This window comes from Cinclus cinclus, chromosome 3, assembly GCF_963662255.1.
Source record: "Cinclus cinclus chromosome 3, bCinCin1.1, whole genome shotgun sequence".
Classification (NCBI taxonomy): domain Eukaryota; kingdom Metazoa; phylum Chordata; class Aves; order Passeriformes; family Cinclidae; genus Cinclus; species Cinclus cinclus.
Window position 1 is genome coordinate 17,312,563 of NC_085048.1, and position 288,358 is coordinate 17,600,920.

Genomic DNA, 288,358 nt, shown 5'->3' on the forward strand with positions numbered 1-288,358 from the left:
GATCTCTGCATCCCTGTGGTTCTCCATGGGCTTCAGCACACAGCTGCCTCACCATGGGCTGCCAGGGAATCTGCTCCAGCACCTGGAGCACCTCCTCCCCCTCCTTCTCTACTGACTGGTGTCTGCAGGGCTGTTCCTTTTACATATTCTCACTCTTTTCCCAGTTGCTGCTGTGCAGTGGATTTTACCTTATCTTAAATCTATTATCCCAGAGGCACTCTCACTGTATCTGCCTGTCTCATCTTTGTCCTGATGTACCCAATAACAAGTCCCTCTTTAAGGCAGCTGGTGCTGACTCTGATGCCCATGGGGGCAGTTTCTGGTGTCATCTCACAGAGTCATCCCCGCAGATTACCCCCAAAAACCTTGCCACAACGCCAACACAAACACAAATGTATCATATTGCTGATGTAATCGTCAAGGTTTTCTGAAGAGTAATAACCGCATATCATCTCAATTATATTATATTGCAGTACCACACACATGAAGCATTAAAGATAATATAAAGTCAGCATTTTTTATCTCATGACTTCATTTGGCTTTCATATAAACCATTTGGCTGTATCACAGGGCTACAGAATAGCACTGAAACAACATGCATCTAAGTCAGTAGAAAGACATCTATTGATAGCAATGACCTTTGCACAAGAAACTGAGTGAACTCACCACTTGTAAGTTCACAAAGAGATTAGAATTAAAAAAAACCTCAAAAATCAAAGAGGTTAAAATTTCTTCCGTTTTTTTCTCTGACCTCATTCTCTTATTAGTAACACTGATTTAAATAATCTGTTGAATTTTAACATTCTCTAATCATTTGAAAAAACAGATGCGTCAAATAGATCACATGCCTGGGCATGGAGGCCAATGAAGAAAAACATTTTATTTTCATATGTATGCTATAAACTGTCATAATATTCATATAAAAAGAAAATGTTTTAATGATCTTTTAGTAATGGAAAAATTTTAAAAACAACAACAAATCTGGGGAAGTGAAGTTAAGAATGTGGCCTCTGGAAAAATTTTTAGACATATCATATATGTTGCTATTTTATATATGTTGCTCTGTTAATTAAATGGGAAGTAGTCTTGATGAGTCAGGCCTTTGGGGCCAATATGGTGACAATCAACTATCCCAAAATTGAAGATCTGTGGGCAGAGTTGTAGGCAGTGTTGTTCTTTTCTTTTTTCCTTCTTTTTTTTTTTAGATTTTATTTTATTTTTATTTTTTGTGTTCAAAAGATATGTTCTGCAATACCTCATGAGCGAATTACTAATGATCAGACAGTAATTATAGTTGAAGCATTAACCTCAAGGGTTTCCATAGTATCCATTTTTATTTATATAAGGTATTCCTCCACAGGAAAATGATAATGTGGCTGCCAGCGTAAAGGCATCATTAAAATGTCTTACATGCTCAAACAGATAGAGCCAGGAAAGCCATTCAAATATGTCACATGGTAAATGTTTGACCACATCTAGCCACATCTACTTCACATCTAACCACAACATACTATCAAGCAAAAGATATTTTTCTATTTTAAGATGTCCAGAGAGATGTTCATGCTTCTGAGAATGCTTCCTATCTTAGTGTTTGCTTGAAGATGAAGTTCTGACTTAGAAATTGATAGATTTAGACTGCAAGTAGAATTCCCTTTCATGGGAGACAGTTATTTCAAACTTTGCTTTCATTCTGATGCCATATGAATCATCAAGTATAGCTTTCTACACAGAAGATATGTCCAAAAGTGGATTTCAACACACATAGTATTCCATGTCTCACTTTTTTTCTGTTTCTTAAAAGAAAGTGTCACTGAAATATATATATGTCCACAAACAGTTTTATTTCAGTCTCATCATCCTTTCTAACTATCTCTGAAAATGACACTCTAGCTTTGAAGGGATATTGGATTTAATAGGCTGATGTTATTTTGTTAGGGTTTTCTTTGTTCTATTGTTACTCTGCAGCCCACTCATTTCTACAAAATTTAAGTATATGTTGATTAATTTGATTTTTTTTTTTTTTACTCAGTGCTATGCTCATGGCCCCCCAAATATGTGCATAGAATTCCCAAGCCAATCAGTGCCTTCCCTGAAAGCCAGATCAATTACAGACATTTTGGTAGAAGTGAAAATTTATAGATGGACTCAGCAGATGTTAATATATATGAATCTTACTTGAAAAACAAGAGTACACAGATCCGGTGTAAATTAGTGGTTTGATTAACAACTCAAAGTTAATTAAAAGATAACTGTCATTGTCTTCAATAAGCTTTAGATCAGTTGTTAGTCAACGTATTTGATACTTCTAAGGCAGATGGAATGTGTTCCTTTTTTATTTCTTTGAATTTGTACTTCAGTAGGTGCTGTATTTTCATTACAATTTTATCAGGTGTCAGGGTTCTAAAGGATCAAGGTCAAGATTACAGTCTCTTAGCAGTATCTATAATATATGTTGAATTGTGTACATTCTAGTAATTAATTTTCTACAAAACAGACTTTTTCATTTTAATAATGTTAGAAGTAGCACATTATTGTCAGAAGTTATTTCTTTTTCGTATATATGCACATATGATATATTTGTGTGCAATGTAAATCTTTCAAATGCACATAAGTAATGTATCTATTGAGTAATGTGAGAACTTCCCTATGGGAAATAAAAAAAAATATTTGTATTTAGACTCAAATCATACATAATTTTGCTTAATATATTTCATTGTTTTATAAAATACTTGAACAGTTTAAAATGCTTGGTATTTATTTTCTATTTATGGTTGATACAGTAATTTTATCTTGTGGAAATTTTTACTATATATTACTAAATACTGTTACATCTTTATACAGTCACAGATAAATCATCTACATGTCCCATGTTCCTTAAACTCAACTAAATCATAAGACTTTTTTTGACCTCTAGTATTTTACTATAAAATATTCCTTTAAAAAATAGCATTTGTTAAGCTAATGTACAGAAAACACAATTTTTACTTTTCCAGTTTTCAAAATTAAAGACTGCCTTTGTACAGATCAATCTCCATAGCCTAAAGATTTTAGGCATACTAATAAAATGTGATTATCAGTTTATCTTTAAAAAGCAATCTTTGTTTTGTCTAACTTGTGTTAACCCCCCCCCAATTATTGCATAACATCAATCAATCAAATCAATCTCTGTGCTAAGCATATGAAAACTCCAGATTTTAAAAAACATCAGGGCCTGCATAGTGGGACACTCTTGAGAAAGAACAAGCTTTTGTTGCGTCAAAGCTATTTCAGCGTAGCTGCTTCTCATGAAACAGAATTTGGGGGATGCTGGTTCAGAAAGCAGAGTTTCTTTAACTTTCCCTCTTGCAAAAACAAGTCAACTTTATCAATTCATGCAAACATTTTTGTCTTAAACTCCTTTTGTCTCCCCTTAGATTTTCCACCTGGGGTAATAAATAGCAGTGGGTGATAATCATCCCTGTTCCCACATCAGAACAGAACAGAAAGGCAGTTTAAGATGGTCAATTCCTCTTACTACTTGGAAGAAAACAACGTTACCTCAGCATCTCTCCCAGCTGAGTCTGGTTGATCACTGCTACCAATCTAGTAAAACCTACTGGTCAAGCTAAAAAAATAATCCATATTCATGAAAGAAATTGAGTCTGTGGTAACCAGAAAATTGGGACACTTGAGGCTCATTCATATACTAATCACATTAGTACAATACTTAGAAGAAATTATGTGTTACCTGCCATTTTGTTGTTGCTAGGTTGCTTGGGTTTTGTTTATTTTTTTTTTTTTTTTTTACACAACACTTGATTTCAGTCTTGATTTGTGTTTGACGCTTTGGTGAAAGGGATAAAGGGAGGGAATAGAGCATGTAATACCATTTGAAAAAAAAAGGCTCTGCATTTCTGCTTGGTGTTGCAGAGCCCAGTATAGACAGTGTTAGAGTGACAGCTGTAAGAAATGCATTATAAAACAGTACAGAGTTAAACAATGTAACATTGTCAAATACCAGGAATAAAAAGTCCCTCTTCCTTAAAATAGGAAGAATTCAAAAGGGAAAGAAACGCTCTCCTGATGGTTAGGCAAGTGTCTTAGGAAAGGACTAATATTTAGTCCTTTATATATTTAGTCCTTTAGCACTCTTATATAATTTGCTACTTGCACAATGTCCTCTGTCCTTGCAAAACTGTTAGTCTGCGGCCACGCAGTTAAAAGTCATTTCCATAGTGCATCCTCAAGCAGAAGAGAGCTGTCTGCACCAGTTTCAGAAAGCAGTCATGGGCACAACACACCCAGCGTGCCTGCGTATCGTATGGTTTCCCTCAGAGTCCCTGAAGTCTACTTGTGAAAACCTGATGCAAGCTGCTGTGGCTGCCTGTGCAGATACGGCACATACTCACATATAAGGAGTCTTTGTTTTCTAATGGGCCTTCTCCAGCTGCTTGTGGTTATACAAACCACAAACACAACTTGCTTCATCTTGAGTTCAGCCTGGGCATAAATCTCAAAATGAAAATTACAGTTAGAAAAACTTTAATCTGTACTATGGAGTAGTAGACTAAAGACAAAGAGTACAGTTCTCCCATTTTCAACAGCTCCCTTTGGCAATGGAGAAGCCTTAGAAGCAGTTTGACCTCAGAAGAGGAAATCAGGGAGAAGAGAATATCAGGAGATGAAGGAAACTGCTTTAATCAAAAGGAGAGGAAGTCATCAGTTAGAAAAGTCACAGTGACCTCTCTGGGGCTGTCCAAAAACTGAAAAATAGAAACGTATTTAGTCATATTCCTTTTCTGACCACACAAAGCGTTGAACAAGATTTGACCCTTGCTCTGTTGGAAATATTAACAGTCTATCTGCAATATAAGCAAAATAATGCTGTCTGGCTTTCTAAAACAGCAAGCTCTAGCTGTACTTTACAAGGCAGGAGAAATGCTTGCAGTCAAAGAATGGGGACTACTCAGATTCCTGCCAGTGACTCGAATCACATCATCTGTACAAGAACCCATGAGTTATGGCTCTGCAGTAGTTCTCAGTTTGTCACGAGAGAATTAATGGGGGAGTGAATTCACTACCCTGAACCTGGTTTTAGCAGCTTAAAGAGATACGGGTACTAAATATTCATCTGTGGAAATGATGAGTTTTTGCATCTCTGTGCAATGGTACTTTTAAGTCTTGGACCTCTGGCCTACACTCAGGCTCACATTCCCAATACTAAATGCAAGGATGAATTATAACAATTTTCCTTCCAAAATTTAATTTTCGGAAGCTGCTATATTACTGTTTTTCACACATATGGAGTTTCAGCCTGATGCACCAGAAATTATAAGCAATGTCATCTGCAAATGAGATTCTCATACACAGTAAGTTCCCTCTTCTATAAATGAAATTTCTAAGTTTCATTCCTGAAACTGATGTTTCTTTCCTCCCAAAATGACTTTCTAATATGCCTCAAGAGAAAATTAAATTTCTAAATCTTGAAAAAATTAAAACAACTTCTTTCCCTTGCCCTTACCACTCAAGTTTGGGCCAAAATAAATCAATCACAGGTGTGGAATGAAGGTAAAGAAGTGTCAGATTAAGAAACCTCACCTTTAACATAAATATTACACATTTAAAATTCAGAATGTGTCACAAACTGGCACTTAGGAGAAATAAACATTATTAAAATATAGTAATCAAATATTTCCTTTCTAGCAATATTTTTCTTCATCAGAATTTTATATTTCTCTGAAAAATGCTGGAAAACTTTTCCTTGTGTATATTATTCAAAAAAGTTACGCATATATCAGCATGCATGTTGCCAAACAGGAAGCTTTAAGATAACTTAATTTAAGAAAACTTAAGTAAACTAAGTTTCTCACTAAATATGCGCATACTAATATTCCTATGACTATGAAATTCTTCAAATTTCCTTTCCAGTTTCAAATAATTTTCTGTAGCATGCAGAAACCATGCTCAGTGATAATCACATATTGCCTATTCTTCACATAGGTTTATAAAATACAGGTTCTAGGGAACAGCAATTTTAAAGGAGTCACATCCTGTGGCATCTTACCAGTTACATCATTCACATGGAGTAGCGTGGTCTTACAACAGCAGGGGCACTGCATGACTACCTGGAATTCTGACGTGGTTTTAGATGTTTGAAGGGAACGTTCTCAAGGCACCAGAGATGTAAACAATAGTTTTTATTTATTTTAATATAATACTTTCTCAAACAGTAAGTTTTTTTAGCCACTGGCAGAAGCAGCGCAAAAAAGTGCGCGTGAGTATGCAGCACTGATAAATTCATCAGGATCTGCAGAGCATGCCTCAGTTAAAATGTCTCAGTAAATTACAGAAAAGTCATCATAATCCATTGCTCTCAGCCACTGGGAAAAAGATCCTGAAATTAAGGAAGATGCATTCTTTACAAAAGGCATTTACAATGCATTCACAAGAACAAGAATGATCTATATATGCCAAGGTTTACTAATGACTGTGGCTTTTATGGAGAGGTTGTTGGTATTAGCTAGATAAATCATCTGCATTCCATATTATCAGGCATTCAAATGCAATTGATATCATCCATCTAGACCACACAGGTCTATACTTCAGGTAAAAATCAAAACAAAGCTGTGTGGTCTAGTTTGTTAGCACTGTAAAACAACTTTTTGTTAAGCTCTAAGATAAGCCTCCGCATTTAAATCTATTTATAGCAGCCTTCAATAAGTATGCCTGAGTTCTTTTTTTACTTTCCAGGTCCAAGTCACAAAGGCTGTCACAGGAAAGTGTAAATTACACTCCTGCACTTTAGCAAATCCCTTTGCATAAGGAATGGAGTACATTTCAGCTCAAAACAGTGAGCTATTTCAATACTACCTTCTCTCAGGATTTCTACTACAGAAGAGTGGGCAATTTAATTTTGATAAAGCTGTCAGTGAAAGTCATTGAAGAATCACAGACCTTGACCACACCGCTTTTATGTCAGAATTGCCTACTTTTAAAAGCTTATACTAGGCCTTCATGCCAGGTAACAAAGAGAAGTATAAAAAGAGATTCCATCTTGTTTGTGACCCTATTCTCCTTAAGCAAGGCAATTAAAATAGCTTTCATTTGCTTTCCATGGAAGAGAATCACTAAAGTGAGGAGACAACTGTATGAATCCACCCATTTAACATCTCTCCAGGAACCAAATTACAAATATAGAAATAAAAAAACCCTAATAATTAAAACACCTGTGTCTGAGGGCCTATTGAGGTGTAATAGTCTTGGTAACCACAACAATGTAAATTTATTTTCTGCCCTGACACCTTAGCTTTTTGATATACTATTCCCTACCCATACACACTTGTTCTTTGTGGCACTCTGCCAGCATGGACAATGAACAACAGAGAGAATCAGACTTCACAAATGATTCAAAAGCTCAAAGTAACTCAATCTGTCTTGTTGCAACAGAAAAAGCTACCTCAAACAGAGAGATACTCAAGACTTCTAAAATGATTACTATGAAAAGGAAAAGAAGGCACTGAGTTCTAGTTCCATCCCTCAGAGTGTTCTAATGAAGCAGGACATTTCTGGCTGAGTTTCCACGTGCACGCTGGTGTGCTTTGGAAAGCCTGGGCAGATGACCAAACTCAGTTTGCAATCCTTCTTTAACAATCACAGCTGGTCAAGGGGGTTGACTTATGTCTGCTATTTATAACTGATGTCCCATGGCTTCTTGTTAGAGAGCAGGCAGTGCTGAGAGCCGTGTGATTGATAGTGAGTTAATGATTCCATTGTCTGCAGTAATGCAGAAAGGACAATTCTCATGCATCAAACTGAACAGGAGCTTTATCACCAAGGCTCTCTGCTTTAAAGTGGTGCTGTCACTAATGCTCCGCAAAGGAACAGCAGCCAGGACCAGAGGCACTAGAATGAGTCCTTGATATTCATGTTATTAATACTTCTGCTAACTCCTCAGGGTACAAAAGTCGTAGAAGAGGACTTGTCAGATTTATGTTGAGTGCAATTAAGATAAACAGAATAAGGGCAATTTTTCACCTTGCCTAAGGTAATGTCTTGTGGTTTTCTGTTCGGCATTGCACTTAGGTGCTTGCAATCAGTTACTCAAAACAATTGTTAACAACATTTTTAACTGCCTTTACTGAATGAATGCATTTTGTTTTGTCCTCCTACTTTACCATTCCTACAACACTATACTTCATGATACTCACCCTCAATAATGTGACTGGCAGTGCACACACTGCCAATTAAAGCCACTGAATGGCTTAAAATTAAGACATTTCTATGTAATACAGGGAGCACCCATCACTTTTCCTAGACAAATTTCGCTCCTGCCTTTAACAAGTGAAGAGCCTTAATTTCACTGTCACCATTCTGCATCCCCTTCAAAACGAACAACAAACCACAAATCTGGACTCTGCACTGTGTGTCAGCTACAAAGTTCTGTTGACTTTCACCAGTCTGCAGAGATTTCTTCACATGATATGGAGCAATATTACAGCCACTCACATTGGATCTGAAGTAATGCCTCCAAGCACCTGGAAGTGTCACTAGCTGTAACCTCAAGGGCTCAGAACTACACATCTGTCCTGCTGAGGCTATGATTTGATGAAAAGGGCAAAAAGCCTCAGCACCCTTCTGTTTTATTGCTCTGTGCTAAGACCTGGGATTCACAGAAATCCATAATCTTAGAAAATTCATAGGTTTGTGTAGATATACCTTCCATCATTGTGTTTTTTGATTATTTAACTCAGTGAACAAGATTAAAAACTTAGTAAATCCCTATATGTGAATAGGATTTAAGTTCCAATACTTATTTCATATTTTTGACCAAGTCAGTTACTTTTAGTGTTGAGTGTTGTTACCATCTAACTTAAAAAACCAACCAAGCCAAAAAAAAAACACACAAAAAACCCCACAAAACCTCACAACTAATAAAAATTTTGCCTAGCAGGTTTTTTCACAGAAATATACTGCCCAGTGCTGTGCAGAGTGTTGGATTTGCATGACAAATTCTCTGTGTGCACTAAACTCCTGTGAGCTCAGACACAGCAGATGTGTTAGATACAGCCTGCATCCCCCAAAGAAATATCTCTATGTTTCAATCTCTGCCCAGAAACAAGTTTCAGACAGGCAAACAAGGCACATTCAGGAAATTCTAAGCAGATAATGCTCCTAATAAATACTAGCATCAGAGTTTACATTTTGCTTTTATTTGCCTGTCATGGTTTTGCATACAATTTTATCTCCCACTGTGAAGAAAGGCAGTCCTGAAATGTTTCTACAGACAACAATGTGCAATTGTGTGGGACACAATAAAAGCTGATCCAAAGCCCCCAGTGTTGACATTACTGGCAGAACCACATAATGAAAAACAGATTTTTTCATGCTAAAATTAAAATTTTTATACAAAACTGTGTTGAAATTATGAATGACCAGAATGGGATCCTTCATACCTAGGTACTAGTGTGTTTATGGTGCTCATTATCTTAAAATCACATACATTCACAGAAGGAGACACAGAGTCCCACAGACTGGGCATTACACAGAACTGGCAACAGAGCAAATGGGGTAAATGGGAATTAAACAAAATAAGAGTGGTTGTGCTTTTCATAAAGGTGTAGATGACAACACATCACAGAGGAAGAAAAATAAACTGTCCCAGTTACAATTTTTTCAGTCAACACCAGTGGAAGAAAATCAAGTTCTTATTATATACTCCTTTCTAGCCCATTATTACCAAGGTTTGTGATGGCAAAGAACAAAACCTCAACTTCCTCCCAGAAAGGAAGTAATGGATATATCATTCAGAATAAGAACTTGCAAGGGACTAAAATAGATGACTAGAAGTAAAATAAACCCTGCTAATGTTTTGTTCTACAAAATTCCTAACTCCTTCCTAAGTATTATTCATCTTTATAATTCTACTTGTCATGTCTGAAATGTTGTCTAGGTTTTTCTAAAGATTTTCTAATATTATTTGCATAAATCTGTTGACTAAAGAAAAAGTATATCTGGAAGAAGTCACATTGATTTGAAGTATGCCTAATTTACAGGAATTCAAAATTTGGAATGCTTTCTTCAAATAAATACTGACTTTTTTTTTTTTTGGCTGAACTTCTCCAATTTATAAGGTTTGCATTGATAACTCATGGAGACAGAAGGCTGTATAAAAAATGTTACAAAAGGTCTCTTTTCAGAGCACTTTATCCTGATTAAAAAGTTTCTTTTACCATGCTGCACTCTTGCAATAAATTAGGAAAACAATTTTAGAGTGTGAAAGCTTTTACTACACATTCAGTGTTAACATTAAAACCATTACATTCCCAGAGCAACAGAATTTACTTTTGCAAATTTGATAATCTGCTGCTGCTTGTATGGTATGCAGATATGTACATTGACATCTCACTTTGTTCCATTATATGTTAACAAGAACAGAAGAAGGTGAGACACAGTTTTGGTCTAGCATTTTTGTAGCTCCCAAATAAAGAGTAAAATACTTTCTCCCCAGTCATATACACTTGTTTTCGAAAGCTGGATTTGCCTCTTGGCAGTGTTAGTAATGTTAGGACATCACCTTAGGATAACTACTTTAATTGTACTACCATAACCTTTCACCCCAATTATATTCGGTCTGTGCTTATTTATTACTGAAGCCTGATGCACTATTGGTATTATGCTTTTTGTTTTGCCTTGCCTTTTCCCCTTAGAAAATATGTAATGCCCCAAATAAAAAAAAAATCATTAAAAGTCCCTTGATTAAAGTTCTCTTTGACAAATCTGAATACAATTAAAGTGCAACAACGTCCTGGGAAAATGATTTCTTATTCCATTTTTATTTGTTCATCATGGTTTTTCTTCTCCTTTGGCTTTTTAATGTCACTTCCCACTTTCCCTCCCTTCTGTGAGAAAAAGCAGCTCTAAATTTTATGAAGACCTACAGCTTGCTGAGTAACAGTCATTTTATGTGGCAACAAGACAAAATAAGATGGATATCATGTACAACTTAAAGTCATGCACATTAATTACAGATTTAAACCAACAAAAAACCCCAAAACTTCTCAAAACACTTGGTATCTTCACCTATTCACTAAGCCTAAATGTCATTGCTTGTGTCCAGTATTACCCTGACTGACTGCACTGACTTTAATTATACTGACTTCAGTGTAATTGCTGACTGTTTATTATCTTGAGTTACGGGTAGGTAGCGCATGAACTTAGAATTACAGAGCACCTGTCACTTCTTACTCTTTTAAAAGATGTTTTTTTTAATAACATTTCTAATCTTTTTTGGAGACCCCATTCAATCTCAGAATACAAGGGGGAAAGAAAAGACCTGCTTTCTCAGACTTTAGGCACAAAACATAAGATTTAGATGAACAGAACAGAATCACTGCTCCTGTTCTACAATGTGCTGATATAAGTTCCACCCACATTAAGTTAGATTTACCTCAGAAGGCTTTTGCACAGGCACAGCAACTCACTGTTAAGCTGTAAGATATTTAGTCCGTAAATCCAAGTTTGTCTAATGTCTGTGTTTGTAGGTGTCACACCAAAGACTTGGGAAATCCAGCTTTAAAAAAAAAAAAAAAGGGTGGGGGACAGAGAGACCTTTTACTTGATTGTCTAAGATGACTATTTTGTGCAAACATCACTGATTTCAAAGGCAGAAAAAGAATACTGCCCTGAAGTTATGAAATTGCAGACGTAGTTAACATAATTTTTTTGGCACCACGTTTAATTCAAAAGGATTAAATAAGTATATTCATAGATTTTTAAACCAATCAAATCTAGAAACCATTTCCTGCATTAATTTCCCAGCTAGCTTAATTATACAGCCCCAGGTTCTGGCTCATGATCAATTAACAGAGCTGTAAAAATCTGGAACCCAAGACTACCACATATTAATCACCACATCTGATGTAAGAAAACAGCCTTTATTGTGGTTTCTGGATTTGCAATCAAACCAGAATCCACAGCTGATACAGCTGTGCTCTGCTTTAAAAAACAAAAAACAAAAAACCCAAAACCCAAATTAGTATTCCTTATGATTTAGAAAGATGTGGGAAAGATAGATTGTCACATGCAAAACAGGTCTGAAGAATATTTAAAGCACAGGAATATGCTCATTGTAAACTACTGAGAAAAATGATACATATCTGGAGGAAAAGAGCTCACTAGTGCAGCAGCCGCCTAGTCCAATACTGAAAATGCTTAATTATTTTCCTCTTCATGATGCAAAAACTGCTTCGTTCATGCCCTAAGAGAAAAGAAGTCTTAACAGCATTATGAGCAACTCTGCCATGGGCACTTTGAATACACATTCCCTTTCTGCCTCACATACACAAGTTCACAGTGCTTTGCTAGGACAGTGGGTACAATTCTCATTCTCATTCCATTTCTGCAGTAAGTCACACAACAGCTGAGGCAGTCCTGCAGGTTCCCAGTAAATCCAGGTGGATTAAGGTTTTGCAGAGGAAAGATGCTACCATTAAGCTACAAATGGACTCTCCTATAAATACACAAGAGTATAAATAGCTTCAACAACAATTAGGGAGAAGAACACATAACCTTTGTGGTGAAAGAACCTTTCTGTGTTCAGGCTGATGCATGCTGTGATTATGTAACAGCCTGACAACAAATAACCAATGAAAAAAATCACAGAAAGGAGGGGGGAATTAAATACATGCAAAGTTCTAATTATACTGAAGATTACTGAAATTTCAGGAAAGTAGTTTCAAAGCAGTATCTTCAAGGCTTGATTAGCAAAATAGCAGGGCCTTTTAGACTGCCCTGATCTAAAGGTCCACTGGAAAGGCTTCCAGGGATGCCTCCAAACAGTGACTCATGCTTGTCATTTGCATACATTTCAATGTTACCTTGAACTGGTGCCACAGACACCCTGTAGAGACCAAAGGTGAGCCATTGTATTAGAATACATTGTTACAGTCCAGCTTTTCCCAGTTTACTTTGTTATAGTACTTCAAAATATCTTGTGCCTTTCCAGAAGGTCTAGTAGTTACTCTCATGTCAGAGTCAGGAAGCAAATAATTAAGCTATATGTTCATGCAATTTTCCAGGGTGCACATATACCAAGAATGCCTCCTTAATACTTAGGTTCTAAAATAGGAGATACCAGATGATCTTAAGCTCCTCAGAGCTGGATGCCTTTATATTTAATTGTCTTTACGCCTCAACAGGGCTGAAAAAGGAAGGTAAATCTTCTGTTTTAAGCAACTCCAATATATTAGGGGGATAAGTGCAGCCACAACCTGATGAGATGACTGACTGATGTCATCTACCTAGACTTCTATGAAGCCTTCAACATGGTCCCTCGTGACATCCTTATCTCTATATCAAGGAGAAAAGTATTTGAAGGGCAGAGGTTTTGGTAGATAAGGAATTGGCTGGATGGACACAGCCAGAGAGTTGTGGTCAATGGTTCTGTATCCAGGTGGAGGCTGGTAAAAGTGGTGTCACTCAGGGCTCTGTCATGGGACCACTACTCTTCAACATCATCATCAATGACAGGCAGTGGCATCCAATACAGCAAGTTTGCAGATGACACCAAGCTGAGCAGGGCAAATCAAACACCTGAAGGATGAGATGCCATCCAGGAGAACCTGGATGAAACTTCAGGAGTGAGTTCAGAAGAACAGCACAAGGTTCAACAAGTGCGAGGGCAAGGTAATGCAGATAGGTCAGGGCAATCCCAGACATGAGTACAAACTGGGAGAAGCACATTGAGAGCCATCCTGCAGAGAAGGACTTGGAGATGCTGGTGGACAAAAAACTTGAGATGAACAGGCAATGTCTGCTCACAGCCCAGAAGCCCAACAGCATCCTGAGCTGCATCAAAGTAAGTGTGACCAGCAGATCAAGGGAGATGGCTCCCCTCCACTCTGCTCTCATGAGACACCACCTGGAGTGCTGTATTAGAGTCTAGAGTCCCCAGCACAGGAAAGACATGGACCTGCTGAAGCTGGTCCAGAGGAGGCCGCAATGATTGTCCGAGGGCTGCGACATCTTTCTTGTGATGGCTGTTGAGAGAGCTGGGACTGTTCAGCTTGGAGAAGAGAAGGTTCCAGGGAGACTTCATTGCATCCTTCAGTAATTAAATGAAGAAGTGACAAGTAACTGTTCACATGGGCAGAGAGTGATAGGACAAGAGGGGAATAGTTTTAAAGTCAAAGAGGAGAGATTTGGTTTAGAAAAAATTTGTAACTCAGAGGGTGTTGAGGTGCTACCCAGGGAAGCTGGGGATACCCCATCCCTGGAAGTGTTCAAGGACAGGTTGGATGGGAGCCCCGATTTCCCTGAACAGCCTGATTTAGTGGAAAGTGCTCACGATAATGGGGTTGGAACTAGATGATCTTTAAGATCTCTTCCAACACAAGCCATTGTATGATTCTATGATAAACTTTAAAAATTCCATGGTTTAGTTTTTTACTAAATGACCAATTGAGTTCACACAAGTTCCTGGGAAGTCTGGAGTTATATACGAGAGACCCATTGGTCATTTAATCCTGAAGTTGCATATTTAACATATCTTATGTTCCTGTAGGGAACAGAGGATTTTAAGAAAATCTCAGTGAACAAATATATTTTAGGGTACCCCTACTCTTAAATTTCTTAGTAATAACTGTGCCAAATTTCAGATGTTATAGGGCACTTGAAAGCAGTGCCTTCTTTGTAAGTAAATACCTCAAACTCATCTCCTCAGATGAGTTTATTTTTGCAGGGGGACAAAGTAATTACTCTGAATCTTTACATGGCCATTCACTCAAAATATATATTAATACAAGTCTAATGCAAAAGCAGTTTGACAAAAATACCTTCAAACTGTTTAGAAAATCTTAAAGGTACATAGACAATTGAAAGGATGAGGGTCAGATCAGGGAGTCCCAAACCAGTATTTTGAGTACACAGGAACATGGTCCAAACATCAAACTTGACATCATTATGAGATGTGAGGACAATGCTCCACCATTCCTACTCATACTAGACTCTGCACAAAAGTGACATGAGAATTTTAGGATTTTTTTTCCTAATCAATACTTGAAATGTTCTCTTTGAATCCCAGGGAAGAGACATTGGACATGGGAGCCGTAGATTCTGGGCTCAAGCCCAAGGACTGCTACAAGTCTTCTGTCAAATAACCAGAACATTTTTCTTGGAAGTGAGGGTTTGATATCCCTCTGCAAGATACATTTCACAGGTAAGTATTCAAACCAAAAGACTACTATGAATGGTTTACAACCTTTGGATACTACTACTACCACCACCATTATATTTTGAAATATATTGGTTACCCAGTAGGACAACTCAGCATCTTAAATTATGTGAAGATTTTAGGCTGCAAATTTCAGCCTCACAGGCACAATGAAGAGCAAAAAACTCAGGAGGAAAGTGGATTTCAGAAACACTTCAGTATTTGCCACTTGCACGTTTAGATGGCCAATCCCATTCAACGCTGACTGTTGTAAATTCAATTCCTTGGCATCTTACTATCTTATATATTGGTCAGGGACTGCAAACATCTAGCTGGGGTTATGAATTCAACTCCACAATGCCAGTATGACAAAATTCACCTGAATTCTGTTGGCAAGGATAGCTTTTGATGAATGTTCTCTTCATTTCTGTTTACAAACCTCACCAAGAAGGGTAAGTTTTTCTAGGTTAAAACTAAGAAGGAAATGTCAAGGTTGGTGTAAAATGGGGGATGTCTCTGGTGTTCCAGCTTCAGAGTTGTCTCTGCCATTTCAACTATAACATCTCACAAAGCAAGTAAAATAAGGAAACACCTTGTTCACTTGCATTTTGATAGATCTAAGTGGAAAAAAACTGATAAGGAGAGGCATCCTGACTGTTAAACCGCTCATCCAGATATTCAACCCATTCTTAAGCTTAACTTCTCTCTGTGACACTTTCTCCATGATTTTGTTCTGCCTGACCTTCACTATCAACTATCTTAACGTTCTTTTCTCCATAATATAGTTAAAAACAGACCTTATTTTCCTACTTTACATCTCCATTCCCATGCAACTAAACCCTCTCCATCGAAAACACAATTTCTTCTTTAAACAATCTGAGGAATTTCAGAACTATCGTCTTTAACCAAATTATAACCCCACCCCAGATTAATTCTGTTTGCCCTCCAGCAGAAGGAAATTTTCCCCCCAACAGACTCTGAGTGTCAAACCACAGCTAGTGGCTAGCTACCCCACTCTTTTATAGTGGGCAGGCAAGGTTGTTTCCACTCTTCGGTAATCAGTACAGCTGTAATTCATTGGGAAATATTGCCTCCTGCACTATGCTTACCACCTGTCCTCCCACAGCCTCCCACCCCCTCTGCTACCAAAACGTTCCAACAAAAACTCAATACAAGTCATTCAAGGGTAAGGATGTTGTCAAGATGTTGATACAGCAGCAGCAATATGACAAACATTTCTGTCTTTGTCCTGTGGACATCTCAGAGCTTCCAAATCTGTGAGATGAATAGCCATAATGCATAGAAATATTTCTTTATTCCCAGTGCACTGCAAAAGGTGTAGAAATTTGGACTGTTTGTGTGGCTATGATGAATCTGTCATCTGTCATAATTCAAACATCTGACTTACTGACCTCAGTAATATTTTTTAAATCTAGTTGATTTATAATGCATGTGATTTTCACATATCCTACACATACCGTAATGCCTTCTGTTATCTTTCTTACACTGCTTTTCATCTGAGATCAAATGTTGTGAGACCTTAGTAGATGCCACTTAAAGATATGGAGGAGAGGGGGCCAAAGAAATTTTGATTGTATAAAAACTGAATTAGAAGACATATTTAAAATATATAGAAAATCTTATGCGCTCTAGTTTTGATTTTTTTGGATGTTTGGTTTGGGTTTTTTAAAGAATATTCTCATGAGGTTTTTAGTACTCAGTTATCAGGTTTCAATTCCTTGCACTCAATTGGTAAAACAATATGCTCTCAGGTTTAAATGCTGCAGAATTAATTTTTCTGACTCAAATATATACCTTGAGATGGAACAGAATTAATATGAGTTGAGAGTTGCACATGTCTGCTTTCAAAATCTATTACTTCTTAATTTTTTAAAGAGAAAATTACCAAAGCCACAGGCCTTAAAAGACTAAGTAACCAAGTTTGCACATCTATTCAGTTTGCTAAGTTAGTTTACTTTGTTTTTAACAGGACCTATGCATGGTGCATTTGATTAGTTTAGAGCACAATGCTGCAAGTTGTACCAACTGCCCTGAACACTGAAATGTAAAAATTGTGATTATAGTATAGTATGACAGAATAGATTTTGTAGAAAGGTACAGTCTTTTTAAAATAGGTTAGAATTAGCATAATTCTACAAATATTTTGTTTTCACATTAATTATATTTCCTTCTACTTTTTCTGCCTCATGAAAACATACAGAAGGCATTATTTGATCATAAAGGAAAAGAACTTGAGCTCAGCAGAAATAATTTTCTGCAAAGGACCATTTGAATGGTTTTTAAAAAAGGTTATTTTTATTTTCTTCTTAAAATATTTTCTTTGTTTTTTTTTCCTATATTTATGTACATATTTACATGTAAATTTAAATTCTAAAGGTTTTCACTGCAGATTTCATCAAGTAACAACTTAATACAAACTGATTGTTGCATTTTTAACCATAGCTATGAATAAAAAAAACAAAAAAACCACAAACTCTTCACTGTGAAAGAAATAAGAGTCTTAACGAAAAAAAGGTCAAACTGTAATACATCACAAAGAAACCCAACTTAAGATTTGCACAGAATTATTTTTTTTTTCACTTTAAAAGCCATTAAAGACCTTTCAGGCTTAAGAGCATAATTCTCCAGACTTCTGTTTTTCCATTTCTGAGGAGTATTGTGGGGTTTTTTTATTTTTATTTATATTTACAGCTCTGCAAAACTGATAAAACATAGTTTCTGGTAAAAATGCTTTACATTCCTTTCAAGGGAATGAAAGACATCTTCAGGTGGTCTCCAAGATCCTAAAAATGGAACAAAAGAAATCCAAGCTATTGAAGCAGTCATTCTTGAGCACTCTCTTACTTGTTCCTAATAAAAAGTTCTATATTTCTTTTTCTACAGTAAACCTTTTACATTCTCCGTATCACTTCAGGTTATTGTGATAACAAATAATGTAGTGTGCTTTTGGGGTTGCTTTGACACTATCACACTAAGCCACATGAAAAGAGTTTTCTAGTACTGCACCTGTGCCATATTTGCCCCCAAATTCACCTTTACAAAGTGGTTTGGCTACAAAGAATTCAGCTGTTTAATATGGATCTCTAAGTGATCTCCCCAGACAGCAAGCCCACACATGTTGGTGCACCACAGTTACCAGGTTGCTGGGTGGTTCCTTACTCAGCTCTACAAATTAAGAAAGGCACTGTAGAATAGTGGTGGTGCCAAGAGAAGGCTGAAGGGTCATTAGAGCCGGAGGGAAGACAACAAAGTTGAGTAAGAGAACATCTGTGTCCATCAGAAGCAGAGGTTTTGTCAAATTCTGGTGGCTAGGAGGGAGACAAGGGGCTGCAAGATGCTGCAGGACGATAGAAATGAGATGGATAGTACAATAGTAAAAATTCCTATTCCAAGAGTGGAGAAAAAGACTCTGGTGAAAAACTGAACATCTAGTGAAGACTTCAGCACATACTCCAGAACACGTATCCTGGCTCCAATGACAGACACTTTGTTGTCAATATATTCCTCACATCAAGTTTACTAATTCAAGGATGAATTTGGGCCACTGGTTTTAAGATCAAAAAATTTTCCCGTGCCAAGATTTATGCATAGATATCAAATCCTCAACAAACTTTGTTGCAGAAATAATTCTTTTACTCTATGATGTAGTCTTTGCTATCCTTGCTAGCCCTTGTCCCTAGATCACAAACCAGCTCAGCTTTATATGTCCTCACTGGATTTGTTTCAAGTTGGAAAGAGTTTTCTACAGTCTATTCCAACTACCAAAAGCTCATAAAATGAAAGAGAAATTATCAATTTACTGAAAGCAATAGCCTTCCCTCTCTGTAGCTCCACTAAAAACCCTATTTAAAAACTAAGAGTTCTAAGATTATACTTGTATAAAAAAATTAACTTAAAATAAGTTTTTCTTATTATGCCTTGGGCAAAACAAAACCAAGCAAATATTAAAAATATATCTATACAAAGGTAATGTGATTAATATTTTAGTTCTGTCATTATTTTGAACAAATGTGTATTGATTTATAAATTAAGTAGATTTCTCAAGAACTCTGCATTTTCCAGAAAGAAAAAATACTCTTTTCTTACCACATATCTCTCTCTGAGGATTTAACATTGTTTATTAAGTCTTACTTTCTGTCTCAGCAAAAATAATATTAACCAGAGATTCTTAACTCTGAGGCAGAATCCCAGTAAGACTTTTACCACAAAGTTGACTTTTGCACTATTCATTCCATTTTATACACTTTATTCACTAAGAACTTCAGAAATGGCATAGATCAAAATCAAAGTTCTGTTTGGAAAACAACCTTCTTTTTAATTTTCTGGTGACATCATCAACATGATCCATGTATTTTAGAAAAATAGTATAAATGGACAGTAGTTTAATGGTTCTTGATTAAAGATTAAATTAAAGCTGAAGCTACAGTTTAATAATATCAAAATCTTACCACTTGCTCATGAGAGTTGACCAAATCCTATTTTAAATGCCATGGCATTTACTCCATTCGATTTCTATCATCCTGACATTTGAGGTAAGTTCCCCAGATGAACCTTTCACCAATGTGAGCTGCACCATTATTTAATTCAGAAAACACATTCCTCTGGTTTTATATCTGATCTGGAATAAATCCTCAAGGGACTAGCAGGAAGAAAAGGTGGAGATATGATTCACATACAAGTCTCTGAAAATTAAATGTGATGAAAGCCATGCAAAATATGAGGAAGGAAAGCAGCAATTACTGGTGTTTCATGTATATGTGTGATCAAAATCACACATTAAGAGTAGACTACCCATTCAAATGTACACATACCACAATTTCAAGGGAAGTCAAGGATGTATACCAGTATTTAAGACCTAAAATGACATATTCCCTCTTGCTCATTTTTTTTATTACCCCACCATTCTTGGGGTCATAATTGTTTCAAGGTGTGAAAATGTGTATAAATGAGTATTTTTCTAGAACAAATATAAAATAAATCATATTACACATAATCTGCCTTTAAACTTAGGCAGATCAAAACCCCAATTGAGTTTTCAAGGCCAATGGAGAATGAGAGAGCCATAAATCTGGATTTCAATTGAGACCAGAAATAATTTGCTTACAGAGCTAGCAGTTCATATACCTTCACGGAGCGTTGCCCATTCTAGGATTTTCACACTTCTCTGACCCCCACAGAGGATTAGCCAGATGTTCAACAGCACATGTGTAACACACCTGCTTCACACTGAAGCATTTGGCTTTAAGACCAAAGAATGGGAGGAGATGGGGAGGAACTGTGGGAAGGAAACTATGATTTTAAGCACCCTGCTGGGAAACCCAGATGCATGCAGAAGCTGGAGACCATGGTTACTGGATGGAAACCTGGCACAGTCAGCTCAGAGGAGCAGTAGCCTTCAGGCATGGCCTATGACTGGGTAACCCTTGCAAGGAGGAACTTGTCTAATTTGGGATGTATTTTTGTGCTTTAACAACAGATGAGTCAACAACTGAATGAGGGGGTGAAATACTACTGTCTGTGATGATCCCTGGACTCTTTCTTGAGTGGAAGAAAAAGTGCTGTTCTTTGTCAGTGACAGACAGTTGGGGTGGAGCATGCAATGTGCAATGGCCATGATACAGAAACTGGGAATCCAGCTTTAACAAAGACTGGAAAAATATATTTGTATTTATGTACTGAAGTTTGAAAGTATAAGTTTAATATTAGTATGTTTAATTAAGTATGCATGCTAGCAAAGGGAAAGTTTGAATATAAAACAGCAGTTAATCTGTTGCAACATTGTTTAGGAGAAAAAAGAACATTCTAATATTTAAAATGCTAAATATCTGCAGTATTTTCCACCCAAAATAAGCAATTACTTAACAAAAAGCTGAAAAACTGGATACCCATTACTGTGATCATGTCTAAGTATGTTCAATATTCCTGTGCAGAGCCTTCCTGCCCTCCAGCAGATTAACACTCTCACTCAAGTTGGTGTTGTCAGCAAACTGACTGAAGGTCCACTTGATCCTCTCATCCAGATCATTGATGGATATTAAACAGGACTGACCCAAATACTGAGCCTTGGGAACCCCTCTAGTGACCAGCCACCAACTGGATATGGCCCCATTCAGCAGCATTCTCTGGGTCTGGCCATCCAGCCAGTTTTATTCCAGCAAAGGGCTCACCTGTGGAAGCCATGGACTGCCAGCTTCTCCAGGAGAATGCTGTGAGACAGTAACAAAGGTTTTACTGATGTCCAGATAGACAAAATCCACAGCCTTTTCCTTGTCCACCAAGCAGGTCACCTGGTTCTGAATGGACATCATGCTGGTCAAGCAGGACCTGCCTTTCCTAAACCTGTCCTGGGTGAGCCTGATCCTCTGGTTTTCCTGTCCAGGTTGCATGATGGCTCTCAAGATGATCTGCTCCATGACCTTCCCCAGCATCAAGGTTAGCCTGAGAAGCTGATAGTTCCCTGAATTCTCCTTCTGACGCCTTCCTGCTGATGGGTGTCACATTGGCTTAGCTCCAGTCCTCTGGAACCTTCCTAATTAACCAGGACTGATGGTAAATGGTGGAAAGTGGCTTGGCAAGTGCTTATGCCAGCTCCCTCCTGGATGTAGCCCTGGATGAATCCCGTCTGGTCCAAGAGATGTGTGTGTCGCAGTGACTCAGCAGGTCACAAACTACTTCCTCCAAGATTGCAGGTGGTACATCTGCTCCCTATCCCAGTCTACCAATTCAGAGGGCTGGTTGCCCTGAGGATAATCAGACTTTCTGTTAAAAATGGAGGCAGAGATGTCCTTAAGTACCTCAGCTTTTTCTCATCCTTAGTTACAGTTTTCTCTCCCACATCCAAAAAAGGGTGATTTTCCTGGGCTATCCTTTTCTTGTTAATGTCTTCATAGAAATGCTTTTTATTGTTTTTCACAGCTGTGGCCAGGTTCAGTTGCAGCTGAGGTTTTGCTTTTCTAATTTTCTCTCTATATGGCCTAAAGACATCCTTATATTCTTGACTTCCCCTTCTTCCAGACATCCTAAGTTCTTTTTCACCTGTGTTCCAGCAAAAGCTCCCTGCTCAGCCAGGACGGTCCTTTTCCCCAGCAGCTCATCTTTAGGTACATAACGATGTCTTGCTCCTGTGCCCTTGGATTTCCTTCTTCAAATGTGTCCAGCCTTCCTGGACCATTCTGGTGGTGACTCTCTGAACTGATATCCTAAATAGGTAAAAGCCTGTCCTCCAGACAAAGAGGTTTTGTTGACCTTTTCTTTACTACAGGAAGAATTGAAAACTCTGTCATTTGTGGTAAATGTGCCCAAGACAGCCTCAGCCCACCACTGTTTCCACCAGCCATTCTCTGTTTCTAAAGAGTCAGACCAATCAGCTCCTACCTTCACAGGAAGAAAGCATCTCTTCAGTGGCACTTTGGGTGGTCTGTGATTCCCATTCCACTGCCTGCCAGGCACCCCTTACACTGCTACAACTCCTGAACCAAATATGCTATTCAGAAGTACATTTACATTTTCTATGCCTTTGCTGAGCAAGTACAGGGCATGACTTATAAACACAAGTTATTAAGACAAAATTACTTGTTACTAAGACAAAATTACTCTGATTAAAGAAAGATTATGTTATGGACACAGGAATCAGAGCAGGAATCACAAGGTTACCAGCCTGAGATATTAGCCAGGATATTGGTGCCAGATCCCTTTTCTAACAATGAATAACCAAGTGCCTCATCAGTGCCAGAAGTTAGTATTGCAGGATGCTCCATGTGAAAGGGACACTGAAACTTTTTGAACAAAATGAGAAAAAAAAAAATAAAGAAAAAATGCACACTATGAAACAGAGGCTCTATTTGGCTTTATATTGATGTACTTAGTCAAATACACACATACATGCATACACATATATATATATGAATGGATTGATTATATATTTTGCTCATAGTCTTTAAAAGTAATCTTGCAAGTGAGACAAGATGATTCGTGGAACTAATGTTACTCAAGGAGCAAAGAAAGTTTTGTTATGCCACTCCCTATTTTTCCTTTTATGTCTGCCTTATTGTAGTTGGGTTCTTTGAGTTAACCAAATACTTGTGGTTCTCCAGCAAAACAGCCAGGTGGGCAGTGCTGGGGAAAGGTGTACTAATTAATGGCCCAGTGAGCATTAGAATGGCAGCTGAGGAAAATTGGGACTTGCAGATATTTGTAAGGCAATGTGTAAAAGGTGTTTTTTTTCATATTTTAGCTGGGTGGTTTCATGTGAAAGGAAGCAAGGGGAAATGGATTTATACCTTCAGAGGCAAGTAAACTACTCATACTAGTCTTTTGAGTGTTTTGTGTTTCATTTTTCTTTTTTAACTGTTTAAAATTTTACTTTGAACAAAGACAAATGCTGCTCCTTTGTGGAAAAAAACAAAACATAATGTTTTAACTAAAATATTCCCACTGCTCGTGTCAGTCTGATGGCAGAAATGCAGATATTAAGTAACAAATTGAGGTAGTATTAATGTTTTTGCTAAAAGCAAACTGCAGGGTCTAGAGAAATGCTGGCATGTTAGTCTCCCCCAGGTAACATATAGACTTGACAATTTAATGCCCAAAAATGTTAGAGAAAGGTAGGAGAAAAGACTGAAACATTCTGATGGATCCAGAAATTTATATTGGCTGTACCTCCAACTTAACCAATGATCTTGTAAAGGACACAAGAATGAATAGAACATAATTTGCCTACTTCAAATAGAAGACCTTTACTGTTTGATCACCTAGGAAGGATAGTCCTTAGCCTTTGGGAAAGGTACTCATAGGTGCACATGGAGAGTTTCCTCATTTTTTAATACATATCTATAGTTTTTCCAGAATTTACATAGCCTCAGTAATACTTTCTCACTAGAAATGATTCGAATAGTGTGCAATCATTTAAACAATTTGTACACCAAATTCATCAGGATCAGGATAACCAAACATGCCTAAGCAATATAAGGAGAATGTTGAATGCAAGTGAAACATAGAACATGGAATTCTAAAGATTGCTAGTAGTAAATATTAAATCTGTATCTAATAACCAGCATAACTATTTCCAGACAGTACCACAAAGCTTGAGCCATATAAAGCAATTAAAAGTAATTGGTAGTTAAATATCTAATTCCAAAGTTGCTTTCTTTAACTTTTATTGTATGGGTGGTTCCAGAACTTCCTCACTGGAAATAAAACTACACTTTTAAATATTTTCTAAAAAGGTAAGGTTGATTTTAGGAACACTTATAGTTAGGAACTGAACAGTTAAGGAGTCAAATGAAAAGCATGTAAGAAAGACTTTGATGCTCAAGGCCATCAGCTGAAGTAGGAAAATCAGGATTTTAAAATAAAATTTAAATTATTTTTAATAAATAATTAGCAATATTTTCCTTTAGATAATTTTTATTTTATCCAGAAGCAGTTTACCATGAAACATACAGACCAATTCTTCTTTCCAAGTGCAAATAGATTTTTTTAAAATTTCTTCAAGACCAGGAAAAACTCCACATCTTCTACCACCATAATCCTTTAAGAGCTTTGGCCTCTTCCACAGGGTTGCTGTTCTCATCAGGAAGTCAGACAGGCTTGATCTGTAGCAAAGTAGCATCTTCTGTTTGTTCTTCAGGCAACAAAAAGGAGAGTTGGCTTTGCATCACTGCAGTAACAGCTTCCTGTATGAGTCTCTCAATACTGATTTTATAATGCATTTATATCTGCCAAAGAGATAATGTTAAAAGTGCAATGAAAAGCTTTTGTACTACATGAGAAAATATAAGGACTGTATTATATGCTTATATTAATAGTAGTTTTTAATTATGAAATAATTAAATATTAATCATCTATATCAAGAAAAATCTTACTAAAATAAATATAGTATGAAAAACTTCAGCAAAACTAAATACTAATGAATGAGAAGAAAGAAAAAATATAACAAGGAATATATATTACAATTATAAAATACATGGAAGAAGGTTCTATAAAACATTAAATAAAAGTGAAAAATAAAAACAAATATAATGAGAAAACTGAGCAACTAATGGAATTTTAAAGGAAGCATGAAATGTTTAGAAAATTCTCTGATTCAGTCTTCACAAAATAACTGTGTCCAGATGCTTAACTTAGTAATTTTTAATGAGGATATAGGAACACTAGCCTGAGAATGCAACAATCAATTAAGTAAGTCAAATATATTCAAATCATTATGACTTGACAAGCATCACCCCAAAGTACATATAGAGTTAATCAAAGTCTTTCTTAATGGGTGCAGGAGAAATGAGAGAGGTCTGTGGAAGGTGAGAAGGTTCTAGAAAGTCAGAGAGCAAGCATGAGAAGTTAAAAGGAACACAGGGAGCTGCAGAAGAGTCAGCTTTTCTTTGATAGAAAGATAACTGAAGCAAATTATTAAACAATCAATTTGTATTCACCTAAAGACAAAATGCACCAACATGAATAACTCATGTCAATGTAATTCAATTTCTTTGGCAGGATAACAAGATCTGAGAAAGTAATAGATGTCAGATTCACATGACACTCATAAACCAGCTGGGAAAATATGGTCTGAGTAAATCTGCTGTAAAATCTTGTCCAGAAAGCTTTATAATAGCTTGTTGGAGAATGGACAGAATATATTACATAATGCCCTTCACAGGACTTACCTGATATTATTCAATTTTTAATTAATAATGTAGGTGTATGTAAAAAGTTTATGAATGACAACAACTTGTGAAGGATTTCATGACAAAAGGAGGAACTGTAATTCAAGCTGATCTTGAAAAAAATGGAGATGCCACAAAGATCTGAATGTAGAAATACTCATAGTACTAAATATGGCAAGGAAAAATCAAATGCACAATGAAAGGATGAAAAATTTGTTGGGCAGAGAGATTTCAGAAATATGAGATGTTTATCAGAAAGGGATAAATCTTCTATGAGCATTAATGATGCATATGGCCACCTTTGAGGTCTGACTGTTAGTGTTAGGGCATATTGAAAGGGAATCCACATCTAGTGTTGGTGAATTCAGTATAAGATGGAGTCAACATGATGGGAGGCAGAAGAGACCTCCAGACAAAGACCACAAAAAAAAAAAGGACCAAAAATATTCCAAGATTTATGAATATTGATGGAAAAAAACCTTCATAAAAGAGAACTAAGGGCAGAATATAATACTAAAGTGGTAAATAATAAATCTTATTCACATATATTGAATCTGGGATAACAAATAATTACTTTCCTTGCAAGCAAGGAAAATTCAAAGTTCAAGTATAAAAAATTCTATTATAGCAGTTATGCAATGCATGTAATTACATTTGCAGGTGTTGAAACCAGTATTACAGGAGACATTTAAAAGATGTGCATATCAAAAAAAAATTAAAAAACTGTTGATTTCCTTTCTCTGAGACAGAACAACTGCTAGATGACACTTCACCTCCATATTCCTTGGATTTCTTTAACCATGCCTAGAGTCTAAGTTTCCCACCTTTTCAATACTTATTTGTGATTTTTTTCAGATAAATAATGTAGCTTATTGGTCAACTACTGACCTGTGCAACTGGAGGTTATTAATAACCATATAGAAAACCTTGTCTACTTTCCAGAGAATAGTCTGTTAATATATAAAGATAAAAATTGCTTACCCACACACTAGGGAATGCTCTGTTATACAATTCATGAAATGACATAAATGTAGAAGTGACATTGAATTCCTGACAAGACTGCAATTTAACCACTCCGTTGCACAGACAGTAAACAATTTCTGAGGCCTGATTAAAGTGTATCCTTTGTCTTGAGTTCATCAAGAATTTCCCATTATATGCATGGAACAGGCCTGTAGTTCACTTATAAATACACAAATTTTTAGGGAAAAGTTAAAAATTTAAATTTAGCAAAATAAAGCAAAAATCTTAATGAATGACAATAAAACAGGAAATTAAAATGTCAAAATCTATAAAAAAGCATAATCAAGATCAGCTAAAGCCAATATATATAAAGTTAATACTGAAACACCTTCCAATGAAGTAACACCTAATAATATTTTTAAAACATTTTTTTAAAATATTTATGTGAGGTTTATTATATTTCACATTTTTGCCAGATTTATGAGATCCAAAATGCTTCAGTTCAGGGTGGTCTATAGATTTCTGGAAAATCAGTGTAGAATTAAATGTTACTCTTATAATTTTTCAAGTATGGATTGAGCTGCTGCTGCCCCCATATGCTGATGGTCATTAATCAGCCAGAGGAAAACATCTTAAATAGATAAATGTAACCTTTCAGAAAGTTTTTGTCCTAGATCAATATCAACTGCATGAGTCACATCTATCATGTCTGTAATTCATCTTTACACTGAAGTCAATCACAACTTCAGTCAGACAGAAACCCTCCAATTTAGGATTTTGTGGACTTTGCTCTACAGTTCTTGGAACGCTCTTCCAAAAAAACCAGATTTATTTAGAACTGGATGAATTTTCAGTGAACAGATTAATTTCACCTGAAAGCCTATGAAATGCAAAACCCATCTAAAAATACTCCTTTCCCTCCTGTTTGTCAGGATACAGACTGTATCCTTACAGTGGTGTGCAGAGGTGCCATACAAAATGATGCTGATCCGATGCCATACACTGTACACACACAATCCTCCTGCAAAAAAACATGAGAACTTCTGACTGGTAAGGAACATTTAATGCAAGTGCATATGAGATTTGCATTTGCACCGTTTGTGTGAGATTACAAGGAATGCTGCAGGGAATAGTGAGTCAGATCCTACTTTTGTAACAGACAGAATCTATTTATTTTACCAGCCTTCACAAGCAAGACTGCACCCTACAAATTAGTGACTTCAGTGACCTGTGTAAATTTAAGAGTGCCTTCAGGTCAGTAACCCTGCATGTAGTAGACATATGTAAAGCACTGTTCATTCATGCCTAAAACTTGCAGTCTAAACCCAGATCCAATTAGTAATAGCTAAAAGGATTTACTTCTCCAGCTTTTAAAGAAAACGGAACTAAATTAAAAAAATTAGACTAACAGGAGTAGTAAAAACACAAAATAAAATCTTTGGTTAATACTGTTCTTCAGGGTGCAAATGAAATTGGAAAAAAAAAAAAAACAAACAGGAAATTAGAAACATTTGGTACAAATTCAGTTCAGTCCCCTTTTACACAAATCATGAATTATATACCAAGGGATTACCTTACCCAAAGGGTCATGGCCTCAAATAGCAGACTGGACTGGAGATTTTCACTTAACCAGCACACAAGTAATGTTTGGTTTTACTCCAAGTCTGACTCGTAGCCTGTTCTTCCTGTGTCCTTTACTAAATATAAAATTATTAAAGCAGTTGACTACATATTAGCAAGTAGCAATCTCTCAAAAAAAAAAAAATCAGGAATAGAATGGATTACCTTTTACAGCTATATATATAAAGCCCAAGAAGGTTACTATGTACTAGTAGTACTATGTACTGCTGATACTAGGGTATCAGTATAGTCACAAAATCTGACATGCAGCACCTTGTTGACATTTAGGTTGACCCCCAAGAAGCTGGAAAACTTGAAGTCTACAACAGCACATTTCTACATCTTAATTTAGCTCTTAACTTGAATGGGAATGCTGGGAAATTCACCATTAAATGTTCCTCATATTTTTCTGTTGGTATAATGTGCATTTAGTGGCCACAGAGAAGGGGACTTGGTAATTTTGTGTTCTTTTACAAATTTCTCAAGATCTTGACCTCCTGTTTTCTACAAAGGAGTACCAATGACCCAGTCCCTTTGCTCTTGGGAAATTTTTGTAATCAAAATGGGCCAGACTTCACTCCATAGGAATCTGCCCACCTCTTTCATCTGGGTTTGTTGCGAGTGCTGCAATAAAGAGGAAGATTAGCCTGAGGCAGACACCTGGTGTGGAGAATTCAAGTCCACATTCCAGTATGAACAAAAAAATTATAAGTTATGAAAACCAAAATTTTATTGTACGAAGCATCAGACTCTCTTAATAATTCTACCTTTTAAATATGACTAATGGAAAAGAAGGTATTCAGACTCCAGTTATTAACAGATAGGTCCAGTTAATAATCCTGCTGAGTTTTCATGTCTTTCTGCACCAAATGTTTTTCATGAGAGTGGATTCTATTTTAAATGAGAATGGGGAAAGTAATTAGGTAAATATCTTTAACCCTTGGAATCACGAACTGATTCTGTTTCAGATGAAGGATAAATACAAATAGTTCTACAAGAAGTTTCACAATGTGTGGGAGGAAACTTAATAGGTCATCATTAAGAAGGTAAGAACTTTGTTAGTAAAGTCAGCTAAGTATGTTGGAAGGAGACACTATTGTCTCTGTTAACCTAAGGCACAAATTATCTCAAAATCATGGTTTATGCAATGATTAAAGTTTAGCTGGAGCAATACAGGTGTGCATGGATTAATTTCTATTCCCGTTATATTTTTATATAGGGAGAAATTCTAGGAAAAATGGTAAAAAGGAGTTAACCAGCAAAAACGCTACATCTTGGGAGGCCAGAAAGTGTGGGGATAAAGTGGGGATTTCCACCAGCCAAACTGAGTTAGACCTTGCAGAGGAAATTAAAACATGCAGTAAAATGTTATTTAACTACTTAAATAAAACAAGAGAAGTTGAGCTAGTAAGCAGTGCCAGTGGACTTGAGATTAAGAGTTTATAGGTACAGACTTGAAGCTAACTGAATATTTGACTTCAGGATGGTAGCTATGACAAAATCAACATGGATAACAAGTATGAGAATTGGAACAAGAAATTAACACCACGAACTTGCAAATAAAATCATAACAATAGTAATATAATAATAATAACAAAAGATTATTTCGGTCACTGAATATGAATTACTGAAAACTTCAGATAAAAAATGCAAATATGATAACAAAACTATATCTTCAGATGGAGCAGAGATTTTTACTTTGCCCTGTAAGAACTGAATTTTGGCATCAATTTTGAATTTATTTTGTTCAGGTCTCTAGATAGATGTCAAATCATAAGACCTTTCCTTCTAAGAAAAGCCAAAAGAATTAGTACAATAGAATGATATATTACAAATGTAGATTATAAATTCTTTCCCTTTTTGTTCTTTACTGAATTATTCTTGAAATAAACTTTAATTGTGTTGAATTGAAATAAAATCAGAATTTTGTGCTGTTTCTTATTAATGGGAATTATGTTTCAATGCCTGTTTCACTATTAGCACAGGAAAATAATTATAATAAAGAATTGTACCTGTCTAGTATTAATGTGAAATGTTTTAATTTTTGAAACAAGTTGCATTTTCAAGGGATATGAATTTAACAGTCACTTGTTTTGGTTTTTTTTGTTTTTTTTTCTGGTGACCTTGGTACCATGGGAATATTAAATAATCTAAGAAATTTGAAAAAAATAAAAAATATAGGTAATTATCCATAATGGGTTTCTTATTTGGAAGTAAACAGAAGAATTTTCATATTTCACTTCCTGTTGGTGTTAACAATGAATTTTGGATGGTGGAAATTAAATGATATCAAAATTATTTCTCTACTAGAACCGAACAAAGGTGGGAGAGACTGATTTGTATGTCATGAAAAAGTAGTGAAACATCAATATTGCTGAGTATAAAAACTAAAACTAGAGCTTACTGCACAGGCATACAAACAAGCCAATATTAGCTGCTCTTACAAGAGTAATTTTTTCTGAAAATTTTCACAGTTTCCTTGTCCCAAATGTGTTTTCTGTAATCCCTTCTCTACAGAAAAAGATATTAAGCAAAGTTTATAGCAACAGAAAAAAGAATAAGGAATCAGAAACCACTATACTAATGTTTAAGTGTAAAAAATATAAAAGTTACCTGTAAAATTGCAGCTACAGGGAATTGTCTTGCTGTTCAAAGTGATGTATTTAATAGCAAGTGAAAGTCAAATTAAGCATATGTTGGACAGACTAGAAAAGTAAAACTGTTTCCTGATGGAGACTTAATCGCATGAAAGATATAATTAATTCACTGATTTACAACATCACAGAAGATAAATGTTCCTTGCTGTAAAATATAGTTACTTTCTGAGAAAAAAAAATACAGTAAATATCACCTGGGAAGAGGAAGGATTATTTACCATAGTCTTAATTTATTAAATATCTCAAGTCCTTACAATGAACCATAGGAAAGAGAACGAAACTCATTTCTGTTTATACTGCTATAAACAGAATAAAGTTACCTCTAGAGTTGGAATAAGATTAAATCTGTCCAGGAGTACATCTCAGCCTTACTCCAGCCATCCACTTTGCAAATTCAAAAACCGTATGTGTACAGCAATACACGCACATAATCAAAAGTGCTCAAATCATAAAACAGTCAAATAACAGTCAAAACCCAATGAAACAGTCAAAACCTCTGCATTGTTCTAGAGTCATTTCCAGTTTGGCATCTCCTAGATTCAATAAATATATTTTTTCTCAAACAAATCAGATACATCTATGCAAAACAGAGCGCTGAATTTACTGCTGCTTCAGAAAAGATGCAGATATAAATTATGCTGGATGGGAATTGTTGCTGATTTTAGGTTTCCATGGGTCTTAGCACTGAGGTGCATAGAGCTTCATAAGATCAGTGTCTGAGATGAAAGGTGAAAGATGTACAACCAAGTCATTTGCAAATGTTACAGCAACATGAAGCCACAGCTAAGCAAGCTGCTGTGCCCCTCATTCAAACAGCATACAAACTAGCTGTTGAGAAGACAGTTCTCTCAGAAATTAGGATCTAACCTCAGTAAAATTGGTTTATAGTTGCTAAATACAAATCTGTTGAACAGTGCATTCTGTGGAGAAGCAGTAACTCAGAAGTCAAGTATCTTACTTACCTAAGAAGGGTGAAACAGACCTAGATTGGAATAACTGTTGCAGTCAAGGCCATCTTTACTGCTGTGTCTAGGGTGAAAAGACTTGAACAGTCCCATATTTTGGCTATCTTAAAACTTATCAGTATGGTACGAATTCTAGAGAGAAACAAACAGGCAGTGCTGTGAAGACTCCCCTGAGAGGACAAGTTTTCAAAGTGAAATCCTAAGGCAAAACTTTTAGGGTAATATTATGTAAATAAGCAATAAGATTGAGGTTTCAGCAGTACTGCTCTATGATTTTGCTTGGAAAGTTTTTGCATTTTGGAATTCACTGTAGCCTCATTATCTTTTGCTGGCACTTTCTCCAGGAAAATCAACAGCTGCATAATACTGATAAACCTTAAGAAGTGTGACATGCATGATTGTGGTTTGTATTCCAGTCTAAGTCAACCATACGTAAAAGCTCTAACCTGGCACAATTTGCTGTCATTACATCTCAAATTCTATCTTGAAATGTAAACTGTAGATAAATAAGAATAATCATCCATAAGGACAAATCTCTAAAAAATATATATATTCTTTAATTAGTAATATCATTATTATTATAATATACTTCTGTCAATATTGACTGAATGTTAATTTCAAGGGAATTGACAATGAAGAAAAATCTTTATACGTTAATTTTTTGTTTTTTTAGTAGCCACAGAAATAAATAGATTGCACTTTTAAAACCCCTTTTAATATATACCAATATATAAAAACTATATTGGAATATGAAATGTCTAATCCTTCACAAAATAATTGATAATCCTGGTAATATTCAATATTGAAAAAAAATGCTTTTGTTGAATATGTATTTCCAGGGCACAACAGTCTTCTTTAACTTGAATGACTTAAACTAAAACACCAAGTAATTTTCTATTCCTTGCTGAATCTGTAGGTTATAAAATTAATATTCTCCAATTTTTATAACATCCTAAATTTTTATGGATAGAGAAGAAAGAAGTCAAAAAAGTCCAGTCATGTACTAGCATTGTCTTATTAAAAATGCTGGGGTAGGTCCAGAATTTCTCCCATTCTCAAGATAGAAGATAAATTAAGGATGTGATAAGAAATACAGAATGGAGAGACATAGATATAATACCAAGTTTTCTCCATATGTCATTGGCCTGTGGAATTATTACACTATGCAATTCATTGATTCTAAGAGTTCAACAAAAGTGAAAAGGGATTTTTCACATTTAATTATCATGGACAACAGTGACTAAAAAAATTAAAAATATAGGAAAGGACATGAAGTCTTTTGTCTCCTAATGTAAACTAATCTCTAATTGAAAAAGTCCTCTTGCCTGTAGTTACAGTACTGACTGTATTTGTGACCCACTGTGAAAAGTATCCTTGTGTACAATATCAATAGGATATCAATATTATTCCATACTGATTTAGAATAAAGTCCACAGCATTTGGGATCTTTGAAACTTTGCAAGTCAGATCCTAACTGTACAAAGTTTTGTGCAAAAAAGACTGGTGGTGTCTGTCTCCTTTTGAGTCAGCAGGAATGCCAGTTTTCTGACAGAACTGCTAAAGCTTTGTATTTGGATCATAAGAAGTAATCCATTAAGTCTTACATTTGATTTTAGAGATCTAGTTATAATGCTTAAAAAACCTTTGGGTAAAACCAGAAAAATCATAAAAATCTCAAGGGTAGCTTCAAATATACTGAAGGAAGAGAAAAGGTATTCAACTTATTCCAAACAATTTTTTAACTTTGAGTTGAACTCAATAGGTCTTTTCTACTAGGCAATTAATTTTTCAGGATTGTTGTCAAGTATTTCAGGTTTGTTGAATGTTTAAACCTAATCTCTGCACTAAAAGGGGAATTCCTATGTCTTCAAGGATTTGTTCTGTAGCAGACAAGTGTGATATATAATTCCTCCCATATTTTGATTTCTTTTCCTGTTGTGTGAATCTTTTTTATTCTGTATTTATAGACAGACCTGATGAAATGCAGTCCCATAATGCAGCATCCCAACTCCAGGATCAAGTACAAATGCTCCAGAGAAGTCTTACTTGGGAGAAGCAGAAAGGCTCCAAAACTGTATATTTCCAATTTCTCTTCAGCTTAGTCATCAATCTAGAGTCTGAAAAAAACCCCAAAATTTAATAAATCATGCAAAATGTTGATCAGACTCATAATCAGTTTGGATCTTTCTGAAATCCTTGCTAATAAACTTTCCATTGCAGCGAATTCACCAAAATTGCATGTTTATACCAAAAAGCAGATACCCCATCTATCAGCCTTAAATTTTGTACTCCTTTAGCTTTAGCAAATGTCCCATTGCTGTTAGTGTTCAGGAAAAAAAATGCTACATTTTGTTGTTATCCTACTAATTACTGAATTTCTTTCTAAAATGTATGATTACAACTGCTTTATTTTCTTCCTTCTTCTTTGAAACCTCTTCATACTGCATACACACTTTTTAGGAGAGCTGTATTTCCAGTCTTTCCTTCAGCCTTGGAGGTCTAATGCAGTGTTAAGTAACAGTAGCTCTATTTTTATAGAAAATATATATGTGCTCTAATTTTGATAGAAAATTAGAATTAAGATATGAACTATTGCCATCTATGGGATTAAAGTTTCTAAAGTTTCAAATAAGAGGTAGATGCTGGAAATTCTGAATCACATTTCCCTCTAAGAAAATGCCCAAGAGACTTACACCTTTCTGTCCATGTCCTTTGTTAGTCACAGATGTGGCCTCCTGCATATTTCTGCTTTTGGAGACACTGAGATCAGATATATTAAAGATACCTAATGGTGTTAAAGTATTCTTAAGACATAATTCTTTTACCAATTGCTAACTTTGAACATGAAAAAGACTTGTCCTAACCATTTCTAGACAATGCACAATGAGATATCTACATAGACAGTGATCTTCAAAGGATAAAAATCCCTCTCAAGATAAATGTGATGAAGGGGTTTTGGGGATAAAGTATATGAGGTTAATAAAGTATGCAGACTTTCAAGTGGATTTGATTCAACAAAAAACTTTTTCAGCATTAATAGCTTTCTTGGATGCAAATCTCCATAAAAAGAATGTAAATTGGGAAACAGACAAATCTCATATTTACCATATTTCTGATTTGTTGATGAGCTGATTTTGCTGGACAAGTGCACTCTTACAAAGTCTGAGGGAGGTTGTGTACTGAAGTTCATCACTGTGAGGTGTCAGTGCTGGATATAAGTCTGCTGCCGATCAAACTGGAAAGAGTCTCCTGCTAATTCCTGGCCAGCTCTTTGCTCTCTACGTGGCACTGCAGTGTGTCATAAAGACAGAGTTAATACAATTAATGTTCCTTTTTTTCCTATTTTTCTGAACCTTCCACTAGACCAGGTTGGTCAGGACCCAATTCAACCTGTCCTTGAATACTTAGAGGGATGGGGCATCCACAACTTCTCTGCACAGTCTTTTCCAGTGCCTCAGCAGCCTCTGAGTAAAATCTTAACCTGATGCAAATTTTCCCCCTTTAAGTTTAAAACTGTTCCCTCTTCTCCTATCACTAACTGCCCATGTAAGAAGTCACTCTCCATCTTTTTTATAGTCTCCCTTTAAGTACTGAAAGGCCACAACTAGGTTTCCCCAGAGCATTCTCTGGCTCTTCTCCAGATTTATTTGCTATGATCCTGTAGAAATCATAATTTGATTTGAATGGAATGACTCTCAGGAACAAGATTGAATTACAAGATCTCTTACAGTTCTTTAACAATGCTGCTATGATTGGAGGTGGTCTTAGGGGATTTTAAATGGAAGTGGCTGTAGCTACATGGAGCTTCAAGCTTGTCTCACTCAAGCCTTCTCTGTATCCAAGCTAATACCACATTAAGTAATTTTGAGGCCAGTTTATTTAAACCACAGCAGTCAAAACAGCCAAAGCTAAATCAACATACACCCCTTCTCCATCTGCTTTAAGAATGTCTACACAAAAGATTAGAATGTCTACACAAAAGATTACTTATGTGCCTGAGACATGTTCACTTTTTACAACTGTATTGGCTAGCCTTATAACAGATTTTATTTATCTCTAAAAACCTTGCAGGTTACTTAGCAGCAGCTTATACATAAGTTGTTCTGTGACCAATGTAATTACTGAGGTACATGTTCAGTACAGTTTGGATTTCAGAGTGATCTCAGATGTGGATTCTCTGATAACCAGTAAAGGATTAATTCAGGCCCTGTTTTTTTTTACACAGCAGCCCACCTTTCCCAACACTGCTGTAATTTACTGCGTTTAAGACCTCTACTTCCATCTCTAAGTTTACTTCAATCTACATCCAAGCACAAAAGATGATGACATAAAGACACAGGTAAGTGTGGAAAAAATTCTCCTGAAATTATGTCAGATCCTGGGTGCACTTTTTCACCTTTACAGAGAGGAAGCCAGTGGCTATTTCATATGTGAAGTGCTGCTGTTGATTTTAACTTCTGCTTTGGAATGACAAGAAACACTTGAGCAGATTTTAGGGGCACCTTCTAAGCATGTCCTTCTAGCTGTGACACACTGCATCCTGTGGAGAAGAATCCATAAACAGAGGTTGCCCACTGCACAGCCCAGGGTAAGAGATATTTCAGTGCAGCATGAGCATGTTGCCAATTTGAATCTCAGATGAGTAATGACATAATCCTGCCACTCACTACAGCATGACAACGGTAGATAGACTTAAATAGGCTGGCTATTTTTGTGCATCACCTTTCCCTCAACAGATGCAATAATTGGTGTAAATAGCCTTAGAAATCTTTTGAGGAATGTCTCAAAAAGCAGAATACCTACAATTACTTCTGATGTTATTCAGCAATTGTCTGATCAGAAAAAAAGAATAGAAACAAAGAGGTAGCCCTGGAACAGTAACTTAACTCTTAAACCTTACAAGTGAACTTATTAAACATTTTGAACCCATGTCTTCTACTTTTTATATTATCTTTCCACATCTAACTTCTTACTCTCTTTATAGAGGGGCTTTTTCCTCACACAGCTTTTCTTTTTAGGTTGCTTTGATTCCTTGTGGAAGTAGTTGTCCAGCAGGGAAGGTTTTGAGGTGGTTTTCTTATTATTTATTTTTACCCTATCAATTCTGTTAAAAACTTCACCAAAAAAAGTTTGTATATGTCTTTAAAAATATACTGAGTGAACAGAAGTTCTCCTGCAAGATACCTCTCAAAATAACATAAATCAAAACCACTTCTTTGTGTCTGTACCCTCTCATGAGAAAAAGATGCAAGAGAGATTTTCTATGGACCCGTGCCATCAGTGAACACACGAAAGCAAGTTATAGTGGCACTGATGAGTAATCTCTGCTCCTTCCTGTAGCAAAGTTGTGCCAAATTCATTAATAAAAGGTAATAATGGAGAGAGTGGGAGTAACGCTTTGAAACAGCGACTGACAGGTGACTTTTCTCCACTTTGAAACACTCACCAGCATATTTCCCCCAGTTACACTGATTTTGCAATGTTAAGTGCAATAGACTGATAAGGAAGCCTATTTATTTTAGAACTCTGAATTTCACTGTTTTGAGGCTGTTGAAATCTTCAAGGAAGTCTCTTATGTATTCCTAAAGGCAAGGACAATTCAACCTGAATGAACCAGACTTTATGTAATGGTTTTTGTTTTATTGGGTACTACTTTAGTACATCCATCCATCTACATATATATATATCTATATCTCTCTCTCTATATATATATATATATATTTCCATAAATAAATAAATATATCTATATGTAGACAATACACACATACAGAAAAGCATAAGTATGTTTTTGTGTGTGTATATACAAATACATTCCTTCATATGAAATGGAAATAACTTATGATTATAAAAAATTAGGAAAATAAATTTGGTAAAACAATAATTTCCTGTATTCTCAGAAACTGTTAAGTAGCTGACCACAACGCAGTAATTAAAATTAATACCCCCGATGGCCATTGAAAATGTTTCAGGATGAGTGAAAATTTTCAGGGATAATATCAGTGAAACATTTATCTAAGATCTTTGCAACTACAGGGAATTATGACTTCCACGCCGATGTAATATGGAGGGAAATGCTGATGTAAGAAAGGATCAAAGCTGACACCCCAATAACAATTTTAAAAATGAAGATGACTGTCCACTGTCCACTGTACATCACCTTCTGGAAAATCCTATTCTCTACAGTTTAAAAGTACCAATAAATTCTACTATAGTTAGGTAGTCACTTCAAATTCAGGAAAATTTGCTTTTCTCGGACTAAGGCTTATGTTGAAAAATCTTCTTCACAAATCACAATGAGAGCAGTGTCAGACACAGTGTATGTGATAGCCACATGACGAGCACTATGGGCAGAAATAGAATTCAGTACAGTGAATTTATCATTTCAGCTAAAACTTTCCTTGGAAACAGCTAGCAACTTTATTTTTTTTAACATAATACTAAAAAAAATTAATTTTGGTTGTGTCACTGGAAATGTAAACCATAATTACTCTAATAAAAAGAAACTTGCAATAATTAGAAATACTGTATCATTTATAACTCTGACACATTTCTTTAGAAACATAGTATTTCAAAGATCTAATTTAAGGAAAGACCAGAAAAATACAAGAGCCTTTGCTTTCAAATGTTGCTTTTCTGCAGTAATCTAGTAGTTGTGTTCTTCATCAAAATAGAACAGCTTCTGCGTTATTAACTAACCTGGACCTGGATAATTATTAGTGAGCTTTTATTATGTGTATTGTACTTCAGAGTGTACTGTCAGAGTGCCCCATTAAACAAATTGTTGCTTCTGATTCCAACAGCAAACTTAAATAGTGTCAAAAGTATTTGTATATAACACAATATTTAATAGAATTTTAGAATATATAATTTTATAGATTTGTATATAATATGTTTGTAATATTGCCAGTATTTATCTGTCACACGTGCTTCATAATTAGTTGTGCAGTGCTACAGCCATGAAGTTAAGGTTTCTTTTTAATATGGTATATACCCTGGGTGCTGGTGTAATTAGAGCATTGATTTTACATCACTGAGGAATGTACTAAGGTTCTTATAGATTTCAATGAGTAAATAAATAAGACATTTCTTGTTGTAGTAGGTCTCTGAAATGCCTAAAAATACGGACAATACTTGGTAAAGAAACTGCATGGTAGCTATAAACAGTTATAAAATCAGTCTAACGTACTAACTATTCATTTAAAGAGGTTGAAGAATTACCTAGTAGTACCAAATAATTATATTTTCTCCCTCCCTTTTCCTTTCTTTCTTTTAAATACAGATGAACACACATAGAAAAAGTGTAATCTCAAGGAAAATGAAAAAAGGTAAGACAAAAAATATCCCTTATTTTCTCTCTTTATAATTCACATTAAAAAAATGCAACACTTTGGTCGAGAAGCAAAGAGACAGCAACACTAAAAAGGGAGTGTACTTAAGGTTTGTGAAGACCCCTTATCCCCTAGTAAGCCCCACAATGCCCACAAAATACACACAGATCTTTAAATCAGTGCAGGTGCTCAGACTTTTTCCTCTGTAAGAAGTCACACTGGACAGTGATTAAAATTATAACTTACAGACCTCTGGGTCTAAACCAGACAAAAGGTATAATGAAACTAAATCAACACTAAACAGACTTCATGAAGACTCTCAGGTAGTCAAACCAGGTCTAAATTGATGTCTTACTACTAAGCATGAGGAAAAGGATTTTGTCTTACTGTAAGAGCCTTTTTCTAATATTTTTATACCAAAGGTTTTATATGGTATAAAAATGACTGCAATAATAATACAATGACATCTGATTTTTAAATATATTCAGCATGATTGAGTTGAAGAAGATATATTCAAGCTCAATTTGCTTATGTATAATAGTTGGCACTAGTATTCAGTACAAAAATTGTGTGCTTTGATGGTTGAACAGTGTACATTGAATGCTGGAGAGAAACCTTTTCACTTAAGAACCAAGCCTAAGACCAGACACTTCACAAACAGGAACTCTGTATTCAGGAATACTATTGAACTCAGGAGTCCTAATAAACTCAGGAGTCATTCTTTATTCAGGATTCCTGTTCAGGAGCCCTAATGAAATGAATGAAGCTCTGTGTGCCTGTGTGCAAGAGTCAAGGGAACTGCTTATGTGGACATCTTTCATTCTTCCATTCATGACATCTGTGTACACATCAAACGGTTCCAAAACAATTTATATTATTTCCTGTAATAGTCCTACGGTTATTCCAGGTAAAATTGATTTCACAGTCAGTTCCTCACTAAAGTGGTCTGTCTGCTCCTCATAAAGAAACCTCACAAGAATAAATTTATTCCAAATTTTAATTTATATGCTTCAAAAATGTTAGAATATTCTAGTTCTGAAAGCAAATATGATGTGGCCTCTTTAGGAAAAAACCTACTGCAAACCTTTTACCTCCTTAGGACAAATCACTCAAGAACAAGTATTGCTAGTGAAGCCTGTAACATGAGTTCTTATAGGAATAAGAAGTAATTTAGGCATGAAATTCACTAATGACACAGAAGTTACTCTCTGATAATGTGAAAAATTCAGTGTCAGAATGCCCTGATGGTACACTTGAGGGAAAAGCACACCACATAGACACATAAGGAGATATATATATGTGTGTGTGTGTGTGTGTGTGTGTGTGTGTGTGTGTGTGTGTGTGTGTGTGTGTGTCCATGATTGAGTTCTGACATCACAATTTGCCTTGGTTTTGAACAGCATTTAATTATTGAATGTGTCATGTGCTACTGGCAAAGGAAACATTTCAGAACTGTCTCATGCATCTTTTGCTAATACTTGTACATTCATAGAAATATTGGCCTTTTTCCCTTCTCCCTATATATCATCCAACTCTTTTCAATATTCCACCTTCTTGATATGTTAGGAATAAAACACCCCTTATTTATTTGTTGTGCATTCTGGTTGTGAGTATAATGACTGACAGATTGCCTTAGTAGACTGGAAGACTTTGCTGGGTTGCTGCCTCAAGGAATGGTGCTCAACCTCTTTTACTTTTTCTTTCTATTTTTATTTATACATTACTGGACACATTGCACTATTAAAAGGTTTGTATCTCATGTTAATGTGGTAGAAACAAAAAAGGTTGTGATTTCTTGCTTCCAGAACAAATTGATATAATTGTAGGCTTACAATTCATGGCTACTGATATAGTATCTTTGCATTTTCATGTTGTCTTCATACAGCAGATTTGCATTTGGGAAGCATATACTCACAGCTTTAACAGACAGGGTGGAAGGATTGAATATTCTTCAGACTATGTACTAAAAGAAATTTCCAGTTAGCATTATGTGAGTATTTGGGCTCTTTTATGTGATTGTATCATGCTGAATTTATTTTTGGAAGAATTTCTACTTTAGGGTCTTCTTGGTGAAAAAAAATATTTAAAAAAGAAAAAGGACTATGTGGTAATGCTAGCTGTAGTGAAATATTTCCCTAAGCTTCAGGTAAAGAGTAGCGTGTAATTTGTAATGATAACCACAGCAATGAGTGCAAACAGTAGTCAGCTATTAGCAGCCATAATTGGTGCACCTTTCATCTCCTGTCAAGCAGAGTGGTACCGATTAGGACCAAAAGACAGCTATCAGCTCTCTGATTTCCGGACTCAAACAAAAGGAAAAGGGGTGCCTGTCTGAGCTGATAGCTTTTGGCCCTTTGATCAGTTCCTAGCAGAAGTCACCCAGTCGCAGCACCCTGAGTTCTCATACCGTCTTTGATGTAGGTAAGGTCCTACTGCAAATTGCATTTATGAAGGGAAAACAGCAGGACGTAATCAAGGAGTATAGTTACTGATTCACATGGAAAGGTTACTTTGGCATCCTACTTTCTTTGAGGGAGGTAGTAAATAAGTTCTATTAATATTATTGAAAAGATATTCCCATAAACAACTAGCAACACGGCCCTTCAGAAGGTTGTGTTTGCTGTCCCCTGCGTAACAGGAACTTCGGCATGGTTTAGTGTTTATGAAAGGTCCAAGCAAAATAACAGAAAATCAAATTTGCTGTTGACGGATGGGGAAAACATTCTCTGCTTGGAAGGAAAACATATTTGGAAAATTCTAGTTCTAGTTAGGCAAAGTACATTTCAGAGAAGGACTTTTCAACTTTTACTTTCTTTCACCATAAATCTGCAATACCAAATACATATATGTAAAATGTAAAATATGTAAAAAAATGTAATATGTAAAATATGTAAAAAATATGTAGTACGGATATGTAAAATGTGACTCAACCCTTTTTTTTTTAAGAAGTTTGCCAGAAATTAATCTTTCATGTTATTATCTCTGTTACAGTGGGCTACAGAAAAAAATTCTTCACACATTCAGGAAGATGCTAAACAAGGTTTTAGATGTTATAACTAACAGTTGGATTAAGTACTATGAAATCACCCATATTCCATCATTATACGGAGAATTTTGGAATAAAAATTCAAAAATCTTCCTCTCAATTTCACATATAAATACTATCCATTTAATATAACAGCTGTTATTCTCCTCCTGACAAACCAATACTCTGTATTTTGTGGGGGGGAAAAACTCTGCTTCAGAGTGGAAGAGTACTGCACTGTATTCCACCAGTGCTTTTTTTCTTTTTAATCTGACCTCAAAAGACCTTGGTCTGTGACATCATGACATGACCAACTTTTTGAAGTCTCTGAGTAGTTAGGGAGGCAAATAATTTTCTTCTCAGTCTAAACTCTTGAATTAAATATCTATCATAGTTGAGGAAATGTGACAGAGGTACTTTTCCAGTCTAACATCCTAAATTTAATCTTTTTTTTTTTCTTCCAGTTAAATTAGAGTGTGGTGTGTGCCAAGCCGTATAGAGAATGCTTTTAATGCTTTTGTAGCATTAAGAAAATATTTATCTGCTAGGAAAAATCTTAGCCTGCACAAAATTCCTAAATCCTAAATAATATATAATCATCTAAACACAAACAAGCTAAAAAAAACAAAAAAGCAGAACTCCAACTCTATCAAAGGAGAATGAAATTTTGAAAAGGTTAAGATTTTGGCCATGTTTACAAAAATTAAATTTACTTTTATATTACTTTTTAAATGTATTAAAAATTAATCTCAATCCATTGACTTATTGTATGTACTAAAGCTTAGAAAGAGGATAGTTTACAGCTGAATACTGTCTTGAGTACTTTTCTCTAATTTGTTCTTACTAAAGGAAATTGAAAGGATGTGGATGTAAATAATGGATGCCAAGGATCCAACTAGCAGTGGGGAAAACCAATTTTATTGAAGGTAAAGTACAGGATAATTTTGAAAATATTTGAAAATTATTTTGAATTATTTTCACATATGTATTTGGGTATTTATAAAATATTTAAAGATATACAAGGCTATAAGACTAGCATCCTCTTCCAAAAACCTAGTCCTCTTCTCTGAATACAAGTCAAATATTTAAATTTCTATAAATAGTTACATTTCCTTCTATTAAGATAGGAGATATCTATTTTTTATAAAACAGTAAAACACAATTAAACTTATTTGTAATAAAGTGTATGGCAGACACTCAGGCAGGGCTGTCTCCCTCTGCCTGCAGCTCCCCAAGAGCGTGCCAGCAGGTTTTGCACCAATTCATATCCAGACATGTAATCCATACATTCAGCTTCATTCTATAGGGATATATGCTCTGCAACATCATTTTCATGTCATTTGAGATGGACTGAACTGAAAAATGCTGCAGAGTGTCACTATTTTGAGGGCCAAAATGCTGAAACATAGAGCTCAGAAGGAACTTACAGACAGGTGCTGTGTTATGTGGTGTCTGCTTTAGGATAGACTTTCCCTAAGCAATGTGGATGGGTGCCAGTGGATGAATGCTGACTGTGTTAGAAGTGGTATTCCTTCCATTTTGAGGAATTTTTGGACCACAGGATGATTGTGAGAAATACCCAAGACATTGAGCTGTTGAATTTTGAAAAGATGCAGTCCCATTCTTTTCCAGAAATGAGGAACTTCAGCTTGGTGACAGTTTTGAGTTTTGGTGAACCTGTGTCACAGCTCAGTAAATTGTGTGGAAACTGTGGAATGACAGGGACAATTTAGTTACAATTTTGGAAGATCCCAAACCATCTACATCCACATATAACAAGTGGCACATGGAATATTTTGTCATGCAGAGTATCAAGCCTGGTTTGTTGTTTTGGAGTGTTTAACATAATTATTTTTCACATGGAACAGAGACTGGAGATGCCCACAAGCTCTTATCTGACCTGCCCAGATCCCATTAGAAAACACAGGACTGAAGAATTAGAAGAGCACATTTGCTTACAGTCTTGCCTTTTGGCTCTTAAAAATTTGACTTACATACTTTAAATGGTGTTTTGAGGATGGCAGAAAACCATTGAAAACCTTCAATTTATTTCAATAGAGGTCTTAAAATGTTAGCAATTTGTTTAATTTCTAATTTTTAGAAGAATGCTCGTTCCTATCAACAGCCCGATTAAGGCATGAATTACACTGGGTAATGTCAATTGTCTTTTTGGATTAAATATGTATTAGATACACATTTAATTGAAAATTTCAGTCTATGCTAGAATATATTCAGAAGTTGCTGGGTGTTTTGTTGATCTAGGTTGCTTGGTGACTTTTCCTAAATAAAAAACTTCAGATGTAGTTCCAGCTTCTCATTTCTTTGGGTTTGATGCAATTTCATCTTCTCCAAAAGCTAACCAAGGACATTAAGAAAGATAGCAAAACAAGTGTAAGGATGGGATAAGATCTCACTTTCTGACTGGTTCTAGGCAGAGCTGGAAAGATGTGAATTCTTTTCATTTGCTTCCTGCTAACCAGTTGTTCTGGAAGAGAAGGGAATAGATGAAGAACCTGAAGTAATAATATGATTTCTGTATAGAGAGGCCAAGTAGCTAGAGATTTTTGTAAGCTTCCAGCTTGTAATTTCTATTTGAGATGTCAGCACTGCCGCTGTATCTTGTTCTCTTTCCAGCTAAGTAAGATGGCATTAAAATTCACTCCTGCAAAATCACAGGAGCAGTGTATGCACTTCACTGAGCAAGACTATGCTGTAAATGGCTATAACATAAATTCAGGACTTTAACAGAATAAGGGCTAACTAAAGAAAAAAATCCCTACAAGACACCAAAGAAATTTTATACCTACTGCCAGATACAGAAGAATGTTGAGTGAGGAAGGGTTGGCATACTGGAGAAATTCTAATGCAGTCTGATTTTTATAACATGAGCCGGCACACGAATTGCAAACAGACCATTGAAAGATGCCGGCACCAACAGAGGAGGGTACATACCTTACACATGGACTCTGGGCTGCTCATGTTGTGGTCCTCCTGTGAAACAGTGTTGACACTTTCAGGAATAGGAAATAGCTAGAGTGTAGTCTCCTTGGATTATAATTATCAGCTTCAGTGAACCAAGGGATTTCTCAGCATGTAGAGGAGAGATAATTCTATAGTAAAGCCCCATCTAAATTCTAGAGATTCAAGAAACCATTTACTGTGCAGATCTTATGAACTACCTTCAAAACTGCCACCAGTATTTTTATAGTTTTCTACTAGGGCTAGATGACTATGTCATCCCATCTTTCTGTTTTTCTCATCTAAACTCAGGCTGCCAGTAGAGAACAAACAATTTGAAGTCTCAGCTTTAAAACTAGAAAATCAACACAGTAAGGATACGACTAACACCCAAATGCCCGACCAACTTTCTGGGATTTATTGTTTCGGGCTTTTTCCTAGTAAGGTCTGTTTCAAAGATATTTATTTCTGCAGTTACCTGAAGATGTGCAGCTTAAAAGGAGGAGCAGTGGCTATCCTGTTAAATACTGATTCTATCTAGAGTATTCACAGACTTTCTAAGTGAGCAGACTTAGAGTTTGTTAGGTTTTTGTTTTGTTTTGTTTTTTTAAGTAATTAAAAATAGATTTCTCTAAATAATAGCCATCTTTGGTAGTGCTTGCAACCCCATTAGATTTCAAGAAAAACATTCTGCCACTTGTGATTTTGACAGGAAACATTTAGCTCTAGCAGAGCCCTTGTGACCCTAACCCCAAATCTGTATGCTAAAGCTATAATTGGACTATGAAAGGCCAGAGAAAGTAAAGGGCCTGTTTCTTTTCTCAATTAACACCACTTGTAGTCTATATAACTGTTAAATTTAGTGGAATTGTTCCCAGCTTGCAACTGTGCAAACAGAAGTACAATCAGACTCCTAATAGCTGGGCTTTGCAGAAGTATACTATGTATGTTTTATCTCTTGTATATTAACTCTCCTGTGTTAGTTAGGCAATATATTTCCAGGGCCAGGCCAGTCTCATTGATGATACTGGTGCATAAACAAAGTAGATGTTTGGGCAAAAAAACTTAAGAACTGGCAAAATAAAATTTTGGGTCCTATCCAGCTAAAAACATCCGTGGTTGTAGAGGTTATGCAAGGCCCTGGCTACAGATGCTGGCTGTTCAACAAGTCAAAATATTCAGACACAGGTTGGCCTCCACTGTAAGGTTAAATAAAAGTGTCTCTGTGTGTGGTGGAGAAAATTTAGCAAATGTGAAGGAAAGCAATATCAAACAACTTCTATTTGCCTCCTGGTGATCGAGATAAAATTAGAGACTCTTTGTACTGGTCCCTGTAAGGCAGAGTAACACCATGCAGATCACTTTGCAGTTAAGATATATAATGTCATAGCCAAAAACTTTTGGAAGTATTTATTCTCACAGCATTCTCATTAGGCATAGGAACCCAAAAGAATACATCAAAATACATCCCATCCACTAAATACATCACATATATCTTGAGGCATTTGTCTTAGTTGAAGAAGACGGGAATGTTTGCCCCCAATAAATGGTCACTGGTTCAGCCCATGTGAATATTCCTGACCCAGTGGAAGTGTTTGGGTTTTTTTCCATTGACAATCTAATCTTCCATTAGTGCCTAAATTTAATGTGAGGAATCCAGGCATTAGTGATTTTTCCATGACTTCACCAGCTATAGGAGAGACTACAGCTGAACAGGAGTGACAGTCAAATCTCCTAGGTCTCAGGCTGTAATTACTGAAATGCTCTGCTATTCATCTTCCCTCTAGACACATGGGTGGGGAAAATCAAGTAAGAATAGAATTGTTGTGACCATCCTAAGATGACCCACATCCTATCTATCACAAATATGTATTTTGCTGGTTTTCTTGTTTCCCAGAGTTCTTCCATGCATGAATTGGTATTTCTTACATTTTAGTTAATGTTGGAAGCTTATTTGTTCTTTTTATTTCTTACTGACCAATAGTCTTTTGGGGCCACAGGATCTCTGTGAGCAAATTTCTGGAATCTTCTTTCACATCCAATAATTTCTGTCCAGAGTTTTCTTCAGTTTCTGTCTGTTTTTTTGAAGCAGTAACACAAATGTGAAATATTCCCATGACTCTCTCTCTCCGCGATGAGTGTTCATTTTGATCTCTGTAATACAATAGCTGTTTTAAGGATTTATAGTGTAAGAGCACAAGTGCCATGTATAGCAAAGAAATGAATTTTAAGTGTGAAACACAGAAAGGAGTTTGATGTAAACATATATTCTCTATGGTCCAAGCTCCCACACTGGGAGCCACCTAGTCATAGCAGAATACAAATTGCAAAGACAGTATTTATTCTTTCCTTCCAAGCTGCTGTAATCTTGGTTGTAGATATAGCTTACATAATTTCCTTGCATTTTTCTAGATTAATAGTATTTATTACACTCTACCTTAGCTACTAAAATTAAACACTTTAAGTCTAAATAAGTCATTCTATGGTATGTACTCACTGGCCAGGAACAGGCATTTGTGGGTGGTGATGCAACGTTGCATTTCCTTTAAATTTATGTTGGCATATTGTCTGCAGATGTCTGCATCTTTTTAGGCCTGTATAGGGTCTATATAAATTTGCCACACAAGGCAGAGTGCAAATCCACCCCAGTACATAAACATCTGGACCCCTTATATCTGTGCAAGACGGAGGAGACATATGGAAATGTAAGCAGACACTACAGATCATTGTTATTTCTGTAATCAACTAAGTTGAACTGTCTTCTCAAGCTACACTGACAACTTAGAGGCTATCTCAAGTGTCTTGCTTAACAAAACTGGACAGGAACAATGGCAGCACAGGCCTTATCAGAGTATTCTGACAGATATATCTGGTATTTTGATATTTTAAATGTGCTGAGATGCTTTTCCTTGGAAAAATATAATTAAAGCATTGAATCTCACAATTCAAGATAGAGGAGCCAGAAAATAAAGGAAGTTTTCCAGTCCTTTGACCAGATTCTTGAATGCTGACTTGAACAAAATGAAGACCTCTGTTGACTCCTCATACATTTTTAATATGCATATTTCTTTGGAAAGACAACATTCTGGGCAACTGCTTGTTATGTAAGACACACACACATCACAACTGAAGATTTGTTTGTCCTAAAAGCTGGAATTTTGTCCTGGGTCAGTTGAGAACAGAAAGGTGTTAAAACAGTCAGTAGTTCTCTAATTAACATATTTATGGGAGCACAAAAAACCTTCAGGGAATTTGAAGAGTACAGATTTGACCAGATTCAAATACTAAAGATTTTTTACTTCTGAAATAAACTTTCCTTTTATGCATGACTGAAGTTAGTTACAAAACCTTTTACAAGCCATCTCTCTATTTCTTCTCAAGCTGCCCAACCTCATAATATTTATAACTAGTTTCACATTTAGCTGCTCATTTGATATTGTGCTTCTGATTAGACAGGACGGAATTCTTAACTATGCTATACTGCCACTGAGGGCTTAATAACTTCTTCTAGCAAAACTTTTTCTGAAACTGTATTTACCACAGATAGAAATGTTATAAATACAGCTATGCTTGATAGCAATTTATTTACTACTTTTTCATATTACTGTTATCAACCTCATACAAATTATCAGCATCACACAAATATCTTAAATCAGAAAACTTGTAACTGCTACTCTCAATTTATGACTGACTGTAAGCTTATATTTAGCCATACAGCCAAAACAATAGAGTTCTTATTTTATTATTCATCTGAAGAAATACGGAAATATAGACAGGTGAACAGTTGGGTCATAAGATGGGAACACACTTATCTAGAAACATTACCTGTGTAAAAATATTAGATACTTCACACAAAACTCAGGAAAAAAAATATTTTATGTCTACATGTGGATCTTTAAAGAGCCCACATTTTCTCCTGAACCAATCATAATGCAAACTGAGTTTCTGAAAAGGATTTGGATTTTGTATTTCAATTCTGATGCTACAAAGCACGACAAGCTTCTTTCACATCAACACAAATAGGAATGGAACATCAGATTTCTGAATTAACAGACGTTTTAACATCATAACTAACATCATGGTTGTTAATTTCAAAGTGAATAAAATATCATTCTTTTTAAAGTTAATACTTTCTGTAATGTTCTCATATAAATGATACAGCATCTGCACAACCCAGGTGCTACAAATCTACAGTGATATCTTCTGCTAGAATGCAACTTTGAAAGTCATTGAAGCAAATTGTTCTTTTTCCAAGATGGAGTTCAAGATGGACTGGATTGTCATCTCTTCTCTTGGAGACATCTTGCACATTTTCTGTTTAACAGTCTCCAGTAAGTCACATCAGCAGCTTTAAGAACTGGGATAGAGGCCAGACTTCTCCACCACTTCATTACAGAGAGAGCCATAAACACAGGTATGGGAGGAGTGTCACCTCAATTTTATAATCTTGTCTGCATAAGGGACAGATTTGGTAAGAATGATGGCAATATTCCAGAGTATGCTTTAATCTTTTGTTTAGAGAAGGCTTTGGAAGACTGGACATCATCATCATCATCATCATCATCATCATGTGGGAACTTGGGCATTGTTGGATTGTGTCCAGAGAAGGGCAATGAAGCTGATAGAGAGTCTAGAGAAGAAGCCATATGAGAAGCAGCTGAGGGGAGCTGGGATTGTTTATCCTGGAGAAAAGGAGGTTCAAAGGAGACATTAATGCTCTCTACAACAGCTTGAAATAGCCTGTAGCCAGGTGGGGCTGGGTCTCTTCTCCAGGTAAGCTGCAACAGGACAAGAGGAAACGGGCTCAAGCTTCACCAGGAAAAGTTCATGTTGGAGAGTTTCTTCACTGAAAGGGTGGTTAAGCATTTGAACTGGCTGCCCAGGGAAGTGGTGGAGTCACCGTCTCTGAAAGCATTCTAAAGGTGTGCAGATATGACACTTGAGGATATGGTTGAGGATATGGTTTAGTGGCAGACACAAAAGCACTAGGTTATTGTTTGTACTTGATGATCTTGGTGGTCTTTTCCAGCCTTAATGATTTTATGATTCCATGTTCAAACCACTTTGGGGAAAACAACAAGGAAAGATTTAAGCAATTATTTTTCTTTCTCAAGCATTTTTTTCTAACTTTTCACATTTTTACTACTGCTTTTGCTGCTTCTGGGAAAATGAATATGTATTCTGAAATCTAATAGAATAAATGTTTATTTATAAAGATGTTTATTACATCTTAGTTCTACATCTAAGTGTTCTCATTAGGTGCATGTTGGGTGTCTGCTCCCCCGGAGGTATGAAAGACACATTATATTAAGGAAGCCCTCATTTGATCTAGGTCCTCTAACTTCAGAGGTACCTGCCAGTGTCCATAGAGATTGATCACCTCAGTCTGAGCAGCCACGCCTGGTTGACTATTACTAAACAGAGAAAAACTCCCTTCTAAATACAAATTACCTGAATCAAGCCCAAAAACAAGTAGTGAAAAGATGGTTTAAAGTTTTTTCAGGTCAGAAAAGTATTTCTTATCCTAATATCTTTTGCATAGGTTACTTTGACCCCAAAAATTAAAAATTAAAAAAAATTTAAAATTAGAGTTAAAATTTCAGACTCTCATCCCTGCTACTTTTGCAATTCTGTCTAGAAAGCTAAACTGTCTCTCCCAGCATTTCTAAAAACATATTCAATTAAAACTCTTTCTTGCCTTTTTATTTCAGAATATTGTGAAATCAATATTTTTTTTAAGAAAGCCCTTTGTATTTTAAAATTGGGAAAAGTTTATTTTTAAAATACTATTTTAAACTTGTTTAGCATTTTTGTGATGGGTTAACTCTGTGTTGGACTATTCAATATCCAAAAAACTGAGTTATTCAATTAACAGCAAGCAATAGGAATGAAAACTGTCCCCTGAAATCATATTCATAGAGCACTGGTACCCAATATCTCAGCTTCCCTTTATTCCCATTAGTGATGGGATTTCACTTCTGGTTGTATAGAAAGCTCATTATTCCCAAAGCATCAAAAACCCCTTTAATGTAAACAGCATATGGCCTTTGACCTGTGTTGGTTTGAGAAGTAAGATGGATGAGCTGCCCTGTGAGACTGCATACCAATTCATATTCCACAGCAGAGCAAAGATGTTGCTTCTCACTCTATCTGAGAATTTAAAATTGTGAGAGTCCTCAGCCCCTTTTACCTTACTGCTAGGCAGGACTGTCCTGTCCCAATTTTCCAACACAATGTTAAATTCCCATGTGTGGGATTAAACGTGTGTCTTTATGTGATAAATGTGTATCTTAAACGAAAATGTTCATTTCTTCATTGTTCTAACCCCTAGAAGCTCTTTGTTCTCTTGTCTTATACAGTCTTCCTCCCTGATCTTCAGCCAAAATAGTTTATTTTAAATATTTGCTTTGCTCAACTTTTACCCCTTAGAAAAAGCCAACAACAACTGAGAATTTTTCTTGATTTTCTTCTTTCCTCTGGCACATTTTGTTGAAGTCCACTTTCCTGAATCTGTTTGGGAGCTACTGCTCCCCAAATCCCTTAATCTGAAGTGAAGGCAGGAAATACTCTGAGTTGGGGCATCTAAATAATTTACTGATGCAAGGAAACATATCACTGGTTTTAATAAACAGAAAATGGATAGAAAGTTGCTATCAAATAACATGCTATAGATTTTAATAATTAAATTTTCCTGAAACCTTATATAAATTTCCATGCAAAAAAAAAAATCAAAAAGCAATCCCACCACTAAATAAAATGCTCTGACACTGATCATGAAATCAATATTTATCAGAAATGTTGCAATTTATTTGATTAGCCTTTTAAATTATATGTGTCATTTATTTAATATAATATTGTATGTAAAATATTGTATGATAATGTATGTATTGTATATTGTATATTCAATGATTGTATATTCAACTAGTAATTAAACAATAGGCCTTAGCTTGGGGAAATCCCTAATAAAAATGTAATAATTACAATAAATGTTGCAATGACACAGTAAAACATACTTAAAGATTATAAAGATGAAGAATATTTGTTCTATTTTTGGATAGCCAGCATTCTGAAGAAGATATTAATTAGCAAAAATAATAATTTAAATTTCCTTCATTATGAATTTTCACATTGGGGCAACACTGCACAGAAATATTTCAGGCAGGAGAATGTTTTTATTTTTTTGTAAACAGACAAGGTTCTGTGTATTGCTATGTATGTTCATTATACAATAAATTTCAGCTCTACCTTTGCAAAACTACAGTTAACCTGAGATTTCTACATGGATTCTGTCTACCATAATATGAACTGTGCTCTTTTGCTCTGCTTCACATGGAAGCAGTTTTTAGGGCAGTCAGCTAGTGAGTTTCAGAAAAACAACACAACCTCTGAAGTGCTAAGAGGTGTTTGTGGTGAATATAAGACATATCCCCACCTTCACTTTTCCCAAAAGTAGTTTACCTGCTGTGCCTTTCTGCCACCATTCAATTTTCTCTTGATATCTGGATCCAGAAGAGTACAGACCCAGAACTGTACAGACCCTGTTAGGAGAGGAAAAAAAAATATCTTGAAAGGATACAAAATATGGCCTGTAGGAGAATGGGCAGTAAGTGTTCATTTGAATTAGAATTGAGATATACCTAAAAAAAATAATCAGTGAAAAATTACCAAGGATAAAATCCTCAAATAAAAAAGGAGATTTATTTACATTATTAATAGTCCAAATGCAATTCATTGTGGTCATTTGCATACACTTGCAGCATGATTAGCCAAATTCATGGATGGAGAGTCTATTATGGATACCACTGGTGGCCAGGAAATCCCAAAGACACAAATGATAAAGCCTGGGACAGTGCACCTGGGAAATAATGAGAAATTACTACTATATTTTTATATTTTTCCCTAAGGGTCTTCTTTCAGGCAGTGCTGGTGATATAATATGAGCTGGGTGGAGATTGCTCATGTCCTAGTATGCTTATTGAGACTCTGCTGTTTTAATCAGACTTTGCTAGAACATGCTTTAGGCCAAAAGAGCAAAGCCAGTCTCCCTCCACAACCCACCACAGTAGTATAAAATACAAGTACTTCTGCCTTTGCACCTTCTATGGCACATAGACATCATCGTCTTCATCTTAGCTACTGTAAACAAGTTCTACCCAAATGTTCTAGCCAAAGGGCATTCACAAGCTCTTTGTGAACATAAGTCCCAGCTGGCTCATGGAGTTGCTTTACGAAGAGCAGGCATTTTCCTACTTTTCTGGAGTATTAATTGTATGTTATTTCTTTCATCTTGATTTACTGTTGGTGGAGAAAAAGATATGATAGTTAGTATTCCAGATATAGCTTTAAAGTCAAGACCTTCATACCATGAACTTGTCCTTAATTTTCCTTTATTATCTAATAGTTCACCAAAAAAGTATAAATTTGCAAATGTATTGTGTTTGTGTAGCCAGGTTTCAGAAGCGGAGGGGCTACAGAGGTGACTTCTGTGAGAAGCTGCCAGAAGCTTCCTCCATGTCCAGTAGAACCAGTCCCTGGAAGCTCCAAGATGGATGTGATGCAGGCCAGGGCTGGGCCAACCAAAAATTATGGAAATGTTTCTGCAATAACACATTTAAGAAGAAAAAGAAGTGATTATGCAGTTGATTATGATGAAGTTGCAGCCAGAGCAGAGGAGGATGAGAACATGAGAGGAACAGCTCTGCAGACACCCAGGTCAGTGCAGAAGGAGGGGCAGGAGGTGCTCCAGGCACCAGAGCTGAGATTCCCCTGCAGCCTCTGGTGCAGCCCATGGTGGGGCAGCTGTGCCCTTGCAGCCCATGGAGAACCACAGGGATGCAGAGATCCACCTGCAGCCCATGGAGAACCACAGGGATGCAGAGATCCACCTGCAGCCCATGGAGAACCACAGGGATGCAGAGATCCACCTGCAGCCCATGGAGAACCACAGGGATGCAGAGATCCACCTGCAGCCCATGGAGAACCACAGGGATGCAAAGATCCACCTGCAGCCCATGGAGGAGACCCACACCAGAGCATGTGGATGCCTGAGAGGAGGCTGTGACCCTGTGGGAAACCCATGCTGCCTCAGGGTCCTGGCAGGGACCTGCAAACCTGTGGAGAGAGGAGCCCACACTGGAGCAGGTTTGCTGGTGGGACTTGTGTCCCCATGGGGGACTGGAACAACCCATCCTTGAGTGACTCACACTGCAGCAGTTTGTGGAGGACTGTTTCCTGTGGGATGGACTCACAATAGAGAATTTTAGAGAATTATATCCTGTGGGTGGGACCCAGTGCTGGATCAGGACCCCTCCCACCGAGCAGCAGAAGCAACCTATGATAAACTGACCATAACCCCCATTCCCCTTTGCCCTGCACTACTGGGGGGAAGGGGTGGGGAGAAAGTATTTTTTAGGGTCTTATTTTACTTTTTTTATCCTGCTCCGATTTTTTTTAGCAATAAATTCAATTAATATCTCTAATTTGTATCTGTTTTGCCCATGACAGTATTTAGTGAGTGATCTCTCCTGGTCCTTATCTCAACCCATGCAGCCTTTGTTTTATTTTCTCTCTCCTGTCCAGCTGCAGGAGGGAGTGATAGAGTGGCATTGGTGGGTGGCTGGCATCCAACCAGCACCAACTCATTAGAGGTCTACAACAGCTACATGTCCCATGAGATACTGTAAAAAGATGACATTATTTCAGAACCTATTATGCTGAAGTATCCCTCTATGTGTTTAATATTCCTAGCATATAAACGTTGTTATGATGTTATACTGGCAGTAAACTTGACCCAGCAGGTCCTAAGATGGCCAATAATTTTACATAACTCTCAGTGGTATTACCTATGCTGGAAATAAATTGCAAAACTGGGAAAATGATAAAGTTTGGAAAATAATGAGCGTGCTACAGAATGTATGAGGGAAGATTATGCTCTCCATGTTTCAGAATGCATGAAACACAATGCATTCAGGACAGATGGAAGAAGAAAAAATAATAACATAGATGAAAAAACATTTTCTCATTAGTAGCATCTAAGATGTGGATTTTTTTACCACAGAAAGACTTCAGGGAGTGGAATCTCACAATGTCCAGTACATAATAGGACACGTATAAAGATATCAGGAATCCATGGAATTATTCTTTTAATTGCAAGGAACATTTTAAAATGTTTACTGTCCTAGGTTACAATGTAAAAATGTGCCCCAAAATATGTATTTTATCACCAGCTGTTGAAACCTGGTGGGGCAGTGTTCTTTATCTTTTCCACAACCCATATTTCCTCCAGGAAGACATCGGCTGTTAATGGGCCATTAAGTGCTGCTGCATGACTGATTACATCATCCCATGGGGAGATGCTCCACCCAGGGGGAGGAGTCAAATATTTCCTACCTAGATAAAAACTGAGATTTGTACCACCAAAGCAGCCCTTAACCACTGGCTTCCAAAGAACTACTAGACCTCTCTATGGGATCACTACTTCAACAAGACTGCTTAATCTGGACTGCTACCACCACCCTAACTAGCAGGGTGTCAAGTTCTGACTCTGTCAGTGGTTTGTCTCTTGTACTATTGCATGCATTTTATTTTTTCCTATTACATTGTATTTCTGACTTGGAGTCTCTTACTGGTTTTGCTTTCAAACCAGTGCAACTACTAAAACATATGTTTCTGGGTTCCAGTCAACTTATAGTTCAGAATGTGTTTGTTAGAGCAGATAGTTATTCTGCTGTCTAATGAGGCATCCTTACATTATGTTATAACTCTGGTTCAAGATTTCCTGCTTGTTTCTCCAAGGCTTGAAAACTTGATCATTTTGGGACTGTTGTGCCGAAGGTGGCCTCTGACAATCACGTTGCCCACCAGTCCTTCTCTGTTTGTGAAAAACAGTTCCAGCAAGACACCTCCCCTGGTTGGCTCACTCACCAGGAGTGTTAGGACCTGGTCTTCCACACATGCCAGGAATTTCCTAGACTGTTTTCTCTTTGCTGTGCTGCAGCTCTAGCAGATAACTTGCAAGTTGAAGTATCCCAAAACAACAAGGGCCAAGAATCATCAGACTACCCTCAGGTGCTCATAATATATTTCATCTGCCTCTTCATCCCGCCTGGGTGGTCTATAGCAGACTCCCACTAGGATACCCACCTTATTGGCCTTTCCCCTGACTCTTACCCTAAATATGCAACTTTAACATCATTATCATCAAAACGCTGCCTTAACCTACAGTGCTAACCCACCATTTCTCCTGCCTTGTCTATTCCTTCTGAAGAATTTATAGCCATTTATTGCAGCACTCCAGTCACACAGGTCTTTCCATCATGTTTCTGTGATTGCAAATTTGTCTTAGTTTTCCAGTTGTACAATGGCATCCTCCAGTCTGCTGCCCATGCTGTGAGCGTTGGTGTAGATGCACTTCAATTAGGTGGTTGATCTCACCATCTTAAGAGGGGAAGAGGCCATGAGAATTCTCAAGCACTTCCATGATTTCTGTCTCATCAATAACCGTTGTGTCCTTGTTGACACATAAATCTCCATCCCTTACCTCTACTGAGATGGCAGATTGAAGAATCTTGCTAGTACTCCATCCCGTAAACATTCACCTGCTTACTCCAGGCTAATCTCTAGTGAGCTTGGGTTTTGTTTTTTTTTTCCTTTTCCCTCTCCCAATCCAGTTGAAAGCTCTTTCTATGAGACTTGTAAGTCCTATGCAAAGATTCTTTTGATTCTTTTTGAGACTGTTGTACCCTGTGTGTCATTCACAAGGTGATGTCTTTTAAACTCACCCATGATCAAAAAAACACCCATATGCTACTGATGACATCAGGCTCAGAGCCATGTATTGATCTCCTGTCTCTTCCTGGTTTTTCACTCATCACTCCCTGCAGCTGGAATATTAGAGAACACTTGTGCAGAGCTTAGAGAAGTCATGGCCTTCTGCCAGGCAGGTACTGCTGCTCTCTGGTCAAGCCAGCAGAGTCTTTTGGTTGCCTGCCCTGGTCATGGTGCTATCCAGCTTTACACATGCTGGGGACTTGGTCACCATTGCTCCTGATCCTGCTCATGCCCCATCAGCCTTTCTCACTCCAGCTATAGGGCCTTGGCTCTCCTTGAGGTTCCCCTGTCCAGGAAACCCATTTGGGCACCACAGTGGAGCTGGAGAGCTCTGCTGCTGATTGTGCCAGCACCAGAGCTGCTGACTCCAGAACATGAGTGACAGAGAAAAACTGTCAAACTTGTTCCAACATATTTAATACCTAATGATGTATCCTAGTACAGATCTGAGTAGTTTAGCTACTTCTAATTCTAGTCCCTGACTTCAAACCAACCTCTGCTTATATTTTTATACAAACTAGCCAGTATACTACTGGGGGAGGTTGAGTGAAATGGTTATATTCCCTGCTACCATCCTTCCCACAAAAGTATGGACAGGTGTTTGAGTGAAGAACATAATGAACAAGCAGAGAAGCAAATCTCCAGAGGATTTGTTGAGATAAAATGACCCTTTACACAACATTTTAGTTTTGACTTTGATTGTGAACCACAAGGCATCTCTACCTGTAAGAAGATGTTTTCCTGACCATGTGAGTAAAAAATAAGGAAATTATATTCAGATAACCTTCAAAATCATTGCCAGTGACAAAAGGCTTAAAATTAATCCGTGACCAGTCTTTCCATTAAAGACATCTTACTACTGGTGGATCAGTAGGGGAAGAATAATCAGAAGTTTGCAAATCTTATGTTCCTTTCCGGAAGGTACACCTATGGACCCATGTGTGAGAACAGAATTTTTGTTTCATCCCTAGTAGAGCATTCAGAACAACATGCGTCTTCTCCACACAAGTATTTATTAGGCAATCATGGTTAGAAAGTTTGTCCCTGTCATTTGCTGCAGCTATATTAGTATAATGCATGCAGAATTCAATATTATACATATACAAGCTCTTCCAGCTTACACAAGGTATTGCTAAGTACTTCCTGATGGGTAATAAAAACTGAAAAAATACATTGTTGACTGGATATTGATTAAGTTTTCAGAAAATATAAGAATTTTATTTCTGTGTGCACAGGTGTACTCAGATGTATGGGAAAACTGAAGTTTAAAGGCAATATTGGAAACTATTTGAGCAGGTTTAAGAGGCTGCTGAGGATAAAATAATTGACAAAATTATTTGGGAATGTGTTTTCCATTTTACAATCCAGTTTCCAGGACCAAAGTCCACCAGCACACGTTAAAGTGGAAAGCAGAATTTAAAGACAATGTTTGTTTCATTTTAAAAATAACACATGTAGAACTGCTTTTTTCTTTTCTTTTTTTTTTTTTTTTACACAAGGCCATTCAATCAAAGCACCATAGTGTTTTTAAAAAACAAGGAAAAAAATCTCCTTTTAAAATATAGCATTTAGAAAGCATAAGCTTGATCTTCATTGACTGTAACTACATCATCTTTAATGGAGTTACACAGCAACAGTGTATTTTTTCTGTTGTGTTCTAGTTCTTCAACTGCTAAATTTGTAGAGATCTAATTTTCAGTAAGAACAGAAGGGACGTATTATATAATTGTTATATATATATTTTTAGAAGTACATTTTTACCTTTGAATGTAAATTTTTCACTAGTTTGAGGAGAGTAATCTTGCATCATAAAATTAACAGAATACCTATAAATGCATGTAACCCTAGAGAATTATGTATTTAAGTGAAATCTACTAAATATATTTTGTGACAGATGAAGAAATATAATCCAAAACACATGATACTGTCTCATTAGTGTTAACTTTACACAAATTAAAACCATTTGTGATGGTTTTTAGGTATATTTTTATTTGGGCAGTATAGTATATGCATCATTAAACACTTGAAGATTTTCTGAATACAAGCATCATTCTAATTCTAACCGTATTTGTGCGCTGTAAAAAAAGACCCAAAAAAGCCCAAATCTAGTCAGATTAGAGCACTCAAAACAGCAAGGGCAGACCATTAACACATTAAAAGAATAGAAATAATTTATTTATATTTGTGTATCATTTTATTCAGAAGAATTCTTCATCTATCCCTGCTGTTAAGTATTACTAGAAGTCTTTTGGTGGTGATCATTTTGTGGAACTACTAAGAGCTTATTGGAAATAAGGAGTTAAAATTGTTTATAAAGCTACAAAAAGTTGCTCCCTTTTATGTCTACGTATCATTGAACTCTATAGGTGAGCTGCCTTAGCTAAACATGATTCTTTATGCATTAATTAAAAATAATTCATCTGAGTCTAGGCAGACCTTGTGTTTTTCTCCTCATTGGGATGTAAAAATTGAAATCTTTGGGGTTAGGATAAATTGAACCTTGAAGAGTCAGCTCCAAAGCTGAAACTTGTTGAGATAAAGCAGACTATGCCCCACTTCTACCATTGCAACTTTCATCATCTTTCATCATCGCCTTTCTTCTCAGAGTTCTGGAAAGCAGCTAAACTGCTTTCCAGCCAGGAAGGAGAGAGCCTTTGCAGGAAATCAGCACATACTCCAAAGCTAATCTCTTGGAGGAAAAGAATAGTGTTATTATTCGGGGACTATGTATTAGGTTATTCAGCAAGGTCTGTTTAATTTAACTGGTCTTTTATGTATTATTCATTCGAAAAAATTCCCACGACATAGCAATAAGAAGGTCAGTATGATAGCCTGGGCCAAAATAAAGGCATTTTTTTTGGTTTTTTTGCTGGGTTATATAGCAAAAAGATGAACAATCAGTGTGACACAAAAGAAATAGCTGTATAAAGATGAAGGACAGTGAACCAATTGTTAAGTAGTAGGGACAGAAGTTACAATCTTCACTTAAGGGAAGTTCTGGTATTCCAGTATACAGTCTTAAGATACAGTCTAATGAATTAATGGTCATTAAAAAGCAAAACATTTGCTGGACAATAGTACACATGCATCTTATTCCTTTTAAAATTGGTGTTTGCTCATGGGGCAAATGATTATGAAGATTTTTACAGAATCACAGAGTGGCTCAGGTTGGAAGGGACCACAGTGGGGCACCTGGTCCAACTTTCCTCTGCAAGGAGGATAATCCCAGAGCACATGGCTCAGGATAGTGTCCAGATGGTTCTTGAATAGCTCCAGTGAGGGAGAATCTGCAACCTTTCCAGGCAACCTGTTCCAGTGCTCAGTCACCTGCACAGTAAATAAGTTCTTCCTCATGTTCAGGAGGAACTTCCTGTGCATCAGTTTCTGCCCATTGCCTCTTGTCCTATTGCTTGGCACCACCAAGAAGAGCCTGGTCCATTCTCTGACACTCCAGTTTGGCATGTGCATTGTCCTTCTGTTGTCTCTCCTCAAGGCTGAACAGCCCCATCTCCCTCAGCCTTTCCTCATAAGAGCGATGCTCCAGTCCTTTAATCACTTTTGTAGCCCTCTGCTAGACCGACTCCAAGAGCTTCATTGTACTCCACATCTCTCTAGTCCTGAGGAGCCCAGAACTGGACACTGCATTCCAGATGTGGCCTCAATAGGGCTGAGTAGAATTGCAGCTTCTTTCAGAGACAGCTTCACTTGCCTAATATTCATGTATAGTTCAGTTTTATTATTAATAATTTGCAAGTTTTCTACTTAGCAAGTTTTGACATTTCAGAGGGAAAGAAGGGTGTTACTGATGTTTACAGTGTGGACATAGGGATTGATTTCTGGTTATATCAGTAAAATAGTAGGTCTCATCTTCAGTAGTAGGTAATCTCATCTTCAAAACATCACGCTGCCTTACAACTGCACATCATTTTTCTGTTTGTACTTGTATTGAGAGCGTAAAGAAATTCTTTCTGAATTTGCTTAAAAACTCTATGTTTAAATAAATCAGGAGTTGTATTTCTCAAAAAATGGAAACTCATCAAAGATTAAGAGATAAAGAAGTATTTTGATCAAGAGAACAGGATATGTTTATTGTGCTGAAAAGTATATTTGCCTTCCATTCCATTTCAAACATTTTGCCTACTTACTACATAAGAAATTATTAGACATTTACATTTTGCTCTTGTTCCTTTTAAAAAAGAGGAATACATTTCCATACATTATAAAAAGTTGTCTTAATTTGATTTCATTTCTTATCAAAATAAAACTTAGGTATTCCATAAGATTAATTTCCTATTAATAATATGACAATATTTCTTATCATTCATTATGATTCAGTTAAAGAACCTCTGATTATGTGCAATTCTTTTCTTGCCTCCAGTTAAACATAAATGCTTCCATAGTCTATGAAGTCTCTTTAGTAAAGTCTTAAGAGTAAATAAGGATTCTTTTTACACATTATTTATTGGCAGGGGGGATGAATTTTAACTGAACCCCAATGTGGCTCTTAACCTTCAAATAAAAACAATCTGTCTAAAGAATATATTTTTTTTAAATGACTGTTAAAATTCATATGTGTTTTCTTACACTTGCATCTTTACAAAATGTACGTAAGAAGAAATGTTGTGCTTTTTTTCTATGAGGACAATATTGTGGAAATTCAACAAAAGCAAACAGCAAAAAATTTAAACACATGCTTGGCCAACCTGTACAGGTTATTGAACAGGACCCAAAGAGTCTGTCCTTGAAACTGAAACAAATTAGAAATACTGCCTGATTAAGGACAGCAGCATCCAAATCCTTGTTTTCCTATTCAGCATCATTTTGTGTGGTACCTCAGTATTCAGAGAAAACAAACAAAATAAAACTTGCTAGTCTCAGGGTTCAAGAGGAATGCATGTAATTGGAAATGAAATCAAAGGTCTCTGATCTAAACAAAAATATAACCACCTTTCTCTTCAAAATAGTTTCTAAGGAAGTCTACATGCACTTGGAACAGGGGAGCAAGGAGACAGCAGAATCTCTGATTTGTATTTCTGCTCAATTTCCTTGAACAGGATCAAATGTACTACTGGCAGACCAAACTGTGAACACTTTTAGTGCCCACCTAAATCCTGTTTGCAAGACTGAAATGAGGCATAGGCCTTTACTGGCTGTCAAAACAAAGATGGATTTCATCGTTTATGAGTAAAGCAGGAAGAAATACAGTAGAAGACATAAAAAATTTTCTAAGGTCTAGTTTTAAATGCAGGATTGTTTGTACTGAGGCAGAGACTACTGAGGGATACAAGAAGTTCAACTGAGCAAACATTTCTTAAAAATTAAAACAGTTTTTTGCTTTCTGATTCTTCTGTTGTGAATATTGATTTCCTATTGTTTTGGCAGAATTTTGAAAATTGATTTCAGTGACTTACAAATACAAAATATCTGTAATTGGGAAATGAAAAATAGTGTTTTTTCTTGGGATTACCTTTTAGACTATCCAGAATAAGGCTGAATAGTAACATCAGTAACAATACTAATTATGTTAGCACAAGATTCCAGTTGTCTAACGTTTCATAGGCATCCACAGATCTGTTTGTTATTTCATAGAATCAAATGACAATGCATCTCTGCCCCAAGAAGTTATAAATTGGCACCCCAAGTTTTCAGAAATAAGTAATCTGAACAAACAGCACACATGTCTATTTTGCATCCAAATGCTTGCTTTAACATTCTGGCATTAACAGTCTTGTGCCTGGTGTGTAGCTTGGGAGCTTACAGTGCCACTTTTATTTTATTCTTATTTTGTAGTCCTTTGCATGAAAACAAAGGGCAAGTGTAAGTGAGGGTAAGATAGGAAATATAAATTTCTGTGTAATTTTCTGTGTTTATGCAAACACATAGAAAACAGGTAAGAGCATTTTTATAGAAGAGCCCCATAATCACTACATGTGTATTAAAAAAAAAAAAAAAAAGGGAAACAAAGAAACCAACAAAAGTCACAAAAAAATTGAACTAGACTGTAGTTTTCTTCTCTTACCTTGACAACTGAAGACAATTAAAGATGAGCACCTCCCATATCCATGCATCTTCCACAGATTAAAAAATGAGACTTGGTGACAATCCTGTAGATGATATCTAGTCATACAATAGAGGTTTAGGGTAAACCAAATCCCAGTACTTGTCATCTCTTTTAGTAAAGGCTACAATGTTCTACAATTTTATGGAAATTAAATCAGGATAGTTTTTAGGTCATAACTTCATGAAGCTATTAGCTCAGTGGACTATACCTGTCAAGGGCCACTAAAGAGGGAGCAGAGATCTAAGGACTTGTGTTTCTCCTCAGGGTCAAATGTACATACAGAAACTTTGAAGCTGTGTTTCCAAAGCTAAGCACACACCTTGGAGAAGACTGATCCAGGCCAACTTCCAAACACTGCCACAAACATTCACTCTTGCAGTTCTTACACTGGAAAGAGTAAAAGCAGGAGTAAGGTTGAAAGGCTTTTAGATCCAGATAATGACAATTTGATAAAGAAAGCAAAACTGTGCACACAAGCAAAGCATTAAGAAGAATTTGCTCCCTACTTCCTATTAACCCCTGTCTGGAAAGCCTGGCCTCAGTACACAATACTGATTGCTTCAGAACACAAATTGAAGGGCCATGGACTTTCCCCCTTTCTTCTCCTTTCCCCCAAAGTCTTATCATACAGAATATCCCTTTGGGTCAGTCCAGATCAGCTGCCCCCTCCCAACCTTTTGCCCACACCCTCACTAAGAGGAAAGAGGGAGGAGGTAGCAGTGAGGGAATGAGATAAACCCTTAACTGTGTTCAAGTTATATTTGGCAACAGCCAAAACATTGATGAGATAGCAGCACTGTTTTAGACACCAGTCCAAAGCAGAGCACCATATGGGCTGCTATGAAGAAAATTAACTCCATCCCAGCCAGACCTGGCACATATTCTCTGAAACCAGAGGATAGTAATTTCACCTCTGTGCCCTAAGATGGGAAAAAACCTGAGTGATCTTGTATGACTGTGTTGCCACACATAAAGGGAAAGCAGAAAGGGAAGAGGCAAGGCTAAAAAAGTCCCAGAGACCTCCTGCTTCACTGAATGGTTTGAAAAAGTTGTTTAAAATTGTGCCTGAAACTGTGTGCAAATGTTGTGCTAATGCTCAGTATCTGCTAATTTACAAAATTGTACATTCCTCTGTCCAAGAAACCTACTGCCAGCTGTTACTACTGCCCATATTTGGGATAGCTCATGAGGCTGTTAAACATAACACTGTAAGGCATTTTTCTTCTGAAAGTATGTCAGGTGTGAGATTCTGGTCTTCGATTAAAGTTGAGATGCAGGAAAAAATGTTTAGTTTTGTTTTTAAAATAAGTTCTCCTAACTTAGCAGGCAGTGGTGTGTGTATATATTCCTGAGCATTGCTGTTGCCTAGCTGGGTCCATACCACCACAAAAATCTGCTGCTCCTTTTCCCCACCTCAACTTCACAGTCATGAAAACAGTTCTTGTATGAACAGTTCTACTGCAAACTGTACAACAGCCTCAGTGAGTTTGGGAAGCTCAGAGTTATGCATATCAGGGCTCTAGTGCAATGTTAAGGAAAGCTAATACAGGAAAGAAAATACACAGGCAGAGAAGCAAGTAAAAAGTACTATTAGGAAAAAAATAAAAAGAAAGTATATAATTTTTTTTTACGTTGCTCAAAAACTATTCTAGGTAGCACTTAAAGCAGACAAGCCTCCTGAGACAAAGACAAAAATGCCTGAAATACCAAGCAGACATCCATGTGCAATAAATATTTCAGTAGTTTCACTTATAATTAGCTTTACAGTGGATGCCATATTTAAATTAAACCCTTTGTGTTTTATACTTGCAATTCTGTATATTTAAATCCTCATATTTAGATAGGAAAGTGCACTGATTTACTTCTGATCTTTCCTTCATCAAGGTGTCAGTGCTTTAGCATCAAGATTATCTGAAAATGTAGCAATTGCTGTGAATTGAAGTTCCCTCTGAAAGTTCTTAAAAGCAGAAACTACAAAGACTTGTTTAAACTAGATTCTCCTCCTCTTGCTCCATTTATTTTGATTACAAATGCAAGCTGTGTGCATCCTATTTTGAAATTCAAGCTTTTTATATTTTAACACTCACATCTATTGCTAATATCAATGCCAGGTGCCATTCTAAGACTTAGGAGTTATATATTTTTACAGCTAGAATGTGCACATACTACAGGCTTCTAAAAGTTATTTAGTTTAAATATAAATAATTGCTTAAGCTTTGCTCTGCTTATAGATCACCAGTCTTTTCTGTGGGATAGGAATTTTTACAAGAAGAAAGATTATGTCTTATTAATGTAAAGACAAGTACTTACGGGTGATTATTTAATCACATTAAGATCACAATTTTAATCATCACAAATTTTTCCTGTGTCATAAAGAATAGAAGATTACCCAGTGGAGATAGAATGATCTAGTATCTTCAGGATTTCCCAAAATTTAGTCCTGTTTGAACTAAGGCTTATCTTTTAAAAGAACACTTAATTATAGCATAAGAATTTCCTATAAATAAGATGAAGAATCCAAGTGCAGGAGCCCTGGTAGATTGTTCCAGAGGGAATTCTTCCCTGACTATCAGAAAGTCCCAACAATTCTTTTCTACTGTGAATTTATCTATTTTCCTCCAAGAGGTAGGTGTAAATATATATTTGCCTACTAAATTAAAAGAGGGCCTCTTAAAATAATTTCCTTTTACATTCTTTACTGGGTGTGACTAGGTCATACTTCAGACATAAATTTGTAGTGAAAACACTGAATTTTGAACTGTTTTTTAAAAACTACTCCTCCTGGGTAATATTTTCTGGCAAATAAGCACTTTTCAAGACCCAAGTGGATAAAGTCCTCATAAATCTGGTTTGATACCATAGCTTACTCTGACTTGAACAGAAGGCTAGAAACCTTCAATATTGAATTATCTCATTAATTTTTAACCTCATTACTTTTGCCACTTTCCACAGTGTTGACACCATACCTTCTCAGGTCGATCTTGGCAGTTAAATGAGAGAAAGAAAATAGTGATTTGGTGTGTGTGTGTATGTATATACATGTATATAATTGACAGCTATTAATTATCAGTATATATATTTGACAAATCATTTGAACTAATAAAGAAGAATGAAAAGCTTGAGTTCCCTGGAATTCGATTCGTTAATTAACACTGGTCTGCTTACTTCAGTGGTAATTTTTTAGATAACACACTTTTCCAAAATACATCCCTAAATCAATGAAGCTTATAACTCTTCCTTAATTGAAGGAAGGCTAAACATAAGCTATGCTACATCCCAATTACAATCTCCTGGGATATAATAAATGGGATTCAAATTGTAAACAGGGAACTATGAACCTCTTGTGCAGGAAAATTTTTATCCATACATGGTTTTTCATTGACATTGCTCATACAGAAAAGGTCTCTGGATTTAAAATTAATAATGAAAAAAGAGGGATTACTAGATAATTTAACCTCACAAATACACTGCAAAAGCATGTCCATATACATATTATACTTGTCATAAGAAAACTGTAATCTCTTGGTATTCTGTTAAACATTAAGAGTGCTAGTTGATTAAAAAAGAAAACAAAAAAAAAATACCCAAAAAAACCTTTGGAGCACAAAATCTGAAACCAGAAAGTTAGACATGATAATTATGGTACATGGTTATCTATTGTACTAAAAAAGGATTTAAATCAGAAACAAAACTGTAGTAGAATGATCTTCCTGGGTAAAACTATGTGACCTGCCTGGGCTTTTTAATGGACTACAACTCTCTATTCAAAAGAGAGAACAAAATTCAACTATCTTTACCTCTGTGCTCAAATGTTCCCTGTAAGGATTGTTAAGATGTAACAGATGATGAAAGTAAATTAACTGAATTTCTACGTATCAGTTGCTCCACCAGTAAGGAGGGAATCACAAACAATAGATTAGATGAGCAGTGTGATTAAAATGCTATCCAGGTGCTTGAAAAAATCCTGGCAAATATAGGAATGTTAGAAGTTTCAAGACTGTCTCTACCCTCAGAGTAAGGTGGTAAATCAGAATATCTGTAAAAGCCAACTGAGCATCCTCAGACTGCTCAGTGCACCGCCAGCAATTTTATAGCACTTTTCAGTGAGAGTGCTCCAAGCATTTTAAAAAGAATATCCTTTTTTCATTAGCCTTGTTTTACAGCTTGTGGAACAAACATGGTGCAAAAGTGGCAAAAAAATATGATGGGAACAAGATCACTACTGAGTTCTTGCAACTCCAAATTCAGCTGCTCTTTATTATACTGTTCTTAGGCTTTTAGCAGTCCTGAAGATGTAGACTGTCCAGAAAAGAGAAACATAAAAATTTATGTGCTTCTCTTATGGCTTTAGCAGGATATGTATGCAGTAGTTTCATTCCATATGTGTGCATGGATATGGGAATCCATATCGAAATTGCTGCAGTGATGAGAAGTGGATTCAGTATTAGTTGATCTTTGCTCCTATTTCCCATTCTGACCCAGTCCCACACTAAGTACAGTCAGCACTCTACAGACACATTCAGCATAGTGCATCTGGCTTTGGGACCCCAGGGTAAGAAGGAAATCAGTAAACAGCAGGGAGTTCAGTGGACTAACCAAGACAGTCAGGGATGAGAGCACATATCCTATGAGGAAAGACTGAGGTAGCTGTGCTTGTTCACCTGTCATATTGTAATGGGAAATATTCTGGTTTTAATCAGGAAAGTATTACCATATATGCAGGCTTTGTAGAATGTGAAGATCTTGTTAACATCATGATACCATTAATAAATAATCATTTGCATTCCTTTAACTACTCCGCTCATATTGTATAAATTGCTATGTCAGCAGTTTTAGCTACTAATGACTGGGGATACATAAAAAGGAATTTAATGGCACTTAGAAAATCAGAACCCAGAGCCTGGAATAAGTTTTCTGTTAGCCTGAGATTTTTATTGTAGTGAAAAAAACCCATGAGGTCTTTCTCATATAAGTGTATTGTTTATAGTCAAAATAATAAATGAACAATACTGTACAGGAATTAAAGTGCAGAGTTAATAAATTCGTGTTTGTTCCATGTTCAACACTGTAAATATTTCAGCGTTATTGAAACTACAAGTTCTAAAGCAAAACAAAAAAATCTGCTCCTAGACACCTGATTATTATGAAAGTATGCATGGTAAATATGCCACACAGTAAATAATTGACAGATTGTATTTAACATTACATGCTCTACAGCAAAGTGTTTAAAAAAACATCTATGCAAATCATGTCTAGACCTTAACCTTGAAAATACCTAAGCACATGTATACCTGTACCTGTGAAATATTGCTCAAATGAGTGAAGCTATTAAGCTTACAACAATGAACTAAAAAAATGTGAAGAGAAGCATTTATATATAACAGGAATCAGAAGACAAAGCAATAATGTTTTTAGACTAAACAGACTTAGACACATATTCCATTAATTTTCATTAAATTCTGCAGAAGTAGAATACCTGTGTGTGGCTTTAATGTCGTGTCTGAAGTCTACAAAATTAACAAGTAATAAAATCTTGATATATTACATACTTCTGGAGGAAAGTAGATTTTCTAAGAGAAAATGGTAACTTAAAATGGGCCTTCAGCCTGAAGGGGACTGTGAAAATCCAGTATCAGATATGTTGGATTAACTGTGCACAGTGCAACTGTTCTGAGTATATGTAGCATTGCTGAAGAATTGGACTTCTGTGCCTGTGTGCAGACACTCTGTATTGCACCTGTGCCATTTCATTGTTCTTTATCTACTCACATTTGCACCCCAGCCTGTGACTGACTCCGTCAAAGCAGATCTGCTTGTGAAACTGCCAGTCTTGACTCCTGAGTAACTTAGTGACTTCATTTCTGTACACACAATGGTGTCAGAGAAATAAATAACACTGCAGTTTAGGCCTTAACTATAACCCTATTGGCATAGAATGCTAATGTAAAGAAAAAAAAATTAAATATCTATATGCAGTTTTCTACAGTATAAAACAGGGTATTGAATGCAAATATTTCTTGGTATCGTTTGGATTATATAGGCTGTTAAAACTTATGATTTGTCATATACCTTAAAAATAGTAAACCATTAGGTAGTTAATGGAGACCAACACATACACCATATAATTATTGTTGCACAGAGCATGAAAGAACTACAATATCAGAAACTCTATTTGTATCAATTGCAAATGAAAAGATCCTTTAACCCAAGGCTGGATGAGGCATCTGCAGCAATCATTTGGGCCCTTGTGGTACTGGTTGCCTAGATTTTTTGTATGCTGTGTTAAAAAAATCTTCTTTTGGATGCTATATTCTTGTTTATCTAGAATCTAGGATCCTATTTGAACTCCTAATTGGACAGAATAATGGGAAACAACCTAACTTCAGTTCCTCCTAGAGAAACAGAGCAAGTAGTTGGAACAAAAACATAAAAATATAAAAGAATTTCTATTAAACAAGCAAGCAAAATTTATTAAGACCAAACCAAAAAAAAAATTACAATCTTTTGGGGTTTTTGTTTGTTTGTTTTTGGTTTTTTTTAAGTGCTAGAATGCTACTAGATGGAGAAAAATATTTTATAGGTGCAGTTGGACAACTTGCGTTGGAAAGGTCTTTAGCTAAACCGTCCAGTTTACCTAAGGAAAACTCCTTATATGATTCAAATTTAATTGTGCATACATTCAAATCAATGAACAAAAAACATCCAAAAAATTAGTAGCATTTCAGAAACACAGGAGTCCTTCTGAATATGGTGGTATCCTTGGCAAAATAAGAGTCTTATAAGAGTTCTGCTATTCAGCCTGACATGCATGCAGACATAAAGCATATTTACCCACAGGAACAAGGCTGTACTAGTTCTGTTGCCTTTATTGCTGTTTGTTGAGGGTTTTGAGACTTTTTGGAAGAATTGGGCCTACAGAGTCCATTAGTCAAAGTCTTCCCTGTTTTTCTGAATATCTATGCTCACCAAATTATCTTTTGAGGCATATGTGTGTGTATTCTATTGTGATAAACTAATAGGATCCTGCCCTCAAGTGACAAGTATTTCAGCATCATAAACAATGATAAAAAATATGATACACAAAGATAAATTTTCAAGATTTCACTTTGCCAGTTGAGAGTGTACTCCCTGATATTTTGTGTTAAAAGATAGCTTCAAGTCACCCACATACAGTACATTGTCAAAAATTTTGTTATAAAAATGTGATTTTCCAATGGTTTTGCATGTCATTCTTTGACATATGACACGATGAAGTGAATTTTTTGCAAAAAATACTTTGTAAAACACTCCTACTTGGAGTCAGTAGATTGCAGATTATCTGCAGTTATCTTATTACATGCCTGAAACCAACACATAACCAAAAGGATTTCAAACCCTGTCAGGCATTCAGAAATGTGTGACTGATTTTATTCCAAGTAAAAAACACAAATTAATTATAGCTTGAATATTGTGTTTAGTATGAAGAGAATCATGGAATCATTAAGTTGGAAAAGTCCTCCAAATCCGACATCTGACTGAACCACCATGCCAACTAAATCATAGCACTAAGTGCCATGTTCAGTTATTTCTTAAACACTTCCAGGGAGGGTGACTCCATCACCTCCCTGGGCAGCCTGTTACAATGGTTAACCACCCTTTCAGTGAAAAAATTCTTTCTGACATTCAACATGAACCTACCCTAGTGGAACTTGAGTCTGTTTTATCTTATCCTGTTGCAGGTTACCTGGGAGAAGAGACCTACCCCCACCTGGCTACAGTCTCTTGCAGGTAATTGTAGGGAATGTTAAAGTTTCCTCTGAGCCTCCTTTTCTGCAGGCTAAACAAGTCCAGCTGCCTCAGCTGCTCCTCATATGATTTAACTCTCCTGACCCTCCACCATCTTTCTTGCCCTTCTCTGAATTTGCTCCAGTTCCTCAATTTCTTTGTCATAGTGTGAGGCCAAAAAGCTGGACACAGGATTTGTGGTGTGGCCTCACCAGTGCTGAGTATAGGGGACAATCCCTGCCCTGCTCCTGCTGGCCACACCATTGCTGATACAGACCAAGATGCCACTGGTCTCCTTGGCCACCTGGGCACACACTGGCTCACGTTCAGCTGCTGTCCCTGGGGAACTTTCCAGCCACTCTTCCTCCAACCTGTGGCACTGCATGGGTTGTTGTTGTGACCTATAATTTTCTTTGTAGTACCTAGTATGGGGTTATGTGTTGGAAAAACACTGTTGATAATTCAGGAATGATTTTGTGTTTGCCGAGTAGTGTTCACTCAGAGCCAAGGCCTTTTCTGTTCTTCACCCCACTAGTGAGGGTGCACAAGATGCTGGGACAAGACACAGCCTGGACAGCTGCTCCCAAGTGACCCAAGAGATAACCCAGACCTCACAGTATCATACTCAGGATATTGAAGCTGGAGCAACAAGAAGGAAGGGGAACATTTGGAATGATGGTGTTTGTCTTCTCCAGTCACCATTTTATGTGATGGGGCTCTGCTTTCCTGGGGATGGCTGAAATCCTGCCTGACAACAGGAAGGGACGAATTAATTCCTCAATTGTTTTTTCTTGCCCACATGGCTTTGTTTTACCTATTAAACTGTCTTTGTTTCAACTTCTATTGTCTCCCCCATCCCACTTGGGAAAGTGAGTTAGAGGCTGTGTAGGGCTTAGTTGATGGCTGGGGTTAAATCACAACCTTGTCCCAAAAGTCTGTCAAACATAGTATGTCAGATTCAGCTTCCTTTCACAAATATATCACAGTCTGTTTTGATAAGAAAGGGATATAGTTTAATTATTTGTTTTTAATCTAACTCCAGACATGACATATGGCACCTCATTAAGTTCTTTTCACTTGTTCAGTTAAAAACAACCATCTACAAAGGAGGTATGCAATTTATGGGACAAAAAAACCTCAGAAAATTTCATGTCATTTTACAAGGTAAGTCAATCTGTGAAGAGCACCAGAATTTTGGTTTTGTAGGATAATTGCCACAGCAACTGTAACAACTGTTAAAAAATAAACTTCTCATTTATACCTCAGAATTTTTCCCTGCCACAGATTTCAATGATCTACCAAAATAAAATAATAAACCCACCCTCCATTACAAAAATGCAGGTAAATACTGAAAAAAATAGGAAATCAAATGAGAAAGGAAAGGACATGTAAGTTGTTTTCTTACTTAGAAAGTACCTTACTATCATTCAGCCAAACTTTTGAAAGCTAGAAATCCATTCTACAGCATGTAGAATTCAAGACACATACAGCAGCTGGGATTATTTGAAATGAAGACATATGACAGTTCTTTTTCAACCTCCCTGTAACACAGCTAATCATTCAGAATCTAGGGAAAGGTGTTCAGAGGGGATGAGTCGAAGAATCATAGAATGGTTTGGATTGGAAGGGACCTTAAAGACCATCCAATTCCACTAGACCAGCTTGTTCAGAGTTCCAACCTGGCATTCAACACCTCCAGGAATGGGACCTCCAAATTGCTCAGGGCAATGAAAGCCACCAAAAAAACCTCAACATCCTCTTCAACAACAATACATAAAGCACAGTTACCATCAGGTACATCATGAAGAGTTAGGGCAAAATAATGATATCTTGAACTTGCAAAGTCCATTTCATCTGGGCAACCAAAAGTACTTCACAGGCACATGCTTTAGGCCCTGCAAAGGTGTTCCACCTATGGGTTCTCTAAAAGGTGCATTTTTCTTTTGTTGAGTTTCCCTTTATATTACAATTTTTGGTCACCCTTTTTGACCATGGAAACAAGCAAGATTTTCATCCCTGAAGGACAAAACATCCCAGGGGAACAATATCTTCAGTCCAGAGAATATCTTATCCCTAAACTTCTCTGCATGATACAATATATCCCCAGCCTGAGAAAGAACTTGAGTTTTCCAGCAGTTGTTTTCCTCCGTTCTTCCATCTGCCTCCATTCTTACTACTTCAATGTGAATCACCAGTCTCCAGCTTTTTCTGGAATCTGTGCAACATCTGAACCATCTGATTCACATGTCAAGGAAGAGCTTGGTTTCTCTTCTGCAGTGGTCAGATACCATGTTTGGAGTGCTATCTAATCTCATATGTGTGTGTTGGTAAGCCAAATTACAGCAGCAGCAGAAAATCTTATTGTACAATAATTTTTCAATACTCTTTTGAAAAGCATATTTTAATTTAATTATTTTACTGTTACTTGAGAACAAAACATATCTAATTTTCCTTAGGAAGCATATTATCAAACAAAGGCTTCTTTATACTAAATGGAGTATGATAGCTAAAATTGTCAAGTCAAAAAAAAAAATTCAAAGGTCTTATGTAGTGCTTCAGACATCTAGAAATCTCTTTCTCGTGCCTTTAATATTACAAAGGCTCCAGGTCCTCTGTTGATAAGGTTAAAGCATTGAAAAGATCAACAAATCTGGGAGGAATGTGTTATAATTTGGCACAGAGAGAATTATATAACTTGGAGTCTTCAACCCAGAGAACTGGCAAGCTTTGCCATAGGGTGAATATCTTCCTTGCTTTTTCTGCAGTCCAACTACACAATTCCTTGTCTCAAAATTTAAAAAAAAAAAATAGTACCCAAGGCTATTTAGCTCCCATTTTTAAAATACCTTCCTTAGCATTGATAGATATTCAACATAACTTCTGCATGTGCTGAGAATGTTTTAAGTTCTTCCTAAAGCATGAGGATGCCTTTTAATAATAGTTGTGGCTCTCTGAAAATTTTCCACCACAATACAATATCCCATATGACAATATACTGTGGTGAAAAAATCCTACAGTCCTACTCCAAATGCAGTGGCTACTACACCCTTAGCTTGCTACAGTTTTAGCTTACTACAGTTTTTACATCATCTCACACCTGACAAACCTGCTATGCAGAAAGGGGATAAGAAATCTAGAAAACTGAGACATGGTACCTTTGAAACCTTCTCAGTGGCAGACAGCATGTCTCAGGAAACCAGAGGCAAAGGGAAAATGCATTCAGAAAACTTCAGTGATAATCCAGTGTTCTTTTAATTCAACAGTCTTAGTTGCATTTATATCTTAGAGAGTCAAACACAGAGTTTTCAATCTTGCCACTGATATCAGCTCAGTTGATTAGAACCTGGTGCTAATAACACCGAGCTTGTGGGTTCAACCCTCATATGGGCCATTTACTTAAGGGTCGGACTCAATGATCCTTTCCAACTCAGAATATTCTGTGATGCTGTGAGTAGCACTATCCTGTCAAGTTGCTATTCTATTCATTTGTGCATTTATACTACTGATAGTTGGCCAGACTTCATGTTCTTCTTGACCCTATCTATTTCTTGTGGTAATGGTCCCACTTTCTTCCAGGCTGAATGTGATATTACCTTATCTTCCATTACATTCCTTCTTCTAAAATTAAGGAGCACTCATTTTTTCCTTTTTTTTCATGAACATTTTTGAGTCAATATTCCTGCATTTCATAGAATTATAGAATGGTTTGGGTCAGAAGACATGTAGTCCAAACCTCCTGTCATGGGCAGAGACACCTTCTACTACATCATATTGTTCAAAGACCCATCCAATCTGATTTTGAACACTTGCAGTGATGAGGCATCCATAACTTGTACCAGTGTCTCACCACTCTCCCCATGAAAAATTTCATCCTTGCAGTGTAGTAAAAGGTATCTCTTCTTCTTAGAAGCCCCCTGTGTATATTGAAAGGACACAATGAGTCTTGTCTGCTCCAGGCTGAGCAAGCCCAACTCTCTCAGCCTGTATTCACAGGACTGGTGCTCCAGCCCTACGATCATCTTGGCCTCACTCAGAGAGGTCCATGCCCTTCTTGTGCTTGGGATCCCAGAGCTGGATGCAGGTCCCCAGGTGGAGTCTTATAAGGGATGATAAAGGGGGGAAATCCCCTCCCCCTCCCCCCACTTGCTGTCCACACTGCTGTGGATGCAGCCCAGAATACATTTGACTTGCTGAACTGCAAGCACACATTGCCAAGTCATGTCCATCTTTTAATCCACAAACACCCCAAAATTCTTCTCAGCAGGGCTGCTCTATGTCCATTCTTTGCCCAACTTGTGTTTGCAGTCTAGGTCACTTGAAATCCGTTGAGATTCCTGATGTGTGTGTGTGGGGAGGTGGTGGCTGCTGTTACCCCTGCCTGCCACACATGTGCCTCCTCATTTTGGGCCAGATGCTGACTCTGGACATGTCTTGGCACTCCCTTGGGATTTCCCCACCTCAGGAACCCCCTTCCCTGAACACCACGACCCCCCACTCCACTATGGGGACCCACCTTCTACAGAATCAAGAAACCTGGAAAAGAGTATTTTCCCTAATAAATAAGGTTTTTCCTCATGAAATTCCTATTTCAAATGACAGTTAACATTAGATATATTCTAAAAATATTCTTCCTATGTAACCTGCAATTTAATGTTTTTTGACCGATGATCAAAACTACCATGGCATTTATATTTTGCATTTTTGTTTTCAATAAATATGAGTCTCAGGAAAAGTAAAATCTTCTAGTTGTGACCTGAAAAATAATTTTAGCAAAGGAATAAGTACATACTGTAAAAGTTTCATGCTGCTTAAGAAATTTTCAAACCATCATGATTTTCCCATCTTCTTTAACATTTAACTCTATGAAAAGTAAAGCTAGCTGAAACACTGTTATATGAAAGAACAAAATTTTGATGACAACTGGAAAAAATAGAATCAGAATGGAAATTTATCAACTATGGTAAAAAGCATGACAAGTTTTGAAATCCTTTGGTAGCTCTCAGATAAACCATAGCAAGCCTAATTTCAGCTGAAAAAAATTTAATTCATGTACTACTGTAGGATGCTATATATGTAAGAAGGTGCAGGTTTGCAACTTCCTGTGTTTACAAAGATGCATCTCATTCAAAATTGAACAGCCAACACACAAGACTGAGTGATGTAAGAACAAAATAGAAACCAAAACTGTGTTTTGTCGTACCCTGTGTGCAGCTACAGTTTAGTTATTTAGCAATGGCAACACCTACAAAAAAGCCGAAGAATTTATTGCAAAGAGCAACAACCTGATTACTTTAAAATGAGACTGTTTTTTCACCTTATCTGGAATTAAAGTTTAGAGATAAGTAGTTATGGTATGGTCTTCCATGGTATTCAGCTGTGGAAGAAGAAAAATGACTCCTTATGTTGGCTTGTTGGCTTCTATATTAAATCAAGATTTTTTTGCACTTTTTCTGAGTATTATCACTCAGAAATAGTCCACAGATGTTTTTTCAAGGAGATGGAGAAGTAAAAATATTGGGTTTTATATGTGAATTTAAAGAGCACGATATTGTAATGAAAACCAGCAAGCTGGACAAAAGTTTTGTTCAATATTTCTGACTTTTTGTAAGCTTATATCTTTTGAAGGCCATAAATAATGAGTTTGATTTTATTTTACCACTTCTTCTTTCATTTTGCTTAATGTGTAGAATATCAGAAAGAGGATTATGCAGCAGTTCAAACATCCACAAGTAGAGTCTCTCCTGCTGCCATCACAAATCTGACTGGCATTACCTAAATTGACAAGTGTCAGTGAAGATGTTTCCACAGATTAGATGTTTCCACTATACAAAGTTCAGCATGGTGCAAAAATAAGTTTGCACGTGGGTGTCCGTGTGTGTGTGCCAAAGAGAAAAAAGCAAAGCATTGTGTAGCCTTTCCCTCATCTGGGCAAGCCCAGTGCAGGACGTTGATCTGCAGAACTGATTCTCACTCTCTTAAGCAATGATTAAAATAATGATTCTCATTCTTTTAAGCAGTGATCAGGGATCAGGACTCAAAATTTTACTTTTTTTTCTCCTCTCATTTTAATTTTCATTATAATATAAGGTTGCTGTGCAAAGGCAAATTGTTCTGTCCCCACGCTTACCAATGGGTAGAGAACTTTTCCTTGTAATGGGAATTTCTAATCCTTAATAAAGGAGGTAACTGGAGTAAGGTGCTTTATAACCATTGGACTGAGTAATAGTCAATCAGCACCAAATACCTCTACATGCTACCTGCAGAGGGGTGGCTTTTCAGGGGACTTGCAGGGTCATGAAATACTTAAAAGCAACAGTATAAAATCTGTGCGTGATGAGTTAGTGCCTGATGATCTTACCTGTGACTTTCCTTTTCCCTTGAAGTTCAGAAACCACTTCAGCCCTCAAAATCAACAGACTCAGCTGAAGTGAAAGCACATTAGATGGAGTTCAGTGTGATAAATAACCAAATAAGGAAGCTGGGATGATGGAATTTGCTGAAGTCCTAACTGTAACCAGTTGCATGATTTTGTGCTGGCATTTTGAAACAATACAGCGAATTGAAATCCTGACCTCATGCAAGAAGTAATTAAAAGAGTGGATGAAATGGTATTTCCACTGAAGTCAGCACATATAGTTTGATCCCAAATGTGCAGTCTTTTTTTTTTCTTTAAAAAAAAAAATCATGGAAATACTTATCCTTTGAAGTCTATATTCATTACAACTGTCTTAAGACATGAAAACAGCTATATATGGTACTAAAAATGCAGTGAAAAGCTACCTAGATTTGCTGACATTATATTTTGTTATGAGATTTCTATTTGAAGACTGAAATGCACTGAAGTATTTCAAGTGAAGCAGTAAGCAATATGAAGAACAAGGAAACTTTCACCAAAAGTCACAACAACAAGCCCACGTGACCAGCTTTATCTGATCCCACTAGACATTTCAAAGCCAAAGCATAGAAAGGTAAAAAAAAAAAAAACCACAAAAATTATTGCATATCTGTGGTATTTAATATTTGATAATGACACATTAATACAATGAATAGTACAATTTAGTATTACATTGTATTGCATCACTTGAGCACCATTGATACTGATACTTCTCCAGGTAGGTGATACTGCTGTTCTGAACAGCCTTACTACGGACAGGACATACATCACAGAATCACAGTAGGTTGGGTGGTATCTGTGGAGGAGGTCTAGGCCAAATAACCCTGATCAGGGCAGCATCCTTCACACATATAACTCAGGATCATGTCCAGTCAGATATACATCTCCAAGCATGGAGACTCCATGGCCCCTTTGGGCAGCCTGTGAGAGTGTTGGAACACCTTCTGGGTAAAAAAAAATATTTTCTTGTATTTAAATGGAATTTTCCATATTTTTTTTTTGCTCATTGCATCTAATCCTTTCACTGATCATCACTGAGATGAGCCTGGATCCTTGTGAATCTTTTATGTTTCATTAGATATATATATATATTCCCCATAGTAATCTTTTCTCCAGACTGAAGAGTTCAAGCTCCCTCAGCACCCCTTTGTTCCCCAGATGCTCAGCCCAGTAATCATCTTTGTGGTTATTTGTTGGACTCACTCCAGTATCTCCTTGTCTCTCTCTTGTACTAGGAAGCCCAGAACTGGATACAGGACTCCAGCTGTGTCTCAGCAGTGCTGAGTAGAGGGAAATGATCACCTCCCTCCCATGCTACTAGACTTCCTTGCTGTCAGCACACTTTGCTGGATTAGGGACTACTCAGTCCACCAAGTTACTCTCCATTATTTTTCCCCCCTGTTCTTATCAGTATATGGAGTTACTCCTACCCAGGTACATTTCTTTTTGTTCTACTTTATTTTTAGCCCATTTCTTCTGCCTGTTGAGGTCACTTTAAATGTCAGCAAAACAAATATATTATAGCCTATACTTGAATATAATTTTGTTAGGGTGTAAAAACCCCCAAACATATGCAACCTGATAGAATTGCTCTCACTGTTCCAAAAACTTGCAATCTGAGTGGAGAAAACCTACTGAAGGTAGGTAAAGAGGGCTGTCCTCAATTTGGAGAGAAGAGCAACTGAAACACAGTACTCTCAGTGAGCAATTACACAAATAGCTCTTAAGGGGCAAAAGAAAAAATATTATCAGAAAAACTTCGATTTCATCTCTCATGCGAAGTTAATACGTTAACTTATATCTCAGTTCATTATTGCTTAAAAAACAATCAGGGCAAAATTTTTTAGGTAATGTCAGACCTTTTCACTGCCCTTGGAAAAAATCTCTGTTTTATACTATATGTATCAAAATCATGAGATATATTACTCCTCACTCTGTTCTATAGCACTTCTATAACATGGGGAAACAATCTCATCTGCACTGTGTATACAAAACCTGTATATTATTATTATTTAAGTAATGGCACAAGTTTCTATACACTACTAATATGAATTTAAAGAAAAAAAAGATATTCCGAAAATAATATTTATTCCCTGTTTCTAGTCCTTCAGCTGTTACATGAGAATGAGGCTCTTTGGGTCTTAAAAGCTGAATCATGTATATCACAAACATTTTTTTTCATCTTGCATCTAAACTTCTCAGAAGCACATTTCTTTATCAGCTGAACACATGCACAAACAGCACAGGACTATATATTGTATTATGCATACACATACTTTATCAGTATGCTGAAATCAAATGACCAAGTATATATTTATAAAAATATACACTCACTAGGGAATTTCTTTTTTGGATGAGTGAAATAAAAATCCCTCTCATAGAAGAATGCAATATGGTGTTTAAATACATATTTGCAAATTGAAAGAAATTTTAGATTGTACTGGGCTGCACACAGGGTTTGTGAAAATGATAAGTTGCTTGTTTTCCATAAAATTTTACACCAAAATACTACAGCTGGCATTCTTATCAGAAAGAAGCTGTGTTCTGTTCTTGCCAATTAAAACCTAAAAATCACGTCGGTCCTCTTATGGGGACTCATTTTAGTTTAGCATTACCTGGTGGGATATTTCTATTCATTTTTACCAAAAAGCAACACAACACCTGACTGAAGTTTAAAAAACATAAACTTTGCAGCTGCAGGATTCCTGCTGGAAATCATTCCCTGCCCTTGGGCAAGGTCACGTTCTCCAGCCAGCAATCCCTGCAGGATCAGGGTAAGAGACCAATGCAGACACAGCAAACCAAAGGACTCTGGTTCACAGCTCAGTGTGACTCTATTGCGTTACACTTACAAGGTGAGGAGTCAGTCCAGTCACATCATACACTTGAAGATAGAAGACATGGCTGTATTTAAGTAACAAACTTGGAGACTAAAGAAAATAAGCCAAGCAAACACAGGATGAAATGAGGTGCATTTTTGCACATTCCCTCACCTGTAGACAAACTACTGTGCTGAGCCTTCTGCTGTTACAAAGGTACTCCCTGCTACCAGGAGAGAGATAGGATACAGTGGAGTCAAAGAGGCAGATAATTCACCTGACTGTCCTCTCATCAAATAGCATAATTAATCTACCTTAGCAACTGGCCCGAATGAAGATAAGGTATCTAAAATTATTCTTCTGAAGCAAACTGGGACACAGGAAATGAAACCAATTTTAATCTGAATCTGAGCCCGCTGCAGTAAAAACATATTTGATTATCTCTCAGCAGAACCCAGAACTTCTGGAATGTGTTGGTAACCAAAGGAAAAGCAGGATACCCAGAATCTTGTAGAGCCTGGATAAATATAAATGTTTTGCAGTAGATAGAGAAACTTATATTAAGCAGGAGGGAAAAAATAAATTATTCTGTGCTGAAATATGTCTCTGTCTTATTATAATCTTTGTCTCCCTGAATTAAGTTCTCCAGTAGGCAGAATCCTCAATTCTAATCTCATAGACTGAGTCAGTGACCTTGGGCTAATCAGTTGACCTTCATCTGAAGCAGTCAAGCCAGCTAGAAAATTGTGTGTAAATATCACATCACTGTAAACCAGATTCTGTACCTAAAATGAGGTGTTCTTTAAAAAAAAAAAATATATATACACTGCAGGGAAGAAAATAAATTATTTTTTTATACTGAACTCTGGGTTAGAAGGCTAAACCAATAATTTCCAGTGTTCACTCTATGTTGATATGATTCTTGCCTCATAAATACCATGACACTGTGTAAGATACATATAAATAAATTGTCTGCAGTTACTTTTGAAGCAAAATTTATTCACATGCATGAAGTTTTAAAGAATTCTGTCAGTTTGGCTTTTCAACATTTAAAAAATCAGTGTTCTCAATGTCTGCCTTGCAAAAGAAAGGAAAAAAGTTGAAGCTTATTAAAATTTATGTAATTCACAGCAAGATTCCAAACACTTTCCCATTTCAAAACAGTGAGGTTCAAATGAGAATACACAGTTCAAACAAAATATCACTGAAGCCAGAAAAAATGTAACTCAAAAAAAATCTTCTAATGTGTTCATTAAAGATCTGGAAATAACATGTAATGTATGAAAGATTATCTACCCTTCAGCTAGATTATTGAATTGACTAATTATTGAATTTTCTGGTTGAAAAAAACCCCAGGCTTTTAACCTATTTTGTTCCAATTATGCTCTGAAAATTTAATATTTCAATCTGTGAATGAAGAATCCAATGTAAACTGATTTTGTTGCAAATTGTCTGAGATTACAATAGTTAGTGGAAAAGTATAAATGTAATCATAGAAAGCAAATAATATTTCAAGTATGCATAGCAAATCAAAAAATGGCCAATAGTTCTTGATCTTTGCTTTATCTGCTATATTACTTCTTTCATTTTGCAGTTAAAAAAAAGTTGGAAAAGTTTTAAGTAAATAAACAAAAGAGTATTATTTTGAAAATTAAAACTGAAGTTTGTAATACCCTTGAAACAAGAAGACTCATTTTTATATTGTTGCTTTGAAATGAAACACTTCAATTTCTGACACTCATTTCTGAAAGTATGGTAGTTAAATGCATTTCCATTTTCTTGTGCTACTATGGGTGCAGACATGTGGCTAGATTATATTTCTTTCTAACAGTGGCAATTAAGCCACTAAGATCTATAATAAAAAATATGGAAGATTTGTCCTCATGGCAGGGGAATGTGGTGAGGTGGAGGGAGAACAAAAAAAAATTTGCTGCTGAAAAAGGGGAAAGTTTTCAATTTGCCTTGGGTATACAGAATAGTTGAAAATAAAACGTCAAAACTTTAATGTTTTAGAAGACAAGTCACTATGAACAATATCCCCAGGAGAAATAGTTGAGAATTCTACTTTTGCCACCAACAGAAATTGTGACTCAGAAGCTGTAGGTAAGTGTAGAAATTCTAAGGCAGTCTAAGGCAAATGCTAGAACAGCTCTGGTTAAAACATCTGGAAATTTGCATGGAATTGATAAAAAATGATAAAGAAAGTCAAATGTTATTTAAGGTGATCTTGGGTGGAATGTAAATATTGTCATTCACCCACTGCATTCATTCCAGTATAGGTGGAGAAGAGAAACGGTCTGGTGAAGCTTTTTAAGCAAACAGCCTCATTCTCCTGGCTAGTTGACACTGGAGTTGTTTACACTTCTTGTTCAAGTGCAAGGCTCTGCTTTCCTTGAAATTAATGTGAATGACTATGACATGAGAACCACCACATCCATGAGCATAAAAAGAATACGCTCAGATCTCTTCACTCAAGTTTTGTAGGACAGGTCTAGGAGTGTAAATAGATCTCTCAAATGGTTTGGTTTAATGTTTTAATGTTAATTTTATCTGAGAAGCAATTTGTTGAATTAATGTATAATATAAAGCATTAGCCAGTCTCACTGAGATTTATTTGCCATAGCAGTCTAACATGTACAAAGGCATTCCCTCCCTCAATAATAATCTCTTACTATCAGCAATAAATCTCTATGTTGACCTCTTAAGAAGTCAATATCTAGTTATTAATCACAGATAAAGTAGTTTGAATCATATGCATTTCTTCTACCTTCACTTGCCAGCTAAGCAGCTGATTCTGCCCTGATTATATAAAGTGGAAAAACTATGTTCCTTAAAACTTTTTTTAAAGAATAAGGAAAATTATTTCAACTAGTTTTATTTATCTTTTATTTAAAGAAGCATAATTCAAGTGCTACTTTATTTAAAAGAATATGCTTCATTAAATGGAAGAGGCTACTTTAACATTTCAAAAGATAACTTTCATTACATAGTTGAAGTTACTTGCAACTTGTCTTGCCCTCTATGTAATATGAGAAGGAGCTGTGTGAATACTAAGAAGCAAAAAAATTCTGCAATGTACTCTCAGTACTTTATCAACTAATTCTAATCAGAAAACTTAATTTTATACATATGAATCCACAGAATATTATTTTCTATTTTTCCTATACATTAAAAATGTCTGTTTACATATTGATTAATATTTCTATAATTTTATTCCATTTCTCAGATATACTCACAGGACACTATTAAATAGAAAATTGTAAGTTTGACCCCAAGACACCAATTTGAATTCCAATTGGATGTCCTGAGGTATTTAAAAGACATTATATGTGTGATCTTTAACACCTGAAATGCTCTGTAAGTTTTCATACCACTGGTGGCTCAACCAACATGCACAAACTTCTGTGTGTCCACATGTGCCCAGGAGCTAAACATCCACCTGGTCCATGCTTTCTGTTGTGAAGTTAGGAGAAAAATTTAGAAAGATTTGGGTTTATCTGAACAAAAGGGAAATCTAAGAAATGTCTGCTGCAAATTGAAGCTGTGAGGCTTGCTCAACAGGTATTTTTTTTGGTCTGCTCTCTAGTCACTGCAGCTCGGGATGTGCTCTCTTCTGGCCTTCATCTGACCTTACAAAGCACCGTGCTTTTTTCTTGTACTGCTGCACATCTGGAAGCCTGTCATTCATTGGCAAAGCTGCACCCAAAACACCAGTGTCCCCTAAAGACCATTTAATCTCATTCCTAACACTTTCTTCCAGGTGTTATTTGTAGAGCAAGAAGCACCCTTTAGTCCCTGTGCTATCTAGTTTACATGACTCTTGCGGCTTGGTGCTAGTACAAACTAAAAAGGCTTGATTTTCATGGAGGAAAAAAAGAGATTAATATATTCACAACCAATTATGAAAACTGATAGATTAAGGCTTTCATGCTCTGGGAAAAGGAAAACAATCATGACTACAGAAAATACATAATGTGCTATAATTGTTTTGGGGAATACCTTAATTTTGTAGAGCAGTCCCTATGTTGTCCACAAGTATTTGATATTCCATATCAAGAGTTGGTACTTGCAAGCCATGTGCTTCTGCAAGGTGTTTAAGCAGGCATAGACCTTCAAGTAGGTAAATTTAGATGGAAATTTCCATGTATTTAAATTTGTTTTACAGATTTAAATAACTCTTTACATATGACTCTTCAGATAGTCAAGTAGCTTGAGGAAATTTTGACAAAAATAAACTGAAATGAAAGAATGAAATCAATATAGCTAACCCAGTAGAAGACAGCAGAATGAATAGTTTATTCTCTAGGTAACAGAAGAACATCTCCACAGAGTCTTATTGTTGTCATATCTACTATTCTGCCATGAAACAGTGAATATCAGTTAATTTTTCACTGTTCAAAACTTGACTCATGTATCTGCTTTTATTTACATCTGTTTATTATCACCACTTATCTTTCATCACAGAAGATGCATGCTATCAGCAAATTACTTGGAAAGGATCATTTGACTAAGAAATTTTTTTTTAAAAAGGCTTGAAACACGTTGATGACAGAGAAAATAGTTTGAAAGTCAGAAGCCATGCTTGTCATTTGCAGAGGGAAGAATACATCTCCAAATTGTCGGGCTAGTCTAAAGTCCATGATTATTCCTCAATTTTAACTGATATTAAAGTCTGTGGGACAACCCCTGAGCAATTTTTCAACCCTCCCAGTTGCTGTTGTTTCCACCAGGAAGCAGTGATCTATTGTACATCACTCTCTTCTATCATTTTTCAGCTAGAGTAAAGCCTGTGGTCTTTGGCAGATAACAAACTCCAGCCTGTGCTGAACTGGCAACATGCCCATTGATCAACGTGCCCATTGATCATGAACAGATCTCAGTATTATCTGAGATCATCTATAACAGACTTGTAGAAAAAATTTCCATAAGTGGTAGAGCATTATTGCCAAGATCTCAGTTGATCCTCATATGTAGGGGACCAAAAAACTGATTTAAGAGCAGTAAAAAAAGACATTTGTTCATTTTTACATAAACATTTTTTCTTCATTTAAAAAGGTATTGGTGCACTTCTGTGACCTTGGTCTAACATTGCAGAATTTTCTCCAAGGGAAAGTAAGGATTGTCTTGTGACCTTCCCCTCTTGATGCACTCACTCTGTGCTCGGCTTTCTCTATTGTGCTGGCCAACCTATTGTTTCTTTGGATATCTTTCATACTCAAACACACCAGGCTGCTCATTTTCAAACAAGGAGAAGACAAAACAGCAAACATAAAACAGATGTTAGTCCTTTTGTTTAATTCAGTTCACAGATACACTGACTTTGGTATAAGAACCTTCAAAAGAGTTGCAGACTACACAGTAACTAATGAGTCTTATTTTAAGTTACCTTAAAAACTAACTGCTTTTAGAAGTGATCCACAGAACAATATCCACCTCTTATCCATGCCCTTCACTCAGGAACTCAAAAAGTCCAGGAAATAAAGTAAATGGAAGTGAGACATCAGAAGCTACATTCTCTCTGTATCAATTTAAAAGCTCTTGAGAAGTTCATGCATTTTCACATTATACCGTGGTGTCATTTGTCTTTCTTTGGCACCAATTCTCCAGTAAGCCTGCCTTTTCACCATATAAATGGCTCTGATGCTGTATTAGCACAGGGGACTAAACAGAAGCAGCTCTGTAGTACTGCCCATGCATTTAAAAGCACTACTTAGTTCAGTCCTTTCAGTCAAAGGAGCCTTTCCACTATCAAATCAAAACAGGATCTGACCATAATAGATAGCTATATTCCACTTGTATTGAGTAGAAATAAATCTACAACAATTCCATTACATTTTACTCTGTTGCCTCTCAAAAGAGAGGGTTTTTCTCTGCTTCTCCTATGTTTTTATTTATTTGCAGTAGTGAAAAACGTGGTTAAAAGGATTTTATATGTACAGGACCACTGAAAGGAAAGATACATTTGAAACTTTTAAATCCATTCATATACAGGATTTCCTTACCAATTTATTGTGATAGGATTGGTTTCCTGAGGTGGAGGATGTAATTTAAAATTAAACCACTGATAATTAAATCACCTACAGGTGATCCCATAGAGATGGAAGATTTTTCTCAGTATTTGTTCCTTTTCTCTGACCGGGTTTTTTGGGTTTTTTTGGTTTTTTGTTTTGTTTTGTTTTTTGTTGTTGTTTGTTTGTTAGTTTTTTTGTTGTTGTTGTTAATCATAGTGAAAGAAAGAGAAGGTACACATTACACCTTTCAAATAAGAATGATGAAATCAGCTTTTAATTTTGAAGTGTATTCTCATTTGGTGCAAATATGAAAATCCTACTAACACTCACCTGAGTGCTACACCCTTCTGGACAGCAGGGTAGATTTGCATGATTAAGTATATATAAGGTTAGGCTCAGCACAGTTTTAAAGATCTAGAAACTTCGTTAGAAGAAATCCACCATTAAAAGAACAAAATTATTATATTTGCACTGAAATTTTATTCAATAAATTTTATATTTAATTTCATTGAAAAGCTCATTCCGTTCAGCCAACCAATGTCAGTATTATTAACAACAGTGTTTATATGGGACAGACTTACTACAATGACAAATTATCTCATTTAGAGCAGTGTCCAGAAGTTCCCTTGCCATAGAAGATACAAATTATGCCAATTATTCATCACTTTATTATAATGCCTTCCTGACACACAATATAAATTTGCTCATAAAAAAATATGATCCCCTTTCCACTTCACCTCTCCACATTTCATTGAGAAGTTGACATGACTCTATGTCATGGCTATGGGTCCTAGATTTTGCAACTTCAGTGTTCATACTATAAGTAAAGAATGGAATTAGAGCTGTGTCTAAGCAAGCTATAAAATTTGAATATTAATATTTCAGCCCTGGTTAATGCCATTCTGAGAAATGCAAATTTTCCAGAAAGGACTGTATCCTGAAACTCCTGATGCCAACAGAATTTTGCACTTGTACTGAAAAGTGAATGCATGCAATTAAACATGGTTCTCATTCCCTGAAACAGTGCAATGGTCTACTTGAACCTCAAAATATCTACCCCAAACAAATTATATGACTTCAACAGTTGTTGTGGGTTGAGTGGAAATCAGGGAATTTCCCAGGAGGTTGAGTTTTTAAGCAGATGTTTCTGCATTTCTCTCTACCAGTGTCTTACACATAGATAGGAAGAAGGGGCAAGTACTTCTAGCTGTTCTAATCTGGAGGCATACATGTTGCAAATGAGTAAGACAGCACCAAAACACAAGGAACAACAATGATTCTGCTCTTTTGACAGCAGTGATATTTTCTCTGAACCAAAATACAAGAAAAATACAAGCTGTGGATTCTGCACCCTTGAAAATATTCAAGGACAGGATAAATGGGGCTCTGAGCAACCTGATCTGGCGGAAAGTGTCCCTGCCTATGTCAGAGGGGTTGGAATTTGATGATCTGTAAGGTCACTCTCAATCCAAACCATTCTATGACTCTGTGATGGAAAAGGGTCACCTGTCACAACAATGTACACAACCAGACTTTTGCCTTGGGCCATATCTCTTGTTACCTGACATAAGTAACACAACTGACTGCTGAGACAAACACATCATGCTCATGCACCATGCAAATCAATAGCAGGAGAAGTTATCCACTACTAAAATAGAATTATGGGACAGAACGTGGAAGAGTATTTTTAGTTATTTTACAAGTTTTATTCATTGATGGCTGTTTTTCATGGTGTACCCAGAGGTTTTGCTTCCAGTCCCCCCAAATTTTGCAGAATCATATTATAGGTGCTCTGCAGACAACTGTGTTTTACAGATTTTGAAGACTGACTGTGGATATATTCGTCAATATTTACTCAAGAAACTTTAATTTCAAAATTTAAGGGTACCGTGCTGTCTCTCAAGACAAAATCTTTGAGATTTTAGTGGTAATGAGGTGCACATATTCAATAGTCAAAATATAAAGAATGTAATATAAATATGAAAGCACAAAGCAGAATGCATTTATAAAATGGCACCAAAGGTGAAGAGGTAGGGCCACAAAAATAAGCTGTGGACTCTAGTAAGTGTCAGAATAATCCCATGGCATGATCACTTACTAAAAGGTCCCAAAAGAATATCACTTCATTGCAAATAAGACTCTGTGACTTCACAAAACCAGCTCTGCACATGGTTAAATGGAAAAATGAGAGGAATGACCTACTTATCTAGGATATCCAGTAGCAAAATAATAATTAAAAATGTTGTCCTGAGCCAGACTTAACTGATTTCAATAAATGACAATGTTCTCTTGTTTATTCTCCTGCACAGAAAAGATGAGTACTCTCTAAATAATGTAATGTATGCAAGAGTAATGACACCAGAAAAAAATTAAATTTGAACCTACCAAGGCAAAATTGGTAAGCTTGAAAGTTTTGCTGAACATCCAATTTTATTTTTATTTTTGATTTTACATTTACCTCTAAATTTAAATTATATTTTACGTCTATTTCTATCTGGTTACCATGATTTACTGAAATAAATTTAGCAGAAACAAACTTGTCTGAAAGACATTTTTAGAAAAAGAATTGGTGTATTATGTTCTGGTCCAATGACACTATGGACAGTGGTGAATCATTTCATTTCAGGGATACAGTCAGACCTCTGGCTAGTGAAAGACAGACACTACCTATTAAAAATGATGTACTGCAGAGTAATTACATGTTCTTGTAAATGATTCATTAATTACAGAAAATAACTCAAAAATAGGTTCACTTGCTGTTTCAGGTCCCACTATAAAACCCTTCTTCAAAAGTAAGAAGTAATCAAGAATATATCCAGTACTTTCATAATATTGATTGCATTGTGCTTAAACTTGCAACATATATTTATGTTGTCACCACAACTGAGCAGCTGTTGGAAGAAAATTCCCAGGAATATCACTTCAAAATTTATTAAAATGTGTTCTACCACATCTGTGTCCCTTTCTGTGTTGTACCTTACTATGTAAGAATCTTAATACAACTAGAACTTTAATTACTACCTGTTGTCATAGCTTCTTGTATTTTTAAATGAATATGCTGCATTGTAATAACAGGTACAGGTTCTAAATGTGGGTTTGATTGTCGAATTCTGAGAAAAATAATGAATACATATAAATATACTATTTCAAAATATTAAAAAAAAGAAAATGTAGAATTTACTTGCTACAGCAGATGAGATAAATTTGAAAATGAGGGATGTTCATGGATTTACAAGAGACACACAAACTTAACCTTTATCACTGAACTTTTTGTTAGCCTCCAACACAGAATGACCACGTGAACTACTTTTAAGAAGAGTCTCCTGACTGAATTAATTCCAAAACAGTATTTTTTATGTATTTGGAGAGCGCTAACTGACTCATGACAAAACCTTTTAAATAATTTAACCTTTTAATGGTTGAACCACTTGAATAATTTAACAATTTAAATGAGAAAGTTCCAGTAGCTGGAGGCATGCCTTGATGGTGTTTAATTTGACAGAACATACAGAGACCTAAAATTTACAAATCTGTTTTCACAGATGATGACCAAAGACCACTACTGTGAGTTACCATTACCTCCTTGGCAAGCATCAAATGCACTTTAAAGTAGCTAGAAGTGTAGAATTAATATGTTAGCACTTGAAAGCTAAAAAAGGAGAGGAAGACACAGAACTCCAATGAAATGTTCCCATACACAATCATACTGACCACTACACTTGGAAGAGAGGGTGACTGCCAAAGCATCTGATTATAGACAATCTGAACACTGCTTTCTTTTGGAGACCTAGAAGTTACCATGGCTTTAGAATCTGATATTAAACTGTGACTTCTCAAATTTTACTAGAAAACAAGGAAACCAGTGGAAAAAGGCTCTTGGCTTTGTCAAACATCAGTCTCTCCCATCCTCTGCTCTTGAATGGAAACAGATAGAGAGTAGATTGCTTTAATTTCCAGAACAGCAGTTACCACAGCTTAATTTCATTCTAGCATGAGAAAAGTATGGAAATGAAAGAGTAAGTTTTGGATCTATGTGGGTATCAAGAGCAATGACAGTGTCTGCAGCAAGTGAAATGGGCACCTGTATGCACTGAGGATTCCACTGAAGGGACTGCTGGTGTTGGAGGTTGGTCACCTCATCCTGGTACCTGGTACCCTGACCTACTTCTTTACATTCCTCTGAGCTGTACACCTGGTAAAGATAAAGCCTTGGCACCACCTGTGTTTCTGAACATTTCAGAGGGTGACTGCTCACAGGTCCAGCTCACATACACACCCCTTTATAATGACTAAAATCCATGTTTGAGGACTCCTGAGGAAAGGAAAACAAGCAGCCCATGGAATGTCATGAGTGATAACTAAAGGCTGTACAGACTCTCAGAAATCAAACTATATTAGTCTGTTTCTAGTGGCCTACAAGGAACTAAAGGTCTTGTGCACACATGCAGAATAAATTATTCACGGGAATGTCAATACATTACAGATTTCTTCTTACCAGACTTTTTTTTATCCTACAGAGGAAGAAATAGCAGGCAGGATGAATCTGAATGTTTTATTCCTTTTTGTTTTCTGAACCATATCTGGTTGCTACTCCTGATTCCTCAATGTAAAGCATCTGTTTGAAACTCAGAGCTGTAGATAGAATAAAGGCACTTCTAGTGTGGGATAGGAATAATAAATATTTGGGAAAAAATATATATTTTGTTCTGTAACCTTTAAAATGAAGGTCTAAAACTGCAGTTTGCTTGAATCATCTTCAGGCTTGTGAGGTTTTTTCTGAGCTAACAGTGAAGCATTATGTTCAGCAAAATTTACTTATCTCCTTAGATCCTTCTCTTACTCCTGTAGACCGTTTGAAAACACAAATAGCAAAATGTGTCCACCCAAAGGTTAAAGTATTAATGTGGAGCAGTTTGAGGCACATTACTAGCATCCTAATTTTTTTCCCAATTCCCTCATTTTGTGCTCCTGAACCTACTTCCAGGATAAAAAAGAGTCAATGAAAATTTTGTTAAAGGGAGGTTTCTTGATGTTTGCTGTGATAGGATTTTTAGAGTCTTATCTATAAGACTTGCCTGTATTGTATTTGTGTGACTCTGTTATTGAATGCTGTATGTAACATTTCATCTGAAACTTTTTAGTAAATCAAAAATTCACAAGTAAGAATTAGCATGGACTCACTACATAGACATCAAATTTGCCCTTGGTTAATTTTAATGGATTCATATCTTTTCAGATTTAGCAAATGGAGTAAATAAAAAAGATAGACATGGACTTTAGGAAAAGTGTTGATAGTCTATCAATAAAAAAACATATGAGATTAACTATGCAATAGTGATTTTAAAGCTTTGTTTGATCTAAGGCAAATTACAAAAAAGAGGCAGAATAGCATCCTCGTTATGAACAGACAGATTTTGTAGGAAGAATTAGTCTCCTTTTACTTCAGGATTTATGTCTTATTTTTGTATTTGATGGAGATAGATATTTCTGGCATGCAGTTAAGCTGTTAGTTTTCAAACATCTACTTTAGAACATACAAATACATATCCAAACATCATTCTTTTCCTCCACTGCCAATAAAGACAATCTAAGCTGTCTGGATATTTAACATTGACTTCAACTGACTAAATGTAGGTAGTTAAAATAAGGATGATCCAAACTTAGATATACATACAGTGGATAAAAGCTACTCAATGAGATTACAAATTATGCAACACTTGAAACATTTCTAGCAATTTCAGGTGTGATTTCAGCATCTTACTGCATTTTGCACTAGGATTTTTATTGTCTCAGCTCAGAAATCTGTATAATATGGTGAATCCTGACTTCCATTTTTTTTCCTGGAGGAAAAAAACCACTTTTTTAGTTGAGAAGATGTACATTCAATATCTGGTTTCTTTGTCTTCCAAATCACTGCAAAACCACTGAGTCCCTAGTTGTCATTGAAGAATAAGCTAATTTATGAACCTGTGAGAGGTCATTATACTCACAAACAATCAGAAAAAGAATAATAGGAAGTGAAACTAACTTAAAAGGCCCTCAATTTTAATTATAAACATTTTTTGTTTTGTTTTTTAACTCATTAATATTCTCTTGAGATACATTTATCCTAATACAGTTAGTTCTATTTATACCTCAAAACAATAATTTACATTAATGATAAGGTAGACCGCAAATATGGCAACACAAGAGTTGATATTTTTATGATGCCTTCATTAGTTGTCTTATGCAGTGACATCAGTATGGAAATCAAAAGCAGCCAAATAAGGTTGATCAGGTGCTTTATATGAGTATCATGCTGCCCTCACACAGAGGAACATTAATGTCAATGCCAAAGCCACACTGTATACAGTATCAATATTGATGTTCCTGTGAACCTTGTTTCTTATTCATGTTGCAAATGGCATGATCAGTAAAAAATAAAATATTATTTGTAGTGTAAGCACAATGACTACAATAATAATAATAATAATGATGTGAGTATAAGTAACACAGCTGTAACCATGGTAACATTGCAGAGTAAATAATTCACAGCAAGTAACATACTTGTTGTTAACCTACTTTTGCTGCAGTGGAATGACTGCTAGCAGATTACAATTCTCTTTTCAAATGTGCTTCAAAAGTGCCTGGAACATACAGGAATATTTTGTATGTGATCCTCCGTGACTTCAAATTAAGTTGCTTGGTATCTATGATGAGACCAGACTTTTTTAAATGCTGCCTGATCAGATGAGCATCTATTCCCAGTTTAATCCAAGTTCCATTAAATTCAGAAGAAAGAGATACCTATTACATTGAGTTTGAACTGGATCAATATGGAGTTTGAATTTATATGTTTATTATTAATGATTTTTGCTCACAGAATTGCAAAACTAGCCATAGAACTGTGGGCCCTCTATTCACGAAAGAATTTATTTCTTTTCTCCTGTATGTAGACAAGAAAGAATGTTCTGATTCTTTGGCATCATTAGGAAATGTCTTTTCAACACACCTCTCAATCCAAAACCTAAATCTGAAGGGGAGTGGAAATGGTGTGACCAAAATTCAACTGGCTGTTCCTGGTTAACATGCATGATTAAGACATATAAGATTCAGTAGTCAGCAGCACACTACGTCGGTAAAGAAGCAGTAAAGTTAGCATCACATCTTTAAGTCCTCAGTCCAGGCAGGTGTTCATTTAGAGATGGATCAGCTCAGGTAGGGAGCTGTAGATTTATAGCACTAGCTCACTGGAAAGTCCACATCCCAATCTGTGCATCTTAGCCAGAAGGGTCAAACATTCTGCTATCATGCTATCCCTTCCCTCTTTAATCTGTCATTTTGGCGCCCCTCAGAGCCTGCACACAACCACAAACTGAGTATTTCTATTTTATTTGCATTAGATTAATCCCTCAGAGCCAAGTCAGAGAGGAAAACTACTTCCCAAGAAAGATCAGATGCAGTTTTAGCCTGGTTTCTCTTTGTCTCTCTTTGCTCTTCTTTCCTTTATCCCTCCTCACTCTCCCAGACCTCCAATTTCTCTAACTCACATCCTCTGCTGGCAACTGGAGAAGAGATTGTACTTCACTGTGGCCAGTGGGAGAATCTCACTGAACATTTTGCTCTGATGCACACTTTAAATATACAGTCTGAGGTAAAGCAATTTTAAGTTTTCTTTGAAGGCCATTTTCATCTGGCCATTGAATAATCAGTCATTTAAATCCAAATTTAAATTTATATCTTATAACCTTATGAATAATTCTACCTACTTACTTTATCTTGGAACAAATTTTAATGAGTATTGTTCTGCCTTGAAGTAGGTTCTGAAAAGCAACTACAGATAAACAGACTTTTTCAGGGCAGAACAACTTTACCATTATTCTACATATAGCCCCAAAATATTCTGCAAGCACAAATTTAGTCCTGGTTGCTATCAAGATTTTATATTCCTTATGGAGATTTTTAAAAAATCATCCAACAAAAAAATAAAGTAAAATAAAATAAAATAAAATAATAAAATAAAAATAAATTATATTAAATTAAATTAAAATGGTGTTTTCTTTGCTCTGCATCAATAATATCATAACCCCTAAAATCTGCTGCTGAATTAGCCTGAATTTTGTTGGAGGTTTGGACCAGCTGTCAGATTGCTTTACATATGGCATGGAGAAGTCCAAGGATGTGATGCATCTTATCCATGGAAGCATATGACCTTGGGAAGGGGTTCCTGACAGCCTACACACTTTCAAGCTCCTTTGAGAGGACTGACTTTGTGAGGATTGTAAGAAAAGCAATATCTTCACCACTAAAACTAGACTGGACTGGCACAGAGTTTAAAGGACCTTTATTCCTATTCCTCCTTTTACAAGGATAATACATCTGAGCTGTCAAGTTTGTAACTGTTCTGATCATTGAACTCCTGCATCTACCAGGAGAAAGTTCTGGTAGATGGGTGACACCAGCTGGACTAAATAAATCACAGAATTTGAGCCTTGGGTGGAGACAGAAGCAATATTTCTAGCTATTTTTGGCTCTGCTTTTAATTAATCTACCATTTTACATCATACGACACTGTAAAATTTTGTACTGATCACTGAATATGAACAGATAGATTTAATTTAGCAAACATTTGAGATTTTCAATTTATTTTAGAAACATGATAGTCTGTTTACTAGTTTCATTAGTGTCTAAGCTCTTGGCTAGCTTAAGAAAAGTCTGTAAAAAATTGATTGACCTAAATTTCTTGCAAGAAACATTTTTCATTCTTTCCTATTTGTATGTGAAAAAGGCATTGGAGAATATTTCATTTGGCAGATTGGATAGTAGGTTATAATTAAATTAAATTTTCTGCAAATATATTCTGCTTTCTGTTGCTCTACCATGTGAAATGGCTGAATATTACCCACTGCAAGAGTTTTCTCAAGATACCCTGAATTTCTAGTAACCAGACAGATATTTCTTAAAGGTAGATAGGTTAAAGAAGCAGAGTATTCCTTTGTGGTTTTGAAATGCTATGAAAAAATTCGTTCATTTCTTTTGCACTTGGGAACTACACAAAGTAGCTTTCATAGTATGCAACACCAGTTCTCAGGTGTCATTAGTACCAGTGCTGCTGCCACTTCATTTTTGCCTTCTTTTACAATAATGATAATGATGCTGAAGCTTACAAACATGGATTTACATTAGACATCAAATGAAAACCTCCAGTGAGTGGATTAACATATCAGGACAGTTGGCTGATGCATTTGGAGAAGCCTCTGAATTATATATGGCCCCCAGTGCCCTTATCATTAGGCAAAGATGTACTTACAGTTCATTGAATGGGACAGGATAAGTGAAACAGGACAGCTTTGCTGGGTGATTGGTAGAAGGGTGTTATGCAGCCAGATGAAATGGATTGTTGATTACATTCTGTTTTAAAGTTCAATAAATTCATCCCCAGAGCCTATATTGGTGTTACAAAATAATGGATTACTCAGTTGGTGCACTGTCATGGCTGTATTTAATATGGTAGAAGCCTTTATGAGGTGGTCAATAGTCATAGATTTATACAGAAAGGGAAAAGAGCCTTTCACTTAACGGGAAATACTTAGTCTATGCAATATTTTAGAACAATCACAAACTTCTCTAGCCTGAATAGATTGCTGATTGCTGAAGGTGCAGTTTACTGGTCCTTTGACAAAAGCAATGGAAATGTAGATCAATTAAAGCAGAATGCTGAGCAGAGAGTTAAAGAGAATTGGCAAGAAATTTAGAACTGAATACATGGCTTTTGGTGTCTGTTCATGCTTCCACAGGTAAAAGGGAATTTCTTTTGCATTCAAATGGGAATTCAGTCTTTTTGTTTTTGTGAAAAATATGATCTTCCATTCTCAATACTAAACTTTTGCCATGGAATAAGTTTCCTGAGAACTAGGAATGAATTTAACTTTTCTAAAGTCATTACTTTAGGTTTATTAGAAATACTGCATGATGACTTTGTCTCTCAATGTCTTGTCCAGTTATTTTATGGTGTTTTTTATGCATATAAGGACATAATTAAACAATTGGAACTAAAATGATGATTCCATATTCTTAGCTGTAAAAACAAAATCCCAATAGTGTTGCAATAGCTTCAAACAGCTTTTTTAAACCAGGAAATTCTGCTTAACTGCACACAAAAGACATCCAAACATGTATCAGTAAGAAACACAGATTTAAAGTGTTCTCGTAGCCTTAACACCACCTTATAGGACAAGAAGTTCAACATAAAAGGGAAAAATAGAACGTAAAACCTAAAGAAGTATCTGAGAATCAGTGGGTTACATTACTTCCTCATGGTACACCTGCAGAGGAAAATTGCAGGTATAAATAGCTCTATATACAAATAGAGATAAATGTCTCTATATACAAATGCTTGTGGTTTTTATATGAACATGTTAATTTATCATGTTGATTTTTTGATAAATTCAATATCCTTTTCACATCTCTAGGCCAAGAATGCGACACACATTTAGGCAGTGGTATGGTCACTAAGGAGACATAATACATTTTGTCAAACAAACCAATATCCTTACAAAAATGAACAAGCATGTAGAAATTATACATAGGCTTTTGGTAACACCAGAGGTTCAGCAAGACTTCTGTGTCCAAAAACGAGTTTTCCCCAGTAAAATAGTCAGTCTATTAGAAAATGTTAATCATTAATAAGGCTTATCTTCCTATACTCTTGAAAAAAGTTACCTAATTATTATGTATTAGTTATTTCTGTCTTGAAAGAAAAGAATTGCCTTTATGAAAATCATTGAACTTCAAAGAGACTCAAATTCAGTGAACTTAAAGTTTTTCAAACATAAAATACTGAATGTTTTGTTAACATAGGCAAAATCTTGGCTTCTGTTGATGGAACTGGGGCAGCAAAAGATAGAGTAATTAGTGATGTCACTGCTGATAAGCAAATATCCTGACTTTTATGTCCTCACAGTAGATGTACAACACTTACTGGAAACAGGGGTTTTTTGTCCATGACTAGCAGCTAAATCCTGGCCTAACCCTCAGCCTCAGAATGAAAAAATTCATTTGTCTACACCTTTCTTTGCCAGATTTAGGTAGGCTGTACCACGGAGATAAGTGAAACACATTGTGCATCTGCTATTACACCTGTCAGATTAATACTCTGAGTCTCCCCTCCTTATCAAAACCTCTCTCTTAGACATTCCTAATAACCTGTGTTCATACACCCACGTTTCATACCTACGGTGTGGCTGTGAGTAATCACACAGCATGTTCAGAAAAAAATAGGATAACCTGAAAATTTTGGCTGCATTCTTTCAAAATTGGATGCATAATCCTCCCTGTCTGCATGCCTGGTGCTTTAAAGTTGGGCCTAATATGCACACAGCTTTTAGATTCCAACAAACCATAACCTGTATTCTTATATATTACATAACACATATGTAAATGCATAGGAAAAAAAAAGTTGGAAATATTTAATGCAACAGAAGTACCAAATTTCATTGCTCTTAACAAGAAAAATAATAAAAAACCCTGAAGCATCTTCAAAAGTTTTTGCATTAATATTTCAACATGTTTTTAGTATAAAGAAACTGACCATACAGTCACAACAGAACATAAACCAACATTTCAAGAAGTTACCAAACCAATCTGTATAAATACAGCTCACCCTACTAGAGACAAAAATGAGCAAACAAAAATATTTTTTACGGGTTTTACAGACAAATGAAAGCAAATTCCAGATAACTTCACTTAGTGAATATAAAAACTATTGCAGATTTTAAAACCCTTATCAAGTACATGACAGGGTAAACGAGCTTCTAACCACTGAGAGTTGAAATGAAGAGTGATGATATGACTGGTATGTGCTAATTTTCTTATGACACTCAATGCACTGTGATTACTTGGGTTGCACTTGCTGGGTAATGGTTTCAGGGCATAAAAAGCCTCTTAGCCACAAGCCATAGGGTGCTGAGCAGGCAGAATATCAGCCTGACATATTCATGGTCACTAAGAAAACAGCTGAGGGGATCATTAAAGTTTGGGTGAACTTAATGTTGGCTTAGTTTTGCCAGGTGGTTAATCTTGCCTCTAGTCTGTTTCAACTGGTCCATGTTCAATTTGCAATCCCATTTTCTTCCTTCTCAGTACTGCCTCGTAGAACAATGTCCTCCTATATATTCCCTCATTCTCAAAAAGCTGTGGATTTGTTCACATATTCACACTCCTCTACCTTCTGTAGTGCCATTTTGTTCCCTGAGAACAGCAAGCCAAAGCTAGATCCTGATCAAGTGACAGATCTCAGGAGCCACCCAGGCTGAAAGTCACATAAGTGTTCCTCATAGCCATGGTCTGCAGACTCCCTTCACTACAGACATGCCTGGACCAGTGTCTGACCTGGACACAGAAATACCTGTGCAAACTGTTGTTGGGAAGTCACGGAACAGTCACTGAAAGGCCATGCAGATGCCACAGACACATGTTTCCAGCACAGTCCATGAGAAGGCTGGGACCAGATCTCTACAGGCTCTTTCTGTGAGAGATAAAAACAGGACACAGCCTTTGTCAGTGTCACAGCCATCTATATTGTTTAATGCTAGCACACTGCCTGATTCCTCATCCTTTCTTCCTGGAAAGGGTCTGGCAAGAAAACACAACACAGTAACTGTTCCCAGCAATCAATATGACCTAAGATATCTATGGCTTTTTTCCTTTGAGCAAAAATAATTTAATGTTCTGGGTATAAGCCACACTGTGACACCTGTCCTGAGGATGACATAGCAAGCCTTGATTAATTTAGATCATGAAGAGGCCTTCTTGTATCTCACTTTCCTAGTGTGTGTGTCTAACACCAAAAAAGTTGGTCAGGGTTTTGGAGCAATTAGGAACCACTTCAGTGCAAAAGAAAATAGTCCTCAACACCTTAGTATGGAACTGCAGCTGCAACTCAGGTACCCACTAGAGTTCAGCTTTTTAACCACCACCGTCTACCATTTCATATCTCTGCATAATTGAATAAATTCTGCACAATTTTTCTTAAAAACCCAGTTTGGCTTTCCTATTCTGTTCTAAAACCAGATGCGGATGCTTAACTGAAAGAGCAAACAGATTTACCTGCTGGGATGAACCCAAGGCTATTTTTAGATTATTCCCTTCCTTAATTTACAATATAATTTAAAAAATGCATGCAATCTCAGACTGAGAATTTCCAAGTTAACTGTTTATTTATGAATGAAATTTCTACAAAATGAAAGGAAGCGTCCCAATTCTGTGCTGACCCTCAGTGGGCAAGAGTTACATGGTTTCTTCCAGTCACAGCTCTAACATCTTAACAACGCTTCCAAAATCCTTAGGGAGCAAGCCCCAAGTAGCTGGCTATGCCAGATGGAGATGCATTGTGTATTTGTTCTTTTTGACTTGGAAGCAAGAAATTACATATCCCTTAGAATAATTGTTAGCTACAATATTGTTCTAGGGATCACTTGCTGAAGTTAACTGGTATTTTTGACCCTTAAGCATCTTCTTTAAAATCCAAGGGATCCATATGATTGGCTGGCTTGACTTCCTGTACAAACAGGCCTATGAGGAACCTCTTAAAATCTCTGCATTAGACCTGTAATTTCTATTTGAACTATACTACATCTCCCATAGATATATTCAGTCATTATATTCAGTGATTAGTTTTTAAAGTTGTGAATTCAACCCATCTCTTGGGGTAATTATATTTCTACACAAAAGTCTGATGGGCTGTTCACATTTCATCTAAGGATTTGATATTAGCTTTAATGTTTGTTTTACCAAATAGGATGGCTATGACCTTAAGACCCAAGTTACTTTATTAGACTCTGAATTGTTCTTATGGCTCCTTTAGGACCCACCTCAATTTTTTCAACATTATGTAGGGTAAAGCAGTGATATTCTCTCTTAAATCCTACCTGATATACCTTTCAGTCTCCCAAGACATTCCAAAGAACTGATTTCAAGACAATCTTTTAGGCTGCATCACCCATCTTATGTGAGGCAACGTTAACACTATTCATACTTGGATATCCAGTACAATTACACATTAAATAACTTTTCCCAAACCCAGTCAAAGTTAAATTTAGCTTTGTGAGAAACATTGTATCAAGTATTTTTTTCTAAAAATACAAATGCTGATCTGATTTATTAATCTAAACTGTGTATTAATATTTATCATTAACCAGTGAATTTTTCAGCACCAAGAAAAAAAGTTCAGTAATATTTTTTTCTTCCAGATCATTCATACTGTTAAGAACTAAATACCCATTTAAGCCATGTTTCGTTTCAAGAAATTTGCTCTGAGGAATATTTTAGTTTAGTTCAGTTTTCTTTACAGAATTTCAACAACATGCTGAAAGATACCCGTTTTGTATTACAATTAGGCAATGATCACATTACATGAGAGATTATCCTTCCTTATTTACAGTAAATAGCTACAAGTTAAAAGAAAATAGAAGCTCTATTCATGAATGATTTACATGCTGTTTCTCAAGGTTTTGTTTTATTCAAGTAGAAACTTGTGCCCAGAATATTAAAGACATATTCTAACTTGGCATAAACAAAGCTGACTGCTTGCAGTAGTTCCTTTTGAATCAGTCTTACCATGGCTATAAATTTCCTCACCTCTCTTTGAGGATCAGACAGAGGACATGAATAGCACTCCAGAATGCATTGTATGCCAGGCATAATAATATTAACATTATTTTTGGTCGACATGAACATGCATGGATGTGTACGTTCCAAAGGGAGAAACAGATTCTTTAGTATCTAGATATTATTTAATTTCCCTACAGCTAAATGAGCAAGTAACTGTGATGGTTGTCTTATTACTTCTCTACTGAAGGAAAATTAACTTCTTGAATGTGCTGAATAAAAAATTTAAAATTTGCTTTCCTACATTTAAAACAGTCTGTTTTATTGAGAAGTTAACTCGAGGAATTAATTTAAGCTAAATTTCAAGCAAATGGAAAATATTTTAAAAGATACCTTACAAACTGACCATCTGTAAGAACAATGGATAAAACAGTATTTTTTCAAGGACTTGGAAACAGAATCAGCGTACTAATGTTTGATACCTTGTCTGTCCCAGTGACTTTGTAATCCATTTGTCTGTGCATAAATTACACAACTGCACAGCATTAGCAAATAGAATATGTGGGGTTTTTGCTCCACCTTCCCACCCCCATTCTGGGTGCAAAGGAAGGAATTACCCTCGCAGAAGAAGAGAGAGAACCGTGTGATAGTGACTCAGCAGTGACAGTGGTACTGTATTTGTTTCCTCAGGAACTTTTAGCCCTCACTGATATTTTGAGAGGAAAGCTTGAAGAAGACCTTAAAATCAAAGAGAATGAAATCTGAATTTCTATTCTAATGTTACTACATTAACCAGTCCTTCACATTTTTTTCACAGTCCAACTACATGTAGCAAGATCTCAAGGAATTTCAGTGCCTAATGTGTTCAACACCTTTTCCCCCAGTAAAGGTTTGAAAACTAAAGATGGAAAGGAATAACTAACTTGTTTATGAAACAAACTCAGTAAAATATTTAGGTTGCATTGATCTGATGTTCCACTATGATTTTGGAACTAAATATTTAAAAAGAAGGAACAACATCCTAAGTCATGGGATCTTTCTTCCCTTGCTTATGGAAATTTCTGAAATTTTAAATTTTTTTATACAAGATGAAGTAGCAAGATCACCTTATGTTAACTGATAAATACTGTTATTCTGAATGAGCTATTATGTGGTTACCTTTGCCTAGTTCCTATCTTTGCTTTAAAGATGTTTTCTAAGTCTCTAATATTTAACTGGTGATGAATAGGGAACATGAATGCGGAGTTAGCATTCAGTTAAGCTTTACTGTACAGTCAGAAATTTACTTAATCTTGAGCTCTCTAATCAGCAATGGGAAAGGTAAATAAACTTGGTTTTGAATAGTTTACAGATGTATGAAGCAATAATGTAGCAAAACAGCACAGAATGGTTTTTCACATGATTTTATTTTTTAACTTCTTAGCATCAGAGAAAGTGTACAAGTGAAAAAAAAAGTATAAAAAACTCGAACATATATAGCACAAGAAAATTGAGTTTTCTTCTTGCAACATCTGCCAATTAGTCTTTTTTTTAATATTCCAAACCAAAATAATAATTAAATTAATACATAAATAAATAAATAAATATGTGAAATACGTGGAGTAAGGCTGTTTTGTAAGCATACAGTCTCATAAATTTGACAATATTGATGGAAATATTTATGAACGTCTCAAAAATCCTTATGAGACTACTATCAAATTCAATAGTTCAGAATCAGTCTGTTGAGTTTTGACCATGCTTTTATTCCAGTACCAGATTAATAGGATTTAGTTAACATGATTTTCCACTAAAGGCACAGTGAGATACTGGAGATGGAGAGAGAAAAACAGGGTAAGCAAGGAAGGAATCAAGCTGCATTATATCAGCATAAAATAAGGAAGTAATACAGAGGAGTTACAAATGTATTTTGTTTCCCCACACAGCTCATATTTAGCTCCCTAAACAAATCTGCTAAAAAAAAATGAAGAAAATTTTTAATTAAACTGGATGAAAGTAATTCAAATCAATCTGTTTTATAGCTAAATCCTAATAAACAGAAGAGAATGCATATATTTCTTTAATTTTAAGTCTCCAGGGCAGATTTTTGACTACTTAGAGGTTGCTTTGCTCCATGCTGCTAAAATATTCTGGGCCCTGAATTGTATGACTGATCTTAAAAAGATACTGTTACATATCTTTGAACCTATTGACTAAAATCCAGATATTAATATTTTGCAGTTGCATAGGAATAAGGATTAATAATCCACAAAAGATAAAAAGAGAAAAAAAATGTTGTATTTTGCTGTGAGCCATGAAATATTTTGAAATTATCTTCTTTAAACCTTCCTATTTTTTTCAAGTATATAGTTTCTATGTCTTTTGAAAATATCTGACACTGTCTCCCATAATAATCTATTGTTTCAAGAATAAAAAATATTTTCATTATAATGGTTTTGTCTAAAATAGAAAAAAATTAATTATAGTTTCACCATAATGATCACTTTAACCAAAAGGAAGGATATAATTATGCAGAACATCACTGTTCACTGATGGATTCCATACAGAATGGAATGAGTTAGTGAAATATCAAGAGATTTTTGACATTTCCTCTTGAAAATAACCTTATTTAGTTTATTTTTTCCAGCTTCAAATGTTGTTAATAAAATGTTAAGAAAATGCATCACATTTAACTAATTGTATTGAATTTTCTGTGACCTGTATGTAATTTGGATGCAAGGCAATAACTGTATGTAATGTGGAAAACCTCCAACAAGGAAAAAGTTGAAGATAAATTTTTTGTCATAAGAAAATGTGACAATCTTCCTCCCAGAACTATACTTAAAATATCTTCATAAATTAACTAAAACATAGAAAAGCATGGAATAATGATAACCTCACTAAAACAATTGTATGCCTGGCTATGAAGACTGAGCAGGAGAATGAACACTTTTTCTGCTTGAAGAATCGTGCCTCTGTATGTCACAAAGGCAAGGAAGTGTCCAGCACAACTGTTTTGAATAGAAATAGCACTCACAGTGATGCTTCATATGATCAGAAACGCTGGCCTGCAGAACTCTCAAACTACAGTAACTGAAATTTATATTCCTGCCTTCCTTCGGAAGCAGTTGTGAAGTTTAAACTGGGGAAGAGCTGAGGACACTGAGATTTCCCTGCACTATTTTTTTTCCTAACGTTATCTCATGACCTATGACTCTCTAGAGTCACCACTGTTTGTATAAAATACCTTGGACTGCTCCGATCTGTTTGTTTGATAGAATTTCCCACAGTGAGATATTGTTTGATTTATTCCCAGTGTTTATACTACTGAGAAGTGACCTACACAGAACTGGAGGCCTGAGGTTGTGTCAAGGGAGGTTTAGTTGGATATCAGGAAAAGGTTCTTCACCCAGAGGGTGGCTGGGCACTGGAACAGGCTCCCCAGGGAAGTGGTCACAGCACCAAGCCTGACAGAGTGCAAGAAGTGCTTGGACATTGCTCTCAGGCACATGGTGTGATTTTGGGGCTGCCCTGTGCAGGGCAAGGAGTTGGACTTTGATGATTCTTGTGAGAGCCTTCTCAGTCAACATATTCTATCAGTCTTGTGTTTTATTTGGCAGTAAAAAAAAGCATAAAAATTCACAATTATTTACCTGCACATTACTACAGACCAAGATAAGGTTTGATAATCTAATCGCAGTAAATGACACGTCAGTGAACTTCTTTTTATCTTCACCAGTCATATCAGGCTTACATAAGCCTATTTTTATAATATGTTTCTTATTATCTTTTTTCCCCTCCTTATATTTCTATGAAATTATATTTCTATGAAAGCCTGTTGTTAGCTCCTGGGGTAAATCTGTTTCTTCAGTCAGAATTCTCCTGTCAGAGAAACACCTTCTAAGGGAACTAAGGGACTAAGTAACTGTCAGTAGATATTGGTATGTTACCATAAAATATTAGTCTCGGAGATTCAATTTACTAAAACCTTTTCAAGAGTTTTCTTTTATTACCTGCTTTTGAATTAATTGACTGTGGAAGGCACCTAGATTTAGCAAGACAAGTTACTCAAGATGAGCTACAGTGCAATGCAGCGCCAGAAAAATTAAACATCTTCTTTGATGGAAGATTAAAATCATAGCTTTGATGTTTGGAGGGTTTGGGTTTTTTTTTTTTTTTTTACTCTTACCTTCCTATTTAGTTTTTTACTCAATAATGTAATTAGATTTGGGTAACTACATGACACAGGAATAGTATAGGTGAATGAGAAGACACCCAATGTAACACAGCAGTTGTGCAAGCAGTTTGTGCACATCAAAATCAAGCACAATTGTTACATAAAAATACAAAATTAAAGATATGATCTGATTTTCATTTATAGATATGCATTGACAATACAGCCTGCAAAAGCTACCAACTCTATGGTATTTGTCTTGTTTTAATCAATATCTCCTTCATTTAAATTGCATCTAAAGTTTTAATGTAATGATATCTGTAACACATCAAAAACTAAAATTCTATGATTCATCTATTGAATTTTATGCAACCTGATAGCTTATGTTAGAATTTGAAAAGAGATATATAAAATGTAAAAATGGGGAGAAAGAGTAATATGTGGTTCAAAACAACTTGCTTTCAGCTTAACTCTGAAGGACAAAAGTTGACCTCGAATTGATCTTCTGCACATAAAATGAAAGGGGCCATTATGTGAAAGAACACAGCTCAAAAAAAAAAAAAAAAAAAAAAAAAAAAAAGATTAATCCAACCAACAGCCATGAATCTTAGCCAAATGAAAGAAAGATGCACTTATCATTCTATCAAAGATGAGTATCATGCTCAAAACACTGAAATGAAGTCTGAAGAATTTTGACCTCTTTAGAACACAGAAATATATATCCTCCCCAATGCCAGTGGTTGATAGAGAATCTTGCCACATTATGATTGAAGATGCCATTTTCCTAAACTGCTTTTCCAGATGTCCAGTTGTTCCAAAGTCCTTGGTAAATTGTCAGTGGGAAACTTCCCTAGGGTTTCTAATCTAAATGGAAAGAAAACACAGAGCATGTTCATTAGGCTTGGAGGACAAAGTTGGATCTTCCAAAAAGAGAGTTGAGGTGTGAATTTCCTATATGGTCCAAAATACCTGTCTGAAAATTTGCACCTTTTTTCTCCCATTCTCTCCCACATTTGTTTATTTAAAACTTATTTCCTTCAGAATTTATCTCTGAAATAGTGATTGAATGATAAGCTCTCCAGAAAGAGAAAAATAAATACATCTTCAGGGAGAACATGTGTTTGTATTTTGATTAATTTTCACTATGGTATTAAGTGTCTTGCAGCCAATGAGAGTGTTTTAGACTTCAATCACTTCCTTAATTAATTTTTATTCAAGTTTTATGAAAGACAAAACTGGGTAGATTTGTTGAGATCTGTTCTTTAGTGATCTTGTTCTCCTGAAATATGTTGAAGCATATGAATATTTAATATTTATTCCTCTTTAACCAGCATTCTAGCATGAGAAAAATGCAGTCAAGTTTTTCATGAAAAAAATAATGTATTTTGGGAGATGTAACATATACATATAAGAAAAACTTAGCACTTATCATCCCATACTCTTAAGAGAATTAGTAAAAATACATTTATTAAACTACAATAAATAATTTTGAAAAGGCAGTGGAGGGCTAAGGAGATCCTAGGGAAAAGTGCAGTAATTATGTTTGAGGAATGCAAACCAGTTACTGGCAATTACTATCTTAATGTTTCAACTGAAACTCCTAGTAAAATAAATCATCTGCTTTTAAGAGAGAAAAATGTACTGGCACCAAAAGCAGTAATGAAATTAACCACCAAACAAAAGACTAAATCTTGTCATTCAATAACTTCTTTGATCAAATTAAATAATCAATAAGTGAAGTGTAAATTAGTGACTGGACTAGAGGCTTGTACTCCAGATATATACTTTCAAATTACAGCTCATTTCTGTGTGACAGAAGTTATTTAGCTTTATAAGTCATGGTCCTCTCTATCTCCATTCTTATTGTTTTAGAGCCCATTATGTCCCTACCTTTCAGGTGCTTAGTAAAGAAAAAGCCCTTTAATGATTAAAAGATGCCCAGATAAAACTCTGACAAGGGTCATAAAAGTGAGCAGAAAGGTAATTAGCAGGGAATGCATTATCACACATTAAAGTTGAATGTAGTAACATATGAATAAATGTAAACATAATGCCTAATAATAGCCTAATGTTTAATTTTGTCTCTATCTAACCCTTTTGAAATCAGATTAAAATTGTCTTGTGCAGCAAATAAGAGTAAATATGCCTTTGGCCTCTAAAATTTCAAAGTGCTCCAGGGGAGAGAGTTTGGTAATACCCTTGTTTTACACGGAACAGGAAAGAGTAGAGAACTAAGGCTTCATTAATCTGGTCTCTAGCTCAGAACAAAACACAGTACATTGAAAAGTTCAGTTGTATTGAATAGACCCCTTGGTTCAGAAGGATCACTTGTGTAAAGGATAAAGCATTTGTTTCAGAGTGATGGAATCAGGGACATGATTATTAATGGCACTAGAAGAACTGAATATCGTATTTCCTGAACAGACATGTTTCATTCAAAGGTCTTCCATGTATCAAATGAGATCACACAAAGGAGAATGGAGCTGAAGAGTTTAAAATCAAGACCAAACATTAAAAATTCAACTAATTATGTAGGTAATTATAATGATATTTCTTTATCCTGCAAAAAAATCTGGGTATACTAGGCAGCTTAAGTGGCATATTTAATTTGATGGGTCACAGAACATGCATATCAAAAGCATGGCCTGTTTTGTAAAAGGCTACTAAATGAGTTTTGAAAATTATTATGAAATTAAGGTTGATTTTCAGTATCTTTAGGCAAGTCTGATGATATTCTAACATAACCAATTTTCTGTGTTGTTTTCCTTTACAACAGCATTAAGCCAGTAATCATGAAACAAAGACAGGGAAAGATGCAACATAAGAGATGGAGGTGAGGACTCACTGATATAATTTTACTTCTTTATACAGCCTTTTTTAGTGTATAGTGTATCTGTATAGTCTTTTGTCATGTGCGGTTTCCTGTCATGGATTTAAATTACAAGGGGAACCCTGTAATGACAAAGTAAGACACAAAAAATTCACAGTTACTGTGACTGTCTTACAAATGGCTGGGATGGCTGTCTTATAAATACACACACATTTCACTGTGTTTCTGATTTTCTTGGTAAGTTTTCATTTACTTTTTTATTTTTTTTTATGATCATCAAAACAATGTTTACCAACTTCATCTCTGATATGTTTGGTCTAATTCAGTCTACTTCTCTTGGTTAAACTAAAATCTTGTGTATGAGGAAGGAGTATATTGGGCTTCATTTAGAGGAAAATCATATGTTCTATAAATTTTTGACAGGTATGAGCCTAAATTGAAACATCCAATGTTTCCAGATACTAGAATGAGAAGTGTGAAGATGTACAGCTCCAAGTAAAGGAGATAACTGGGGTCTGTTTTAAGACATGCAATAGATTGGATCCACGAGAATACATAAAAGAGATCATAAGAAAAAGCAGATAAGCACAAAAAATTTGTGGTGCTTCACTAAAGCAGAAGACAAACAACCTGTTTCTTTCTTTCCTCACAGTTGGCTGCACACCTGAGGCGCAGCCATTCACCCCGACTCCAGCCACTGAACCTAAGTCACCATTCAATGTTCTTCCCTCACCCACAGGTGAACAACTGAGCCCCTTGTCTGGAGCTGGGTGCTGGTTTGCCAAGGAAATGTGGCACCAAATTGTTTCATACCTCTTACTCTTACAAGTAAGATATTTAAAATTCCTTTTTCCTCTCTAAGTTATGTCTGTAGGAAAGGACAGAGAGACATTGACAGCATTCTTGCATTCTTCTATACAGTGGATTTCTTTATACTCTAATCCTCCAATAGTCCATATTTACTGAAGTTAAGGGAAAAATTTTAATGTATATTTTTTGTTTCACTTGGTGTACATGTCTTAAGAAGAACTGCAACAAATGAAGGTCACTTTAAAAGAACAGGAGAATCTGAATTACATTATGGATTTCCAAGTGCTTAACTCTGTTTAATTCCATTACACAAACACTGAGCATTTTCTTGATCATTGCTAATTAGATCTCTAAATACTCTGCAAGGAAAAGCAGCCATGTGAATGCATGCAGAGAAAACACAAATGTTGCATATTGGTTTTATTTTCTCTTATTCTCAATCTAAAGCAATAGTCTGCTAAAATTAAAATGTTGATTCTTCTTTATACTTGAGGGGCAGAAGTTCAAATAACATCAACCTTTTAAAAAATAAATGTATGGTAAGTTTAAGTGCACCAGGGAAAGTTTCTGTGTGACAACTCATGAGCAACTTTTGGGAAAGCTCAACCTTTCCTAAACTACAATGGCATATACCTGGAAAGCGCTTTCAGCAGAGAGTTCAAGATCCAAAAAGCATTATAGTACAGGAAAAGAAAAACACTTCCAGTTTGAACTTATTCAGGTTGACAGGATACTATATTTATGTAAATAAACAAGATTTTGTTTGCTATACAATATAATTATAATCTCTTCTTAAAGGCAATCTACAGGAGATGAATTAGGCTTGCTTTTGTCTCCAGAAACAATTGCAGAGTGGCATAGGACTGCGAAGTGGATACACCTCCGTCATGATTCTATTTGTCCATATTTCTGAGCTGTTCCATAATTATAGGTAAAAAATTCTGTTTATTTAAATGTGAAACAGCAACAATTATGGTAATAAATTTGTGACAATTATGGCAATAAAACAGTGACATTTTACTAATAAAAGTGAGACAAGTCCATATTATCCATCAAATATTCACATTCAGTCTGGCAGGTAAAGTAATAGGATTTTTTTTTCTGAGACAAAGGTAAAATATTAGGACTTCTCAAACATGTCCTAACAAATACAAATAATATCTAGGAAAAATAGAGTTCCAATGGAATATTACTGTAATAACCAAAACCAAATGAAAACTAATATGAATTGATCACTCCTCCACTATAGTCTTCTTGGGAAACATAAAAAAAAAAAAAAGGAAATATTGACTAAAATATTTAACTCATGATGTTCCATAAGGTCACCTTGACATTTTTGACTCTGAAAGCTTTCATTAAGATAAAGATCCATTTTTAAGAAGAGACATTGTCTACCCTCAAACCATCTACAGAGAAAGTGTTTCTAGTCAGTACACTAATTAATTGCATTGAATTTAGTTATTATAACGCAAACCATAAAGACATAAAGACACTGACTGAGATAACTGCCTTATATAACACAAATTAAATCTCAGGATACAAATGGGATGAACACACTTGGATATACCTTTAATTTCCATTAAACAGAAAATAGCACCAGAAATACTGGGAAAAGCATGAGGATTTGTCAAAGGTCCTTGCTTCCAGCCTGGAGGCAAGAGTGACCCATGCTGCTGCAGTTTTGGGAGGACTGCATGCCCACGGAAGGGAGTTCATGTTGCAGCAGGTGCAGTAGAGCTGCTGCTCGTGACAGTGGGCCCATGTTGGAGAAATTCATGGGGAACTGTCTCCCATGGGAGGGACCCCAAAGTCTCACAGGGAAGGACTCCTTTCCCAGAGCAGCAAAAGAAAATCTCAGTGATGAACTGACCAAACCCCCACCCCTGTCTCCCTGTGCTGCCAGTGGGAAGGAGGGAGGGACCGGGGGAAGAAGAGGTGTTTTAAGGGCTTGTTTTACTTCTAGTTATCATCCTCTGATTTTGTTAGTAATAAACTCAGTTTGTATCTCTAAGTTGAACCTGTTTTGCCCTTGGAGTGTTTTCTCCTGGTCCTTTTCTCAACTCATGGACCCTTCATTTAATTTTTCTCTCCTCTGCCCAGCTTTGGAAGGGGACAGTGAGTGAGTCTGGCCTTTGGCCAGTGTCAAACCATGACACAGTGACATCAGGAAAAGTTAGATGGCTGCTGGCAGAGTGACCTGACACCTGCATTGCAAGCTCCAAGTGTGTGAAGTCCAGCAGAGGGAACTGAGTGAAGCAGGAACTCTGTTTTGTACCATGAACCCTGGCAGTCAAATCACAGGCAAATGGTAACAAAATCAGGGTCTCACAGGAACATCTGCAGATGATTTTTCAAACCTTTCTTTTCTTAATACCAGATAGGCTTTGATTAATGTCATATAAGATAAGCATCTTTGAGATGCTATTATAAAGTTTAGAGGCTAATTAATCTCCTGAAATGAATGTTTTCAGAAATGTTTTATTTCAAGCTTTTTTAAAAGTTTTCTTTTTATTTAAATTTCAGATGAAATCAGCAAGAAAACTGGTATTTCTTATTTATCCTTCTCATAATTTGCAACAGCCTTTTGAAATGTTATTTTGAAAACACCTTCTAGGTCTGAAAAAAGTGTACTCCTTAAACATTGTCTCAGAGAATGCAGACACAATAGTATTGAGCACTGAAATTACTGACTTCCAAATACCATGTTTTTTCTCCCCATTGGTCAGGTCAGTTGCAGAACTATTTTATTTCACCTACTCCTGACATTTCAGACTTTCTGTCTGTCTTAATTTGTAGCACCAGCTGTCCCCTCCTACAAAATAACTATCAGTCATATGTTTTTTTAAGGGACCACCTTGAAGTTCAATGCTGCAGAATGCCTAGAGCATTGAAATTTCTGTTTTCTTTAATGTATTCACATGTGTTAGATTAAACTTGCTTTAGAGCTTTGAAATTAAATGATCCTGTACCATGGAGGACTGAGTGTTAGTCTCTGTGCTGGAATAGGGAGAGGGATGGTACCAGCATCTTTTTGCTGTCCTTTCTTTTGTGCTAGAAGGACATATTGAATTTTAGGAAAATGGGAGTTTTTAATTAGATTGCTTAGTTTGTTCACGTTAACTGAAAGGAAAGAAAACAGAGAGCAACTGAGGGAGTACTTCTAGGATTATAGGTTGATGTGATATCAGCACTTTGCTCACAGTAATTAAAGTGCAGTGGGCAAACGGAATGAAGTCTGATGAGAGGATAGATGCCTGAAAGAGGAGGGGGACTAGGTGTTACAGAAACAGTCATAGAGTCCTCATCCCTGCCAAGGAACAACAAGAAGAGGTTTTTTAAGAATTTATATGTATTTTAATCATCAGTTTGAACACTTTAATTGAAACAGTCAGTTTGGTACAGACAATGGAAAGAAGGAATTTTATAATGTTATATGAGCACAGTTTCTCTTGCTTCCCACCTGGGAATAATTATATCAGTTTCTCTCTAATATATCAACAATCACATTGTTATACCTGCTTAACTAAAACAGGTTTAAGTCCTTGCATTTCAAAATGATTCAACTGTTAGAGCTGAATAAATTTAACATAACACTGCTCTGCAGCCATGTAGGACAAGAGGCACAGTAAATCATCCAATATATGGTAATTCATGAGGTGGCAGTAAATCTGACCAGCTTCACACACATCACTGGATCTTTAAAGTGACATAGCTGTATAATTAGATTGCTCACTTCTGATATATATGGGTACTTACAGCACTCTTTATAAATATCTTTCTTTATAAATATCTTTCTTTATAAATATCTAAGTAACACTGTGCAAGAAATCACAGATGAGAGCAAATAGTTGGCAGTTGTGTGAAAAAAGTTCTTACAGTTTTAGAATTATAAAAGAGGATCCAAAAAAGTCAAATAACTAGACACTGGTAGAGGACAAAACTCAATTACAAGCAGAGCAAATAGAAGCACATTTGAAACTGAAAAAAAGAAAGAGATGAGCAGAAATAGAAAAGGCTGCAGATTAAGATGTTAGGTCTCAATCTTCTCTGAGTCAAGATGAAGGCATAATCTCAGAGTACACCAACAAAATTAAATTCAAACCAAGGAAATGTATATTATACTTCCAGATTTCAAAGCCAAGACTCTAAAACAACATACTTAAGCAAAGCATATATATTTACTACAGCCAAGTCTAAGTATTTTCACCTACTTATAGAGAAAAATTGTATGCCTCTTCCAACATATGTGAAAAATCTGTATAAGTCTAAATCAATTTTCAGGACATCCCCAAAATCTGATTTTTCGGAGCTTTAGATAACATTCCATTTGCATGACAAGAAATCAATTGCTAGCAACCCAGCAACGGTGAGAGCTGCCTTATTCAAAGTGCTACCTTGTAAAAGTGCTCAAATGTCACCTGGTTCAAATATTTGGCTTATCAAACACCGAATACCAGGGTTATTTGCTAACACAATAGTGCCTGGTGTTAATGTGCAATGAGAAGCCTGCATGTGAAAACTGGGGTAAGTCATGGGCACTGAGCTGTCTGCCAGCCCCAGGGAGCAGGAAGGTGCCTGCCAGAGAGCAGTGTGCTGGCCCCCTCCAGTGTCACCGCGAACGGAGTGTACCAGCTGAGCGTGTCAAACCAGTGTGCCTGCCAGGGACTCACCACTCACACTGCCCTGATCTCACAGGGCCATTACAGCACATAAAAATACTAATCCACAGCAGCTACACTTGGAAAAACAAAAAATCCACATTAAAATAGTGGACAGTATTCGGTGGTCAATGTACTCTTAAGAAGGGAATATAACAAAGAGTATTCTTCAGAGAACAGATTTAAATGTGAAGCTGGCAAGTGACATGCAAGACATGGCCAGGATCTGAGTAAATCTTTCTGTGCTCTTGTCCTTCATTGTTTCTATTTTATAATGCAGCATTGTTTTCTACATTGGAAAGCATTTTTTAAAAAATTCTTTGTTAAACTTAGTAGGATTAATTTCAGCTTTCTACCTACATGAACATTTCTACATGTAATTCTACTGCCATTTCTCCCCTGTACAGTACACAAAATACTAAATTAGGAAGAAAGCAGTAAAAATCTTTGTGAAGATACAAAGAGTATACACATTATAAAAGTGCTTGCCTCTTAATCTCTGTCCCAGTAAACTAACTTCACATAGTGAAAAATTAGTGGTGCTTACATTAGAATATCACGCTACTTATTGGGCCTTACTGAGAAGGGCACCATTGTGAACTTCAGGCAGCTGAACCTTCCCCAGTAAGCTGAAATCACCTCCCTGAGTTTAGTGAACCAAGGCTTTGAGAAGAGCTCCTCATAAAAAGGTAAATATGGATCCTTTCCCACTCATTTTTTCTGCAATTCTTGCCACAACCTTAGAACCAATGCTTAAGGAAGACTGTGAATATTAAATAAAATATATGTCTCTTATGTGAGGTTGGGAAAAGCAGAGAGCTTTCCCACTGCTTGAAGAAGGGTTGGTGGATTGTGCTGAACTCCTTTATACAGTACCTTTCTCTACAGTTGTCATTGCTGCCTCTGCTACCACTAGATGGGGTTTGCATTTCTAGAAGACAAGAGTCACCCAAATTCAACTGGTTGCGCATCACAGTTTGACAAATGACCTAGGACCATCTCTATTTCTCTATACAACCTAAAACATTTCCCAGAGCTGGAAAATCCTGGCCAACATACACAAAATGGAAATTGCAGAAAACAAGGTATGGCTTCCCAAACTCAGCCTAGCATATCTACAGGCTGACAATAGATTTGAGCAGGAGCAATTTCTTTAAAAGGCACAAACTTGCAGTCAAAGATTGGAAAGGACGTTTTTCAAAATGTATCGCAATGGTACAGCTTCATGAATAATACATAAACACTTTTCCCAGAATTAAGTATAAGCAAATTTCAAGGATTTTCACTTAAGTTTGCACTATCCCTTGCCTCCCAATTGGCCATGAAGTCCAGTTGTCAGCCTCATTCCAGAGTGAGCAACAAGGTTGATAATTTCTCTTCAAAATACTTCCCACACTTACTGTAGTTACATTAATGCAGGGACCTAAACACCAGCAAGATCATTGATTTATGTTCACTTCTTCTGACAGGTTATAATTATGGCTTTTTGAGCTTTCAGTTGCTGATTCAATGAAGGTGTTGTGACTGCTACTGCACTGTAATGACACCTGAAATAGGGATGCTGTGGTTTTGTCTAAGCTAAACATCCCGCACAGGGCACCTGCAATTTCTTCCAGTGCTGGAGTCTTAAATTTGTCAGCCAGGGATGGGCATGGTCAGGGTATGGTCAGGGTATGGTCAGGGTGTTACAGCCTGGCTGTTTACAGCTGCAGCATCCTCTGGACCATTTGCAGCTCTTCAGGTGGCCTTGCCTCCAAAAAGAGCCCCCAAAGGAGGGGGTTTTACCAACTCCTCCCAAAGGAGCTGCTGCTAAACCTGGTGGTGGACAACAAATGAGGTTGCCCAAGGTACTACTGCTTAGTTGGATTGGTTGGTTGCTTTGCTGCAGGTGTTTTAACTCAATAGCAGCATGAGAGGAGAGGCTGGTCAGTAAAGCAGCAAAGCTGAAGTCAAGGCCAGACTCCAAAGGCATCAGGCAGATCTAGTTATTGACTTTAGCTAAGGCAGTGTTAGCCCAAAGTATTATGTTCAAGTGAAAAAAATTCCATCCCTCTTCCAATGTTTCCTTGTATTTTGGCAAAGGGCATCCCCCTTGGCTGATATTTCCTCTAAATCTGAATGGTTCTTTCTACAGAAAGAAGAAAGTCATGAAATGTAGACAACACACAACATTTGTCTGGTACAGAGCTTTCCCTTAAAGAATTTTGAACATGGAAGATGGTAAGAAATAAAACAATGATCATACTTTACTAAAATTTTGGCAGGTTTTCATTGACTGAATGATAGACTAGGGCTGCAGTGTCTTTTAGATGACTACTGCAGCCAGATGGATTCCAGCACTCAAGGCAAAAAAACCCACCAGTTTGGAGAAAGACATAATTGGCTGACATCTGCTGGCTGCAACTGTGCATCCTACCACTAATTCCATCATGTGACAGAGAATATACAGTAGGTTTTCATGGAATATTTGTATTTATGTTTAAGACAGTAATCTGAGGTACAGAGTGCTTCAGGGAAAGGCAAAATGTTATTACTTCTCTAAACAAGCGTTTTAAATTAATTGAAAATCCCTCCCAAACTAATTCTGTGTTAATCAAATAATATAATTGGCTTTATATTTTCTCATTATCCAGAAACTAGTGATTTTTTAAAAGATGCTAACAATTTAAGGGAACTATAAAGTACAGACTGAATATAGAAATAGGTATCTTGGCAGAAATATGCAACTTCTCTAGCACTTGAACTGATTAATTGGCAATAAACTATCTAATAAAACCATGTTATATCTAATAATAAAAAAAAGTGTTCTACACAGAAATGTAAAAAGTAGGGGGGAAAAATGAAAGAGTCATACCTGAAAGAAAGTAAATAAACGTTTTAAGAAAGAGATTTTTTCATAGTCTGCTTTCTTTGATTTATTATTATGCTCAAATAGTTCAACATTATCGAATGTCCTGTGGTAAATAAGAATCCACAGTACATTACATAACTGATTAAACACATCAAAACATTATGGAATAGCACTATTTTAGTATAATAATTTCAATAAGTTAGTTGGAGTGATAGTGCTTTGGCTTTGATTTTTTTGCCAGTGGGTCACTGACAATCCATTCACAAAATACACTGAGCCATCATCTAATGAAAAATCCTGCAAATAGTAGGAACACATATCTTAATTCATGAATATTGTGACTATGGCAAAAGATAAAATGAAGACCTTACCTTATGCCTTTAAAATAATTTTACTGTATTTATTGCTGCTATTACTCACTGATGGGTTACTATTATTCAGTGACAGTTAACATGATTTAAGATAGCTTCCATGCTTAATAGCATTTCCTAAAAGAACCATTATTACTATTAAAGTCTTAAATAATACTTAGCCAATGCAGTGTATTAAGTGGAGTGCTAAAGTGGGTTGGTAAAGGAGTGCTTTGATAGCTGCACCATTTAAGCCAGTCTGTAAGGTAGACATATTGATACCTGACATCAAAACACCTTTTAAGCAGTAGCAAAAAAGTATAAAATATTTTGTGATTATGTAAAGAAATCTTCTGAAATGCAGAATATTGTGGTGATTATGCAACTCTTATGTAATTAAGCATATAGTTAACCCTGGACCAGTGTAATATGAGTAATTTAATTTTATATGCATAAATTTTGCCTGTAATTTCCCAGCCTGTAGTAGGTTAATGACACTATACTTTAGGCTACTTTCCACCTGTGAGTGACTTCAAGGACAGAAGAGACATCTTCCACAGGGGTGAAGACAGCATCTGTCTCCAAAAAATAGGAATGCTTATTTGTAAATTTATTTGCCTTAATAAAATATACTTGGAATTTTTTAGCAGGAAATACGCAACTGTAAGTATAGAAATATATAGTGTGATTACAGGATTAAATTCTCCTTCTTAATGCCTTTATTAAATATCAATGGAGGAGAATTATAATAGCTATTCAGTGTGATCTGTTACGCTTTATAATTATGGACAGACATCCACCTCAGGCTTTGGCCTCTGCCTTTTTGCATTTATTCCCATATAAGATGCATTGAAACTACTACTTTTGCTCTCTTCAGAGATCTGCTAAGTGGCACATAAGCAGGAAGATCCTTTTACTGCCATCCCACTCTTTTCCCATCACAAATATATGCCTTCTGCCATGGTTGGATGGCACCATGCCTCCCTCCTGCCCCATTATCCCTTGTGACAGGGGCAATGGACTGCTAACTCCCCAGCTGGTGACATCCAGTACAGAAAGTCAAAGAGATGTGCAAAAGACAGAGAAGCAGTTCTGCATCCCAGGAACTTCACAGCAGAGCTAGACCACGGATCACCCAGGGTGGAAGTCCCTCCTGTCTCATGGCTGTGCTCTGTTGGGTCAGCCTCAGCCACTGAGAAGCTGCTAGATTAGCGTACAGCAAAAAAAACCACAGTGTTTTTGATGGGTTTGCAGATTTTATTACTCATCGTACATGCCACATCTGTATATTTTGATGACACACAGCAATCACAGAAGACAAGGCACAGAACTGCTATTTCCCTTAGACTGGTAGCCAGAGATACCTCTTGGCCTCAAAGAACTAAACCGCAGACTGAGACTTCACATGGTGTTTCAAGACACCACTATGCATCAGCTTTTAGAAACTAGCTTGTCAAATAGTGGTCTCCACAATTCATTTTGCTTTCTCTTTTCATTTGTTCTTTTCATGTCATGAAGTCAATATTCATTACCGATGCATTACAGGATTTAAGTGTTTCGCTGGTTTCTCTTTCCAGATATAACTTGCTTCAAACACAAATTAAGTATTTAAGCTAAGTTGTCCTTTCAAATTTGCTGCAAGGCAAATTAACACTCTCCCAAATCCAGAATAAAAATAGAACCAAGCTTTGTGTTTCTTGCAGAAATCTTTTAAAAGTCTATTCCAGGCTGAGAGGCATGTGCTGAGAATTCTTGAGTTTTACGGCAGCTTGTGCCAAATCACAGTAGCATCTCAGAAGCAATGTTCCTACTCTCCCTTAGCAGGATGAGTTTCACATTAATATAGAATAATCTGCAAGAGAGCTGCAACACTGTCAAGAGGAAACAGTGGAGATTGACAGAGTGGAGCAAATAAATTATATTTTCATACCAATGTATACTTGTTTGCTTTCTTAGCATGTGACCTCGCTGCATACAAGTGTATAAAGAACAGCTCACAATGAACTGATAGAGACCAGTCCTAATCATAAAAAAAAAAAAATTGAAACCATTGATCATTTTATTTTCATTGTGAGAATTAGATCTACCTTTTAAAGCCTGAACAAAGTTACATTCAAATAAACCGTGACACTGAGTGCACCAGAATTCCCTTCTATTTAAATTTGCTTTAAATTTTGACAGTTGTCAAACTAGGGGGGCGGGGGGGAAGTTTTAAGTAAGAAAGTGTTTACGGTTCTCTATTTAAGCTTAGTTTTCTGGTATATCTGAAGGTCAGAGGGGTTTTTTTCCTTGTGAAAAGAGATTTCTATTTGGTAGTTAAGATTCAGATAAATAAGTAATAGCTAGTTGTAATGTGCATATAAAGTTTAGTGAAAGAAATAAAACTGAGAGTCATTTGTCCAATCACATTAATTCATAAATTGTGAAAAATAAATCCTTCTATTTGTAATAACATTCCAAGTACTCTAAACACACTTCTGTATTGATTTATTAGAAGACCATTTATTATTATAAACAAGCAGTCCCAGTGTTTGGAAATCAAGGATTTAATTGCTTTCTTCCTAAATTCTTAGTGATTGACTTGGGAGTTGAGGTCACTATCCTGCCATCAACCCATGTTTTGTAGACAGATGGCAACTACAGATATTCTTGAGATAAAACAATGCACTGATGTAAGGTGTAATGAATATGTGACAGGAATAATACTGGGTGACAAGGAAATTCACAAGACAGTTCTAGAACTGTTTCTCTAGTGAAAAGAAATAGTCCAAGTAGTTTGAGGAGCATTTGCTTTAAATCTTGTCAAAACCACAGATGGGGTAGCCAAAATAGTGTGCACTTCATTTTATCTTGTGGGGGAGTTTTCTGCTCAGTCTGCTTCTGAAACCAGGACAAGCTGTGGATATCACAGATGAGATCACAGTACAATAACATATTTCTGTTTGAAGACAAAGGCCTGTCACCCTAAAACTCACTGTCTTTAGGGGTTGATTCACAGACAGTGAGCTGTCAGCCTGGGGCCAGGGACCTGGGTGAATTTGAGGGCTGCTATTCAACAGAATGGCTTTGCTTTACATAGCCATAAACATTTATTGGCTAGCTTTTCTTTGTGCCTCATTCTTTCTTATTCTATATGTGTACTGAGGAGTAGCTTCAGTGCTGTAAACACATTCTATTTTATTGCTGTAGCCCTCTGGTGTTTCCCTAAAAATCCTTATATGAGCTCACTATCATAGCTGTAAACCAGGCTGAAATCTAACATGGCCAAATTCAAAGCAACCAGGGAGATGAGCCTTAGGCCTAAAAACTTTAAGGTCTTAAAATAAAGGTTAATTTAGTGTCAGAAAATCTTAATTCTGACTAATTTGTTTTAGTTTAGTGCATGCCTGGCACAAAATCTGAGGCTCACTCCTTTCTTGCTTTTATTTCACTCCAGGGAGGCAACCAGTTACTATTTGCACTTCAATGACCAAAAGTCAACCTACTCTTTTGGCCAGGGAACAGGAGGGCTCTGGATAAAAACAAGGATTGTCCCATTTCACTCTTCCTCTTCCCATCCATCCTGACTGTAGTAAGAAATGCATTTGGATCATCAAGATACAAGAAAAGGTACTACCCAAACTGTAACCAGTGGAATGCAGAGGCAAAGGCATCCCGAGGCTATTTAATTTTTTCTGACTTTCCTCACTTCCAGCACAGCCATGGTATGCCAGCATATGATGGCATCTGATGGGTGGGCAGTGTACACTTAGTTGCAACAACCTGACACAAACATGACTGGAAAACAAAGGAATGTGAAGTTCAAAGTATTTGAAGACTTTTCTTTGTTGACCAGTGATAATAAGAAGAAAATTAAAAATAATTGCAAAAGCCCAGATGAGTTTGAACACTGATTTGAAATGCCAACCACAATATATTTAGATTTTCAATTATTTAACTTGAATTCAGAGCCCCTACAGACTTTTTAGGAAATGGAAAGGAAAGAGCATGGTGGTACTGAGACCTTAACTTCATCTAATGAATTTCTGTCCTTGCTTTGATTGCTGCTGTTGACCTTCAAACATCTTTTATCACATTATATACATAAGTTTGTTTTATTATCTTCACTTGGTCTAATTACCTGGATGATTCTATACTGCTCCCTACAGGGAAATACACTGCTGAAGTTTGGTTTTTTAAATACTAATTAAAAAATTCATTAGTGTGTGAATTAATTTCCACTCTTTGTATTTTCCTCTCTCTCTTGATAGCCATCAGAATCTGATAGCAACATAGTTGTTCCCATACTTTAATTATACTGTTAGAATTCCTTTATTCACCTGCAGTATGAGGAAATAAACTTTATTACACACAGTCTAAATGCAAAGCTGTCAAAAGTGTACATTTAAAAGGTTTAAATATAAATAAAATTATTTTGCCTTGTATAGCAATTCAAACTACGTTCTTTTTTATTCAACATTAATTTAAATGCATATTTAACATTTAAATATGTATTTAGTGTGTGGAACACTATTTTAAACTATCCTTCTCAAAAGTATTCTCAGGCACTATACTGAAGGCTGAGTTCATAAATGTTATTTGTTGAGATAAGTTGTATACAAATGCACTGCAAATGAATGTCAAACCACCCCCAGTTCCTTACTTGATTGAGGCTGATGTTCACTGAAGTCTTATATGTTTTTTTTACACACTTGGTTCCATGAAAGTGCCTTTACATTTGTGGGTACATTAGTTGTGGCTTTTTGTTCCTACAATTGATTTGTACAAGCTAGTGTTCACTGACTGTAGTAATTGGCCTGCTTTTAACAACATAGAATTCACATTTGTTATGGAAAAAATACAGGTATTGCATGACTGTTGTAAAAACAAGATCAAAACTTTTGCAAAATCTTAATAAAAATACTGTAATAGTAATATCTATGCCTACTGAGCCTCAGATACATCAGTATGTCCTAACTGGTTCATGAGGAGCACCTATTCATTGTTTTATATAAATGCTATTAACTACAAAACAAAGCATCTAATCAGTGTTCAATTTCCACTCTGCACAGCTCCATTAATTTTGCCTTTTGTTTTTACAGTTGTGGAGTTGAGTGATAAAAGAAACAGAAGAATTCCTTTGTGCTGTATTTCATTAAGATCTCCCCAAGCTGATGTCTACCAGTATGCATTTAACAGGAAAAAAAGTGTGTTTCTAGATTAGGTCATCGTTCATAGTCCTCATATGAAAAAGACAGAAGTGGCTGTCATCCCTCCTGTTCCACTAAGGCAAAAGCAATTTTAAATTGCAGCCTTATCCATTGCAGAACAGAAAAGTTGTTCAAAATTCACATAGGATGATGGGATCATATTGGTGCAATGGTGGAATCTAGCAGTAGTAACTCAGGTCCATAGTATGAGCACTGGGCTGATTGTTTCTGAGTTGGACAGTGGAAAATTCTAGGATTGTTGCTGATCTTGCTTTTTCCTACTCTGACTCCTGTTTCTTGAATTGTTTTCTGTTCATATACAGTGTCTTAGTTAAAGACTTCTGTTCATGTACAGGAGAAGTTAAAGCTGCAGATTCATTGCCCAAAAGTACAAACTAGAGATCTGGATCTCTGGCTGTGAAGGAGGACTAGAGCCTGGAGTTTTGCATTCAAGATGACTACTTCATTTGTCAGGATGTTATAGGCATGCAATTACAAGAGGGTTTTCCAGGGTGTAAATCCTAGTGCAAGTCTCAAAAGAGAAGGGTTCCAGTTTTCCACTGCCACCTTTTTCAAGTGCTGAATGAATAACCTTTGGACATTTATAGCTTGCTCTGTGCTCAAGATATGTAAAGAATTTAGAGAAATAATTTGCATTTTAGGCTCAAGACAACCTAGCTGATGAGCTATCTAAATATTTCACTGTTATGTGTGGTGATACTAAATGTCAACATTCCCAAGTTCCTTTATATAACTGACTGTATATCCTTTTATATCTGTGCTTCAACACCTCCCCCCCACAAACAAGCCACTTTTTGCAGAATTACGTAGCTCTGAAGTCTCTCTCTTTTTTTTTTCAGAATCTGTATAAACACTTTACAAAAACTGGCTTCAATAGGACAAATTCAGAAATAACAAAATCACTCTCGTTTCTGAAAATCCACAGATATATGTGCATCTTTATATACACACACACATATATAACTGTACAAACAAAACAAACAAATATAACTTCACACAAATCACTCTTCCTAGAAAATAAAACTTTCAATGGTTTTTAATGCTGATACAGATAATTCAGAAGCTTATGAGGAAACAAAGTGAAATAGCAACAGTTAGATCCTTCACACTTTTATTAACAAGTTACTATATTAACTTTTCAAAAGTCCAGACTGTAAATGATAGTCCTTCTGCTGTTGCTGAAGTAGAAAAAAAAATAACTGTAAGAGCATGTTTGCATTCCTGCATATCAAGCTGCATTCTCACTATCACATAGAAGATATACAATCTCCTCTTATACTGAACACAGACTGGTATGTTTCAGTGATGAATGTATGCAAGTCTAAAGAGAGGACGTCAGCTGGTTGTTATCTAGCTGGGTCAAGGTTTAGATAGAGAGGCACAAAAGTCAAAAAGAGACAAGCAGCATAGGTGGCCTGTGGATAAAGAGGTTCATTCTTCTGGACAATCAATCACATGAGCAGAGAAAACAAATACATATATGACTGAGAGGGTGAAACTAGCTTTGAAGAGAGATAATTATATTTGACTGAGTAGTGGCACACTGACTTCTTCAACATCCAGTTTAGTCTGAAGCACATAAATACATGCTCAAAGGACCATTTAGACTGGTGCTTTTCCAGATTCAGTGAAAAATTCTATTTATGAGTAATTATAATTCAGGAAAAAAACAATTGTATTCTCATAAGAGGTAATTAATGGATTTAAAGGCATTAAATGATTCAGAAAATTTGTTGTACCCCTTGCAAGGAATATTGGGTTGAGAGAAAAAAAAAAACAAACAAAAAAACAACAAATTAAATTCACTAACTAATAGCCAGATTTTTCCTGGGGCTTGTGCATTCTTCATAAGAATACAGCATTGAAACAGTTTTCAAGAAACTGGTCCTAATACTAACATTTTCAAATCTGATTATTTAAAAATAGATATTGTGCTGATATCCTAAGCTTGCACTGACCTATGTGTGAACAGCCAGGTCCCTTTATTTTCTGCACGATTGGAGTCAGAGCCATCTATTGCATGATCACAGCACAGATGAAGTTGGCAGGGATCTCTGGAGGTCATCTGGTCCAAGTCCCCCATACTAAGCAGGACCACACAGAACTGTTTGTCTGGGACCATGTCAAAACATGTTTTTATCTCCAAGGATGGAGACTCTACAACCTTCCTGGAAAACCTCTGCCAGTGCTGGGTCACCCTCACAGCAATGAAGTGTTTCCTGAAGTTCAGACAGCAGCTTCTGTGTTTAGGTCTGTGCCCACTGCCACTGGTCCTGTCACTGGGCTCCAATGGAAAGAGCCTGGCTCACCAGGTCATTGTTTTGCAAAGCTGCTTTCTGGCTTTGGGGCTCCCAGCATGTAACGGTGCTCTAGATTGTTTCACCCCAGTTACAGGATACTGCACTTCCCTTTGAAGGGCATGAGGTTTTTGTCAGTCATTTCTCAAAAAATACAGGTGAGTGTGAGAACTTATCCCTCCACAGAAATCTGGTATTAACTAACTCTTTGTGGTGGTTTTACCCTGGGGGGAGGGCACACTAGGAAGTTTTTTTCTCCATGAGAACTTCCTCTGTGAATTGATGGGACCAGTTGGAGGCTGGTTTAGCTGTTGACAGCCTGAGAAACCAATTGGAAAAGTCGGTTCTCTCCGTGAATCACATTTGAAGCAAGTAAACCCCGGGAAAGCTCTCTTGCATTTCCATCCTTTCACAAGGTAACGCTGACCTGGCCCGGGCCAGGCGGAGAGCCAAGCTCCAGGGGCTGCCGGGCCCCGTCTTTAACCAGGGGTCCCAGTGTCCAAGGGGAGCAGAGCCCATGGCTGAGATCCCGGCCCTTTTCCCGGTGTGGCCATAGCTCAGCAGGGCCCTGCCCTGCCCCGGCTCGGAGCAGCCCTGGGGTGGCCGAGCCCGCCCGGCCGCCCTCACGGGCTGGGGGGAGGCAGCCGGGCCCGGTTCGGGAGAGCCCCCAGGGCTTTGTGTGCTGGGCAGGGCAGAGGGAGAACCCCCGGGCTGCGGCTGGAGCTGGGGGCGGGCAGCGCCGGGGGAAAGCCATGGACACACGGCCTTGGCACCCATTTCTCCTCTGCCTGCACTTTGCAGTTCTCGTCCTGCCCCTCCAGCGTGGCCTGGGCACCCTGAGATCCTGACACAGCTCCGGCATGGCCTGGCACAGCCCCTGCAACTTCTGTGTGGGATTTTAACTTTTTTTTTTCCAATGTTCAGATAAGACTTACAGACCTTCCATCTTTCCTTGGGTGAGAGGGAGAAGAACAAAAAGGATCCACCAAAGTCAACGACGCAAAAGCTAAGTTTCTAAATGGAAGGAGAATGAGGAGACGCCATGAAAGTTGGCTGAAATATCTTTTTGTAAGTTATAGGGGTGGACTGTACTTCACGAAAAAATTCCTTTAAACCATGAAAAAGAGAGACATGGGGGGGTGGAGCAAGGTGTAAAGTGTTTGAAGAATCCTTTGTCCCGAGGAAAAGAGGGGGATCTCTGTTCCTGGGAATGAAGTATGAACAGAGAGAAGTGTGCTAAAGAGAAGTTTTGCCTTTGAGTAGCTCATCCTTAAAAGTAATACCCCATGACTTTTTAACATGGCCTGCAACTCAGTTCTGAAAAGACTGTGAAGTGGGAGGAAATTCATGATAGCAGATCCTGGGCAGCTGTTAATCATGAAAAAGTGGAGTCAAGAGAGAGCTGGTTATTTCCTCTCTTGGTAAAGATCCTTATAGCTAAACAAGAAGAAACTCCTCTCCCTAAAGTGAACTGAAAAAGATGATTTAAGTAAGGAATTGACTGAAGTGTCCCTGTATGTCTTTAAGCTGTAACAAAGGGGGAAATAAGAACTGGTCTGAAAATCTGAATTTGCTATTATTATTCTTTGTGTCATTAATAAAGTTTTTCTTTATTCCCTTTTAAGGTTTAGGCCTGCTTTACTTTTACTCCTAATTCTATTTCACAACAAAAGGTAAATATATTAGAATTGGCAAACCCAAACTATCACATTTTTGGTGCATTGGCTGGGAAATGAACAAACTAAACCATGACACTCTTCCACCTCACAGAAAGTGAGAAGATGACCCTCTAGTAAGGAAAGGATTTAGAAATAGTTGATCTGGGGAGAAGTTACAGAAGAAAGAATACAGATTTATATTTGAGTGAAAACCACAGTACCGGTTTTTAACCAGTAAAAATAAATATCCTTCCATCCTTCCAAAACCAGGACTCAATGCTGTGACCATAGAACTGAGATGAAAGAAAGAAAAATTATTCCAGGTGGTGTTTATGTATGATTTTCACTGTTTTAAACATCTGCAGCTCCGCCTAAAAATCCAGAGCATCCAGATACACACGCATTCTCTAAAGCTGTGCTTGTCACAATTTCATCTGGAACCCCTGTAAAAATAAAGAAATTAACCACAGAGAAGATTCTGCTTTAACTTCAGAAGTGATTACCAAGCTGTACCATTTGTCAGAAATCTTGTGATGATGGCTAAAATAGGGGGGAAAAAAATCAAAAAAGCAGAGCATGTGTTTTTATTCTTGTGTTCACTGTGTTCTTCCTGCAAAGATGCACAAAGGTCACAGATATCTTTGAACAGAAGATTATTGCTCTTGACATATAAGTCAATACAGCTTCTAAAGCATGAGGAGGTATAATGTGACACAAAGATCATCCTGCAAATTTTTCCCTCAGTTCCTCTCTAATAATGTGAGGCGAATAAAATTTAATTTTCTTACCTTACATCCTTTGTCTGTTACTTCATGTGCCTACCACAATGGAAGATGTCTTATTTGGTGTATCTAAAGTTAAAAAAAAAATAGTGAATGGTAGTTCTGAAATTATAGCCTCCAGCATAATTTTTCTTATCAAAATGCAAGTAGATGAATTTTGTATCCCATCCCAAATGTCATATATGGGATATTTTGACTACATTCAAAAATACATTTGTGGACTAAGGAGTAGTAATAGGAAAAATTTCTGCTGGAATTCCTCTCATATTTGTAACAGTAACAATATGCATCTTTCCCAGAGACAAGTGTTAAATGTATACTCTATCTCTTTTACCAAAACTACAAAGAATATGGGTATACTTAATCTGAAAGGGGAGTAACATAAATGTTTATGAAGGTTGTAAGGTGTAAAAGTTGCACAGAAAGAAAATTTAATCATACTAAGATTGTCCTCAGTTACTTATATGAAGACACTTGGAAATGGACTTTTATGTCAGTGTTAAAGAACCAAGACAAAAAATGCTCTCAAAACTAGAATACTGTGTTAAACCTAGAACAAAACTTACTGACAACAAGTACAGTTCAGGTAAAATCTTGACAGCATGAAGGAACAGTTATTTGACAAGGGAGCCACCTTTTCAAAACTATGATCGAATTTCAGAGTGCCCTGAAGTGCTGACAGTCTTGGACTGCATTGCACATAGTCTCCTGAATGCTGAAAGGATGGTTTTATGATTGGGAAGTTCCAAATAAACCACTGTTCTGTGCTGGCTTACTAAGGACAGCAAAACAGCTTTTTGATTACTATTTCAAGATGGAAATATAACATGTAACACTACCATATCAGCTAAAAATAATTCCCTGTGCTCATATATTGCATACAATAAATACACTAATAGAAGAAGGCCCAGACATGGTCCTTACCAGATTTTCAGTATTAATGTAATTCTATCTGTACTTGGCTCTCCTTTGTGTTCCCATCTAACCACACATCACTACACCATCTATAGCAGTGCCAGGACAGAAGCCTAAGTGCAGGTATTAGCAATACAACAAAACTAACACCATAATCAAGAAATAATTTTAAGAATAATGACAAACTCTGGACAGGGTACCTTTCAAACTGCAAGATGAGGAAGGTCGTTTGAGGTCAAATGAGGAAGAAAACACAATTGCAATACATGAAATGAAATTTCATTCTTAGAGTTAAGAGAGTCCAAAATACAGGTTTCTTCTAGATATTTGACTGGCAGTATAAACTGTCACATTATGATTTAAGCACCTGTTTCTACTTCAGTCACACAAAATCCTTTTTCATTTTCTAGGACATAAAGTATAAAATGATGTAATAAGGATATCTATTGCAGGTGGGTTCTATCAGCCAGTCATTAAAGCACAGAACATCTGAAGGGTAAACTAAGACCAGGGTTTTTTAGTAAAAATAAAAAGCACTGTGAAAAAGATGCATGCAGCTATAGAGGGAAACATTTAAATCTTTACAAAACTATTATAATTTGCTTGCACTGAATATAGTTAATATTTGATTAGGTAGGTGCTTGGAGTTAATGTCCTTCTTAATTAAATCAGACTCCTCCTTCTCCACCCCCAGAGAAGGAGAAGATTGATCATGCTTTTTTTCAAATGCTAATTAGTATAAGCAGAGAAAGTCTTAAATCAGAATGCTTTATTCAGTCCTGCTGCTTCATCCATTTGGATCCTGCTCACATTTCCTTGGGAGGCCTGCTCTTTTATATCTGTGAAAATAAGCACAGATGTTGGCTCCACCTCTCTTAAAGCAAGTTTTGCCTAATGACCATTTTGAATGTATCCCACTTGCACCTGTTCAGCATTTTAAAGTAAAATAAAGTACTTCATTGACTCTAAATATCTTGTCCAGATTTTCTTAACTTGATTATGTTGCCATAAAAGACAAGAGATTATTTGAGTAGCAGCCACAGTATCAGCTGGAGTAAAGCCAACCTCATCATTCCTGGAAGCATTTTTTTGTTGCTGTTGAAAGTCTGACTTGGGGAATATTGCAGATTAATTAGAACATTAGATGGCACTACTGAAGCACTGTGGTACACATAGAAGCGAAGATTACCATATGCAATTATTTAAAATGTGCCAAGTACACAAAAATGCTGATATTTAAATGGTCACATTGATCTCAATATGACATTTCTGCAGAATTGTTCTTTTTTTTTTTTTAAGCAACAGAATGCACTAGCTATCTTATTTGGTTCCTCCTCCTGCCACAGACACCATCAAATTTATTTTCATCTATTATACCTTCTTCCTCTTCCATTACAAGTGTCTGAATTGCAAAATATTTTTTTTCACAGAGTTCTCCAAATCCCACCATCATTAAGTTTCTAGTCAGTCTCCCAAGGCTTTCAGATGTCTCGAAAAAAGTATTTTCATTTATACTTTCGTAAATATGAATAAATTTTTCTGAAATCTATATGTCTATTCTGGTTTCACAATACACAAAATGAATTTCATAGAATCATAGTATGATTTAGGTTGGAAAGCACCTGAAAAATGATTGAGTTCTAAACCCCCTGTTTCACTAGACCAGGCTTCCCAAGGCACCATCCAACCTGGTCTCAAGCACCTCCAGGGATGGAGCATCCACAGCTTCTCTGGACAACCTGTCCCAGTGTCCAAACATCTCCATAGAGAGGAATTCATTCCTAACATCAAATTATGAGATTTAAGCCATTCTGCCTTGTCTTAACTCTACATGCCCCTGTAAATAATCCCTCCCAAACTCTCTTGTAGCCCCTTTAGGTACTTAAAGGTCTTGCTCAAGCTTTCTCTTCTCCAGGACGAACAATCCTAACTCTCTCAGCCTGTCTTCATAGGAGGAGATGTGCTTCTCTGAGAATCTTTGTGGCCATCTCTGGACTCACTCCAACAAATCCACATCATTCTTGGGTTGGGGATCTGGTATTTGGTCTTTAACACCTAGCAATGTATATTATCAAGACATTATTAATATTATTTAAATTTACAAAAAACATTGTTTCATAACAAATTAGACTTTTTTTTATTGATTCCACAGTTCCACAGTTCTGTTTGAAAATAAATTCATTTTATGAAGTGATGGCAAAAAAAAATAAAATAGACACATGATGAAATGGGAAAAAAACCCCAACAATTTGCTATTTTAAGCACATATGTTAGTATGTGACACAACACTTAGGACATAGAACCAGATAGCCATTCTGCAAAGTACTAGCATTTTGTTCAGAAAAAAAGTGAGACCAAGGTATCGTTATATTACCAGGAGGCACTTTGCTGAGTTTTCTTCTGTTATTGCAAAACAATTTTAGAGAAATGTTACAATTTTCTGTGTATTATTCTCAAACTACTGGAAGATGCTTTTGCAAATCACTGGTGAGATAACACAGAAGTTACTCAACTTCAGATTTTCCATCTAATTAAAAGACTGATTGCAGTTCCTTAACATTTATGATTTCTTTTTTCCTCCACAGCATATCAAATAAAGGGATCTCATACCTTTCTCTTAATTTTTTAATTCCACCCATTTTTTTTCTAACAGACTCTTGTCATGTGAATTTTATATTGCATAATTCTGTATGCATATACAAATTATATATTTTTTGTGTATGTGTGTGTATATACATGTATCTTTCTAGAAAAAAAAATTATATTGCATCAGGTAATAGGGTATAAACTGCTAACAGATTAATGACATTTTTTTTTCTCATGAGAATTGAGTATAATGCAGAATTCTTATGAATTCTTAACTATTGCATAATTTAAAATTATGTCTTATAGCAAGCATGCAGGAAGAAAAAATAACTCATTTCAGAAAACCTACATTAAGACCATTTCCTGAATTGATGCTTTCTTTTGTTTCTTTTATTATCTTCCCTAAAATAAAATAAATGCCTATAAGTACACATCAGTTTTGCATAAATTATCTAGGATTACATTAGCCACCATATATTCAAATTAACTGCTGGCATGTTAGCACTAAAAATAATAGAGAAAAACGGTGCTCTTAAGGTGATAAATGGATAAAGTGTGATATAGCACATTTCTGTATGTTTCTCTAAATCATCTCACATCTTAATTCAAGCAAAAATCAAATTATTTACATTTCAAAACAATATCATAATGCAAACTATAAGAATCAAAGAAAATTTTTTATTGATGTTGAGTTTCTTGTCATCAGTACTGTCATTTGTTATTATAAAATATCTGACCATCACAGTGAATATTTCTGCTGAAATTCTGACATAGAAAGAAAGAAAGGAAGAAAGGAAGGAAGAAAGAAAGGAAGGAAGAAAGAAAGAAAGGAAGAAAGGAAGAAAGAAAGAAAGAAAGAAAGAAAGAAAGAAAGAAAGATGTTTTGTGATTTGGTCCTCCTGTGCTGCTCATAATTTAAAATTATATCTGCTGAGAAATAGTAATGATCCTATTAAACACACAATAAATGCATTATACTGGCTAAAAATTATTCAAAAGTACACTGATGCAGAAATTAAAGTGTCACCGGCAAATTATCAAGTTGTACCTTAATAAGTCAGTTGAATATAATTTTCAGTAACACAGCATTGTATTTCATACCAGATATTTCTTTGAATTAAATACGTTGCATCTTCAGTCTTCTGAAGTTAGCTGAGCTGGCAGTAAATATGATGCATCACTAATAGTACATAAGCCCAAGATTATTATACAGAATTATTGTCCCTTTTTTGTCTTCATAGATGGTTGAGCTTATATGGACACAGACAACTATAATAAATATCAAGAACTTGAAATCAAGATTTTCAAATTATATTTCAAAAATATTTTTGAGTATAATTTTTTTATTCAAAACCAAACTTTTAAAGACCCCAAACAAGAGTTCAACACAATTCATTAGGAGAGAGAGTTTATTTTAAGGTACATGTATGTTACAAGAACCCAACAAAATGCAGCCAGACTTAATCCCTGTGGGTGAAGCCCATGTCACACCACCTTTCTTACAGAGATGAGCAAGGGCAACCAGATTATCAGATGGATTAATTTGACATAGCTCCACTTTATTCACTAGGAATAAATAGTTTCATATGCACTAACGATCAAATGAAGAAAACAGGGAATTTTTAAGCAAAAAAATTAATGTAATAGTTCCCTTTCTAAGCTGGGAGGAAGATCAGCTTCCAGAACTGATGCACCTTTTCTGTCCTTATGTCACCCCATCCCTCCTTTCAGTGCATACCCATTATCTTCTCTGAATACACTTTCCTCCACACAAATACAAGTTTTCACATTCATAAAAATGCTTGATAGGAAAGGTTACTCCAAAACCATATCAGGTTATGCTCCTAAACAATCTGTCAACTGCAAAATGGAAAACTTTAGCATCAGCCATTTGTGCTGCATGATGCTTTGTCAGCCATTGATCCCCTAGGACTAGCTAGTTGAACTCTACCTTGAGAAAAGTCCCCTTTGGTTAGCTTTTCACAAGATGATGTCTTAGGAAAAGTCTGAAGATGGTGAAGATATTCACACAAAGCAAGCAAAAATTGTACATACATAGTGGCAGTCAAACATGCAGCTGGCACAGTCCCTGGTTTTTGTTAGCTGCCCAGCATGTCGGATTGCTATCTCAAGGGTCTGATTTTAGAAACATTACTTCTTTTGTTTTTTTGATGTTGGACCTTTTCTGGAGATTGTATTCTGATTATTCATGGCCCCATATTTCATGCAAAACATGTTAAATTTTCCTAGAAAGGACCCTTGATGTTTACACGAAAATATCCATATACATGATGAGAGGAAATCACTACATATTTTTAGTGGTCATATGTACAGTTTGTTATTGATGTGTACAACTCCGTTGCTGCAATTATTTATTATGGATAAGTTTCATTACCAGAATTCTTTAAGAGAAAATTTCAGCTGTGATTTGGGAGCTGAAATGCCTTTGAAACAACATTAGCTGAGACCTTAGAAACAAATCAGAGTTTTCAACTACCTGAATGACATAAAGATAGCTGAAAATACACCATTCTGTTCACTCTATGGCACTCTTCACAAAAACAGTCAAAAATCTTCCTTTCAGGTTGTACTGAGATGCCTTATCAAGGTAGGAACACAAGTTGCTTATCAGCCTTGACTTACTAGAACAAAAACACAGAGATTCGTGAATTAAATAAGTAAGTAAATGTAAATTCTTAAACTTTAATGGACCATTCAGTTATGGTCTGATTTTTTTATATAGCATAAAGATTGAATTTTATCTGGCAATTCTTGCCTAATACTTTCTATTTGCAGAAGTGCATATTCCAAGTGAGTATTAGGGTTTACTTTGAATTAAGGATTATAAGACATAAATATGATCTTTGAACTGTAACACCATAATATCTAGTATGTTTTCCTCTGCAATACTTTAAATAAGAACACAACATTTGATTTTCTTGGACTTATCAAATGTAGTGAAAAATGAACATATAATTAAATTATGCAAGTGTTATGCACAGATCTTAAAATAAATGCTCTCTATGACAAAAAAGAAAACCAACTGAGATCTAAAAATGTAAATTTTAAGGAAGAAAGAAGTTGTATTATTGAGCCAAGACAATCTTCCAGCAGAGTTTTAAGCAAAAGATATTCTTCACTGTGTATCTGGTTAGGTGAATATAAGTATAAAGGAGACAAGGACTGTGATGTCCCAGAAAAAATTACTGTCATCTCTGTCTGCCTTGTCTCTTAAGAGTTCCTTCCCAGAGATTCCTGAATTTCAAATCCTAATTAGATATGTTATTAACCTTATTCACTTGAGAAAAGTCGGATATGTGCACAAATATTTGTTGGATTAGAGCCATAATATGCTTCTGGTGGGTTTTGGAGCATAAGATCCTTTTAATTTTCTAATTCACTGAATGCACTCCATTTCATTATTAGAAATCTTGGTTCCTGGTTGGTTTTATGATCTTTTTTTGAGCATATTTAGTTTCATTTTGCCCTCAATTCAATAAATATGCAAAATGTTTCCCAGTGATAGTGAAGAAAGTAAATTTATGCTGGAACTACAGTAATACTGATAAAACAGATGCTGCTTAATAACTAAAAATAGGTCTTCAGTCATAAGGGTTGAAAAACTTTTGCCTTGTGCAAATAATAAAACATCTTCAGGTAAGGGTGGGAGAGTTTAAAAATTAATCTAATATTGACGATAGTGGGTTTTAATCATAAAATAAAAAGAGACAAAATTACAGGACCTGCATATGTGGGAAGAGTTGTATTTAAACTACAGAAATGATGAGACTTTGCTTCTGAATCCCAGTGTGCAGATTGGCTTAATCCCAAATTGTAACAGGAAAAAATCTAAAATGCACAGTCCTAGTCACACACCCTTCATTGCTCTGTGCACTAATTTCCAGAGAAATTAAATACTGGAAGGAAACTGGTGAAGCTCAGTCTCACATCTGGAGAACCAGGAATCAGAATACAAGTGAGAACCTGATGTGCTGTGAAGTCTAGTTGTATCTAGAGATAGCTGCAAATAGAAAAAGTTGTCATTATAGAAGAAAATGTAAATTATGGAAGTGTGGTAGAGAAGCAGCTTTTTACTTTTTATAAACCCATGACAGTAAAGTGAGAGTTTTGTTACTGGTTCCTAGAATCAGGAAGGTCAGAAATAAATAATTTGTAAATTACCTGTCCTTATATGACAGTCTTGAGTCCTTTAGCATTCCGGTGTTTTCAGATACTTTCCCTTTCCTAGAAGTGACATATGATTATGTGAAGACAAAAATACCATCAACTAAGATCAACTGTCAACCTTTTTAATTAACAACCTTTATGCTGACTCATATCTGATTTATGAATTTCAGAAAAAATACTAAATTTAAATGCATTTCAAAGCAACCATTGATTTTTTTTCCCCCTTGAGAAACTTGAAATGAGCAAGCACAGCTTTTAATGGTTTCAAATAATTTAAACAGACCACAGGAAAGGACTATTTCACCAAAGTTCTTATACAATAAATATATCCTAAGAACAAGCTAATACTTCAATACCTATTGGAACAGAAGGGAATGTTTTCCATTTTCTCTTTAAGCAACTTTTAATGCTAATGTACATTCAGCAGAAATATTCTACAGGAATCTTGCTTTTACATTGACAAGCTGTTGCCAACACATGTTACTAATTTTTCTTACTATATTTTCCTCTGTGGGGAAGGTATCTAGGCATGGTGCTAAAACAGTGGAAACATAAAGTCATGGAATGGCCAGGGAACCTTCCACTAGACCAGGTTACTCTGAACCCTTAATGAAATGGAGAAAATAATAGCATGGTGGTTGTTCAGTAGCTTAAATATTGCAAATAATAGTACAGATGGACCATTAGAAATTCCACCCACATTCCTTATTTTCTTCCTTTTAGATGCAACTTCCTTTATTCCTTACAACTGCAATTCCCACAGAAACAACGTGGATGGAATTGTGTGCTCTCTTGACATTTGTACCATGGGATTGCACTATCCACTTTCATGATTCACCTCTTCTGCCATAATTTTCTGAAGAAGAATTCAGTAAAACCTCTTTAACATTTCTCCCCCCTCAGGAAAGTCTTGAGAAGAACAGTTTTGTACTGATTATTTGCATGCTGATTAATATAGTATTTAAACCACAAAAAGTGAAAACCCAAAACATAGAAATCAAATGCGTGTTGACCACAGTATTGAAAATGTGTGTAGATAACTTTCTTTATATCTGCTATGTATATATGGACAATTATAGGTATGCATTTATATATGCATATATATATATATATATATGTATGCATTCCAATAATGAATATGAAGAAAATTTCTTCATATTCAGGACCAAAGCAGGGGTTTTTTTTAACAGAAAGACTGTGGAGTCTGGGTTGTAAGAGATTAGATACATATTTGCAAATACACACCCATCATTCTTCATTTTTCTATAAATACAGCCTTCATGCATTTTGTAGATTAGAAATTATTTTTCACATGTTTCTGCATATGAAAAATGGCTCAGGCTTTTTAATCTTGTTAGCAATGTATCATTCCATTTGTTGAAGCTATATTTTAATTGCTAAATTGCTTGTCATTGGTTACACTAAATACATCCTCAATTCCATTATAACCATGAAAGAATTTCAAAGGTTTTATGGAACTTCCTCTATGATAAAGGTATTCACTTTTGAAAGTAAACCTTATGTCTGAATATTTCACAGGAGATACAATGTCATCCAAGAGAAATCCACTTACTGGATTTGACATAAGAAAGCTGATGCATGGACAGAGCAATGCATTCAGCCTGACGTTTGTTTACTGTGTATTTCTCATTGTAAATGTTAACTTTGCATATAGCTTCTGGTTTTACCTCTTTATTCCTTTCAAATTTATATATATATGCAAAGGCATCATGAGGCACCAAATAGAACCAAAACAGAATCCAAGTGGATATTTCTAGTTAGGTAGAAGTCAGTGCTACAGCCTGATGGATTTAATTTGAGATCTGAGAAGAGCGTGGTCTTTAGATCTAAGACATGCCACGTCAGCTGCTGAAAACAGATTTGGTAGCAGTCTTAATTATCAGACAGAAGACTGCCAGCATAACAGCAGGCCAACCTTTTCTTAATTGAATTTTCCCTTGACTACTAAAATACCTAAAAAGTGAATAATATTAAAGGCAAATATTTGATTCAGAAAGACACACAAGAACTAGACACATGATTTAGTTTCAGGTGTACTGATTTTTGTCATCTTAATCCTCTTTTTTTAAGTAACAGTGAAGTTCATATCACCCAGACTGTACAGGGAAGTGTCTATGATGATAGAAAATGTTAGGAATGATGTTAGGATAGATGACAGGATGTTTTGGGAGCATGTGCTCACTTCCACGTGTCTCTTCAGATTAGGTGTCTTTTTTAGCTGAATGGCAAATTTTTCTTCTGGTTAAGATATTCAGCTCAAATTGTAGCAGCAAGAGCCTACCCTTCCTATTTCAACATGACCAGAAAATAAGCTTGTTCTTCACCTGTCCAATTGTTCAACACCTTTGGAATCTAGCACAAATTTATTGCCACGCTTAAGGACTTACAACTTGAATCACCACTCTCAAAGGAATGTAATTAAATGAGACTATGCAATATATTGAAATGCATGTCAGCATACTTCAACTGAAGTAATTTTGCTTCACGAGGAAGAAAGTATTCATGGAACTAATTTCAAAGCATTTCATTTGTCATACTAGGTAGAATAAAGAGGACTGACATCCACTTAAAACTCTTTCCACAGTCAAACCTCAGATGAAGTAGTTTATCCGGTTTAGTTAATGCACTTCAAGAAAGGTGGAAAGATGTTGGATACACTCCAGAAGAGAGCAGTGGGAAGAATCAGAACTCTAGAAAATATGTGGAGATGCTAAGTGATATGAGGTTATTTAGGTTAGAAAAAACACCAAAAACACCAAAAACTAAAAATTGCAACTGTCTAAATATAATGTGAGAAATATTATAAAGAAATTATTCCCTGTGGTTACTTTAGATAGAACATGTGGTTCAGAGATTTTCAGAAATGTGGACTTAGGTAAGGTATGAAGGGGTGAGAATCAGCTTCTGCTTCACATACATTTCAGTGGGGAAAAACAGGCATCCACACCTCAGCTGGGTAGCTCTGCTACCATCACATTCGGTGGAACTTAGAGAGCTCTTCCTCTTAGCCAAAACTTGACACTTACACATGCTCAGCTGACTAAGTCCCTGTACTGCACTGACTCTATTGACTAGATTTTCACTGAGTATAACAGCTGCTCAAATGCAGATGTCTCCTTTGTGTATACTTTAATGAACATCTGAATTTCAAGATTAACCCTGGTGTAAGAAAAGTTCTGCAAGTGAGGATGGTGAAGCTCTGGAACAGATTGTCTGTGCATATTGTCTCAAGCACTATCAGCAGAGTGTGGTTTATACAGAGCTGACCTTTCCTTGGGGCAAAGGCAAAGCTTTTCTGTAAGCAGAATAGCCTAGCTCAATAAAACTTGATATTATAGCTTCTGTACTACTGTTAAACATTGCCTACAGCAAGCTCTGTTCACTGCTTCTTCTCTGGGGAGCCACAGAGCATGTGGCAGAAATCCGAATTTTCTCCCTGTGCATGTCCAAGCAGGGATAAAATGCAGATGGCATTACATCTCCTGTTACTGGGACTGATTGTATTAACTAGGCAGAAACTCTGTGGGCAAAAGAAACAATTAGATCAAGTTCCTTCCTACATTTGTCTCTGAAGGGCAGCAACAGCTTTATGTGCAATTTTGTTTGAGCAGAGTCCAGTTCCCAGCTCAGGTAATCCTTAAATTAACCTCTTATTTATATAGGTAGTAGAAAGACAAGGTTTTGGATCTTGGTAGGGTTTAGACACATGATTATTAAAAAACTACTCAACAGTGTTAGGTTTATTCTTTAATTGATTCATCCACTTTATGTAGCTTTTTCAATTTCACATATCTTCATATTATTAACTTTAAATTCTCCTTATGCAACCTGATGTCTATACTGTTACAGTATACTGTTACAGTTACACATCCACTTCCATGCTCAAACACAAACTGAAATCTCATTTTTATTTTGTTAAGTCTAAAATAATTTATGTCACCTTGGTGGACAGTAGTTCAGTTCCCAGAGAATAGTAAAATAGCAGATTCAGCCTTGAGATGTAAATTTCACCTCATCTAATTTGAGAATATTAGACTAAGAAATCCATTTGGCTTCATCTGTCCTCAGTGAAGAGAGACAGGTCCAGTATTGACAGGCATCCATACTGAATGTCTAAAATATTAGGATGGTTACTACCACTGCTTTCTGCCAATGGAGTAGGAAACTCAGTAGATTTTGGGAGATAATTTTTCACTGACATTGTTTAAGTGGATATATTAAATGTAGAATCACAAATTTAAAAATTGACAATGGGTTTGGTGAAAATTTCCACTTTGAATCATTATGGACTGCTAAACAGAAAACTTCAGGTGTTTTTTTGCTTTGAATGCCAAACTGGAGTGTAATAGTTGCTGACTGTGGATGAAATTATAGAGACACAGACCTGTGTTATCTCTTGTCTTGCTTTTGTATTTGTTAATTTAGTCTTTCATATAATTATAATTTTACAGACTGTAAGACAAATGCAGTTCCCAGTATGAAGAGGTGTTGATTCAGAAAAGTGCAATGTACAGACACTGACATCACTACTGTTATCTGTTCTGTAGTGTTATACAGCACCACACGACTTAACTCTACCAACACCCTTTTCCACTGACTGGGTTTTAATTAATATTTCTAAAAATACTTTAAGTAAAGAGAATATGACTCCCTTGGTAAACTGTCAAAATATACTATCAGTTACATGTGGAAACACACTTTCATTTCTTCAATTCATTAATTTATTCTGTGTAGAATATCTGCACTTCAGCAAAGTATATCCTGTTGTTTTTACTTATAAGTTACTTTTGAAAAAAAAAATGTAGATAAGTGGGTTAAAATAACATGTTAAATATTGTTAGGTTTCATAAATAATATTTTAAACGGTTGTCAAAACACATGCTTGAGACAAAATACTGAGTTTAAAATATTAAAGTTTATTTTGTTTATATACTCTTAATTTGAAGAGTCAGAATACCTGACTGTTTTTTCTTTTCTTTTTATTTGTTTTTTTTCCTTTCTGTTTATTTTGCAATAAAACATTCTGTTCATAATGTTGTTTGAAGCACTTTATTTTGATAGTATTAGAGAAAATTTGGGCTAAATTGCCCTTTGAGAAAAGAAGAAAAGGCTTCAACATGTAGCTTTCATTATTACTGGTCTAATGGGCTGAGTCACCAATTGGTACAGCCTTTTTTTTTTTTTTTTCTAATTATCATAGGCTTAGTCTATCATCTGGACAGTAAACAAGACTCTGCCATCTTAGTGTAGTGTCCAATCTGGTGAAATCATTTTCTAGAAATAACCTGGCCTGAAGGTCAGGCAGGACACTCATTCCAAGACTCTTAAGTGGGCCACTTGAGCTTAACTGGCAAGAAGAAAGATCCTCTGTTAATTTGGTATGTATGGGTGAGTGCAGTCAGTACCACAAAGGGCTCCATTATTGCCATATCGAAGTAAATAGCTGAAAAAAGTGAGTCAGGGAGATGAATGATGAGTTAAGTGTTAAGCAGACACTGAGTGCAAACAGTAAGTATTACACAATTGCTCTCAGAAGGAATCTGGCATCTCTTAACTCCTTAATTTCTGCTGTGATAGATCTGGTTTTCTGCAGATCTTTTTTATCCTGCAGGTCCTTTATTACCCATTTTGATGAGAATTTGCAAATGGTTTAATAAATTAATTCAGCCTGTGATGTCTGGGAAAAGCTTTTCCACATTAAAGTCCATTTTAAACAGGGTGTATTTTTTGCATGTGAGATTATATTCATTGCCAGAGGATAATGTTGAGCAGGTGTATATCTTTCTCTGAGAATATTACTGATCATTGTACAAATTTAGATTTCAAAAAGGTAGCTCTCACATATATTTATTTTCATAAAATGACACACGCATCCTGAAAAACATCAATTAAATATAAAAGTGCAAGAAACAGAAATTGAATGAAGAGGTTAAAGGAACTGCTGCAAAAGAAATGTGAAGTGAGTGAAGAGTAGGATACAGGAAAACTATTTATTACAACTGAAATGAAACCGTTGTCAGTTAAAATATTAAAGAACTATTTTAGGACCTAGCATACTTAATTTTATTGTTATTTGTCTTTGCAGAAAAAGGAAAATGTAGTTATTAAATGCATTGATAATCCACAATGTAATTAGAGAATGCAGTTAAATATCATCCAGAGATAAATCTGATGTTGAAAACTAATATAAAAAATGTGAGAAATGCACTGTTGTGCATTAGGGAACATAGATAACTTTTGTGTAAAGTATGGAATTCATTCAGGTGCAAAAGAAGAAGCAGTAGCTGACATGAATTCATTAATTAATCACTGAAAGCACCCATGAAAAAAGACACTTTTTACTATGTTGTATCAACTGATTTATTTCTTGTCATATCAAGGGAGTAATAGTGTTATTCTGCAATGAATGGATAAAAAGTAGTCTAGCAATTGTTGTTGTACACATTTGTTCACAAATATTGAAGAACCCTTTGTTCCAATAAAAGTAATAAAAAAACGCTGCTGAGAAAAGCACAGAATATAATGTCTGTCATAAAGGATGGAATAAAAGAGCTTGGCTTCTTGAGCCTAAGCAGATAAAGTGACTGTGAATATCTTCCTCAAACAGTCAGGATGTACAGTGCAAGCACAGGAAAAGAATGGAAGACAATACTGCATGAGACAGCAAGTTCAAATAATAAGGAATACAAGCTTATACATGTACTAGAAAAAATATTATATACTCATAGAGTATAGTTACATAATAATTAATAAATAAATTTGCACAATATTTAATAAAGATCTGCAAATGTACCTCAGAAAGCACAAAAACAGTCCTAAAAAACCTCCAAGCTTATTCTTTTTAAATAATTCAAAATTTCAGATAAAGAAAAGGGTTGTAAAAATGCCTGTTAATACAAAAAGCAGTCTCAAAGGAACAGTATCTCTTAGGGGACAGATGCAAAAATGAAGCAAACGAGAAAGATCACAACAAGCAATACTTTACATACCTTAAGAAGTGATCTACAGATTGCAGCTGGATGTGCTGATGCACAGTGTTAACATTGCTAGACAGCTCATGAGTGCATCAGAGCTCTGCTCACACAGGTTTTACTAAGTCTTTTCAATTGTTCCCTTTTCTTACTCTTCTGCAGTATTAGAAACTATGACAGTGCATTGAAATTATACACTGAATCACTGAATTGCAGAATAATTCTCTTTGGAAGGGATTTAAGAATGTCTCTTGGCCAGCCTCATGATGAAAGCAAAGTCAACTTTGCCATCAGACTTGGTTACTCATACTCCAAGTATGTCTTGGAAAATCTCCAAGGATGGAAACTACACAACCACTTCGGGCAACCTGCCCACTCTTTGGCTGTTCTCATAGTGAAAGAGTTTCTCCTTATCTACAGCCTGAACCTCTCTTGTTTCATCTTAGGCTTGATGCTCCTGCATCCTGCCACATACGGTGGTATGAGCATCCTCTGTCTGTTCAGTCCCAGCCGCAGGCACTGAGGCTGCTGCTGGGCTTCCCCAGAGCCCCCTCTGCTCACAGTGGCTTAAGCCCAGCTCCTTCAGTCTCTTCTCAGAGGGCAAGTGCTCCAGTCCCCTTTGAACATCTTGGTGGCCCTTCACTGAGCCCACTGCAGTTTCTCAAGGAGTTTATTAAGTGGGAGTCCAATATTGCATGCAGTTTTCCAGATGTGGTTTAACAAGTGCTGAGCAGAGGGAGTTAATCACTTGGTCCTGATGTCCTGGCTATGGTCCTGCTAACAGAATCCAGGAAAATGTTGGTTTGCCTGTTTCCTGGTATTATTGCTGTCTCAGACCCAGCTCACTGCCCACCAGACCCCACAGGGCTTCTTCAACACCCTGTACAGACAGGCTCCTACCTGTACCACTGTCAGGGGTCTTCCTTCCAACATGCACAGCTTGGCTTTTGTCCTTGTTGAACTATGTGAGGTTCCTGTCAGCCCATTCCTCCAGCCTCTCCACAACTCTCTGAAAGGTAGGCAGTACATCAGCTGTTCCTCTGCTATTTGATGCCATCTCCAAACTGGAGAAGCAAGCACTCCAGCAGCTCCTCCAACTTGTGGACAGACATATTACATAAAGAAAAATTCCTGCATCCGTCACTGTAGAGTCCACTTTCTTATCAGTCTCCTGAAAAAGTATGATCCATTAACCAATGGACTGTATTGAGATTTTTTTTTCATCATTTAATTAATTTTTATGGAAATAAAATCTGTTTCTGAAAGCAAATATAAGTAATTTACCAAAAACTCAGGAACTCTCAAATGAGAAAGAATCACAAGTTGAATTTTCTGATCTCTCAAACCAGACACTTTAGATGTATATAGGGGAACAAAATTCAGTGAAGAGTCTTCAATTTAGATTCAAAGTTTTCATCTATTTTAAATTAAATTTGAATTTGCAATAATTCTAGGATATAGCCTCAGAAATAAATGGATGAAAAATGTGGATGTGATTCTTACACTGAAGCACAGAGAAAGACATAGAGGATAAGAAAAAAAGACATTGGATGATTTAGATTGAAACAAGGTATGAGGGAAGGGGAAAAGTATAGGAACTACCTAGTCTTCATTATGCATAAATATAGCAACATCTGAACATGGTGTCATCAGGGTAAGATTTGGCTGTGCCACATTCAGCAGATGTTAAATTAAAAGGTATTCTGAGAGGAAAGAGCAGGTTGGAGACCTGTTCATAAAGGTCAAGCTTTGTGTAATCACTGACAATTTGATCTATTGCTAGGTAAAACTGTGAAAGCTGGATTCTCAAGGCAGCAAATGTGAAGTTATCAGAGTCCTATGAGATTCTGTGTGGCTAATATACATTGAAAACATCACAACAGCGGAGAAGACAAATGAGCATACATTGCAGTGCTGCAGAAAGAACCATTACTGCTCCCAGAACATCAAGGAGAGCAAGCTGAAATATTTCAGGGACATTCCAAGGAGAGATGGAGATCGATCAGTAAAAACAATAGTGTAAGGCAGAATTGCAAGCAGAACTGGAAGCACGGATTGGGTCAGCAACATAACAGAAGGGAAATTTCCACAAGCAATGAGGGGATGTCAGGTCTTGTGAGTCATGATGCAAAGGGCCACTGACCTCCAAATTTAAGGCAGAGCTTGATAATGATGGATATAGGTAATTTATCAAACAATAATGTCAGCTGGTAAGCAGCCTAGTTAAAAGACACAAGAAATGTAGCCTCATGTTTCTGACCCCTCAAGCACCATACAAATAAGATAATGCTTTCTTCTAACAGAAGTTGTAGATTTCATATATCAAAATTCTACTTCATCCGAATCCATAAAATTATTTATTTTAACTTCACTCTGACTATTACTACATTTTAAAACATATTTTCCCTAAAGGACCTATTTGGGTCTTTTCCAGCCTAACATTTCATTGTCTGTCTAGACCATGTTCATTTACTTTCTGTTTTTCCCATACCTCTGAACTCCATGTTTCCTTGCATGACCAAAAATGGGCTTCTTCACACCATCATATTCAGCCTAATAGCTTTAAATATTATGTAATCCACTGAAAAACCTGGTTATGTAAACCTTAGCCAACACCAAACTTCTTTCTACACCATGTTATATTTTCTTTCTTCACCACAGACAACCACCAGAGCATATTCTTATCTTAAATCTGTAGAATATCTCCATTGCCAGAAGAGTCATTGTCTACCAAATTTATACTTACTCTCCTCTGCAGATGTCTGAATTGTTATCACGCCCAGCATGAACAAAGATATAAAATAATAAATTGGGTTACATATGCGTAATTTTCACATTGAAATAATCTCCTACAATCAGGGGTTTATTTATACAAAGGTTATGCAGAACAAAACATAATGAATTGCATTTGGTTCAACTGATTCCTTAAAGAAAATAAAAATAATGCTTTATTATCAGGCTTAATAAACTGTAAAAAAGGCTTTTATATGTGGCTAGTATTTCTTCACCCATAACATGGAATTACAGCTCTGCAAAGTAGGATCAGGTTTATGAAGAAAATTAACTTCTTCCCTCTGCTGTGCCTACCGCAGTGTCTTAAATAGGAAAATACCTTGGGCATGTGCTAGTTTCTCTTTTCAACTAAAAGCAACAAATTACAGATTCAAAAATTGCTGATGTTCCCAAATATTGTAAATGTGCAGCTGTATATGCCCCTAGTTAAAAGGATCCTGAATAGGGGAGGATAACATTCAGTTCACTGCATTAGCTGCACCAAGCAAATTTCTCTATGTACATTGCACTTGATAAATTACAGCTTCTAAATCTGAATGAACTGCTTAAGCTACCTGTCTACATGTCATGACTCCTTGAAAAGCAAGATATATTGTTTCAAAGATTTTTGTGTGGTTATAGATCAAAAATAAATAACACTATCTCATTTAGTTAAATAAAGTGAGTAGTTATATAAATCAAGAGTGCTCTCATGCTTTCAGGAGACAAGCTGGCAAGGCATATACAGTCCTTTACAATCAGAGTTCGTAAGTTCATGGCACTTAAAACAGGCATGTCTTGGGAAATAGTCAAACTCGTATGTATTCTTCTTGGAAAATATTTGGGATCACAGAAATTTGTCAATAAGAAGCAAATCAACTTTGTGAACAGGTGAAAAAAATGTGCCTGATCCATGCTCAATGTTGTTGGCAATAAGGCAATCACTGTAATTTGCTATGCTCAGTTCTAGCCAGATCTGACTCACAACCCTCAGTAACTAAAGCAGCTTTGCCTTGAGAGCACTTCTAGCCTATTCATTACCAACACTGTATTTTTAAATCACATTGCAAAGCAAACCATGAGGGTTTGGTTTTCTTTAAGGAAGAAATTTTAACAGAATTCTTGGGAGACACATGGCTATATTGCCTCACCTTGCACCACTTCAATGTCAATATTTTTGAACAGGTAAAAAAAGATTACAACAGAAGTAGTCCTAGGTATGAGAATGGTTGGGAAACAGAAGGGAAAACGTGGGTAAGGTTAAGGTAGAGCAATATTCATTTATATGAGTGAATGTCTTGCGATAACCTTTGCAATGCATTTCCATATTTTACATTTCCACGCCTCTAATTTTATTTTGTTCTTTGTATTGAGTGACATTTGTTTTGAATTGGCAATTCATATACATAATTACTATTGGTCTAATCACATAATTAGAACACATATATTTACATAATTGCTATACTTCATTAGAAATTGTAGTTACAGTGTTAATGGAATTATGCTTAATGTCATCCTAAAAGTCCACACGACTCTATGGAAAAAGACATAAGAAAAAAACTATAAAAACAGTTTAAAATTTCTTACCTTAGCCCTCCCTCAGTGTTGTTTCAGCAAGTACACATTAATTTCATTATCATAAATAGAGATTGGCCATGACTAATAATAATTTTTAGAAGTCGAGAACTGAAATATGGAAGTCTGTTACCAAAAAAAACCTTAAAACCATCCATTTATTTAACCAGGGATTGCTATTTGAAGTGAAAAAATAGCAGGAATCAATTTTTAAATAATATACTTCTAGAAGATTCTGCCTTTAATATTGCAATAGAAACCAATAAGACAAATTAAACTCTGCAAAGACCTCCTAAGTAGAAGAATCTAATAAACTGAGGACTGCTCGGATGTGTTATATTGATCAAATTTTATTTGAAAGAGGAGCTTAAAGTCCTATTGCAAGTCCTGTAATCAGCTCAGTCTTTCTTTCAGTGTTAATAAATATTTGACTTCTCTACTCAAGATACTTTTATAGTAGTTTTGTTCCTCCACTAACTTTAAAGGGAAGTAAAACAACCTTTGAATTTTGCCATTGATTGTTGAAACAGTTCTTTGATGGAGTCACACTAAAGCTTTCTTTCTGTCCTATCCATTTATATTTTTCCTGGAAACACATTTGTATGAAATGTGTGCCTGTCCTGATTTTCTAATAATACACTTGGAAATAAGATGCCTTAAGACTACAAATAATGTGTGTTTGGGTGGATTTAGTTTTCTTTTGCGAGACTTGGTGCTACAGAGTTAAATTTAGGCATAGTAAAGCATATGACAAATATAATTTTTTCCTGTGCAACTATACATGTACAAATATGAATTATATTGAAGTGGGATTTCATGGTTTATCCCTACATTTAAAACATTAATTTAAAAGAGGTATTAATTTGGTAAGCATTTAGATGCTGCCTCAATGCTCTTGAACAGGCTGGGCAGAACCAAGCACAAAACATCATCCTATAGGATAGTACTTCCTATGCTTACATGCCTGTTACAAATATATTCAAAGTAACACTTCAGCGTGACTCCTGTGACCTGTTCACTGAAGTGACTGTACATATTCAAAAGAAATTTATAATAATGGACTTTGTATTCAAGATGCACTACAATTTGGCCACTCCTTATCTGAGATTCCCATCTTACCCAATAACGACAATGATCCATTGTTACTGTTTTACACAGATGATGGAAGTGCTTTCAGATATGGAGAAGATAAAAAAGGAATTACCTGAGAATATCACTCCAGTGGCAACATGGCCATTTCTTCATTCTGTGAGGACAGAGAACCAATATTCTCAGCTTGTAGGGATGGAGATCCACAGTCTTATTTTACCTGAAATACATAAAAAGGGGACAGAGTAAAGGTTAGAGGAGGTTATATTGCAGAGTATGTACATGCTCTAAATGGATGCTGAAATTGCAAGTGTGCAAGCAGGAGGAGGCAGGCAAATGGATATATATGAGATCAGTGTTTTAATTAATGATTTTATGTCATGTGGATCTAAGCACTACCTTGTAACAATACAAATATTTACTTAGCAGATGAAATTATAGGATCAAGGCTTTAGAAAATGTTCTTTTCTTTTTCTTTTGACTATTTCTGCACACTTGTATGCAAATCGCCCAAGCTGTGATTTGAAATGTATTTTTGGCACACTGCAGTATTACACCTGTAGCACAAAAATTGGGATGGCCTATGACTTTGCAAGTGCCGGTACCCCATGAGAACAAGACCATAGTTTTCCCTTTTCAGATATGGTATCTCACATTTGAAAGCTTGCAACACTCACAAGGCTCCAAATAAGGTGAGCAGAGCAGGTCAGCAATGGTCACCCCAGTCAATCAAGAGCCCAGTGATCTCCAGATAGGTTTATGGTGATGAGGGAAGTCCAAGTCCAGTCAAGCCTTGGTCAGGATCAGGGAGGTCCAAGTCCAGGCAGAGGCATCTTCCCCAACAAGGGCATGGTAGTGTAGGTGAGGACAAAGGGTGAGGACCTGAGCTGCTCACACAGCAGACCTGGAGACATAAGCTCCACACACAAGTCAAATTTGAAAGAGGAAACCCCAGGTGCTTCCAGGACAAGCTGCCCCTGCTCCAGTTGTCCTTAAAAGCAAAATAAACATAGTCGGGACTCAGGTGTGACCATGGCTCACAGCTGTCCCTGCTGCTAAATCACTGGAGCTGTATCCAGGACTGAATTTGGCTCGGGTCAAACAGCACTGTTGTGCCCCAGACAGTGGACACACACAGTTTAGGAGCAAGTTTAGGGCCACATAGGCTAGTGACCATTCCCACAGCTGCTGATTGAAGGGCTCTACTGGTTTGGGAAGGAAGAATGGAAGTAGTAGTCAGCTGTATAGAAACAAGCTAAGCTCTGTTCATCAGACTCGTGGCCAGAAAACAAGTCCTAGCCTTTTTTCCCTTCCAGCATAGATAAAAATTCCTTTATTACTTTTTTTTAGTTTTGTTAATGCTAAGAAGTGACATTTCAGACTACAACATGAGGACCACAGCCTTATGAGAAAGGTTTGGGTCTCTTGGGATTTCTTTGTTATATAAATGTGTTAGCAATGAAGGTATAAATCTTACAATTTCTTGTCTCGGTTGCTAAAGGGAGAGCTTACAATGGGACCTAATGGATGCAGTGCCAGGAATTTAGTCTGGAAGCAGTACATACCCAACCCAATTGCATACAGCAGCCCAACTTCTGCCTTGTTCTTCACCAGGAGTAAATCGATTTTGTGGGACTCAGACTCAATAACCTAGTGTAGTCATTAGGCTCTTATTCCATTATATGAGGACTTGAAGTTTCATCCTTTGAGCCTTACAGAGAGACACAGAGGCTGTCAATCAGAAATTTCACTGTAATTTAAGCATTAAAATATTGAATGGCAGCTTGGTTTTGTTGCAATATTTTTACCCAAAGCAAATTATTGACATTTATGTGACACATGGTATGTGCCCAAACAAGAAAATGGCAGCTATGAAAAATAATTTCTTTCACTGAGAAGCAGTCATTCAAAATTGTCTCAAAAAAAACCCCTAAAAAACTTTAATAGTATTTTATAATAGTTTAAAATTTCCAAATCAAGCTTGATATAAGAAGTAGACTTTTCATTTCATTCTAGATTCAAATCAAAAATATCTGGACTTTTTTTGCTTTCATCTTTTAAGCAAATTGGGTCTTAAATATTGTTGCCTTCCACCCTATAAGAAAAATAATTTAACTTTATAACAGTACTCTTTGAGAACCAGCCTCTTTCATCACTTGACTATGAAAATCCAATGTGCTTTTAGAACATCTCAGTTTATGGTAAGAACTTCTAAATTAATGAAAATTCTTTCAAGTTAATATTTTGGACTGCCTACATACACACAAAATTTGTAAAATATTTAAAAGGATAGAATTGCTGCTCCTAATGTTCTTTATGAGCACATTTATTTTGTCATCACTTATGACCTTATCTAAATTGTCATATATCCCTCTGCAAGCATACTAGGTACTGAGTACACTATTGTAAAATATTTTCAGAAATATCTTGAGTTTTCATTTCCCTGCTTTACACCAGAACAAATTTGCCCAGCACAAAATTGAAAAACATTTCTCCAGAAGAGATTTCCACATAAAAAAACAGTTTTCCCTCAAATCTGCAATTCCGCTCCTACTAGAAATATCTTCTACTTTTCAACCAAAGAAAAAGACAATTTGTGTATTTGTCAGAAATCCTGTTGAGTACTACTATTACTAGTACTACTACTACTACTTGTACTACTACTACTACTACTACTACTACTAATAATAATAATAATAATAATAATAATAATAATAATAATAAATATGCAAGGTATTTATCTGAATTTTCCAAGCCCCAGGGAGCTAAGGAGTTTGAAAGTAATGAACTCAGCCTTCTTAAAGGTATTTTGAAGCTAAAATATATCATATAATATTATACATATATATAAATATTATATATAATATATATTTAATAATTGATAAAATAATAGATAAAAGATAATACATAATAGATAACTCTTATAAAAGAGTTATAGATATTCACAAGCTGTGCTAGCCATTGTTTGGGTAGAGTTAATTTTCTTCACAGTGTCTGGTATGAGATTGTGTTTTGGATTAGTACTGACAAACAGTGTTGATAATTCAGAGATGATTTTGTTATTGCTATGCAGCACTAGCACAGCATCAAGGCCTTTTCTGATTCTCATACTGCCTGAACAGTGAGGAGACTGGGAATGCACAAGGTGTTGGGAGGGGACATAGCTGGGACAACTGACTCCAGCTGATCCAAGGGACATTCCATACCATATGACATCATGCTCAGTATATAAAACTGGAAAAAGAAGGAGGAAGACATTCAGAATGATGGTGTTTGTCTTCCCAAGTCACTGTTATGTGTGATGGAGCCCTGCTTTCCTCGAGATGGCTGAACCATGGCCTGCCCATGGTTAAATTGATTCCTTGTGGATTAATACCTAAAGTGGTAAATTAATTCCCTGTATGGGAATGGGTATATTCATAACTGGGTGTGAATTTTGTGTAGTATCTGTAGTATGTGTAGTATCTGTAGCATCTGTATGTATCTGTATGTATCTGTACCATGGATTTTATTATAGCTCAAGCACAAACAAAACACAAACTCTCTTGATCTTCCACTTAGCTTATTGCCAGAAAAGATCTATGACTGATAAATTAAAACTGAAACATAAGTGAAAAGATGTAAGCAAAAGAACATTTGTATGCTTAAGACATGCATCTAGGACTTTGAAAGTTTGCATTTAAAGCCAAGCTCTGCAGTATGCCTCCTGTGTGAGCCTGGGTTACCAGCTCTGGGCTCAATTTCATTAGTCATTATCATAGTTGCAATACTTCTCCAGAGAACAGGGTGTAAAGCCCGATGGATGTTGTGTTCTTCTGCAAATGAGGTCAGAAAATAAGCACCAAAATGAAAGCTGATGAGCATGACACCGTGCTCAAGATACCCCCTGGATCATCAACTCTAGTCATCTGTTAATGAAGACAACTTACAATAGAATATTTTTTATACATTGTTACAGATCCACAGAAACAAATCAAGGTTTTGCCTTCCTTCTTCTATAAGACTGTTCCAAATTTTCACATCATTCACAGTTCACAAAAACCCCAGGTTTCTCTTAATTTCACATTCAAATTAATTTATGTCCTTGTGCCAATACTAATTTGACTCAAATGCATCTTCTCTCTTCTGCCCACTGGTGATTAATCACACTTTTTCCCTCTCTATTTTGCAAGACTAAGCTAGCAAGCCTCCTTTCCAGTCTCTCCTCAAGGAAAAGCTTCCTGGCATTTGACAATCTTTCTTTCCACCTGTTCCTAATTTTGTAAATGTATCTTTCTCAGTCCTGAACACCAAGACTCAGGTCTTATGAGACACGTACCTCTCTACTACCACTAGAAACACTTTACTAAAAATCTGCTCAGGTAGCATTTGTTCTTTTCATGTCCACTTATGTCCATATTTTTTATTCTGTCTTGTATAGAAAAATTATCATTACCTTAACAACTTTCAATCCCTAAGTCAGAAATACATTCTCTGTCTATTAATATTCTTTACCAATAAAACTATTGCGCTCAGTTCTTGTGGTCATTCAGTTTTCCTACCAAATTATATTCTCTTCCTGCTTTTTTTTAAGGTTATTTTCTGACCTTAGTAATTTTTCTAACATGTGTCTACTTCTGTCCACTTTATTTATGACAATATTGAAGAAAATTGTCTGAAGATGGATCTTTGAGAAATGTCAATATAATGACTTCCTTCCATCCCAACAGTTTCCCTTTCAACTTCATCCAGCATAGTCTTTTTTTTTAACCCAGACATGTACACACATTAACTGCTGTTGAACTAATAACCTCTTATGAGGCCCTACACTCAAAGGCTGCATTGTATTCTAGATAGATGAGATCCGCTGCAGTTCACTTGTCTGGAAAATCAGTTATCTTCTCTTAGGAAAGTATCACATTAGCCTCACTCATTCTGTATTTGTTAAAACCGTGTTGTATCTTACCTCATTTTTTATTTACTTCCTCATTCCAAACTCTTCTTCACTTCTGTAACTATTCTAAAATGTTCTGTGTTATTAAGGCTACATTGCCAAGTCTGTAGCTAGGAAATCAGTATTCTTATTTTATTCTCTTAAATGTAAAAACTTATACATGCTATATTTTTTTCCACCCATACAGACCATTTCCAATTCTACAGATATTACAATAGACATTCTTGACAGCAAATTAGCAATTTTATGTGCAGACTTCTTTAATGCTCTAATCTAAAGGCCATCTAGTCCTAGACATAGTAATATGACTCGAAATCATGTATGTAAAATAGAAGGGATTTTTTTTCTGATAATCTGACTTTGACTATTGATAATGAGTACTGTACTCATCTCCAAAATAAGTGTTTCCTCTGAAACAGACACAATCTATCTGTAAAAAAGAAAATACATAAGTAATTTTTTTTCTGACTACATATCTAAATCTTTCCAGTTATCATGTATAAATGATTTTAGAAATGCTTCCCAAATGGATTCAAAATTATTTCAAGAATATGCCTTATAAAAATGGAATTATGAAATTAGTTCTTCTAATTGTGCATTGTTACCACTAATTGTTACTGTGCATAATTAGAAAAACAAAAAAAACACAGGAGGAAGATCTGATTATAGGATTGAACTACAGGAAGAATTTCAGACACTGAAATACTTGAGCAAAGTAATATACTTGGCTTTTCAGTGTAGGGACTGAAAGTCAAAGCAGATTAATTTAAATTAGAAACAAGATGCATCTTTTAACAATGAAGGAATGGAGGAAAACCTCAAGAGACACCATGAATTTTCTGTCTCCCAATGTCATTAATTTAGAATCCTCTTGCTATGGCAGAGCACAGCAGTCCAGGCTATAACACCATGCTAAAATTATATAGAGTTTCTAATCATGTTAGCATGCTCTTAGTGCTAGGGCTGGTGAGTTCTGTTACACTTTTGGAGGGCAAATAAGGAGAGCTACAGTGATCAGCTCTCTCTGAGAGATGCACCTACCTACAAATTTTGCAGTTTGTATTAAAGAACACTTCTCAAGAAAATCAAGATAGAAGGAATTTCAGTCTAGGTAACATAGTAGCATTTCTCCTTGAAACTTTTCTGAATATACTTATGCTGAAGTGGCACTTTAATTAAATATACAGTAACACACTTATTAAATCTACAAAAGGCTGAAAGATCAGAGATTGCCAGTATTGACTATTAAAATAAACAAATGCAATCTCAGCTGAGTCTTCAGAAACAAAATAATCCAGTAAAGTACAGGCATTTCAGAAAAAAAAATTATAAAAAATTAAATATCCTTGAAATAAACCATCAGAGAGAATGTAGGAAATGAGGAATCAGATCTTTATGAAACACAGGTTCTTCACATAACAGAATAAAGATACAGTTTTTAATGAGGCATAAAAAATTACAGTATATATTGGCAATGTCTATCAAGAAGAATGACAATAAGAGCATTGTGTTCTCCAGAGCACAGAAATGTGATGGAAAAAGAACCCCATTGATGGATTCATTTCATCCCATGTGACTACCTGTGTGCATGTGCAATGCCTCATCTTTTCTGTTGCATAAGGAGACAAAAGATTACCTGTCAGACTTTTTTGCCATGTTTTAACATGATAAAACTACTGACATTCTGTTTGCTGTCATTGCATGACCATGGGGAAGGGAATGGTAACTTCTGGTTGCATCTGTACCAAGAAATTAAACAGTATTGGAGAGCTATCCTCACCACTGACTTTCTTTGCTTTTAAACTGCTGCCACCAGAATTTTGGCCCATGCTGATATGTGCACACCCAAACAGTTCTTGGATACAGCTTGATAGTGAGGGTCAGGGATATCTCCTGCCAGGGACCTTTCTCAAAAGATAGTGGGGATGCAAGAAACCCGCTTTGGAACAACAGAGATTTTAACATTGTGGACACAGACTTCTTTGCATTTGTATTAGCATCTTTTCCTTAGTGGTAAAGGGACACTCATGCTAACATGATTAGAGACTCTAAATCATTTTAGCATGGTGCTACAGCCAGGACCGCTGTGCTCTGACAAACCAAGAGGGTGTTGACAATGAAAAACTTTGATTCATTGTTTCTAATTCATTTTTTGCTAAAAGATAATAAATGAGTGAGTGTCAGATATAATATCTTTGAAACACAGAGGGAAGTGTTCAGGGTAACTTCTGAACTGCACAGAAATGGCTATTCTCTAAAGTTAAAAGAAAAAAAAATATATATAGACACAAGTAATGGAGAAATCAGAAACAGACTCAATAAGAAATTGTTACATTTTAATATAAATTAACCAAAGTGATATATCTGCAAGAAATACTGAAGAGGATATAAGACCTGTGTGTATACATTTACATGAAATAACATAGAAATACACAGTTTTCAAACTATTAATTACACTTTAATTATGCTAAGGGGATGTTAAATACCCAATGTGTTTAATACCTGAATCAACATTATGAACACTCAAATGGATGTACTGAAATTAGCAACAGATTTAGTGATTCATTTTGATGTTATGGCTTGGGTTCCATCTGTCGATTTTCTTCCCTCTGTGATTGCTCTTTTAGTTATTTAAAAAATACACTGAAGTTCAAGTTTGATTCTTTTCAAATATATTCAGAGATTGTAGTTAGAAATTAATCTTTCCTCATTTACAAAAATATCCTCTCTGTTAAAATGAAACTGTATCAGTGGAAATCATTCTTTTCAATTGTTTATTATACTCATCACCACTGTTTTTATTCAATGTACAGAGACTTTCTCATTGTAGAGTTTAGTGTTCGGGCTGGAGAAAACACTACACTGCTAAGATTCTTCTTGGAAGTGAGATAACCCTGTTCAATTGCACAGTTAATTTGATTTTTTTGTCCCTGCAAAGTAGATCTCTGTGTTACCTGCTCAGCTCAGCTTCCTGAGCAGGGTGTTTGCACAATTCCCAGCACAGAGGTTAGCAAGTGTGAGGGCAGGGCCACTATCTGACAGCTCCACCTCTCTAATTCAAGGGGGTTTGATGTTGAAGATGTCTAGGACATCCATAGTACAGTGAACAGTGCATAGATTGGAGCTTTATTTTGCCATCATCCATACTGTTCAATTGCTAGCAGGGTTCCTCACATTGATGTGGCACATGACTTGCCAGGCACTTGTGAAAGAGCAGGAGCAAAGGGCTCATAAAGGAGACTATTCACAAGGGGAAGAATAGGTTAATTCATGATGTTCAGTGGGGGAAAGATTTTAACCACATAAGTGTAAGCCTGATCATAGTGCTTAATCTTAGGGCCAGAGAGCAACCTCTACCCCATAGCAACCACTAGCTGAGACACAGTCCTACTGCTTTTAGCAGTCCAGTGGGGGAACAAGTAGCCTCACTGCAAAAAAGAAAGGTTTACTGAATATTTTGGCTATGGCTGATAAAATACAACTTCATTCACCAGTTTGCTCCTGTTCTTCCTGGTGCCAAGGTCTACGGTTGCCAATCTAAGCATAACCACTGATCATAAGGACATGCTGGCAACTTACGAAAGGTGCAATATTATGAAAGAGAACAAGTGTTTCCATTGCTGCAGACCACAATTTTAGGACAGTGCTACTCTGCATAGTCCAGCTGGATGCAGCATTATGAAAATCACCATCTTGCTGTAAGTATATCCAAAAGAATTCCAATGCTGCTGGTATTCTTCTGTGTAAAAGCAGCTAATGGATGCACTTCTGTTGAGTTTTGGTTATGTCCAGCCTTGAACTAAGAGAGATGGTTTGTTCAAAAGACGAGGTCTTACCTGTGATTAAAGCTAGTTGTGAAGCAAGAAAAGCCTTTATGCATAAGACAGAGACTTTGACCAGAATTTCACAATCTTCTGGTGATGCTGCTGAGAAATACTGGATATATAAAACATTACTGCTCATATCTATGACAATCAGAAATATGACACAGATACTGAATAACCATTATAAGAATTCGCCACCAGTTCTGTATTTGAGTAAGGCAAGCAACAACTTCGATGAGACTTATGATGTAGAGTATGCATTATTATTTCATTAGCTGCTTAGTTCATTTCTTAGTCATAGACCACAAACAATTTATACTGGATGCTATGAAAATATAAACAAACTGCTGTTGCAAATTACTTGCAGTTTAAATAAAACAAAACATAGTAGACTAGTAGTTAAAGTGATTCAGAGGAAAAGTCAGAGATGGTATCTGGTCCCAATATAATCTCCATACAATCACTGTTCTCTTAAGTGCAGGAATTGAAACCTGATCTTTCTTTATCTGGGTGCTATTTTGAACATCACTTATAATGTTGGATATTTTACTCAATCTTTGTTTACCACATGTCATAGTCCATAGAGTGGCATGCTTCAAAATCAAGCTCTTCAAAAAAAAGAACCCATGTTTGAACTAAGAGTTTGTTCTGAAAGGGGTGGTGTAATGAAGAGGGCCTTAGCCTTATTCTCCTGGAACTCAAATATAGTGTAGCAGAGTTTCTATGCATCATGGTTTGACAGTGGCCCAACACCAGGAACCCACAAGAGTCACTTGCTGATCCTCCCCTGCCACAAGTGAGCAGCAGAAAGGAAAAACATATTAACAAAGAGCTCCTGAGTGAGCTAAGGACTGGGAGGAAATATTTCAAAGGCAAAACAGGTTCAACATAAGGTGACAAAGTGAATTTATTACCAACAGAATCAGAGCAGGATAATGAGATGTAAAATAAGCCCTTAAAATTATTTCCCCCTCCCCACCAGCTCCTCCCTCATTTCTACCAACAACACAGGGAGACAGGGGGTGTGTTTTTTGGTCACTTCATCACCCAAGGTTCTCTTCCACTGCTCTGGGAGAGGAGTCCTTCCCCTGTGAGACTCTGGGGTCCCTCCCACAGGAGACAGTTCTCCATTAATTTCTCCAGTGTGGGTTTCACAAGTGGCAGCCCTACTGTACCTGCTGCAACATGAACTCCCTCTCACGGGCACACAGTCCTCCCAAAACTGCTGCAGTGTGGGTCACTCTTTCACAAGGTGCAGTCCTCCAAGGACAGGCTGCTCCAGCCGGGAAGCAGGGACCCTGCTCCATGGGTCTCCCATGGGGTGACAGCCTCCTCCAGGCACCCATCCGCTCTGGCATGGGCTGTGGGTGGATCTCTGCATTCCCAATGGATCCCCAAGGGCTCTGGGTGGATCTCAGGATCCCCCATGGATCTCCATGGGCTGCAGGGGCACAGCTCTCTCACCATGGTCTCACCCCAGCCTGCAGAGGAATCTCAGCTCTGGTGCCTGGAGCACCTCCTGCCCCTCCTTCTGCACTGACCTTAGTGTCTCTGTGTTGTTTTCTCTCACATGTTCTCACCTCCTCCTATGACTAGGAGCAAAACTGTGTGATTTTGATTTGATTTTCTTCTTAAATATGACCTCAAAGAGGCATTCTCTCACATTGACACAGCTCTGGCCAGCAGCATGTCCATCTTCAGAGCCATCAAGTATTTGATATATGGTTTTGTTGGACATGGTGGAAGCTTCCAGCAGCTTCTCATGGGAGCCACAAAGGGGACCCCCCCTGCTACCAAAAACCAGGCCATGCTAAACCAAAGCAATATGCCATTATTTGCTGCCAGTGCTGCCCCAATTTAGGTATCAATTAAGGCTGGGAGAAAGAGAAGAGTTTAAAAATTAACTTGATTAGCCTTAAGCTCTGACCAGGGCTCATAACTGGGAGATAGCTGTCACTTTATGCCACATTATATGTATTTGTAACATCAAGAAAGCACTTTAATGCTCATTACAATATTGTTTTTAAAAATAATATTTTTATTGTATAAATATATCGACATGCTCTTTGAAGTGTTTCACTGCTCTGTTGTGAGATAAAAGATACTTCCAGGATCATCTTGATTTAGACTATCTTATAGCCATCTTTAATTTTCTTCAAGACTATGAGACAATAACCAGATGTCTTAGATATCTTTTACTTCTTTTTCAAGTGCAAGCCATTGAAAATATGTTGACAAAAACAGCTGATGCAAGTTAGAGTTTCTGAAATTGCCACATAAGAATTCATGCTAACTGTTAATTAAATGAGTGAGTGAATCTGGACCTTTTCTGAGCCCCTCATGCAGTTTGTTACTAAATAAAATTGTCTAGGACCCACTGTTTGGCCTGTAAGCAAAGACCACAGTGTGGCTTGAGCTCTGATGTTATTCTCTTTTCTCTCCTCAGCCACAGAGAGGGTGGTTCACCTGAGCCAAAACTACACACTAATAGATAAATCATAGGGTCAATCCTATGCTAATTATCAAATTCATGCCTGGTCTCATTTACTTTTCCAGTCCAGATGTTGCTCATATAAAAGTGTTACCTTTTTTGAGTGGAAAGAAAACCCAACAGAATACAAAAGATTTTGACTTCAAGGCACCTTTTCAGCTAAATGAGTATCTGATCTTCCTACAGCCTTATGCTTACCTCAACCAGTACAACCCAGTCTTCATCAAGCTATAGAGTAATGAATTGGTAATAAAACCAATACAGCTGGTTCCTTACACTACCATGTCTCTTCAGCATCACAGTAAATTGGAAATTCATCAGACCTCCACTTTGGATTAGGTAGCTGCCACTGGAAATTCCCAGGAGTCAGAAGGCTGACAAAATATTGCATCATCTTCATCTCCTATCAAAACACTATCTAAGATTGGATTTTAATCCACTATCACTTTATGTTCATAAATTTTATAAAAAGAAGGAAGAAAAATGAATAATGAACACATGAATAATTGTAATTGCCTCCCTGAGTAATTTTCTTGCTATTCTTGTACAACTTTAATGTTTAAACTCCTTATTTCAGATAGAACCCAGGCATGGTAGCCTGGCACAAATTGCTACCCATGAGGTCATCAGTCTTGTTAGTTCACATGGAAAGGAAAACATCATGGGGCCAAATTAAGTGTGGTGCTTCATACACTGACTGCACATGTCTGATGTCACCACTGATTTACTTTCATGTGCTGTTAATCTATACTGGCAATATATGAGAAGTAGGAAAAGTTTTAGGGGCAGCTTAATTTGCAAGTTTGGTGGTATTCTGTTTACTTAAATACAAATACACAGTAATGGGATAAGTATGTGCATATTTCCTGTGCTGATTAGCTTCCCATGGGCTTGATCCAATTTCAGCTCAAATCAGTGGGACTCTTTCCACTTTCTTCAGTGGGAGTTAGCCTACATCCTCAATAAGAAGTATACTGCACTGAGCAGAAGCTCTCCATAAGAAAAATTATTAAAGGATTAGAGTCTACAAGGGGAAAATGGGCATAAGGTGTCCTACAAGCATGCTGACAAGACAATCACAGTGAGAAACGAGTCTCAATAAACTGCAAGCCTCATTTGGTAAGCTGTACACATAGGGATTCAAATTTACAAAGTAAAACATGTTACTTCTTGCACTGAAAATTTGATACCGCTGTTGACAAATTCATTCCTTTAGGTCAGATGAACTTTACCAGTTCCAGTTTAAGAGTACTGTCACCTTATTGATCATGTAGTTTCAGTGTGAATTTTATTCACATACCAGTTTTAGTACTGAAATTGAGTTTGTCCAACTAGAAGGGAGAAGGGCTGTGCTTTGGATTGAGCAAAATTGGAACAATTGGGGTTTTTCATCACTGAAACAGAACAGTAACAACAACTGTGCCCGGAAGTGGAAGATTAATTTTCATGTGCCTTTAGTTCTCAAATGTTATTTTGGCAATAAATAAGTTATGCTCAGAAATATGTTGACAAAGCCTCATTTTATTTACTTTTTTTGTTAATATAATTCAAAAGATCATAATTATATAATTTTTAAAATATTAATTTTGTTAAAAATCTTCCCTCTCTAGCCACCACAGATAATCACAAATATTTGTTTACTTTCCCTATCTCAAAAGTGAAAGGAAGAAACTCTGCCATCAACACCAATAAACAGCTACTGCAGAAAACAACCAAAAGTGCTGTGTAGTTCTGTGGTATTCTGAAAACTAGCTTAGAAGAGTTATGTACCCAAGCACAATTAGCAAGAGCAAAATGCAGGTCAGCAGGTAATACTCTGGGTCTGAAGTTTATGTATGCCATACTACTCCATATATCGTGGTATAGATCAGCTGCCCAAAACAATATTTGGAAGGCCATCTAGTGTCATCCACGTGAAATGCAAGATGTTTAATTGCTTAAAATGCATGCACTTGTTCTATACTAGAACAACTAAAATCACAAGTATTCACTTTTGTTTTAAATTAAACTGATCATCACCATCTCTAGATCATCACTGGCATTTTGCAAGGAAAATGTATTCCACTTAAGTGTCACAAATATATGAGATTTTATATCATAAAATGACAGAAGAAAATACTGCTAAAAGGAAAATATACACAGGAAGTAAAACAAGAGAAATTTCTGTCACTGTAGGACTTTAACAACTAACATTAAAATGTCAAGATATAAAGAAATACAACTTTGTAAAATAAGTAATCAAGAAGATGGTTTGATACCAAATCTGTGTGAGGAAAGACAAATTCTTTCCAGTCACAGTGTAGCAACACAGCAATGGAAATGTGTTGGCTGCAAATGTGTTCCAAGCCTGGAAGAATTTTCATTTAATAGCTGTTCTAAACATGACTGCATAAAGAAGTAAGTAAATGCTATCTAGTCTATCTTAATTTCTATCTACTAAACACACATGCACAAATAGCCTTACTCATAAGGTCAGAAGGAACTATTCCAATTACCTGCTCCTACTTAAAAAAAAAAAAAAAAAACAGGCTGCAGAACCTCAGTGTACTCATCATACATACAGCATGTGTAAGAAAATAATGGTTTTCCTACATCTTTATCCTTGTTTTATCTGCATATAAAAAGACTTTCATACATATGGTAATTTAACTTTTTGGTTTTCAGATAAACCATTTAATCCTAGTAAGAAAATAAACTGAATAAATCATTGCAAAGCAGTAAAATCTGTTTATTTTGCAAGATACTGCTCACCTTTTCTATGATACTGTACACTCTTTACTTCAGAAATGCTGAGAGGCAAATAAATTCCCTTACTATTTATCTGAGATTATATGCCAGCCTAATGGCTACAGCAGCCATTAAGTTGCTTAAATTAAAGATTTTAAATTTACAGCTCCAGGCCTATGATGGTATATAAAAATTCATATTAAAAATTACAACTGCTTTCTCATTTGACTAATGAACTCACAATGGGATTTAAAGTGTTTGCAAAACTTCTTTTTTCTTACACATTTAATCATAAGTTATATAAAATAAAAATCAAATGCAGATTCACTAATCAGTGCAACAATTTACTATGGTGTCATTTACTTCATTTAATTTTTTCTGTTTAAAATTATCAAATTCGCACTGCTTTATCAGCGGCATTGTTCAAGTATGACAACATTTGAAGATGGGAAGAAGCATTCTGTGATGCTGGTGGCATTGTAAGGGCTTTTTCCATTAGTCTATATCTGTGGAGATCCTTTCCAGATGTACCTTTGTCACAGGACAGACACGGGTCACAATAACCTGGAACCATGCCATCTTCTTATCAGATCCAAAACTAGTTAAATCACTGCTTTTTGGCTCTAGTCTGACAAGTTGAAAATTATATCTAAAAAATTTTACCATTAAGATAGCAAAAAGAGTAGGTAGCAAGTTTTGTACCAAATTTCAATTTTAGGCTTGATTTCATCTCTAATTCAAACACCCATTTCCTATTTAGATCCACTGAACTCATAAACCACTTCATTGGGTTGTGGATGAAACTACTACCAAAGCAATAAAAAGTTCAGGGCTCTTCCTTCTGGAGCAGCCTTAGCAATGACTCAAGGCCTCACCCCCTGCACATTCACCTCAGACCACAGAGGAATCTCCAGTGTGACTCCTGCTTTGGAAGAGCCAGGCTTTCACTGACAGACGCAGTGATGAGCAGCCATGCTGGTGCAATAGTCACTCAGGCAAATGACCAGCATATACAGCATCTACCTGCCACCCACTCTTTGGCTGACAGGGACAGCTTGCACTCCCAGACAGGGTCTCCACTGCCATTGACAGACGTAACCCAAAAAATGGGACAAAACAATCAAGTCTACACATGGCATGTGAGTCCAGGGCAGCACCAACCGGTTGCACCAGGGACTCTGCCTGCTGCCACAAGCCTACTTTCCCATCCCCTTGAGTGCAGCCTGCTTCCATATCCCAGTGGATCCTCTGCCTGCCCAGTCCTTTGCTCTCTCCCATCAACTGTAAAGATCAGACCCGAAGATCACAGCCCTGCTCTCTGATATGTGCTAAAGCAGTCACCTACTTAGAGAGGCTGAAAAGCTACAGGAGTGGTTTTATCTAAGCAAAAAATGCTAGCTCCCCATCCATTTTGTCCACTGTATTTCTCCCCACTAATATCCTCACAATTCTCAGCACTATTCTTCATTCTTACCAAACCACCTTAGAGAGTTTTGGCTGTTTGCCACAAACAGTACAAAGTTCATTCCCGATAAAAATATTAGATAGGCATATCAAAACATTTTCTATGCAAAAGAGTGAACCTCAGGGTGTCAGGACAGAAGAGTCTTCTGGGTACATGGCCAAAGCAGTTTGGGAACAGACTTAGGACTGGTTTCACATGAAGAGGTCTGCTTCTGTGCTATATAATCTATGCTATATAATCCACGCTCTATGCCAAAGTACAGCTGTACACCCAGGTGCCATTTTCAGTAGCTTCCTCACTGCTTCTGAGCCCCAGGGTCCTTCTGGAAGAGTTGCAGCCCTCCTGGGATGCCAATTTAGCAACTGCAGCATTTTCCAACTACTCCAGGGAAGGGACACAGTACTGTGGCAACCACCACAACATAACAAACCCTGAGATTACTGGAATTGCCCAGAGGTACACAACTCTTCACAGGGTATGTCTAAGACTGCTCAGTTTATTGCTAGCTAGATTGAGGCTCAGATGAGGGAACGTGGGAATTACCAAGGTTTAGATTGACTGCCCAGAGGGCAAGGTCTATTTTCCCAGAAACAGGGGCTATGAAACAGTAGTTGCCTTCATATAAGGTTTCATAGTCCTGCCTTTTCTTCACCTGCATCTTGGAGAGTAGCTTTTCCCTCTTCCTCTGCTGACAGCAGGAGACACATCCTCTCTGGGACTGATATTCCCAATTTCAACTACATTATCCTTTATCCTGTGTCCCTGCAACACATCAATGTTCATCCCACCAAACTACAGAAATGTCTGCCATTCCAAGCTCATTCCAAGCCCCCAGAGAAAGAAGGATCCTTACATACAGTAGTGAATAAAGTCTTCGTCAGTCAGAAAAAAATGCCAAAGATATTGTCTTCTACACCTGAGACAGTGGAGCTTAGAAAACCTGACAGTGATCGACATCTTTGTCTTGTCTCAAGAGCAGCAAACTCCACATGGCCTGTTCTGAAATTCCATCTCCACAAAAGGGACACAGATATAATGTAAGAGGAAATACCTCCTGTAGAATGCAATTATCAGGGACACAAGGAGCTGCACAGTAATTCTGAGGTGATATTTTGGACATAAACTTTCTAGGCTGCTTTCTGCATAGCAAATTAAGGCGTTACAGTCAAATGAGTGCTGAGGAAAGGCATGCCTAAGCTACCTTGAAGGACGGAACAGGTAACCCCTTCTGTGGGACTCTTTCTTGTTTCAAGTCAAAATTACAACTTCAAAACTGCATTTAAAATCTGACCCTATATATAGTACATAAATATATAAATACATAAAATGCTTGGCTTTGAACTAGCCATACTAGGCCGTGTTCTACAATTATTATTTTTAAAATATTTTATGTTTGTATCACAAACAGAGGCCTCTTGAGGTTTTTACACATCACAATGAAAAAATTAAGTTGAGCAGTAATATCTTGCCTGACAGATTTGTTTGAGAAGAGCACATACAATAGATGTGCTCAGATATTTTAGTATACTTCCTGTGAATAATGATTCTTGCATCTGACATATGTTTTATAATTTCCTGTTGGAGATTGTCTCCAGAATTTCTGGTGTCCTCATGTCTGTGTTATGGGTTGAGCACAGAATTCTTCTTATAGGTTTTCATCCTTACAGGTAAACATACAATTGGACAAGGATGTATCATATCTAAATTTTGAAGACAAGTAAGATCTACAAAGGTAGATCTCCAAAGATCTTCTGGGAAAATCATGGATGTTCATGTCGTATCCTGTAGGCTCAAAAGTGTCTGTGCAGACAGGAACACCAAGATTGGGAGCCCTCCTACCATTGCCTTAGTGTTGCCCTGTTGCATAATTTCATTGCCAAGTAGGATTGTAAGACCAGGAACCAAACCACTCATGGTGTTCTAAGGAACACAGAGGGATCCAAGCTGTGTAGCTTTCTAAATCCATACTGCATAGTGTATCACTACATGCAATACAGTAAATGAATTAATTCAGCATTATATGTACTGTAAACATATGCTATAACTATTGCCTATACTTCTTTCAAAGTTGAGGCGGAATTTTATTTCTGCCAATAGGAAGAGGTTTGCAGGTGTGTACGTTGGTCTCTTCAAACAGCAAAAAAACATTGTTTAATTCAGGACAGAAGCCAATGCACCATTCAGGTGAAAATATGTTCCACAGCCATTTAAACATGATTCTGAACATTTGCTTAATCTTAGCAGTAACCCAGGCAGTAGCTGCCCATGCAGTCAAGGAGACATTTCCATTTTTCTGGTACCCACCTGTGCAAGACAGGCTTTTGGCAATACCAGTAAATATCTTAGCAGCCCTCCAAGTTTAAGTCCAGGGCTGCAGCATGGAGTCTCTCACTGCACAGGAGTCAGCAGGGATCACAGCTGATTCTTTCCCTGGCACCTGACTTCTTTGACAGAAGTGAATAACTGAATCCAATTGCTGGCACTGCTTCTGAAGTCATGCTACCACTTTCTCTGTGCTATTCATGTATCATGACATTTTTGAGTACTAATGCCTTAGTGTTCTGCACTTCCCTTTAATCATGTTAGAATGAAATAATTCCTATTTTGACATAACCACTTTATCATCACATTGCCAGAGTGAGGAAAAAGCAGAAGTTCCAAAGATTTGGCATATCTCAATGTTCATATACATACAAAAAGAGAGAGAGAAATCAAAAGTTATGTTTCTGTTATTTGAAAAACTGAGTTTTTGTCAGGAATTATCACACTGAAATCTATTTCGTTTCATCCTTCATTTTAATGGATGTCTTAGAAATAAACTTTCTTTTGAATACTGCCATAGTTTAGGAACTGTATTCCCCAATTTAGTGGTCCCACAGAAACACTCCAAACTGAGCAGTTCACTTGCTTCCTGATTTCAAACAACAGTGGCCCAGTACTAAAACCCTGGGCTCCACTTCTAGCGACCAGCATCCAGCTGGTCTTTTTATCACCACTCATAATTCTTTAAGCCAGCAGTTCAGTTTTCAGCCTCCCTTGCTCTCCTCTTACAGTCTATGCTTCATCAGATTGTCTCTGAAGATGTTATGGAGGACAGTGTGCAAAGTCTTGTTGAAGTTAAATGATACCCCGAGTTTCTCCCATTTCCAGTGAACGGGTGATTTTTTCCTGGAAGGTTATCAGGCCATCAGTCATGATTTCTTCCTAAACCCCTCCTGACTATTTCCAGCCATTATCTCATCCTTCACGGTTTGGAAACTCTTCAACGTTATTAGCTCCACCACCTTCAAGGTATGTCTAATAAGCCTAATGTTCACCAAATCCTTCTTCTTCAAGCCCAAATTAACACTCAGCTGTCTCAATCCCTAGGAACTTCCCCTGATTGCACTGAGCATTTGTATCAAACTCAACTGCTGCTGTGATTTCTAAGTAATTGAAATCCTTGACCTTAGGAATAGCTTGTATTTTAATGCTTCAGTTGAAACACCATGGAGGTTAAAAAAAAAAACACCCAAGAAGATGGTCGCAATTCCTTACTTAGCAAAATTAATTTTAAGAAACCAGTAGTGTAGAAACAAAAAAAACAAACAAAAAAAATAAAAAAAAAAAGGAAAGAACAAGTTTTATAAGTTAGGTTTGAATTCACAGGGTATGAGAAAATTCATCCTACAGTACTGTGGCTTAAAAGTTTCTGAATCAAACCAGCTTGTAAACATGTGGGAAATGAGATAAGGTATGGAAAAATTCAACTATTATGAACAGAGCACAGAGTTTTTTGATGGTGTAGCTTCGATAGAGAATGATGGGAAATGAGTGGTTGTGATACATCATTTGTAGAGTTTCTGACACCCCATCTTGTGACATTACCACAAGTGAGTTAAAGAGATAAGGTCTAGCTTTAATCACCCATGAAAACTGCAATGTTCTTGCAACAGCTCACAGTCTCACATGTAGCTGCTTCCAGTATGTTCCCAATGTCCTTTTTCTGTAAGGTGATGATGATAGAAGGAAGCATCTTATGAGTACCCTTATGAGAGTGACTTTGTGCAGAGATATGGGTGAAGGTTTCAAACAAACATACAGGGGCAATTTTACTCCTAGTCCTTTCAGCACAGCAATTCTTGCTTTGGCTGTTTCTGCAGTTCCCCCTGCTGGCTGAAATCTCTGGCTCATTCCATAATACAGCAGCAGAGATTTATGTTGTAATATTTCCAGAATAAGAGTTTTGTTCACTTCACCAATGCAGTGGGATTCTAAGGTGATTCATACAGATACAAAAAGTTTTGAAATAGGAAGCCAAATTATTTTGGCATTTAAAATTAATCACGCTTGCCTTTTAAATATTTTCATTACAACATACCACTGCATTACTCAAATTGCTCATCCCTGCTAAATATAATCTACATGCAGACTTTCAAAATACCAAAATCTTCCCCCACTCACCTTCCTCAAACTTTCTTCCATTCTCCAATCAGAGCATGGATCAGTGGTGAAAGGCAAGAATAGATCATGAGCCTTCTCTCAAACTCAGGTCAACAGAGGAGGACTGGTGAACTTGTCATTTGGAAGTATTTGTTCAAAGCAGTAGACAGTAAGTGCACAGTTTGCTGAAGCTCTAGGAATTATCTCCAGGACATCTGGCTTCATGCCCAACCTCTCCATGTGAACTTCCCTGAAAATAAAACACCAGAAAGCATAAAAATATATTGACTTGTCCGTAGAAAAGATTTGGAGACTGTTTGCTTTCTTGCAAAGTAAAAAATAACAAGGTTGATGTGAGCAAACAGAAAGACATAAAGAAGTTAAGACCTGTCAATAGAAAGACAAAACATTATTCAGCTGCAAGTCATTCCATTGGGGATTATCTCTAAAAGCAAGATTTGTTTTTGACATCAGGTTTTAAAAAGCTGATTGAACTTTTCTTAAAAAATATGTGATTATTTACAAGACTTTATGAAGGAAAGGATCAGAGAGCATCTCTTATCAGTTATTATTTCACTGTTTGAAAAAGCATCCTATATTTGCACATGAGGGAAGAACAAAACTTCAGACCCATGATCCTTACATCACTGGGGAGCTCAGACTTGAATTGCCCAAATAATACTAATTTATATTTTCTTGTCGTTCCTCTGTTGGGGAAACAAATTTTACTTTGCAAAGAGAGCCAAAGAGTGTTTCTGCTTCGGGATAATTGAGTTCTCCCTCTGCCAAAGATTTTAATAATAAACTATAATTGATATTTCTTAAAAGTAAACCAGTGAAGAAAGCCAGTGGAATTATTGCATTGCCTTTATAAAATTATATGGGGTTCCCCCAAGATAATAACTATCAACTTGAAATGGACAAAGCTATAGCTTTAATTATGTATATTACTAATTAATTGCAATTCATATTTCATATGATAGCCACCTTTCATTATCTTATGGAATTAGAAAAATCATGATTATTTAAGCATCAAAATTTTTAAAACTTAAAAGAAACCTGATATTTCCTGACACGGATTTTAGTATATGTATTATGAGTACATGCAAAAATGCTGCGGAATTTCAGTAGTTATCAGGATTATACAGACTTGATAAAATATCTAACCTACTCTGTACAAATCAGCAACAAAAGTCTATAAAACCCAAAATAAACATCTGAATGAGGGAGCTATAGTTCTCATTTAGAGAACTCACTTGTCTTTAGTTTTCAAACTCAGTTCCTAAGAAAAAAACATTATTTGCCTTAGGATCTCTAAACTACTGTATAGCAGCTGAGCTTACCATTAGGAAGTGGTACTTAGAAAACAGGGCAGGAAATATTTTCTTTCTATACAGAGTTCCAACTTGTTACCTTATTCATTTTCCCCCAAATTTGGCAAAAGACCATGAGGTGTGAAAGTTTCTGAGAGGTTCTCCTTGACCTCCATAGCTGCATCTGCCCCTTGACACATCTTATCTGCAACGTCCTGAATTGTACCTCTCCTGTGAAAAACTAGGATCAGCTGTAGAACTAACAGATGCCAAGGTATTAGTATTTTCATGATAAATATCCAAACGAACAAGAAACAAAATGGTCTGAATGACAAGAAAACTTGCATCTTTTTTTTCCATTTGCACTGAGTATTTTGTGTTTGAAGAGATGCCAGTTCTCTGTTGTGTTTGTCTTCAACTTTCAATAACTACCCTGTTTTCTGGTTTTGACTTTATTAAAAAAAAAAACAAACAAAAAACAAAACCACCAGAAAAACTGTAATTAGGGACTGCTTTTGCAATCTTTAAATAGATTATTGACCAGAAGGCAGAGATCTCATGAAGTAGCAATATCTGTTTAACTTCTTGTCTTACTGAAAATAAAGCGTGATGAGGTATAGCAAAAAAAAAAAAAAAAAAAAAACAAAAAAAAAAAAAAAAAAAAAAAAAACAGGAATAAGGAATGCACATTACCTTAATAATAAACCACTAGTAAAGAATAGATGCATCTTAAACACACTATAGCCCTTATCACGGAATTATGCAACAATAGAAAGTTTTGCTTGGAAGGGATCTAGATCCAACCCCATGCCATGGGTAGGGCTGCCATCCACTAGTAACTACTAGATCAGGTTGCTCAGGGCCGCATCCAGCTAAGCCTTGAACACTTCCAGGGATGGGATATCCACAACCTCTATGGGAAAATTAAAGGATAATAAATATTTTTTGTCTTCAAATATTATAAATAGAGTATCTGCTGTTATAATTAATGAATTCACTACATAATGATTCTTCAAAGAGTTCGGTCACTATAAAGAACTTGGTTATTCCATTAAGGTTGTCTGACTTAATTAAATGAAGCACACAGGTAATAGTATATTCAGTAACTGTATGTTATAGTTTGTTATCAGCACATTTATAAAATATATTAATAACCTGACTTTTAGAATAGCTTATTTTGTATGTTAATAAAAAAGTAATTGAGAGTTATCTGCAATTGAATGTAATTAGTATTATCAAGAAACTATTAACATTATTAAGAATGCTATTTTTCTACTATAAAGTCAAGATATATATTCTATTACAAGTAGAATACAAGTAGAATTATGAGCCTGGAAAATATTTTATTCAAAGTAATTACACATATATTAATGCATATTTTCTCCTTTTAGGGATAATTCAAGTCCAAGAGACACCAAATTCAAATTATGTGAAAAAAAAAATATTACTAATTTCATGCACTTTATAGGCATTCTGCACTGCCCAGAAAGTATTAACTGGATGAGATCTTACAATTATACAATTTCCAGGAAAGCCTTTTGCACTCTAGGATTCTCCACACTTGTTTCCTTAGTGATTAATTTAATGTCCAGAAGAACATGACTTATTTATGCCTTTACCTAGCCTGTAGCTGTTATTATAACCAAAATCAAAGTTTAATTTATGGTCTAATAATACATAAAGGTTAAAAACAAATGAGCACCCATTGTAATCTTTGATGTCACAGACAGTTCCTTCCCTTTAAGTCATGCAAAAATGAGCTCCTTTTTCTTAAGTGTGAGCAAGACTTTTCCTGAGTGGAAATAAGGAAAGGAACCAGTAAGCCATGAAGTTGCATGGAGAGAATTAGAAAAATAAAGCTGGCTAACAAAAAGAAGTCTGAAAAACAGGTAGGTAAAGGGGAAGCAACCATGTCAGTAAGCTTCTAAACAGGGCCAGGGTATGGGAGATATAACCACGATTTGCTGCAGTGAAAGAAAGCAAAGTCATAAAAAGTGAATGGGACTGTGGAGGGAGAAAAAAAGAAGAGTAACCATGATAGTGCAAACAAGATGAACACTGAGGAGGAAGAAAACTCATGGAAAGATATTCTCCTTCATGTTCTAAAAGAAATCAGCCTTTTTTAATGCACTTTTTGAAAACCTGTGGGTAGATACACACACACACATACATACATATATATATATATGTGTGTGTGTGTGTGGTGTGTATGTGTGAGAGATTTCAGGAAGGCTAAGATCTACTGTATGTTGAATTAGGCCTGAAAGTAAATTTTTTGTCAATCTCAACCTGAGCTTCTTATAAATAAATAACTTGCTGAAAAGTATTTTCCCAGATCTGCTGGGACTAGGAAAGCATAGGTTTAAAAATCTCTAGCAGTTAATCAATGGAATCAATCTCTGGTACTGTTGACAGCATATGGTAAAAACAAGCAGAACCTTTTTATGATTTGATCCTAATCTGGACACCTTGATCTGGATTTTATACAATAGTATACTCCAGATTTCATGCCATAATTTTAACTCAGTGTTCTAACAGGGAAAAAAATAAAAACCAGATTATTTTTACTTCTCTGAGAATGGCCAGTCCTACATGTAGCTTCTGACAATCTCTTTCATTACAAATCTGTCCTGCCTAATTGTAGGCCCTACTGGGCATTCTGTGCTGACACAAACTAATATACAAAGGTCTTATTCTCAGGAATTTTCAGTCATGACCTTTATTAATATAATTAACAATAATAATGCTGTGAAACCCAAAGGAACTGGTCTCTCTCTAAGAAATGGTACTTTGCTCTTCTAACTGTAATAGATGTATTTTACCTTCATTTTTAGACTCAAGATATGAAGTTTAATCCATTTAGATTTTAAAGCAGAAAAATATATTAGAATATGCAAAAAAAAAAAAAGGGAAACCCTGACCCCTGGTCCTTTAAGAACTGCCAGTCTTTGTAAAAGAATATTACCCAAAAGAGAAAAATCCCTTCACTATTCCTTGTATTTTCTTGAAATAAATAACTAGAAATTTTAATTGATTTGTGAGATATTAAAGTAAGTCAGGAGACTAAGTAGTTCAGATTGTAGCTGATTTAATTAAAGCTCACAAGTTACACAGTATAGCAATCAAAATAATATAAAGTATAAAATTTTTGATTTATGCATATGTCAGATCACAAAACCTCAGTGGTGGAAACACAAAAGCATATCACACAGTGGACTTTTTTCTAGTCCAATATTAGCTTACAGTGATAAGCAATTTTAGTATTACAGCTAAAATATAAAATCTGGGGGGGGGGGGGGGGGGGGGGAATTTCACTCATTAAGGATGATTTTTAATATTTCTTAAAGCCTGCAAAGGAATCAATTCTCTCCCTTCCCCTCCCTTTGGTTTCATACTTCTGGATTAGATGAAACAGCAAATCTAAACAGAAAGCTTCAAAACACAAAGATTTAAAATAAGGGGACCTTTGTGAAACCCAGTAATATAATCTTAAATACAAGAATCAGAATTACAAGGCAGAAAACAATCAATTAAATATTTAATAGCCATTCAATAAATGATGGTTATAATCAGAGTTTTGATCTGTTTTTTTTTTTTTTTCTTAATAATAGAAAAATAGCTCAAAGGTTGCCAGGAAGTCAGACACAAAAATCAGGCAGAGTAGTTTTGGGAGGTTTATCATGCTTTTTTCATTAAGTATGATTTCCCTTAATTTAATCAATGCATTCTGTATACTAAAGAAGTACCCAGAATACAGTATACTCAGGCCATTCTCAGTTCAGTTTTTGGTATGAAGTACATGAGAACTTGCTTCTTCCATCAGAATTATCCATCTAGATGAGAATGTGAGAATAAGGCAGCCTCTTTGGTGAGGTGTCTCACCAAAGCCCTTTTTTGGGAGACGGGTGTAAGTGAGCCTATGCAGCTGCTTCAAGCTTAAAACAGATCTCCTCATTCTGCATGGAATTTCCCAGCAGCTTCAACATCCTTATCAGCACTCACCATCAGACTCAAACCCTTCAGCCAGGGGATGACAGATTCTAAAAACACAGAGATTATATCTTGTCATACAAGTAATGACCCTGTGACAAACTATGGGATGCTCTGGGATGCAGTTTGGAGAGTAGATGGGAACTGATCAGTGAAATGCTGTTCTGATTTCTTGGAGGGGGAGGGGAGGGTTTGAGGGGGCTTTTGGCCTGTCTGTTCTCTAACTTAGCCTCACCATCATGTGGTTGGCAAAAGCACATGTTCTACACTTTAACTGCACAGAGTAGCCCTTACTGGTGCCTTACTGTGCTCTGAGCAGTTCATCTCTAACCATCCTGATAGCCAACAGCTGTTACTAAGGTGTTACTCCATTTGTGCTCTTGCGGGGAACTTTTACCATGCAGAGTGAGAATAAGATGAAAAAAAGAGGCAGATACGGAAGAAGAATTGCAATCATAAGATCACCCAAGCAGCAAGTCCTGTTTACAAAGTGAGAACCAATTTTTGACATATTGGTTTGAAGAAAGTCTCACTACACCATTTCTTTTTTAATTTAATGTTACAGCTAAATTGTCATCTCTCCTGAGTTTTTCAGAGCTTAGATTGAAACAGAATGCTACCACTGACTAGCTAGACCATGACTACATATTTTGCTCCAGTGTAATACGTATTTATCCTGTCAAATCTCCTAACCACACATAGAATTTTAAATTGGTTACAAGATAAGTTAAAATATTTTTTGCAAAATCATGTGTTATATAATTATACATTATATCATATTTTAGATAGATATTATATATATTTACATATTTTCTTTGTTTATAGTTTGGAATATTTATTTTCATTCAGAAAAGATATTATTCATTATAAATAGGACAAGAAAGTTTGAACTGCATCAAAACGGTCTGGACCCTTATTTAGTAGAGAATGAAAACTATTACGCAACAATAACAGGCTTTAGTGGTGCCTCTGGGGAGCTCTCAGGTTATTATATTTTTTTACTTGTTACCAAGAAAAATGACAGATCAGAAATTGCTAAGTACAGCTGTCAATACTAAAAGTGACTTCACAAATTACAAGGTAATAATAATTACTTTTCTTTTTTACAAAAAAATCCTAAAATCCACTGCAGATATTTAAATCTCTATACATTCTGCAGTGTCTTTTGAGGTTGTGTTTTTTTCTTTCCTCTGTGAAAAGACATTTGAGTGTTCTATATGATAAAAAAAATTTTAGAGTGAAAATGGTAACTGACATTACCATAAGACTAATCTCAAGGTTCTCTATTTTTAGTGGGTTTGGATTCAAACCAGTAGGAAAAATATTTCAAAAGTGATACTTATACAACATAAACAAGAGTTGCTACACTGATAATTTAAATGTTTCACAAATTTACAAACACGGATCTCTCTGCTATTTGCTAAGACAGCTATTAAAAATATCACTTCAATTACTTTCTTCCTTGTGAATGAATTTTGCTGCACTCATTTTACCATTTTGTAATTATACAAAGTACTTGTGTTTTTTTATAGATGCATACTTCATGAAACATCAAACTTTAATTTCAAGGGTGCACAGATGATCTTTTTTAGAGTAAGAAGCAAGCACTGAGATATGGACAGTGGCAGAAGAGATGACATCTCTGTACAGACTCTTCCCAGGAAATTTTATGTTTTCTGAGTCATATTACATAAATAATAACAAAGGTACATGCAAACCAGAAATTAAACATTTTTGTATCATTATTTGAAATTAATACAGTACAGATATTCAGAGAAACCTACTTAACTGCTGGTGAAGATGCAGGAGACATAACAAATCTACAGTTTCTTATACTCTGACTTCTGCGTGTTAAGAAAAGAAAAGAACAAATCAGAGCTCTGTGTTAAAAAGCCTCAATTTTCATCATCAAACTTCAATTGCACTCCTTTCCCTTATATATCAGAAGCAGCAGTCTTAAAACTGTATGAATTTCTTTCTGCATCTGGTCACTTCAAATGTGAAGAGCCCAGTTAGGAAAATTTAAAGGTATCCAGTGACAGTAGTTATTTCATTATATTGTAGATTAAAACTTCTGCATAAATATGTGCCAGTTGATAGTATGCAGAAAATGCATTACCTGTTTTCCACTCTAATATGGCAAACTCCTACTTGCAAGAGTTATTTCTCATAGGTAGTCATAGTTTGTACACTGGTGCTTTGATCAAGGGCAGAGATAGAGAATTACTGAGTCCACGCAGCAGCAGAGGGCAGACCCTGCCCTTCTTGCTGCCCATGTAGTACTTAGAGAATTGCTAAAAAGGCATCAAATATCACACTTCCTTGCGATATGCAGTATTATCTGCTTCCTAGTTTTATAGTGTGTCAAGGTCTGGTGAAGTGACTTCAATCTATTTCTACCATGAATTGAAGAAAAAAAGAACTGTGAGCAAAAGGACAAGAAGGCTGAGAATCTGGATATGTATGAATAAAGGATTGATGTCTAAAATGAAAGCTTCTCTATATTGATCATAAGCTTTTCTGTGACTGTAATAACTATGGCTGGAAAGTATTGGAATGAAACAATGAACTATTTGGACTAATGTTAATATTCAAGACTGTTAATGAGTGGACAGCTAACAAAAGATTATTTCCATTTTGAAACCAATTGGGGTTTTTGGTTCTTTTTTTGTTTGTTTGGGGTTTTTTTTGTTTTTTTAACAACACTGTTCAAATCCCACTAAATCATTTGGGAAAGCTGTCCCATTGACCTGACCAATACTCCTGATGAAACCTCTCATATCTGGAAATGTCCCATATAACTGAGATGGAACCCGAGATGACCTATTCATCCCCTAGAATTAGTATAATCTTAACAGCAAAGTCAAAGTGAAATGCAACAATCCCTCTAACTCTACTGAAACTCATTATCATGTTTTTCTCATCTGAAGAGACATCTAACCATGGCCTTCAAATTATGGGCTTCCAAAGAACATCTTCACAGAGTATAAAAATCTATAGAATTTCTACATAATCATGACATCTGCATTAATATACTGTTTTAATCTAAAACATGTCAGCTAAAACATTAAAGATAAAAGGCCATTGAAGAACCAAGAATGAGGAAGTACCTGACACAAGGGTGTCCTAGTGGTTAGTGCTAGGAGAAAAATACTGTGGGATGCATTACCACTAACTTAAACTAGTGTCTGTACAGATTATATTACTTAAAATTGAAGATTATTTTTAACATATTTTTCTAAAAGAATTAGTGATTCCATACATTGCGCATTACAGAAAGAATGCTAAGTTCACTTAAAATGGATTTGAAGCAGCAGCAAAATTGAAACAATCTTGGCATGATTCAACAGATAACTGGCTTATATTTTAATATTCCGGGAGAAGTAATCAGCAATTGTTTATTTGCAATATATTCTTCTCTCCTCAGAATCTCAGTATAGCATACATTTCGCTTAAAACTTCAGTGGAATCAGACTATGGTGAACTGATCAAGTAGAAACTCCATATGCTTTAATGATTCCAGGTGGGAACAGCTGCTTCTCTCAGACTGGATGCACACCACAGGGGCAACCTTTCAGTACAGAGAAAAAGAGGAGGGGAATTCAGCCAAAATGTCCTCTCCATTAGAATGCCCAAGGAAAGGATATTTTGTATTGGCTACAGAAGCAGTATAAGAACTGGAAGAGTAATAATTGCTTCTGTAAGCCAACAAGACTCCTCTGTGCTTGCAAGCCAGCCACCTATTCACCTTTAAAGACATTCAGTATGCATTTAATGCTTTATAAATAAGCAGAGTAATAATATTAATGTACAAGATAGAGGGTACTACAGATTGAACTGAATATCCTGGTTCTCACTACTTGACACATATCCCTGACTTTGTATCCTATTTAATGATACATAAAAGATAATTACTTCAGTCTGGAGCATTTGTAAGTGCTGATCATGCTCCCTATATACCACATTTAACCTCCTTCACTTCAAGCTAGGCACACTGATTCAGCTGTATTTACTGAATGCAGGGTGTTAATAGTGAAAAATGGTTTTAGCATGCATTAGAGGTACTAGTCCAACATAAACAAAAAATTTCAGGCTATATTCACAGAACTGTGGGTCTGATGCTTCAGTTATCAGTTGGTAGTAATGACTTGATCCAATCATCTCCTTTCATAAGCAAGGGTCTAGTTCAAGTCTCTTCTCCAGTGAGTGACTTGAACTTTAACATTTAACAAAAAATAAACTTCAGATTACTGCAGCTAACAAAAAAAATATAGCTACCATCAAAATCTATAAACATAGCAACAATGTAGTTCTGAGAAGTACAAATTTTTTGGACTTTAAAAACATTTTTTAAAATTTGCATTATATTAATTTGTTGCCTGTAAAATGAATTACTTGGTAGACATGAATTATTCACAAATTCATCCAAATTGAAACATGTTGGTTCAAGTTTTATCATTAATGCATATACAGAGACAACATGAAACATCATGACTTAAGCTGTTCTAATCCAGACATAAAATATATAAAATGGTGTCCACTGAATAGGCATCAATGTGTGTCATCTCTGATGGCAAAATAATTATTAAGCCACTTAACTCATCAATATGCCTTACAAGATATTACTATAGACAGGGTCACTATAGACATGTCATGACATTTTCTACAATTTTTCTGGTTTAGAAATTCACAGCTATTTTCTACAGAAGTGGTAAATTACTTGCAAAGCTTATTTAGAATCCTTCACCCTTCTAGTGTTTCCCATAAGCCTTCTCTGACATTTGACCTACCTCTCACAGGTCAGGACATTTTATCTGAGTCAGGAATAATTACAACTGACAGCAGCTCATAGCTTTCCCCCCCCCCCCCCCCCCCCCCCCCAGTCTTAGTTATAGAGAAAGAAGAACAGAGACAACAGATTAGAGGATTGTTCAGCAATCCAATTTGTGGCCTATTAGAGTCTTGAACAATCTTTTATTCTTGGTGGCTGGGCTCATTTATAAATTTATCTCATGGAAAGTTTGGTCACAAGGAAAAGCATGTGATGAGAAACTTGATAAACAATTCTTAAAGAATTGCATTCAGAAATCACTTCCATGGAATCTGATGCATCAGAGCACTCAGTATAAAGGAAGAATGCTAGTGGTTTTGCAAGTAGGTATTTTATAAAACACTACTAAAAAAAGATATTGAACTCTTTAGAAGTCTTTCATTATACCTGTTTTCTTTGCAAGGGGTTTGTCTCACCTTCAGATGGGTCCTGTCAGTGCTAATTTAAAAATTATAGTAGATACAAACTGATTCATTGTCCAATTAACTTTTATAGCCAGAGTTCAGCATCAGGATTAAGTACGGCCCACAGTAAAATAAATTCATAAGGCTTCGGCATTAAATTAGAAAAATTGTCTGTAACAAAGTTTCACGGTAGTTCTTTAATCCAGGATAAGTTTCCTCTTTCCTGGGAGAATTTTTAGTTATTTCTTACTTAGACAGCCATACTTGTCTTTAGAAATAGAAGTTAGCATTTTAGTAGCTCAGCATCTTCTAACCCTTGATGGTTTTCTTCTAATAGAATTCCTGCATCATTAGATTAAGACATTTAAAGAGCATCATCCACCTCTCAACAGCTATCCTGTACAATTCATAAATACTTCATTTTCTTGAAGAGGAGACTTTCTCCAGTCTATTTTAGAAGATTCTGGTTAAACTATACAAATGTGTAATTACATGAGGGTCTCTCCAGCACCATCCTGCAGTCCCTTCCAATACTGGTGCAGTAGCTGTGAGAGAGTCACCTCATTCTCTCTTCCAAACTCAGTTTTAGTAACACTTAGGTACCCCACTCAGCCCAGAGAGAAGGCAGGTTCCAGTCTTTCACAAACCCTGCAAACAGAAAAGCCCTGCTGTGTGGCGAAGCTGCCATTACTTCTGTCCTATGATTTAAAATTCATAAATAAAAAGTTACTTTCCTTAAGAAGGTCATACTTTAGGAAAAATCACCTGAAAGAGTGAACATTTATTATTACAGGTATTACCGTGCAAGAGTCCATGTCTCTGTTACTCAAATATAATAAGAAAAGCTGGGCTTTGTCCCATTAAAACCATTACCAGCCTCAGTCATCAGGGTACACTGGCAACAATAACTGTTGAGAAGAGCACAGAAAGTTACAACAAAATGAATTATGTGCCTGTCTTCAGCCCGAAGCCTGGATTTCCTCTGCTGTGAAAGTATTACATGGAAGTACTACACATGCACCTGTGTCTTCCATTTCCTTGCACCCGCTCCATGTATGTGGCAGGCTTTATGTTGCTTTTCCTGCTCTGGCATTCACTCACAGTCCAGGACAAAGTGGGTAAGAGTAGGACAGCATGAGTTGGGCTTTGTCAGCACAATCACTGATGACTGAAGAGTTTTGAGCTTGTGTGCAGAGTTAGCTGGTTTTGAATCCCATTGTCAAGCTAAAAAAGCAGATTACAGCCATAGTTGAGAAAGTGGCAGAGCTAAGTTTTGTTTTGGTTTTCAGTAACTACTCTTTTTGTCTCTAGGTAAAAACCAGATTAACTGTGTGGCTGTTCTAAAGGTCCCATTTAAGCATTAAAATTATTAATTCCAAGCACAAATATTGAATAAAATGACCCTATTTATTAGGAACAACAGGGATTTTAGCTGAACATCTCATTTCAGATAGCCACACAATTACTGACAAACGACATTGGGCAACTAGAAAAATAATATTTTGAAATGTTTTTCTTAGAAGGAGAAAATTATTTAGCTATGGTGTGAATTAAACAAAAGCAGATCAAATTTTATTATGCAGTAGAAATAATATTTTCAATTACTGTTCCACTATTATTCTGTAAAATCCCATCATTCATGGGAACAATTCTGTGTCAAAATTGTAGAGAATAAAATACATCATAGCATTGCAAGACAGGTCTAAATAGAAAAGAATTTCAGTTTGACATTAAGTTAGTTTCTTTTCATTAAAGCAATGATAAGAATAATAATGCTAGCATCATTTAAAATGTTCTCAATACTGATTACTGAGCCATTTTTAATATTTGAACCATATTTTAACTCTATGTGGAGTTTTATAATACTTAATACATTTACTATGTCATTTTACCATAGCCCTCACTGAATTTGATTAACAAGATATGTGAACAGTTATTAAAAGGGGAAATGTTCACTAAATGGCAGCAAAATAACTGATTGAAGCTCTGATGAAGGACCATAAGGAATGAAACACATCACAAAAACAGAACAATCCATAAGTCTCTATTGGACTTTATTTATTGAATTTTACTCTTCCATACTGTTAAGTGAATGTAAGGAACACTAATTTTCCATGTATTCTATCTGGGAGAAGGTTTACTATCACTGCTAGAATAGTAGGATATGAATACCTTAGCAATTTTAGAAGAAATTAATTTCTTTCTGCCCCTCACAAAGTGAGAAATTACTCCGGTTTTTTCATCTACTGTATGACTGGAGCAGGTTTTCTTCGCAGGATCAAAGTTTTTGCAGCTCTCACAAAGTACAGAAATTAATTCAGTGCTGGAATTCAGCACAGTCTACATATTCTGGGTAGCATCCACTGAGGATAGCAATTCCCTTCTGCAGGGAAAGACAGATGTTGATGATGATCACCCTCAAGACAGGTGTGCTAGCTTAAGAGTTGAAGTAGTTTCCATGGAGACCTTTAGAAAGCACAGTTAAAAGCTTTAAACGTGGGTATATTGCATGCAGAGTAAAACCAAGGGAGCCATCTACGCTGGGCAGTAGGCACAGCTAAGAACACTTGGGCAGGTTCTTAGACTGCTCTCTTAGCACACTTAGGTAGCAAACTGTGCCAGAAAGAAGCACCTAACTCCTCTTAGGATTCACAACTGTGCCTCCTCCTTTACAAGCTGATAAAAAAGGGTATTCCAGGCATTTTTGACAGCAACACGCTTCCCTTTTCAGAGGCCAGCATATAGAGCAATCATAGCACACGTGCAAGGCACAGGTCCTCACCTCCTTTGCCAGAACACAGATTTAAAGCAGGACTCACCCCTCCATAAGTACTGTGTTAATACCTTGGGGTGTTTTCAGGTTCTTCTTGTGAATGTGCGCTCTTATAGAAACTGAGGTCTCCTAGAAGACTGTTTACAACACCAAGCTAGATTTACTTTTCCTTTCTCAAACCCACAAAAGCCCAGGAGAATTTTGGGATACTGAATCTAATTCCCTGCTATTCAACCACCAAACTTTTCAGTAATTTATCCACTTCTATATTAAAAGTGCTTAAAATTTTACTTTCTCCTATTAGGAGGCAGAAATTGTTGCTCTTATGAACTCAGAAACCTTCAGATTTCCAGTCTGCATTTATGCCTGTCTGCTATTTGCACTCAGTTTTTCATGTGTCAATAGTGTCTCATTCACTGCCCAGCATATTTCTATTTGGACACCCTATCCCTTCTTAGTCCCTGTTCTGTTAGGTCAAACAATGTTGTCTTTCAGGTGAGCAGAAGTGGGGTTAAAACAAATGGAATTTTTTCCTCTTCCTCCTTAATTGAAAGCAGAGTAATAATTCCCTTTCTTTTTCGTGTTCCCACAGCTCCCCCTCCCGTTTCCATTTATTCAGGCCCTTGGGAAAAGGTAATAGCACCTGAAGCACTCCCTTTCCCTGCCACAGTATGGGAGGCAATGTGAAATGCAAACTGCCAGTACGTGGTGAGTTTAATTAAGCTAAAATTCAATTAGGCTCATAGGTAGTTGAGGAGCAAAGACACCAGGCCAAATCCATTCCTTTTGTACAACTGTGAAACCATCAGGTTAAATTGTTTTCCCATATATGCAAATATTACTCTGGGTGAGAGTTTGTGTTGGTAGGAGAGCAGATTCACCCTCTGACCCAGTTATGTAGGCTCTCACACCTCTTGCAATTATCTCATGTCTGTTCAAAAGAGAACTGACCTATATGTGGGTGAGGGTCTCCGCCAGCTGATGTATTCCCCCAGGATGAATGTCACATCATCTCATCCATCTCACATCACACTGGTGTGAGACACAGGCACACTTTTATTGTAAGAGCTGGTGAGCACTGTGTTCTTTCAATTTAGCCTTTACTGTAAAGCCTAAAAATTTGCTAAATGTGTTGATGGTTTCAATATTTAATGCCACAATTTTCAAAGCCGCGTATGTTTTCAAGTAAAAGTAGCAAGAAGTAGAAGGAAAAAACAAATTTTAAAAATCTAAAGCTAATGGTTATTTTAAATGTTGTTTTAAAATTATGCAAATACATAGTTTTTAAGTAATTTATGAAAAAATGCATTTATAATTCTTGCCTCATCCTTACAAGTAGTGTTTTGTACTCTAAGTAAATATGGAGTCATTTCATAACCTGGAAGTTAGTTCTTTTTACCTGCAGATCCTTATCACAGTTTCCCATCTCACAGGTGTTCTAAAAACAATTTATATTGCTACATATAAGGAGCTGTAAGGATGCAATTGCTTTGCCCATCTACAGGTCTTCTGTAAACCAGAATCTAATTATCTATCAACTTGAAAAATCAAACCTAATTTATTAAGAAGTAAATTTATTTTAGGATCCTGATGTGCTACAGACCAAGAAAATGGTGAGAGCAAGGAACTGAATACATAAAACAGTCTAACTCAGATGCAGACCTCCTCAGATTAACAAAACTCCATCAACCTCCATTTCTAAAATCAAGAGCACTTCCCTAATGCAATATGTCTGGAACCATACTTTGTTTATTTCTTACAAGCTGCAGAGGACACCAAGAGAACTGGCATCCAATTCAATAACAAACATACTAGAACATATATATCATTCTTCCTTTCGTAAATATCAGCAGTCCAGACTATCAAGCATCCCTAGCCACATTATTGTACCATTTTTCTGTTTTGGACCTATCTGCTTCTTAAAAATTGTAATTCTGATGAACAAAAATTGTCTATTCAAATCAATAGCACATGTATGACAATGAGCCAGTGATCAGGAATAAAATTTTCAATGTTTTTCCACTCTTCTAGTCTAACTCCCTCATCCCCATTCCACAGATGGCCAATATTGTCACATCATCAGACATTGAAGCATTTACACCCAACTACTCAGCACAACAGCTGGCTCATGTTTCTCTCTATTATTTGCTAGGTACTCACACATCTTATTAGGTTGCAACAATACATTTCCTCTAGCCTGTCCCACCTACCTTTTTCAGTATGCACTGTTGGGCAACACTGTGCATGATAAATATGATGGATCAGCTGTATCAGTGGACAAGGAAATGTGCTACAGATGTCAAACACCTGGACTTCTATAAGACCTTGGACAGGTCCCCACACTATCCTTCTCTCTCAACTGGAGAGAGCTGAATATGATGCATGGACTGTCTGTGGATGAGGAATTGATTGGACACCAAGAGGATAGTGGTCAATGTCCAGAGGGCCATCAGTGACAAGAGGTGTCCCTAAGGAATCTGTATTGGAACTGGTGTTAATATCCTCATTAATAACATTAACAAAGGGATCGAATGTGCCCTCAGCAACTTTGCATGACACCAAGCTGAGTGGTGTGATTGACACTCCTGAAGGATGCGATACCTTCCAGAGGGACCAGGACATGCTTGAAAAGTGGCCCATGGGAATTTCATGAGTCTTAAGACCAAGATGCTGCACCTGGGCTGGGGAAACCCCTAGAAGGCTGGGGGATGAGCACATTGTAAGCAGCCCTGCTGAGAAGGACTTGGGGGTGCTGGTGGGTGAGAGGCTGGACATGACCCAATCATGTGTCCTTGCAGCCCAGAAACCCAAACATGTCCTGGGCTGCATCAAAAGTAGCATGGGCCAGCAGGGTGAGGGAGGGAATTCTGTCACTTTGCTCTGCCCTGGTGAGACCCCATGCAGATACACCCGGGTTTGGGGTCCTCAGCAAAACCAGGGATTACACACCAGGAATGGGATTCATGTCATCTAGAAGCAGAGACCCTACTAAGAAATTATTCTGTTCAGGTTTCCATGGTCCTGTAGTCATTAAGTTGAGACAGACTGGACTGACACCATCAGCAGTCCTTTATTAAAAGCTTTTCATGCCTTATTTCAGGCAACTCTGACTCCTTCCCTCCTTAGCTGCTTCACATACTCTTTTTCTTACAGCAGCTCCACATAGCACTGACTCCTTCTCTCCATTCTGCAAGTTTCCTTCTTCAAGGCAGGCTAAACCCACCCTGTCCCTTACCTGGCAACCTAACCCTGTCTGTCCCTCACACAGCATCTTCTTACCTTGTCTGTCCCTTGCATGGCCACATGTCACTTCCTCCTCACAGCACAACCAGCAGCCTCCATCCCAAAACGCAGCAGGCTCTAAGTTTCAAGCTGCAACTGCAACTAAAACTTGTGCCCAGCTACCCCACTCTTTTATAACATCCATCCTCATTGGACAGGCAAGGCTGTCTCCACTTCTTGACAATCATTACAGCTGTAATTCATTGAGGAAAAATGCCTTCGGCACTGTCCTTACAACCTATCTTCCCACAAGGCTCTGTGTACAGTCAAGAGGGAGAGGTAAAACCATCCATCTAACCATTCAACCCAGATGTCTAATTGCTTTTGGTGGACAAGCTCTGTATCCAGTGCATATAACAGACAACTGCCCTAGGGAAAGTGCACATGGGATATCAGGATGTAAATTCTATGATATAGCAGTAGTTTCCTCAAGGCATTGTGAGTCCATTGTAACTAACTCCTATTGATATCAGTGGAGGACCAAGAGGACTACATGTGTATTTAGATAAAATAAAGCAGAAGTTATAAATTATAACAGCAGACATTGGTAAATATTGCTCCAGTACTTGCATGTTGTTTCAATGAAATCCTTGCTTCACTTGGAAATGTGTCTAATTCATTCTATTGTGGAATAATCAATCACAGAAATGTAAAAGGTCCTAGATGCATGGTGCAAAAATGTAGACTTCAGAATTCTTTCTTTTTCCATTTAAACCACTTAATACACATGTATCATAAATGAAGGACACACCTTACCAAACTTACCCAGATGTTCTTGGTTTCCTTTGTGAACTATACACTTTGCTAAAAAAGACTTCTTGTTCAAGAAAAGCCTTTCACAAATGTTCACTAGTTGAAGGATATCACCCCTGTCTAATGGATACTAAGCACAAATGAATAAATTAATCTCTTTCAAAAATAAATAGAGCTTGCAAGTAGCAATCATAGATCTAAATGTTAAAATATGGTAAGTTTTTAGTGGTCAAAGGGCAAGGCTTCTAGGTTAAGGTCTGACTAATTAAATCTCCATCAGAGTTTACTATTTCAGGTTTACCATCTGTCAATAAAGAGAAAATAATATTTTGCTTCTCAGGTTAAGTAGAATGAAGCTGAAGTAATACTAATTGCTTGTTCTGTCAAAAAGAAGTATTTGCAAAGAGAAAGAAAAGGAATGTAAAATGGATAGAAAAGACCTTATGATAATCATCTGTCACTAATTATATATCCAAGCTCTGAAAAATACTAGGTTAATGATGGTAACCTATATATTCCTCCTACACGTATGTACACTCTGAGAAACCTTCTAACTCCAGCTTCCACCTCAACATGGCAGAATATCATATTGCAAATGCCCAGGGAACAGTTGTGAGGCAGGGGAGGAAGCAGTTCTCAGCCTGGTTAAAGCTATTTAATGTGGTGCCATTTCACGCAAAATTTGGACAGCCAAAAGGAAAGGTTTGTTTCAAAGAGCCAAGAAAACTGACAGTCCCATCAGAGGAGCAGCATATAAATTCCAGCAGCGTTTCTATGATCTCAGATTATTTGCACTGCCAGACTAAGAAACTGCTAATTTAAAACAGTCTCTGTTGTCTCAATCCAACATAGGAAGGATTCATCTGTATCAAAGAGTTTGGTGGTTCCAAATGTACCACAAGCACACATGATGGCCACCAATCCAGCAGCCTGAAGGAGTGGGAAGTACTTGTTATATAATCAACAAGAAATAAATATAAATAGAGGAAAAGTGGGGAAATATTGAGAAGCATTTGTATTTTCTTCCTTATAGAGTGCCCAAGTGTGAACCAGCAAATAAAAAATCACAAGAGACAAATCACTGGCACCTTTTCTGACAGTGATATATGTACAGTTCAGCAACATCATACTCTCTGAGAAATGGACATAGGATTGACATGTTTCTGCCAGGATTATCTCTGAAATAATTGTGGAAAAGTAGAATAACAGGCATCAAGGAAAGATTTATTAGAGAGTGCCACTTTAAAAATAGGCAGGCTCCAGTACCAAAAAACTTCATCCCAGAATCTTCAGCAAGGTCAGTAATTTTAGAGCAGTTTCCAAAATGGGAAACACTTACAGATCCTCGAAAGATTTTAAGGCCTCTTAAAGTCAGTCTTAATGGACTGTTATCATCTTCTCTGCTTGCCTGCACAGCACAAGCTGTAGCATTCCACCTAATGACAACTTGTAGAATTAAAACATATGTAGTTATTATATCTTCTTTCACACTTGGCTTGATGTGCTGTAGGTGTTTGTAAAGCAACACGCAATTAAATGAACAGAAAGTGAAGACACAGGCACTAACAGAGCTTATAGTAGCCACAGTGCCAAGACTTCCACCAAACATGGGGAGTTAACTACAGAATTTTTATGTGTGACTTCGATGCATATTATAAAAACAATGAAAACAGGCACAGTGTTCGACTACTCACAATACATGTGACTGAGTCTTTATATAAGTACAGTGACTAATCTGAAACTCTCTAAAGGAAATAGGACAATCTTGAATTCCAGAGGGATGTTTATCTCCTACACGTATACAGTATTACATGTAGGTATGGATCTTCTATCTGTATTCTCTTACAGATGAACTATTTTCATAAAGAAATATAAGTACTATACTAGTAGTAGCAGTAGTACTCAGTACACAGATTTTACCTGTGGACACAAGAGAGACCTCAGAATATACCAAGTGAAGCATAAAAATTAGTTTTCCATGATGACAAGATAAAATGTATACACTTGGACTAAAATCAACTGCCTGCCTTTATGCCATGTAACTATTTTATTACTTCAGAATAACATTTTTTACATGCAAAACCCCCTTTTCAGTCACTATCTATCGCATAGTATCAGTCTCCACATCATTCTCCCAGGAAATACAACATGTACAGTCAACAGCAGAAGTGGTATTCTGTCCCCACATCCTCTTCAACAGAAAAAAAAATAGGGGTTTATGTGCTGCAGGTGGTTTTTCTCCCCTTTTATTTTTCATTGTCTTTAACTACTACAAAAAAAAAAAAAAAACAATGGATTTTCACACGATAATACATCTGAATAGATGTTTAAGATCTAAAAGCACAGATGGTATTGGAGGTGAGCCAACTTCAAGGCTTATTTTGTTGCTTGAAGCTTTTCTGCACAGCTGATCTGCATTCAGAAGGCACCATTGGGCCCAAGAAGCAAGAGACCCAGAGTATTCATGGGCATAGGCAGAGATTCTTGTCTCTGTGTAGGCTGAGTTAAGATCTATGCTGTAGCTTTGCCAGATTTCCAGCATGTGGTTGGTATACAATGACACATCTGCTCTGACTGAACAGGAGGGAAGGAGATACATGAAAATAGCTACTCTCAAAATCATGTTTTTCTGGGGTGGAATCAGAAACTGCCTGGAACAGGAGATACGAATTTTGGAGGAAGAATATTCAAGGTAGTGAAGGCAAAAATAAACATGGAAAATGGCTTTAATGTTTGACTTTTATTAAACTTGTATATGTCAAATGTGAAATATTTTATTAGAGGAAATTATTTTTCTTTCTGAAAGACTGTCCTTTTGTTCTATTTAATTTAATTTTCTGACACCTTCACACTGACAGTCCCTTAGCCACCCTCTTCAACATATAGCTGCTGTGAGTTCAGCTTTTCCTCAGAGGATGTGTAGCACAACCACTAAAAAGATGTGCAAAAGTACTAGAAAATCTCTGTTTATGCTCTGTTATTGCCATGAATTTTATGAAAAATTAAATATATATAAAATAGTCTTTCTGTTCTCCCCTTATTATTCTGTAAATTTTCTGCAATTTTCATTTCATTTTTAGTGCCTGGAGGGTCAAATAAGATTCTTCCTTGTAAAGGACAGATATTCAGAAATAGACAACCTCTGCTCTAAAACTATCATAACATTAATAGCTAGAATACTAAAAATTGTGGAGGGGAAATAAAAAAAATTCCCAGGGTGCAGGAACTTATGCAATTCATTCAAATTAACATTAAAACCTAGCTAATTAATGTAGATGGATCACTTGAAGACCAGCTAGGCAACTGTGTCTTATCCACTAATAAATTATATAACAGCATAATTCACTTATATTGTGACATTAAATGAATCTATCTTAAAAAAAAGTGACAAAAGGAGGCATAGAAATTTTGTAAAGTATGTTAAATTCAGCTTTAGTCAAAGACTTGGGATATAAATGCCTATCACACAATTCCCACATAAGGGACATTGAAGTTCCAATGACAGTGTCTATACAGGAGAAACATGATGGTCAAAATGTTTCCATAGGCAGAACAGCCCTGCTAGTGAAGAAAGGACTCCCAAAAAAGTGTGTCTGGGAGGCCAAGAAGGCCAATGGCATCCTGGCCTGGATCAGGAACGGTGTGGCCAGCAGGAGCAAGGAGGTCACTCTTCCCCTGGACTCAGCACTGGTGAGGTCACACCTTGAGTGCTGTGTCCAGTTCTGGGCATCTGAATCTAGCAAGGATGTTGAATTGCCAGACCAGATCCAGAAAAGGTAACAAGGCTGCTGAAGGGTCTGGAATCCAAGTGCTGTGAGGAGTGGCTAAGAGAGCTGGGGTAACAATATCATCATTTTAAGCACTAGTTTATGAGCAATACCTCTTTGCATAAAGAGAAATGAATTCCTTATTAGTGGGTTAGATACTGAAGAAATTAGAAGTTTATGTGGGCCTAGAAACCAAACTTCATCTCTGATTTTTTTCAAATTAATCTGGTTTGCACACCTAAATACACAGGATGTTTGTGAAAAAAAGAGCAAGGGGTGACAATTTTTGCTCACCATTCAGACATCTCCAATTTTATAAAGTATTATATAGCTATTTAAAAAGCCTCTGCTATAATTCATCTTATGGATCTAAGTGCTTGTTTCTTCACATTGAGTCAAAAAATTTCAGCCTTTCTCTGTCATCATATGTTATTGTTGCTTTGAGCTAAGAAATAGCTGACTAATATTTTTGCAATTCATCAACTCTCTACTGACTCTGAAATGTTAATTAAATGCATTTTTAGCCTCACCTAAATTTTTCAGCTTCCCTATCAATATCATTTTTTCCCCCTAGTCTATAGTAATTTAATTCTGGAAGAAATTTTCACATGTAATTCTTTCATACAAAAAGTAATTCATTGCATTTCAGTGATATTTAAGAAATGTGCTACAAATCGTCTGTAGGTAGCTTATATTTGCTTAAATAACCGTATGTCAAATCATTCATTTTTATCTTAACTTCATAAATTTGGAATAGTAAAGCAGTTGAAATATATGTTCTTGTATCAACTGCACACCAAATAACTTGTAGATCAAATGTATAAAGACAAGGGAATTCAAAGGATATATTTATTATGTCACTTCAGATCAGTTAATAATGCAGATGTCTAATTATGTAATTAGATTTAGCATTCAGATGCCACACACTATTAACTTAATTACAAAATGAATTTAAAAATCAATCCTGCACAAAGTAAACTTTTACTATGGAGCTGCTCAATAAATTTTTCAAATACTGCAGACAGAAATATGAAGTATTTAAGATACCAGTAACTGCAAATTAATGGTGAAATAACTTGTATACATGTTTCTTCTTAACAGAAGCATACTCATACATCAAATTTATAGTCCATTACTTTGTCTAACAGTAATAATGAAAAGAATACAGAATTCTAATTATATCTGGAATAAGATATAAAGAAAAGCAAACATTTTTTTACTAAATGTAGTCTTCTCTAAAGAAAAGCAAAAATCCCAATTGGTCAAGAAAATGCTCCATATTTTTGTGATAATGACCTTGAGACTATGCATGGTTATTCTGATTAAAACATGAAAGAGCTATTTCAAGTCATGTAATACAGTCATAAATTGAAATCATAATTTGTCTAAACTTCAATAATCACCAAGAAAGCCATAGGATAAGTTGACAGATTTCCCAACAGTATTTCAAAACAACCAGGGAAATCTTCAAACTCCGATTATAATTCAAATCCAACCCATTAAAAAAACAGATTGGCAAATTCAAGCATCCACATTTTATTAACAGATACTGAAAGAAAAAAAAAAAACTTCAAAACTCTTGAATAAAAATATGCTACACTGAGAGCAAAATCAAGTGACTCCCTACACATATGATGTACCAAATCCAAAACCTGTTAGGAGCTGGAGAGAAAATTCACACCAGTCTTAGTGTGCTTTGGATTATGTGCTATCAGGCACATGATAACAACAACAATTAGAAGACAGTTATTTAAGAATAGTTAGCTTAAAGTAAAAGCACTGCTGTGAATGGTGCATGGCTACTGCTCCAGTATAAGCTACTCAGGACCATGACCTTGGATGAAGCAGTCTGAACTGGCACCATAAACCTAGCTATTAACACCATAAATTATTCCTAGATGCATATTTGACTGGTCAGAGAAACCTACTTTCTTTCTGTCCTTGATCCCGGAAAGGGGAACCCAGCAAAATGTCACCAGCTTCAAGTGTCTCTTTTGTAAGACCTTTGTTCTTCTCTTTTCCTGTTTGCTTAAGCTAGGCCCCTAAGAAGTTGTCATCATTCATACGACCCATAGCTTAAGGCTCAAAGATGGATAAATGATTTTTTTAATTAATGAACAAAAATCACCAAAATTTTAAAGCCTGACCAAATGAAAATAATTTCATTATCATTTCGCTGATGTGAAAGGGAATACCTCAAGTGGAAGAAGGTCAAGGGAGATGGGTGGCATATTTATGTCTTTTCCCACATTAGTTATACAGTATCTACTCCAAGAAAATTTCACAATCACTGAAATTGTATTTTTGCTGGAAATGGGACTCATGCTAACACTAAATCAGGCCAACTACAGCCTTGTGTTTAGAGCTACATGCCCTAGAGTTTGGCAGAAAAGCTTAGCAGTGTGCACCTGGAAATCAGAAAGCCAACTTCGTTTTGGACTTCATAAAAGACATTGTAGTCAGTGGATCAAGGGAGATGATTTTCCTCTTCCACTCTGCCCTCATGAGATGCCACCTGCAGTACTACCTCCAGGTCCAGGGCCCCCAGCATAAGGACACAGACCTATCAGAGCAGGTCCAGAGGCCACAGGAGGAGCAGCCCTCCTGGGAAGAAACTCACTTTGCTGAACAGCACAGTGGGGAGAGGGTTCACATGCTTCCTCCCATCCCTTGTCCTTGCTGTTAACCTTTGCAGACTGGAGTGTGGGGGAAATAATAGTGCTGTTCAGTGCTGGTACACCCACTTCTGCGTGACCCCCAGAAAAGGGATTTTTTTTTTTCCCTTTAAGGGTGCAAATATCATATATTCTATGCAAATTTGCAGCAAATTTCAGTCCATTTCAGTCCCCTGGTACAAACAGCCTGTTTAATATTAATATGCTTGTGTTCCAGTTGCAGATGCTTCTTTATTAGATGCGATTGTGTTCATTCTTTATATAATTTACATACCTATTTAAAAATAATAAAAAAAAAATCTTGGTTTTTTTAATATTTAAAAAAAAAAGTAATCTAAATAAACAAAGGGTATCCAGACAGGTGCTTGCTGCTGACTGAAAATCCCTCAATAGCACAATTTCCTCCAAAAGCATCAGACCACGAAGCTCTAACTAAATCTTACTTTCTGGGAGAATCCCCTGACTAGACAAAATTTTCAAAGAAAAATTTTGAAATAAAATATTACTGTCATTCTTTTTTGAGGCTACATGGTTCTTTTCAGTCTTTATATTAACCTTAATGAATACTGTATAATCATTATTGTAGTGTCAATAGAATCAAAATAATATGTTTGAAATATCTTTTAACCAATTCAAGAAGTAACATTGTCAAACAAGATGCTGTAAGATCACCAAGCTGAGAAGTGAGTTGAGATTCCTGCTTCCCTTTGATACATAATGCAAATAATTTTTAGGATGTCAGAATTGCTTTCCAAACTGAAATGCCAGGTCCTGACCAGACAGGCTGATTAGGGAAACAATATTTATTCCTGTAGTTTGCTGTCTGATTTTGCTATCTTTTGAGTGTCAGAGCAAAACTTCCAGAATAAATGATGAGTAAAGGTCATTCAAAATGAGTTAATGTTTTTAAAAAAAATCCACAAAGTTATAACTGAGAATCCACTTCTGTAGTGACATCAGTTGAATGTTTACCTTGAATTCTGCTCATGCACACTCACACTCCCACCAATATTAAGTTAGACACCTGCCCACACAAGAAATAAATAAGAGCATAAATAGACCAGTAATCATTAGGTACACTGTAAGAAATCCTAGATGTACACACCCGTAAATTCATTTCAGCATGTAGCTTTTTGCCAAAATTGTGAAATAAAAAAAAATAAACAAAACAAAATTACCAAAACAAAACAAACAAAAAAACCCCAAAGTAAACAAAATAATAAATTGAGGGGGAAAAAAACAAAAAACAAACAAACAAAAAAAAAAAAAAACAAAACCAAAAAAAAAAAACAGAAAGCACAGAAAAACACCTGAAGAGAAAAAAAGCTTGTGCCCTCTGGTGTGTTAGATGATTTTCTTTTCCTGTGCAGATATATTCGTAATAGTAAGACATGCTGATACAGTTAAAATTAAAAAGGAAAACTTGTCCCAGTTGTCCCTGCAGCCATGTACCAACACTTTCTGTGTGGAGACACCAATGTCTTGCACCACTCTGCAGAGCTGACATGGAGCCTTAGACCTGCCCAGCTGCATCTACACAACCATTAAAGTGGTGAAATTAAAACCAGCTCTGAGTTGCTCACTGCTGTTCTCTTTGGAGCATTGACTAGGTAGAAACCTTGCTGCTACAGGGGGGTGCTTTCAGACAAAGAATTGTGAGGATACTAAGCCAACTAATTTAAGCCATTCCCCTTTCACCAAAAAATTAGATTAACATAGATAAGGGACAAATATTTTATAGACGGCTTTTATGTGCAGACCAGTCCCATCCTACTACTCCTCCCTTCCAACTACTAACAACAATCTTTTTATGACCAAAGTTTTTTTCTTGCTAGCACCAAACAGGATTTTTAAATTCCCCATATTGTAATCCTGCTTCAGGATTGCCATTGCCATGCTACCTAGCCCATCCTATCAGCATGTTGAGCACTAGCTTAAGCTAGTGTTTTGGGAAGCAAAAAAAAATTCCTTCTTCCTTTTCCTCTCCCACCATTCTGCTGCTCCTACTTGTTCTCTCACCAGGTACAAATTGTCCCAGTTCTCCAGCTCTGGCTCACTCACCAATGCAACCTAGTTCCTGCTTTACTGTGGTCGAAACTCAACTCCAGGCAGTCCCCGAGACAGTGGCTGGATGTTCAGATGACCCCATTGAATTAAGAACCCCTGGCGGAAGTCTGAAAAGTTCTCAGCAGCTGATACAAAACTGAATAGCTGTCAAAGCAATCCATGAACTTTTTATCAGAAATAATCCTAAGATCATGGCACAGGGATGACTGAACACTCTGGTTTTACAGACCTACTGGATATTTTCCAGATCTAAACCGGCACCCTTAGCCTCAGTGCCACAAAAACCAAAAAAAAACCCCTCATCTGTTTTGAGCGCTTCTAACCCAACTGTCCTGGAACCTGAAAACTGGAGATCAGTATTTCATTGTGCTATGGTCAAGTTTCATTATGGAGGTGAAAAATTACACCTTGTGTCAGCACTTAAAGGTAAATGTATTTCCCTAAGGTGACAAATAAAAGTCTTCGTCAGCTTCAGATTGTTTAGAGCTTATCCTTTCACTCCCATAAGCACACATTAAAGGAAAGTATCCTTGAACTTCAGGTTCTATCTTTGATAAGAATGTCCCTCATGTCTCATATTGAAATGATATCAGTTTGCAACCAGGAATAAAAGAGGACACGAGAGAACACAAGTAGGTGATGTCTGCATAGCATGAGGTAGAGAATACACGAGTTCTGGCTCCTAAAGTATTTCAGAAAATAATATTGGGCCAGACAGGAGCCAAGCCTAGCTTTTACCTGCTAGAAGAATTGGAGTACTCTTCCCAGAAGTAGTGATTAGCTTTCTAAATGGAAACAGGATTATAGGATTCAAATCTCTTCAGAGATAAGAGAGATAAGGTTTCCCTTTGCCAGCATGAGTGCTATGATTACTCGGCAATGATCACCACCACACATTCTGAATTGATTCAGGACAGTCAGCACTTGTTGGGCAGATAACACTGGCAGCTAAGTTCTGCTAACAGTTACTAGATCAAATTCCTGGGGATGCTTGGAAAAAGAGGTGCCTTGAACTACAGAGGGGTGCCACACTCACCAGCCCAGGATTCATCTGAATATGGATCTGGTAGCCAAATAAATGTGCTTAGGGAGATTTCAGGTTTGCTGGCAAAGCACCGCCTGTGTAATGAGAAGGCCAGAAAACTCCCATTAGCCCTGTCCTCTACAGGGACTAGGGAAGACTACATATGGCAGCTAAGTATTATCAGCTGACCAGCCCTCTGGCCTGAGGAAGATACAGGTGAGACACAAAGGCAGGACAGTCACTTTCCCATAGCACTGGGTGCTCTTCATCACATCCTACACTTCAGCAAAACTCAGCACTGCACTTCCCCAGTCATATCCCTTCCAGTTTAGTACTTCCTTGCCATCCTAACAACCTTAGTGTGCTCAGCAATCTGCAATGTAGCAATTCAAACTCTTATTTAACAGTGAATAATAATTTTCAACCAGAGATGGAAGAGAATGCATCCCATGGCACAAAGGGATTATTTTGCAGCCCTTTTCCTTACTTTATGTACAAATGACCTGGGTACAGACATAAAAGCATGCTCCATCTTTCCAAAAAGTCTGGTACTGATCTTAGATCTGTTCAAGGACAACATTAACCTTTACACTGTTATTTACATGAATTTGTCATCTTTTAATTACTGCTGGCTCACCCACAGAAAATGCTGCCCTCTTCAAATAATGGCGAGGTAGAAGAATTATTTGTGGGTTACTGAGCACATCTCTAGTCATTAGTCTGCCATTCATTTCTGAAGAAGTTGATTACATTAACAATCCAACCATCACAAGAGACTTAGGGATGTAGTAGGCTTTTTTTCCCCTTTTTTTCTTTTATTTCCTTTTTTTTTTTAAATAAAAACCCACACCACAAAATAAAGCAAATAAATACAAATAAAAACACGCATTCTGCTGATTTTGTACTGGAGTACTGTCTTGAAGGTCATCTGAAGATGAAAAATATTTTCCTTGTGCAAAGGAGAAACATCGAGCAATTGTATGTACATCTCTGTATGCAAAAAAAAAAAGGACAGGAAAGCCACATCACAGTGCAAAGGAACATACTGAGTGGAATTTGAGATAATTTTTTTGATTTGTTTCATACATTCCTGTGTTTTTCATTGCTTTTTAGCATCTTGTACCCCAAGATAGAAATGTACATGTCTGCAGCAAGTGTTAAGTTCCACTTTACTGTATGGTTTATTCACCAACCTATATCCACATAAAACACGCTTATTTATTTCTTATATTAAAGACATAGGTGATATCAACAATTCTGTACCACAAATCTTGGGATAATCTCGTTCACCTGTGCAGACATCTATTCAAGGGCTTCACCTCTATCACACTGAGGTTAACACAAGAGGTTGTTTCTAACCCTGAACATCGCTAACTCCATTCAGCTGTCTTCATGTTGACATAAATGAAAAACAGGTCCTGTGAAAGCATTAACAAACTGGTACAATAACTGATAAACTTCAGAAATCTGTTCTTACAAGTTTCTCCATTCCCCACAATTTCTTCTGAGATGGAATTAGGTCATTTGAAGCAGATTACATTACATACAGATTACATTTTCCCAGATGCTCCTGCTTAAGCACTACCTTTTCAATACATTATGTAAATTGTCATTAGAGTTAATTAACCTATTTGCTGCCAATAGCTTGCTGGTTGGATTTGGCACTTTCTCCATTAATGACTCATCTAGGAACCAAAAGTCATCTTTATGGATTTTTTATTACATCTGATTTTCATTCTAAATAGTATGATTTTCCAAATTTTGTTGTAGTGTTCTTCATTAGCTCATCAGGATTTTGTAGAAGTAGTAATCTTGTATAAGATAATATTCTTTTCTAAAGTCATGAGCAAGAGAATCTCTAATTTAAAATATTTCTTTAGGAAATATTTACTGTAAGTATTGTATATAAGCATATAAATTGTATATAAACACTGTATATAAAACATGAGTTTCCTGATGCTGAACTGTTTAGGTGTCTAAAATTTGAGAAAAATGTATAAGAAAATTAAATATTCTACATATTCTGCAGGAAGTTGTAAAAGCCATAATCTAAAATAAGCAATTTTTTAAAAAGCATACTTTTCTTAATATCCCTTTATAGTAATGGAAATATGTCTTAGAAGAAGAAGATTACTCAAGAGTTTTGAATATATTTGACCCTTTGACAAGGAAATCAAATGCTGAATGACACTACGAATGAAGAAGCTCTTGTATCTGTTTTTTGTTGTGCTGTGAATGGAAGCTGAGGCACAGCTGCTGTCTCAGAAGTTGTGCAATGGTAGGAAGAGGTTGTCCTCAGGCAAAGGGGCATAAGGCATGCAAAGGACCAGTCTTCTCCTCCAGTATACATGTGATACACCTCTAAAATACTGTCTTTTTAATTGAGTATGTTGTTAAAGTGACCATAAATTAAATATTTTAAAAGGTGATACATGTTGACTTACTATAATAGTAGTTAAATCTTTTTCTGATATTTAACCTGTAGCCTCCAAGGAGCAAGAATCTGACAATCCATTTTTCCCCAGAAGCACCTTAAAAGAGTCCACACTGACACAGCAATCAGCTGCACACTGAAGACTTTATTTTTGAAAGATCATGAGAATCACGAGAATATAACACTGAGTATTTAACACTAAAAATAAATTTTACCAAAGCATAATGGCCATTCAAACACTGAAATCTGTAATTAATCAGGAAATTTATAAATCAGTAAAACTTTCATGTTGACCAGGGGAACTTCAGTTTGCCTCTCTGTGGGCTCTCTCCCCAACTGGACAGCAAAAATATCCAGAGGTGTTAGTGCTGTGTGAGTTACAGCAGACACATTGCATATGCTTTTCACAATCACGCTTTGTTGTGAATGTGAAGAAAGAGAACAGCACTATGTCATGAATAAGAAATTGAATCTAAAATGCACAGATATTTCAATATAGCTTTTTCCTTGTGGCATGGTTTGAATTAAAACATACTATATCTTGAACATATCAAGGTGCAGTGCTTTCCCTATTTCTTTTTGCATTATGCAAGCTAGACTGATGTTTATGCAACTCTCAATAGTTATTTGCAGATTTGAAGAGAATATTTTAACAGATTTTACTCCTAAGTTGTTTTATTATTTGTCTTTTATAATTGCATCAGATGTTATTATTGTTGTTATTGTGGCCAAGATGAGTTACAGAATCAGAGAGCCCTGAACATGACTTTTTTTTAAAAAAAATGCACAAAGAATGGTCATTAGGAGGACCTTTGTCAATGGTTTCACTCTGCCCAAATCATCTTTGAGAAAATTGAGCTGTAGGTTTAAATTCTTGGTTCCTAGACAGCAGCAAGGTTGATCCTTGAGTGTTACATGAGAAACAAGAGGTCACTTACACAGTCTATAAATTAAAAGCTCCAGTTAAAACAAAACTTACAATGCATGAGATTCTTTAAAACAAAAGGAAATAAATACAATTTACAATCAAGACTACTATGAAACTTATCAGGGAAGATGATCAGGGAGACTTACTTATCAAAAACCCTAGTGTATAATGGAGAACACCTTAAGATACCAAAGTACAGAAACAACATACTGCAAATTAGGATCATATAACTGCATGGAACAAAAGGAAGAGTGGGACTATAAGGAGACGACAGAAGGCAATGCTCATCACATCTGTTAGCATAAGCTGAACTGGCTTAAGAAATAATTCACAGGCAATTCACAGGCATTTAGGCTAAATAGTTTAGTGTCTCTCTCCTGTGATATGATATTAATATACAGAACATAAAACAGTTTAAAAATTAAGATTACTAAGTTACAGTATACTTGATCGGCTAATTTATCATTTCTAAAGACTCATATTGAAGACAACAGGTAAGAGTGGTGCCCCTATCACTTTCTGAGCAGATAAAAATTATTCTTCTGTGGTGTGAACATTTTTTTTTTTAATAATGTGTGTGGTTTTTCTGGCAACCGAGGTGTAATTGCTCATTCCCATGCCTCAAGTTATATGAATTTAACAGTAAAATACATTGTTAGAAGAGTGTCTCAGTAATGAGTTTCGTTCTCTGAATTATTTAAAAAACACATTTACCCTTTTCCATTACTCTTGTTACTAGTGGAGCAACAGTATAAGCCACCATGCTCCTAAAATGCAGATACCTTTATAGATTTAAATATCTTTAGTTTAGCCTTGTTGGAAGATTTATAAGTTACAGCTTTTGGAAAGAACACACCTGCCTTAGGTCTGGTCAAGCCTTATAGTCACCAAAAGTCACCAGTAGTTCAAGAACGTTATTTCAGAATATATTGCACCCTGTACAAGAGATTTCAGTTCATGCTTCAACAAGGTGATATCTTCTTATATATTCCTAAACTCAAACCAAATTGCCTTGCTATGAAACTCAGTTGAGGAAAGATGGCTGGGGGTAAAATTAGAGAAAACATGTAAGTTACATTCACATCATAACAGATGCTATAACAGTATGGAAATTATAGGGTAAAATACAGTTTCTGCTCCCTAGATGAAATGTAGTTGGCATGCTTGAAGCTTGAAAAAGTAGTGTGAAAAGATTTCCCCAAGATGGAAGGAAATGTTAAAGAAAAGTGGCAGGCCAGACTAAGATAGATGCTCATGGTCTGTAGTTCAGACACAGTCAGCTCTCTTTGCAAATTTGCCTTGCTTTCCCTGCAACCTTCAGAACAGGACTGGCAACTTTCAGGATAACCAAATAGTGAAAGATAACAAAGATATAAAATTGGGGTTTGAGGGGCAGATGATTCCAGATTATGAGTCTTCATTTTAACTAATTTACAGGAACATCTATTCAAAGGACTAGCAACAAAAACACCACTAAGAAGTAGTGTAGAGTTTGTATAAATGCTGAGTTTCGCAGTATTTTTGGGCAACAGTTTTGTCCATGTCTTTACAGAAGAAGTTGCTCATGAACCAATCAAGCTGCAAGACCACATAGTACGCATCAATAAACACTATCAGATGTTTTCTGGGAAACTGGTGAACCTTTAAATTATAATTATAAAAGCTTCAAAGGAGATTAAAGAGGAGACCAATTCTCTTGATTTTTAAAGCAATGGAAACAACATAAGAAACTAAACAAGGTGTTTTAAAATAAGAACTGTTTTTGAGAGAAATAATCTTAAGAAATATTTTAGAAAATAAGAAGCCATATCAAAAGACATAAGAAACTGTGTTGAGGGATTTGAGAAATGGGTATTCATTATTAACTCATTAATTTGGAAGCTGCAGTTGTACTTGATTTTGTTTGGCTTTTTTCACAATTCATAGAGGGTTAGTAATCAAGGGTAGTGAGATGAGAGTTATGTGGTTTATATCACTCTGGGGCAACCTAATCTCAGCATGTTAAAGAGAAACTGCGGAAGTCTAGGACTTCAGCTGCCCATAATTGGAGGGTTCACTTCTGAGAAGGAAAAAAAAGCAAAACAGCAGGATAGTTCTAATTCTGGAGACAAATTATGTGGTTCAGAGGAAAAGATTGAGACTGCAGTTCCTTCTCTTGCTATCAAGCAAGAAGCTAAACAAGGATGCATGAAGAATATCTTGCTTCTTGATTCCTCTCAGGCTCAAGGAGGTGAGCCTCACAGTGCTCTGGGAAGGGCTCTGCTTCACCTACTAGAAAGCTATAGAGAAAAGACTTCTTTTTTCTTCCATTTTTATAGATGGTTTCAGAACTGACAGATTCTGGCAGACTGAATGTACTGCCAGCAATTGTCATATTTGCAGAAAGAAAGAAGCAATGACTTGAGCACTGGAGTATTATTTGGATAGTAGTGTACTTTTACTTCCATGTGCTTCATTTGGAGAGTAAAGTCATTACAGCTTGGCTTAGATGAGGAGAATCTTAACTAGGTGAAACGAGATTTATTTCTTTTAGAAGACGCCTGTAACCTTCCGTTTCAGGAAGACTGCACTGGGAGAAGCAGCAGAAGGAAGGAGCAAAAATCCTCTCCTCAAAACAAAAGGAGAGAACTACACCCTAAACATAGATTTTCACAAGTGATGTGACAAAGACTGATTTTTATGACTGATGTTTTAACAAATAGGACAAATAAGTAAAGTTCAAACTTTAAGATCTAATTTATTTCATATATTAATGCAAAGCACAGGATAAACCGGTAGTAGTAGAATGGCTGGTGACTGGGAGAAAAAGAAGTTTGAGATCAGAATCATTGCCCATAAGTTCAAAAGCACAGTGTTTATTAATAAGACCTGTATCTATCTTGACTTCAACATAATATTTGTGAAAAGATATTCAAGCAAAATGGAAAATATGAGTACCATAATTGAAACTCATTGCACTAAATTCAAATTTTTCTATATATACTTGTAAAATTCTATTCTACCCAATTAAAATGTGAAATATAAATAATAAACTAGGTTTTCACTTATAGTTTTATTGGAAATGAGTCTCAGTTCCAGATAATTTTTCTTTCAACATATTCTTTCCTGCATTATAAAATAGGAGATACTAAAACTTCCTCCGAATACAATTTCAAGCCTATAAATCACCAATTACTATATTTATACAGTGAGATAAAAATTTTAATATAATGAAGTGAAAATATATTTCTCGTTATTTCATGTTATTCTGAGCTCATTGTTTTCCATATATGGCTGAAATAAATAAATAATTAGCCTAAATACAAACTAAAGTAGTATCTTCTTTCTATACACAATATGGAAAAGTCATCACGTCTGAATGCATGCTGACCCACCTACTGCACAGTGAAATGGTAACTGAGGGTTTCTACATCATGGATCATTTAATTTATTAGCATGTCACCAGTAATATCAGGGGTCAAATATTAAATTTTTTCACATATTCAATGGTTACTTGGGCAAACATTAGTAACATCAAATCATGTCATACTGAAGTGAACTTTTAACAAAAATACCATTAATATATGGTTTTTTAACACTTAGGCATCTTCTGTTTATAAAATGTGGAGTGTGGTTACATTAGCAAGGTTATAAGAGCTATAGCTTCATTTAAAACTTCTTCCTGCTCTTTGATGTTGTACAGTCACCCACTGCTCCTTTGAAATGCAGCAGCAGCTGAACCAAATCACTCTCAATCGACGTTAGTGATAACCCATTCAATCTCCTGTCCCACAGCTGACCTCAGTCTGGTTTTGATCAGAACTAGTTTGGGTAAAAGAGCATTCACCTTCACAGTCTGACAAGGAGAGTCAGGTAAATTGAAAGCTATTTTTGTCAGTGTTTCAATATTTTAGCGCTATTACAAATATCTATATAATCAGTATTACATAAAGTTGATTGCATGTAATCTGAAATTTCAGTTGATAAGTAGTTGATCAGAGATTAATATTTTAATATATGGCTAAGCAAATTCATCAACATAAAGACTTTTTTTCATATCCTGGGTTATAAATTGACAGCAGCAGCAGCTTTCATGCCAATGATATCAAATATATGATCAATGCTTGTGAGAAATTCAAAGTAACTTTAGATAGCAATGTCCTAAGCTACTTTACTCTGCTGACTGTTACAGGTTTGTGGATTTCAATATGCATTTTAATTTGACCTTTTAGAGCCACATTATTCCTTTGCTAGTGGTTTTCATCTTCCCTCTGCCTGCTTTGGATTCTGAAGAAACCCTGCCCAAACTTAGGATTTGGTATTGTCCAAATTCACCACTATTTCCCTGGAACTAAATGTTTCTTTGATTCTTCCAGTCAAAATATGTGATTATATGACAAAAGAAACATTTCTGTTTCAAACAAATTTGACTTAGAAAGGTTTAGAAAAGTTCCAGTATACTGGTGTTGAAAACTGGTTTTGGTTTTTTTCTGTGCAAAGCTTAGGACATTCTAACCAGGCTGCAAATAAACAGAATTTTAGCAAATAGCTTTTAATTTACCTGGCTATTTAAAATAATATGTTCCAGTTTCGAAGGTCTAAAACTTAGGACAGGAAAACAATGTGTTTCCAGAAGCACTCCACATAGAGCATTTATTTTTCAATAAATTAACTTTTTCATATCAATATGGCATTGTATTTATACTGGATATTTTTGCCCCTGTGCCATCCACCAGCAGAAATTAGATTCTAAGGACACATAAGCAAATCTCAGCCATCATTTATGGCTATGCATCCCTACTGCCTTTGGATGGAATTGCACTTTTATGATTGGCAGAATTTTGCTAGTTTGTTGTAGCTGCAGACAGCTACATTGTCATCGTGATTACAGGAAGTTTTCCCTCAAATGTAGATTCCATTTTACATAATATTCTTAGAGGCTGTCACAGTCACCACTGACTGATGCATATAATATATGTTTGGCTGCATTCAAATACTGTAACCTGAAAAACCTGTCCAGAAAAATAAGAAAAACATTCAGAAATCAAAATACTTGAAATAATATCTAAAAAGACCTTAACAGATGTTTTAATAACCTGTTCCAAGGCCAAATCACCTATACCTGTCTCACATCTGGGAGACTTTTGTGTAGCCTTTTCTTAAAGAACTCCAAGCATGAAGAATTCATAGCTTCTTCCAGGCAATATTTTGCAACACTTACCTAATCCTGCTGTTAAAATGTTATTCCTGATTTCTGATTTAAATCTTTCTTGCTTCAGTTTAAGCCCTCTGCTCCTCACCTCTTTCACCTCCTGTTAACCAATGGGCAGCTCTTGACTGACAATACTGGTGACACAGTTCAGAGAGAACGGGGTTCAGGAGGAGATGCTGGTTTAGAACCAGACCAATTACAGGAGGTGGAGGCAGGAATGGTTTATCTCAGAGGCAGAAGATGACCTTTGTTCTGTCAATCCTGTTAAACATAAAAGAGTCTTGTATGTAAGTTTGTTGAATATGTTTAGAGGGTGAGTTGTCTTTCACAGTAGTACATTTGTAAATTTGTGCTCTTCTGCCATGAAGAATCTTGGTCAAATATGTACACATTCACATCTATTCCCAAACTAGGCATATATGTAAAAATATTTTAATTAGATTATTTGGTTTTTAAAGTTCATATAGCAGCTGTGTTGATTGGTATCAGAAGCCTTACAGATGTTGATTTATGAAATCTGCTCCCTGCCCTTTTAACAGAATGAGTGCTACTCTGATGTGAATGGAAAGGTTATTGTCTTAATACACAAATTAAGGATTAATTTGATTTACACAGTTTTTTTCTGCTCTTACTTCATTTCTTTCTGGGTGTTTACAGAAACTTTGATTGTGTATGACAGTTGAAGTATAGTATTAATCTTCCCACTCTTCCCTTCCTGTTTTCCTTTTGATAATACAGGACACATCTGCCATTTCTAGCTTTCTAGTACATTAGCTGTCTTATACAAATCCAGCACAACTTCTGATTTTTATGAAACTTTCTCAGTTAGTCTTGAATGCCCAAGGAAGAAGTCCTTAAGGTCCAGTGATTCAAAAGTATGCAACTTATTCAATCAAATTTTTAACTGTTCTGGAAGAGAAAAAAGCAAGCTGGGGTTTGGAGACTGCTAGACTAAAACTAAAACTACATAGAATAATCTTTCCTTTGATTACCAACCAAGAAGCAGTGAGCCACCAGGTACTTTGTGCTTCTGAAAATATTTTGTCAGTATTTTGCCACTGAAGTTTCTTTAGAAGCTTCTTAGAAGAATCTAAATTCCTTAGATTTGCAAGTATTTAAGCTTATAGAAATTCACATCTACCATTTATATTGTGATATTTCTTAAATGGGATAGCAGAGTACCCTGGCAAAGACATCTTAATTGTGGCTAGGAGGAAATAATTATTAGACAGGCTGGTAGGTCTTATGGGAAGGTGGAGAAGCTGAAATGCCTGCAAGGGAGCAGGTATTTCTGAAAGTTCTAACATGAAGAATAATTTATGATTTTTCTGCCTCAAACTATTCAAAGCAAAATTTACAGTGTTATGATGCTTGCAAGGAATAGGATGTGATTTTAAAGGTATGAGGTGCTTGTAATTTCTATTTCCTTAAATTTTTTAAACTATTATGCTTTATAAACTCTTATGATTGTTGATGTGTGCCAACAAAAGAGTTTTTAAAAGAAAGCATTAAGGCCACAGTGTATTGGCCGAAAAAGAGCAGATAGTCAAAGTTCCTTTACCATCCAAAATTATTGGAAATTTCACTTAGAAAAAAACCATAGTCTCTCCATTTTTCTTTTGAGTTCTAAGTTTAAGAGAAGCAACCTTGATAAATGCAATAAAATTCAAAGCCTTGGAAAGATGCCATTTCCCAGACATCACTGAGAAAAATAATCAGGAAATTGTTTAAAATTCCTTACTCCTCTACCAAACATCAATAACAAAATGAATACAGCATTTCATTTCTGCTTGGCTAGAAGTCTTGGATATTCTAAAAGGCTATTAAACAGATAGCTTTAGCACATGAAAAATGCATGCTAGTTGTTTTGTTCTTATGTCAGTTATTTAGCACACTGTGTATAAATCAGCTTGCAAGATATAGAGTTTAATCTTTTCTGGTTTTATCGCTTTACCGTTTCACTGTACTTATATTGCATTCTGTGAAGATGAAACTTTGATTTAAAATTTTTGCATTTGTAGGCCCGAGTGTCAATACTGCACACACAGCTCAGACAACCACTCTGATGGGAATCACACCATTAGACTTTTACAGTGAGCATCCCCTCTATGGATTAATGTAATCTGTAGTCCCAATTGAATTCACACTGAGTGTACATACATACAGGACAGTAATATCCTTTGGACAAGAGCTGCTTCTTGTCTGTGTAATAGCAAGTGCAATGTAGCCTTTCATGTTCACAGCCTCCAGGTGTTATTATATAATTTATGTTCTTCTGTTGTTTTTTTTTTCCTCCCTGCCAGTAAAAAAGAGTAATTTATTCATCCATTACATAGCTGTGTTCTAATTCCTTTATGTTCACTTATCTTTAAATACAACATAGGGACTTAAAATGGAATGGTTTTCTTCAGGCATGGAGGCCACTGTCCTCCCATTGTACCACTGGGCACTAGATAGCCTTCAGAAAAGAGAGCAAACAGGAAAACCCCTTAAGCTCCACCTTGCTGACAGGCAGTGACACTTATTCTCACTGTGTTACTCTCCCTTTCCTTTCATTACTACATACAGGTGCCCCTTTTCCAATTTCTTTTTCATTCTTTTTTCTTTCTTACTCTCAGCCTTCATCCTTGTTTCTCTCTCCTAAGTTTCCTAGAATTATCTTCTTGTTTATGACTGTCCAAACACCATCACTTCTCTAATACATAGTGTTTTGTGTTCATATGTTTTAGATTAGTGTTATCAGGGTTAAAAATATCATATCTCATAGAAAAATTTATAATCTTAATTTTAAAATTTCCTGCCATGAAGTATATCCGCCACTTTTAAAGCTTGCAGCCTTTATCTTTTATTTTAATAATTTTTTTATCACACTACATTTTTGTCATTCCCTGAAATCAATTTTCTCTTTTAACATGAACTTTGCATATTCTGGTTTTTGTAATGTATCCCTTCAAACATTTGGGTCTGTTGCATTATTCTCACATGTTATGAGTTGTTATGCATGAACATGCTATGTTATATTGCACAAAAGGTCCACAAACACCTTGGTCTGACTGACACCAGGAAAAAAAGATGGTTCCCATTTCAAGAATATCTAATTTCTACAACCTGTCCTTTTAAACAAAGGCTGCTCTATCTTTATACATCTAAACGCATTACTTCAGTGAGTAATTTACACATTCTGAATCCTATACTGAAGCCCAGCAGTCCTGAACTGTACCCTCAGGATCAGACTCTTCCTGAATTCTCTGCCAGCTGTCCAAAGCATTCTGCTCTTCCCCAAACAGAATACAAGGAATTTATATCCCTAACAGCACCATGAATTCTACCCAGCTCTCAGGCTGGCTCTCAGGCTATTAGATTGCTAAGAATTCTACCTCCCAAGCCTCCTTTACATTTAGCCTGAAGTATTTTTTCATAAACATATATTTGGTACAGATGGCAAGCCATAAACCTGTTAGAAAGATTATTTATTTAGGGACATTTCATCAGGAAAAGCTCACCAAGATTACTCAGTTCATTTCCAAGGCTATCCTAAGGCAAAATATGTAGAAAAGTCAAATAAATCACATATACAAAAAACAATTACAAACAATTGTGATTTTTTTGTGGAGAATAAATTTTAAAAGCTGTAAAATAGGAGCTAAAGTCTTCTAGTATTAAAGGTTGTTCATACATTCTAATCCAGGCCAGCTGTTTAACATGCAAAGCCTATTATCTTTCATAATCATTAGCCTGTGCATTGAAACATACTTTTTAATACTATGAATTACCAGATTACCCTTTATGATTACATATTAAAATATTAAAAGTACAGACCCAAATTCTGCTAAGACATGCATGTTTCTCAGAGCTCTATTCACCCACAGGAAGGCTGCAGTGGCTTCATATAGAACAGTTATGTCAAGTAGATGATGTGGGATCCTTGTGTAAATTATATTAGTCTGAACTATTTCAATAGTTATCAAATGTTCTTCCTCTGTGCCTGCACTTTAAATGCTTTGCCCTTTCCATGCCATGAGAACTGCTTCTTTGTGAAAGTCACCTTATGGGATGTATCTGAGAAGAAACAGGTGACTCACAGGAGATGGATGGGCTTAGTGTTGCCTGCCCAGTTATCAGATACCTCCTAGCTCCATCTTCAGTAGATTCTCCTCAGTTAAACACTCTGCTCTGTCCCCTGAAATTCCCTTTCAATTTTCTTGCCATATACATATATATATATATATATATATATAGTGAGCTTTCCTCACAGGGAGGCAACACTGCCTCCAGAGGTAAAAGTACAACTTCTAGATGGCTATCTGAACAGAGAGGTACAGGGAAAGCTTAGGACATCACAGCCTTACTTTTTAAACTGTTTTGTACTCTAAGTGAATTTGAATTTATCACTTCTCAATGTGCAGTTCAACACCACACAGCAAGACAGCAAGAGCATCAAGGCTGTAAGTCAAGACAAGTATTCAGAAAATCTGGAGCCAAATAGGGAAAGAAACTAATTTCAGAATAAAGATTGAGGCAACAATGGGATATTGGCAAACCTGGAAAGAGTGAGCAGTCTGCTCAAAGTAGCAGTGCTCCAAAGATGAGTAATGATGCACATAGAACTCACATTATTTTCACATAAACAAAAATACCTGGGCTGTTGTGGAAATCCTGATTCTTCCAGTCATATTGTTGTGAACCTGTAAGAGTGCCCAATAAAAGTAGGCTACTTATATCAAATTTCTGAGACTCATTTCAAGACAAGAGACAACCTTATCTCTCTTTATGGTCATTTGAAAATAACAGGATTATTTAAACTATGATTTCTAGTCTATTTTGGTCTCTGTGTAAGAATTATTTGAATCACGGTCTACAGTTGCCCGTTTCTGCATTCTCTCTAAATGAAAACTGTGATATCTAGCTCAGAGTTGAATATTTACACAACTTCATTTGGTGAGATGAATGTAAGCCTTACAGTTCAAATAGAGAAGACAAAGAATAGCATCTTAATAGCATGAACAAAACCATGGCTTGCATCATAATCTTGCAATAAAACCTGAGATTTTTATCTCTGTAGAAAAAGGGTTTACCAGAGGGACATGGCCTTTTAAAAACATTATTGAATGTTTGTTTGCTAAGTACAGGGATAGAAGGAAAGGAAAGGAAAGGAAAGGAAAGGAAAGGAAAGGAAAGGAAAGGAAAGGAAAGGAAAGGAAAGGAAAGGAAAGGAAAGGAAAGGAAAGGAAAGGAAAGGAAAGGAAAGGAAAGGAAAGGAAAGGAAAGGAAAGGAAAGGAGAAAGGAAAGGAGAAAGGAAAGGAGAAAGGAAAGGAGAAAGGAAAGGAGAAAGGAAAGGAGAAAGGAAAGGAGAAAGGAAAGGAGAAAGGAAAGGAGAAAGGAAAGGAGAAAGGAAAGGAGAAAGGAAAGGAGAAAGGAAAGGAGAAAGGAAAGGAGAAAGGAAAGGAGAAAGGAAAGGAAAAAGGAAAGGAAAAAGGAAAGGAAAAAGGAAAGGAAACACAGGTGAGGGACTAATGAATACAAGACAAGGAAAACAACAGGAGAGGGTTCATGATTAGCATGAGGTCAGCAGTGTGTGGGGCATGAAAAGGTAAAAAGAAGGACTTCTTAAAAAAAACTTTTTAAAAAGCCAGGACTTTTAAGATTGCCAGTATCCAGACAGAACTTCAGCATGGAGCCTGACAGCATAATCACCACCTGACGAACCCAGATTTGTTATCCTGAACTTTCACAGATCATAAATACAAGACAATGACATGGACTTGAAAGACAATATGTAAATTTTCTGACATTTAAAAGCAATAAAACCACTACATATCTATTTTTTTGTGAGTCTGACATAGTCCTCTTGACTTTTTGAGCTTTCCTCCAAAACTGAGAGAAAAAAGAAATTAAACTCACTTTTACAAAAACTAAAGATCTCTGGGGTGCTGTATTGAGCAACAACTGAGCTTCTAACAGAAACAATAAAAATTGCTGGATTTTTGTTAAAATTTCTAGGAATTAACAAAAGACATGTTCTTTCTGACCATATTGCATGCCTGTCCTTTATTTAAAATTGTAGGGCCTCAGGCTAAAACCTTTCTGCCACTCTTTATTGCATAAGCCTACATACATGAATTAAGTGATTCAAAGCTGTCATATGAACTCTTCTCCTATCACAGCCTTGACAGAAATATCTACCACTTACTTTTTATTGGGACTGCTCTGAACAGAAAGGACATTATGTTTCTGCTATTCTCTCTTAGTAGCAACAAAAGATCAGCATTACCTGACATAGACAAGAAAGAGACCAGTTACACAATTATTTCCTTTGCAAGGGTTACTACCTTTGAATTTTTCCCTTGCTTGAATTGAAGGCAACTTCTACTGTGCATCTGGGAATGAGATCTCATGAATACTGAAGTGCCTCATGACCATTGTTCCCTTGCAGGCAACTGATACCTGTCCTGAGTCCAGAATCACTACAAATCCTATCTTCTCCTGTGGTTACCAAAAACCACATCTAGATCTCTAACCATGCTCTGTGGTCATATTGTGGGGACAAAGTAAATAAACAGAGGTTACTGGGATTGCTTTAACATGCCTATAAGAGGATAAGATAAAAGGATACCCAAGAGCACGGGAAGTGTTTCAGTACCTGGGTACTTCATTCAGTCTGAGTAGCTGAGGTTCACACGATGAGTGCTAAAAAAGCCATCTGGGATGCTTCACAGGGAAGCAGCAGCACTGAATGAATCAGGCCTCCAGCCACATCTCCTTCCCAGAGTGCAGAATTCATGTGAAAGTTCACAGAATTGAACAAGACAAGGTAGAGCTACAGCTGCCAACACAGGTGCTTTGGACTATGTTAAAAGACAAAATGTGTCTTGTTCTGTCTGGTACTCAAACTGCAGAGCACATGTCTGCATGTCAATGTCTCTCCCACCTGAGTTAAATAATTCCTCAAACAGTGATAGCACTTAGCACAAGTAACTTAAGAACAGAAATACGCTTTAAACTTTCAGTGTTCAGGTACAGGTACCACAAATATTAAAAATTTTTCTTTGTGGCAGGCCATTTAAATGTTTTTCATTTCCACTGTACCAATATTTTCTTACATTAGTATATGCATTATAAATTATTTGCTTCATTTGGCATTAAAAATTGTTAGTTTCAAAAGGAATAAAATCCCTGAGAATGATTAATTCATTGTGATTTGGAAAATAATTCTTAGGAAACATTTAATTTGAATTTTAAAAATTTATGAAGGATTTTCTCAAATGCAATTTGCATCTCACAGTGGATTGGCTTGTATTCTTTGTTGTTTGTACAAAATACAGATCTTGGGTAACAACACAGCTTTCGTGTAAACATACCATTTTTTCATACATTCTGGGTTAAGTCCTGAAGGAAATAAATGCCACAAAGTTAAATTGATCTACATCAACTGATATGGCAACTTACACTATGTGATGATTTAGCTTGCCTTAATTATTTAGAATTGCTTCAATTTATCTTGCATGTCCATGGAAAATTAAAAATACAAGAAGTGGAACTTGCATTTACAGTCCCTTTTGACTCCTCTGTACTACCCTGATTTGCCTGTAATGAAGAAGATTTTATCAGACAGGCTAAGGATGGATCAATACAGGCAAAATGAAAAATACCTGAAAGTTTCAATCCCGTAATATCTGACAGTTCTGTGTTACATATTTTTTCCATAACTCTGTAAGGAAGCATGAGAGATAACACTGTGAACCACCAAAAGAATTGAACACAGGAGTGTGGGTTTTTTCCTCAAGATTTTCAGTATTAAAAAGTGGAAGGAAATAAGAATATATTGGCTAGTTACTTGTGTGGTGTAGATCAGTCTACCATCTTAAGTTTTAGTGCTGCCTTTTCAACTTACATCAGAAAATGATTTGGCATTAACGAGCCTGTAATTCTCTGAAGTCATTGCATCTCAATAGGAAAAGTTAAATCACTGTCAACTACATTATCAGACTTTCTGGAAAACAGCAAGAATAAGAAAGATATTCTTGCCAATTTGCTAAGAATCTTTATTTTTCCAGCCACAGTGATGCAACAATCTTTGAAAGATAGTTTTAAAAAGGAGTCAACATGTATTTTTAGGTATTTCATAGAATTTCACTTCTGTTTTATAAGCATCAGAACAATATCAAAAGCAAGCTCCCTTCTGAGACCAGAGGAAACTTTACTATAAAAGCTCTCCAGCTTGAAGTGCCTTGTGTATTACAGCATCATTTCGTAACCTCTCTTCTAATATCTCTCTGTCCCTAAGGTTTCAAATTCAAAGGCTGAAGGGGCCACTTAGTCTCCATTACCTTGAAGGATTTTTAAATAAACCTGAGATGTGAGTCTTTTCCAGTAGAAACCCTTCACACTGTAGCAAGAAATTCTCAGAGTCAACAGAATTTCAGAAGTGGAAATTTTGGTTTGCCTAGATTACCTATCTCTCTCAGAATGAACTTCACCAAGGATTTATATTAATATCCTGAACATTTGGGTACTGCCTTCCACTCTTCCAAATGTCACTGGGTTGATGGGATATGCATGGGTGTCTCTAGCACAAATATTTTCATGTGCTACCCCACTACCCACTTTTTAGAAGCTGAAAGATTTTGCACAATCAGGAGCCTAAACACAGCTGTTCCTTCCAGGTATATACATAGTTTATACAACTTGACTATCAAATGTATTTAATCCACTCTGCTCTGTTAGGAAATTGCAAACATGATCTCAAAGCCAATTCCCAAATAATGCTCTCAAAATTAGGACCCTTGTGATAAAAACCTCCCTTTTTTACAAATTGGAAGTAATATTCTCTCAAAAATTCCACCAAAAGTTTGTTGACAACTCAATCTTCCCTATGCCTTCATTCTTTGAAGGCAACAGGCCAATTCTGAGGTTTTAATGTAGGGTTTTATGCAAAGAACTGCACTGGGAACAATGGTCTTCATTAACAACACATCACCAGACTGACAGGCACTTCCCATTTACTAATTTTCCCATCATGCTTGCAAGAAAACTCTGTGAAAACACTGACTTATTTTCATTTCTCCAATTCTTCTTGTATTCTTGATGGACTCATTCAGGCAAAAATGAAGAAGACAGATGGAGGTGGATGTGTTCATTAGGAACAGAACGCAGGTGATCCATCCCTTACTCTCCAGGCACTCAGTGCAGTGTGCTGACTATCTAAGCATAGGCCCTTAAAAAGAAATGTGAGTTCAGCACAATAGCATGAGGTGTTTTTTCAGTGCCAATGATAAACTAGTTTAGATGATACAGTGCTCCTGTGAGAGAATAATTTTTAGGGTGGTGTTGGTGTCGTTTCTTTAGAGTTTTAAAAACAAATGGCTAATTATGTTCTACATATAAAATAATTAAACATTCAGAGCATGATATTTAGCAAGTACATATATTATATTAAATATGATATTCAATTTTTTCTAGAAGGACAGATTAGGCCCAATGAAAGAAAGCAAGAAAGCAAGAAAGAGAAAGGAGATAAAGAGCTGATACGGAAGAAATTTACTAACAAAAATATTATTCCTGGAATAACACCAGAAAATCATGGTACTCACAGTTATATTTCCCCATGTACACTACCAGTTAATTATCAAGAATGGATGGTAATGTAGCAGATGAATATTCATTCCATGTTCTGAATTCCTAATCTTCACAGTCATATTACACTGTTTCACCCTAGCCCACCTGTCCTGAAAGAAATCATGCTGGACCCAAAAGATCCTCCCTTACCTCCTTTAGGGCACACTGTCACTGCATAAAGCAGAGTAGCACAGGAATACGCCAGGCAGCTGCGGGGCAGCAGCATTGCTGCACCATGACATTGCTCCAGCTGAGCTGAGCATCTCTGTTAGTACAACAGTACTCTTCTGGGACTGGAACGTGCTCTTTCAGCCTACGCTCAAATTTCCCCAGAGAGTACAGCAGGCACAAACTCACAGCTGGTACAGCAACCAACGTTTATTATTAGGAGTGTCAGAAGCATTTCTGAATATAAGCTGAACAGTGGTTTTTTTGTACATTGTCCCTGCCTCCTATTTCCAACAATCTTGAAGTTATTCTTAGGTAACTCCTAAACCCTTTACAGGACTCTTAGATGTGCAAAATAACCTTGAGATCCACTGGTACTTCATGTATGTTTGAGCTATATAACTAAAAAAGCCAGTAGGCAATGCTGCTGGCAGATTATTGACTTTCTTGTGATGTGACCTAACCTTTACAGATGGAGAAAACATGCCACACTGAAAGGGCATAGTTTATGCTTAATTTAAAAGCTCTAAAAAATACCCTAAGTATTTTGTCCATATGTCTAATTTCCACGTGTTTAGAAGTAAATCTGTTTTTATATTGTGAGGAAGGAGGTTTGGGATTTTACCCACACATATACAAGAGACTAAGTTTTCCTGTGTATTTTGATTCTGCTTAGCTGTCACAGTGTGAATTACAAATATACAAGTATAAATACTCCTGAAGAAGGACAAGCAAAAGAAACAGTCTGTCCAACCTTCATAAGGAAACAATTGCTGGGCCACCAACACACTGAATCTGCTGCAACAGAAGGATGCTGTTAATCATCAACTGTTCTCCTCTGCCCCTTCTACCATTTCTTTATAGAATAAGCAGCAAAGGAGTTAAGATCAGATAGTAAATATTAATTTTATCATCAATAGTTGTTAAATTAATAGTTAGCTCTGTGATATGCAGTAATAATTATTTTCTCCTCCTGCCTTTTCTTAATTTATTTTCCAAATAGTTTTTATTAATTGTGGATTTTGCATGTGGATTCTTAAATATGTTTTCTGTTTACTTATGTAAACTTCTCAGAAAGACATTTTGTAACACTTTTACTTTCACAGCCTAGTTGAAGGAGATATTATGGAATAAGTTAAAAATGAAATAAAATAAAAGCACTTATAATTTGGAATCCTAAATGTTATTACTGTGGAAGGCCTTCATTATGTGATCTCTGTCAATGTGCTGCCACAGTAGAACCAAACACTAGGATGAAGATAGGGCATTTTAAAAAATATGATAGCAAGCCCAAAATGTGTCTGAATTAAGTATATCTGGGTTGTCTTCATTTGGAAAAAAAATAAAAAGTTGAAGGATTAAGTAAGAAGTCTCTTGAAGAGAGGGAAGCCTTACAGTGGTATCTGCTGTAAGGCAGCCAGGTCCAGCTGCAGCCTCCAACAGGCATCTCCTATTTGGTTTTACATCTTCATTAAAGGGGCAGCCACACTTTGGGCCAGGATTGTTCAGGACAAGGAGTCGGATCTAGTGGTATTGCACATGTAGTTAGGAAAGACAGATTAGTTTTGGACCTTTTCCCAGACAAACAGGTCCCAGCACAGAGTCAAGAACTGTCATTGAACTCCTAATCCAAATGCCCACCTCCAAAGTCTGCTCTGCCCTGTTGGAGGTGACTCTTTCTAATTGCAGTCTATTATACCACTCTGATCTTCATACACCTGCTTGAAAGCCACTGGGAGATTGATCTCAAAACCTGGTACTCAGTGGAAAACCTGAGATGTATTTTTGAATGGTTTCTCTGCTCCCAGTGTCACTTGTTTAAAATAAAAATTTGCATTTCTGTTACATACACTTGCTCTGCAACTCTGTGAAACTAATTATTAGCTACAAAATATGAGAGCTACTGGACAGTTCTACACTTTTGGTAGGCTACCAAAATAGACACTCCTGAAAAGGAGGGTACCACAATATTCTGGTTCCTAATTTCATAATTGTAACATATATATGTCCTTAACTGAAGGAATAATTTCAATCCCATAGAGCAATTTCAATTTATAACCTATTCTTTTTATAATAAGAATGGAGGAAACAAGGGAAAGATAATCCTGCCCCATAACCACAAATGAAACTTAGAAACTAGGAAAACAAACAGTTACTTTCATTTCTAGATTGAGGTGAAATGCACACAAACAACAAAAAATGGAAATTCTGGGCCTTCATCTGCTCTCTGGCCAAATATACTTTTTCCATCAGTGTACATAAAGGGTAGATATTAATAGAGGTAGCAAAGGTGAGGCCTGAACTAGTTATTTCAAATAATTCCGGTTTCCTTTATCAATCTGACTACTAGTAATCAGGGAATTTTTTTAAAAAACTCCAATGATTTTTATCTTGACAGTGCTTCTTTAATAACTAAATGGAATTCATATTAATTATTTATCTCCTTTAAAGTGCACTGAATAGCTTTGCTGAAAAATACCACGTTTATATTTATAGAACACTAGTACACATATGGATAGGTTCAAAATTCATTATTTATACAGTGATGGCTTTATTTATAGGAATCAAGTTCAATAATTAGCATCAAGTACAAAATCTCCCGTAGTGATGGTAATATTAAGAGAAAGAGTGCCGTTAGGTTTGCTTTGTCACTCTTCAATTTTCAGTGACTGTTTTAGTTCCTTACTCTTTAAGTCTCCTAATAATATTGTTACCTGAGCTTACCTTGTTCCTTTGAAAGATGTGGAGAAAAGCTCAAAATACAGTGACCCCAACCCCTGTTTTCAAAACTCCTTACTTGTAAAGGTGCATAAGGATAGTAGTATGGGGGGGAAAAAAAAAGAAATTTCTTCTAGCCTTAACAAAATTACAACCATTCTCCATGTCCATGGAATGAATGACCTCTCTGTTACATGGGATTTCAGATAATGTTAAGGTTTGAAAAAATCCAAACAACCTTGACCCTATATTTCCAGGCTATATTGAAATTGTCCTGATAAATACAAAACTTAAACATTCAGATGCTTACAGAGAAAAAGCTTAAGGCTGTAATCCTGTGCCCTTGTACCTAGCAAGACTGAATGCAGTCCACTTTTATTGCCATCATGTAACTAATGCACCATCAATATTTCATGCATGTAATTTCAAATGAGTAAATAGCTTTCTGCAAGTTGCATAATTTGCTCATAATCTCAGTGCATCTTATTCCATTTTAAGCTAAGCGCTACCATTTTTAAAGTGCCCCCGCAGGAATGATTCAGCCTCGCCAAGAATGATTGTATCTTACAATCACTTCTGCTCTTACCCATCCTTGCTGCCAGGGTGAACAATTTATCCTGATGTAAACACCAAAACAAAGTCATGCAACAGACCCTACCAAATCTTTAGTGTTGCCACTTTTTAGTCACTAAGGCGGAGAGAGGAAAGCAAACAAAAAGCTAAGCTGTGACATGTGAGGTGTGATACATTCAGCAAAGGTAATGAAACCAAGGGCTCAGCCATTAACCTTCAAGGAAGAAAACCCAGGCCCACTGCTTTAAAAATTGCTGGGACCAATTTTTCACCATGACAAGTATTACTAATGAATAATTAAGCATTTAATATAATGTTGCTTTGGTGAAAAATGATAATTTTACAATTGATGGCCCCAAACCTATTCAGTGTTATTATGGTGCAGTAAAAGCAGGAAGAGTGTTTTGATGAAATGCTTGTTTTCCAGTGGAGCAGGTTTTACCCCTTTGTTTTTTTTCCTGATGGCTGGACTGAAGCAGTTATGGTTATTAGGTTCAAAATTCTTTCAGAGCTGAACAGTGGCCTGCTGAGAGAATTTCATGAAAAATTTAAAAAGGAAAATTCAACCTGGAACAGTTTCACATCTCATGCCAGTATGCCAGAGGTTGAAATGTGTTTTCCCCCATAATATTAAGCTAATGTCAGGGGTATAAATCATTCAGCAGATGCAAATACTGAAATCTTCCTAAAGGAAACCTTAACAGCTCCAGAAGCTATTTTGATTAAGTGACATAGTTTTTTAAAACAATTTAACAAATGGTCTCTAACAGTTCCTCATAATCAAATGTTTATTGCAAAAGAACTATTTGAGTAGTAGATTATTTGAACTGTACTCTAATATCTCTCTTTGCTGTTAAGAAAACTGTAGAACTGAGCTGCAGCAGTTCTTCTCAGACATTTCTTTCGTCTTTAGCCCTTGCTGCTGTTAGCAAGAATTTTAAGTCTAGATTATCACAAAGAACAAGTTTTGGTGTGTTTGATGAGGCAACAGCATATTTTTGTCATCACATATCAGACTAAATTATATTGTTCTGCTTTAAATTTGTTGAAACACACCACCTTCATAATCCACTTTCTAATATAGCATGGAGGTATTAAATAAAAAATTATACTTTTTATCCCATAGGTAAGAGGCGATGGGAAGTCTTCACTCTTTACAGTCATACACTTAAGTGTGATGTTTACCAATGCACATTTGGTTGGACTTCCACTAAATAGGCTCAGGTACTGTGAGTTTTCAGTGTATAATGAATTATCCTTGAGAAGCAAAAGGCTAAAAAAGATGCACCTAGTCCTTCAATAACAAGATTTAGGCTATATTTTCCTCTCTGTGGAATAAACTATTCTCCTAACCTCACAAAAACTGAATAGCCTCACATCTGTGGTATATCTTTTCTGACTTCTAAAAACAGCATGGACTGTGGGGAGTGTATGTGTCCACACACATGTGCTTAGAGTTACTAATTCCTGTGAAGTAAGCATAAATCAAGAAAGAACATGCAGTTAAACTATTCTCCAGACACATTGCAGCCTCTAGCAGTTGTGTAGAAATGGCCACTAGCTGATTCTTTTCACAGGGTTTAAAAATGTATCAGCTGCAGGAAAATCTACTAAACAGGTTACTGCTGAAATTCAGACCCTAAACAGTCCATATATGAGTTCATGATCCCAGGCTCCTACAAAAAGAAGAACTACAGGTTCTTCTGAACATCAAGAAATATTTTTAGATTATCTGCAGTAACCAAAGATGGAGCATTACAAGACTCTGAAATAGTACGATGTTTGCTTTCCTTTGATAGTATATACTTCAAATTAAAAAAAAAAACAAAAAAAAAAAAAAACAAACAAAAAAAAAAAACACCAAAAACACCCAAGATGGAGTAGGATTTTCCTGTCCAAGTTTGTACTTGAAAACTAGACACAGTAACTCCACCATGATTTTAAGCAGATATTACCTATCACCATTCCATTTTGCAGTAGAGATATGGAGAGTCAGAGCTTGGAGTGAAGTTATGAGGCACAGAAATCAGTGCTACCTCCTTTCCCCTCAGTCCCAGGTTTTCTGCTTCTTTTGTTGTACAGCATCATCTGTGTCTTTTTCTCTAAGTTTATCACCATGGCACCCCTTTCCAACCTCACGCTTTGAAAAAAAATCATCTTAGGACTGGCTCTGAGTACATTAATACAAAGTGTAATTATTTGTGCTCTGGATTTAATGGAATTTATACAATAGTACAGCACAAGTCAGGATGAGATTAACTGCAGGAAGCTGTCTGTCTTCTTTCAGGACCACAGCTTTGGCAATAAAAATTATTGAGTTTTTGTCTTCTTACTGAAAATGTCTCATAGAAAATGGCTGAAAATTGAAAATCCCATATAAGAAGGGAGCTCAAAACTGAAGACATTAAATAGTATCCACCCTATTAGAAAATAATGCTAAGTACAGAAAACTCTAGGAAGGGAAGGAGAAAGTCAGTTGTGTATATAAAGAGAGGTTAAGTTGTTCTTGATTTCAGAAACAGAACAATTTTTTCTCCAGAAAAATCTTCTTAAGGTCTAACAAAGAAATTAAGTTCAGCAATCATTAATCAAACAGTTATATCCAAAGATAACCATAGAAAAGGAAATCTTTAGGAGTACTTCCTCCATGTACAGAACCAGCCCCAATATTTATGCACCATCAATGATTTCAAAGAATGTAAACACAGATGGAAAACTAACATATGTTATAGGGAACAGGAGGGAATATAGGCTCCTATAAATGCAACACTAAATTCTTTGGAACTGCTTAAAGTCTAGGAAACCTGGTGGGTTTCCTAAGAAGTAATTTTTCTTGTTTCTTAGCAGAGATGACACAAACTGGATAAGTTTACTGCTATTAACATCAGAAATAGAGACATAAGGGCCTTAGTACCTCACTGAAGAAAATATTCCATAAATTTCAGCATCACAAGGTTTAGTGAAGGGAAGACACACCTTGAAGAGGGAATCAGGTGGGCACCCGAGTTAAATAAAACAATAGTCCCTCAGAGAAGCTCAGGTGTGATCCCAGAGGAAGCAGAAGCCTGAGGCAGCCTTTTCCCCTCTTTATTCCGCAGAATTTTTCATTGACTTCTACCCAGTGGGTAGAATAAATAGACAAATTTTACTGAGAAAGCCGTTTCTGCACAAGACAGGGGTTCACATTTGATAAATTTTATTATGGTGTGAATAGAAACAATGTGTCACCCTTTACCAAGGCACCTTTTCACCCAAGCCAACGTTTTTAAAACATGTATCTGCATCCTTGTCAGAAGAGAGAATCCCAGTGTTGTCAATGCACAAGACACTAGGAGCACACCTCTTCTATTAATATGCTGACCAACACTGTTTTCCATTATTTATATGTTTTTATAGAAAGATCTACACTGTAATGTAAGGCAACACCATGTATTCATCAAATCTAATACTTGACTATAGATATAAGATACAACTTTACTATCTTCCTTCCACATTTTTTGATAATTTCAACTAGGTCCACCTTTTTATCCCGTAATAATTTGATTTCAGAAATGCTAATATATAAAATAGAATTTATCTAAAACTATGGGAGATTAAATTACTTGGTGGAGGTTTGGACCTGAAATACTTGTGTTTTGGTCTTAGACAAGACACAGTTTTGTTGTGTTACTTTACCAATTACTTTAATCAGTTCCCTGCCAGTAAAACTGGCTAAGACATGATTACCTAAATTGCTACACTTGTTCCAGGGAATCAAAGCCAATTGCAAGCACAGATGGATCAGTTACTTTGGTGAATACAAACAAAAAGGTACTTAAGAGTGCCAGGTTTACTGGATAAAATTAGGGCATATGTATCATATAAGAAAATTTAGACCTGTTGTTTATAAATACATATACACATATACATCTACAAAAAAAAAAAAACTGAATAAACAGTACGAAATACTGAATAAGTGGTATAAACTGTATGAAAAGCAGTTTCTAATACAGAGTTCTAATGCAAATTACAGTCCTTTCCAATCAGAATCTTTTCAATTGATTTACTTTAAGCTGACCAGAGAGTTAGATCCAATACAGGAACAAAATGATCCAAGGAAGAGCCACTGAGAATACGTCCAGTCTGCATGATTCACTGTGCTCAGTGAAGTAAAAACAGCAGTATTTTGAGTGTCTTTCATTTTATCATGTCTGCAACGTCACTGGTCATAGAATCTGCTGGAATTTGCAGGAAATATTTGAGAAATTGTTTCTTCCTCCAACACTCCTAGAAGAGAAAGAAGAAAAGAAAAAAAGCAAGCCAGTTTTGGTGGTCTAAGGATATGTGAAATAGGGTTCATTGTAGAATGTGCTTAGATTTCACAGGACAAAAGATTTCTGCCTCAATACAGGGACCATCCAACCCTGAGATCCCTGTGGATGAATCAATACCTTGAAGTGTAGCCATGACAACCATAGAGATCAAATAGGCTCAGCACACACAGTATTCACAGTATTGATTTTTCAGCACAGGACAATGGAGTGCTCTCAGTGCCTGAATATGGATGAGGAGTAGCTGACTGAGGCAGACTTCTGCAATATCTGAAGTGAGGCTGCTGAGGAGAGAGCAGCACGTCGAGGAATTTCACATCACAGTAGTGAGGGTGTCCATTCTACAGTCATTAAGACAGACTGCAGCCTTTGGGTCCACAGCTGAAAGCCCCAGGTTTCTGAATAACTGGTTAGACATGATTATGAAAAATAAATCTTTACTATTCCCTTTCTAGGAAATAAATAGCGCTGACATGCTGACATTTATAAGCAGGGCTTTAGATCTACAACTCCGAGCATTACAAGGATGAAGCTGCTGCAGTTTAAATAAATAAATGGTATATATATTAAAAAATAAAACACCAGCAGCAGTCCACAATAGCAGTCTCTCTTCGCAACAGAGGCAAGAGAATTACAGTTTTTGGGTTCTATTCTGTTCATGTTCTGTAGGGCCTAGATTAAGAGATTTAAAGTTTACAAACTCCTCTAAGACAATCAATATGACTAGGATTTTAAGTGGTCTGGAATGCTATGTTAATGCAATTAATGGGCACCACACTCAATGATCATGACTTTTAACATCAAAAATTAGTTGGAACAACAGAACAGCAAACTTAAGTGTCTGAGCATAAAAAGCTCTTAAGAATATGGAACATGTTTATGGAACCATAATCACTGTCAACATGAAAATTTCCTCAGAAAATGTCATTTTCTTGAATTAGCAATTAACCAGTTATAGCTGATAAACGCTTTTAAACAAGAGCAATTCCTTTAGCAGAAAACATAATGAAAATTATCTGCTTCCATTAAAAAAAATCTCTATATAATATAAAATGACATCCAAAAAATCAAATCCATTTCAACCAGGGTGCAAAAATTTCCAATTGTCTGACCGTGATATTTCATTAAATGTCCAGTTCCTCCACCTTCCTGGTGCTTATCGGTGGTCTTAAATGTCTACCTAATTCAATAGTTGTGCTGATAACTACAGAATAATTTTTTTGTAATGCCACACTGAAGGCACAATCTACCTAACCTCAGACTGTCAATGAATATGCTAGTGCATGTTTTAGAGCACAAAGCTCATGAAAATATGACCATGGGCGTGGGAAGTAACATTAGCCCAGCTCAGGCTTTTTCATGCTGCGTAGTGGGAGTGATCCTTGGAATGGACAGTCCCTAGAAGCACCCTACTTGGAGAAATATTGCTTAAGACCAAGATATCTAAAGAGTGAATCATCCCAGCCACAGTGTAGAGCATCCCATGGGAGAAACTATCATCAAGAACCAAGAAAGGGGCTAATATATTTGACAGGAAAAATACCTCTTGTTAAAGGTTTTCAGATGGACATTTCTGATTAAAAATGTTCTAGTTTTACTTTGTCATTAATTTGACATTTTCTGTCAGAATAAAAATATATTTTTCATTTGAGTGGAACAGAGTATATTTACATGCTCACTTTTCAACTTTAGAGTTCAACCATCTCTATGGCTAGACATTGTGGGGGAAAAAAAGCAAACCTAAAGTACTGTTAATTTCTTGTATCAACCAATAGATAAATAAATTGCACAAAATGTACTGTGTTACTCACAGAATCACAGAATGGGTGAGTTTAGAAGAGACCACAGTGGGTCATCTGGTCCAACCACCCTGCTCGAGCAGGGCCATCACAGAGCACACGGCACAGGATTGTGTCCAAATCCATCCCTGGCTCTTGAATATCCCCAGGGACAGAGACTCCACAGCCTCTCTGGGTAACCTGTTCCAGTGCTCAGTCACCTGCACAGTAAAGAAGTTCTTCCTCATGTTCAGGAGGAACTTCCTGTGCATCAGTTTCTGCCCATTGCCTCTTGTCCTATTGCTTGGCACCACCAAGAAGAGCCTGGTCCCTCCTCTTGACACCTTCCCTTTAGACAGTGACAGACATTGATCAGGTCCCCTCCCAGTCATCTCTTCTGGAGGCTCAGCTACAGGCCCAGCTCCCTCAGCTTTTCCTCATAAGAGAGACATTCCAGTTCCTTAATCATCTTTGTAGCCCTTCATTGGACCTGCTCCAGGAACTCCACATCTCTTTTATTGAGAAGGCCAGAACCGGACTCTCTCAGTCTGCTGGGAATGCTCTTCCTAATGCATTTTCAACATTCCCTTCTCCTGGTCTCCTGTATCAGAGAATCCTGAGACCTTGTCTTGTTAGTGAAGACCAGTGCAAAGTTCAGGAACCCTGCCTGCTCTGTGTCCTCTGTTACCAGGGTCCCCCCTCCTTCTAGGCTTTGTTTTTCAGTTAGTTTTTGATAAGAAATATTTTGTTTTCTTTTTGCATTTAATGTATTGCAAGAATAATTTCTTTTTTTGTCCTTGGCATCCTTGGCCAGGTTAGACCAAGACAGGAAAGTTAATGTCCCCCACAAGAACCAGGGCCTGTGCCTGTGAGGCTTCTCCAAGCTGCCTGCATCAGCCCTCTTCTGCTCCTTCCTCCTGATGAGACAGCCTGTAGCAAACACCCACAACAGCATCACCCTTACTAGTCTACCCTTTTGTCCTAAGCCACAAGCTCTCAACTTGTAGAGGAGATGAATCCCTCTGCAAACACCCCTGCGACAGCCCCCTGGAACCTCCTTTGAGATAAGAAAAACTTAGAATGACTCATGTTAAAAAAATGCAAGCTCTTCTTCTTATCTTTTTAGAATATTATTGGTTAGGGTTGATTCTTTATAATTGGTTGTCCCAAACAAAGAAAGATAATGTAGTTGGCCAAAACATGTTAACCTTGTTTTCTATTGGTTTACTTGTGATCCCCACAAACCCTATAAAAGTACATGTGTGATCCCCCATCTTTGCATTTGTATTATTGTCCCTTCACAGACAATAATAAAGCCTGTGGAAAAAGTCTGAGCTGCTCTCCTGGTCTTTTTATGCTGGCTGGAAACTACAGGTTTGTGTGAGAACCCATGAAACCAAGTGGCTGAAAGGCCAGCGCTCACAAAGCTTGGAACTTTCCCCTACCCAACAACAACTGGGTAGGGGACACAACAAAAGTTACATCAACTCACTCATCATCCACCCCAGGACAGAACTCAATATATTCCAGGTGTCAAATCACAAAGAGGGTAACTGTACTGGTTAGAAAAGCAAAACCAGTGAGATTTCAAGTCAATAATACAATTTTTAATAGGGAAGAGAAAAAGGAAAAACAAATACATGCAATAATAAAAATAAAACTACTGACAGAGTCAGAATACAACCTGATACCCTGTCAGTCAGGGTGCTGGTGCAGTTTGATCAAATGGTGGCTATAGTCCTCCTGGATTACAGATGTGGTTCAGTTGAAGCAGTGGTATTGTAGAAGGTGCAGTTTTTCTCCAAAAGGTCCACTGATGGTGTGGAAAAAAGCCTGGTTCTTTCTCTGGAATCCAGTGGAAAAAGGCTGCCTTTGGCGTTCTAAACCTCAGTTTTTATCTAGGTAGGAAAGGCTTGGCTCGTCCTCCTGGCTGGAGCATCTCCCAATGGGATGATGTAATCTTATCAGTTATACAGTAGGACTCAATGGCCCATTAACAGAAGACATTTCCCACAGAGCTAAGGATGATCACCCTTCTCAGATGGTAATAGAATATGTATCTTGTATTGTAAACCAGGACAGTAACCCTTACCACCATGCCTTCCTGCTCTTTCTCTCCTAAACATCATGTAGGCCTTCATGAGAACATTCCAGCAATGTGAGCTGTCCCACCACTTCTCTGTAACTGCAATGAGATCAAAGCCCTGTGACTTCACACGGATCTCTAGTTCTTCCTGTTTGTTCCCCATACTTTGTGCATTGGTAAACAGGGACCTTATAGCAGGATTTGAGTGTGTCAATATCCTAGTCAGGTCGCAAAGGGAGACCCCCAATACTCCTGTCTCAGGGTTACAACTTTGTGTACTTGTACTTGGAGTTATCCCCTCTTAAGTCTCATTTTACTGCTTGGGTGATACCTTCAGTTGTCCCCATTGCACAGCTTATATCTGTCGAGCCTGCTGTATTCCTGTACCACTTCAAATCTAGTTTAAAGCTCCTTAAGCAAGACTGCATTTCAAAATTGAGTCTTTAGAGATCCAAAAAACTTTCAATCTTTCAACTTGATTTTCCTCATCATTTGCTCTATTTATCTTGAAAGCAACTATTTCCTTTTTCTCCAAGTGTGTCTTTTAAAAATTAGCCTCTAGAGGAGATGTAGATATCCCAGAGCAGATTCCTACTCATTGGCTGCTTATATCAATCACCAGTATCTATCTCAGGGCAAAAAATACAATAATGATAGTTACTATGAAGTAATTGTTAATACACATATAAACTTTTAGTGAGCCAGCAACAGTTTAAAAAACATGTAGATGGTCTAATTATGTTAAGGATGTGTACATGGGGTATTTCCTCTCCAGAGTTACTATTCATTGTACTGCTGCAAATCTGCAACTGGTCTTCATTGCTGCCAATGTTAATCCAGCTCTTTGTTGCCTATGGAATTAAGCCAATTTGAAGCAAGAAGGAATCAGTCCAAGCTATTATTCAGAAGAAGCACTCAAAAGTGCTAATGGCTAGGACTCCTAGTTTCACATTTAAAAAAATATACTTTGAATTTGCACTTTACCAAGTGCTTCTACTGTAACATTTTATTTCTGTATGGAGACTCAAAGAGCAGCAAGAACACATTTGCCATTACAGCTGACAAAACTTCAGCTGTATTTATTTGTTTTTGGTTAGGGCATTCAGGACATGTGTCCTTTCCTCTATCTTCTCAGTCAGAGCCAAACAGGGGGCTGACATTTCCCATCCTACCCCATGAACCAAATAAGCTACTGAGGAACCATCCATAAACATCCAGAAGAGCTGGAAGAATTATGTCTGTGAGTTACTATATGGGATGGTAAGGCTAGGTTCAGAGACACATTTCTAAAGGTAAGTAAGGCTGCTGGTTAGGTATTAACTGATATCTCATATTCTCAAGATACATAGCACATGTTAATATAGAACACAGTCTGAGTAAAAAGTGTCTAGCAAACTGAAATATTAGTACCATTAAAGAGAAAAAATCACGCACATCCAGCAGCAAAGGTCTTACTTGGGGCAAAGCTATTTTCCAAAAATATTGCCATATTCCTTACTATAAAATAACAAACCTATAGAAGTCTTTGGGGAATAAACTGACTTGCTTTTCCACATGCTTCATAATGCACCTGTAATAAGTTTTAATGGTCCATGACACTAATGCACCTGTTCCCTTGCTGTTGATTTGCATTCCATTATTAAAAGTAATGTGATCTTGTTTCTAATTGCATGCATCTGTCCACAGTTCAAAGACCTTAATTCTTCCTTATTAACAGATAGCTGGTTATTTAGAGAACCTGTCTGTACAATTAATTAAATCTCTATAAGATTATGATCTCTGAATATGCCTATGCCATAATATAAACTGTTTTGTTCAGTGAGTTGCCTTTGCCTGCATATGTTTGCTTCCTGTGTTGCATACTATCCAAGAGTAGCAGATAAAAATTGACAGAAGAGGATTGTTTTCTGAAATATTCTAGCACTGAAATGTATTTAGCATAGACCACCAAAACTGGGTCTCTGAAATGTGGCCATGCACCCAATGTTACTTGCCTGTGTTTGTTGTGACCTTAGGGAATATGATCCAAACAATACCTGATTAAGGGTTTGGAGAGTAACACAAGGACAAAGTCAGCTATGTTCTTCATTTGGTTTTAGTCACTAAAACCATAGAAGAATGAGCTGTCTGAGAACCTAGTGAATTGAAGGAAACACTAATATTCTAACAGACAGACCTCCCACAATATCCAATGAAAGCATTAATTAGAACAAGGAAGGACATTGCTTTTTTTTTTTTTTTTTTTTTTTCATAAAACAGTATCAACCTCTGTAATCTTTCTTCAGGAAAGTAAAAATATAATAACTGCTGAACTCGCCATTCAGTTTTTCATGTGTTTTTCAAATCCTGTGCTCAAAAATGCATCAATAATACACCACAAAAGCATTCCAATACCTGTAGAGACTGTGAAAAATGGGTACTTAAGAAATCTTCTCTATTATAAGGTCAGACACAAGGAACATTACTAGCCCACTGAATTTTATTTGGAAGGAGTGTACACCTATGCCTCTCTTTATACCTAGCAGTATTGTGGGGACAATGTTTGCAAGAGCTATGAGTTTAGATTCAATCTTGTGAATCATTAACCTTCCCTAGAATCCTGTCCACCTTTCCTAGTCTGCATTTGTCTATTTGATAGACCTTTCCCATAAATAGTATTTGGCATTCATTCTGATTAAGCAGCAATTTTCCTTCAAATTCATATAGTTCAGCTGGGTCAAGGTAATTATGAATGTCAACTCTAGATTCTAAAATGCTGAAAAATGTTTTACTGAAAAGTTTCTAACAAATTCATAAGTAAATTCCTGCAGTTCATTTACTTTATAAATAGATGTTGTATAAAATATATATAGCTATAGAATAATAAAATTGCTTCGGTAGGGACCTTAACTTATTTCTAGTTTCAGATAAAATGTATGGTGCATAATGCAGCACAGTAAACTACAGCTCAAAGAAATAATTAAAAAGAATGCATTTTCCAATATATTGCGATAGCAGTAGAGCTCAATCTGCTTAATAGACTACACAGGCTGTGATGGTCAGTGACAGCTTTTACATCCTTTTAGCAGTGAAACTTCATAAATCTAATAGTTTAAATATTAAATTCTGATGCAAGACATAACTGGTGATCCAAGTGTGAAATATAGATGCCAGAACACTGACTTGTGACACATTTTTGCCAACTGAAAAAGAAAAAAATGAACAGCTACTTAAAATGTTTCCAAATCATATCTTTTCTCCTGGGAGATGACAAGCTTTGGTCTAAAAAATTAGTGACTTGCAGACTAACCTGTTTTTGCCTGCAGGAGGGCTACTACCAAGGGCTCAGTTTTATGTAGTGGTTATGGAAGAACTTCTGTGTGAAAGAAAAGCAATTAGTTGGCAACAACAAGGGAAATGTTTTAAAGGATTTATAGGCAAAACTCACAATTTATTTTGCTAACCAGGAAGATGCCTTGAAGGTACTTTTCTGACATCATCCAGCAATGGAAGTTCCCACAGGAATAAAAGCACCTGTTACAGATGATAAAACAAATACAGCTTACACTAAAAAATACTTCTTTAAGCAATTATTTTATTCCCTCCATTTTTAAGTTCTCTACTTCCTCACTAAAGAGGATTTTTTTACAAAAAAACTCATGTGTTCTAACATAAACTGAACCTTCTCATTTTACCAATATGCACCACAGTCCATTTGAAAACTTAGATCAGAAACTTTGATCTGGAACTTCAGTTTTAATCTAATAAGGCCTTATCGTGGTTTGTACTCTTTTGATACTTGGTGTACACAACTTCTGAGCCTTTGGTCAAAGAAATTTTGGGTGGAGAAAAACTGCAAATGGTAAAATAAACAAAGAATCTTAGTGCCTGGGAGCAGGTGTCCCAGATGTTTGATAAGATTTGCAGGCTTAAGAGATATTACTTGCTCTTATCCCAAATGTCAGATGCATGTTACAGTAGGCATATATTTAGTAGAAGAACTTAATCCTTCCTGCTCCATCAGGGCTGAAGCTGAAAACATTTCTGGTTTATGCGAGTGCAAAGTCAATTTAAAGGATACCAAATAATGATGAGCTAACTATAGTAGCTGGAGAGCAGTAGTAAACCATCTGTAACAGCTTCTGACCAGCTGCTGAGCCTTGGAAAATTACGAAAATTAATTCTCAATTCTTGAATCTTTTCAGGTTTCCCAGGCACTGTTGGCTTAACTCTAATCACAGCACAGAAAAGCTTTAATAATAGGACAGGTAAGGTGAGAAAGATAAAGAGATCTTGAAACTGTTAACAAAATGGCTAGACAACAGGCATTTCTGCCAGCAACCTTTGCACATCTTTGCTTTCATACATCAAGGTCTAGCTGAAGTGACTTGAGGGCACTAATAAGTCTTAACAGCCTCAGAGATGATGGGTCTGCGTCTGACCCTGTTTATCCTCACCAGGCTGATCCAGACCTGTGCTCTGATCTCAGCCTCATCACCGGGAACCTGCTGCTGCCCTGCCCTCTCCGTCCAGCATTTTGCCTGAGCTCTTTCAACAAATTGTGGCAATAATTGTGCTAAAGATCTTTTCGCCTCTTAACTTTAAATTTCTTGTTGTGAAAACCAGTAGAAAAAGCAACCATTAAACTGCTACATTTCAGCATCCTCAATCATCAGTGAAAAGGAACACATCATCCTCAAAATCTCTTTTCCTGACAATAGAGTTAAAAAACTATTTCCTTTACACTTAATTTCCTTTACACTGTTAGCTGTCCTACATATATTCTTTTATAATTTCATTATACACACTCTTAACAATTTGACTTGGTTTATACTTTTCACCTACTTTTTATTCTTTGATGTCAGTAATGAATTTGTGATTTTGCCAAGTCAGTCCCTATTTACTCTTCTTACTTCTTTTTTCTGTAACTAGTACTCTACTTCTGAAAATTAAAATCTTTTCCTTACCTTTTTAATGTAGCATTTAACTCTAGGATCTCACCTAATTTTCTCAATTTAATTACTTCAGACTGGTCTTAGTTTATTTATTTTTACCTTCATAAGGATTCCAAAATTAAGTGTGCCTTTCTTTAGCCACACTGCTTTCCTTCTTCAACCAATCACTTCGAGTAAAAACTGTAGATTTTTATTTTGGGCTAAGGAAAATTAAGGGAATGTTAACTCATTGTTTATCAGTTACTATGCCTCCACTGATACTCTCCTGTTTGAAATAATTCAAGAAAGGTTATACAATAAGGAGTCTGACATTAGCCTTTGGAATCAACAAAGAAGAGGCATACAGATCCACAATATACTTAATTTTAGAATATGCTGGGCAGTATACTGTATCATATTCAGAGATGCAGTTCTTTATTAGGAAACCAGTGAAACCATCTATTTATATATATATTTTCATTCATGTCTAGAGTACACTGCATATTACATAAATTTTAAATTTTCATTTACAGGAGTGAATAATGATGGTGTTGGATGTTAGCTCTGATTTGGGTCCAGGATCTGAGATTCAAATGTAGGCAGCAGATCCTACCACACAAACAGTAAGAACAAAGAGTCACCAGGCAAAGTGTGACAGATGGCAAAAGCAACGAATGGTCAAATACTTGAACAAGCAAAAAAGACTGACAAAATATCCCTAGGCCTGGCATCTGCCGTGACACCTTCTAAGTCTGTTGTACCTGGCCTTCAGTCAACTGAACAGCATTCCACTGATACAGGGAAAGGAAGGGACAGCAAATGAGGCCCTGAGGTCAGGCAGAGATGCTATTCTAGCAGGAGAATACCCAGGGCAAGTATTGGTCTGGTGAAGAAGTGCATATGGATTACAGAAGTGTTTCTGATTTTCAGAAGCATATTTTGAAAGAGATTTTGTCCTTTGACATAAGAAATAAAAAGCACAACATAAGGTAAAAAGCTGGTTTCCATCCAGACTTAAATGGTAAAAATATATAACAGCTTGGCTTTAAAAGGACGTCCATCTGTCAGTAAACTAGTGATCATACCATATCCACAATGGTCTAGCAAATTAAGAGCCAAAAAATTATTGTCCACACCCACAGCTCAATAAATAATATTTAGGACTGGTTTCAGGGTTTGTTTTGTTTTGTTTGTTTGGTTTTTGTCTACAGCAAGACCATTTTAAGTGATGAAGTGAAACTTTCCCCATTTAAAAATGCCTTTAAACTGTCTAAGTCTTACAAAAATACCTTACTGAAAAATATTCCCTGTCTTTACAGGTCCTGGTGGGCACACAGCAAACCAATTCTTTTGCCCTGGTAGGAGAATCTTGATCTGAATCCTGATCTCAGTATTCAACATTCAGTGCAAGAGTTTGTGGAGATAACAGTCTTCCACAAAAGTGTACTTGGCTAAAAATTGTGTTCTTGACTAATTTATTGGAACACAAGTAAAACATGCACTACCAATTTCAGCAGATTGAAAATTGCCTGATTAGCAAACACATGCCAAGGCCATTTCATTACTTGCTATATCTAAGCCAGCTAGACCTAAAGCTAACTTGGATATAGTACCCAAGCTGAAATCACATTCCTAATATATACAAGCCTTTCAAGGCTTTATCTTACGTCGCTTCAAAAAATTTTACACCATTAAAGAAATGGGACCAGAGACTGGTGGTACTTCAATTTTCTGAGGTTTCAGCATCTCTTGCTGGTTTGACCACAGCTCTGTTTGCAAATGAGCAAAGCTGAAGTCTCAGATGAAGGGGTGTTTACATTTGCTGTACCTCATACAGCACAGGCCCTGCGTTGATCCACTGTGCAAGGAGATGAACACAACACATGTCGAGCTGTTGAGCTGAACTGTCACCATGAAAATCTGTTCCTACTCCTTTGTATTATGAACCTGAATTTCACAAGGCTATGAAGCAGAAATGAAGCAACAAGTTTCAGTAGAGTGAAAACAGCAATATGTATTAAAATTATTTATTTGGTGTATTTTTGTTTGATTCTCCATTTATCAATGTTTTTTAAAATGAACATGAAACATATAGTAGTATAAGCCTTGCATTATAGTACACAGAGGCTTCCTCCTGGAATGATTATAATGATTTGCCAGTTTAAGTTCAGTACAGTAACAATTTTTTGGATCAGAAATATAATTTAACTGCCATTGGCTGGTTGGCAAACACAATCAGAGAAAAATTAAAATGTCTTTGTTGCCTGGCCTAAGAATGTGAACAACCATTCTGGAAAACAAAAAATTTACTCTACAATACCAATCCAGAATTAATTGGTAAAAACAAAACTTTTGCCTTTTGAAACAGTGCTGAAAAATGTAACAAATTCAGAAATATTAATTCATAGATATGTATAGCCTATCAACCTTCCTCTGTGAGAGTAATTTCAGAGGCCTTCAGCTAAGCCAGGTGTATACTGCAGTACATACTACAGATAAAGCTGGTCATACCAGCACAGTCTGTATCAGTAGAATTCATAGGGTTACTTGGGTTGGACCTCAAAGGTCATGGGCATAGACACCTTTCACAGGTTGCTCAAAGCCATATCCAACCTGGCCTTGAACACTTCCAGGGATGGGGCATCCACAACTTCTCTGGCCTGTTCCTGTCCCTCAGCATCCTCTAAATAAAAAATTCCTCTCTAATACATACTGTAAATTTCCCCCCTTGCTATTTAAACCCATTATACCTTGTCCTGCCACATTTTCCCCCACTCTGGAGCTACCTGAGCCAGGATAAAACATCTGGCATTCAAGTGTAACACAAGTCTGCAGAGTTTTCCTGCCTGCTGTTAACAACAGGCCACCTGGAAGAGGGAGGGCAGAGTCCTTGGACATCTCATGCTGTACCTTGCAACAAAACTGGTGCTGTTTTAAGTGTTATATTGTGACCTTCCAAATGGTACCTATTTTTAGGAAAATTCTTTATTGTATTAATTTATAGAAACAGGAGACTAGAAGGAACCTGCGTCATCCTGTCTAATCCCCTGCTATTACAAGCAGTCACACCTCATAATCCTTTTAATAAACTGAAGTCTACTTGGATACCATGGTGATGAGTACTTCATAAATACGGATATTTGTAGCTGAGCAGAAAATAAAATTATTAAAAAGTGCAGTGGAAGAACAGAAGAATTATGAATGACAAAGGTGAGTATAGCACAGTTCTAAGGATATTATGGTTTTGGTTTTTTCACAAGAGAATAATGAAAAACTTTACTGAAACCTTCACACTTCTGAAGTAAGAGTGATGCCAGCTGCGGAAGGGGTCAATTTCACACAGGACTTATGAGAAATACAGTAATGGAAGAAAGAAAATAAAGAAAGTAAAGAACAAAAGAAAAGGCCACTTCCAATATAGAAAACTTACTCCATTCTGCACAGTGCACAATGCAATGGTAATAGCTCAAAAGACCAAAACCACAGCCAGTTAAATATTTATCTTGGGGTATATTTAGTCAGACAAACTTATAGAATAAAAAATAATTTCCTTACTTTTGTACCTATGAGAAAACCAGGCACCCAAACCAGATGTAATTTAACATTCTTAATCACAATAATTACTTTTATGCATTGTGCACCTTTAGTTTATTTTTATATGCTTGGCTTTCCTGCATTTACAGACAAGTTCTAGGAGATAATTCCTTTTTTAATGAAGGAATTCCGGTGGAATATATAATCATTTTAATTTTTCTTTCAGTAGCATTGATCAGTTTCCATAAAACAGAAATCCTCCCCTATATATCCTTGTTATAATCTCCTTCCATGTAGGTTAAACCTTCATTTAGAAGCCACACCTTTATCACACAAGCTGACAGAAAAAGGAATTAAATTTCCTAAGGTACAGCTTCTATGTACAGCCACAGGGAGAAGTAATGAAATTTAATGAAAGCTGTAGCTCTAAATAAAAGCACAGGGAACCTCTACCCCTATCCTGCTGAAAATGAGGTTATAGGTTGCACACAGTGAGTAACATTCAAACCCTTTGCAACCCCTTTGTCTCCAAAGGTCTTACAACAGAGATATAGTTGGAATGCTTTTTATCCCAGACAGAGGAATGGGAGTAAAGAACTAATCATTTTCATTCTTGCAAGTGCACAAAAGGAAGAATTGGAACAAAAGTTGCAACAATAATGATTATAACAGAGTAAAAATAATACATTTCTTCTTCACTTTATTTTTAAAAAAATATTAAATACAGGTTTAAGTTAAAAAAAAAGCGAAACACAAGAAGGAAAAATTGAAGCATATATTATGGGGGAAAAAGTGATCTCTTAATTTCCTCTCCAGTGAAATTTTTCTGTTGAAAACCAAGAATGCAAAATAAAATTAAGCCCTATCAGATAGGAAAATTTCTTTGTTGTGCTACAAAGAACAGGTATACATTCCCTTGAAAAATTAAAGAGATCACTTTGGTGACTCTCCAATAGAGATTGAGGTTTTTTTAAAGCAAACAACTCCTTTACTTGGTCAGCTTATGAAAGGATGCTTTGAAGGTCAAGAAGGGAATATATTCCCTTTTTAAGGGAATTCTCAGTATGGTCACAATACATCAATTAACAGTTTTTAAACCTGTTTTTATGAAATAAAGTGATTTGAGTAGGAAATTACAAATATTTCAAATTCTAACTGGGGGAGGGGGGGTGGTTTCAACCTGATAATTTTTTGTTGCAAAAGTTGCTTCCTACTTTAGGAGAGAATCAGTTTAGTTCAGTTGAGTCTTCTGAAAATATGAAAATATTGGCAAAAAACTTGCAATGGCTTGGTGTTACTATGATATTTTCTTGTTTGCACACGGTGCTGCTTGCCCACATGCCCTTCCCTCTCTTGAGCAAGCCCACAGTCAGGGTACAGCCTCTGCTGCATGGGACAACCAGAGGCTTTTGTGAGGTGAGGCTTTCTCTGTCAGATCAGATGTAGATGTGGCAGATAAAACCTTTACTCTCTGCCAAGAAGGGTCAATAAAAGAAAGGAAAATGTCTGGCAGGTTCTAAATTTCAAAATGTTTGAATTTACCAGGCCCTGTGGGGCAAAAACAAACAGTCTGGACAGAATGTTGAGGTCTCACTTCCAGGCTGTAGTAACAGAAGCATGATGTGATGGCCATGAACACTCACATCACTAAACCTGACTCAGGAATACTGGATCTTAAAGCACGTTCTTAGCTAGAAGACTGGGAAAAGCTCATTGGACAGACCCCACAGCTACAACAATGCTAAAAAACCAAGGTGGTGTGTTGACCCTGGCTGGACAATGTGTGCCCAGCAATTCTGCTCCATCACTGCCCTCCTCATCTGGGCAGGGTAAAGCAAATGCAATGAAAAAAATTAGTCAGCATAAGGACAGGGAGAGATTGCTCAGCACTCACTGTCATGGGAAAAACAGACTCATCTTTGGTAAATTAAAGTTAAATAAATCCAAATCTTAAAAACACTTTCCCCCCAGCACTTCCTTCTTCCTGGGCTTAAATTTACCCATTATTTTCTCTATCTTCTCCTCCCCAGTGGAACAAGGGGATGGGGAATGGGAACAGTGGATTGTGGGAGTCCCCAGTAATCATTGCATAGAATTAATCCAGTGCTCCACATTCCTCCGATTGCACAAGAAAGGCATTCCTTGTGTTTTGATTAAAGTCTTCTCCATTCTTTAAGGCCATTTTTATGCCATTGTCATGTATTTATACAATTAGTTCTAATTTATACTATTAGACCTAATTACTTAATTGTTGTAGCATACATGATGAAATAATGAGAATGTGCAATTAAGATGTGCAATTATATAATTACAATGTGTAATGACATTAGGTATAAATATCTTAAAATGTTATGGGGAAAATACACTGTTGAAATAGAAGAATTTTTTAAGGTATTACAACAGTTTTAAAATAAGCAGACAAAACTATAAAATAATTTCTCAAAGCTTAGGAATTTTCTTCTTATTTTTAAGTCCCCACTTAAGACACTGCCCATTTTTAGCAGGAAAATTTATGTTTAATACAATCAAAAAGAGTAGGGAATTTTATGGGAAAAAATATATATATACTGGAATAACTGTAGTTTAGATTTTAGAATATCAGGCTCCAATTTCTGTGTATCTTTTTCTATAATCTGGAGCAAAACTGTAAATTTAACTCTTATATACAAACCACATATCAACTTTAGAATTTAGTGTGGCTGTACAACATGGAGCCAATGAACTAACACGGTAATAAATGAAATAACTAATTCCAGCCTTGCTGTGAAACCTGGTATCAGCTTCTCTCAAAAATACACAAACAGAAAAGTATTGTGCCCTCAATAACTTCCTAAAGTATCATTTTGATCTTCCCAAGGTTTGGGACCTCCCCACTGCCTCCTTCAACTTCTTCCCTGAGAAATCCCATAGCTGTCCCCCAAGACATCCTCTAGATCCCCAGGAACACCTTCTACTGCATTCTAAGTGGTGTATCACAAAAGGTGAGATTTCTCACTAGAAAGCTGTTAACTTGTTAAAAATTAGATTTAATTCCTGTAAGCCTTTTAAACCACCAGAGATGCAGAAGGGTGAGATGGATTCCACTGTAGCTGGGGCAACTTCATTGCTGTTGGTAACACGCAAGCCTCCCAGACTGACCCTGAGCCCCTAATGGAGCTGGCAAATAGAGCAGCAAGAATTTTACAAGTAAAATGAGCACTGAGGATTAGAATTTATCTTTTCTTCAGAAAAAAAAAAAATCTTGACAAAAGATTTTGACTAACTAAATTTGAACTTCCTAAACACTTTCTCTGGCAATATTCCCACACTGAAAATTCAAAACAAAAAAGTAATTTTCACCTGTCAGTTCAGAATGTTACTTCATGTTTATTTAAAAAACCTTTCATTATAATATATCAGTACTGAAGTCTTTTTACTTTCTTCTCTGGGAAGTTTTCTTTTCAGATATCTGTACATTACCCTTTAATTTCAGAAGGGAAGGGAAGGGAAGGGAAGGGAAGGGAAGGGAAGGGAAGGGAAGGGAAGGGAAGGGAAGGGAAGGGAAGGGAAGGGAAGGGAAGGGAAGGGAAGGGAAGGGAAGGGAAGGGAAGGGAAGGGAAGGGAAGGGAAGGGAAGGGAAGGGAAGGGAAGGGAAGGGAAGGGAAGGGAAGGGAAGGGAAGGGAAGGGAAGGGAAGGGAAGGGAAGGGAAGGGAAGGGAAGGGAAGGGAAGGGAAGGGAAGGGAAGGGACAGCATAAATATAAAAGTTTGGTAAAGTGTTTCATGGCCAAAATACTGATGTTACGATTGAATGAATGCTGTATGTAGATTTCTACCATGAGTATCTGAAATAGAGTATCAGAAGAGTATTTGAAGTGATAGGAAGGTAGACATTGTTTCTCCTTAAGGAATACAAAGAAGAATCCCAAACAGCTTAAAGTGGGTGGCCTGGAAGGGATAAAAGGATCAATGGAAGTAGGAGGCTGGGGGAAACCCAAACCTTACTGGGAGCTGAGCTGCCAGAGTTACAGAGGTGCACTTCACTCCCTCCCAGCTGGGTGGTCTCTGTGGAGGAGATGTTGCACAGCTAATTAGGTTGGTAATTTGGACTCAAAGAATTTGTCAGTTGCAGTTGTTTCTGAGGCAGTAAAGCTTGTGATGTACCAGCAAAAGCAACACCTACATGATAGTGAAATCCCAAATGGCCATATGCCTTGAAGCTTGAGATTGGTAGACTTTGAAATCTTGTTCTGAGCAAAGCAACTTCAGATGCAGCTTTTATAATTCTTCTACAATGTACTTTTCTTTTTTTAAAAAAGTAATTCTATTTCAAAACACATCATAAGGTAACATAATTTTCCCTTACTAAGGAGTTCTCAGGTAATAGCCCATTATACTTAGGCTTCCCAAAATGTTCTTCTTCCTTTCTGAATATTTCAATCTCAGCAACTCTCCAATGTCAGACCTGAAGGCCTGGCTAAAACCCAAAGATATTTCTGTAAAAAATGTGCATTTCAGGTTCAAAAGATGATCTGCCTTGTGCTAGTACAAACTTGGCTTGTCTGATCCTTCTTCATTCTTTGTGTGGCTGAACATCTTAATATCAGAAACATATAAATGTAATACACCCTCAACCCTTTAAATATAAATTTAAACACTTTTCATTATTGAGATTATGCCAGCAGAATAGCTATAAAAATGGGATCCAGACAGGAAATGTATGGCTGCCAAATTTTCCCTTCATTTTTTTCCATTTCCTGACAGACAAATTTGTATAAAAAAAAGGACATGAGGAAGAAATATTTGTGTTAATAGTTTCCTTGAGAATCCTAGAAACACTAACAATAGCAAAGACATTTTTGTTCCTTACATTTAAAGAAAGGCTAACTTTTTATTCTGTCAACGTTGTCAAATGATAAAGGGACTTTGCGTGTCAGATGATCAGAAATATTCTCGTCAGGTATGTTTGCATTTTATGTTAGATTAGATTATCCTGATAAGTCTTTCTCTTTTTTTTTTTTTTTTGCCATTTATGATAACACTTGTTGTAAAATTAAAATTAAAATAAAGAATAGTTTTAGCCTGAGAAATGTATTGGCAAACATAATTACTACAGCAAATGTGATAAAGCCATATAAATCACCTGCTCATAAATCCTGCTCATGAATCCTTATAGAGCATTGTAATGCTCTAAAATCTATCACTGATCTTTATTACAACTTTTCTATTGTAAAGTCTTTCACCTGATATGAGGCTCGAAGAATTACAAAAAATATATCAGCAGTAAAGCACTGTTCATGAAACCTGGCAGGGTATTTAAAAGTTAACTGCACTGTGTATTTTACCCTGTAGTTGGTTTACAACAAAGTCACTCATGTTCGGAATACTATGGTGGAAAAAATACATCTTTCATCCAATTAGCTATTATACAGATACTTGGGACCACATGGACTGAGCCCTGGAAAGCAATCACACTGCTCCCAAAGAGATAAGATAATGCTGGAGGATTTAACTACAGCTATTTTACTACTAAGGATTTAACTATATAATCCTATATTTATACAGAGAGTTCATATATCCTGAGTTCTTGGGGCTGCTCTGGCCTGGTTTTCACCCCATGAGCTGAGCCAACTGTCAAAACCAAGCAGGTCATTCTGTTCTACATGCCTCCTCTTGAGCATCTTTGAAAGAAAGCCTGAAAATGGAGTTAAAAATCTGTTCCTAGAGATGGTTCAATGAGCTAGAGTTACTATATAAGTATCCCACTTGAACATTTAAACAAGACCTAAAACACTCATAAGCAGAATTCACTGGTCACAAAACAAGGTGAAATATGAAAATTCATTTTCTTGCTTGTTTTAAAGAGACATAACAACATACAAACAAAACTTGCCTCTTGAATATCAGCCTCGTTTAGTGTGGACACAGCCAGGACAACTGATCCCAAGTGATCAAAGGGATATCCTGTTCTATATGTTGTCATGCTCAGGACCCAAAATCAGGGTGGAGAAGAAGGAAGGGTGAACACATTCCAAGTTGTGGTGTTCTTTCTTTCTGAGTCACCGACACACGTATTGGAACCCAGCTTTACAGGGAATGGCTGAACACTTGCCTGCCCATGGAAAGTGGTGAATTAACTCCTTGTTTTGCACTGCTTGTGTGAGCAGCTTTTGTTTTCCCTATTAATTTTTTTTATCTCAACTCAGAATTTTCTCCTTTGCCCTTCTGATTCTCTTCCCCATCCCACTGGGAGCAGACAAGAAGTGAGCAAGTGGCTGCACGGGGCTGAGTTGCCAGCTGGGATAAAACCTTCAGCTCTGGGGTTGTACATTCACATATGCAGGGCAGCTTAAATCCCCCTAGATCAAAAATGCTGCAGCACTGATCACAGGCACGTTTTATCAAACGCTTGCTCTTATTAAAATTAATCAAGTCAGCTGCTTGGAGGAGCAGATCCAGTCAAAATGAAACTCAGCAGAAGTTCTTTTCCATCCCCTTTAGTCGACAGTGGTAGAGCTAATTCAGCAAATCTGGGGATACAGGACCAACACATTTTAAGGCACTTGCAAGACAGAAGAGTAAGGTAAAGAGACTCTAAGGGCTTAAGAGACACGTGCAACATTTGGAGTCTCTGATGGCAGGGAGTTCTTTTAAATGCTGATCGGCATTTGACAATACCAGCGGGTCTGTGGAAATACTGCAGAATTGGGCTGTTATTTAACATTTACAAATAATTACTTCACTCAAGATATTGAATGGCTTGAGCACACATGCTTTCACACACCACCTGTCCATTCCTCTCTCAATTCTGTTGTTTCTTCCCACTCTGAAGATAGCTTGCTAATTGTTATTCTTGTATGTAATATGACATGGCCACAGGGAATGGAGAAACGGGAAGAGGAGGGCATGAGAGAGACAGAGAAAGAACTTGTGCTTTGAGTAACTACTTCATCTTGTCGCTGGTGGTAAGAGTTTATTGTTCTAACCCCTTGGTCACCTCTTTAAATATATGCAAGGGCAATGACAACAGTTCTTAGGCAGTGCTGTGGCAGACCTGTGATTTATAGCTACACACCACCCTCAGTTTCATCAGTCAACTGCTCCCTTCACTGGTATTCACAACTGAAACAACCAAATGTGTCTATTAGCACCCATCAGATGAGCAATTATCAGTAACCAGTGAGACCCACGTGTTGTAAAATGGGATGAGTGTTCTGATAACAACTTATTTCTTAAGTTGCTATCATCAGAAGGAAGAAAATATGTAAACTCAGGTTTTTGCAATAAGATGCAATAGCCGGATGGAAGATAATACAGTATCAATTGGGATTTTTTTTAAAAACCCAGAGTGCTTTTTCAAGAGCTGCAAAATTTCTAGGAAATTGATAAGTATGGGCTTTCAAAAAGTGTATATTCTAAAAAGTAATGCTATATGTGACATTTATTTCCAAAAGAAAGCACATGAATGTTTCTGCTTCATTGATAGTAATGATGACCAACTTTTATGCTACTTTCAGGCTAAAACGTTTTTCATTAAAATACTGTCATTTCCATGATCTGGTGCTTTTCTTTCAATATTAACCATGAAAAAGTATTAAACATTAAAAAAACATTTTTTTAATTAAAATTAAGTCATTTTTCAACTATTTGATAAGGAAATATCTCTAAGCAAGAGTATTTGTTTTGGAATAATGTTCTCTTAAGTGCACACTTCAAGCTCTGTCACAAGAAGATATTTCCATCTCAAAACATCTGCCTAGATCAAAATATCTAATTTACATCAGAGATAAGTTTACATTACTTTTCATTTTGTCAGTTGGGACCTAAGCATTTTTCTAGTTGCACAAAACAGAGCATAGGCAGTATCCAAATCAAAAGGTACCCTGAGCACACACTGTGAGTTAACCATGACATCCATTATATGACTACCATATTAATGGGTGGTACTTTTATTTACTGTCCCAAGTGTTCCCTGAACAGCCTTAATTTAACTCAGTACTTAGAGTACTCCCTGGTCCACACTGTCTGTAATAGGACAGGATACATTTTTAACACCTCTTAGGTACACTAAACATGAGTACTTAGTCCTTCCTTGAGCACTAAAACTCACACTTGCTGGCACTGAACCAAGCTAAAGCTGTTGTAATGTATATAGAAACCAAAATGTATATGACTTCTGTATATGCTGCACAGATATTACACACATAAGCTATAACTAGCAAAATAATATAAAAAATTAAGTGTTTCTGTGTGAACACTGTTTTTTCTTCCAAGCTGGATTTAATATGGGTACTGAATAGCAAATCCTGCTGAGGTTACTAAAATCAGGTAACCTCTCTGTTATACCTGTAACTTTAATTGCATCTTTGGATCCTGATTTTTTTCCTGTATGGAGATATTGTTTCCCCCTGCATTAAAAATGTCAGTTACTAGAGTTTTCCCTTTCAGTCTCCATGAGAATATCTGCTGACACTCCAAAACCATTAACACAGCAACATATTTCCTGTGCTTTTTTAGCAGGCTGGAGACTAGAAAGATTAGTATTACAATTTTATGCTGCTGTTTGCTTTATCACTTGTGTGCTAACCCGATTAAGAAGGTAAATGTCAATTTGTCCTTCAGACATAGTATACCCATGTTCTTTGGGAAATTTTTTCACAGAAATGTTGAATTTTTATGTTCAGAGTTCTTAAAGTTTTGAGATGTTACTTTTTACAAGATGTATAAGAAATGGTAACAAGCAGAAAACCTCATGTTTGTTGCATTTATTTGTGTTTTTCTGTGATACTTTCTCCCTCAAATAAATGAATGAATTTATGTCCATAATACCCTTGTGTGTTAAGCGTTTCCATTTCGTCTCTGTACCGATGTAGATGTTTGAAGCTTTTCTTCCTGGCTTGGGAGAATAGGGGAGGTATTCATTTGCCGAGTGGATTTCAATTTCTGTATAAAGCAGCTGGAGTCCAACCTATATTTTAAAGTAAAGGAAAGCCCAGGGAAATGTACTATACTTAAATTGCAATATATCAAAGCTGACAGTAAGCAGGCTCCCTCCATTCTCCACCATCTCCTTGTTCTATTCTATACCACTCTTATATATCCTTCAGTTTTAATTATTTTTATTATTTATTATCTATGCTGCTCAAAATATGCTAGGCATTTTTGGAGACAACCCTTGCCCTGAAAAGCATAATGAAATAATAAATGTGTAGTTCCAGAATGCCATTTCTCCCCTTGTTAATGTTCTCTGAGCAGCTCTGAATTTAATGTGTTTCTCCTCATCTCCCTGTGCCCCAGGGAAGGACCACAATCTCCACTGTACAGATGGGAAATCAAATAGACCTATAGTGCACACAGAGTAGAGCTCTCAAGCCAGTTTTTCTAGTCTTTGGTCTCGCTCTGATGTGATCCACTTGGAACTGGGCTGCGGGGCTCTGCCACTGACATCCATTCCCTCTGCCTTAGCAGCAATTCTGTGTCATCCTCACATAATTTTTATAGGGCTCCTGGTGCCACCTGTCTAAAGGGAATGAATGCTCACAGAAAAGTTGATTTGTGGTTGCCCTCTTATGTAATTGGATTAAGCCACAAGAATCCTGCATCTGCTTAGGCTCTTAGCAAGGTTAAAAAAGCAACTCAGATTCTAGTTCCCAGAGATAATGTGTCTATCCCCAGAGGTTAATGGACAGATTCAGATTCCTGGGGAATTCTGTATCTGTCTGTCTGTCTGTCTATCTATCTATCATCTATCTATCTAATCTACTACCTTTGAAGACTGAACATAAATTTCTTGGAAAGTCACTGGATGAAAAGTAGCAGGGTATTTCAAAGCCTGCCTTACAAGACCTAGGTAAACTAAGAAGTGAATGAACTATCCCCATCTCAGTTCTGTAGGACACCCAAACACAGGGATCATCAACCCTGCAGAGTTGTAATACTTAAAGCTATTTGCACAGGCCACCTCTCTCCCCCCATTCTCCCCTAGGCAGTAACACCTTTGGTTATGCGCTGCACAGACACAAAACTGAAGTATTCACAATCCATGGAACAGCTGCCTTTTGAATTTCCCTTCCCTAAATATGTTTCTCTGCCACTGGAGTCTGCAAGTGTTGCTTTTGATTATAAACACCTCCTACATCCCTGCTGAGGAGATTGCCATTCTCCCTCCTAGACTACCTCTGCTGATACACTGGGAAATCTGACAGCATACAGAATTCCCCTTCCTCCTTCGCTGAGAAAACTGTATCCTGAGAATATGGTACAGGTGCAACTTTCACAAGAAACAGCCCCCACAGTCAACTAAAATTGCTTTAGTCAGGATGGAGACTTCTTGGGGATTTTCCCTTATTTTTTAAATCTTAGTAACTGTACACAAATAAAGTTCCAGCCATTCTGTCTGTGATAAATGAACATATAATAACTCTGAGTATAAATGGTTCTATAAAATATTTTTATTAATAACATCTTACGTAACAGTATTTACCCTCTTTTACATACCATTTCCCTTAAAATTAGTGGGAAAAGGAAGAAGAGAAGGATGGAGGAAATAAAGTACAGAAAAAGATTATTTGCAGTTTACTGGGATTTGTTTTTCCAAATAACATCACATTCATCATTAAAAATGCTAAGAAGACAATACTGTGTGGTCACATTCCTGTAAACTCACTAGTTCTCACACACTTTATTCTCTCATTTTTCTCACAGTCATTTGGATTCACACTGCCAAGTCTCATGCAGTGAACATGATAATAAAACCAATAATGTCTCCTACACTCCAGCTTTGCTGGAAGTGGCTTCCATATGCATGTGATTCCAGTGCCTCTTTCCCATACAAATGTGAAAACAATATTTTTTCTGCTCCACAGCCATCTCTCCCAGGCAGTGGATTTAGCAGGGCAATGGGACCCACTGTCCAGACGAATCCAGGGAAGGTGAGGTTGCAGAATAAGGACAGGACTCTGACTGTGACTGCTCTACAGACAAGAACATTTTCTTGAGCAATAAATCAAGCACAAGGAAGTCAGCTGGACAATAGAATGTCCAGAAGGGATTCAAACCTCCTGCAACAGCCTTACTACAACAGCTGTACCTGTAGCTAATACTCCACCTGGAACAATAGTCCATGCAGCAGCCCAACAATACAATTAGTTATTCCACAGGATGGTGATCTAATGTTCAAGAGAGACCTAGAATAAAATACAACAGCAGATGACGTAAAAGAAGTGTTTATATTGGCTAGAAGTTGAACATAATACAAGCAGAAACACAATTAGGCAATTGGCACCACTCCTCTGGACTTAAAAAATTGTTATGAGCTCTTGGAGCCACTACTTCCAGATATTTTTCCCACCATTTCTAGCAGAGTACATTCACTTATAGTATGGCATTATCTCTCATAGACTAAAACTGCCCCAGTTTACTCTGCTTCCTCTATATAAGTAAATGCACATTTCCCATTAGAAAGTGCGATGCATAGCATGACAGAGCACATGTAACTGTGTTGCAGACTGAAAACTCCCGATTCAGAGAATTTCACTTAAGTAACTGATAATTTTTAACATTAAGTTCTAATTACTGATGCTGGTATTGAAAAAAAATAGAAAGCAAACAATTAAGTCAACCCTCTGCCTCCCCTTTCTTCAAACTCAAGTCAAATATCTCTTGTACCACCTTCCCAGACTCACCTTCCTGTTTTGACAAACCCTCCAGAGAGGTGTTGGGTGACACAGGAGTTCCAGGTCAGTGCCAGTTTCTTCTGCTCTTTGCTTCTTGCTGTTTTTCTTCCACTGCTCCTTGGCTCTTCCTGCTTGCTTCTTTGCCCTGGTGCAGGACTCTCCATCCCTTCAGGGGGATTCTTGCCCCAGTGTGAGGCTCTCCAGCTGTAATCCCAGCACTGTTCCCTTCCACAACGCTCTCCCACTTTGCCTTCCTTTTCTCCTGGTGGGTCTATTTGCTTTTTTATTCCTGAGTCTCCTCCAAACAAGTCACTATTCTACCAAATCCTGCTTCTGCTGTTCCATGAACAGTGCTGTGAGATTAAAGCCCCATTAACAGTTCCACTTGTTGTATGTTCTAAATATTTCACATTCCAAGAATATTCAGTAGCATTGGAAGTCCCATGGAAGTCAACAAGGGATTAAGTGGTCTGCTCTGTGTACCCAAATACTGGTTGGTTATTTCCACCCTTTGAAGAAAAAAAGAAAAAAGCACTTTTTTTTTCCAGGAATTTTGTGGCTGCTAACCACAAAAAAAACAAATGAAGAGTCAGAATCATGGGAGACTGAAGTTGCACAACAAAGTTTTGGGATTTGCTGGTAGAGTTTGAAATTAAATTCTGACCTGCTAGTGATGGTGAACAAGATCTGCTGCAACAGGATCTAAATTCCTTTTATCATTGATGTAGATGTGGCGCTTAGGCTTAATGTTGGACCAGGCAGTGTTACATTAATGATTGACCAGACACCTTAATGTTACTATGATTCTATGAAACAATTCAATGCCTTAATCTGTTCTGAATTTATGTGTTGCATACAAAGGATTTATTACATCAAAAAGATGTGAGAAATGACAACTAGGCAGCTTATCCTACTAAAGTATCTGCTGAAATCACATTAGTGCTTTGGTTATTAAGCCCAAATAAATATACTGCTTGGCTTTGTCTGAGGAATTTTTAAGGCTGACACTGCAGGACCAGTGACAATTTCTATCTCTCAGTTACCGTGGTTACAGAAAAAAAAGACTGTGAACTCCTGAAAACATAGATCTCAAACACTGACTGTCCCAGTTACAGCCTATGCCTATTCTACCTCTTCATTAGTTTAGATATATGTAATATTTTTCTTTAATCCTGGATTGTAAACCTACTGCAAAATGAAAGAGTCTTTTTTCTCTGTGAAAAAGGGGGTTGTCTTTTTCATCACTGTAAAAAAGTATTTTCCTCCATTGGAAAGGCATTTTTTCATTTCTCTGCAATAATTATATGACTAGCACAAAAATATGGCAAAATTCTGAAACATATATTTGTTTATTTTAAATCTCAAAAATTACTTTGGACAAAGTCAAATTACATACTGTGAGGAAAAATTTCAGTATTCTTTCTGAAATAAATATGCTTGAATGGTGTTCTGCACCTGAGCTACTTTTAAGAGTAATTTACAAATAATATGTGTGTTTAAATTAACAAAGATATGTTTGTATATAGCATGCATATAGCATGAACATTATCTAAGTTAACTTAGATAATGTTTTAAGTGTGTTAATTTTACATTTATGATACTAATAATGAATGGAAATTATATGGTCAGGCAAAAGAACAAAAAAATATAAGATACTATCCCTTAGGCTATGGTTTCTAGACGCTAAGACCTCTGATAAAGGCTTCATGAAAAATAATTATTTTAACAGGTAATACCACAGTGAAAGATTAATTTCTATATGAAAGTCAATTGCATTCAAGCATTTGTAGGATAAAAAGTAGAAATTTGTCAAATTTAAGACAGGTGTATTGGTGTCCAGGCTTTGGTAGCAGGATGGCTACAGGGGTGGCTTCTGTGAGAAGCTCCCAGAAACTTCGCCCATGTCCAACAGAGCCAATGCCAGCCAGCTCCAAGGTGGACCCACCACTGGACAAAGCTGAGCCCATCAGCAGTGGGTTGCACCTCTGGGGTATTACAGTTAAGAAGAAGGAAAAGAAAAATGTGCAGCAGCATCCGGAGAGAAAAGTGACAATGTGTGAGGGAATCATCTCTGCAGAAACCAAGGTCAGAGAAGAAGCAGGAGGTTCTCCAGGCACCAGAGCAGAGATTCCCCTGCAGTCTGCAGTGCAGCCCATGCTGAGGCAGCTGTGCTCCTGCAGCCCATGGATGTCCACATGGTGCAGCATGTGGCCCCTGCAGCCCAAGAAGGACCCCATGTCAAAGCAGGTAGATACCCAAAGGAGGCTACAACCCCATGGGATGCTCATTCCTGGCAGGACCTGTGTCCCTGTGGAGAGAGAAGCCCATGCTGGAGCAGTTTGCCGGCAGAACTTGCGACCCCAGGGGGTGCAGACAACATGTGATGAACTTAGAGCAGCTTGCATTCCTCTGCAGTGCTGAGGGGGAAGAGGTAGGGAAAAGGAGGAATAAAGTTGAGATGGAGAAGTTAAGGATGAGGGGAAGGCGTTTTTAAGATTATTTCTCATTATCCTACTCTGATTTGATTGGCAATAAATTAATTTCTCCAAGTGGAGACTGTTTTGTCCATGATAGTAATTCTCTCCCTGCTCCTATTTCAAGCCTTTCATTACATTTTCTCTCCCTTGCTCAGCTGAGGAAGAGAGTTACAGGGTGGCTTTGGTGAGCACCTGGAATCCATCCAGGGTCAATCCATCACAATAGGACAAAGAAATAAGACAAGGACTAAAGGAATGCAGCTAGAGAAAAGAAAATAATGGATCTGGAAATCAAATCAAATATAAAATATTGAGTCAAATCAGACGACAAAAGGGATTAGAAAAATTCTGTCCAAGATCCCAAGACTCAGCTGAAACAGGAATAATCAAAATATTTGATACTTCACTTTGTACAATAGTTCTGAGCTAATAACAGAAGGATCAACATTCTGAAAAGTCTTAGCATCTGCTAAGAGATAATAACTCTCTTCAAGTGAAAGTGCAGTATGATATTCCCAACTCCTCCAACTGAACATGGGTCAACAAATCTTCTGACAGGCTGAAAAAGTGTGAACCTGATACCTGCTGTGTGTAAGTACACATACAGCAGAGCTGTAACAGCCCACTAAATAGGGCCAGAGCACAAGCTCAGCTGCAGCTGGTTCCCACTTACAAGAGCACTTTATCAGCTTTCATGTTCCCAGACAAAACCTAGGCATAGATTTGACCACAGAATAGGCTAAAGAGAGCTTCAAACAGATGTCCCGCTTTGCGTGGGAAGAAAGTTTAGGTATCAGGATACAAGTCATGCCAGCTACATGTTGTAGGTATCAGGATACAGTTGTGCCAGACAAAATGTTGTTCATTTTATCTACCAGTATGTATTTAGTCATGGAGTTTCAGAGGAGTAAGACGTAGAAGTACATCCATGTCCTTCTGTTGAAATCCATTGCAAATGTTTTGAAATACGTGAGACTTTTCTGTTTTGCTAAGGACTAAAGCAAAGAAAAAAGAGCACTGCCTTTTTGGGTGTTTTTGTTTGTTTGATTGTTTTACATTTTTGGGGGGTTTTTTTTGGTTTTCTTGTTTGTTTTTTTTTTTTTTTTTTTTTTGTAGAAAGCTTAAAATTTGCTAAGAATATGTGGCGCATCCCTCAGGAATCACTTAGTTGATTTTTTATTCACTTATGCTGGTGTTTAATTCTGTGTAATGTTTTCTGAGAAGACAGAATTTTACTTAGCCTGTGCTTTAGTGAGGAAGTTAATTTAGTGGAAGAAGGGGATTTTAACCACTATATTCAGTTAACTTTGTATAGGAAATACTGTCATAATACCAGGAGCTTCAGGAGAAATGCAGGCAAGAAGACTAGCTGATTTAAATGTACTGTAGAAACTAATTCTAATGAGTCATTTTAAGACTATCTGGACACAAAATTCTCCTCTGAATTTACACATAAGACTACCCAAGTAACCCCACTGACAAAACAGCACTTGGAGCCAGTCATATTAACAAAGCTCACAAAGTGTTCCACAGGACCCTCTGGATATCCCATCGTAACTGTAGGAATGGCAGTTTTCTCTAGTTCTGCCACTGACTGACTAACTAACCTTAGACAAAATATTTAATCTTGCTTCACTGATCCTTTGCTGAAAGAGGATTTCAGTCCTTAACTGCTTGGAAACTATGTATGAAAATATGTGCAATTACATAGCAAATATGTGTTATTATATAGTAAATATTACTATAACAAAACATGCAAAGGAAAACCCCTTTTGCATGTTAATTTAAGACTAGGTCAGAATACCCATGCAATGAGTTTTTGTTACTATGCTTACTTTACAATAAATCAACACCAAAGCTCTCAATATTCCAAAACCTTGAGGAAAACTGTGGACCAATTTAACCAGATCTGAGATTTCTGGTCTGTATTTACATTTGAAAAAGGACTCAGCTGACCTATTTCAGCCCCTTCTCTAATATGCATTAACTTAAAGCTGAACAGCTGCCGCCATGAGCTCTGTAAAGCTTCATTGCATTCCCTGATACGTCTTCATTTTATCACTTTACAGTATTTGTAGATCAAAAACAGCTCTCCAGCCCTGCCTTAAGCACTGGGATAAAGCAATTTCCTTTAAGAGTTTTAGGGTATTACACCCAAGTGCATTTCTGAAAAGTCTCAAATGGAGCAGATAAAAGGGCAAGCAATGGATATAAAAAGAAATAATTTCAACTTGATACCTGGCAAAAGGGGGTGCTTTTTGTGTCTGTTGATTTCACAAATCATTAAACTTAACAGCAAACATAAAATGAATGTTTTCTGCTCATTTTTTAAATGTGGAGACGTTCAGGCACTTGTAATGCTCCTCTATGTGAGTGGCCATTAGATTGAGCATTGCATGGAGGGCAAGAGCGTAAGCACTCTCACAGTGTCATCCTCAGACACCAGATGTAGTTGTTGTAGCCCCAGGGGCAGAAACCACAAGTACTTACTGTGATTGCAATCTGTGTCCAGGTTATTCTTTTCTTCTCCAGAGAAAACATCAGTGATTCAGCTTCACTTAAACTATACAGTGCCTATATGGAAGATGACATCATTCACTTTCTCCACGTTTATTTCAGGAAATCTCTCCTTAATGCACTCCTCTGCTTTGCTGTGCCACTCCTCAGCTGATACAAGGAGCTGCAGCATAGGTGCCTTTTTCAGCTGACTCCAGCTAGCCTGTTACACTACCTGACAGGGAGTTCTTTTCCCAGATGTTTCTCCAACAACTTCCTTTTCTCTCAGAGTAGCCTTCACCAGCAGTGTAGTACAGCCATTGCAGTAAAGACCTTCCTCAGGCTGTGCTTCAACAAGGCAGACAAAGTAGTGAAGAACAGGTCCTGGATTCAACAGCCCACATTTAAGAATACCCAGGCACATCAGTACACCATTGCAGTGAGGGTTAAGCCTTATGCCCAAAACTGGCTTGAGCACCTTGCCCTCTAGGCATCTGCTACATAAACACTGGGTTTCTCTTATTTGTAGCTTCAGTTGTTTGTCATAGTGATTCAGTCCAAGGAGGAACACCATTGTTTCTTAGAGTATCAGCTCCAATGCTTAAAAAAAAGGTGCAACTGAAACAGAAACTAAAATTAAAATAAAATAGAAAAGCCAGGATACAAGAGTTTAGACTCCTCTATAGAATCACATTTTGATGAATTTAAAGTTGATCCCTGCCTTTGATGCTTTTGATTAGTACATAATAATTCTCTCATGTGCTTGAGTAAACACAGGTCAGACAAGTCAGGAAGACCTTGTTGGTTCTAAGACAGAAGTATCCTTTCTCCTGAGGACCAAAAATTGATTTTTTCAACATCTTGCACTTATACCAAATCAATCAGTAATAAAAATTAATACTAAAGAAACTAAAATTCAAAGCAATTTTTAAAAGGCAAAATCTTTTTATTCTCTTTATCCTTGACAGTTTTGCTTTTCTTGGCAGTCTTCCAGATTTATATTTCCTGCTCTTCTGTCAGTGATATTCTAAAAAGAATAGTTTTGACAGACTGAATAATAGAAGACAGTGTATGCTGACAAGCAGACTTGAATTAATGGACAAGTATTGGTACTTAAAACTTACCTTTAATCCTAGCTCAGACTTGTGTTACAGCAGTGGAATACTAAATCACAGTGGACAGGAACAGAATGTGTGCACACTGGTATCATATCATTGCACTAGCTCTAACACTTCTGTTACTTTGCTCTTTTATGCACTATCAAGATCTTGTATGTGGTATTTCAGTAATTAAGACAATTTTTCATGCAAAAATTCCTTCCAGTTTTGGTGATGATACCACTAGGTACTTTTGAGTGTCGTTTCTTAAAAAAAAAAAAAATTAAAAATAAAACCACAAGAAAACAACAAAGGGACAAGTGGTAGAAAGTGCTGACTGCCCTGAGTTTGACTTTGTAAGACCATACTCTGAAACCACCTGCAGTGAAGAGAAGCAGATATATGTTTTTAATTCAGAATTTGTAATTCAGCTTTTGCTCAAGACTTGATTGCTAAAAACTGTTCCTGGGACTAATCCAGAGAAAGGCTAAGTTTTACAGAGAACCCCATAATTCACTATGTCATTTGTACTAATGTGACAGTTTGTGGTGTAAATTCCACTTAATATCACTTTTAATATGATGCAGCAATTTTCATTGGGAGCACCAAACGCCAGTGTCCTTCCACAACACAATCCACTAATTTTCCTGGATCTGACCTATTAAAAAATGGACTAAGAAATTAATAAACTCTATCTCAAAGTTCACGTTTTCATTTTTTATTTCCAGTCAGATGATATGAGAGATAGACCTTACGATCCACCCAGGCTCAGGCAGCAGTACTGCAAACAATGGCTGCAGGTACTGCGGCTGTTACGTGTCAGAACTGGGCAGCAGCAGTAAGGAATAAGCAGTCCCTTGCATCTAACAAGTTAAAGAGCACTTGAAAGGTATCACAGGCTTTTCTCTTCCTTCAGCAGCAGTCAGACCAGTGCCCCTAACCCCAGGAAGGTCACAAACTGATAAGTTACAAACTACTGATCAGCTTCCATCACTAATTCTACTGGCGACAAGTTTGGTTGATTTGCACTCATAATCATGCAGGCTGCTACATGGCACTAGTAATATGAGAACTAATGAAGCAGCAATTGCTTCGCTAAATTACTCCCCATCCTTCCCTTCCAGTGGTAGCCTGACTTAAAAAGAGAGGCCCTGAAGGCATGGAACATGCTGGATTCCCAAGGCCCACATATCAGGGCATCCCTTATGCAGCCATCATCCTTCTCTAAATCTTGCTGCAACATCCAGCAAAATGCACAGCTACTTCTGAAATATTTTGACATATACAATGACCTTTACAATACAGCTCAGATTTCAAGCACCGCTTTTAAGCACAGGTTGATTTATAGGCATACAGGTATATGTTTTTCCCAGCAAAAAGGAAACAACTTGATTTCTTTATTAATCAGTCTTTTCAAAGATGTTGTTGAGATGTAACTAAATAGTACAATGCAGTATCAGGAAGTAAGAGAGCACTGAAGGACTGGAGGCCTCTTTTCTAAAAGAAAACCACAGCTAGGACCTGAGGCATGGGATATAAATTTAATATTTATTTTGATAACTTGAAGGCAAATAAGGTTTCCTTTGCAAATGCTGGCTTACCAAATAGGCATGCAAATACTCTAGGGTAAACACTCAGTACAGCACCTGGAAAGTATGAGTTATGAATATACTACAAAATAAAAAGAGTACAAGTTTATCTCTGGTGTTCATTGCAACAGTGAGCCTTCTGACTGCAGACACACAGCCACTTGGACGTTTTTGGTTTGTGTCTTCCAGTGTGTCTGCTTTTCCAGACCACTGGAAAGGCACAGAGGTAATGAAAGGATGGCATACCAGTGCACAAGGATGAGACAAATGATGTTATGAGCAAAACCTACATACACCAGGAAAAAATGCTTGCAGCCTGCAGGGGAGGTACAAGATGGCATAGTTTCCAGACTAAAGCAGAGGCTATACCACACAGATCAATGAGTGAAAAGCAGAGTAGCAAAGCATGACATCAAACTTTCCTATGCTGTCTCACAAAGCATCACAGAATCATTAAGGTTGGATGCTGGATTTCCCCTGGTCTCTCTGACCTGCCTCGGCTAGCTCGGGGTCAGAGAGATAGGGGATTTTATCCAGCAAGGACAAAGATAGAAGACTAGAGGAGGCTCTCCTTCCCGGGATAATCCAAGTTTATTATCCTGAGGGACTCCAGGGAGACAGAGAGAGAGAGAGAGAGCATTGGAAACGCAGGACATTTTCAACCTCAACTCAGGGGCAGAGGAACCCCGGGTCACAGCCACTCAGGGCTGGCCAGGGGGAAAAGGGAGGGGTTAAGGGAAGGGGAGAACCACGTCACAAACCGAGAGGGGAAACAGAACAAACCATCCTCAGTGCAATATAAAACCATAAACGTGCATTACAACAGTTGGAAAAGACATGTAATATCATTGAGTCCAACCATTAGCCCAGCAGCACTGTGTGCACCACTAAACTGCATTTCCAAGTGCCGCATTCACGCGCCCTTTGAATCATCTGTATATCTCCTACACCATCATCTGTTTCACTTCTGAATTTGATACTATGTGTCTGAGACCTTGGAGCGGAAAAGAACTCTTAGACTAAAAGACCAGGAGATGCATTTCTTCTTGTAAACCACACAATAACCCCAGATTTAGCAATTTCCTTCTCTGCCCAAGTAACTTGAGAATAAATTTGATTCACAGTTTTGTTTTTTTTTCATAACACAAAACATGCCAACAAAAATCTCATGCAAGTCTTTTAAAAAGACAGTTATCCTAGAAGTAGTAATCTTATAAATCCTCTAATCACCTACATAGCAAAGACATCCCACACCCAGACACATCAACACCTTTCAACAAGTTTATGATTGCATGCAGAACCCTCATATATCTATATATGCAGTATATTATATAGACTACACATATATATATAACCTGCGTGTGTGTGTGTGTGTGTGTGTGTGTACATACACACACACCTAAAGAGAAGGTGCAAAGAGCCAGGCTCTTTCCAGTGGTGCCCAGTGCCAGGATCAGAAGCAATGAGCACAAACTGTAATGCAGAAGCCTCACTCTGAAGAACAGGGAGCACCTTGTCACAGTGAGGGTGGCCTAGCACTGGCACAGGCTGACCAGAGAAGCTGTGAAGTCTCCATCATTGGGGATCCTTGGTGCTGATTGAGCTGGGGCTGTATAAAGTGCCCCAGTTAAAACCAGAGTTTTGTTTCCATCTCAGCCATTCTATGACTCTGCAACTCTGTGATTGCTTTGTACACTAAGTAGTGATAAAATGAAAGACTGGGTCTTGCAAGTATAACAGAGGAAGTATTTGGAGAGAAAACAGTTTGCTAGAAAAATCCAGAGCTAAATGAGTTTAAAAATTCTGGGTATGAAATTCCTTAACACCTGTTAGTTTAAAAATATATAATTTGGTTTATGCAATATGTAGTCTGATATTGAACAGAGAACTAACACATATATGCACTTGCCTTTATGAAATTTAAAGTAATGTATTCATGATAAAAGATCAGTTATTACAGAAGAAAACTAAGAAAAAACAGTACAATATCAATTTTCAAATTTATAAAACTGATTGAAAAAAATACATACAGCTATTGTTCCTTAAATGTAAAATAGCAGGAAAACTAACAAAAGTAAAATAATATTTCTAAAATGCATGGGAGAGAAATGTCCCACATGAAAATAAGGATGGAGTAAAGGGCAGTAAGACTTATTCCTTCCACAGCCATATATGGAAAAAACATAAATGCTTTTGTTATATTTTAATAGTTTCTCAGGAGATTTAGAATAATTTATTTTGAAGCATTTTCCTCTTCCTGAGATTAATGTTGATTGCAATACTTCTGTGAGGTTCTGACACTTGTTTGTAACTTAATGTCAGATTTTAAATTTTTGGGGCTTTCACCTCCAAATATTTATTTTAAAACATTTATATACTTATCAGTAATGCACTCTGCTGAACATTCTGGGAATATGCAATTAATACAAAACCTTGACTCTAAAATAAAAGCTTGATACTTCAGAGATCCACTTCCAACTGCCTTTTATTATACTGTTAGCTGTTACCTGTACTCTGTCCACCTCCACATTGGTATTCTTAGATTTGCTCATCTTGTCCATGTTTCCTTAGGCTGTTCCTGATGACTTATTGGTATTTCTAGGCCCCATTATGGTGATTTGTGAAGAGTGTTTTCCAGTGTTCATTTGTTGGACTGGGCCAAAGGATGTAATTGTTATTGACGGGGCACCTACTGTACATGGTGGCTGCTGACACCCTGATAGGAACCCACACAAATCATGTGCAAAATAGTTTAACCTTGGCTCCCCTAGTCCTTACATTTCTACAGTCCCTGCCTGGAACCCAAACCCTGCTGTCTCCTCAGCTCAGAAGACACAGATTGTGGGGTTGATGGAGATGGACTCTGCTCTCTTCTGGTGAAGCTCCCCTGCCTTTGCCTTCTGCCCTCACTCTCCTGTTCTGCAGCACAGTGACCAGTGTGACTTTGCAGGCAGCTGCACAATCCTATGGTGCCAACATAAAATACATACTGAGAACTGGAGTGACTCTGTTAGGGTTGATGTGCTTGTTTTGCCAGGTGATGCACTTTTGTGGCATTAACTGAACATTGGGAAGAAGGAAACTTAACCTTCTGGGAAATCCGGCATGGAGGAGTGCTTTTTCTCACCTTGAACTTTCCATGGTAATAATGTTTTTTTTTTTTTCATTTACCACAGAACATTCAGAACCAACTGGGAGAAAGTTTTCAAGATGTTTGTCTTGTCAGAATAAATTTCTTCAGTGAGTTTATAGCTAGTTCTGCACTGGACTATTATAAGCAATATAAGTTTACCATTGACTGGCACCTCAAATTTGATAGAATTTTTAAAAGTCAAGATCATTTACATTTTACCATAAAGAGAATTTTGTTTTCCTTTTCAGATTAAAATGTTTAAAGTAAATGAACAGTTTTTAAAAAGGATATCAAATTTGATATTGCATTATAACAAGCAAAACAGCAGCAATGTCCGTTCGTTCTGAGATGCTTTACAGTTCATGGAAATAAAGTATTCCTGTTTCAGACTTAAATTGCCAGAAACCAAGACCTAGCTTTAAATAAATTTTAAAAAGAAGGGGCAAAAAATAAAGAAAAAAAAAAAGCGAAATAAACAGAGTTGCTGTTTCTGAAGGGGATAAGTGAGCATGTTCAGTCTTTTTGCCAGGAGGTGGAAGCCCTTTGCTGACGGAGCCGGGCACTCCGCCCATCTGCCGGAGCATCTCTGCGGAGGCACAGCAGCCCCAAGCGGCCACGCAGGACAGCCGTGTCCTGCGGGGGTCCCCAAAACCACCTGCTGACATCACTTAACAGTTCCCACTAGGTCGCCAAAAACAAAACAAAACAAAACAAAACAAAACAAAACAAAACAAAACATTTACGTTTAAACCATCACTTTGTAGAAACATCTCGTTTTAGTTCTCCATTCAGACCTCTGAGAAAGTTGCATATTAAGATCAAAAGCGTGGATGGTAATTTGGTATCTGTTTTGGGTAAACACGTGGAAGCCTGGAAGTTAAAACCTGGATCCAACAGAAGAAGGCAAAGGAAATTAATTATGCGTGGACATCCAAAAAGCCTGGAAATTGCACTGTTTTCCCAGTTGTTTTAATATCTTTATTTTCATAGGGCTTGGTTACACAGCTCACTACCAGAGCACCACTCCTAGGGCTAAAGGTGAATATTATTCATCTCTTGCTGTTTTTTCTTAGAAAAAAATACTGCTTTATCCCTGCTCAGTTTTTCTGCTACCCAGCTGCTCTGTTCAGTGAGGTCTCAGAACTTGCCCATGGAAGCTGAACTCCTCTTTGATGAACTGCATTTTTTGACAGAGCCAAGCCTGCCAGGTTGTCAGACTGAGACAGCTGGAATGAGAGATTTTTCAAAACATTCAGGAATGATAGACAAATTATGTCATGAAATAACATCATATTGAGGCATAGCATTTATATGATATATAAATTGTCATGAAATTACAACAGTGCTAGCATTCTTGCCTGAGAACAGTGTTCACAATTTTAAGTCTACTCAGACTGGAAACTACATAGATTTGATTGCAATCCAGTTTTATCTTCTGATGGATTCTGCATCACAATATGGAAAGTCATACAGAAAATGCCTGAATTCCTATAAAACAATGCTTTATATAACATAGGTAAAGTCCTTTACAATGTTTCACATGCTTAGCAACCACACTAACACAAAGCAGAATTCACTGAAGGAGCTTTTTACAATCCCTCATAAACAGAGAAGGAAATTAAATATTTTAATGCTGTTCTATGAAGTGATTATCCTTCATCATCTGGGAAAATGCTCTCAGTTCTGGTCAACTAATTCCATTGGATACAGCAGAATTTAAAACAGAAGTCTTTGTAGAAGTTGGGATATTCCAAGAAATCAGTCTTGTAAAATAGTAAATTATTTCACAGATCCACACTGAAGCTAAAGGTTAAATTCCATCACAACAGGTAAGAATATTCTAAAACCTGCTTGGTACAGTTGAAACTCGTACAACACAGACTACAAACATAAATTTTTAGAGAGGCTCTGATAATGGTTAAAGGAATGTAGAGGAACAGTCAACAATCATCACTTCTCTGGGGCTCTTCTCTCATCACACAACATTGAAGGGAAATTGGTGACATCAAAATGCAAAGGGATTGTTTCAGCTGAAATAATATTACTCTGAGGGCTACAACCTCAAACAGTGCATATGCACCTTACTCAGACTGGGGGAAAACATTTCCCCATGAGCCACTCTTTAGAGAATCTGGTACTTTGAGCTGAACTCTGGCACCAGACACTGCTGAAACAGGACACCAAATCTCAAGTTTGGCACAGTATAGCAGTTCCTACATTCCTAAAATTCCTGTTTAGTCTGTGTGAATTGGATCTAACCAGACACTCCTGTGGGTTTAAAAAAAAAAAAATGTCTAAATTAGGCAATACAGTTTGGTAGCTGTATTTAAAGCTGAGCTATGTGTAAGCTCAAAGTAAAATTCTGTAGGACAGTGGCACTTCTATTGTCTTGGAAGAACACATGCAGCTCCATGGTCAGTGTAGGCACAACTACAGAATTCTGTGAAATTGTTTATCAATGCAGCCCCAAATTAAAACCTCATACATTTACTCTATAAAATTCCATGTAGGGTTTGAAATGAAATTCAGGAAATATTTGTACTATCTATTTATTTCATGATGCAGTCAGAATTTAAAAGTTTCCTTTACAATCTAGCCCATCACTTCAAGACACTAAAAATTAAAACCATGAATAAATAGATGATAATGGATTATACAAAGAAGATTGAGACTAGTCATATCAATACCTGTATCTATTACCTGTGTCCTCAGAGAGGGAATGTTTGAAAGACAAACCCCAAAAACTTATATGGAGCACAAAACTCTTTCCATTTTTTTGTCAAGCTTAAATAATTTCAAATGTGAATGAAATCTTAGAGTCTACAGACTGTATCTGAACTAGATAGAATGAGACTGGCTGTGTAACAATCCCCACCATGATTCAGGGAAAGAGTCATCCAGGCTAATACTACATCCATACACTTTTTTGGAGGTTGTTAAGTTATTCAGTTGGCAAAGTAATGCAATGGATCTATTCTGCATTCCCTCTTTGTAGAAAGGCTGGCACGCATAATAGCACTTATCAGTATGAGTATAAACACAGTGTGGGCAGGAAATTCTCCCTGTGTTAACAGTTATTTCAATATTGAGTTCAGACAGTCTTCCTTTTTTTTGTACTGTGATGTAACTACAAATCTTATTATTGGTCATTATACCAGGTACTGTGCAATTGAAGAATTGCAAGGCAAGTTCTGACCCAAAGTGTTTACTGCTGAAGACTGAAATGAAAAATAAATATATCATTCAGGATAAATTCATTATGTACCATCAAAGCATCTTCAGGTTATATATAAAAAAGAAGAAATAGAAAACAAAAGAATTTGTTTTGTACTTATCAAACAATAAACATTTTTATATGTTTAATAAATGTAAAAGAGAAGTCTGCAATACAGTTTTGAACTGCCTGAACACTTCTCTTTCTTTTCCATTTTTATCCGTTCAGTTTCTTTACCTCTTAAGTGGGAAAACATTTTCAAAACTGGTAAACTCATATTTGACTCGTTATTCTTTCTGAAGCACTTTTATAAGATTAAGCAAACATTAGTGTGGGGTAAAATTAAGCATTCATTGTTTTCTTCATTTTTTTAAATGCAGATTTTATGTGAAGGTGTGAGATTTTCAACTTAAAAAAAACAGATGGCAAACACAGAGAGAGACAGAAATAACATAGAGATGGATAGATATGTGATTCTCATGTATCTTGAAATTTACTTATAGAAATTTAATCCTGGAAGTTAAAGCTAAACATAAATACTCTACCTAAATTCTGAAAAAAAAATCTCCAATCAATCTACAAATATGTCCAAAGGTTTGTTATAACTATGTATGCCTAACAGCTTCATTACAGGTACCATGTGATTTCCAAAACAGATTATTTTGCATGTTCTCATCAGCAGGAGAACAGACTGATGCCTTGTTTCCATTTTTCTAGTGTTCTTTTATCAACTTTTGCAGGTAATTTTTTCCATGTTCCCTGGACAACAGTCTTTTTTTTCCTAGTTAAAAGACCAATTTTAAACCCCAAGACATTAAAGCACTGGAAGGAAAAGAAAATGGTATTCAAATGTCTTCTAAAATCCTTTTAAATTTCAATCCCAAGCTTAGATGTAACTTTTCCATATTTCATCGAAGGCATTCAGGTGTCTGCTCTCAGAGAATTTAGCAGAGAATCGCATTCTTACTATCAGCAAGTTGCAGTCCTTCTAAGTGCTTTGTGCAGTGACCTTAACAACCCAGAGTGCTGAGGAACTGAGGATTCTGATTGAAGCAAGCTCTGACTTCATGAAGCATGGTCTGAATTCTCAAAGTATTTATAAGCAGCACTTCCTAACTGCAATGTAGTGAGCACCATTACACTCCACTATTTCTGAATTTAATTTTTTCTTTCCTCTTTTCAAATAGAATTGAATATAATCAGTTGCAAGGATACTATCAAAGGAAGCATCACAGAAAAACATTTTTAAAACAAACAGTATTAACTTGTCATAACTTGGTGTTAATAAAAAATTCAGACTATTATGGTATAGGAAATACAGAGTAAATATGAAGTAGATATGGAGAGGAAAGGTGTTGGAAGTTTACTTTGAATATAAAAGGAAATAGTATTAAGAAGATCATGTTCAGGAAAGAATGTCTATTACAACATCACATAGCTTTTTATTTTGTATGACTTTTATTACAAAGTACAATATGCCAGCCTCGGCAGATAAATAACCCCTAATTAAAATATTTGTAGTTGTAATTGCATTTATCTCAAAGTATCCCTGTATATTGTAAGGACCAATTTGGGTGCCAAAAATAGGCATCTAGTGCCATTTGAAGCAGCTTATTATTTTTAACATATCCACATGGATCTAGCAGATATGACACGTCTTCCCAGGACAACAGTTGGAGGCCCGACAGGATAGCATTTTGGAAGCTGGAGACCATCCATATTAACTGTCACTATTTATCTATATTTGATCAATTGATTCAAATCTGAGTCACGCATCAAATAAGTGAGAATAATTACCAACTGAAGTTTCTCAATCAGGCAGTAAGGAAGCAATTCTATGTACATAAATGAATAACAAGCCATTATAAAGAGGGTTATAATTAAAGATGATACTGCATCAAGTTTGAAAGTCTAATTAGGAGTCTAAAATTGTTTCCTGAAAAATGTGTGAGTTCCATTCCGTCCCCAGTTACTCAAAATTTTTCAGTTTAACCACGTCTGTTGATTTTTAAACGTGTAATTGAAGACTCTCATCAGCAAATTTCCAGCTTTAAGCAGTAAGCAACAACACCTCTTCACTCTTGTGTTCAAGATAATCCTCCCTAAGAATGAAGATGATTGGATATTGGAAAAAGGTTTTTCACCTAGAGGGTGGTTGGACACTGGAACAGGCTCCTCAGGGAAGTGGTCACAGCACCAACCTGACAGCTCAAGAAGTGTTTCAATGCTTTTGGGCCCACAATGTGACTCTTGGGGATGGTGCTGTGGAGGGCCATGATTTGGACATCGATGATCCTTGTGGGTCCCTTACAACTCAGCACATCCTGTGAAAGTAAAAATCCAATTCAAATTAAAGCATAATTTAACAAGAACTAATGTTACACCAATTCTTTCAAGGCAAGATTTTGTCTCCAGGCAATTAGCCATTCTGCCATTCATTCATGTGGTTTTACACATGAATTTACTATTCTGGTTACATTCTGCAGGCACTGGAAAGGATGCATAAGACATGAGATTACCTGGTGTGCACTTTACCATAACTCAATATTTATGTATAGTTTTGGAGCCATTTTTAATAATAATCCTGGTTACCATCAGCAGAAAGACATTCTAGGATGTGACACATCTTAATCTATCACAGACATAAGACTAGAAGAACCACATCTTTTCTTCAGAAGACTATAAGGGGAATGTAGATAACTAGCTCTAATGAAGATAACTGAGTTACAAATTATAGAGTCATAGAATGATTTGTGTTGGAAGGGGGCTTAAAAATCATCTAGTACCAACACACCTGCCATGGGTAGGGACACCTTCCACTAGACCAGATTGCCCAGGACCCCATTCCACCTGGCCTTGAACACATCCAGGAATGAGGCATCCACTTCTTCAGGAAACCTGTTCCAGAGCCTCACCACCCTCACAGGGAAGAATACCATTACACCATTTACTCAAATAAATCCTACCTCTGCTACCAAAGAGATGTTTTAAACTGTTACAGTGAAAATTTTGCTGCTGACACATTCCTGGTTGCAGCTCTAAAGAAGACAAATATTGATTTATAAAGATGAATAAAACAAACTGCAACACCTCTGAGGCAACTGCTGCTTTCCCTTTGGCTAAAGGATATATTATTTTCTGTTTTATTTTAAGGACCCTAGCTGTATATATACGGCATATTGAAGTAACACCCTTTGGAGATACTACATTCTATCCAGTAGCTAATATGTCTTTAAAAAATACTCTAAATGTGTTTACAGGCTAGAGACTAACAATCTGTCAAGGAATTCATGTTTCTGAAGTCTCTAATATGGTACATACATTTGGCAGGATTTCTTTTTCCCCAAGGAATAAAACAGTGGCAGTCCTGATTACATCACACTAGAAATATTGCTTCTACAGCTTCTTGGCTGCATTAAACAAATCAAACTACTGTACATTATGTAAACACTTGTAAAAATGTCAGTGGAAATTAAACAAGTTTTTTCAACCTCTTGAGGAAGATTTCTGCAGGTATTTCTCAATATAAAGTATTAGGGCTGCCTAGAGAACCACCACTCTCACAACTTGCAAAGTCTGATTTCTTTCTGCACTGAAATGAGCTGAATAAAATTAAATGGTGTAGGAAAAAAAAATCACTTAGAAGGCAGGTATCTGCTCAGCTCTCTCCCTACAACATTATTATGCTCCCAACCAGAGCCAAACAGTCCAAAAATCCTCCTTTGTCAGAATGTGACACAAAATTAAAGGCTGTGACATGTATCAGAACATGATTGGGAGCAAAAAGATAATGGTACAGAACTTAGAGGGAAAAATACAGTTGCTACTCTGTGGATGGAACACTGTCAGTATATCGAACCTCTCCCACACAACACTACCTAAAGTGCTAAATAAATGGAGGGTGGAGCAGAGTGGAGATGTCCCAGCCAGGCCCTGTCAAAACCCTTCAGAAGAGGGAACTCGGTGGTACTTTCCAGCTGATAAGCCACACAGCAGCTGAAATCCATGAGAGATAAAGGAAGATGTCCTGCTGTTGAACCAGCAACCATGACAAAATCACTCTTGGACTGACACGCGTCCCCATCCCAAGGTTATCTCAGGTACTATATTGACATATCAGCCCCCAGGGTACAAGGAACTAGATGCAGGAGTAAAGCTACTCAAGCTCCACCTAAAACATAAAGAAATTGTAACAAAAGTTAGTTAAGAATGGGGAGAAGTTGGCAGAGGACTCCATCAAAACTTCGGGGAACATCTGAACCTTTCTCCATAATAGGAATATAATTTGGTAGGAGCTGTGTTCTCTGCATGCTGGATGATTGTCCCAAGCTAGTTTTCATTGGGGAATAGAGCTTGTCTGTATAGTGCTTTGAATTAGTATACTGATTTGAATACAATTTTGCAGTCAGAAACTATCACTGGTAAACCAAACCTTAATCTGTCACAATTTTATTAATGAAGAGTGTTACTCTGTAAGCTGTTAATGTGAGTCCTTCAAAGAAGTTATCATTCCCTGAAAGGGGTTAAAAATAGTGAGACCCAGGAGGGGGTTCCTCTTTTTTGTCATGTGCACCAACAAAGAATATCTCAGCAAGCCAAATTATATCTTGAAAATAACAGAGCATTCAACACAGGCCCAGAAAGTCAGAAATTCTCATATCTTCAGTCTATAAACTTTTATTTAGGATATGCATCCATGCTCATTTCTCAAGCAGGAAAGTTATTCACAACATCCTCACCATCCTCATTATTCACTCTCAGCTGCTATTAGTTTAGTAGGACAGCAGACAGAACTTTAAGTTTTTAATTTCTTTCACCATTTTAAATATTGTGGAGGGGAAGGAAAGATAATGTGTGGTGGTGTTTTTAAAGACCCAGGTTATTATAATGAACCAGTCTGCTATGCAGGCACTAGCAGAGGGTAGAAAATATTTTTTTGCCAGAAAAATTTTGTCAGAAAAGAAAATATGTGGAACAAATTGCCCTACTACAACAGTGGTTTGGACCATATAAATTAAGTCCTTGTACTTATGTACTTATGTTCTTCTACAAGTGACATATAGTGAATAATCCAGTATTAAAATAGTAGCTACAAAGAAGTCAGAGACCTCCTTTTTCACAAAGGATCACATGTTAAAGATAAGGGGTAATGGGTACAATCCTGGGCAAATTTCATTTGAACACAAAAAGAAAATTTCTAATAATGAGAAAAATCATCCACTGAAATATTCTTCCCAGGAAAATGGTGGAACCCCCAACACAAGGCACTCTCAAGATTCACCAGGACAGGGCCCTGGGCCATCTTGTCTAGACTGCATTTTTACAAGGAAAGGCTGGACCAGAAGATCCTTGAGGTCAATCCCCACCTAGTATTCTATAATTGTATGATTTTCAGATAATGATGGATCTGGGTTTTAATGATCCCTAAATAATCAAGAAACCTTTCAAAACACATATTTTAAAAATATTTTTTAAAGTAGCTTTAGCTGTTCTTGTATAATTGTTTTTAAAATTGAAGTTGTTATCTCTTTGGAATTTTGTAATTTCACCCTCAAACCAAGCATCTCAACATTCACAACACTCTGAAGGCCTATGAATTCTCTCCATAAAAACTGCCACTGATGTCCAGGCTAATTTAAATTATGCCGTTTTCCTCTTAGGAAATCTTCTGAAATTAGAATCTTGTCAGTTGATTGGCAATTGGCATTAAGCCAGGATATAATTCTCTGGTATGCACCATTAAACCTCACAGTGAGGATTAATTAGTACTGCAAAAGGACTTTGGAAATGAAATGTGCTGTGTACTAAATAATTATTATTTTTATTATTATAACATTGTAAGAAAATTAGCAAGTGACAAAGAGACAGTTAACAAGACCTCCCACTGAAAAATACATTAGGTGGCCTATTTCTGAGAGATCATCCAAATAAAATTATCCACTTCTATATATATCTGAATCTGTTTCTGTTAGGTGCCATAATGAATCAGCACTGGTAATATAGTTGCGTTGGGATATGGGATCAGTGAAGAAAAAGAAATTTGTCAAGCAATTCACAAGACATTGTTATGATAGGGCTTTTTGCCTATTATCTGCTGTAGTCATATATATGCATATGTGGGCAAGCATAATTCGTGGATATCCATGGAAAATAAGCTGCAGAACTCACTTTGATTAGTCAAGTGTCTTTAATAACTGTATCAGGAGCTTATTCCCAAAATATTCCTTGCAACATCAAGCACAGTATGCATTCAGATCTCACAGGTTTCATACAAAATCCATATTTTTTCTTCCTACTGACAAAAAACATTTCCCATGCTTCAGACAATATCTCTCTTCTCAGAGGCTAAATGACTCACCTTAGGTTTTTGTGAGCAATATGGACTGATTTAGAGCCATCTTCATCATCCAAAATAGTACTTGGAGGAATACACAAAACTGAATGTGTAATTTCATAATCATGTTCAGCTATCACTTTGAAGGCTTGCTTCATAATTATAGAAGTTAGGAATCAACTTTGCCAAGGCTGAAAACTGAGGCTTTGGATAGGAATCACTGGAATACTTTTGCTGACATTCCTTCAGCTAATCCTTTCCTTGTTTCCTTGCTCAGCAAAAGGAAAGGTAGCAGATTATGCATTTGCAAACTCTAGTGAAATGAATGGCAGTGAGATATGAATAAATTCACACAGTGAGACACAGTAGAATATTGAATATAATCTGCATGAAAAATGCAGTTTTGAGGCTCTGATTCAGACAGATGTTGTCCCATATATTTTTCTTCATATTCTTCAAACTGTGCAGCTACGAAAAAAAAAAAAAAAAAAAAAAAAAAAGCAGAATGGGCCAATCTGTCTTTCCATTGCATAATCTAAGATTGTGCTCCAGCAAGGACTGGTATTTTCTCATTAAACAAGTCTGCATAAAAATAAGTTCTCCTTAGACTTCTCGTTGGTCTTCTGCTTTCTAACAGACAGGATACTTTCTGAGGTATGTATTGTTAATTAATGGAAGTAGTAATCCAGTTATTTTTAGACACCATTAGTCTGTTCCGTGGTTACAAAGAAGCAGTTGCATGTGCAACAAACTCTCTGATGGAAGTTAGGCAGGAAGCACATTCAGCACACTGTGGAAGAAAATAGGAGTGGCTATCTATCAAAAGCCACACAAAACTCAGGTCTGGATCTATGACAGTATATGAAATTTTAAGGGTAATGTGTAGTCATAGAGCATGGAAAAGATCAAATGGAATGCCATTCACACATTATTTATAATTGTTTTGAGGACTAACAGGCAGACTGCTGCTCTTCGGAGTCTCATGCCATTCATCCAGGTTAAGTCTTGGTGACAAAACACACACAACCTCTGGCTCATAACTTTCCTGCCCCTAAAAGCTTCTTGAGAAGTAAAAAGAAGACTCATCACTGACTTTGCTTTGATCTCAAGAGAGAGATGTTTATATACACTTGTATAACCCCAAGAAAATTTTTAGAATAATTTGGAATACAATAAACATTTGGTTCATCATTACTGTGTTCATTTCCTCCATACTGTCTATGATAATTAAACTAACCATTCCAAAAAGAAGATTCCTAACCTTGCCCATTTCCTCCATCCTCATTAAATTGTTTGTTAGATTTAATTTCTATCAATGTGTGACATAATATTTATCCTACATATTTCCTCTGTAGTTTTGAAATAATTCTTCAACTTTCATTTGCTAATGGGAATAATTGATCCTTATCCTCTTCTGAGAATTTCTTCATGGATTTGTTCTTCCCTGGTTAAGTATTTATTTAATTTGAGGTTCAAGGTCATAAGTAGTAGAATATCCTGGCATGGAATATTATGGCAAACACTGTGGAAATCCTGACTAAAATCTCAGTATTGCAAGGTGCTAAATGACTTCCACAATGGGAAAAGGGCTCTCAGGTCTTTTTCCAGAGTCTAAAAGGATTTCAAAATGTTCCACATCAAAGATATTTTTGTTGTATTTGGTGTTTTTCATATATTAATCCTGTGTCAGGGATATTTTTCTCAGGTTAGGCTCAGATACATGTCTAGAACATTTGGGAGCATTTTACCAAATTGGAGTAATGGATTCAGATAGATGAAAGACATTTGGAACAACTGATAACAGTAATAATAAAATAAGAATTAAACTCCCTTAACCTTCATCCTTCATTAAGCTACATAAGTCTTTTGTTTATGAAGTTTTTAAAGCAAAATATTTTCACAGAAAAAAGCTGGAACAATATCAATCCTTGAAAAATAACTGTCATTGCAAATTCTGTAACAATCATTTTCATTCTTAAACAGAGTATTAAGAAATCAAAGAATATAATTTTAAAAGAAAAATTCTATTTGTTGATTCCAAAAGACGAATTCAAAATTAATACTGTGTTCAATTTTTAAGAACAGTTTTGAAGAAGTTTGATCATTTAATGTAAAATCTCGTAGAATGTACCAAAAAACAAACCCATTTTTCTCTGTGGCACTCTTTTTAAAAACAAAGGATGTCAGCTAGGCACAGTTCCTATTGCTATGTTCAGATCAAGATATTATCTCTGAGATAAGGTGCTCCAAAAGAGTGTGGTAAGTTTTTAAAAACTGCATAAAGGCCCTAATATATATTATCCATATGTCATATAAACAACTTCACAAATCAGTTTCCAAGCCATTTTAAAAGTCTATCTTGTGAGATTATTTGTATTTTGGTTCATTTTCTAGACCACTGAATTATTCTATATTGAAATTTCAAATGGGTGCTGAACATCTGGAGTACAGTAATGACTTGGTCATGTCTTCTTGTGCATATGCTCTGACTCTGGCAATTCATAGCTACTTGCTAACATTAGCAATTCCATCTTCCAGTACTGGCATAAATGATTCCAGCCTACAATGTTGCACAGTCTATGAGGGGACTGTATCAGCCATGAGCATTGATAACAGCAGAGATGAAGTTAGCATGCTCACATGACCATGAGAGCTGACCATACTCACAGGTTCAAAACACACTATTTCTTGAAATCCATTTCACAAAGAAGCAAGTTATGCAATTATTTGGGTTATAAGGTGTAATAGTTTGGGTTTGCCAATTGTAATATATTTACCTTTTGTTGTGAAATAGAATTAGGAGTAAAAGTAAAGCAGGCCTAAAAACTTAAAAGGGAATAAAGAAAAACTTTATTAACAACATGTCGGGGGTTGGTTCTTTCCCTTTTCCCTCTGTGGAATTTTCCCCAATGTCATGCTAAGATACCTGTTGACTGGGCCCTGGTGGCAAGGGGGAGGGGAGAGAAGAGGGAAACCCCTCAACATCCAAACATCCAGAAGAGCAGACAGAAGGCTCTGGCTCTCCCCATTTCCCTGTGGAGTTTGGACGAGAAGGACGATCACTGCCTCTGATCCATCCCTGCCATCCCAGCACCAGGAGCCATCCTCACTGCTGTCAGACCCTGCCCTGCTCCCTTCTCACTGTAACCTGCCACCATCCAGCACTCTGCTGAGCACCAGGACCCACACCGTGAGCGGAGAGCTCTCTCTCCATCTCTCTCTCCCCCTGGGACAGCTCTGCCATCACCCCCAGCCCTCCTGCGGCTCTGCGGGACCTGCCCACCCCCAGCACCGGGAACTGCAGCTCAGGGAAAAGGTGCCTGCAGCCAAAAAACACTGGGACTGAGTTACTGTTCTGTTTGTGGCTAATTTCATAGCTGTTGGTGTTTTTGTTTGTGTTTTTAGATGTATTAGTAAAGAACTGTTATTCCTATCCCCATATCTTTGCCTGAGAGCTCCCTTAATTTCAAAATTATAATAATTTGTAGGGAGGAGGGATCACATTTTTCAGTTCAAAGGGAGGCTTCTGCTTTTCTTAGCAAATACCTGTCTTTCAAACTAGGACACAACACAAAGAATAATAATAATAAATTCAGAACAGATTTTCAGACCAGATCCTCTTTCCCCCTTTGTTACAGCTTAAAGACATCCAGGGACACTTCAGTCAATTCCTTACTTAAATCATCTTTTTCCGTTCACTTTAGGGAGAGGAGTTTCTTCTTGTTTAGCTATAAGGATCTTTACCAAGAGAGGAAATAACCAGCTCTCTCTTGACTCCACTTTTTCATGATTAACAGCTGCCCAGGATCTGCTATCATGAATTTCCTCCCACTTTACAGTCTTTTCAGAACTGAGTTGCAGGCCATGTTAAAAAGTCATGGGGTATTACTTTTAAGGATGAGCTACTCAAAGGCAAAAGTTCTCTTTAATGCACTTCTCTCCCTGTTCATACATTATTCCCAGGAACAGAGATCCCCCTTTTTTCCTCGGGGCAAAGGATTCTTCAAAGACTTTACACCTTGCTCCACCCCTCCGTGTCTCTCCTTTTTTTCATGGTTTAAAGAAATTTTTCGTGTAGTACAGTACACTCCTATAACTTACAAAAAGATATTTCATCCAACCTTCATGGCGTCTCCTCATTCTCCTTCCATTTAGAAACTTAGCTTTTGCGTCGTTAACTTTGGTGGATCCTTTCTGTTCTTCTTCCTCTCACCCAAGGAAAGATGAAAGTCTGTAAGTCTTATCTGTGCATTGGTAAAAAAGTTAAAATCTCCCACAGAAGTTGCAGGGGCTGTGCCAGGCCATGCCGGAGCTGTGTCAGGATCTCAGGGTGCCCAGGCCACGCTGGAGGGGCAGGACGAGAACTGCAAAGTGCAGGCAGAGGAGAAATGGGTGCCAAGGCCGTGTGTCCATGGCTTTCCCCCGGCGCTGCCCGCCCCCAGCTCCAGCCGCAGCCCGGGGGTTCTCCCTCTGCCCTGCCCAGCACACAAAGCCCTGGGGGCTCTCCCGAACCGGGCCCGGCTGCCTCCCCCCAGCCCGTGAGGGCGGCCGGGCGGGCTCGGCCACCCCAGGGCTGCTCCGAGCCGGGGCAGGGCAGGGCAGGGCCCTGCTGAGCTATGGCCACACCGGGAAAAGGGCCGGGATCTCAGCCATGGGCTCTGCTCCCCTTGGACACTGGGACCCCTGGTTAAAGACGGGGCCCGGCAGCCCCTGGAGCTTGGCTCTCCGCCTGGCCCGGGCCAGGTCAGCGTTACCTTGTGAAAGGATGGAAATGCAAGAGAGCTTTCCCGGGGTTTATTTGCTTCAAATGTGATTCACGGAGAGAACCGACTTTTCCAATTGGTTTCTCAGGCTGTCAACAACTAAACCAGCCTCCAACTGGTCCCATCAATTCGCAGAGGAAGTTCTCATGGAGAAAAAATTCCTAGTTTGACCTCCCCAAGGGTAAAACCAGCACAAGGTGAAAAAAAGGTTTTCCTTTTTAGGTAAGCTGGGATGTATCACAACGGTACAGTGGTATTTATGCTTTACTCTTGAGTTACTTCCATGAATAACTACCGAAGTAATTTTGTAAGATATAAATTATTACTAACCCCTGGCTACGGTAATTCATGAATTCCAAAGCTTTTTAATTTAATATGCATATTTTATGCATCTGAGGATGAAAAGCACACTTTTTAACTGACTCTGTTTTGATTTACACCCTGAGCACCATGCCTGAGAAATGTTATTTCACACACAGAGGGAGGGAGAGTATCACTGTATAACATAAATATTGTATATATTGATGTGCAAAAAATAGATTGTTTCTTTTCACATATTAATGCATCTCAGTGAGCAGCTTTGGAGATCTGAGATAAAAAAGGAGAACTAATTGAAAGAAAAAGTATGAAGCCATGATTATGGGAGTTTGAGGTTTGATGTTTATACAAAATGACTGTGACTAAGCACAAGGGGTATCTAATTACCTTCATCATTTTACTGTGTGCTACTGCTAAAAATGCCTAAAGATAATGCCTTCAAATCAGACCGTGACTGCATATGATACTGATGTTGTGAAAAATGCTCCATTTACACCAGATGAATTAATCAGTGGTCATTCAGATCACCAGAAAATTATTTGGGTATAACTACTGTGTGTGAAGAAATAGAGTTTTCTGCCATGAGAAAAATTGTACACCATGCCTGAATTTAAGAAGTATTCTTTAAATTATTTAGAAGCAATTTTTAAAATCTAAAGAATTTGTAGAGGGTTTCTTTAAATTAACACAAAAATCAACAGTTTTGCAGTTACTATCACCCAAGTTCTTTCAATGAAAGATCTGAAAAAGATTGTTTTATCAAGACAGGATGCAAATTGACTGTTCATTTTTGTCAGTTTAAAGTAAAAACTTTTAAAGTTTTTTTACTTTGATTAACTCTATAGAATTAAGGTTTGCTTAAGGAAAATATACCAGCCTTGAAAATATTTGCATGTGAATACCAGAGATAAAACATAGAAAACTAAGTCTTATTATGCATTTGTATTTGCAGAGAGACACTGTGGCCACTCTGGTCAGTGAGGAAGAGAAAAAGAGAGACATGATCTTTGTTCATTAGCATGATGACAGCCACAGGATGCCTTGGGAATTTCGAGTAGAGGCATGAACAGAAACACTTTCCTGGTTAAAAGTTCAGTAGAAGAAATGTGAGCTTATGGGGCTTTGCCAGCCCACAAGTCTGAATCACAGGTATCACAATCTCTTGCTTGATATTTACAGACTTTTAGTTTGATTAATACTTCAGACCACACCTAGAGGTCTCTGGAAGTCATGAGCCTCCAGAGCTGTAAGTATAAAACTACTCCTTTTTGAGGTTAAGAGATAAGAACTAGAGTTACAAAGCTGGACACACAAATTATATTTACACTTGAAAATTAAGCACATCTGGGATCATGCTTTGGTCTGGGGCAATCATGCACTGACCCAGTTATCATCACTGAATTTGCAACTTCTAAAGCCAGATAATCCCTTGATCACAAATAGCCATTGCTGAGCAGTTACAATTTGAATTTCTCCATCAGGTCAAACTGCCAAATGGGAAGAGTTCTGCATCTGTGCCAATTCCCACACTACATGCAGGAACAGGTCCTGGTTGACATCATCTGAAGCCATGGTCAGTGACTCCTTGCCAGCTGATCAAACTCAACTCCTCAAGTACATTCCCTTACAATGTTGAAGCTACTGGTACTGATATGGCCAGGGGGGGTCACAGATATCACTTGATCAGTGGTTCCAGTGATTCAATTTTCCACTGGGCCTAGCGGAAATATTTCTGGTTCTCAGCTTTCTTTCAGCTTTCACTGTTAGTATTGACTTATTCCCTGCCCACTTCTGGAATGTGCAAGGCAGATCACTGAGACACCACAGATTTAATGTACAAGAAATTGCCCTGCAGTATTTTCAGCGTTCTCTGGTTTATGCTGCCCTTCTACATCCCTTCACCTCCTGTCAATAGACAATGAATTGACAAGAGGCAGAAGCTGAGACACTCTGCCAGAACAACAACAGCTTCAACAGGAGCTGCTCAAGTGTGAACTGCTGGCTGAGCCAGAGATGAGAAAAGAGTACAGGCTGAGCAAGGTAAACCAGGAACCCCAGGGACATATCTTACAAGTGGGCTGAGCTCCCACTTCTTCAAGTTCTTCCTCAGCACCCAAGAAGAATTCTGGATGATGCCAACATATTTTTCTCTCTTTAGTCATCAGACATTGCAATGACTTTCTTTTTCTGCTGTGCAGGGCTGTATTTTCATAGCAGATTTTTGCCATGATTTATTACTTCAGTGAGAGCAATAAAAGTATCTTTCCTGATAGAATGACATATGCATGAATTTCTTGTAAAGTGAAATAATGACTTTGTTTATGGTTACTCTTTTTAAGTTCTCCAGTCACAAATACACTATTTTTATAATTTCCCCCCTTGTGTTTACCTATGGAATATAACAGCTTTAGTCATCACATCCAGTCATCAGAGAGAAAAAGAGGAGAAGGAGCATTGCCTGTCAAGTTTTGACAAAATAAAAGTATTGATTGCAATGGTGTTTACAATAATTCCATTCTTTATCACAATAATGGCAAATGTATCATGCCAATGTTCTACACCCAGCTAAAATAGCAATGGATAATTCAACCTGTAAAGTGGAAAAGAAACATTAGGGGTTAGGTAATATTAATTCAGACACAAGCACACATAAGAATAGTCCTGGTATTCTGCAGTTTCACAAATCATTAACTCTCTGGAATAAGAACTTTGCTTTGTTTTTCACGCAGCATAATGGCACACTGACACTGATGGAAGCTTCCAGGCAGTCCCAAAATTTAAATAAAATCACAATTAAAATGATGATGGCAATGTCTTTTGTTTACAGCTGAAATGAGTTCTATTCTTTACCTAACAAAGGATAACAACAGTTTGTTTCATGTAACATTTTGTATGATCAGTGCCCAGGATCCTGGTGTTTCTCCTGGTAGAAATAAAGTCTTTACTCTTTAAACAATATCAAATACATAAATGCAGCATAAGCATATATCACAAGAGGAAGGAGGTTAGGATGGCCCCTTGAATTAGTAAACAAATTAGGGCATATAGAAGGTAGTTAATGCCCAAGTATTCTTCAGATACCTAGGCTTCAGCTCAAAGACTCTTGACTCTGCTGGTGGCTGTGGTGACTACTTTTACTGAAACCACCAAGGCTTGTTCAAAACTCTGGTTCAATTAATGCTCCTAGCAGACTACTGCAGTGCATAGCAAGCCCAGGATTAGAGCCAGAAGCCCCTATATCTTGGCACAAAATACCCTAATGAGGAGAAAAGCACAAACTATAGAATCCTAGAATAACTTGGGTTGGAAAGAGCCTTTAAAGGCCACCTAGTCCAAGGTGCCTGTAATTGGCAGGGACATCTTCAACCAAACGTGTTGGCTTAGAGCCCTGTCCAGCCTCCTCTGGAATCTTTCCAGGGATTGGGTATATACCACCTCCGTGTGCCAGTGTCTCATCACCCTCAGGTAAAAAACCTCTTCCTAACATCTAGTCTAAACAGAACATCCTTCAATTTAAACTGTTACCCCTTGTCCTGTCACAATAGATCCTGCATAAAACTCTGTCCCCTTTTTTTTCTTATAGGTCTCCTTTAGGTACTGGAAGAGTGCAGTAACATCTCCTCAGCCTCCTCTTGTCCAGGCTGAACAACCCCTACTCTCAACTTTTCCACGTGCAAGGAGTCTTCCAGCTCTGTGATCACCTTCATGGGAGTACTAAGAGGACAATTACTATGAGCATTAACAAAAACCTACAAAGGTTGGACCTTCACTGCAGGTTGAAGGTCTACCCACAAAGTAACTACTACAGTAGGGCTGTACTGTTTTATACCATAGTATTGCATGAGAAAAAAACATTTCCTGCAAGCACTAAACTTCCCAAGGCCTGGTCTGCAATGAGCTCTGCCTTATAATCAACTGGCTTTTCAGTGGAAGTACACAAAATCCAAGGCATGAACTTATTATATAACAAAGAATCTATGTCAAAGACAAAATTTAATGGGGGCATTAATGTGTCCACACATAATGAAAGAATAAAGTCCAGCTGAAGCCTTTCTAGTATGGGTTTTGCAATATTTCTCTAAGATGTCAAATAAATCCAAGGTCCCACTGCATACTTTCAGTCAGTATTAGAGTCTCACAGAGAGCTTTTCTCTCTGACTACCAAAGTTTGTAGGAATTTATTGTCTCTGAACCATACATCCCATTTGCTTGAAACTAGCCATTGCGCAAGGAAGCAGAGGACAGGTATGGAGACGGTACCATCCCATGCTCTTTGTTTCCATAGAAAATAAGGCAAACAATCATAATCATTATGAAATTGGTTTGGGGTTTTTTATGTAGATAATTGCATTTTCCTGGTGTATATATTTCCATCATTATTGTTGAATGTAAATCACTCTCTAACTGCCCAGCATGATTTACTGACAGAATGTTTAAAAGGGAAGAGTAAAAGTCTGAGCCACTATGCAAGGGATAAAATATATTGCATATAATTTTAAGTATATTGATTTTGTTTTTGAAATTGAAAAACATAATTTAGGAAGGCATGTCTATTAATTTGAATTTAGAAATAAGAAATATGCCTCATGATTCCCTGCCCCTACAAACTAAATTATAACCATGAATTTCTGAGTTGCATTGTTTTATATGATGAATTTTTCCACCAGCCATCTATTTAGGAAATATTACTAAAGCCTCCTAACAAAGACTAACCTACAGATGTAATAGGATAGTAAAGTTTACAAGGCAAGAACATAAAAATATTACAAGACAAGTATAATCTGACACTACTTTTCTGTAACTCAGTTCACCACACAGTATCTGTCTTGGCAACTTGGTTAGCAATCTCCATTCATTTCACTACACAGAATAAAATTAAACATGTGAAGAGTTGTCTAATAAAAAGCTTATGTTTCAAGCTGGAGGAGCTCTTAGTTTTCAGAACTCACTGATTTCTAAGAGTTCCTGTAATTAAAGGGAAAGCAAACCATCATGTAGATTACCTAAAAGGTCATTACTTTTGAGGACAGATTAATATAAATTATAAATATCAACACTATTAATAAAAAAGATAAAGAGTTCTCTTTTCCTGAAATCATACACATCTTTCAAAAGCAAATGGGATGAAACCTAAACATATAACTACTCATAGTAAAGATGGTGCCCAAAAACTTCAGTGAAGATGTATTTACATCTAGCCAAAGTATCAAGCAGCAGAACCAAACACAAAAATTTCTCTTCTGCATTATTGCTAGGAGAATGATCTAAAAGAACTCTAAGCAAAGGGGGTTTTTGTTTGTGCAAAGTAGTGAGGAATGGCAGAGCAGGTGTTAAAGTAATTTAGCTATCCTTATAATCAGGATTGCTTTCTTATTACTGCCTTTTCCATGACCAAAAGCTGTGTAATTGTGATATTTCAGCACTGATCTTCTCTATCAAATTTCACTGCTAATACCTCATGTTCTTTGAAAGATACTTGGGATTGATGACCCAGAAGTCTGAATTTACCTTTTTAGATATGAGTGAGGCAGAAGGATTGATACTACTGTATACATTCAGTGGATGGCAGGTCAGTAAAAAAGTCTTTTCTTAGAGGTTTGACTAAAAATTGGCAGTAAATCCGATAGTCTCACACTTTATGATTTTCTGGAATAAAAAAAAATTGTTCAAGACTCTGATAGGTCTGGCAGTTGTTGCGGCTTTGTCTTTTTTTTTTTCAGCAGTATTTTGGTCAGCCCTAATCTATACTGCTTGTCTGAGCAAGACATCTTGTTATAACTGTGCACTGATATATCTGTCCCTAATCTCAAACTGACAGAGTTATCAGTCACAAAGTAGGCCATATTTGAATTGAGTTAAAACAAAATACACATCACTGAGCAAGACCTCTTTTATGCTACACTTTACTGATTTTACCATTCTTGAGGTTATTTGACCATTTATTGAATTCAGTAATAAAAGAAAACATCTCTAGTTTCCCTATTTTTTTCTGTGTAGCAATAGCTTCCCTTTAACTAGGCAATTGGTGGCTTATATGCTTATTGCCTACCTTCACTAATTTAATCTTATTAAAATGTGACCTTCTTGAGGCTCTGAGGAATACACTCATTTATCACTTGTAATGTGAATAATGTTCCAGCTTTCTAGCCCCACCTTTTGTTAATAGGTCTCCAAGTTCATATGAAATTGCTGTCCAATATGTTTTGTGTCACTGGCAAGCTGTTAAATGAGAAACTTTCTCACTGAATTTTGTGAGAAAAAGGAAGACAATTACCTCTAATCTTTTCTGTCAAGTTTCTATTTTAAAACATCTCCAGCCCCTGAGGACTGATAGCTTCCAATTAATGCTTTCAATCAACTGGACATATCTCTTTCATTCCTAGTCTCTACAACGCACTGGACTTCCAAAGGGAAACTTCTGGTTTAGTACTAACCCATTCTTAACTTCAATAATAACCATGTGTCAGCATTTCAAATGCAATTAATATAATGGGGAAAGAGGAGACTACATTAAAAACCATTTCCTGAAATACGGTCCAAAGATTAATATTTAAAACTGTAAACATTAAGAAAGCATAGCGAGAAGGACCCTCAAAAGCACTCATATACCTGAAATACAAAACCAGGATTTTTGCTAATATCTACCTCTAAAGAAAGACCTCGTAGTTGCAACAGTGAAATACAGAAAACTGGTAGTTCTGGGAATGAAGAATGCACATTACAGTCAAGGTCACTATCTTTCTCTACCTGAATACATGTTCAAGGAATAATTTAATCTGATACTGAATACAAGATGCAAAGTAATTACCTATTGATTTGATTTTTGAATTAAGTTGTGATGATAGGGCTGAGATTTCTGGTCTTAAACAAAACTTATCTTACAAGAAGAATCCAGGGAAAGTAATGAGTTTGGCAGCTATTCACTTCAAAGTTAATGCTAAAGTTAGACTTCGACACACTGTGGATAAAAATACAAATTTGTGAAGTCTAATGAGATAAAATCCAAAATGCCCTATAATTAACAAGATTAACAAGATTCAGGACATCACACAGACAAGTCAGTCTAATTCTATTCTTAGAAATACTCCTCTTTCATCTTCCTGCTGGCTGATCAATCATAGCAACAAGGGCCAGACCAGAGCCATTCTTAATTAGAAATCCACAGAAAAAATCAGCAAACTTTAAAAACTGAGGAAAATAAATGCCATTTCCAAGATGATGAATAATCCTGTCTGTCAAAACTACTAGAATTCATGAAAATAAGAATTTTAGTTGTTAAAAGAGCAATATGTAATTTTTAAATCATGAAAGTATATGTGTCAAAAAAAAAACTTAATACCTTGCCTTACAATATCTTTAGCAGTTGTCACTCTTACTGGCACGAGTCTATTTTACTGTCTTCCCAAGCAACATCTTAATTGTATCTTAATTGCAATACCTTGCTAGATGGTTTAATCAACTACCAATAAGATGGTAAATCTTATATGTATTAAATAATATTATCACTCTTTGCTGTTCTGGCTCCATGCAGTCTTCATGCTTAGTTACAGGAAGAACTAGGTGTTCACAGACCAGGTGGTTTAGCTTTATGGACCATTACTTTATTTCTACTGCTTTAGACGGAGACATTTAGTACTAGATCAGAGTAATTCCAACCCAACTGTCACCAGAGTGCTCACTCTCCCGGAGCCTACCAAAATCAGAACCCCTGTTGCAAATATTTCTGCCTCCTCACTAACAAAACAAGTCCATTTACCACTAGAACTTCTGTGTGAGGGAGATTCCATTTAATTCCCATGAACACCAAAAGAGAGTTTTCAAATACTGATAACCCCAAGCACACACTAGATTTTGATTTCATTTATCTGTATATTTGTAGGTATAAATAGAAACAGATGGAATTCCTGAAAAATTATGGCTCTTCTATTAAGTTCTTTGAAGAGATATGACTTGAGCTGTATTCACGTTCTGCACACACACAGAAAGCTCCTTATGCCTTTCTGCTGCCTTTTCTTTTAAGACTTATAGTGCTTTCAACAGTTCATGTTTTTCACTATGGTCAAGGTTCTTTCAAAGGTTTTTTTTTGCGCATTCATTGTAGTATTAAGTATACTTTTCTAACCCTACATTCCATTTCCCTCAGCAACACTGTCCAGCTGTGTTTTTTTCCCAGAATCTTCTTTGATTCAATAAACATGATATAGCAGGTCAATCCTTGTTACCAGCATTAGAAAGAGAAGGCCCAGGGACTTAAAAAAGAAAAACAAACATAAATCAATGCAAAAGAGAAACACCAGAGTAAAGTTTTTTGAATTAAATAATTTCTGAAACATTCAAATCTTTTAGATAAATCAATTTACAGTTCTGTGGCACTTTGTGTCAGGAGTTCTAATTATTTCATTCTGGAGCAGTAACTCAAGCAGTCTATGTATTCCCAACAAGTCATCTGTATTCCATGTACCGTGGACAGTATCTTACTGCCTTCGGTGACTTACATGGGCTAAACCTCTGGGTATCCACATTTGATTCAGTATTAAAATATGACTACTCAATCATTCTTTTAAGCAAAGCTGCACTGCACTCAGCATATTAATTCTGTCCATTTATTGAAGGCTTTTTTCACTTCACATCCCCCAGCATTCCTCAGAAATATTATACAAAACCTCTTCTGAGACTCAGCATCAAAGATCACCAGTCATATAAAGTCCCAACCTCAAATTCCGTTCTGAAAATTACAGGGAGTTGTTCTAATAGATTATTTATTTTAGAAAGACAAGTTTTTCTCTGAAATTCTTCTACCAAGATTCTAGCAATCACTGCACTGAGGTAAAAATGACTACTTGGACCAGAAGTATTTGCTACCACGCTCATCAATCTTTGTGACAATCTATACTATAAGCACTTTTTGAGAAATTTCTCATGAAATGTCAGGCATGCATGCCAAAGGCTAATTTTCTTTTTTTTTTTTTTTTTTTTTTTGTAATTTGTGGCTCAATTTGCATGATTTTTCACTCAATCTATACTGCAAGTTGTCAAATAGAAGCTGTAACTCAGAATTAGATCAGTTTCATTGGAAAACCCGCAAAGTCAATTTAAGGTGTTATTCTCATGTAAGCTGAAGTTTACCTTTCAAAATGAATCCAGCAAAACTTAATTTTACATCTTTTAATAATGGTATTTCATAATATATGCCCAGACAGCTGTTTGCTCTACTTATATTCAAAAATCTATTACTTTTAAAGCAGAGTCTTACTTGTCTTAAAATCGTGGGGAATTTGTAAATATTACAGCATCCCTGCCTGTGGTGAGGGGGCAGTTGGAACTCTATTTAAGGTTCCTTCCAACCAAGTCTGCCTCCTGCTGATATGAACACCAGCCTGCAAACCTGTTTGTGATCAAGTCCAGTAATTAACTTCAGTAGTAAACATGGAGTTTGATCAAATTTAAGAGCTATTTCCAACGTCAAATAATTTCCATTATGTTGAACCTAGACCAGGACCGATATTTTTTAATTTTAAAAGGGGAAATCTTTGTATTTACTGTAAGACTACATCTTATTTAGGATTTTCCAAATTTCATTTTATATAGTCTGACTTGAAACACATTGAATTTTTTTCTAAAAATACTCTCTGTTTTTATGAAGGCCATCAAAGCACAACAAAGGGTGAGTATGTCATCTTGGTTGTGTATGTGAATGTTACTGCTTAATTCTACATAATTTAATCATCAAACTTATTCATCTCATGAGACTGTAATTTTCCTTCAAGTGCAATTATATTTCACAGTATGCCTGCTGATTAGGCAGAAACAGAAATAATTCATCAGAAAATTACAAAAAGAATTAATCATCACCAACATGTAAAGTAAAAATACGATATTCAGCAGCCAATAAATAATTAAATTCCTTCTTTCCAAATCCACCAAAGCTTAAATGGAGGCATGTATACATGTGCCAATAAAAAATAAAGATCATATAACCACTCATTAGGGGTTTCCATTTTGAATTGTACAAGACAGATGGATAATTTATTGCTTGTTTCTTTACAAAGCACTATTTTATTAGATTATGTAGAAGACAGCCCCTTGTAGTATAAATATGTATTCTATTGCAAATTGTGCCTCAATCTGCAACACTAAAATCCTAAAATGGAAAAATTAAAAGACAGTACTAAAATATGAATTACTATTCTTTCATCCCATGTGAGAGTCTCACAGAAAAAGGGTCCCAAAAAATTCTTTAGAAAAATGTAGCCTGATCCTGTAAATACATGCACATATGTAGACATCTACCAGTTTCTGTAAGACTACTCAAAACCAGACTACATTGGAAATACAATATTGGAAAAAAAACACACAACAAATTAGCCAAATTTTAAAAAAAATCAGCAAGTTATCTCTCAAAATAAAAAAAAAAATAGTATTTTTACTTATGAAGGAAATTTTAAGCTTTTGACTTTATAACTAAATGTGTAAATGTTATAAGTCATGAAATGTTGCAAATTATAGCTTCCAGTGTAAAAATATATTACATAAAATCACTCTAGACTTTCTATCATTAAAAGTTACAGAACAGTTTTAAAACAAAAAAAAAATTTATTTTTACAGGTCCACCTGAACAAAACACCTGTGTACCGAATCTGTGTATTTATACATTTTGCAAATAAATTTGGGATTGAATTAAACATTTCAAATAACAAGAAATATTATCAAGAAAAATTACCAGAAATTTGCATTATGTTTAGAGAAATACAGTATAAATAGTCACATTTTTCATATCAATCATTATTTTCCTACTTAATTTCACTGCTTGCTTCATTAGCATTTTTACCAATGAAAGATCAAAATTTATTATAAATTTGCACATATAAGAAAAAATAGTGGCATCCACTGCTGCAGTATTAATTGCAAAGTATATATGCAAAATATTAAAAGACTGATATAAATGTGATTTGGTATGGCTGTAGGTACTTGGAAACCTATATAAATCGGGCTATGATTCAGAAATTTGTTTCAAATATATTTATTTCAAATTTAGCACCACAGAGTCAAGCACAAGTTTTGCACTGAGTCTTAAATATCACTAGTACTGGTTAGAGTGATAGAACTGGATCACACGCAATGGAAATGTCAAGACTAAGACAAATCCTGCAGATAAAAACACAACAGCTTCAGAGTCTATAGATTCAAAATGGATTTTAAGCACTGCAAAAAAGTCATCCAAAATCTTTCAACAAGTAAAGGTCATGCAGATCTCACAAATTATTAAATAAAAAGCGTGAAGTTCTGCCACATTTAGTACTACGAAAGATAATTCATATCATCTGCTGCAGCTACCCAAAATAAAAAGTGATTCTGTACGTAGTTATCACAACCCATGTCTTAAAATGGAAACATGGAGCTGTTCTACATTATACAACAAATGTGTGTAAGACACAATCATGAAAGAACTAATGCTCCATGCTCAAATTCTTTCCTCATTCCACCCTTTAGAAGTGAAGAAGTAGTAACACTGCTGCCTAAAGTGGGACTTAGGAAAGTCAGACTAAGCTACTTGGCCCAGGTCTTTCTATACACAAAGGAGACACATGGAAGTTTGCCAGATTTAATCAATCCCGTAGGAGATTTATCTCTTTATGTCTTTTACTAAGGTGTTCACAACATAAATAAGGTTTCTGCTAAGAAAATAATAGATACATCATGTAAATACTAAATTTTGTGGACAACATTAAACCTTTCACTAGTGATTTTTGTGTTTGGAAAATAAAATAAACTGCATATAAAGGACTTTGACCTTGGGAAAAGCAACACTGTGTCTGATTCTGATCTCATTAACAACTCCTGTAGATAAAGTCTGTATTCTGAGTAAGATTAATACTTCATTAATTTTGTCTTATAAAAAAGTTGCCCAATTCCTTAATATAAGTTTGGAATTATTAATTAGTCGTGGTATCCTAGGCTTCTGTTGATTTCTCTACGCAACAAAACTTCTCAGAAAAGACTAAAACAATTTCTTTTGCACCCAGCACAATTCATAGCTACATTGCACCATAGCAAATGTACATTCCCATTATTAAGCTGACTTACACTATCCTGAAAGAAGTGGCAACGAAAGTAAAAGTGCAGTACATTTCAGCCACATAGCAAGAAGAAAGAAGAAAAAAGGAATAATACCATGTATTTTACTTCAGTAGGTTTTTTTTCTGCACCACCAAAGTGGCTGTAAAATTAGACAGCGTTTAAATAACATCAGAGATACTCAAACAGTCAAAATACAAAAAAAGTCAACGGAAATGTCAGTGTAATCAGACCTTTCATGAGGCTCACTGATCACTTAGCTATATTTTCAATATCTGTTGCATCCAAATACCTGTCTGACTTACTTAAATAATTATCAACAATTAGGAAAATAACCTATATTAAATCTGAAAGGGCATTCAAAACAAATCACATTTTTTGCTGGAGTCTAAATGAGATATTTTTGGCAGTCTGAAAAATCATATGAAAGTGTGACTTTTAGTTATTTCTTAATACTGAAAAGAGTTTTAGTGCAACTAATTTAAATCAGCAAGATACCCTATATTGCTATTAACTTACTCAATTTATGAAATCAGTATGAACTGCATCTGAAAAAAAAAAATTGCCATAGACTTCTGTTTGTATAAGCCTTGCTACAGTTAGGAGTGTGTCTAATACAAATACTGTGACCAAGAAATATGGTATCCAGCCCTTCCTAGAACAGACAATACAAAGTTGTTTCATGCTGGTAATTTTAAAACCCTTAATGCTTTGAATTATCAACCTGCACCTGTTATCTTAGAAGTGAATAATGGATACATTTTCAAAAATACTCATCTTCAAACGAAAGAGGAATAAAGGGCTCTGTTGACCTGTCTGCAGTTGCTATTATTGTGCCAAAAAAAAAACCTGGTAGGAGCACTCATGTACAAAATTCCTAATGTATTCCTTGTTTTATGTTTTGAATGGATTTGAATAAAATCTACTACTTCTATACCAGAACTTAAATTGAACATATGTTGCTACACATTTCTATATGAAAGGAGCTATAAACTGAAGAAGTAGAATGTAAAACACTTCTTTCTCTCTATCATTTAATCAGTCTGCAAGTTATACCACCCATTGTGTCACTTCCTTACATGAAAATAATTAAAATTACAGTTCTACAACTTTGACTAATTGCATTAATATGTAACAGCCTGAACCACAGTCTTCAGCTACATCTATACTTCAAAAGGGCATCGAGGAGGACTCAAGGAACTACAGGCTGTTCATCCTAACCCTGTAGGACAGTTAAGCAGCAAACCTCCAAGAAAGTATTCCAAGAGATGTGAAAGACATGTACTGTTTATGTTAAAATGATTTTTGACCTCTTTTCAAAGAGTCCCATAACCCATAATATTAATAGAAATTAAATAATAATTTATTCAAGGTTTTACAGAACTTTTAGCTTTGTATTTGAGTTAACAAAAAATACATTTATATATATAAAGATACACTTTGACATTTTTATTATAGTTATTAACATATTTTATTTTAAAAATATGTGGCTCAAGAAGTATACATAAAATATGTTTCTCAGTGGTTCAGCTCACATGAAGTTGACCAAACTTAGATGCCATACCAGAAAGTAGAACAATTTAGTTATAGAAAGGGCCAGTGTTCACCAAAGTGTAAACTGTGTTCTTTGTGTACTGATTTAGACTGAGTGCACCTGTGTGGATGAAATTAATCAGATTTATAATTGAACTGAATTATCCAAGGTAGTTTATCTTACAGTGATGTTTCAGCAGGTGGTGGTTTGTTAACACAGCTCTCTCAGATACAGTTTACAATCTGTTCATTAGAGTCAGAACATCAAGCAGGTGCACTTCATTTGCTTGGTTTGTCTGAAAATGTAATCTGATAGTTGAGCAACATGGTCATGAGACAAGTTCTACCCAAGTGATATTGTACATGCAATGAATGAAGATGAAAATCTGTTTGCAGGGGCACACATTATTAACAGGAAGCACATTACCTCACTGGAGATAAGAGAAAAACATAGTCCAACTTCTTGACAGTACATGTCTGCAGTGTTTTATCCAAAAAAAAAAAAAATTTTTCACATGATAGAGCTTAAAGTGTTTCTTCGGAATATTTATGTGGCTTTTCTTACTAACCATAGTGTTTTATTTTGTACAGCCTTCCACAGGTTCATTCTATACTAAACTGTATCTTTCACTATTCTTGTAATGGGAAGAAAAGGTAGAAAGGACCCTTAAGAGAGCTATCAATTCACAAAGCATTGTACAGATTAGGAAACTAATTATGTTCCTTGAAGAATAGGATAGAAATACAGGAGGAGACCCCTGTGATAATGAACTAGGGGAAAACTATTATTTCTTTCAAATTTCCTGGCACATGATACCAGATCCACTACAAAATCTTGATGTGGAGCAGGGAATCACAAACAAAAAAAATCACCAGATTTGATCTGATTCGTGTGGCTGATGTGCAAGAGCATTATGGCCACAAGCCAGGCAAGACTGAAGTCCAGCAAGTGGAGTCCTATCAATGCATACATAATAATGGCCCACATATTCAGATCTCAGTTGGTTCTCATTAACAATTAATAACATTTTAATAGATAAGGGAGGACAATGTCCAATATTAATGCAGCAGAATGGTGAGAACCTGAGTGTATGACCTGGATGACAAAGAGTTAAAGCCACATGGGCAAATGGAGCAAGCTTTACATGCCAAACTGCTAAGGTTAACTCTTGGCCCCTGGATGATAAGCAGATGACAACCATTCATTTTGCAGCTAAAGATCACAATAAAAACAACTTGGGTTTCCATGTTCTGAAAAATCAAACCTGGCATCTGGTCGCAGTGTGTGGTCCTTTGCTAACATTTATGCTGTTCCTAAAAGATCGCAGACTGCAGTGAGCTTCCTTCATGTGGCACCTGCATGCCTGAATATAGAAGAAATGTCCCAGCCTGGTACGGTCCAGTCCAGTACTGGTTTTCTCACTGGGTACTGATGAAGTCCTAAGGAGGCTGCAGTTGATCAAGAGGGATCTCAGGACCTTAGGATCTGGAGTACAAACTGTGTTCTCTTCTGTCCCACCAGCTGCAGGGAGTGATGGGGCAAGAAATAGGAAAATCGTGCAGAATAATACCTGGCTTTGAGACTGGTGTTATTAGCAGAACTTGGGGGGGTTGATTATGGGTCAGTGTATATGACCCTGAGCCTAATGGCAACATACAGGATACATGTGTCCCAAAGGGAAAAAAGATCTTGGCTCTGGACTTAGCAGGGCTCATCAAGAGAGTTTGCACTAGATTTGAAGGGGGAGAGGGACACAGCCAGGCCTGACAGACGTGAGGTATGGGTAGGGGAGAACTATTGCAATCACCCAAGCAGCAAAATGAGGCTTAAAGAAGGGACATGTCCAGCGAGAACAAGTACCCAGAGGCATAAAAACAAGAATGGGCTGTGGGGCACCCCTTTGTAGACTCACTGGGATACTGACACAATCAAATACCTCTGTACAGTCCATGTACACCAATGCACACAGTATAGGCAAGAAACAGGAGGAACTAGAGATCTGTGTGCAGTCACAGGGCTTTGATCTCATTGCAGTTACAGAGACATTGTGGGACAGCTCGCCTGACTGGGATGTCATGAACAGCTGCAAGCTGTTTGAGAAAGACAGAATGGGAAAGCACAGTGATGGGGTTGCCCTCTATGTGTGGCAACATTTGGGATGTATCAGGCTCAGTCTTGGGGTGGATGATGAGCAAATTGAGAGCTTATGAGTTAGAATAAAAGGGCAGAGCAGTAAGGGTGACACTGTTGTGGCTGTTTGCTACAGGCTCCTGGTCAGAGGAGGGAGTGGACGAGACCTTGTACAGGCAGCTCAGAGCAGCCTCACAGTCACAGGCTCTGGTTCTTGTGGGGGACTTCAACCACCCTGACACTGCTGGAGAAGCAGCACAGTGAAGCACAATCAGCCCAGGAGGATCCTGGAAAGCATTGGTGGCAAACACGGGTAGTGGAGGCTCCCACGAGGAATGGTGTGCTCCTCAACCTTTCACTAAAAAACAGGGAGGGCCTTGTTGGAGATGGCCCAGACACATACTAGCAAAGATGACCTACCATAGTCTTGATCAGTAGAATTCCCTATTTTACCAGGTAAATTTGCTTATTACCCGCTAAGTGAGAATAATAATATATTATCTTCATGTTAATTGGTAATGTAAAGGTAGTACAACTATAAAAATGGTCCACATTTGATTATTGCTCATAAATCAATAAAAGCTCTCACTAAGGGCTTCTTCCCACCAACATTATCTACCTCATAAAAGGTAAAATGAGAAAATCCATCCCTGAGTTCAAATAAGGATGGCAAAAACACAATTAAAGGATACCATATTTTCAAAGTCATTCTAAAAATACAACATATCATTATTTTAGCTTCTGATTTCTGGATATAACTGTGAAAAGAATTTTTGTCTCAATAATAATTACAGTATTTTTAATCCAATTTATGTTCTAACTGAAAAAGGAAAATCAAACTACTGGAAAAATTCATAAGGTTTTAAAAAGGTTTGAATCCAAAATAACCCAATTCCTGATTGAAAAAGAAAAATGGTCAGTTGAAACTCACTCTTTCTACTAGAAAAGTGTGACTTTTAGTGACATTACATTTTCTCATACATTTTCTCAATTTTTCATATAGAATATTACCACTAAACCTACTTATTGCTCTGCATATTACTGTTCATGAGTATATCATTGTATTTATCACCGTATGCAATGTTTAGAGTCTTTATTTCTTGCAGTCATTCTTACTGATGCACAGGTTGGGAGTCTTAAAACTCCAAATATATCAGTGCCCTCAAACACAGCCCACAAAGTAAGAAAGAACTGTATCCTAAAGGCATTACTTACCAAGTATATGCTCATAACAATAGTTCAGGTTTACTTATGCTGGATATGTAACAGCACTTTCTGTACTACTTTTCTAGACTAACTTATGCTTATATTTAAATATGCATTTACTTACCCCAAATTTGCAGTACTTCTTTTAGCCTACTATCCAGAATTCTTCTATTCAGAAAACAGTAGCTGTGGTTTTAATTAACACTTTTCCTGAATATCCTCAGAGACATAGTATCCCCTTCAATCTATGCCAAAAAGTGTATAGCAGTTAATCCACTGAATATTTAATTGAAATCCCATTATCAGCATTTTCAACATTAGTTTCACTTGGAATTTTTCCCATTGAAAATGCATGAGTAAATAATATTTACTTTCACATATGCAACTACTGCAATCACAAATTCTTTCAAGTAACTCATACATTTTTTAAAGGATTTTAATTATTTCTATGCCATTCCTGACACTTTTTCTAAGAGTTACAGAAATACATCAACTGAAGTGCCAGTAATGTATGTCTGGATATGCTGAATCATATCTGAAATTTTTGCTATAAATATGTATGGTTATATGTGCATTTGTGCATGAATATGCACACTCACACACCAAATACAGAGTGCCAAATTCTATCTTTGGATTCAAGTTTGATATCAAGACTCAAGTTTTGCTGGAATCTGTCTTCTAAGTACAAGTAAGGAGATAGCATAATTGGCTTTTCCATTTCTCATGACAGAAAATGCAATCCCAGTGAGTTCAGCTGGTAGCAATAGTGGTAAGCATGGTGGTCTAGAGCAAAACAGACATCAAATAGAAGACTGTCCTGGCATCCTCTAGTCAGCTCCCAGACTGAGGGACCATTCTGTTGTATTTTCTGCTAAGTGGCCATTTACTTAATCATACAATGAGAACATAATTTCAGTTAAAAACAAATGGAAAAGACTCACGACCCACAACAACTCAACTCCCACAGTTCAGTGTCTTAGAATAATGTAGTAAAGCCTGAGTTTAAATCATTCATAGTAAGGGCTAGGTCTTAGGACCCATCTTGCCCTTATCAGTTCAGATGATGCACACCTGAAATTCAGGCTTTTGTGGATCACAGTTTGAGATCCCTTATTTTACACATGCATTCTACAGGAAGCTTAAGTAACCATGCTCAGATTACAAATGTGACTGAATAACACCATGCTTTAAAAGTGCATGCTATAATTATGATCATTAATCTTCTTTGTGAATCTTGACTAAATTTTGAATCATTGAGTAAACTATTAAATTGCCTCAGCATCAAGAGGCATAGCCCTTCCCAGGTTTCAGTCTCAAAATTCATTTGTTGTGGGTATATTCATGTTCATGTAGTCAAAACAGTGGTATCTTTAAACAGTGCTCTCTTTAAAATTAGACCTGCTTCTTTTTCTCAATTCATTGACTCAAGTGTGCACAGAATCAGTGTAGGCATTTTTTAAGCTTAAGTAACACCCAGAAAAATTATTAATGACAGAGAAATTCTGATGTAGCAGCTATGTTTTTCAAATTAGTCTTTATCTCATAAAACATATATGTAGTACAATTTTATTAAACTTACTAAAGTCAATTATAAAACACACACTACTTTTGGTGGAGCCAAATTTTCTGCCAAGGAATTTGCCTTTTCCAGCACTGTTAAAGAATGAGTCAATTCTAAGTCAAGACTGTAAAACACAAATTGCCTTTTAAGGTAGAATGAAGATAAATATATTCTGATAAAAAGACATACATAAACAGACTTATTTCAATTAGTTCCATAAGAGTTCACAAGAAAATCTATGTGGTTATACTACATTTTCGTTTTTGATTGCAAAAGGAAAACGGAGTGTCATTTGTATACACTACTCAAGTTAAATAGATTTAAATTTTCAGTTGAAACTGATTTAATGATGTCAGTATTTCACAAGTTACTCCTGTAATAACGACAAAAATTTGATTACTGAATCCTACAGGACTTCCATCATCATTTAATCATACCAATATCCTAAGTAAATGGTTCATTGAAACTTCAGCCACATCAAAAAACTAAGCAAAATATCTCACCATTCCACTCCTTAATCAAAAACTACATTAAAAGGTTTCATGTTCAGAATCAAATGCAAAATGCTTCACATTCTGCATGAAAAATCAAGCTTATATTTAAAACAGGTAAACACATTTTAAAAACAAGGAAATCTAACATCAGTCACAGTACTGCTGGTACATGCTGTAATTTCTACTTGTAAAATTCTCAGGTAGAACTTACATACAAAATATCCAATTTAGCTCTTCCTTACAAAATTTGTATACTAGTCTTCAAAGCTTTCCTCACTCTAGTTTCATTCTAACTTTTATCATTAAATTAATCTTAGTGTTTTTCCTTAATTCTAAATCACACTCTGTGGTAATATACAAAGAATTAAATAATAATTCTTAAACTTAAGAATCAAAATACCCACAAAATATTATTTATATATGTATTATTAAACAAAAGATCTGAAGGCCTTGTTCAAGTCAAAACTGCTTCAGGCATAGGTATACACTTCAGCAAGGTTTTTACTTAAATAAGAGCTTGAGGGTCTGGCTTAAAGTAGCAAAATAATGAATTATGCTAATTTCATATTCACAAAGACATTCAGCTCTTATAAATAATTTAGCCAAATCAAAATTGCTGCTAGTGTATAAAAATGAATTAGAGCAAGTGTAGGGAACAAAAGTATCACAATTACAATACTAAAACCATTATAACCTTATCGTAATAAAGACTAACATTTCTCTTATTAGATTATT